At 36.3% G+C, this 288,358-nt stretch overlaps 1 protein-coding gene and 1 pseudogene across 4 annotated transcripts; both read right to left on the reverse strand.

Moving 5' to 3' along the window:
* Positions 1–16,336: 16,336 nt before the first annotated feature.
* RNF180 (ring finger protein 180) lies at positions 16,337–237,378 on the reverse strand. Of its 4 annotated transcripts, XM_021007243.2 has the most exons (8): positions 237,003–237,378; positions 212,157–212,203; positions 190,621–190,752; positions 178,405–178,503; positions 164,850–165,815; positions 71,993–72,218; positions 59,351–59,476; positions 16,337–19,026 (listed from the first exon to the last, which is right to left on the reverse strand). In XM_021007243.2, exons 3-8 carry the CDS (start codon positions 190,750–190,752, stop codon positions 18,827–18,829), a joined length of 1,749 nt encoding a protein of 582 aa, XP_020862902.1. In that variant the 5' UTR covers positions 212,157–212,203; positions 237,003–237,378; the 3' UTR covers positions 16,337–18,826. The 4 variants fall into 4 exon arrangements, with proteins under 4 accessions (XP_020862902.1, XP_020862903.1, XP_020862905.1 ...); XM_021007244.1 differs by lacking the exons at positions 190,621–190,752; positions 212,157–212,203; positions 237,003–237,378 and adding exons at positions 184,856–184,928; positions 186,031–186,170; XM_021007246.1 differs by lacking the exons at positions 190,621–190,752; positions 212,157–212,203; positions 237,003–237,378 and adding exons at positions 184,856–184,928; positions 186,031–186,170 and having other exon boundaries at positions 178,405–178,506.
* On the reverse strand, positions 99,878–112,558 carry LOC110222327 (retinitis pigmentosa 9 protein homolog pseudogene; annotated as a pseudogene).
* Positions 237,379–288,358: the final 50,980 nt, after the last annotated feature.

A 288,358-nucleotide genomic window follows, 5' to 3' on the forward strand; every position in this document is an offset into this window, starting at 1 on the left:
ATGTCATTCTCAGAGTCAAAGCTAAGTAGTACTGTTGATGGAAAGTGCAGTAGATATTCTTCACGATATTGTTGAATACATTTAGTGAACATGCTTCTATTTTATGCCTTGCTTGATATTAATGACCAAACTATTTCTAAATTAGATATCAAATTCTATTTGTAAATCAAATTCAATTTCTAAATTAAAACATCAAACAAATTATTTCTCTTGTTCTGTCTTTCAAGGAATCTTGCTTATTTTTACTCTGAATAAACAAGTGAATGAAGGCAGACTATAGTCCAGATTATAGGCAGCCTATAAATCTTGTCCCTTCATTGGTATACACACACACACACACACACACACACACACACACACACACACACACACAGATACACACATGCATCTTGAAAATGAAAAAAAAAATTCTGGCCCAGAATAAAACAAAATGGGGAAAGGGCTGCATTGTCTTTCAGAAATTGTAAAGCTCCTTTAATGATCCTAAAGTTCTCTCTCAAGCAAAGACTTTTTTTTTAAGGCAGTTCGGGCTAAGTGACTTGCCCAGAGTCACATAGCTAGTAAGTGTTATGTGTCTGAGGACAGATTTGAACTCAGGTCCGCCTTACTGCAGGGCCAGTGCTCTATCCACTGCACCACCTAGCTGCCCCTACTCTTCTTTTTAATACTAGTGCCCTACTAGTATTCTTATATGACTATGAATCATAGAACACTAGTCTCCTAAGAATTAAAAATGTTCATTACTCAGAGGGCAATGAGAGGCACAAGGTAAATGTGACCAGACTAACACAGCACAAATAAGGAAATATGAGGATGAACCAAAGTAAATGATGTCTTCGAAGAAATGTATGATCACCCTTTTCCTCCTTCACGTCAAAGCAGACAGAGCATTACATATATTTTCTGACAAGTTCTTTGCTTAATTCTTTTTCTTTGTTACAAGAGCAGGTATAGTCTGGGGCTGGGTGGGAAATAATTGATGTAAAGACAAGACAGCAATAAAATTTTTTTTAAAATGCATGACTGAAAAAAAAAAAAGAAATGGGCTGATTGGTAAGATAGCCAAAGTACTCACTTATATCCTCATAATGTCAGTAGAAATCAAGAAAGGTCCCTAATACGTTGGATGGCCCCATTGTGGTTAATTTGTGGGAAGAAATGGGTAATAGTTACATAAGATAGACAGTCAGAAACAGGTTGTAATCTGCATTACTGGAAGGAACTTCAGTATTGTCAAGTTGGAAGGAAAGAAAGAAGCATTGAAGTGACTACTATATGCCAGGCACTGTGCTAAACAGTTTACAAAGCACTATCTTATTTTATTTTCACAACAACCTGGGAGGTAGGTGTTATCATTATGCTCATTTTACAATTGAGGAAACTAAGGCAAACAGGCTAAGTGACTTGTCTAGGGTCATATAGTTACTAAGTGTCAGACTGGATTTGAACTCAGGTCTTTGTGACTCTGGAAATGGGGCAGCAGATAGAATTCTGCACCTGGAATTAGGAAGACCTGAGTTCAAATCCAGCCTCAGACATTCTGTTTGAGTATCCTCTTATAGAGCTAGTGTCATAGTTTTTGTTGTAGATGTTACAAGTTTAGCAACATATAAAAATGCCTTTCAATTTGGTGCACCTTTTTTTTTTGTTTTGTTTTTTTAGGCAGTTGGGGTTAAGTGACTTGCCCAGGGTCACACAGCTAGTTAAGTGTCAAGTGTTTGGTCTGAGGCCGGATTTGAACTCAGGTACTCCTGACTTCAGGGCTGGTGCTCTATCCACTGCATCACCTAGTTGCCCCAATTCGGTACACCTTTAAGTGGTTCCTTTTTGGAAAGCTCTGCTAGACTGTTTAAGGCACAAGGGATACCAAGATAAAAGCTAAAATACATATTTGTTGAGTACTGAGTTTGTGCAAATCTTGTGCTAGATGCTGAGGGAGAGGGGTCTAAGAGAGGCAGCTCAAACCGGCTCAGGAGAGCAGCCTGTTCACATTTCAGTGTGAGCATTTACACCTTAGAATTCAGCAAACATACAAATCTGGGCTCGATTTATTTCCTTGTTAATTGTCCAGACTTAAGAAAGTGCTGGAGAAAATCTTAATAATAATGCAGGTTAAATTTAAAAGTGTGCCCTGCATACATTCCACCCCCCCACCCAAGTCAGTTGTTAAACCTTTACCAGCACAGCCTTTTTTTAAAACAAAAATTATTTTGCTTCTTAATGTATTTTTATAACAGCTTTCTTTTTTTTTTTTCAGTCAAAGACACGGTTTATTAAAGATCCGCCATATAGGCCAGACTCTTAAGGAATATGAACATTTGTGAGCTATTGGCTAGATTATCAGCTTTCCTCTTAAACTGAATTTTATCTCCCTGACAATCCAGTGAGGTATGTAGATTAGATGTTATTATTCTTAGCTTATGGAAGCACAGATGGGTGAAATAATTTTTCAGCAATTTGTCTAAAAATATCTGGCTTGTTTAGTAGGCTGCAAGCTCAATATATGTCAGCAGTGTGATATGGCAGCCAAGAAAACTAATAAAATAAATTACATTAAGGGAGACCTAGCTTCTAGGAATAAGGACATAATAATTCTGTTGTATTCTTTCCTGGTCAGACCATATTTTGGGGTAACATTGATAAGTCCCCCAAAGTCAAAGTCTGTTTTTGCTGCTGAAATGACATAATAAATGCTGACAAGAAAGATAATTTCTAATCCTGAATCACATAGTTGTCAGGAAAAAAGGATTATTATTCAGCCAGATAGGAATTTTTTTTTAAAAGACTTAATCTTAACCCCAGAGGCACTTTTCCTGGCTTTTGTTAACTGGGTGTGGTGGCTTATAGCTTATGATTATGAATAAGGAAAGGTCAATTTGTCTTTAACATGGAGAGGCTAGAAGCCATTGTCCCCTAACAAACAGGAATTGAGATGGCCAACAGGAGGAATTTTTGTTAGTCCTCAAAAAGGAATTCTGCCTGCTTCTAAGGACAGAAAACAACAACAACACAACCCCCTTCCCCCCCCCCAATTATGGAACCTATGGTGTTTAAGATAAAAAAGCCCCGCAGTACCTGCTATACTCTTGAGAAAGAACTAGTTAAGGATTTCAGGGAGGGAGACATAGAGAGCTCTGCAATGTCACAGGTGTTAGTAACTCTTCCATGAGTATGTTCTGGTCACATGTGCCCCTACGTGTAAGCCTTTCCACATGGAAGACCTTGCATATGTGCTCTTCCCACTTATGTGTGTTTATTTGTGGGATAGTGTGTCCCCGGTTTATAGTGAGAATGTTTTGGTGGATATTTAGAGGGAGCTAGGTGATGCTGTGGTTAGAGCACTAGGCCTGGAGTCGGTAAGAACTGAACTGGAAACTTGCCTTAAACACTTACTTGCTGAGTGACTCTTGGCAACTCACTTTAACCTCTATCTCACTTTTCTCATATATAAAATGAGGATAACAATAGCATCTACTTCCCAGGCTTGTGAAAAACAAATGAGACAATTCTTTGCAAAGAGCTACATAAATGCTAGTTATTATTATTTTTCTTGATGTAGGCAGCAGATGGTGGCAGAGAGCAAGGCACGCTGAGCTGCCAGTTCACAGTAGAGGTGTGGGGGAGACTCTTAACATCCTTTTCCTTTGTGGGGAGTGGCTGTCTTTTAAAATCGAGCTCACCAAGAATAGTCATCTATGTGGCCCTACCTTCTCTCCCAGCCTCCGGTCTTTCATTACCAGATGCTTTTTGGACATCTTGAATTGGGTGTTCCATAGACATCTTAAACTCAGCATATCGAAAACTGAACTGATTACCTTTTCCCCAACCCTCCTCCTCTTTGTAACTTTTCTATTGTTGAGATCACCACCATCCTTCCTGTCTCCCATGTGAGTCTCCCAGACTCACATGTCATTTCCACCTCTTCACTCTTACCCTCCATATTCCATTTGTTGCCAAGTCTTGTCAATTCTACCTTTGTAACATCTCCTGTAAATGCCCCTTTCACTTCTCTGACGCTGTCATTTTGCTGTTGAAGGTCCTGATTATCACTTCATACCTGGACTATTGCAATAGTATAATAGTATTCTTGTTGGTCTCTCTGACTCAAGTCTTTCCCCATACTAGCCCCTCCTCCATTTAGTAATCAAAATCATCTTCCTAAAAGGCAGGTCTGACTATGTCACATGCCATTCCCCCTTTCCCCTCCCTCCCAGGTTCAATAAACTCCAGTTGCTCCTCATTAATTCTAGGACCAAATATAAAATCCTTTATTTGGTTTTCAAAGTCTCTCATAACCTGCCCCCTTTCCCACCTTTCCAGTCTTCTTATACCTCACTCCTCCTTCATACACTCTTTGATTCAGTGACTACGTTGACCTTCTTGCTATATTCCTCACACAAGACATTTCATCTCCTGACTCTGCGTTTTTACTAACTGTTCCCCTGTGCCTAGAATGCTCTTCCTCCTCATCCCCACCTCCTGGCTTCCCTGGCTTCCTTCAAAACCAACTAAAATCCCATTTTATATGAAAAGCTTTTCCTGATCCCCCTTAATGCTAATTCCTTTCTTCTCTTCTCTTCTCTTCTCTTCTCTTCTCTTCTCTTCTCTTCTCTTCTCTTCTCTTCTCTTCTCTTCTCTTCTCTTCTTTTCTTCTTCTCTTCTCTTCTCTTCTCTTCTCTTCTCTTCTCTTCTCTTCTCTTCTCTTCTCTTCTCTTCTCATCTCTCCCCCCCCCCGGTCTCCCTCTATTATACTGTTAGCTCTTTGAGCTCAGGGGCTGTATTTTGCCTTTCTTTGTATCCTTGGTTCTTCAGTGTCAGGTACATGTAAGCATTTAATGCTTGTTGACTTGATTTGTTATTCAGAAAGGAAAATACCCTCTCTTATAGGCTGGCAACTTGTTTCTAGGAGTAGCTGAATCCTGAATTCATATACCAGGCCTCTACAATATAATGTTACTATCTCATTTTGTCCTAACAAGGAGAAACTAGCTCTCCTTGAAACAAATGTTTTGTTTCCCAGTATAAAGAATGGTCTCTCCTGTATCTTCTTGCAATTTGTAAGCTTTAAATAACCTACAAGCATAGATTAGCATTTATTATACAACATGGTATTAATGTAGATAAATGAAATCTAAACTGAAATCAAAAGATAAAGAAGTCATGCTAGTATAGCTGGCTAACCAGGAGAGGGAAAGGGGGCTTTGCTAGGAAGTAGAAGTTCCTATGGCTCTCACTGCCCCACAGTTGCAGATTCTTGGCTTGGGCACTCATGTGTGTTGTAGCACAAGGACAATCCCGACCTTCTGAGAAGCCATCAAAGTGCTTAGCTCAATGTTTGGTACATAGAAGGGACCTGCTAAGTGCTGATTCTCTTCCTCCCTTCATCTCTTGTCACATAGCCCACTTCCAAGCTTGCCTTTCCAGCCCCCTTTCTGCTTTCCTAGATTTCTCATGGCTCTTCTTCCTGCAATACCTTTTTCCCCCACAAAGGATCAGTGGCATGAATATTGAAGTGAAGGTTAGTCACTCCACACAAAAGGGATGTAGAATTCCTAATACTTGAGCACTGGTTGGACTTGGAGGGTGAAGAAGTTGGAAGAATTGAAGATAAGTCTGAGATTGATAAACCTGGATGAGCAGAAGAATGAAGTTTTCTTTGACAGAAAATAGAGAAATTAGGAGACGGGTGGGTTTAAGGGGAAAAATAGTAAGTTCTCTTTTGGACGAGCTGGGATTAACATGTTTATAGAACATCAAACTGAGAATCTATAGCAGGTAGTTGATGCTAGATCTGGAAAATCACAACTTCATCTTCTCTTTACTTCAGTTTCCCCATGTGCAAAACGAGGAGTTGGATTAGGTGACTTGAGGGTCCCTTTCAGGTATAAATCTATGATATTATGATTAGAGCTCAAGAGAGATATGAATTCTGGATATATAGCTTCGGTAATCATCTATAGAGAGTTGATAGCTGAATATGAAGAAGATGATATCACTGAAGGAGACAGAGTAGAGAAGACCTAGGAAAGATGACTGGAGTATACTCACACATAATAGAATGAGACATCCAGGGAAAGATACAGATCTGGAATTCAGGGGGGAGACTACATTGAAAAGGACTGGGTAGGAGTCAAATTCACATTGGCAGTAGCATCAGTTTTTCTTATAGGAATCAGAATTTAAAAAAATACTGCCCTGTTTCTTCAAAAGTTTCTAGTGAAAAAGGGTGTCAGATTTGAATGCCTTGGTGTTGAAACAAACTAGTTAGTAGTTAACCTTTACAGATTCTGTGACAATCAGAGCCACAGGGAAGCTCAAATCAATTTATGTGTGTGTGTGTATGTATTTGTTTTAAGCAGCCAAGAGCTACCTTCTAACCCTTCTGATCCAATATCCTTCCCCACATTGAGAACATAAGAAAAACAAAGCTCGTTACACACAGGAAAGAAGAAATCTAACAGAGGTCGATGACATGTGAAGTTCCATGCATTCACAGAATTTTAATATTACATCAAAAGATGGGAACAAAGATGGCAGAGTAGAGGCAGGAATTCATCAGGACTCTTCTAACATTCCCCTTCAAACAACTTTAAAATAACATCTTAAATTGAATTCTGGAGTGTCAGAGTCAACAAAAGGTTGAGGTAAAACAATTTTCCAGTCCAAGACAACCTAGGAGGTTGGCAGGAAAGGTCCATCACATTGGGCTAGTGGATTGGATCGAGCACTGGATTGCAGCTCAGGCCACACTATGGCAATGCCAGGTGCAGCCTTACAGGTGGCTGCAACAGCTATAGCAGCAGCTGGTCAGAAAGATATTAGAGGGGACTCTGCTAGTGCTGGGTTCAGCAACCTGCTGCATTGTCCATGTGCAGTTTTGCGTCACAATTCCAGGGCAAGAGGAGCACTAGCACTTGCATCCATAGGACAGCAGAGAGCCTGGTCACTGTTCCAGGGCAGAGAAGAGCACCTGTTGTCGTTCACAAAAGAGCAGGTGCCCTGATCTCAGTGCCAAGGCAGAAAGGAGCACTAGCACTTACAGCTGCAAGGGAACTGGGGCTCTTCCTGGGTAAAGACCAGAGCACAGGCCAGGAGAGCAGTGACTGCATTTCTCCTTAGATCACACAACCTTGGAAACACCTAAAGCTTACAGACCTCCAGAGCCAGCTCTGAAACAGCAGCATGAAAAATTGAAGCTTGGGAAAGTACCCCTCTCCACTCTGGGGGCAGAGCTCAACTTTAACATAAAGTACCCAAATTTATGGTAAAGCCAAAGCAGTACTTAGGGGAAATTTTGTATCTCTAAATGTAAGTTACTATGGTGATAGGGAAGGGCAAGACCTAAACTCAGAAGACAGTGACATTAAAATACCTACAATCAAAGCCTCAGCCCCACCCCTCAAAAATACAAAAACTGTGAACAGAAGCCCAACAAGAATTCCTGGAAGATTTGGTGTCTTGATCTTTCCTGTCACCATAGTAACTTTTTATGTTCAGGTTCTTATTTTGTTGTTTGCTGATTTTTCTAGCCTATTTTTTGACTTTTAACTTTATGTTAAAGCTGCACTCTGCTCTGGGACTGGAGGAGGTACAATCCCAAGCTTCAGGTTTTTCATACTGCTGTTTTCAGAGCTATTTCTGAGTGTTTGTAAATTTTAGGTGTTTTCAAGGTGATATGATCTAAGGAGAGGTGTGGTCACTACTCTTCTGGCCTGTGCTCTGATCTTTACCCAGGAAGAGAATCTGGTTTTATGGGGGAAAAAAATCAATAAAATATGTAAACAATTGGTTAACTTGATTAAAAACAGAAAGCTTCTAGTTTTATTTATTAGTTCAATAGTTTTCTCACTTTAGATTTTATTGATTTCTTCTTTGATTTTCAGTATTTCCAATTTGGTATCTAATTGGGGATTTTTTAATTTGTGCTTTTTCTAGATTTTTTTTTTTAGTTGCATGCCCAGTTCATTCCTCTGCTCCTTTTCTGTTTTATTGATGTACACATTTAGAGACAGTAGGGAAATTATCAGCATAATTGACCATGTCAATAACAAAACAACAACAAAATGTTTATATAATAAATGAAGAAAAATCTTTTGACAAAGTGTAACACTCATTCATATTAAAAACACCAGAAAACATAGGAATAAATGAGACTTCCCTTAAAATGCTAAGTGGTATCTAAAATCATCAGCTAGCCATATTTGTAATAGGCATAAACTAGAAGCCTTTCCAGTAAGATCAGGGGTGAAGCAAGGATGCACATTATCAGCACTATTTGCCATTATTCTAGAAATGCTAGCTGTAGCAATAAGAAAAGAAAAAGAAACTGAAGGAAGTAGAATAGGGAATTAGGAAACAAAATTATCACTCTTTGCAGATGTTATGATGGCATACTTAGAATTCTAGAGAATGAACTAAAAACCATTTGAAACAATTAACTTCAGCAAAGTTGCAGTATATAAAATAAACCCATATAAACCATATACATTTCTATATATTGTCAATAAAGTCCAGCAGTAATAGATAGAAATTCCATTTCAAATAATTGCAAACAATATAAAATACTTGGGAGTCTACCTGTCAAGACAAACCCAGGAACTATATAATCACAATTACAAAACACTTTTCACACAAATAACATCAGATCTAAACAATTTCAGAAATATTAATTGCACACGGGTAGGCTGAGCCAATATAATAGAAATGACACCTCTACTTGAATTAATTTACTTATTCAGTCCCATACCAGTCAAACTACCAAAATTATCTTATGGAGGTATCAAAAATAATAACAAAATTCATCTGGAAGAACAAATGGTTAAGAATATCAAGAGAATAAGTGAAAAAAATGTAAAGGAAGGTGGCCTACTTGTACCAGATCTCGAGCTATATTCCAAATTGGTAATCATTAAAACAGTCTGGTACTGGCTAAGAAACAGTGTGGTGGACCAGTGGAATAGATTAGGCACACAATACAATGACTAGAAAAATACAATGACCAGGAAAATGACCAGAGTAATCTAGTATTTTATAACCCCGAAGATCCAAGCTTTTGGGACAAGAACTTATTATTTGATATAAATTGCTGGGAAAACTGGAAAGCAGTTTGGCAGAAACTAGATGTAAAACACATCTCACACTTGTGTTTACTTGTGTTTATCAATATAAGGTTAAAATGGATACATGAGTTAGACATAAAGTGTGATATAATAAGCAAATTAGGGGAGTATGGAAAATTTTGCCTGTCAGATCTATGGATAAAGAAAGAATTTATGACCAAACAAGAGATGGAGAGCATTATGGATGTAAAATGCATAATTGTGATTATATCAAATTAAAAAGGGTTTATAGAAAGAAAACCAATGCGGCTAATATTTGAAGGAAAGCAGGAAGCTGGGAAAACATTTTTACAGTAAGTTTCTCCTATAAAGGCCTCATTTCTCAAAGACGTAGAGTAATGCATCAAATTTGTAAGAATACAAGTCATTCCCCAACTGACAAATGGTCAAATGATATGAAGAAGCAGTTTTGATGTGAACAAATCAAAGCTATCTATAGTCATATGAAAAGGGCTCTAAATCATTATTGATTAGACAAATGCAAATTAAAACAACTCTTAGGTACCACCACACACCTATCAGATTGTCTAATATGACAGAAAATGAAAGTGATAAATTTTGGAGGGGACGTGGGAAAACTAAAACACTAATGCATTGTTGGTGTTGTAAACTTCTGGAGAGCAATCTGAAAGTATGCCCCAAAGGCAGTAAAACTGTGCATACCCTTTGATCCAGCAATAGCACTACTAGGAGATTTTTTTTTAAAGGGAAACAAATCTTATTTGCACAAAAAATATTTATAGCATCTCTTTTTGTGGTGGCTAAGAATTGGAAATCAAACGGATGTCCATGAACTAGGGAATGGCTGAACAAGCCGTGGTTTATGATTGTGATAGAATATTATTGTGCTATAAGATATGATGAGCAGGATGGTTTCAGAGAAAACCTGGGAAGACTTAATGAACTGTTGCAAAATGAAGTGAGCTAAACTAGGAGAACATTGTACATAGTAACAGCAATATTGTAAGATGATCAACTGTGAATGACTTAGCTATTCTCAGCAGTACAATGATTCCAGAGGAGTTATGATAAAAAATACTATTTAGCTCCAGAGAAAGAACTGATGGATTCTGAATGCAGATCAAAGCACACTCTTTTTACTTCTTAAATTTTTTTTTTAGGCAATTGGGGTTAAGTGACTTGCCCCTGGGTCATACAGCTAATGTCAAGTGTTTGGTCTGAGGCCAGATTTGAACTCAGGTCCTCCTGACTTTAGGGCCAGTGCTCTATCCACTGCGTCACCTGGCTGCCCCTACTTTATTTTTATTACTTGTTTTTTTTAATCTATGTTTTCTTCTGCAACATGATTAATGTGGAATTATGTTTTGCATGACTTCACATTTATAATCTATTTCAAATTGCTTGCTTTCTCAAAGAGAGGGGAGAGGAAGGAGGGAGAGAATTTGGAACTCAAAATTTTTAAAAATGAATGTTCACATTTTTTACATGTCATTGATAAATATTTGATGAAATATATATATAGTATATATATATATAGTATATATATATAGTATATATATATATACTATATATATATAGTATATATATATATATGAAAAAACAACAGAAAAATACAAAATATTGAGGATGATTTATTTTACTGGTTCATATGCTTAGGCTACTCCCTTGAACCTTGTCTTTGTAAGGAGGGCTATAGGACAAACACACACACAGAGAAGACAGGCTTCATACAGACAGACTCAGTTTCCTGGAATAAAAGCTTGTTTATCTGTGAGGACTGGCCCCCCCCACTTCACCCCCCAGAGGACCACATGACCCTAGAGATGGCAGTGAATGTAGATGGTGGTGGATCAGCAAAGAGATCCTAGGACAGAGCTTTGGAAATGTTTTTAAGCTGGAAGCAATGTTGTGACTGTAATGGGGCCAATGGAGTGAGGCTGGTGCTCTGTTGGGATGTTTTAGGACTTGGGCATGATGTTGTGAGCTAGCCTGCCTGCCCTCCACTAGTATTGTGCATTAAATGAACTCCAGATCATGAATGCTTTCTCTTAGCAGGGGTCCCCTTAGCCTCAGAGTAGTATATGTCAAGAGGAATATGTAAGGTTCCTGGAGGAAGTGGAGTTCTTTGGAGAGTGAAGGGGCTATATTCAGACTTTTTTATGGGCTTGGAAGTAAGTCCTCTTTTCTTTTTTTCCTTTGCTAAATAAAGCAGTTGATGTTATATACATGTGAATTCTTTCATGTGAGCACCATACTTTTTAAAAAAAAATTGTTGTGGATTTTTAGACATGGGCTAAATAGTCCCAGGGGTTAAACTCTTGTTTGGGACATGAGCCAAAGAGGGTCTGATTAATCAAAACCCTCAAATGAAGCATAGATTTGTAGTTGGAAGATAGATGGCTAGAGCATTTATTATGTGCCAGGTATTAGAAGAGGCAATGTAGTTCAGCTCCTTCTCCTTAAAGACAAGGAAACTAAAATTTAGAGAAATAAACATTCCCAAGGTTCTAAAAATGGTAAGTGGCAGAACCAGAAGGCAAACTCCAAGTCCAGCATTATTTCCATGGCACTAATGTGGTATAGGGGTGCTAGGAACCCCGAAATACAAGGGTACAGGGTGGTGTTCTCCCTTGAAAGAATTTGACCACTCAAGCCTTCTTTCAGTAGCAAGTTTTTTGTAACACCAATAGAAGCAGGCCAGACTCCTAATGAGTCTGCAGCATTTGTGATGCTAATACAAGTGGTCCAGATTTTAAGAATCTGATCATTTGATGAGGATGGGAGTGATACTTTTATAGGGAAAAAGTCTGTGGGGAGATCTGGATGGGATCTAGGAGTGGAAAGTATCTTGGGGTGGTCAAGAGATAACAGAGAAGGGGTTTAGATGGGATTAAGGAGTGGCAAGTAAGCTAATTAAGTAATCAAGGTGGACCAGAGTGGGCCAGAAGCTGCAGGCAAACGCCAGGGACTGGGTTCCCAAAATTTGTGAGAAAGTTCAAGGGCCTTTCCTTTTAGGGGTCCAGATCCCCTACACAATGGAACATTGTGTAAATCATGAACTTGGTTTCTGGGCCATAGGTCACACCTCCAAATAATCATCTAACATCAAAAAAAATCTATATGCAAACTTCCCATAAATAAATAAATATATACGCGCGCGCGCGCGTGTGTGTGTGTGTGTGTGTGTGTGTGTGTGTGTGTGTGTGTGTGTGTGTATCCTATGTTGTAGGCATACCTCTGACACTAGCACACTCTTAGTCCCAGTTTGATTTTGGGATAAAATGAGGCACTTAAAGTCATTGAACAAAGGGGGTTTACTTTTCTCAAAGATAGGCAGTTGGAGATGGAGTTCCTGAGTTCAGCTTTATTTTATTATAGTGTGTGCATTTATGCAATGTTGATTATTGCGGTATGACATCTGGGGAGGGAGTGGAGGCAAGGAGAAAATGAAGCTAAATCTCAACTGCTGATGGCGTAAGATCAGTTCAAGATGATTGGAGAAAGAGCTCACCAATTTGACAAGGCAAGAAGAAGGAAACTGCAGTTGAAAAGGAAGATAGTTTCAATCTAAAAATGAGAGGGAAAGAGCTGAGATGTTTGACATAAAGATAGGACTCCTCATAATCAGTGCTTTGAGTAGCCTATCAATCTATTTCTTTTCCTCCCAAATTCCCAATTTCGAGGGCTGGAGGGCATTTTGCCTTATGGATTCAATAGCTCAAGAAATGTATACCTTCAAACTGAATTATGAATCCTCGAATCATGACCATTTTATGTTTTCATTCTTACCCTCTTCCCCCCCACCTCAATATTGCTATAACTTTCATTTGGGTGTCTTTTTCATGAACAGTGAAAACAGAATGAAGTCTTGTTTCTACCTATAGGATCCTTTGTGATACAAATATCACATAGGACTTACGTTTGAAGGTGCTAAGCCAAAACAACCCAGAAACTCCCTGGACTATGCTCCTTAGAGGGCAGTGTAGTATAGGGGAAAAAATCCTGACCTGGGAGTTGCAGTGACCTGGATGGCAATCCTAGTTTTACCCTCCAAAGGATGGGTGACCCTAAGCAAATTCTTAGGCCTCTCTATGTATCTATCTGTGAAATGATGGGTAGTACTGGATCATCTTTAAGGTCTTTTTAGCTCTACGTTTCTAGGACTAGGATCTAGATGGTGAGGGGGATGGAAATCATGCCACAGGAAGATCATTTTAAAGAAAAAGGATTGTTTAGCCTTGCAAAGAGAGGCCTTAAGGGCAGGAAATGTCTTCAAGTAACGGGAGGCCTATGTGGAGGAGAGGTTACACATATTTTGCTTGACCCCAAAGAGAAGGAAGAGCAATAAATTGAGATTACAGAGAAATAGATTTTGATTCATGAGAAAAACAATCCTAATAATTACAGCTTTCAAAGAGTGAAGTAAGTTGTCTCAGGAGATAGTGGGAGCCCCTTATCCAGAGAGGATGTTGTACAGCAGGCCTACACAACGTATAGCCCGCAGGCCACTTGGGGCCTAGAGGCAACCAACCATGGTCAATCTGTCTCTAGTCTAACCTACCATCTGTGGCCTGAAGAAGTTTAGCCTATTTTAATTTTGGCCCCAAGTTGTGCAGGTGTGTTGTACAGGATACTCTTGTGGGTTATGATTTGGACTAGGTGACCTCTGAGTCTTGTCCTACTCTAAAGTTGTAGGTATGCATGTGTATCTAAAACATAACCCAGTGTTACTTCAGAAAAATCTAGGTCACTAGGAAAATAACCTAGTGAATAACAATAGGCAAATCCAGACTTCTTAAAGTACTCAAGTGAAAAATGTGATTATTTCTACATCTAGGTCGAGGACTTCATTAAAGAACTAGATGCTTGGGTAGAGGTAGTTTCATAGCCTGTTAAATATTGACAATAGTCAGAATATTTGAAGAAAACTCAATGAATTTTAGTACCACTGCTGTGATGGCTTAGAAGGCAACATTTAAAAAAATCTTTATTTCTCTTTATAGTTGAAAAATAACAAAGGCTATTAAATACATGTCACTTATACCTTGAAAAGTTCACTAAAATAATATTCTGATGCTTCTTTGTGCTGTGGAGGTGACCCTGGGCTGTCAAAAGCTACACAAGTCCTGGGAGGACCTATTCAGGTTTCAAGTAAAAGTGGACTGTGATGAGGACTGGCGGTTTATTTAGTTTTCTCACCAGAAGGCTGGCCACCAGCTGATGAGTTTTGGGGCAGTGATAGCTAATGAAACCATCTACTGAAGTGTGGAAGAGTTCCAACAGGAATCAATAGAGGGCATAATCATACTGATGGAATGACAGCTCTTTCAAAGTAATTTGAAGCATTTCTGTAACTTACAGTGCAATTTAAAAAATTGTCTGTTTAGTAGAAAAACATCATGAATATTCAGTACTTGTGGTTTAATAATGATTTTAGTATCTGGGCCAAATCCCATCCTTAGTTGCATGTGTGGCTCTCTCATTGATTCTTGGCCTGTTTAAATCAATATGTTAGGAGAGAATGTTCTATGATGTACAGTCTATTATCATCCCAGAGATCATAAAAGCAGAGAAGAATTGTGGCAGGAATGCTGGTACTTAGTGTTTATCAATATCATAAAGACTATGTAATAGCAAAATAATTATATGCACTAAAAACAGGAGAGTGATTCATTGTTACTGACTATGTCAATAGTGGGTTTGAATAATTACATGCCTCTATCCTTTTCAGGTAAAATAATCTTCAATCTATCTAGCTGAAAATGTGATCCAATTCACTGACTATAAGAGGTAATTATAACTATTGACGTGATTTTTTAAACACATTATAACTGTTGCTGTGACTTTATTACATTTTTCTCTCAACCAGATTTGACTTAGAATACTACTTTGATCTAATATTAATACTAATCACTTAATTAATCAGATATTAATCAGCCCTGTTTCCTTTTGCTCCCTCTTTTGGATTAGATAGCACACAGATGTTTTAGGCAAAAAAGATGTAAAAGTGACAAAGATGGTGTAATATTTCACAAGTGGGGCTTAATCAATCTTGATCTGGTCATGTGAAGAGAGACAGAGAGAGACAGAGACAGACAGACAGGCAGGCAGGCAGAAGAGGGCTTTTGCATAATTGTTTAAACTTTCCACTTCACTTTTCTTGAGTAGCTGTGAGAGAGCTATCACCCAAAACACGGGCATTTTGCTTTACTGCTACTAGATTTGCTACAGTCATTAGATTTCCTTATGTCACTGATTTTTTTTTGTTTGTTTCCATAGTTTAGATATGTTTGCAAATTTTAAGTGGAATTAATTTGGTATTATGTCCTTCTAATCAATATGTATCATTCTGTTACTAACTTGTAGAATATTCCTTAAATTGCATATTTTGTCTATCTTATTAATAAGACTCCTAAATTTTCCAGATAACTAATAGGAAAATGATATATGATAGGATACAAAATTTCTCTGATTGTGGCTTGAGATTTCCCATCCATATAATACTTATTTTTATTTTAAATCAGGGGCCTCTAAACCATTAGTGTATTTGCAGACTGGCTGCTGTGGCTACATTCCTTGGTTTGTTGGGATTTCCAATAAGAATAGCATAGTTGGATCTAGTCAGCCATCAACTCCTTTCTTCACTCCTGCCTGATCCTCTCCCCCTCACCCAATCTTCATTGCAGTATGCTGAGAGAAATGAAAAGAAGATGCTGTTCACAAAAAAAGTTTGGGACTCTAGTTGTAAGGACTAGAAAGTTGTTTTCATGTGTGTATCACCTTGAGCTAATTCTGTAAGTATGGTTCACTTGATTAAACATGGCATTCATATTCAAATATGTGGGATGGGCTTCTAGTGGCAACTATTTGGAAGAAGGCAGACTGGCGGCACATTCCCTCTTTCCTCACTTACCTTACCCTAGCAGTCTCCACATTTTGAACAAAACAATGACCTATTTCTATCAATCACTGACAGTATGTGATTTTTCATTTCCCTTTTACCTTCCCCCTTCTTCAACTTGGTCTCATTTAGATCTTGTGTTTTTTTTTTTCAGCCGTGATGTGGACTCTCAATGTGGATTCTTTTTTTTTTTTTCTCTGTCATGACACTTGTAGACCTGCCATCATTCCTTAGACCTTCTGTCCACTGGTGGAGTCTTAATAATTTTGCACATTTTGTCCAATACATGACTTCAGTGCTGAGGGAAAGAGTCATAATGTGGCACTAATAAAATGACTTCAATAACATTACAAAATATGCTCTAATCATTTATTTACACAAATCGTTAGACTCAAAGTGCATTACAGAACAGACATTTTTGTAATTTGCCACTCTCATTTTATAGGTGAGGAAACCAAGGTTGAAAGACATTTACCCAATTGCCCAAGATTCTAAAATGACTTGTAATAAGAAGTCTGTTCCTGAGGCACAGTTTTGCTTTTTAATCAACCTCATTCTAAAACATGATTTATTCTTAATAAAATCATGCTGGTTAGTTCACTTCATGCCATTTATTTTTTAAAAATATCTAATACTTTAAAGTATTTTCAAGACTCATATAAACACCAATATTTGGCTTACTAAATGAATACTAAGCAGTGTTCTTCAGGGGCCTTTCATAGGCATTATTTTATTTAATATTTCTATGAATGAAAGAAAAAAATCCCACTTCACGGAAGACATTAAAATTGAGATTTAGTTTTTAAAAATACTTTATTTGAGTATGGTCTATTTGAAAGAGCATTGTGGTGAAAGTCAGGTAGACTGAACACTCAGCAGTTTTATCATAGACTTGCTATGTGTGACTTTACACAAGTCATAAGTTTTCTTTGTGCCTTGGTTTCCTCTTCCATTTCTGCATTATATACAGATGGTACAAGGAGAAAATGAGCTAACAGATGTGAAAAATGCATTTGGGGAAAAAGTGCCATGTAATATAATTATTTAGTATACATTAATAATGCTTGTTTATATCTACAAAATTATGATATATGAAGCATGTATGGTTTTTTTTTCAGTGTGGAGAACATCCAGTGTGGGAAATTCCTCCACAGACTGAAGATCAAATTTGTTTATGATTTAGTACTTAAGTCCTAGCATGTGCTTGAGACACACAAAGATTGGGGTTGATCAAACTTCTGCCAGAGGCAGGATATGAACACAGGTTTTGCTTCCTCTATGTCCAGCACTCTAATCACTATAACATGCTGCCTCATCTACACAATTAAAACATTAATTTAAAATTATTAAATTATGTTAAAAACATCAAATATTCATATAATCCATGTTGATGAGTGAGTAACTGAGCTAAAATATAGTTATCACAATGTACTGAAGATAAGTGGGCTCGGCTAGAGTGATGGAGTAAAGGATATCTAGAGATGGGAGGTTGTCATTAAAAATGCCTTGTTAAACTTGCTTTTTTTCATTTCTCTTACTAAGGCAGATTGAAAACATAATATCTTCAATATTTCTGTGCTGTCATTAATTGACTATTTCTAGCTTATTAATGAGTCCATCTACCCAGAACAGAAATAGGCTTGTTGCATTATTTCAGACAACAAAAAATCGGGGGGGGGGGAGAAGCACTTTAGACTAGAAATCTTTTCTCACACAAATACTCTTCGTGTGACTTACAATGTGCAAGCTTTCTTTGTGCTTCAGGCTTTTTAGCTTTATCATGGGGACACCTGGTTCAACTCTACCTGTAGTGATAGAACATTTGAAGCTTTTGAACCTGTTAGAAATTACAGGTGTTACTCTACAGTAATGAATAGAGAGAAATGTCACAATTTATAGAAAGAAAATCAATTTCTGCTGTTTGCTTCAAACAAGTCCTTGTCCTAGGAAGTCCATCAGTGATGGACCATCACCATCACTTTTTATTGCACATTCATAGCATATTTTACTTAACTCACCTAAGAAACTTAATCACTAAAGTAAATGAATTGGGGCCTTGTGTTCCTTCTTTAGGATACTGAAGCTTACTTAGCAAATTATTTCTTAATGTCACAGAGTTGTAGCTAGGAGTTTTAAAAGAGTTATTTCCTAAAAAGAGGCATTTATTTCCTTCTTATTGGCGGGCATTATTCCCAATGTCCTTTGCTTTTTTCCCTTTTGGTGCTTGAAATAATCACATAAAAAAAAGAGCCTAAAGGAAGCTATTGTAGGATAGCCAGCTTCCAATTATCCATGCTAATGAGAGGCAATAACTTGGAAGTTCAAATAATTCATTTTTCCTGGGTTAGTTTCTGAGGAGGGTGGTTTCTCTTCAAGGCAGATAATTTGCCTGAGAATAATCAGGAATTGACTGGTGATTATGTGTGTTCAAATAATAAAGAATGTTCTCTATCTAGATTAATGCTTCAGCGTGTTACCAAACTTCTGTTTTTTTTTTAAAGGAGAAAGCATCTTTCCAAATTAAGGACAAATGTGGAAAGAAGGGTGATAATTGCAAAAATGCAAACAAAATATATTAAAAACTATTATGGGATTAACAGTGCTGTGCTCTATACTGGATAGTCTTGATCTTGAGTTAAGTTCAACTAGCTTACTGTTGTCTACATGAGAAACATCACTAGGTAAGTTCATCAATCCCAGGCTTTGTACATACGAAATAATTCAATATACTGTAACATACAAAAACTTCAGAAAATTTTAAAAAGACTTATTTTCTTTAAGTCACTGCTATTTACATAATCAAGGCTTTATATAATTGTTCAACTTTATTAAGATGTGAAAATTCCTAAAACGGAAAGAAAAAATAGCAAAGAAAGCAGAAAACAATGAATCCAATAACCCAGTTTACTGAATAGATATAGATGATAACCATGTCCATGTCAAACCACCATGCACGGCTGTCATCCTCAAAGTGCATATAATCCATTCTATGAGCACCATGTGGAAACTGTCTCCTTGTAACTGGATCTGCACGTCTATGGAAACCTGAATAAAAAACATGAGCAGATTTTTTTAAAAAATTGTTTAAAGTAAATTAAGTACTCAAGAGTGAGGCTAGGTTATGAACATTAACAATTCTAACTTTTTGTGAAAAGAAAAATCTCAGAATCTGACACTGATTAGTATGATTTATATCTGATAGTATCTCAGTGAGAAGGCCTTTATGAGAGATGACTATTAAAGATAGATTGGTTTTCATAGCCATAAGATTATTAAAACTCTATTCAAACAAGTATCAGCATGTCAGTGACAAAAGGGTTATTTGTAATGTTAATTTTTATAGGGTAATAAAGAATATGGGTTTATAATCATATTGTATGAGCTGTTAATGTTGGGATAAAACTCTACCCAGAATTAATAAAAGAGCAAGAGACGGGGTGGAAACACTGGGGAAGGTCAGTTGGGACTTTATAGGGTAGGTGCTGACAGAATATACTTTGTGGGGAATATTTCTCCACAGAATATCTTGGTGCTAAGACTGACCTTTAATGCTGTTTTGTGCAGCGAGTTAACTTGTTTATGTGGACAAGAAACAAAGTGAAGAGGCTGCAATATACCAAAATTAAGAGTTAAGAGAAAGGTAAGGGGTCTTGTGATTGATGGACAAATATTTCCAAGGTCAGGGGATGGGCAGGAAAACAGAAGGAAGCAAAATATTATTTATCCACTTCTATGGAAAGGGCTTATCAATTTACGATGTGACATATACATATACTGAAGTATCAGTCACTCAAAACCTTTATTTTTGCTCCTATGTCATTTGTCTGCATGAATTAATGTGTAGGGAGCTACTATGAATGAGGACTGGTGCATGCTTTCTTAGGGGTCAAGTTTAGCACTACACCCACCTATATTTGAGGAAGTACCACATCAGTGGAGAGGAAGGTCATGTCAATATCCATTCAAGATGCCAAAACCTTGGGAGTTATGCTGATGACTTAAAAAAGGAGTAAAATGGAGGTGTTAAGGATGGAAAAGGATAGAATTCACATATGAACAAGGGAAAATAACCACTGGGACCAAGACTGAATCTTCCAAAAGGCCATTCCCTAAAAAGGATATCTATGGAATACCAGACTATGACTTACATTGCAAGTCATAAAATTGGATCAAATTGGATTAAATTTATTTTCTGGTCCTGTGGAAATTGTGGGACCACTACAGACATGACTCTTGGAGGTGGGGGGATAATAACTACTTTAGCCATACACATAAAATCAGCTTACAAGGTTCTACAGTTGCAAAAGTGTGTACGGCACCCTATCATGCAGCCATTCATCAATGCCCCACTAATGAAACAAGTTTCATTGCATCTTGTTTGACTTTTCTGAAATAGATGGAGGCCATTCAATTGAATACATATTAAGTGCCTGCCAGGTACAAAGCACTGGGCTAGAGGCCAAGAAGAAAAAGGTAAAAACAAAAACAAAACAAAACAAAAAACACAAAACACAAAAGTCTGTCCTCTCACAGCACTTTCATTATGCTAGTGGATAAAGCCAGGCATACTCAAAGTAATGCAAGGTAATTTGAAGAAACAGAGACCCCTCACAACTGAGTTGGGTCAGGGAAAGCTCCAAAGAGGCAGGAACCCCAAGCTGAGCCTTGGAAGAAGATCCCTCTGAGAGGCAGAATGGAGGAGGGTGGGCACTCCAGGCCCTGGGTACTTCTTAAGGGAGTGGAAAGAGTGGGAGAGGTAACACTCAATTTAGGGAGCAGCTAGTACTACGGCTGGGTTGGAACAAAGAGGAATACTGAAGAAGCTGGAAAGGTAGCTTTTTGTCAGACTGCAGAAAGAAGGTCTTACATGCTAAGCTATAGAATTATTTTCTCCTAGAAGCAATAGGGAGCCATGGATCACTTCAGAGATCTCTATCCCTATCATCACAATTAAAATTTTCCACTAAGTTCAAATAGTTTAGGGGAAAGATTATAAAAGCTGACTCATATTCTAGCACTGGTCAAACAGGTCAGACATACAGGTGCTCCTTGAGGAGTTTGTACTTTTATTGCCATGGATTTAAGTGTGATCTGAATGAAAGGCAGAGAGAACTTCTAAGGCAATAGGGCTATAAATCACATTATTGGGATGAACACTGGATTTTTAATAGAATGGAAACTTCGGAAAATAAAAATTGATTTGCCCCACATCCTAGACAAGTTTGATCTGATGATATAGTTTGACTAAGATTTTGAAAATAAAATACTAAAACAATTCACAATTACTGAGTTTTGGGGATATCTTAACTTTTGCTCTTCCTTACTCTTGCCTGTCTGCTTTAAACAGAAAGTCAGTGCTTATTAACACTCCTTAAATCACAAAACTGAAAAAAGAAATTTGTACTTCTAGTATATGCTAATGACACTGATAACATGATTTAGTAGGAAATGAGTTTGAAGTAAATCCAAATTGTAACACTTTCTAACTAAGGAAGGAGCAGCCCAGTAGATAAGGGAATGGGCCTTGATTTAGGCTTGAATTCAGATCTGGGCTCAGATACTTAATTAGTTGTACAACCCTGGGCAAGTCACTTAACTTGTTTACATTGGTTTCCTGAACTATAAAAAGGGGATAATAGTAGCACCTACCTCCCAAGGTTGCTATGAGGATCAAATGATACCATGTTTGCAAAAAGCTCTTAGCACAGTCTGGTACATAGTAGGTGCTATGTATTTATTTCTTTCCCTTCCTGTAAATCAATGCTAAGTAGCATACTCTGCATTCCCATTTGTTCTCAGGGGATTCAGGCTAAGCCAGTAAGGTGAGGTGAAGAAGGCTGTGGTGACAGAAAAAGCCTTATTCATCTTCCAGAGGAAGGAACTGGGTCAGGGTTAGAGTTAGAGGGTTAGGGTTAGGGTTAGTGGTCAAGGCAAAATTAGGGTTACAGTCTATCTTGAACCCTTTAGCTCAAATTCTCACATATGCTAGTTGAGCCCTGCCAGTTTATCTTGCTTTCATGTTGCCTCCCCTAGGTATCTGTGAGCTCTTTGAGGGCAGGGACTGTCTTTTGCCTTTCTTTGTATCCCTAGTGTTGAGCACAGAGCCTGACACTAAGCAGGGGTGTAAATAAGTGCTTAACGACTGACTGGTCCTCATCTCCACAAGTGCAATGTGCAAGTACAGCACAGGGCTTCCTCTCGTACTTCATTCTTGCAAGAGAGGGTAGTGAAGAGACAGTTCCTTCTTTTGACCTCTAAAAAAGCCCCCAAATTGAGGCATATAAGGATTCCCAAAGCAGCCTGTGTTTGTAGACAGAAAAAAACAGTAATATCGCTCTCTGATGCATGTAGCTTTGGGGGGCGGGGGATGAAGGACAGGGATGGTAGAGTAGGAGGAAGAACTACAGCCCAGCCCCATTCCACCCCTAGACTCCTCCACACAAACCTAGAAAACGTACCAGAATGAACGCTGATGGGGAAGTCCAAGAAAAAAGTCATTGTGAATCACTTTAACAGCCCAGATTAGCACAGGCAGCAGAGTTTTACAGACTTTGAGGATGGGGTCAGGCCTAAAGTGCACTAGGCAGAGCCCTCCAGCACAAGGACAGTTTGTGGACAGGGCAAAAGGAGGCCTGAGACTGAAGCTGAAGTCTTGTTAATACAAAATTCTTGGGTATGGTCATGCTTTTAAGTATATGTGCTTTTGTATTTATGTGTATTATATCCATATAATACACACACATTGTGTGTGTGTATATATATATATATATATATATATATATATATATATATACACACATATATATATACACACATATATATACACACACAATCACACACACACACACACACACACACACACACTCACTCTCTCTCTCTCTCTCTCTCTGTGTCTCTCAAGACATAACGCTACATACAGCAGGATCATTCTGAATTGCCATGTAGCAATGTGTGTATATACAAACACACATGACTAGAATGGGCTCTGCTATATTTTGTGACAAGTGTTTTGTTTTTTCAATGCCTCACAGACTGGGTTAAATTCATGGATTAGTTTAGACTACCTTTATAACTGTTCCTTTCCAAATGTCTGTTGTTTCCTAATTTGTGGAGTTGAGGGTAAGGTGGGAAAAATGGTGCTGGTCCTGGGACAGCTTCTCAGGGAGGAAACCCCTTTCACCAGTTCAGATAGCAACCTGCTTTTCAACTCATAGTCCTAAAGAGTTTCCTGGAGAATTGAGAGGATCAATAACTTTTTACAAGGTTGCACAGCTAGCTATACATGTGTCAGAGGCAGGACTTGAACCCAGGTCTTCTTGCCTTCAAGACTAGTTCTCTATCTGCTACTATCTCACATTCAATAAAGAGAGATATGATAATAAATTCACAATTTCATAAGAAAAGTTTATCTCATATATATTTATATATATGCATACACATATATACATCACACACATATGTATATATCAGACATTTGGAATAATGAAACGTAACATACTTTGTATTTCTTGAGCAAGAACAATTACCGAATAGAATTTGTGAAATAAAAATTCCTATTCTTAAATATCAAATGATTACATTATAAATTCTAATTCTGGATAAATTTAATACTGGTTTACTTAAAGTGAATCCTACATACAGACAAAAACCAGGGATTGTATTTATTTTTCTAAATCTCCTAGACTCCAGCAACTATCCAATCATAACTAATGTCACCAAATGTTTGCATAATTGTATGCTGATTACAAGATGATTTTAAGGTGTTGAGGCAAAAATAGCCTTCTCAGTTTTTTTTTTGGCCATGTATTTGCTATGAAAGTTAAATAAAAGTAAATCACGTATAGCAGGCTTGATTAGAGTCCTTTAGAGAAAGGATAATAGACACTCAAATTTATGGATGGAAAGTGAATAAAAATACTGCTGATGCCAGAACTTATATTATCATCCAAGAGCAGAAAAATCCATCTTTACTTTTGGCACTTAAGATTAACAGATATTTATAAAAGTTTGGACACCTAGATGGCACAGTGGATAGAGTGCCAGGCCTGGAGTCAGGACTCCATACACTTACTAGTTGTGTGACCTTGGAAAAGTCCCTGAACCCTGTTTGTCTCAATTTCCTCCTCTGTAAAATGAGCTGGAGAAGGAAATGGCAAACCACTCCAGTATGTCTGCCAAGAAAACCTCCAATGAGGTCATGAATAGTCAGACATAACTGAAACGACTGAATAACAACAACAGAATGTCACCCTCCATCCCCACCACTGAACTTTGAGCTCCTTGAGGGCAAAGTTCAGGGGAGCTAGGTGGCGCAGTGGATAAAGTGACAGGCTTAGAGTCAGAAAGACTCATCTTCCTGAGTTCAAATCTGGCCTCAGACACTTACAACCTGTGTGACCCTAGGCAAGTCACTTAACTGTTTGCCTCAGTTTCTGCATCTGTAAAATGAGCTGGAGAAGGAAATGGCCAACCACTCCATTATCTTTGCCAAGAAAACTCCAAATGGGGGGTCATACAGAATTGGAAAACTGAAAAACTTAAGTGAAAAACAACTGAATGACAACAATAAAAGTTTACAATCAATTTGAGGTTTAAGGGAAGAATAGAAATTTAACAAAGAGGGGAATGAGGAACATTCCTGACCTGGGGCACAGTGTGAACAAAGGCATAGAGGTAGAAAAGCTGTATTTTGATAAGTTTTGTTTTTCGTTTGTTCTCAAAGGTGAGGGGAGTTAAGGGGGGGAGGCTGAAATGGCAGATCTTGTTTGATTAAAACAAAATATTAAAAACAACAACAGGATCCCAAAGCAGTTGTAGTGTCCTCCAAACATGTGTTGAGCTTTTCTCAAATCACACTGCACTTCACTCATGACATTTTCCTTGATGTTGCCATTTTTGGTAGCGACTTCCACTTGAGTATTTCACGTAGCACTTTGTTTTACACCTTGTTGATGTAGTTTTCATATAATATCACAGTTCTGTAGTTATCTGTGTTGGTGTCTTATTCTTCTAGACTGTAAGAATCATGTGTAACTCTATCATAGCTAATCTATGCATTCTACCCCCTACCTTCCTCACCTCTGCCAAGCACCTAGGGTAGTATTTTGTACATAGTAAGCAGTTAATAAATGTTCATTGATTTATTTTTTCCCAGGGGATATGCTGTGCAGTTTACATGTATGAACTACTGTGTATGCTTGTTTTTAGGTGAAGTATGTAGCACAGTTGATACCTTTCTATAATTACATGAATTCTATACCATAGAAATAGTTCATGTAAAATTTTAAGACAATTCTCAAAGCCTATTTAAATAAGATTATTTCCATTGTATTCCATAATTAAAGGATTCTAACAGTCTATACATTTTTAAACATCTTGATCTCCCTAAAAAATGGACACTGAATAAACTGCATGCAATCTGCCAATCATTATCTATCTCCCTCTGTGACCTTTTCATGCTTGGAGCCGTGCTCTTCAAGTTATTTGCAGGAAGACAGAAGGGTTATAGTTTAAGGCATTAACTTCCAGTTAATAATTGGAAGAAAGCTAGTGCAGTGGAGGGAGCACTATCAATCAACCAACATTTATTAAGCACCTACAGGGTGCTGTGGAACTAGGGACACGACAAATGCAAAACAGTGCTTCCCCTCAAGGAGCTTCTATTTTAATGGACGAGACCACATGAAACACATATAAATAAAGCAGATACAAGGCAGCCTTGGAGGTTACCCAACTGCTAATTGACAGGACCAGAAAAAACGCTTTCTTCCAAACACAGTGGTGCTTGAGGTGAGTCTTAGAAGAAACCAGGGATTCCAAGGAGTAGAGGTAAGAATAGAATGTAGTCAAGCATGAGGGACAGCCAGTGGCAATGTATGGACAGGGGAGACACAACTTAGCACATGAGCTAAGATGACTGGAAGTTTGAGTGTGTGGAAGGAAGTCAAGTGTAAGAAGCCTGAAAAATACAAAAATATTTATAGCAGCTCTTTTTTTTGGTGGCCAAGAATTGGAAATTGACGGGATGCCCATCAACTGGGGAATGGCTGAACAAGCTGTGGGATATGAATGTAATGGTATACTATTGTGCTATAAGAAATGTTGAGCAGGCAGATTTCAGAAAAACCTGGAAAGACTTACATGGTCTGATGCTGAGTGAAGTGAGCAGAACCAGATGTACACAGTAACAGCAATATTATGTGATGACTAAGTTTGATAGACTTACCTCTTCTGAGCAATGCAAGGATCTAAGACTCATGATGGAAAATGCTGTCCACATCCTGAAAAAGAACTATGGAGTCTGAATGTAGATCAAAGCATACTATCTACTCTCATTTTTTCTTTTTTTTTTGGTTTGTTTCTTCTTTCCAGTGGTTCCTTCCATTGGTTCTACTTTTTCTTTACAACATGACTAATGTGAAAATATATTTAATGTGAATGTATATGTAGAGTGTATATCAGATTGCATGCCATCTTGGGGTAAAGGGAGGGAGGGGGAAAAATTTGGAACCCAAAATCTTATGGAAGTGAATGTTGAAAACTAAAAATAAATAAATTACTTAATATTAAAAAAAGTCTGAAAAAGTAGGAAAGGGTCAGGTTATGAAGAGCTTTAAATGCCAAAAAGGATTTATATTTGATCCTTGAAGTAATAAAGGGCCAGCGGAATTTGAGCATGGAATGCTCACACACACGTGTATGTATATACACACACAGAGACACATACATATATACATATGCACACATACAAGGAAGTCTTTTTTTTCCCTCAGAAACTGTAATAAAGAGGGAAAAGGAGGTTATGAGAAGAGGAGGTGGGGAGAAGTTGTCATGGGGTCTGCTCTCAATCTGCTTAGTAAAGTATGAGGAGAGATCTTCAAGTGAGAGGGTTGGGGGAAGAGGTGCTGTGGGAGGCCTGAGAAGTATGGGTATACAGTAGTGGTGAGTGGGATAGAGATTCAGTTAGGGAGTAATAAAAGGATTACCTTACTGTTGGTAAGACTGTCTTGGGTCTGTAAATTTGTAGTGGGCCTAGTCATCTTCATTCAATGGTATATGAATGGGGAGAAGGAAGTGGATGGTGAGAGTAATTTACAGTTGGGGTTTTGTAAGGTGTGATTGGACCAGGGAGAAGAGTAGATAAGACTGTAGACTTGAATTGACTCATGAGGGCTACAATTACTGGCCACGTATGTTCTTCAGTCTCAGTTGCCTTCTCTGCAAAGTGAGAATGATAGCATCTACTTAGAAGACTTGTTATGAGCATCAAATAAGGTACTAAATATAAAGCACTTTGCAGACCTGAATGTACCCCATAAAGGCCAGCTATTATTATTACTTTTTGTTTCTAGTTTTTTTTATTAATACTACCTTAATTTCTATAGCATTTTAAATGAACACAGATTGCTTATGCAAACAGATAAAATACACTCAAACACTGAGCAATTATTCTGAAAACTACTGAAAAAAGTTTAATGCATGTTGATCCTAATCTCATATAGGTTTGAAATGTGAGGAGTGACACATTTTTCCGTTCAATAGTGTTAAATGGAACCAGGAACATTTTCAAACAGTGGGGAAGTTATGAGCATATGCTATTTAAATGCTAAGGGTGTGCTTGATGTTGTATAACACACAAAGTCAGCAATGAGACCCACCCTTCTGGAAAGCAGGCAGGCAAAGGGAAAGGATGAGAAAATATTTTTAACAAACGAGGGTATTGAATTACGAGGTCAGGAATGTTTTATGTTGTTGGATTGCTTTTTACTTGTTTTCAGATGCCCTGATGTGATTCAGAATAGCTCTCAGAAATGAAAAGCTTTTTTTCTCTTCACTGTTAGGACTGAAATCAGGCAAAGGCTCATTTCGTTGGTGTCACACAGAGTTTTAGAGCTCAGTGTCTTTCTGGAGAGCCTCTGATTCATCACCTTAGGCTGGCACAGCTTGGAGTGGATTGAGTAAAATAAAAATTTAAAAAATAATCAAACATATTAATGCTTTGCTTTTTTTTTTTGAGCCTAACAATGAACTAGTTGAGCACACTTTAATCTGAGGAAGACAGGCTATGATGATACTAGAGAGCATTTTCCACAATTTTGCCCAAGTGCTATGATCATGAATCTCTTCAGCCTCAAGAATTATTTTAACAAGGCTTCAGCCACCTCAATGAATTCACTATCTTAGGAGGGAATGGGATATTCAGAAATCTTTGACTGAAAATGTGACAAGCATCTGACCTGAGAAATTAAATAATGAATTTGGCCCCACAAATGTTATTGAAGAGAAAGGATTCTGTCTACTTATAAACAGAAGAAAGACATTTAGAAAAAAAAAACAGAAGCCCTTAAACCAGAAGCTTCTTGTTTATCATGTTTCTTTCTGCTAATATTTCACCTCTCCATGTTTAAAAAAGCTAATTTATTCACTCACTCAACAGATATTTATTTACTGATGGCATAACTATGAGCACACAACTCTGGTTGGTGCTGATGACAATTTCTTCAAGTTTTAAAATGAGCGGATTGGATTAGATGATCTCTAAGGTCCTTCTGAGACCTAAGATTCTTAACATAAATACAGGAAAAAATGGCAAACCTTCAGGAGTTATAATCTAGTTGGGAAGATAAAACACATGAAAGAATTAAGCAACAATCTGTATGTGACTAACAACCAAATGAATGATACAGACAGTGAGTTCTATTGGAGTTTAGAGAAGAAGGAGATGAAGGTGTGCTGAACTAAATATAGGAATTAAAAGTTGACTGTGAAATATGAGTAGGGTTTGGATAGGCAGGAAATGGGGGAGGGAGAAAGCATTTAAAATTGGGAGAATGAAACAAGCAGGTCATAGAGTCAGATATAATAAGCAAGGGTATGTGCAGAGACAGAAAGCAGACACATAAGGCTAGATCATAGTGAAGGTGTCCCATTGTGTGATGGTTACAGTGTTAACCCCATGACAACTGATATGAGTGCATTTGTGTGTTTGTGTGCATGTGTGTGTGTGCATGTGCGTGTATGGAAAATGTCATCAGCCCCTTAAAAGAGAATGGATTTTACCTACCCAAATGCCAGCTATTTGCCAAACTGGAGGAATGCCCATTTGAGGAAGAAAAGGTGGAGTTCTTAGGGTATGTAATAAGTTGATGGGCAGTCTGTATGGATCCATACAAAGTGGAAAACGTACTATGAGGAAGACTCCTGCTTCCATAAAAGACCTGTAGATGGTTCCTGGTTTTATGGAGGGAGAACTATTGCCTTAGCCTCAGGTTTTCTGTCTCAACTGCATTTTACCTGCTAAAGTACCTCAGGGCTTTCCCATAGAAGCCAGAGAAAGAAAGTACATTTGGTGACTTAAAGAACCAATTCACCTCAACCTCTATTTCTGACATACCTAGATATGCAGAAACAGTTCATTGTATAGACTGACTAATCCATGTGGCCACAGAGCCAATTATCTCACAGTCCCTCTTGCCTCTTCTATGAACTAATTTCTGTGTGTATGTCCCCTGCTACTTGACTCTGTCAGCTTCTAGTGCCAAAAAAGACTCTACAATTGGTAGAAGGTGCTCTTAGTCAAAGATACATTTGGGACATTGAGGCAACCCATCATTATATAGATTATATAGACTACTCCTGACAGTTCGATTAACCCAGCTCTGCTGGGTATTATTTTTTCAGCAGTTCCAACTGTACTTGTACATATTCCTGGATACTGAAGCTGGTGAGCAGATGAGCTCTCATGAATATCTACTTCAATACTGCTTTGCTCATAGAGCACAGAACCTTCACTGATAAGAGCATGCCATGGTGGGTGGTCCTGTGCCAGTGCCTCCCATGTCATGCAAACAATTCTTTTTTTTTTTTAAATTTGATTAATATATTTTGATTTATCAACAATCACTTCCATATGCTTTTGAATTGAAAATTTTTCTCCCCCCCCACCATCCCCAAGACGGCACACAATCTGATATAGGCTTTATATTTACATTCCTATTAAACATATTTTCACATTAGTGAAGTTGTAAGTAAAAATTAAAACCAATAGGAGGAACCATCAGAAAGATGAAACAAAACTCAACAGAAGGTAAAAATAAGTGATAGCGATTAGACTTCCATAGTTCTTTCTTTGGATGTGGACAGCATTTTCCATCCCGACACCTCCGGAGATGTCTTAGATCCTTGTAATGCTGAGAAGGGTTCAGTTTAACAATATTAGTCATCGCATAACGTGGCTGTTATTGTGTACAAAGTCCTCTTGGTTCTGCTCACTTCACTCAGCATCAGACCATATAAGTCTTTCCAGGTTTTTCTGAAGTCAGCCTGTTCATCATTTCTTATAGCACAATAGTATTCCATTACATTCATATACCACAACTTGCTCAGCCATTCCCCAATTGATGGGCATCCTCTCAATTTCCAATTCTTTGCCACCACAAAAAGAGCTGCTATGAATATTTTTGTACATGTGGGTCCTTTTCCCATTTGTTTGATCTCTTTGGGATATAGCCCTAGAAGTGCTATTGCTGGATCAAAGGGTATGCACATTTTTGTAGCCCTTTGGGCATAGTTCCAAATTGTTCTCCAAAATGGTTGGATCATTTCACAACTCCACCAACAATGCATTAGTGTTCCAATTTTCCCACATCTTCTCCAACATTTATCATTTTCCTGTTTTGTCATGTTGGCCAATCTGATAGGTGTGATGTGGTACCTCAGAGTTGTTTTGATTTGCATTTCTCTAATCAATAATGATTTAGAGCATTTTTTCATATGACTATAGATGGCTTTAATTTCTTCATCTGAGAACTGTCTGTTCATATCCTTTGACCATTTATCAAGGGGAATGGCTTGTGTTCTTATAAATTTGTCTTAATTCTCTATATATTTAGAAATGAGGCCTTTATCAGAGAGACTGGTTGTAAAAATTCTTTCCCAATTTTCTACCTTCCTTCTAATCTTAGTTGCATTGGCTTTGTTTGTGCAAAAACTTTTCAATTTAATGTAATCAAAATTATCCATTTTGCTTTTCATAATGTTCTCTATCTCCTGTTTGGTCATGAATTCTTCTGTTCTCCATAGATCTGATAGGTAAACTATTCCTTGTTCTCCCAGTTTACTTATGGTATCAGCCTTTATATCTAAGTCATGAACCCATTTTGACTTTATTTTGGTATATGGTGTGAGATTTGGGTCTATGCCTAGTTTCTGCCATACTCTTTTCCAGTTTTCCCAGCAGTTTTTTCAAAGAGTGGGTTCTTATCCCAGAAGCTGGGGTCTTTGGGTTTATCAAATAATAGATTACTATAGTCATTGACTACTGTGTCTTGCATATTTAACCTATTCCACTGATCCCCTCCCTATTTCTTAGCCAGTACCAAGCAGTTTTGATGATTGCTGCTTTATAATACAATTTAAGATCTGGAATTGCTAGGCCACCTTCCCCTGCATTTCTTTTCATTAGTTCCTTTGATATTCTGGACCTTTTGTTTTTCCAAATGAATCTTGTTATTATTTTTTCTAACTCTATAAAATAATTTTTTGGTAGTTTGATTGGTATGGCACTGAATAAGTAAATTAGCTTAGGTAGGATTGTCATTTTTATTATATTAGCTCGGCCTACCCATGAGCAATTGATGTTTTTCCAATTATTTAGATCTGATTTTATTTGTGTGAAAATTGTTTTGTAATTGCGTTCATAGAGTTCCTGTGTTTGTTTGGGAGGTAGACTCCTAAATATTTTATAATGTCGGCAGTAAATTTAAATGGGATTTCTCTTTTTATCTCTTGCTGTTGGGCTTTGTTGGTATTATATAGAAATGTTGATGATTTATGTGGGTTTTTTTATAGTCTGCAACTTTGCTAAAGTTGTTTATTATTTCAAGTAGTTTTTTACTTGATTCTCTAGGATTCTCTAAGTATATCATCATGTCATCTGCAAAGAGCTATAGCTTTGCTTCTTCTTTGTCTATTCTAATACCTTCAATTTCTTTTTCTTCTCTTATTGCTAAAGCTAAGGTTTCCAGTACAATATTGAATAACAGTGGTGATAATGGACATCCTTGTTTCACCCACGATCTTATTGGAAATGTTACTAGCCTGTTCCCATTACATATAATGCTTTCATGCAAGGAATTCTTAAGAGAGCCCTTTATTCATTCATGATCTCTCATCTGGATTTATGCCACACCTCCTAATTGGTCTTCTTGCTTCCAATATCTCCTTTCTCCCATTCATTCTCCACTCAAAAACTCAAATGGATCTGTGTAGATTTCAATGTTCTCTCCTATGATGCCTATGACTATCCTGAAAGGCTCTTGTACATGTCCTTACACAAGTTTGCCAGAGGGGGTGCACTCAACATCCTGGGGACCTTCACTTTCTCTTGACATCCTGAAGATACCAATACAGCAGAGATAACTACCCTAATTACAACCTCACTTTTAACATGTGACCAACTAATCTTCCTTCTTGGCCATACATTTCTTTGATGATATCTTTTGCTCTGGTTCTTCTGTATGGCTTTTTATTATACACCACAACCTATTAATAGTTCCTTATACATTGCAACCTGTAAACAAATATCATGTACCTCTCTACTTTCCTCTGAATTACAATAATTTTTAATTCTTTGGAGACTAGTATTCTGTGGCTTGCAGCAAGACATCACATATTCTCCAATGAGCTGCCAAAAATCTTCCTAAAGCAAAGTTTTAACCATGTCACTTCTCTATGCAAGGATCAATTGCTCCCTATTGTCTCTAGAATAAAATATGAATTCCTGAGTTTGGTATTTAGAGCAGTTCAAAGCCACAATCCAGATGATGTCTCCAGACTTATTTCATATTTGTCTTCTTTACCCACTCTATGTTTCAGCCAAAGTGACTACTGTTCCTCCTTAAACTTAGCATTCCATTTCCTGTTTGAATTCCTTTGATCAGATTGTCAGTCATGCTTGGAATGCAGGTGTTTCTCACCTCTGCCCCTCAGAAGGAAGCTTAGCTTCCTTAAAGGCTCAGCTAAAGTACTACCTATTACAGAAAGCTTTCCTTGATCTATTTGCAAATATTCCCTCCCTTTCCCTATGGCAGCAGCTAGGAGACAATGAATACAGCACTGGGCCTGGAGTAAGGAAGACCTGAATTCAAAACTGACCTCAAAAACTTGCTAGCTGTGTGACTCTGGGCAAGTCATTTAACTTCTCTTTGCTTGTTTCCTCAACTGTAGAATTGGGATAATAGCAGCACCTATCTTCCACTAAATGATATGCAGAGTGCCTGGAACAGAGTAAGGACTTAATAAATTCTCCCTCTCCCCACCCTTTCTTTCCTTCTTTCCCACAGTAGTTTTTATTTCCTCATCTGTTTACGTGTGGTACCCCTTCCTCCTCCCTTTCCTTCTTTCTTTCCCAGGGTAGTTTTAATATCATCATTTGTTTACATGTGGTGCCCCTTCCCTCTCTCCAAAATAGAATATAAGCTAGGAAGCAGAAACTGTCTTTATGGTTTTGCCTTTGCAGTCCCAGGTATGGAATCATATATGTATACTTGCAAAGTACTTTAGAAATTACCACATCCAAACTTTGTTTTTCAGAAGAGGAAACTAAAGCTTAACATGTACAAGTACTTTGCCTGAGGCCACCCTTATGGTGTATTTATCAGTTGAGATTTGAATCCAGGTCCTCTAAACTTGATTAATGGCTGTTGAATTGAAAGAATTCAAGAAAGCTTTCTGACAATTCTACAATAATGTCCTATGATCCCCTTTTCCAAATGACAATGAATCCTTATCTCAGAAAACAGTATATATAGCAATCAGGCAGATCCTGAGTGGTCATTCTCCTTAGTGGTAGGTGGAATATTTATCTTGCAAAAAGAATGCCCTGGAATGCATAAATATTTCTTTTAGTTATATGTCTTTATTATGAAAGGTTAAGCATTCTACCAGTACAAATACTGGCGAGAAATATATTCCCATTTTATATGAAAAAATCATTTCAAAAATCAATTTAAAATGAAGGAACAGACAATTCATTCCAATTCACCTTAAGATGCAAACACTTAAAAGGTGCTACAGTAGTCTTTCTCCCTGTGTTAAACAAGCCTTAGGAAACTCTTAATTTAATAGTACATTCAAATGATGCAAATATACATGTAACCATGTGATAGAGGTTCTCTATCATAGAAGAAATCACAAAACATATGTAAATAGGAACTTGAGAAAGAAGCTCCATTGATATAATCATAACCCAAGTAAACAAAGGTGGTCTTTATCGGACTGTTAAAATGGGCCAAGACTAACTCAAGCCAGTCTAACAATTCCACTAAAACCTCAGACCCCAACTCCCTAAAGGCAGGGCCTTTTGTAGCTCAGACAGAAAGGAAGACAAACCAATGACAATTCTAAGAACTACCTCCCCTATAAGGGAACTACTTCTTATAAGGGAAAACCAGTCCAACTTACATAAAACAGGATCTGATCCTACCAGATGTAGATGAAAAGGTGGACCTGTTTCCAGCTCTATTATAAACTTGTGAAAAATCTAGACTGTAAAATAGAAAAATCACTGCTATACTTGCTTATTGAGTTTTCTACCATATATTTTCATTGGCATCATTGAGATTGTAAATAAGATCTTCAACGGTGAATATAAATTAGGCATCTTTGTCTGAATGTGCTTTACTGTGTATCTACCCTCCAATTATCTTTCAGCATCATAGCCTTATTCTCTAGCCTACAGCTTGAGGTTGGGTTATCAAAAAATATTATGAGGATACCTTCTGTGTGTTCACCTGGCAGGAGATCCCAACAAATACAAAATCATATTGCATTAAAAGGAGTGTCCATAAAGAGGGAAGTGGCAGCTGTACCCTTTGCCCTGGACAGATGATTTTTGGAATATTAAAGGTCCAGTTCCAAGTGTTTCTTCTCAGAAGAGACATTGATAAGTTGAAGAGCATTGAAGTTGGTGAGAGGATGCTGAGGGAGGCTCAAACCTAGTTTAAGTCATGGGGATATCTAGTTTGCAGAAGAAATGTGTTGGGCAGGATATAGAATCATAAGCTTGAGAGCCAGAGAGGGATCTTAGAGAACATGTAGTCCAACGACTTAATTCTATAGATAAGGAAACTGAAGTCCAAAGAAGATATGGTTAAATACAAGGTCCACACAAGCAGTGAAGAGGAGAGCTAGAATTAAAACCCAGCTCTTCCCACTCCAAATGCAACATAATTCCCACTACACCAGGCTGACAAGTCTTTAAACATTTTTTTTTGGCCTTTAAAAACTTTTCTTTTTAACAAATCAAAAATTTCCCTATTATACCTCCCCTTGATATAAATACAAACAAGCAAGACAGGCCTTGTTCTCAAGGAGCTTACACTCAGATTAGGGAAGATAACCCATAAAGGGGTGCTGGGAAGTTCGGGAGGAGGGTGTATGAGCAGAGGCATGGGCACCAAGCTGATAGGAAGTTGTGTGGAGGCCTGGACCCTGCAAAACCTTCAGGCTCGTATGATTTAGATTTGGAAGAGATCTCTAACGTTATCAAATCCCTTAATTGTACAGATAAGGGAACTGAGGACAAGAGAAATTAAATGGCTTTTTAACTGTTGCACAGCAATGTAGAAAGAACAGTGGATTCAATACCATTATGACCTTGTATAGGTCACAACCTTTCTGTGCCTCAGTTTCTTCATCTATAAAATGAAAAGATTGTACTAATTGACCCTCTGAGGTTTATAATTTTTTGTTTTTGTATGAGATCTCAATTTTAAAACATTGGCACTTGCTTTTTTTTTTTTAAAAGCTTTTAGAGTACATTTTATTTACACTCCACCCAAGCTGGAAATGCAGCAACCACTCATGGACGTAATTCCATTTCCGACAGCAGAGAAGCTTCTGATCTAGGCTAGTTCGCTTCTCCCCAAAGCAGTTTAGTGGCCCTCTTGGTTCCAGGGGCTCACCACATTGGTATGCACTTATTGTGGAAGCTTGACTCCACTGCTCAGGCAGTGCAACAGCCTTAGCCTCCTGGGTAACAGGGATTATAGACATATACCACCACATTCAGCTTGTAATGGTAAAGTTGTCTAGGATACAAGGTCAAGGAAATTTTACTTAAACTGGGGATAGATGAGAGGTGAAGGTTTCACCCCAAAAGATTTATCTAATTATAACTTTAAGATGTTAAATATCCTTTTAATAGCTACTCTGTTCCATGTGTAGACTTAGAAAAGTGAAAAAATGTTTGGAATTTTAAGCTCTTGTAAATGAATACAAAAGATGTTTGAACTGCTACATTTTGCAGACTTAACCTTTACTGTTTTACGTAACTTTTTTTTTCTCAAAATATATAACTGAGAATGTGAGATCTATCAGTGAGGAAGGAATTAGTACTAAATACCTACAGATACTTCCTGAGGTTCGATTGATACTACATCTCATAAAACAATGAAATAGTTGTTGGGGATAGAGTTAACTCCTGTTCAGGATTCATCACCTCAGAAGTATCTACTTGTTCTGGGTGAATCTTGTGAATGTCAAAAGAAGTGAAAGGAGGAAAAGCAGAGACGTCCTTCATTTCTTGCTGCTGTCATTCTCTACCAGTACACCTTCTAGACTGGCTTTAGGAAAACAATTTGGGGCATAGGTAGAAGCAAACCAGATACTAGCTATGGAGTTTCTGATGGAATTGGGGAAAATCCTATTATTTGAAATTCTTACACATTTGTTACCTGGCCAGTAGTAATGTATGGCAACTGAGATGGTTTCCATTATTCCTCTAAGATAAATTAGAGAATAATTCCTCATAAGACATAATTCATCTAAGACAGATGTTAGTAACCTTTTATGTGTCATAGATGCCCATGGGTAAAGCCTGTGGACATCTTTTCAGAATAATATTTTTAAAGGCAAATACAAATTAATAGGATTACAAAGGAAACCAATTAAACTGAAATGTAGCTATTTATATAAATATATAATTATATAAAATTATAAATTATATAAATATTAAAAGGTTTACAAGTTCTATCCAATGACATTTTTTTTGGGGGGGGTGTCCTGTGGACTCCAGATTAAGAACTCTTGCTCAAAGATATTACTTACAAAACGTGTATCAATAAAGATCTGTAATATGGAGAATACCTTTACTACACTTACATTTGCAGTTGTTCCTTTCTTTTTCATTTTGAGTAGAAACTTCATGACTTAAGGTAGATAAGAATAGGTTTACATTTTATTCCAGTTCCCATGGAGCTTCACTTCAAGGAAAAGATTGTCATGAGTTCATGACAATGACTGGAAATTTTTCCTGTTCATCTGGTCCAATTAATATGCAAACTATACAATTAGCATAATATTGTTTTTCATCTTTTTTCATCTACATTTAATAAGCAAGTGTATTTTTACTCTCTTACACCAAATCCATCTATAGCTACATACATTCAGTGAACATGGGCACACTATGTTCAGGGACTGACAGTTACCAATCTGATTTTTTCCCCCACTACAAGATAAAAACTAATAGAATTTAGATTATTCTCAACTTTTTGTTTTTACTCCCTATCTTTGGTATCACATATACCTGGTCAATATTTTTAGAGGACAGCAGATAGGACATTTTAAAATATAGTAATATTACATGAAAAAAGTCAATCATTATTAGTAACCAAGATAACACTTTGATTTAGCCATATTTAGTTTAAAAAGGTACCAAATTCAAACACAAAGATCTCCTTTTCATTTGTGTTCCGAAAAGCTAGTCACTTATAAGTGTACAGTTACATGTGGACTTATCTTAAATTCTGCTCAAGTAAATTGTTTAACATGTATGTGTGTATATATGTATATATACATATGTGTGTGTACACGTATATGTATATATACATATGTATGAAAAGATGTATGAACTTTATGAAAAGAAATCACCATCAACGGGTTAATGTAACGTGGCCACAAGGTGACTTTCTGGAGAATGATATGCCTCTACAACTAGAACATGTATTTTGCCATTCTTAAACCTGATGTTCAGCAGCCCTTTTCCATAGTTGTCTTCTGCTTCTGACTCCTGATCTTCTATGTAAAAGTTTCCAGGGGAGGGAAGGAGAAGAGTTGGCAGAGAAAAAGATGATGGGCTGTTAATATTTTTTTTTGGGGGGGAGAAATAGTTTCTGAATTTTGAACTTATATCACTTAAGCACAACTGAAATGAAATGTATTGACATTAAGGACACTAAATAATTCTTTAAGCCATATATTTATAGAGATTGGTACTTCCCTCAAAGCATTTCTGCAAAGCCTATTTCATCTGATGGTACAACAACCCTATTACTTCCATTTTACAGATGAAGAAACTGATGCCGAGAGAAGTTAAGTGTTCAGGATCACAGAGCTAGTAAATGCCTAAGACAAGATTGGAATTAGATCTACCTGTCTCCAAGTGCATTCATTATGTCATCTCTTATTTGACATCTATTATTTACAATCTGTTGGCATGATTATGGATGAAAAGGCCAATGTGGAATCAGCAGTACTTTCTACATGATGAAGTTTATTCTTTGATAGAAAAAGCATTTATTAATCATTTACTATGTGCAAAGCTTGTACTTCTAATGTCTGCTATCTAAAATAGCTATTACAATTTGGAATAATAGCATGTGATAGTTGGAATGGACCTCAGGTACTATTTCAAAAACTGCCTCATGAGACAGTAATAGCCCAAAGCCTTTGTTAAAAAAGAGCAATTCCATTCCTTAGAGAGCCACACTGGACTACTATTTTTGGGACAGTTATTTTCCTGCTATCTATAGTTAGGCTTCTTTATTTGAGGCCATATTTGAGTGCATCCTCATGCAGAATTCGGTAACTTCAGAGGTGCCAAATCTATATATTTGATCCTTTATGAGATGGCAGGGATTTGGTAGCACACACAATCACCCCACAGTCTCTCTGAGGCAATGAGAAACTACCAGACAGTCTGCAGAAGCACAGGACAGGATGTCCCAGAGGAGTCCTTACCTGAGGCACAAGTTCTTAGCAACAGAGGGAGTGGATGATTGAAAGGAAGAATATGTAAATTGAGAAGGTTCTCTTTTCCCCAAGCCTAGGTATAACCCTAGCTATTCTGCCCAGACTTGAACTTTAGGCAATTCTATCAATCCCAATTGCCTGTCTCCCAGTATAGCTGCTCAATTTCTCTAGCTGTTCAATTGTTTTCCCCCTTTAGATTCCAAATTTCCTCTTAAAATTCAAATATCTCTTGGATGGGTCAAACATTAAGTGTTTTTAGCTAATGAAGTCATTTGTCAATTACCACCCTACCAAGGATGAACTGACAACTAGTTAAAAAAAAATAGGATCTAAATTTGGCACTTAGGAGTCAGAGAGGTCATGTAACAGAGGAGAAGGGTTTTGTTGGAGGACTCGGAAAGGTTCCAAAAACAAACTTTGCCTACATCGTAGTTTTAGCCAGTTGGTCCAGGTTGTGCTAAAAACCCAGCCATGTTTGCTATGTGTGCCATAAATTGCTGTTTCTTACCTTAACATGTTTCTTCTAGCCTTGCTCAACATACTAAGGCTATTTTGATTCCTTACATATTAAATGGCCTCCCAAAATATTAAATCTATGCCTTGATTTGGTTATCTAAGGCACTATTAGGCACGGGGGAATTCAAAGATAAAGTAAGATACAATCCCTGTCCTCAATGAACAACATAATAGAGTTTAAGGCATGAAGAGGTTGCTAAGATGCAAGGTAGAATGCTATAATTCAATTAAAATATATACTAAGTGTGTGCTATGTGAAAGTGCTATGACAACTTTTCAGGAGAGAAAGATCAATGATACTTGAAAGGATTAAATTGGGGGTGGAGCCAAGATGGTAGAATGAGAAAAAGAAGTACAACCAGTCTCTATACCCTCCCCACCTTCACACACAGAAGTCTAAAAAATGCCCCAAACTAAGACCTGATCAGGAAATTCATGAAAAAAAATACAGTGTTATTTTTTTCCCAGTCCATATCACCACGGGGGGATAGACAAAAAGGTTTGTGGACATTAAGATGGTTTCTAGCTAGGAATGACCCTCAGGAGCATCCCAGTGCAGAGAGAGGCTGTGTGTAGGACAGAAAGAGGGCCCACGTCCTGCAGCAGGGCCTTCCTGAGCAAGGTGCAGGAACAGGTGTCAAAGGGCAGCTCTCTAGTTCCAAATTACACATTCAGCCACGTTGTGCAATGACTAATATTGATAAACTTCCCAGCAGTACAAGGATCTAAGACATCTCCAGAGACTTTGTGATGGAAAATGCTATCCATATCCAAAGAAAGAACTATGAAAGTTGAATTGCTATTTTTTTTCTCTTATGTTGAGTTTTGTTTCCTCTTTCTGATGGTTCCTCCAATTGGTTTTAATTTTTACTTACAACACCACTAATGTGAAAATATGTTTAATAGGAATGTAAATGTATAGCCTATATCAGATTGTGCACTGTCTTGGGGAGAGTGGTGGGGAGGAAGGGGGGGAGAAAAATTTCAAACTCAGAAGCATATGGAAGTGATTATTGATAAATCAAAATAAATTAATAAAATTTTTAACAAAGAAAGAAAAAAAACAATGTAACAATTGTACACCGTACAATGTACTGTTAGTGGAACTGTGAACTGGCCTAGCCATTCTGGAAAGCAATTTGGAACCATTCCCCCAAATCTATTAAACTATGCACTCAGCAATATTGCTACTAAGTGGTAGATTTAGATTGTGAGCTCCTTGAGGGGAGCTCCCGGACTGCTTATTTGCCTCTTTTTGCATTCTTAGTGCTTAGAATAGTGCCTACCACATAGTGAGAACTTAATAAATGTTTACTGGTTGACTGACTGACCAAAAAGAGATCAAACAAAGAGGAAAAGGACTCACATGAACCAAAGTATTTGTAGCAGCTTTCCTCATGGAAGAAAAGAATTGGAAACTGAAGGTGTGTTCATCAACTGGGAAATGACTGAACAAATTATGATATATGAGTCTGATGCAGGGGATGCTTTCAGGAAAAACCTGGAAAGACTTGTATGAACTGATGCAAAGTAAAGTGAGCAGAACTATGAGAACAATTTATACAATAATAACAATGTTATAAAGACAAACAACATTGAAAGCTTAGCAATTCTGTTTAGCAGAATGAGCAACCACAATTCCAGAGGATTCATGATGAAACATATTGTCCATTGAGAGAGAGATAGAGAGAGAGAGAGAGAGAGAGAGAGAGAGAGAGAGAGAGAGAGAGAGAGAGAGAGAGGAGAGGAAAGGAGAGGAGAGAGAGAGAGAAATATGATGGACTCAGAGTGAAAAGTGAAGCTTGTATATTTTTTAAAAAATATGGCCAGTGGAGTAATTTCTTTTTTATTTAATTACATATATAAAAGAGATTTTGTTTTTGGGAAAGGAAGGAGAAGGTGGAAAGGAGAGAATTAGGGCCTAAAACAATTGATAAATAAAAAGAAAGAAATGGAAAGGAAATCAATGTCTTGGCACAAGTGGTACAAAACCTTTCCCAAGCAATGGATTCACTGAAAATTGGAATGGACCAAATACACCATGAAACAAGAAATATTAAAACAAAGTCAAAAGACTAAAAAAAATAAGAAAATACAAGGTAACTCTTAGCAAAATCAATTGACGTAAAAAAACAGATCATAGAAACTTATGAATCACAAAAAAGGCCTGAACATAATTTCTCAAGAAATCATAAAAGAAAACCGCCTATATCTTTAAGAATAAGAGGGCAAAGTGGAAATAGAAAGAATCTAAATATTACCTCCAAAAAGAATCTCAAAATGAAAACTCCCACAAACATCATAGCCCAAATTCAGAGCATCCAGGCTATGGAACAAATACTGCAGTCTTCTAGAAAGAAAGATTTAAAATACCAAGGTACTATAAAGGAATGGAGAGCTTGGAATATGATATTTTGGAAGGTAAAGGAAGGCTTAAAACCAAGAATATCTTTTCTTTTTGGGCTGAGGCAATCAGGGTTAAGTGACTTGCCCAAGGTCACACAGCTAGTAAGTGTTAAGTGTCTGAGGCCAGATTTGAACTCAGGTCCTCCTGAATCCAGGGCCGGTGCTCTATCCACTGTGCCATCTAGCTGCCCCCAAACCAAGAATATCTTACCTAGCAAAACTGAGTTTAATCCAACAAGAAAAAAAAAGGACTTTGATGAAAAGACCAGAGTTGCATAGAAATTCTGAATTATAAACACAAGAGTCAATAGTAACATAAAAAGATAAACATAAGTGAACAATCATGAGGGACTAAAAAAGGATAAAATATTTACATTCATAAGATCATACATATCCCTTCAGAACTATATCATCATTAGGGGTCAGGGAGGGTGTCTAATTTAGACAGAGGGCCTGGAAGTGGTTCTGCTATGTTTTAGTGCTCTTAAAAGAAGAATGGAAAGGAAGGCAAGAAATATTATATTAGGGGTAGAGAGAAGTTATTTCTGGCGGGGAAAAATAAGCAGGGAAAGTGACAGGGACAGAATGCAAGTTTTTGTTGCTTGAAAAATAAAATTTAATAAAAAATGAATTAAAGATTAAGGAAGGTTTCATGGTAGTAAAATCTTAAGCTTTCATTTCAGGTCAATGAACTTTTATTAAACACCTACTGTTTATGTAGTACACTATGCTAGATACTGGGGAGATAATAATTCAATGAAAATACAATATTTGCCTCATGAAGCTCACACACTAGTAGGAGGATATTTCCTGTCTAGGTTGGTGATGCAGTAGATAGAGCAGTGGAGTAGGAGTTAGGATATTCAAATTCTGCCTTAGGTACTCGCTAGCTGTGAGACCTTGGCCAAGTCACTGAACCTCTCTCTGCCACTTTCCTCATTTGTAAAATGAGGATAATAATAGTGCCTACCTTACCAGGCTGGTATAGTTAAAGTACTTTGCAAATCATAACATGCTACAGAAATGCCAGCTATTTTTGTTATTATTATCATTACTGTTAACTACTACTAATAACATAAAACAATGCAAAAGAAATGCAAAGTAAAGTGTTATGGGAGGTCCAGAAGAAAAGGTCATTATGGACTATAGGCAGAAGCTTAATGAAAGAGGTATTTTGATAGCTGCAGATGTGGCAATAGAGCCTGTGCCAGGCTTAAACAAAGGCTGGATACAGAAGATGCCAGGGCAAAAATTGGAGGCAATGATTAATCTAGCTTGACTGAAATGTAAAGAATGTAACAGGGAGTCATGTGAGAGAAAAGGTAATGCAATAGAAAGAGCACTAATTTGAAGTGAGAGGATTAAGGGTTCAATACCAGCTCTGTTACTTCCATGTAATTTTGGGAAAGTCATTCTCAGCCCATGGCCTTAATTTCCTCACTTACAAAATGGGGGGATTAAATGAGGTAATCTATAATAAGGTCCCTTCTGGCTCTAAGTCTATGATCCTATCAGGTTGGTAGAGGGAAAGGGAAAGGGGGCTAGTGTGTGGGTGGAAGCACGATTTCTAAAGAAGTCCTTTTCTTGAATCCTTTTCTTATGCCTTTATGTTCCAGAAAAAACAAACTTATTGGAAAACAATTGTGAAAATAAGTAACTTGAAATGCATGCCTATATAAATAAATTTACATATTTACCCAGAGTTAAAAAAAAAAGTAATTCGAATTCAGCCTGAACTAGTCTTGAATTCATTCAACCATAAAGAATTATCACTATCTCTTATATCTAGTAGGGTCTTTGTTGATAGGGATAAGGAAACAGACAAGTTTAAAAGAAATTCCACTCATATAAACATTTATTGTTGGTGCCTGGACACCAATGGTATAACTATACATCACTGAGAGCATTTCAGGGGTCAAATGCACTTCAGTATGAATATGTAAAAATAATCCTAGCTAAATGATTTTGTTTAAGTTTCATGCTAGAAATGTTTTGTTTGTTTTGACAACTTTTTTTCTTCTGACTGCAGCAGAGACAGAGGAGTGAAAAAAATTAGGTTTAAAAACTTCATGTCTTAGTTGTTCTGGCTATAATAACAAAATGTTGCTGAAATGTAGGTGTCTGAGATGTCTTAATGAAAGCTCCTTCTACTCCCAGTGAATGCCCAGGGAATAGTTTTCCAATCCTTCTTGTGTTTGAAGGTGTTAGATTGGTTCTGCAAGTTTAAACATGTTCTAAGGCAAGGGATATCAACATGGGCATAGTGTGTTTGTGTGTTATGGATCACAAAACAGCACATTAAAGTAGCAGGCACAACGAACTTGACCTAATGTAGAGAAGTCAGGAGATTTTTTTCCCCCTACCATGAACTTGGTTCTAATTCTGAGAATTGAGGGACATTGACCTTTTCAGTTTGACTTGCCTGTGACTTACTAAGTGGATCCTAAGTTATCTAAAAAAAGGAGGCTTTCTTTTATATCTTCATGAAGTTGTCCCGTAACTGTCAAAATGATAAAATCTGATCCTTGTTTTGTGATATTTTGCTTTTACTTTTGAGTACAGATCTTGTTCCACAAACACTATACCAAGATTTTCAAAAGCTGCTTTAGGCCTTTAGTAGTTAGATATGATCCTGTTAGGACACAATAAATTACAGAATCTTAAGGGGCTGTCTAGTTCAATGTCCCATTTAATTTAGGAATGTTTTATAACATCCTGAACAGGTGGTCATCTAAACTCTTCTTGAACATTTTCTAACAATGGGGAATTTACCGTTTACAAAATTTTTTTGCCTGCAATGATTCTATAAGGTAATACAAACATTATTACAATTATTTTTACAAAATTGTTTCTCAATATTTAATCTGAGGTTAGCTGCCCTTAGCTGAATTGTTACTTACATTATTATAGTCATTGTGTATATTGTTTTCCTGGTTCTTCCCGCAGTTTGTGTTCTTGGGATTCCTAAACACCAAACTACTATGTCCATTGGCTTATTTACTCTATTCAGTGATCTACTCCTTTTCTCCCTTTTTAAACTAGTATCAATTGTTTTGATGATTACTGCTTTATAATACAGTGTGAGATCTGATAATGCTAGGCTTCCTTTATTCCTACTCTTTCCCCTCATTATTTCTCTTCTGATTCTAGACATTTTTCTTATCCAAAGGAATTTGATTCTAGTTATATGAAGTATTTATTAACTGCTTTGGGGAGTTTAATTTTATAGCTCCAAATCTCTATTTTAATTTATGTAGCATAATTTAAAAAATATTGGCATGGCCAACTCATTAACAATGAATGTGTCTATTTATCTTCCTTTATTTTTAAATGTTACATTTTATTTTTTCAATTTAGTATCACTTATTGTCTGTTTATTCCTCCTTTCCCTCCTCCCAAAAAGGGGGAAAAACAGAACTCTTATGAAAATATACACAAAACAAATTCTCACACTGGTCATGTCAAAAATGTATGTTTCATTCTGAACATTGAGTTCTTCACTCCTTTGTCAAGTATGGGGGTACAGGTAGTAGCATTCTTTATAACTGGTTCTCTGGAATCATTGTTGGTTATTGTGTTGATCAGAGATCTTGAGCCTTTCAAAATTGTTCCTTTTTATTTTGTTATAGCATTTATATAATTCTTGAATATGTCTTTGTAGGTTAATTCCTAGATACTTTATGCATTTTGTAATTATTCTGGAAAGAATTCATCTTTATTATTTCCTCCTGGATTTTGTTAGTACTCTATAGAAAAGCTTATGATTTTTATGGAATTATTTTGTATCTTTATTGAAACTCTTAACAGGTTCAATCAGAAGATACAAGAAACTCTGGGAAATGCCTTCTTTCCATCTCAGTGAACCATCTCATTATCTGCAAATAAGGATAATTTTATCTCCTCTTTAGTCTTTTATTTCTTCTAGTACTATGTTGAATAATAGTGGTAGAAAGGACATTTGCTTTACCTCTGCATTTACGGGGAAAATTTCAGTATTTCTCCCTTTGCTAATTACTCTAAGTGTATATATATGAGTACATGCTCATACACATATAAAGAAGAGTCCTTCTATGCTATGCATATTGAGGTCTTTTAAAAATCTATGATAGCAGCTCTTTTTGTGGTGGCCAAGAATTGGAAATTGAGGGGATGCCCATCAACTGGGGAACCAGTTGTGGTGTATGAATGTAATGGAATACTATTGTATAAGAAATGATGAACAGGAGCATCTCAAAAGCCTGGAAAGACTTACATGAATTGATGCCGAGTAAAGTGAACAGAAGCAGGAGAACATTGTACAAAGTAACAGCAGCATTGTGTGATGATCAATTTTGATAGACTTAGCTCATCTCAAAAATACAATGATCTTAGACAATTCCAAAAGACTCAGGACAGAAAATGCTGTCCAGAACCAGAGAAAGAACTATGGAATCTGAATGCAAATCGAAGCATACAATTTTCACTTTTTTTGCTTCTTCTTTCTTGTGGTTTTTCCCTTTTGTTCTGATTCTTCTTTCACAACATGACTAATGTGGAAATATGTTTAATATGATTATACATGTATAGCCTCTATGAGATTGCATGCCATCTTGGGGAGGGGAGGAGGTGGAGAAAATGTAAAACCCAAAAGCTTATGGAACTGAATGCTGAAAACTAAAAATAAATAAATTTAATAAGTAAAAAAAAATCTATTACATATTTTGTATGATTTTTTCTATCAGTATAATTTTTTGTTGTTATTTATGTGCTTATGTTGTTTTCCTAATGAACTATCCATAAAATCAATTTGGTCACAGCAAAAAAATTTTTGGGGGATATACTGCTGTAGTCTTTTTGCTGATATTCAATTTAAATATTTGTGTCAGTATTCATTAGTGAAACTGGTTTATAGTTCTCTTTCTCTCCATCCCATCCTAGTCTGGATATCAAAATTATATCTCATAAAAAGAATTTTGTAGAGTACCTTCTTTCTCAATTACTAAGGATAATTTTTGTAGTCATTGGTTTTTAAAGATTTTATTAAAATTCACCTGTAAATTTATAAGGATAAGGGTTCCTTTATACCAACCTACCTTATGTTAGGTCATTTATTAATCACTTGATTTTTCTTACTGAGATTGGGCTGTTTAAGAGATCTAGTTATTGTTTTGCTAATTTGGATGTTTTCTATTTTTGCTAATTAACCATTTCTTTAATTCTCTTATCTTTTCTCTCTTCCTTGTGAATTCCACAATTCCACAAAGTGCTGTTCAGATGCTGTATAGTGATGTTCAAGTAATTTGTGGCTCTTGAAGGCCATGTTAGCAAAGTGTAAGCTCTTGTACATTCTACTCTGTTGGAAAGAGCATGGATGTGGTGCTAGCAAAGACCATGTGTCTGCTCTCTAAGGATCAGCCCCTCCTTGTGAAAATGCTCATTACTGGGGTTCTGGCCACTTGGTAATAAATTCCTTGGATGTGAAAATGCATGAAGCAAAGAAAAATCCTAATTATCCAAGGTTCTATGTGCTTCCTTCCATTTCAGGAGTGATGGTGGCAGAGTAGTTGGAAGCAGGACATGAGATGCTATATATCTCAGATTTTAGATTATCTATCAAACATCAATTTAGCCATTGGTCCTATAATGAGATCCTTCTCCAATGATCTTCCATACACTAATGGAAGAACTAAATTTTATTAATTTTAACACTCTTGTTATGAACATTAAAGTAGAAGTCAGTAAGTTCTGTCTTTACTATGTGCCAGGTACTATATTGAGAGCTGGGGGTACAAAGAATGGCAAAACTAGTCCTGGTCCTCAAGGATCTCATATATCAGGTGAAGAAATACGTAAATAATAACTAGGTACATACAAAATATACAGAGAACAGATAATAGGTAGTCTGAGAAAGGAAGGCATTACCATATGGGAGACTAGGAAAGGTCTCTGACAGAAGCTGGAAATTGAACTGTGTCTTGAAGGAAAGCAGTAAAACCAAGAGGTGGAGTGAGGAAGTTAGAGCAGCACAAAGACACAGACTCAGGAGGAGTTTCCTGTTTGAAGAACTTTAAGTGAGCTAATATGGCTAGGTTATAGAGTGAGTGGAGGGCAGTAAAACATAAGGATACTAAAAAGGTAAGAGGGTGTCAGTCTATTAAGAACTTTAAATATATATAAAAAAAGACTATATTTTATCCATGAAGTAACAGGAAGCTACTGGAGCTCACTAAGCACATGGGGTGACATGGTCAGACCTCTCATCAGAAAAAAAATATTTTGGTAGTTGAGTAGAAGATGTATTAGAGTGGGGAGAGATGAAGCTACTGAAACAGTTTAGGCAAGAGGTTGGAGACAGGGAACACAGATGAGAAATGTGAAGGCAGAAAAAAAAAGATTTGGCCACTGATTTGACACATCAGGTAAGGCTGAGGAGTCAAGGATGACACACACAGTTTGTGAGCCTGGCTGACTGGTAGGATAGTCATGCCTTTGATAGTATGTGGGAAGTACATCTATGGAACATACAACTTGAGAGGCTCCAGAGTTAGTCATGAAGTGTGACACTATGGGAACTAATGAGATCATCAAGACAAGAGGAAACTGCAGCTAAGTGGAAATTATTTTCCTTAGTGAAGCAAATGAAGGAGGTGGTTTTATCATAAATACAGAGGAAGTAAGAATCATGACTGCATAGGATATCTGGTCACATCCTATTGTAGTGTTCATGATAAGCACATGCAGAATGTCTCCATGAAAGTGATTTCAGCTTATGTGCTGATATTTGTTGTAAAGTATGATAAAGTAAGAGAAACTCTATGAAGATCCTGATAAGACCCTCCAAATTAATAAAGTTTATAAAGCTAGGAAAAAGAAGTAAAAAGAGGAAAGCTATGGAGTACAATTAAAACAGCATCAACTTGACATATTTAAATAAGCTGCTGATTCTGAAAAAATGGGAAACGGATGGAATAATGGCCATCAATACCAATTATAACAATTTATATGTAATTTCAGTGATATAAATAAATTGCCACAATGAAGAGACCAAAATAAGCCTGGAAGAAGCTTGACTTTTAAACACTTACTTGATTACCTTGCCAAGTGGAGAAATGTGGTAGCCAAGTTTACACTCATGGTAAACTTCTACAGAAGAGGATCGTGGAAAATTATGAGCAGTTTTATTAGAGCATAAAACAGTGAGGAGCAGTGAAGGAAAACATACATTTAAAAAAAGGTTAGTAAGTGACCCAACTAAGCAATTATTTTAGGGACAGTTAAAGATGATTTTGGAAGGATGGTGGAAAACAGATGGCAAATGGAGATCTGTAAGTGTTTCTGTTTTTAAATGTCTTTCCAGAAACCACTGAGGTCAGAATAATAATTTAGGTGGCATCATACAATGGAAAGAACTTTGGATTTGGAGTCAGAAGAGCTGTATTTGAGTGCTGGATCTGCTGCTCATTATCTGTGTAACCTGGGGCGAATTACTTATCCTCAGTCTTCTCATCTATAAAATGAAGAGGCTGGACTAGATGGCCTCCAAGCTACTTCTCAATTGTAAACCCATGGCGCCAAATCTTTTGACAGGGAACGAACTTTCATTCTCCTCCTGGTTCTGCCTTAGTTGTATTTTGCCTTAGTTGCTTGGAACATCCTTCTGTCATGCTAGCTCCTTTCACTCATGGACGTTTTCCTTCTGGGGCCTGCTCTTTGGGAAGGGGCCCAGGCTGGCCAATCTTCATTCCCTGCCTCACTTGGATACCGTGCCTCTGTTATGCCCTGCCCCTCTTTCTCAACTCTCTCAAGTGTGTTGTCTTCCCTCATAAGAATACAACAACAGGCCCCTTGAGGGCAGAGGCTGTCTCTCTTTTTGTTTGTAGCCAGTGCTTAGCATAGGGCCTGACACATAGTAGGTGTTTAATAAGTGATTTTGTCTGATTGCCTGATCCACATTTGGACTCATCATTACAATTCTGAATATGCTACAAGAGCAAGTGAATGCACTGAAGAACAGAATGATGAAATGAAGTCTGAGCTGAAAGCAACACAATTTTGAGGACATTAAGGAATTCAGTCTCAAGGCAGAACAATCTTCTCAGGAAATCTGGCAGTATTAGAACTGATGGATCCATTAAAGTAATCAATATGGTAAAAAATTAAAGAGAATACTGTCGGTCCTTCCATAATACAATACCAATGCTCCTTTTCAAGTAGTACAGCATTTTGGCTTTTTGACTCATTGAGTTTATATTCTTTGATAAAGTTTTAATTACTTCAGAGTAAATGCGAATATATGACATCTTCAGTTTATCACCTAAGTTGAAGAGTACTGTGAATTGTCACCACACGTTTTCTTAAAATACCACCCAACAATAGTTTTCAGGTCTTAAAAAAGACCCCAATACCTTATTTGTGAATTATTTACAAACAACTAACTTTACCAAGTCTGTCTCCTCTATCTAGCCATCAAATATAAAAAGAAGGTGGCAGGAGTTTTTGTCTGGCATACGTTATTTTAAATGTAAAGTAGTTTGAAAACCTTAAACTGTATATACATTCTAACTATTATTATCATATATGACATGTAGATTAATTCAATATGATGTTAGATGGGTGTCACTTTAAAGCTTAACAAATATTTTATAAAGAAAATTAATTAGATGTGCTAATCATATATCAAATAGAAAAAAAACACAATTTTCCAAGTAATGTTTTAGTTTTCCTTCAAGTCAACAGTTCAAGTGTGGAGTTATTTGAACATCAGGAATTCTCTTTAAAGTGTGGGTGGCCACAAAACAAGAACATTTATAACATCTGTCATGGTAGCTACTAAAAAAGAAAAACAATAATTTGTTCTTCCTAAATACAAATTAAGGAATACATTACCTAACAACATGAATTATTATATTACTGAAACAAAGCTTCTCATAGCACTTTTGTACCTCTCTGTGCTTCTTTTTCATTCTGTGTTATAGTTATTTGCAAGCAATGTCTCTGCTTCTTGGTAGCACTGACTGTTTCTCATTTATTTCCTTCAGTATTTTGCTCAGTTATCTTTGTTTCAGTTTCATGTGGCTCATTTGTTAAAAATACCTTTTCTGTTTCAGCTTCCATCACTAGTCCATGATGAACTTCCTCTTTGGACCTACTAGCTGTCACTTATATAGATCTTATTATGTGCTAGGCACTGTACTGAGTGCTTCACAATTATTATCTTATTTGATGTCCTATGCTACTTTGCTATACAGCTCTCCAATGTACTTATCATGCATTATCTTGTATTATAATTATGTTTATAGACCATATCCCCCTACTGGTAAACTCCATGAGGATAGAGATTCAATGTTAACTAAACCATTTACTTCCTTTTCCCCTAATGCCTAGCACAGCATTCTTCTACACAGTGAGTAGGAATTTAATAAAGGTTTGTTGAACTGAAACGAAGGCTTAATTCAGGCACTACCTCTTTCATGAAATCTTTCCTGATCTTTCCAGGTAAAAGTGATCTTTCCCCTCTCAATTTTTTTTAATAGTGCTATGTCTTGGCCATTTCTCCTTTGCATATATTTTCATTTAATAAATATTTGAATGGCCTATAATATTATGTCTTGCATCCTGATAACCTATGTACATCTTATTTTCCTAGTAGATCATAAACTCATTGAGGCCAGAGTTTTTATTATATCTTTCTATTCTCTGTACTGAACACATTGAGCCTTAGATAACCAAATTAAGGTATGAACTTAATGTACTTATTTATACATAACAGCTACTTAAAATATTTTAAAGAGGAATGAAAACATTATCCTACTTTCTAGTTGTTGTTGTTTTTTTAACATATCTTATCACTCACCAGATTGTAAGATCTTTGAGGACAGAATTAGTGACTTACACTATCTTTGTATATATTCCCCATGCCTATTACAGTGCCTTACCTATATACCAATACGTCAATGAGTCCATGTTCTCATCAATAGCAACCAATGTTGAGGACTGAAATTTATCCATATTATCTCACCCTATGCAATTCTTCTTCACTTTTGTTCTTCACAAATCCTCCACAAGGGAATATGCAATGCTCTGAAGACCTTTCTCTAGGTGGTTTAGCATTCTGTTTCAGACATGTTGATATGCCCGTACAACACATAGCTCAGGGTGTCCAAGAGGTGATGTGTGACTGGTATTGAGAAGGTAGGGGTTTATATAGAGAGCTGAAAATCATATGCATAGAGACGATAATTAAACATAAGTGATAGTCTACCAAGTTCAGCTTTCAAGCTACCCATTTGACTAGCCAATCTTCTTTTCTGACCATAAATTTCATAGATTCTACCCTTTTGAGCTACTTTTTATATAAGTCATAATGGTACTGCCTACTCATTCTATTCATCCTTCCCTTAACCTCTGTTATGACTTACATAATATTACATAATACTTATTTATGTTATTTAGTTACTCCCCAATAGGAGAGTATCCTTTTAGTTTCCAATTTTTGGCTATGAAGCACAGAACTGCTATAGATACTTTTGTGCATAGAGATCCTTCTTCTTTCTTTGATTTCTTTGGGATATAAACCTAGTAATGGTAGAGGTATGTAAAAGGATTTAGACAGTTTTGGTAATTTCTGGGAATAATTCCATGTTGTTTTACAAAATGGCTGGACTATTTCATAGTCCCAATAATGGTGCTCTAGTGTACCTGTTTTTTCACAGTCCTTCCAGCACTTGTCATTTTCCTCATTTGTCTGTCTACAAAATTATCAATGACTTCTTAATTGCCAAATCTAATGACCATTTCTCAATCTTAATCTTTCTTCACTTCTTTGCAGAAGGCAACACTGTTGATAACCTTATTCTCCTGGATAATTTTTCCTCTTTGCATATTCATGACACTATTCTTCCTTGCTTCTCTTCCTACATCTGTGACAATGCCACTTCAGTCTCTCTGCCATATCTTCGTCTATATTGTACCCTCTAACATGGGTAAAATACTCTGACAACAACAAGCTGGCTTGCGCTTTCTTATCTTTTCTCTCTACCAGGGCTTCTTAAACTTTTTCCACTGTGACCCCTTTAGTGCTTCTTAAATTATGGGTCATGACCCTATATAGGATCACAACTCACAGTTTAAGAAGCGCTGCCTAGACTATCACTTAAGTTTAATTATCATCTCTATGCATATGATTCCCAGCTCTCTATATAAACCCTTACCTTCTCTTCTCAATTCCAGTCACACATCACCTCTTGGACACCCTTAGCTATATGTTATATGGGCATATCAACATGTCTAAAACAGAACTCATTATCTTTTCTTCCATACTTCCCCTTTTCCTGAACTTCCCTATTATTGTCAAGGGCACTATCATACCAGTTACCCAGGTTAAAAACCTGAGTGTCATTTTTGATTCCTTACTCTCCTTACCAAATATCCAAACAGTGGACAAATTTTGCTATTTCTACTTTCACAATATATCTCTAAGTTCCCTTCTTTCTACTTACATAGATACCTCTTTAGTTCAAGAAGTCATTAATTCTTGCACAGATTATTGCAATAATAATATTAGCTTTCTAATTATTCTCTCTGCTTCAAGTTTCTCCCTGTTATAATACATCCTTCATTCAACTGCCAAAACGATTTTCCTAAAGAGCAGGTCTGACCATGACAACCCCCTCAACCCCACATATTCAATAAACTTAAGTGGTTTCAGGAGAAAATAGAAAGCTCTTTGTTTAGCAAAGTTGGCCCCTTCCTACCTTTCCAGTATTCTTCTACTTTACTCCTTTCCACATACTCTTTAACCCAGCCACACTGGCCTACTTGCACCTCCTCAAATATGAAATTCCAATTCCTGTTTCTGGGTCTTTTTTACTGGATATCTCCAAGTCTAGAATCTTTTTCATCCTTACCTCCACCTCTTGGTTCCTTCCTCTCCATTAGGGTCCAGCTCAAATCTAATCTTCTATGGAAGCTCTTTCCTGGTTCCCTCGATGTCACAGACCTATCTCAGATTAACTTCCATCTACTCTATATATCTTGTCTGTATCTAGTTATTTACTTAATTTTTTTACCCTCAATAAAATGTGAGAGCCTTGGGCATTGACTGTTCTTTTTCTTTACATCCTTAATGCCTGTAATACTACTTAATATATGCTGATGGTTAGATAGACACTACTGCTACTGAGTGAAAAGCTAGATAATTTGCTTTACGAAGACTATCTCTAAAAAGGGATTCAGATACAGGACCATCCCTAGGTAACTTGGGGTATTCCAAGTTATACTGCATGTTTTTTCCCAACAATTTTATCTAAAGAAAATTATATGAAAATGAACAAGGGTACACTTGTAAGAAAGAAAAGTCACAAATGGCAACTGATATGTGGAAGGGTAAGAGGCAGTTACACATGCTTTGGCTTGGTGATGGAACTTACAATATATGTATGTATGTATATATAAATATGTAAGCCTGAGACATTTTAGCTTCAGATATCCTTCTACCCTTCTGGCTGGCTACTTGAATCATTCACTGTTCACTTCCTAGCATCTCGATGGCCATAACAAATCACTGGTTATAGGGCAATTGTCTCAATTTGCCTATATCCAATTGTGCCTATGTCCTAGTACAATTCTGCCTATAATTTCCAAGGAGCTCATAAGAAATAAGAGGAGACCTGATTATGGTTTGAAATAGCTGAATATCAAAAAAGCTAAAATTTGAACTCATAATGCCAACTCATTAAACTAATTAACTAACAACAACAACAGCAAAAGTACTTGAAACCCTTTACTTGACCCATGTGTCAAATTTAATCAGATTTCAATTTGTTGGAACACTTGAAAACACAACAATTAAAAGCCTTCAGTTTTCTATCTTTGCTAATCATGGCTGTAGAAACTATCCTATATTACAGCTAACTAGATAAGCACAACAAGGGTCCTGCTTTCCTGATCTGAAAATCAATCGCCATGGGTTATAGCTTCAAGGACTTTGTCCCTCCTTTGCCCAGAATTTTTTCGGGAAAAGAATAATGTTGAGAAATTGCTTTTTAAAAGAAAAATCCCAGTCAGTCTTCATTTATCTCTAAACATATCTATGTTTGTATTATAATCTTTTAGTTGGTAAAGAATGGTTATATATAACATAACTGTTAGTGTATCATATTGTCAGTTAAGTATGCATGCTCCTTCATAGCTCCAAAAGAAACAATTTTTATATAAAAGTATATACATTATATGTGTGTATATATACGTATATACACACACATAAAAAATAGAATAACTAATAAAATAGAAACTACAGTGCCTATCTTTCTGCAATTTTTTCCTGTTGATTTATTCATAGCTACTGCATTTAAATGTTATGTTTTCTCAAAGAAAAACAACAGAACAAAATAGATAAAATAATATATATGGGGGGTGTTTTTCCAGGTATATCTTTGATTGATTGTTACCCTCATTACTTCCACTTTCTACAACATATGACAACAAAAAACCATAAAGACATTCTCTCTATATATTCAAAAAAAAATTAAATTGTTTCAAACTTTGTGTTTTGTTATGAAGTTGTTATTAAGTTTTCAAATTTATGATATACTAGCATCTTTGCACGTCCTAGGTCATAAAAGTTCTGATTTAAGGAAAAAAGAACATAATTTCTAACATAGACAATAGTTGGCAAGGTGCTATAAGGTTTCTTTAGCAAGGTATTATAAGATTTGATAACGTCATTGACCTTGGGAGATGTGATTGGGCTAGAACTGATAGCAAGCATTTGAAAAAGCAAAGAATGCTTAAAGATCATGTGGTTTCTCTCTAAAAAAAGAAAAGAAATTCACAAGCAGATGAAATGTTTCTAAATTCAACTAGACAGAGTGAGAATCACTGGATAAGTAGGCATAGGGGGGTTGTTATTTGCATCACAGATCTCATTATCTTTCCACCCAGATCCATCCCTCCTCCAAACTTTACTATTACTCCTCAGAACACTACCATCCTTATTGTTACCCAGGTCACATTTGGTCACACCAAATATCTAAACAGCTACCAAATCTTATAATTTTTACATCCATAACATCTCTTGTATCTGTCCCCTTCTCTCTACTCACACAACTACCACCTTAGTTCAGGTTTTCATTACCTCTCATTTGGACTGTTGCAATAGTCTTCTAATTTATCTCTCGGCCTAAAGTATTTCACCACTCCAAACCATCCTCCATTCAGCTGCCATAGTGATTTTCCTAAAGTTCAAGTCTGACAATATTATTCCCTTATTAAATAAACTGTAAAGACTTTCTAAAGACTTTCTTTCTAGGATCAATTATTATTTTATCTTTATATCATCCCTTTTAAATGTTTGTTTTTAATATAAGTTTTATAATGAACAAAATTATTAGTACATGTAAATAGTTTCTAAATTATGTATACATATACAAGTATATACATGTGTATATACATATATATATTGTTGTTCATTTGGTTCAGTTGTGTCCAATGCTTTGTGACCCCATCTGGGGTTTTCCTGTTAAAGATACTAGGGTGATTTGCCATCTCCTTCTCCAGCTCATTTTACAGATGAGAAACTGAGGTAAACAGGGTTAAGTGACTTGCCCAGGATCACAGAGCTAGTAAGCATCTGAGGCCAGATTTGAAATCAGGAAGATGAGTCTTCTTGACTTTAGGCCCAGCACTCAATACACACACACACACACACACACACACACACACACACACACACTGTGTGTGTGTGTATGTATGTATGTATATATGTATACATACATACACATATACACACACTCCTTATATACATCCATATATAGATGTATATAGTGTATGTGTGTGCTCAAAATAGTTTGAACTCGTGGGGTACAGAATCAAAAAAGTTTGAAAATCACTGCTCTAAGCCCATGGGAAGTCAGGAAGACCAAATTACTGCTGGCTGTTTTCTACCCTATAAATTGTATCACTACAAATAGCAGACAAAAGAGATACTCAAAGGAGAGAAGCAGGAAAAACAGCTGAGAAAGTTATAATGACTTTGCTTAAAAATTGTGTTAACTGTTTCTGTTCTGAAATGATTTGTTCTTGCTCTTTTAGACAGCAAGTTTTGAGGAGCTTTGTAATTGAAGTCAACTTATAAAAAGAGAGATTTTCTAGGGGGTTGCTAAGAACCAGTAGAATTTAAATAGTGATATCATTCTTAGAACTGATAATTCTCAAAATGTAAAAAGTTAAGGCAAGAGAAGGAAGTCTTTATTTCTCTAAAGTTACAGGGAGTAAAGAAGCATTTAATATTTTAAGGTATTTTTATTCTAGTCTCTAATTAAAGAGGTTACCCTTCTTCTGACCAAGATAAACCTCTCTCTGTGAACCACCCCCTTCTATTTTCTCTAGCAGATTGTCCCTGCAGTTATTCTTATCTCTCTTTTTAAAATTAGTTTATTATGATTTGTCAACAATCACTTCCACAAGCTTTTGAATTTAAAATTTTTCTCCTCCTTCCTCCTCCCCTCCCTCCCCAAGACAGCAAGCAATCTGATATAGGCTATACATATACATTCCTATTAAACATATTTTCATATTGGTGATGTTGTAAAGAAGAATTAGAACTAATAGGAGGAATCATCAGAAAGAGGAAACCAAACAAAACAGAAGAAAGAAAAATAGCAAATAGTATGCTTCAAGCTGCATTCAAACTACATACAAGTTCTTTCTTTGGATAGCATTTTCCATTATGAGACTGCTGGGGATGTCTTAGATCTTTGCATTGCTGAGAAGGGCTATATCTATCAATGTCAGTCATTGTACAACGTGGCTATTACAGTGTACAACACTGTCCTGGTTCTGCTCACTAGTCCACACAAATCTTTCCAGGTTTTTCTGAAGTCAGCCTGCTCATCATTTCTTATGGAACAATAGTATTCCATTATATTCCTACACCACAACTCGTTCAACCATTCCCCAATTGATTCCCATCAATTTCCAATTCTTTGCCACCACAAAAAGAGCTGCTATAAATATTTTTGTACATGTGGGTCCTTTACCCATTTGTATGATCTCTTTGGGATACAGCCTTAGACTAAGTGCTATTGCTAGGTCAAAGGGCATGCACATTTTTATAGCCCTTTGGGCACCGTTCTAAATTGCTCTCCAAAATGGTTGGATTATTTCACAACTCTACCAACAATGCATTAGTGTTCCAATTTTCCCATATCTTCTCCAAGATTTATCATTTTCCTGTTTTTTCATGTTGGCCAATTTGATAGGTGTGATGGGCTACCTAAGAGTTGTTTTGATTTGCATTTCTCTAGTCAAGAAATGTATTTATTAAAAACAAAAAAACCTTTGAAAATCATGATTACTTCACATTAAAATTCTTCTTGTGTCTAGGCCAATGTGGTATATTATAAGTGTATGTCACTTCTATGAGTAAGAAGTTCCCTACATTTACTAGCCAATGAACAAAATAAATGAGATCTTTTTATTTTGTCCAAATAAAGGAAATATCCTTTTATTTCCCTCAAAACAACCTTTTAAAACTTCAGTGCTGCTCCTTAGTCCTAGAATAAAGGCATCACCACTACATAGTTTTATAGGCTATTCTTATTTCCTTTCAGTTTTTTCTTTAGAGACAGACAAGTCTCATTTTTTCTAATCCACATTCTCTATTTCTCTAATTATGTTAGTTGCTCTTCTCTGTACCTTTTCTAAATTTACTCTATCTTCCTTATGGAGAAATGGCAAGAACTAACCCGGTATAGACACTTAATGGTTTTGTACAAAATAATTTTATCAAAATATACCATAATCATGAAATCATAAAATATATCATAATGATTTATTGTTATTATGTTAACATGATACCTCCTGCTTGACCTAAATATTTGGAAAACAAGAAAAATACACAGAATATTAACACATCAGTGAAGCAGCTGTATGAATGTGGGCAAATCCCCATCATTTTGCCTGTAAAATGGAAATCATAATACTTGTAATACCTACCTCTTTCCGGGATGTTGATAATAACGTGCAGATCTTTCAAGTGTTTTTATTCATTCTGAATGAATAAAAACCAGTAAACTAAGTTTTCAGAAATGGATTTTTGAAAGAACCTTATAAAGGATAATGCTGGTTTGCATATTCCTTCCTTGAAGATAGGGAAAATACAATTTTTAAAAGAGATTTATAACCAGGCAAGACAACTATGAGCTTTGTTAAAACTAATTGTCCTTTCAAATTAATCATGTATTGTTTATTTTAATTTTTTTTGGTAAATGGGTATGTACTTTTTTTTAACTAAAGAGCCTTAATTAATTCTTTGATTTACAAAAAAAAATGACTTTCTACTCTGATTTGTCAATAAGTATGCAAATAACTTCAGGAAAAGTGATAAGAAAAACGATACTAAAAATGTTACCAGGTTTTTAGGCAATGATTTACTTACCTCCAAAGAGATGGAATGCTTTTCTGCAACTTGGCAGGGGCCATTTTGCTGAATTGGATTTCTGAAAGCTTTGCTTTATTTTCAAGTATTCCTTAGTAAAGAATGTTTTTGTAGCATTGTTCAGTTCTAAAATGGAAACAAAAAGGTTTCAAAGCACAAATTTAAGCAAAATACAGTGCTTATATGACTATAAAGATGAAAGTATTAGTATCTTGGTTATGGTTTCAGATTTTTTTCAGGGAGTAAAGATCATATTATAATCATTTTTGCTACTTACACAAAGATAATTCCCTAAATTTCCTAGCCTATTGAGCTCCAATTCCACTGCTGATTGAACAGCCAGAACAATAACTCTTAGAATGACTTTCCCTTAATTTATTCTGCTTCATTTCATTTATCAAGTATATGTTGAGACCACAGTGTATATGTAAAACTACACTGATTCTTTGGGGTAATACAAAAAACACAGAATGTCCTTAGACTCCTATTTAGGAGTTCATAGGCTTAGCAGGGAAGGCTAAACACAAAAGGACAAACAAGTTGAGCTCAACATGGTAGAAACTGTATACTTAAGGAGCTGAAGAGACATTAAATAAAACAGTAATTGGCTGCAGATAAGGTTACTCAGGGAAAGTTTCTTGGAAGACTTGAGTTCAGATCTTGGTCTTAAGGGACGTGGTTGACAGAAGACTGAAAGAAATTCCCTTTTGTCTTCCTCAACCCACATTAGTGGCATAAACAAAGGCATAGAGCTAGAAGTAAGACAGGTATTGTGGCCAGGATTCTGAGGAGGAATCTGTTTATACTAATTAGCTTGCATCAATTTTAGTCGCTGTGTTGCACAAAAGAAAAAGAGGTAAGGTTGAAAATGTAGGAAGGTGGTAATGGTGAGCACACAACTGATAAGGGCTTCACCTGTGAGAAGTAATCAAACTTTTAAAAAAATCTATAAAAATTAAAATATGGTTAAACTCAATTTATATTTTCCAGTGTTTTCATACTTTGTACCCTGGACTGATGCTATTGTTCACAACACTAAAAAAAAAGGGATTAGATCCCTAAGTTTCAGTTTACAAAAAAGCAACTAATTGTCTTCCTATTCTTGCCTTCATTCTTGAAGAGGACCAAAATGACATCACTACATTAGGGTCAAGGTAGAGTGTGTTCGACTGTGGTTTATTAGACCAATATGATTCAGTTTTGCTCATAGAGCACAAGCGCCTTCTTTGATGTGGGCACGCCATGCTGGATGGTCCCATGCCAGTGTCTCCCATGTCTTACAATTGATTCCAAGGTTTGTCAGAGAGACCTTGAGTGTCCTTATATCATTTCTCCTGACCTCCATGTGAACACTTGTCTTGGGTGAATTCTCAGTAAAACAGTCTTTTAGGCAAGCTTACTTTTGGCATTCAAAGGATGTGACCAGCCCATCAGAGTTATCTTCCTATTCTAATTGCTCCTTCAATGGCTCTTCTTTTCCACAAGCCCATCAGCATTTTTTGATTTCTTTCAAGGGGTCTGCAGTCAGTGCTATCTCATTTACTTCTATGGCTTCAACTAGATTTATGTGGATGACTCTCAAATTTCTGTCATCAATTCTTAACCTCCCTTCCAAACTCTTCTAACCTAGAATTCCCAATTCCTCAAATGTGTGTAACCATTTTAAGAAACAAGTGCTCCAAATTCTACCTATTTTAGCAGACAAGTCAAATACCAATTTTCATCCCCTCCCCAAATTCTCCCTTGACATCCCAGCTCCACATAACCTTTTTCTCCTCCAAACTTGCTGTATCATATTTTTTATAATGATTATTTGCAGACACTATGCGGCTTGGCTCTCCTACTATATGGTAAATTCCTTAAAGGCTAGAACCATGTAAGTTATTTTTATGTCCATTACAGTACCTTATATAATATTTTATACATAGAAAATATTTAAAGCAACTTGTTGAATGCTGACTAAATAAAATGGGAAAGAAACAAAATGCCACGCAAATGAAATGAAGCAGAATGTGATACAGTGAAAAGAATACTGGATTTGAAGTATGAGGTCCTTACTACAAATCCTAGTTCTGCTCGCTGATAACCTGTATGACTTTGGGTTACATATATGATGAGTCACATCACTTGCTAGAAGTCACTTTTTTTCCACTGATAAAATGAGAAAGTTGGATTAGATGAACTCTTAGGTCCCTTGTGGCTCTCGTAAGGTATGATCCTATGAACTTAATTTAAATGTTTAACCTGAAAAATCTCTCTAACAATCCTAATCCTAGATCCATAAACCAGTGATTGAAGTACAAACTAAGATGAACCTGGGAATGATTTGTACAGTTAATGTATTTTTTTTTTGGCAATTGGGGTTAAGTGACTTGCCCAGGGTCACACAGCTAGTAAGTGTCAAGTGTTTGGTCTGAGGCCGGATTTGAACTCAGGTCCTCCTGACTTCAGCGCCAGTACTCTATCCACTGTGCCACCTAGCTGCCCCTAGTTAATGTATTTTTATAGTTGTGCATTGTAGCAATGTCAGCTTAGGTTAAAAAGACAAGGCAAAAAACCCCCAAACAAACCCAAAAAACAAAAGGCCTGATAGAGTTATTAGTAGATACTATGACAGGAATTTGGGTAAGGGTCTACAACTTAAAAGTACTAGCAAAGATTTTATTTTAAACTTCCAGACCAAATTCTGAAATCTGAGTTCAAATGTGGCTTCAGAAACTTACTAGTTATGAGACCTGAACTTTCCTGAACTGTAAAAGCAGGATGATAATATACCTGTCATGTTAGTTTTGGGGATCAAATGAGATAATACTTGTAAAATGCTTAGTAGAGTACCTGGCACATGTTAGCACTATATCAATGTTAGCTATAGTACTACTACTACTATTACTACTACTACTACCACTACCAACACTACTACCAATAATAATAATTGTTACCAATACTAATGATGATAGTAATGATGACAATTATTATTTTCATCATTATCATTATTTGTCTTTTTTATTATTTTTTTATTTATTGGGGAGAGGGTTTCCTTCCCTTCCCTCTATTATTATTAAATAATGTTATTCTGATCCAAGTTCCTGGACTCCCTTTTATCAATCCACAGACCCTCTGTTAACCCTTGATAAAGAGACAGTACAAAATGTACTATGTCTGTATGTAATAAATGTGTGGATGTTATTGTTTGTGTAATAATCATAAATTATTTCTTAAAAAACTATAGGAGCTTTAGGGGATCCCATATTTATTCACAAACCTGAAATGAAATGGTTACACATGGATAAAGAAGTAGTCTGATTATGTTTCATGTATTAATTCCCTAATATTGCCAACATGACAAAGCCCATGGAATTTTTTCTTTTTAAGAAACAGAGACTAGAAGCCCTAGGTTCTTTCATGTCATATTCTCAAAGATACCACATTTCCATTGTAACCACATGGCTATAGTTTAGCCTGAATATACGTCTTTCAATAAATACTTAATCTGCAGTCCATGGATAAATTTCAGGGATTTCTGAACTTAGGTGGAGAAAAAAAAATCTCACCATTTCCTAACTGAAAAAAAACCCAACCCCACAACACAAAAAAGGTTAAGAATCCCTGTTCTATCTAGATGATTTCAGTGTTGGAAATACGAATTAAATTTCACAATGACTTTAGTTCAAATGCTTAAATATTGGCAGTCATGATTTAAAATCAGATTAGCATTATTAAAAACATAAAGAACTGCTATCTTGTGTGATTCTAATGATATGCTACTCTATTCTAAAAATAAAAAACTATCTTAGCATCCACCTCACAAGGCTGTTGTGAGGATTAAATGAGATAGTATTTGTAAAAAGCATTTAGCACAGTGCCTAACGCAAAGTAGGTGCTATATAAATGCTTATTCTCTTCTCCTCATCTTTAACTTTTCCCTTTGTGATGGTACAGACTTTGTTTTCCCATTTTAAATATTTTAATTATGTTTCAATAGTTTTTTCCAACCTTCTCCTCCATGAGATCAAGTAGCTACATTATTTCCTTCCATTGCAACCTTTTAAAGTCATATAAGACAGAAGAGGTTATGTTTATGAAGTAAATTCATATATAAAAAAAGACAGGCCTAAAAAGACCATGGTAACAAGGGGAGAACAAAGTAGTTGTTAACTGACATTGAGCATCTTGGTTCGTGTTGTAATTCTGACAGCAGCTTTAAATCTACAATCTCTTACATATACTTTTCCTTTTATAGTGAACTTGTTCATTATGAATAACTCTGACACTTGGATGATAGGTCTTAGTTCACCAAAACCAAGATCTATTGTACTTGAAAATTTTAGTTCACATTTTTTTCCGAGTTTACTCTGACATCTACGTCAATACTCTCATTAGAGATGAACTTTCCATGGTGACCCAGAGCACTTCCGATCACAGTGAGAAAATTCTGATCAAAGCAAGAGATAAGGTTTCCCTGGCTGTCAGCTGATTCCCACTGACATCAGCTGGTGTTTTTCAGGCAGTCAGAAGAGGAAGATAGAACTCCAAGTGATGTAACGAGATCTATTCACTTTTTTCCCTTGGACCTGCTGTCTTCTATGCTGTGAGATACATAATGTTTCATTTGCCAGAGGTGGAATTTGCAAAACCCAATCAGGCCAAGCAAGAAACTTGTATTTTTTCCATAAACATCACAAACAGGTGATTTCCTTGGAGAGACTTTGATGATGTGCTTTAAAACATCTGCGGGTCTGAACATGAACACATATTCTTGCTACTCAGCAGGAACTGTGAATCCTCTTTTATAGGTTGTACTTGGTTCCATGAGATTATGGGATAATAGATGGCATTTGCAGAAAGGATACTACAGAATGCCTACTATATAAACCTGGGAATCAGAGCTCCCATCAATAAGGATTAATGGTATAAAATGAGAAAAATGCAAAATACAGTCAACAAGCCTTTCACAGCTGAAACTGAATCTGGTGGATATCAGCTTTTAATGTGGCTTTTAGCTTTAGGACTGCCCTGGGAAATGATCTTCACATCTCAGATTTTTCTGGCCCCACTCATTTTCCTTAATGTATTGATTTTATTATATTCCCAAGGGCACTGTATCATCTAAAATGTTTCCCACTTCATTGTCTTGGCATTTGTTAAACACATAGAACCTTGGAAAGACTAGAAAATATTTTCATTTAGGGATTTAGAAAATAATGAGGCAAAATCTGCCGGATTTGTTTTCTGATAACATGTTAAAAGACAGTCTCCTTTACACGATGATGTGCTTTGTGTTTGAATCACAAACAACTTCATTCACTGATTAATGGCTATCATTTGCTAGGCACGGAAGATACTGGTTCCCATATCTTTTATTTTTGTTTCATCAATTCTAAATGATAGTTGTAATATATGGTAAATTTGTTATATTTACTCCTATAGGAATAACAACTCGAATTACCTGAGGAATAAAGCTAAAAAAAAAAGACAAATCTAATGGGATTAATTTTTTTTTGGCAATTCATTTTGTATTGTCAGGTTTTGTTGCAAAATTATGTCATATTGTCTTATCTCTGTGTACATAGTTAAGCATAAAATAGAGAGAATGCTGCTCAGCCTACCTCACAAGGATTTGGAGAGGATTTACTAACAAAAAGATGCTGCAGATGGCAGGGATATTTTCTCAGGCATGATCTATACTGCTTCTCTATAAATGGTTACTAATGTTGCATCTACTTTTACATAAAGTTAAAAAAAAGTGAAAGGGTACCTGCTGCTTTTGGAACTTTGCTATTTATTTCACATAAGAACTAGGAAAAGACTGATATTTTTCAAGCAATTTAATTTCCACAGAAATGGCACAAAAGAAACAATAAATATGCAACACTCCCTTTCCCACTACACCACTTTTATATTTAGTAGATTATCTGTGGACCTCAAATACATCTGAACTTAAATCTTGCTCAAAAATTGTCAACACTACCTCTCATAGTTAACTAGTAGAAAAAGTACAAATTCCTTGTTTGGCATTCAAGGCCAAAGGCATTTAAGGTTTGATTCCGACATACTTATTTAACCTCATCTCTCATTATTTCTCTTTACACAGTTCACATTCCAGGCAAATTGGAATACACTCCAAAGATTTCCTTCTGTGCCTCTATTACAGTTTTCCCTCTGCCTGAAACAATCTTCCTTTACCCTAGAACGGCTCTAATTATCTTCATTTCTTCCTAGCCTTCAAACCCCAATCCAATGCCACTTTCATCATGGTCTTCCCTAATCTCCCCAAGTTAGAAGCAATGTCTTCCGTCCTTTGAATTCACAAAGTAGGTTATACATTTAATGGTACATTGATGACATATTGCACATTAGTGTACATTTGTGTTTTATTTGTGTAAGTAAGAGGCAGTGTGGAGTAGTGAGTAGGATGCTGGATTAATAAATAGGAAGACCTGGGTTCAGATCCCATCTCAGGTGAGACTAGCTGTGTGACCCTGAACAAGTCATTTAACCAGTTTCCTCATCTATAAAGTGAAAGGACTGGATTTGATAGTCCTATGATTCTTTATGCCAGTGGTGTCACACTCAAATAGAAACGGATCCTTAGGGGCCATATGTTGACTTAGAAAGCCACAAATTAACTAAATTGTGTTGTATTTTATTTATTTTGTTAAATATTTCCCAATTACATTTTAATCTGCTTCTAGCTGGGTCAGGAGTTTGATGCCTCTGCTCTACCAGACTGTAAAATCCTTGAGGAAAAAAGATTGGATTTTATCCTTTGTATTTATCACAGTACCTAGAACATGGTAGTGCTTGAAATAATTTCTTACATTGTATTTGAGTCTGTATTTAGTTTTTTCTTAATGTAAAGTATGTTTCCTAAGGAGGACTTGAATTAGTAAAGATACAGCCAACAGGAAGTTTAAGTGGACTGAACCTGACACCAAGTTCCTTGTTTTAAAAATCTGCAGTATCTCTTCAAGCTGGTAAATGAAACTCTCTGAATTTAGAAATGTATAGCTATTTCTAGAGGATGAGCTCTTCAATCTCTTCATAAAGAGAATTATTTATGGGTCTATATTTTAAAAATGTTTCCTTCTGTTTTTTAAAATAATTTACATGAGTAAATTTATCCAGTCTAATTCATTCTAATATATAATCTGTGCACGATAGAATTCAATGTCGCTTTTCTGTTGGGAAGCAGGAAGAGTGTTTTGTAATTACTTTGGATTCTCAATAGACCAGGAAGAATCTGAATAGACTTTAGGGCTGGAACACTCTGAGGTAGGAACATGCCTTCTTTGACTTTAGGGCTTTTTCACACACTGATAGGTCTGTTTTGTAACCTATGCTAAGTGAATATTCTTGTTTACTTTCTAAACTCAACTGATCAGTCAATCAACATCTACTAAGCATCGGTGTGTCAGTGCTAGAGATACAAGAATAAATAAAGGAACAATTCCTACTGGCAAGGCGTTTAAATGTTCCTGGGAGATGATAATCACCTACTGAATAAATATAAATAAAAAATACAAATAAAATCCAAGTATTTAAATTACCTCAAAGTAGTGAAGGAAGGGCACTAGCAGCTGGAGGAGGAGGATCAGGAAAGGTACCTGAACTGCATGTTGAAGAGAGGAATCCTAAGAAGTGGAAATGAGGACAGAGTGCACTTTAGTATGAGGGATTGCCAGTAAAAAAAGGTGTGGAGATGAGAGATGGAGTGTTATGTGTGAGGAAGAGGCAATTTATTGTGTTACAGTCTTGGTGGGGCAGTGGAGTATGTATTTGCAGGGGTGGGGAATCAGCAACTTCCAGGTCACATGTGGCCTTCTAGGTCCTTCAGTGCGGCCTTTTGACTTGAGTCCAAGTTTTACAGAACAAATCCTTTTACTAAGGATATTTGTTCTGTTAAGTTTGAGTTCAGTCAAAGGGCCTCACCCAAAGACCTAGAGGGCCACATATGGCCTGGAGGCCCGAAAGTTCACCCCCCTGGTGTATTGTATAAAGCTGGAAAGGGAAAGTAGGGCTAGATAAATGGCTTTATCTTTGATTCTAGAGGCAGTAGGGAGTAACTGGAATTTACCAAGTAGGGGAGTGATATGGACAGATCTGTTTTTAAGGAAAATCACTTTGGTAGCTGTATGGAAGATGTATTGGAGTGAGGCAGAGTTCAAATAAGGGAGATCAATTGGGAAGATACTGAAATAATCTAGGTGAGAGAGGACATAGGCATGAACTAAGGTAGCGAGCAGAGATGAGAATTTGAATGACAAAGATATTATGTAGGTGGAACAGGTAAGATATGGCAACTGACTGGATATGAGGAGTTAAGGAGAGTTAGGAATCAAAGATTTTGCTGATGTTATGAACCTGAGAGAGTATAATGATGGTTCCTACAACATAAATATGAAAGTCTGGAAGAGGGGTAGGTTTTGAAGGGAAAGAAAATGTGTTGTTTTGGACATGTTGAGTGTGAAATGCTCTGGAATATGCAATCCGAAATGGCCAAAAGGCAACGGGTGATGTGGACTGAGGCTCAGCGGAGAAACTAGTTCTGGATCTATAGTCTGAGTCATTTGCATATAAATGACATGCTCAGGAGCTGTCAGGGTAGAAAGTATAGACAGAAAAGAAGGTTCAGAGCAGAGCCTTACGGAATGCCCACAATTAGGAGGCATCATACAGGTGAACCGCAAAGGAGACTGAGGAGTGCTTAGACAGGGAGAAGAACAAGGAGAGACCATTTTCACCAAAATTCAGAGTAAATGTATGAAAGAGAATATTGGCAACAGTGTCAAATGCAGCAGAGTAGTCAAGAAGTCTGAGAAAAGACTATTAAATTTGGCAACTAAGAGCTCCTTGGAAATGTTGGAAAAAACCGTTTCAGTCACATGGTGAGGTCAGAGGTCACATTGCAAAGGGCTGAGGAGAGCCTGGAAGGAGAGGAAATGGAGGCCCTAAGAGTAGGCAGCAGGCAGCTTTTTCAAGAAGGCGGCTGGGGTGGGGGGGACGGGGGACAGAGGACAGGCGTGGGGGAAGGAGGGGATAGGATCTAGTGAAGGATTTTTATTTTTCAGGATAGAGGATGGAGACTCGGGCAAGTCTGAAGACAGGGGAGAAAGGCGAGGGGAAGGGGAGAGAGAAGTGACAAAGAGCTACACACACACACACACACACAAAGAGACAGATAGAGAGAGAACTAAGGATTCAGTTGGCTGCAGAGGTTGGAAAGGGTTGTGATCAAGGGCACATGTTGAGAGTAGAGTTGGGAGAGACTTTCAAAATCATTGATTATATGCCCTTAAATAAACAGAAGAGAAAACAGAGGCCTAGGAGGTTAAGTGGCTTTTACAAAACCAAAGAATCAGTAAGGGGCAGAGTCAGGTCATTTGGTTCTAAATCTGGATTATCTGCTTTTATCCTGCTTAGGATTCTCTACATTATTCAGTGTTTTATTGGATGAGACTATCTACCAAATTTTACTGTTAGACTAATGATAAGGTCTAAACTTTTGTTAAATTAGGACTTATTTAATGTCCTGCTTAATTTTAATCTGCTTGCTCTGAATCTCTTATACAATCAACATTAAGTATATATTTTGAAAAGAAGGAAGGAAAGCATTTAAAGGCCTATTATGTACCAGGCATTGTGTTAAGCACTTTACAAATACCATCTCATTTGATCCTCACAACCACCCTGGGAAGTAGGTGCTATTATTATCCTCATTTTACAGATGAGGAAACCAAGAGAGACAGAGGTTAAATAACTTGTTCAGTGCCATAAGAAATGATGAGCAGGTTGATTTTAGAAAAACATGGAAAGACTTGCATGAAATAATGAAGAGTGAAATGAACAGAACCAAGAGAATATTTTATACAGTAACAGCAATATTGTTTGAAGAATAACTGTGAATGACTAAGCTATTCTGAGTATTATAAATATTCAAATCAAGGAAGGAAGATGCTATCCACCTCCAGAGAAAGAACTGATAAATAGAAGCATGCATAGTATGGTTTTAAATAAAATGCAGGGTGAGGAGGGAGGGAGACAGTTCAGAACTCAAAATGTAACAAAAAAAATTAAATTAAGAAAAAAAAACTTGCCAAGGATCACACAGGTAGTGTGGTGAGGCTAGATTTGAACTCAGGTCTTCCTGACTCTGGGCCCAGCTCTATATCCACACTGCCATCCAGCTGCCTAGCATGATATAGCTGAAAGAGCTGTGGGCTTTAAGTCAGGAAGACTTGGGTTCAAATCCTACTTCTGGTAGCTGTATAAGCTTCATCAAGTCCTTAGTTTCTACCTAGTCATAGGTGATAGATGCCTTGAGATCTACCTTGTTGGAGGAAGTTCTCAAACTGATGAAAATGCAGTCCCTTCATGTATTCATGACATTCTTAACCAGAAAACTGATTTCATAAAATCTACTCATTTTGGTTGCCATGATTTATCAGAGCTGTTTGCTAGACATAACTTAGATACATCATAGAGATGATAAAGTGTAATGGGAGTTCCACTCAGTTTTGGGACACTTACCTTGGATGAGTGCTGTCATGCCAGGTGACAGCCTAGTACACATAGCTAGCCCAAAGCCCCGGTTCTGCTTCTCCCACCATCTTTCTCCCATGTCTCCCTAATGTAGCACTTTCTTTTTTTTTTAAAATTAACTAATTTGGTTTTAGTTTTCAACATTTGCTTCCATAAGCTTTTGAGTTTTAAATTTTCTCCGCCTCCTTTCCCTCCCCCCTCCCCAAGACAGCATGCAATCTGATATAGGCTCTACATATACATTCCTATTAAATATATTTTCACATTAGTGATATAATGAGTAAGAATTAGAACTAATAGGAGGAACCACCAGAAAGAAGAAACAAAATAAAACAGAAGAAAAAAAAAGAGCAAACAGTATGTTTCAATCTGCATTCCGACTCCATAGTTCTTTCTTTGGATGTGGATAGCATTTTCCATCATGAGGCTTTTGGAGATGTCTTAGATCCTTGTATTGCTGGAAAGAATTAAGTTTATCAATATTAGTCATTGCACAACGTGGCTGTTATTGTGTACAATGTTCTCTTGGTTCTGCTCATTTCACTCAGCATCAGATCATACAAGTCTTTCCAGGTTTTTCTGAAGTCAGCCTGCTCATCATTTCTTATAGCACAACAGTATTCCATTACATTCATATACCACAACTTGTTCAGCCATTCCCCAATTGATGGGCATCCTCTTAATTTCCAATTCTTTGCTACCACAAAAGGAACTGCTATAAATATTTTTGTACATGTGGGTCCTTTTCCCATTTGTATGATCTCTTTGGGATATAAAGGGTATGCACATTTTTATAGCCCTTTGGGCATAGTTCCAAATTGTTCTCCAAAATGATTGGATCATTTCACAACTCCACAAACAATGCATTAGTGTTCCAATTTTCCCACATTTTCTCCAATATTTATCATTTTCTTGTTTTGTCATCTTGGCCAATCTGATAGGCGTGATGCGGTACCTAAGAGTTGTTTTGATTTGCATTTCTCTAATCAATAGTGATTTAGAGCATTTTTTCATATGACTATAGCTCCATTTTGCATTTTATAATGTTCTTTATCTCTTGTTTGGTCATAGATTCTTCTGTTCTCCATAAATCTGACAGGTAAACTATTCCTTGCTCTCCCAGTTTGCTTATAGTATCAGCCTTTATATCTAAATCGTGTACCCATTTTGACTTTATTTTGACATATGGTGTAAGATTTTGGTCTGTGACTAGTTTCTGCCATACTCTCTCCTAGTTTTCCCAGCAGTTTTTGTCAAATAGTGAGTTCTTATCCCAGAAGCTGGGGTCTTTGGGTTTATCAAATAGTAGGTTAACTACAGTCACTGACTACTGTGTTTTGTGTACTAACCTACTCCACTGATCCACCACTCTATTACCAAGTAGTTTTGATGATTGTGCAGCACCTTCTAAACACGATTCAGCAGAGCACATGTCTGGGAACAGCTAAACCATTTAATGTTGATATTCTTGCAGTGCAGTTATATTGAGCTGATTGGTGAGAACCCATTATATCTCCCTGAGTCCAAATTCCTAACCATGCTTCACCACTGCCATCATCTGTTTCCTATTCCTTTCTGCTGCTGTTTCATGCCTTTGGAGAGGATGCTTCCCCTCCCCATTTCTACCTCTTGCTCTGGGAAAAGTAATCAAATCAACAATTTTCATTGTTTCTAGAAAGGAAAGGGGCGCTATATATACTTCAGTGTTTGTCATTAAATTTAAGTAAAAAGAATTAGATTTTGGTTTTTAAAAAGATCATATTCTCTAGAAAAATGAGCAAGTAGCCTGTATAATAATAAAGCAACTCAGAATAAGGGAAACTTTCTTTATCTTAAAAATAAGAAATACTTAAAAAAAACTAAACAACTCATTTGATAATAAATGCAAGCCTTTTTGTAACATGTGAACTTGAGTTTGTAAATGAGAAATGGATAGTTTAAAATTTTATATGGTACTTACGTAAAACTCTATAAACACTGTGTACTATTTCCAAGAATTTTTCTTCTCTCACAATTTATAAAATATTTTTAAATTTATAAGTGGGTGCATGTCCACGTATGCCAGAATACTCTTCTAGGGATTAAACAAAAGAGGGAAGTTACCTGTCTGGAAAAAGACTCTAGAAATGATTGTCCGGCACAATGGACAGGGTGTGCTCGTCGGGTTGTCTTTGGCCAGGGTCCGGAGGCAAGGTTCACAGAAGATGTGGTGGCAAGGGTAGCACATATATGGGTTGAAATAAACATCCAGACACACAGCACAGATGTAACTTTCCTTTTCTTCTGTACATTCATTATCATCATCTGTACTCACATCATTATTCAAAGTCTATGAAAAAAAAAGAGAGAGGCCAAGTTCTTCAAATCAGCATAAAAGAGGTTTAGAATCACTACAGAAAGGGGAGGTTTCCTGTTATATCAATGAACAGCCTTTGTGATTAATGTAGATCTGCAGTTTTTCTAGAAAATATCAGGAATGGTAGAGATATTTTTACAGAAAATGGTGAAAAATAAAATAGTACATGGAACTCAGATACCTAAATAAGAAAAAACATCTGGGCAGGATGAAAATTTGCAGGAACACAACTGCAGCCAAAAATATGCATGCTCATATGAACACATATGTTTCTATCCAAACTACTGACATTTTGTTCAACAAATCTTAGACATCATGAGTTTAACATTAAAACTTTATTTTAATAAAGCTGGAGCCTATTCAGATTAGTTGACTGTCACAAGAGTGTGTTGACACAGCACTTTGTTTTGCATCTCTATGACACTTAAAATGAACTAGTGTGTGGAATAGTCACATATCGTATTTGTCTCTTACCTATCTTCTACACTCTAACCTCTAGGAAGGTTAAGATATTGTGCTTTATTTAAACTTTGAGTCTCTCTCAGTGACTAACTTCAGTTGCTTAATACTTTTAAAATATGAATTAAATCAAAAGTTTGGCCACCCAAATAAGATCACACCTCCTGTCCTATAAAGCACTTCTACTTTATAGTTGCATGTCCAGAAAGGGACCGAGAGCATATGAGACAGTGGCAGCAAACACTGCATGTTTTTTTCGTCTGGAAGCTATGCTGCTGGTATCTCATCAGATGTGAGAAGCTATGATCTTTTTGAGCCTTTTCCCCAGGTTCAGCAGCTTATCACGTTGACAATGTTTCAGCAATGACAGGCATTTTTGCCTTCCCAGGTAAAATACAAAATTCAGGTCATTTGAAGACTCTTCTTTCCCTCCAGACCCATATGTTGGAGACAAACAGAGATGAATGAAGAATAATCCAAAATTTTAGTATGTTCTGGTCATAATAATTGTGTATGTAGTTATTTGAAATGCAAGGGAGGAAAACAGTACAACTGTAATGAGCTTCAGGACAGAGACAAAAAAATCAGTATGCTCTTACAGGTCTTGAGTCAAATTTTAATCATTTAGCTCCTGATTATTCAGTTTGTGATTTATCTAAGTGCTTTTTTCCTTCTCTTTGTTTTTCTTTGGTTATCTATTTATTGCTTTCCCTCCCCTCCCCCCTTTATCAATAGCACTCTTTATCAGGGATATCAATGTTAAGGAGCAAAAAGAAAAACACAAATTGTACCATTTATCAAATCACTCTGGCTAAGAAGTAGGATTTTTTGTATGTGCCAATTATAATCCAGGATATCCAAATCCAAATTACCCAGGATATCTGTTAGCCCTAACAATCAATAGCTCATTGTACTTTTCAGAGAACATTAATGGGTATATTTGGAACCTTGGTGGAAGTTCATTTGTTGAAATTAGAGGTTTAAAAGGAGTTTCAAAAAGTCATTTTTTTCACATAGTTCTGTACCTAGGCAAAAATGCAATTTAAAACATCTACAAAGGACAACTTTCTATTCAAGACAAATCTAAAATATTTGGATCTCTAAAATGTTCACAAGGCATCGGGATCTGTATACGGCTGGTCAACATAAAGATGTAAATGAATCAGATCTCTCAAAGTTTCTTGGCCATAAAAAGCCATTTTAGCCAAAAATTTATGAGTGTGGCAGAATGGAAGCTAGATTAGTCAGCAGTCTAAGGCACAAACTATGGACAATATACATTTCAAGACACATAGAAAAATGGAAATCTAAATCTTTCTAGTCCAGGGAAATAAATGCCAGAGGAAAAAAAAATCAGCCCTGTACACATCTGGTAACTTAGCCTGCCTAAACTGGGAATATTTAATAAAGATTATCACAATTAATAATGAAGTTCAGGTAAATTAGCTAGCCTAAACCATGACTGTTTAGTAAAAATCATTTTTTACTAGTAATGATAAAGACGATAGGATACTATATTGGGAGGTAAGATCCTTGGCTTTTTCCTTGACTTTCAGAATAAACAAGTTTGCAAACCCAAGCGAGTCTTTTAATGGAGGCGCAGCTTCAGTCTTCCTTTGTGATTATGTGGGAGTGTGAGCGCATGCACGTGTGTGTGTGTGTGTGTGTGTGTGTGTGTGTGTATGCACGCTCAGCATAAAGAAATAATCAGAGGCCAGTTTCTGCTTGTTTAACAATTTCATTAGTGGAAAATTCAAGTGTAGCACATGTATTTCTGCCTATATATTTCCTATTTGCTAAGAAATTAAGTTACCATACATATTTATATCTATCTATATTTCTTCCTTATTTGTTCAACAAGCATTTACTAATCATCTACTATTGGCCAGGCACTGTGCAAAGCACTGGGGATACAAAGTCAAAAAATGACAGTCTCTACCTTCTAGGAGCTTATATTCTATTGGAGGGAAACAATACATACATAGATAGGTAAAAACGAAATCCAAGTTATCAAGGACTGTATGAAAAATGCCCAAAGTCAACAAAAAGAGAAATGTAAAATAAAATAACTCTGAGATCCAACTCACACTTGTCAGATTGAGAAAGATGACAAAAATGGAAAATGGCAATTATTGGAGGCCAGGCAGAGTAATGAACATTCTGTTGGTGAAGTTGTTAAGTAGTCCAGATGTTCTAGAAAGCACTTTAGAACTATACATCCAAATTCACTAAACTATGGACCCAACAATACCATGTTCCCCACAACTTAGAGTCTTAGAGAGTTGTCTAGACTATTGAGAGTGACTTGCCCAGGGTCACCCAGCCAGTAACCTGGGACTTCCTGAATCTGTCTTCCTGACTTCAAGGTCACTTTCTCTCCACTACACCATAATGCTATTCATGTTATCATGGAAGGTACTGACTTACACTGGGAGACCAATGAAATCACAGGTCCAAACCCTAACTTTAACAAGGTTTTTAAACTATCACTATGATGAAAGAGAGGGACCACCCAGGGGAGCTTGGGCAGGACTATGGCTAGGACTACAAAGTAATTAACTAGCAAATATTTCTTGTTACATTTGATTTTTACGTTTGAACTGTTTCAATCCTTAGAATAGTTACTGACTGCCGACTCTATGTAGGGTACTGGGTTAGATGATGTGAAGGCTATAAAGCTGAGCAGGACACAATCGTATCCTCAAAGAACTTAGAAAGAACAATGTAATAGAAATATAACATGTGCAAAAGGAACAAGTATAACACAAGGCCGGACCCTGCATGTTTTGCAAGGGTGATAAAAACTGTCAATATAGAAATTCAGAGGACAGATTTCTTTTGGCTAGAGTAGTCCAAAGAAAGCAGTAATATTCAATTTGGGAAAAACGTAAATAGGCAAATGACAGGAGGTGAGGGCGTTGAAGGTAGAAAGAGAAGCACAATCAAAGGATTACGGCATCTTGCTGTGGGAGGGCATCAGAGAGCATTATCAATTTTTTATTTTATCCTACGTGTGAAAAGATTCAGGTTCAAAGAGGGGAAGTAATGGACATGCTCAAGGTCACACAAGGTTGTGAGAGTCCAGGATTTGAACCCAATTTTTTTACTTCAAATTCAGTGCTTTTTTCACTACAGGACGCTCTCTTTTGGATGATTAGCAAGTACACCACTCCTTTGCAATGAGTAAACAGACTCTGTGAGAAGTAAAGGCCAGATAAAGAGATCAAAATTAATTGTGTGGGGGCAGGAAAGGGCAAGAAATGTTCAATCAACAGCAAAGACTGTCTCTTGTCTGGACTATAGGGTATGCTTGGAATATGGCTGGAAATTATCTTGGAAAAGTCAGTCAGGTCAGACTGGGGAGTCCTTGAATAATATAAAACATTAAATTGTATTCAGAGGAAATATTTAGAAAACAACATTACCAAATTAAGGTAAACTATACAATTTTCTAGAAATACCAACCTAACCAACATGAATAACAAAGGCTTCAGCATAAGAGCCCAGGAAGTGAAATCAACCTCAGAGCTTACATTTCACAAAAGACAAATTCTTCTAGATGTCAAATCTGTATAAAATGAGACTACAGAAGGCAATAAAAGATTAACAGAAAAAAAATCAAGGCAAATATTTCTTGAAAATCCTTGTTTTACCATTTAGGGGGTAAAGATATTCTATCTTTTCATTATGATTCTGATGGCCTTGAACCATTTAAACATTTAAGAATTCATCTGACTAGAGATGATAGATTAATCATAAACATTTATTAAGTGCCCCATATATATGCTAGGCATTATGTGAAGTGTTGGGGATATAAAAAGAGGCAAAAGACAGTTCTTGCCTTCTAATGGGGAGACAACATGCAAACACACACACACACACACACACACACACACACACATGCATGCACAGAGTTATATATGAGGAGTTAGGGAAGTCTTCCTGTAGAAGGCAAGATTTTAGTTGGGACTTAAAGGAAGCTAGGCAAGTCAGTAGTTAGAGTGGAGGAGGGAGAACACTCTCCCTTCCCTTTTCCCAAAGCACTCCTCATTTTTTTTACATCATTTAAACATAATCAACTCATCCCCATGCCTTCTATGTACAATCCTTCTAACTTCCCTAATAATGATAAAGTTCTTAAAATTTATTTGTATCATTTTTCCATACAGAAAAGTAAACAATTTAACCTGAGTTTCTAATGATTTCTCTTTCATATTTACTTTTTTAATGCTTCTCTTGAGTCTTGTATTTAAAGTCCAATTTTCTATTCAGCTCTTTTCATCAGAAATACTTGAAAGTCCTCTATTTCATTAAACACCATTTTTTTTCCCCTTGAAGGGTACCATTCAGTTTTGCTGGGTACGTTATTCCTACCCAAGACTGGCAATGCCAGTAAAGGACCTTTTTAGCCTCACAACTCAGAGTGCAAGTCCTCTGAGTAGAATTTGATTTCTTCATGACATTACGTGTATTTATATCTACCATAAAAATGAGTTATTGGCATATGTTATAAAATTTCTTAAGGGGACACGTCAGAATGGCCTTTGGTGTACTTATAATGCAAATTTTAGTTCTTATCTACTAACATGCCGAAGAACTCTGTTTTTCACTCTCTCCTGGTCAATAATTTTATTAACAATTTGATGGATGATAGAAGTTACATGATATCACAGCTGTTTTCAGGTACTGTACAGACTCTCATGTCAAATAGAGATTTATTCTGTATAGTTCCAAAAGGTAGGATCAATGAGTTGAAGCTAACAGGAAGACAGGTTTTGGCTCTATAAGAAAAAAAAATTCTGAGTTGCCAAACAATATAAAAGATTGTTTTATAAAACAGCAATTTCCTTATTGTTAGATTCATAGAATTGTAGTGCTGGGTGGGATAAGAGAGGTCATCTGCTTCAATCTCTTATTTTTAGTATGAGAGACTAATTTTAAGATGCTAGAAAGGTAATTAGTCTCTCCTATCCATCCCCTGCCACCTAATAGAAACTGCTCTTTAAATGGCTGGTTAGTCAGCATACCAGACAAGTGAAAAGATGAACCATGAAGAAATTTATATCTTAGCAAAAGTAATTGAATAACGTAGGTACAGCTAACCAGGTATCAGGTGAAGAAAGGGAGCTAAAAGCACAACTTTTATGATTCTTTCAGATGCTTCTAGGTGAGAAATATATTTTTATTCAGGTCTGTAGGTTGAATTCTAGGTCAAATGCTAAGTATCAACTTTCACATACTAGCTTGTGAGATGGCAACAGGATGAGAGTGGTATCTGGCTTTCTGATTACACAGAAAAGACAAAAAATCCTACCCCATCTCTGACATATATTAGTGGTAATTGCATCATTAATTTTCCTACTTCTAAAGCTCTGGGATAGGGTCTTTGTAAAACTTTTTATCATTATATCCATAGAGCTGAAGGGATATAAAACAACTCTCTTCCAGCTCAGATGGTCATTACCCTGTAGGTTATAACTCTTAGGGAGATAGAAAAAGGCCTTTTCAATAGCTTAGGAATGCAAAGAAAAATAACAGAACTATTTAATAAAAACAACTACTATTTAAGCATACACAAAGAGACAGCAAAAAAAAAGTTCTAAATAATGCATGTGTGTGTCATTTTCTAGATCACTTGCACATCTGCGGAAAAATTATACTCTCATAAAATATTTAAACACTTGAAGAGCATTATTTTTAAAATATCAATTTATATTTCATCAAAGTGGCAGAAAATACTATAACTATTGCTCTGTTATTGGAGAGTTTTATTTAAAGAATCAGATAATTTTTTTAAAGGACTTGTAACGTTAATATTATTACATATAAAACAGACAAGGAGAGGTAGTATGATTTAAAAGAAAGAGGTTTGGACTCAGGGTCAGGAAAGACATGAATATAAATCCCAAATTAGAAACTTAATATTAAGCTACATGACTATGGACAGGAAACTTAACTCCTCTGACCCTCAGTTTCCTCATCTGTAAGAACTGGATAATGATTGTTGCATATCATAAGATTAAAGATATACAGTTGGAAGGGCCTTTAGTGGTCATCTAGTCCAACTCCCTTGTTTTATAAATGAGAAAACTGAAGCCCAGAGCAGTTAAGTAACATGTCCAAGGTCATGCAGGTAGCAAGGGGAAGAACTGGGACTTGCATATCAGTCAGTCCTCTGTCTCTAAATCCACCACTGATTTGTGAAGGATTTCGAGATCCGCTCGCTTTCCACTGACCCATGCTGCCTCTACTCCATCAGGTTGCTGAGAGGAAAGTGCTTTGTAAAGCTTAAAATGCTATGTAAAAGTGAGTTATTTTGTTATTATTATTGATATTATCATTTTATTATTATTCTTTATTGTAAAAGGAATACAAGGGCATATGTGGATTACATGAAGTGAATTTAAACTCATTAAAACATTTAATACATTTAAATGAATGTAATGTTCCTCTTGAGGTTAATGCATTATTACTAGGACAAATGAAAGCTGAATCAATCAGTTCATTCAGATGAGCATTTAGATGGTGAGCTCCTCAAGGGCAGGGAATGTCTTTTGTCTTTGTGTCACTAGTGATTATCAGCACAGTGCTGGCACATAGTAGGCACTTAATAAATGATAATTGACATTTGTCAGGTACCTATTATAAGTGAGAAAAAAATACAAAGTGTGCTTTAGTTCTGTCCAATCTTCTATTGCTTCTTAAGTGACAGTGCTGGAGCAATGGAAAAGAGCAGAGGGAGTTAAAGAATCATAATATTTTTAGACTCTATAAATTTAACTTGACACTTGGAACTATAACTGTACCATCCTTATTCAATGACCAACTAGTGGACATACTACTAGATGAATTGAATCATAGCAACTGTTTTGCAAAGACATTTTTTTGCTATTACATAAACTCAAGAAGGAAATTGTAACTAAATTGAAGAATGGTTCACATATACTTCTTGCAGAGAGAAAGACAGGAGCTGGCAAAGTTGATTTTATCACAGACACAAAGACTACAAGAAACATTTTTTCATAAAACTTTTGGTCATTTCACCTTGTAAAACTGATAAGTATATGTAAAAAGTATATCACTGAAAAAATAATTACAGCTTGTGCACCAACACTGGTTGCAGTGAATAAGGACACAGAGAAATTGCATGAACAACTCAACAGGAATCTCCAAATTAAATCAACACATACTTTGATATTTGATAACTTCAGTGTAAAGGTAGGAGATAGGTAACATTGATGAAAAATATATCAGAAACCATAGGTCAGGAAAAAGGAATGAGAGATACCAAAGATTTAAAGACTATACAGGTGTCTTTATGTTATGAACAGTGATCTAGATTATATACTTGCTTGTAAAATCTTGCAAAGAAGTATGATGGATGATTATGTTTGGATTTAAGGACTGAAATGGAGGGAGTACAACAAATAGAAGAAAAATGGAAATGATTTGCCTATATCTAGGATAGTAAAGCCACCACCCTTGGACTCTAACATTACAATCCCAGATGTTCTTATGGAGGAGATATAAATGACACTAAAGAGAACAAAAATAGGTAAAGTGGCTGATTAAACCAAGTGTACACAGAGATCTGAGCTGGAAGTGATGAAGTTGCACAAGTGTTAGAGAGATTTACAGGATACAGAAAGAGAACATAGCAAAAGCATGGGAAAAACCTTGGACCTCAGTACTAACACAAAAAGGTAAATGAGAACATCAACACTACCAACTTAAACATCTCCTTTTCCATCTATACAAAATTTCCACATATTTAAATAAATATTTATCAAATGTCTATTATGTGCCAGGTACTATGTTAAGGATACAAAAAAAGACAAAAGAGAATCTCTGCTCTCAAGAAGTCCGTAGTCCGTAGAGCACTGGCCCAGGAGTCAGGAGGACCTGAGTTCAAATCTGTTCTCAGACCAGGCACCTGACACTTGACACTTATTAGCTGTGTGACCTTGGGCAAGTCACTTAACCCCAACTGCCTTGCAAAAAAAAAAAAAGGACATTTCAAAGCTCCTTTGGCAATTTCCAAGCTTCTCCCAGAAACAAAATTTCATCTTTTAATAGCATTTTTCTGCTAGTATTGTTGTATAGCTGATATATATATGAACTACGACAGACTCCAAAGAATTAAAGTTAGACATAGGGGACAATGGTAAGGCACAGGGATCATAAGATCATCTGTTTAGAGTTGAAAGAGATCTTGAAGGTCATGGTAGGTATGAGCAAGCTGCAGCAGATCACCAATGAGGAACTTCAAGAAAGAACAGGAGTGAAATAAATCATCAGGAAAAATGTGTGATAGGAAAAGATGTGCTGGCCATGTGGTGAAGGTGAGGGATGATAGGTGGATAATCTGACTACTCTACTAGTGTCCTTGCAAAGTCAGGAAGAAGGAAGGGAGATGTCCAATGCTTTGGGTATCTTCTATGTAGTGAAATTATGAAATGATATATGGGAACAAATGTTGCAGGGAAGTGGAAAACATGGATAGGTTACATTGGAGGACATATTCAAATCAGTGAGATCACACTGCATTTGACCATGTCCAGGCAGTGGGGCAGATACCTGATAAATATCTTTATTTCTCCATCTACTAAACTTATAAATCTCACATATTCAAATGTGTTAAATGTTGGGATTAGAACAAGAAAGACAGATGTATGGATTCACCTTCTTCATTTACCAGTCACACATGGGGTTGATTGTAAGTACTGAAAGAGTAGCTAGAAGGGCCTCAATACCTAAAAATGCTATTCTACTAGCTGCCCAAACTTGACATTTTATTATCCCTTCAGATTAAGCACAGCTCTCTTTATTCAGGTCTCTTTTAAAATGAAAATACTCCCAAGGGGATAACATGTGTCCATTAATATCTCAGCATAAAGAGTTATCAAATTGCTTTCTGGGCTATGATGAGAACACTAGGTGCCTGAGGGGGAAGAAATGCTGAAAGGCAAGAAAAAGGATCCAGAAAGACGAAGCAGCATTTCTGAAAATAAACTTCACCTACTTTACAATTTCACCTAGGGCTGACCCTGAGTATGTATATTAGCTATTTTGTTTCAACAAGATACAAAGTAAACTGAGCAATTTAACAATTTTTTCCAATAATTAGATCAATACTGACAGCCTATTTAGGATGCTTTTAAGGCTAAAAATTCACTGTGCCTCTGGAACTACAGTAAGCTCTCATTTATATGAAATCCAAATAATTCAAAAACTCAAATGATTAGAAAAAAAATCACAGGTAAAAGAACTAACCGAAATGTAGTTATAAAAGCAATACTATCAATTTATATCATACAGTAAGGATAGAACCTATGATATAAATCCTCTAGTCTACTATATTTATGCCATACAATGAAAATGGAATTTAAATTGATAATCATGAGGCACTACAAATTTTTGAAGTATTTTTAGATTTTTAAGAAAGGTTAAGTTATGTGTAGTTTTAAGTATTGTTTTATATTCTAATTCCTAATAACATGATTAATTCACATACAGTATAAGCATACATATTTGTATACATAAAGAATTAATCAGTCTATTAAATTAACCACAGCATCCCTTGAGTTAGAGATTGATATTGGTCAGATATAAGAGGAAGATGATCATGGAATTTCAGAGTCAAAAGGGACATCAGAAGACATCTAGTTCAGTATGTATTTGAGCAGTAATCTCCCCTATGATCAAATCACGATTTTACCTTGCAGAACTTAACATAACCTTTGTTAGGAATAGAAATAGTGTGAACAGAGTGATGACACATTAAATGATTTTGTGCCATGTAGCAATGCCAGCCCTATGGCAAGTACAAAATAGGTTAAGAGTCTTTTTGGCTCCTTCCTATAATCCCTTTCTATCCTCTTCTTCTCTTAGCTCAATGCTTCATGGCCTCTATCTCCTCCCCAGTAATTCTCTACTCCAAATCCTGTATCCCATTCTTAATTTAGTGAGTTATTAATCTCTGCCCTAAATACACCACCAGCTTTTGCCATAAAAGCTACAGGGAGGGCAGAGGATTCTGCTTCCATTAAATAGTATGGTGGAAAGAGTGGATTTGGAGTCACAGGACCTGCCACCCAAGTAATCTTGAATGAGTGCCATAATCTTTGGGGGTCTCAGTTTCCTTATTTGAAAAATGAGTGTTGGTTGAAATTACATTTAAGGGCTCTTTAAGCTCAAAAATCTGTTACCCTAGATGCTTAAGTATTGAGAGGTGTGGGAAACTGGGCAACATGACTTGTGCTACTGTTGGTACCATGGAATTACCACTTAGCTACAAAGTGCGGGTTAGTTTTTCTCATAAAGTAGTTGGTGAAAGTGCTAAGGCAGAACCTGTCCATTCTCTAGGTTGTCAGGAATAATAATAAGAATGATGATGATGAAGATGATAATAGTTCAAACATCTATATGGTGTTTGAAGGTTTGAAAGTGTTTTACATATGTTATCTCATTTAATAACCTCTACGAAATAGATATTACATGTATCATTGACTATATTTTACACATGAGCAAACTAAGACTTAACAAAGTTTAAGACCTGCCATGGTCACAGTTAATGAATGTTTAAGGAAGGATTTGAACTTAGGTCTCTCTCCTCTCTGAGTCCTATACCTCTCTACTAACTCAGTTTTCTTGGAAAAATACTTTAAGATAAAAAACAAAGAAGAAGGAAATTCCAAAGAGGAGTAGAATCCTGACCTATGCTAGGAGGGTAGAAGAACGTGACACAAAAAAGCAAAGGAAGAATGGTCCTCTGAGGAAGAAAGAGCTTTCATACTAAGGAAAACTGATATGGCTCAAAAGATAGCATCCAGATAGTGGTCATCCAGTGAGGGTCAGATGCAGAAGAGATAAGTGGTGGTGGGGGCTAGTGACTCAGATGAGGTTAATTAAAGCAGGTTATTTATCAACTTGATATTAAAAAGAGAAAGCTCATATCTTTTGGGATATTCACCCAGGATGTGATGGACAGCCCTCCAAGACCTGTCAAAAGTAAGACAAGTCCACTCCCAGTAATTCACTTGGAGAAAAATGATACTGACAGAAGAAACCTAGAAAGCATTGCCATGAATTATGAAGTCTGTAGCAAGAAAATTAATATCTTAGGGTACAAAGAATATTTTCATTATGGCTTCTGATTGAAGAGACCTAAAAAGAGAAAGATATGGGAAGTAAAAAGCTGTTTAAGAATATGATCCTGGCGTACAGGATTTGAATTTCTTGACCACATCTTAATGAAGGAATAATGTGCTCATGGCCACAATGAGGACTAATAAAAATACAATTCTCTGGAATCTTACAAATCCAATCACGAAGAACATTTTAAATGAAAGGGGAGGGGAAAGAAAACAAAAATATGACAAGTCAAATAATGTAAAACATAGGAGGTTAATAAAGATAAAGTGATATTTGGCAGAGCCAAAATGATGGAAAGAAGCCAGAAGGTTGCCTGAACTCTCCCCAGTTTCCCTCAGAAACGACGTTAAATCAATACTCTAAAAGAATTATAGAGAAACAGAATCCACAAAAAGTCACAGTAGAACAATTTTCCAGCCCAAGATAACTCAGAAGGACTTCAGGGGAAAAGACGGATATTTGATGAAATCAGGGACTTTTAAAATTTCCTGATGAAAAGACCAGAGCTGAATAGGAAAACTGATTTTCAAATATAAGATTCTAGAGAAGCATAAAAAGGTAAACAGAAAAGAGAAATCATAAGGGACTTAATAAGGTTAAACTGTTTACATTCCTACATGAGTAGATGATAGATGTAAGTCATAAGAACTTTCTCATTATTAGGGCAGTTAGAAGGAGTATATATAGACAGAGGTCACAGGTATGAGTTGAATATGATGGCATGATATCTAAAAAAAATAAAATTAAGGGGTGAGAGGAAATGCATTGGGAGAAAGAAGAAGGTAGAATGGGCAAATTATCTCACATAAAAGAGGCAAGTAGACAGGAAGATGGGGGCAGTGAGGAGTGAGTGAACCTTGCTGTCATCAACTGACTACAGAAATCTATCTTACCCTATAGGAAAGTAGGAGCAGAAAGGGATAAGAGAAGGGGAGGGCGTGACAGAAGGGAAGGCAGATTGGGGGAGGTGGTAGTCAGAAGCAAGACACTTTTGAGGAGGGACAGGGTAAAAGGAGAGAGACAATAGAATAAATGGGGGGGGGAGAGAAATAGGATGGAGGGAAATACAGGTAGCAATAGTAACTGAAAAAAAATTGAAACAAGTTTCTCAGATAAAGGCCTCATTTCTCAAACATATAGAGAACTGAGTCAAATTTATAAAAATAAGAGCCATTCCCCAATTGATAAATAATCAAAAGATCTGAAGTTTTCAGATGAAGTAATCAAAGCTATTTATAGCCAAATCACTATTGATTGGAGAAATGCAAATTAATACAATTCTAAGGTACTACCTCATACCCACTGGACAGGCTAATAGGACAGAAAAGGAATATGACAAATGGTGGAGGGAATGTGGGAAAAATAAGACATTACTGCACTGTTGGTGGGAGTTATAACCTGATTCAACCAGTCTGTAGAGCAATTTGAAACTATGCCCAAATGGCCATCATACCCTTTGACCTAGAATGTGCCACTAGTAGGTCTATATCCAAGAAGAAATAAAAAACAAAAAGGAATACACACACACACACACACACACACACACACACACACACACACACATACAAATATTTATAGCTGCTCTTTTCTGGTGGCAAAGAATTGGAAGTTGAGGGTATGCCAATCAATTGGGGGATGGCTAAACAAACTGTGGTATGTGATTGCAATGGAATATTATTGGGCTAAAAGAAATGATAAGCAGGATGCTCTCAAAAAAACCTGGAAAGACTTACAGAAGCTGATGCAAAGTGACATGTACTATGTACAAAGTAACAGCGATATTGTAAGATGTGTGAATGACATAGCTATTCTCAACAATACAATGTTCCAAGACAACACTGAAGGACTTAGGATGAAAAACGCTATGCATTCCCAGAAAAAGAATTGATAGTGTCTGATTACAGATTAAAGCATACTTTTTTACTTTCTTCATTTTTCTTGAGTTTTTTTGTCTGTTTTCTTTTACAACATGACTAATATGGAAATATGTTTTGCATGACTACACATGAATAATCTATATTGAATTGCTTGACTTCTCAACAAGGGGAGTGGGGAAGGCAGGAGAGAATTTGGAACTCAAAGTCTTAAAAATGAATGTTTAAAATTGTTTTTACATGTAATTGGGGGAAAATGAAATATTAAACCAAAAAAAGAACAAAAAAATTAGATCAGGTACCTTTCACAATTATGGTTTGGGAGAATAGTCCTTAAAATATGCAGCAACAAAATATATGTGCATGTGTATTTCCCACTCTATCGTATCTCATCTGTCTTTGTCAAATGAGTCAACATATATAAAATGCTTTGTCAAATCCAAAGTGGTATATAAATGCTAACTATTCTTATTCATTAATTTTGTTCATGTAAAACCTACTTTAAAAAATGATCTTTAAGAAGTTATGGTGTTTGAGAAGGTTGTCAGAGCACTAGTAAAAGGCAAATCTTGCCAGATTTAAACAAAAATATTAAGAGTACACAAGCAATAGACTGGTCAGTATGACTGAGATTTCTGAAAACATAACATTAAAGGACTAGTAAATAATCTTAGGTTTAATTAAGAGAGGTACAGGGTCCAGAATATAGGTGATCATAGTCCCATGCTCCTATGACCTATTCAGACATCTGGAAATCTGTTCAATATCATATTTAAAAAAGACATAGACACAGATAAGCTGGAGAATGTCCAGAGAATGATCAGGATGATGAAGGGTCTTGAAACCATGCCATATAGGTACTGGTTAGAAGAACTGGAAGACGGAAAGTACATGGCAGTTATGATATCTGTCTTCAGGTATCTGAATGGCTGTCATGTAAAGGAGGATTAGATTTATTGTATTTGGACATAAGAGTTTGTAGAAGTAGGAAGATTAGATGTAATTAGGAAAACTTTCATAATAACAGGAGCTGTCAAAAAGTGGCACTGACTGTCTCACGAGGTAATTGGTCTTCCCTCAGCAGAGGTCTAAACAACTAACTGGTGTAAAGAGAATCTCTGGACAGTTATGGATTGGACTCAATGACCTCTGAAGTCCCTTTTAAATCTGAGACTCTGTGATTCTGTAAAGGGATATACCTATCAAAGACTATTAACAAATGGACTATTTAAAAAAGGTGCAGACAGCACAAGGCTGGGAGGGATCAGACAACATAATCAGGATTCAGAAAGATTCTGACAGGCTAGAATAATGGGCTAATTCTAATAAGATGAAATTCAACTGGGATAAATTTAAAATCCTTCATCCAGATTTTTAAAAAATTCAACTAATTAGAAGACAGGGGCACATGGCAAAATTTAATTTACATAAAAAGACCTGGGAGGAGGTTTAGTGGATTGTATGAGTATGATGGGGCAGCCAAAAAACCTCACAAAATCTTTGACTGTATCAGAGAGATAATGTCCAGAAAAAGGAGGTTATGGTCCTAGTCTACTCTGCAGTGGTACAGACCATATCTGGAGAATGTGTTCAGTTCGAGGTATGTTTTAAGAAGTGCAGTTTCAAAATGCAGCCCAGAGAGGAGTGTGCTCTGGACTGAAAGGACTGAAGACATGCCATATAAGGATCAAATAATGGAGCTGGTAAAGTATATTCTAGAGAAGAAAAAACTACAATGGTTGTCTTCGAAACCTAGAAGGGCTCTTATACCTGCATGTAGAAAATGTATGAGACTTATCATATTAGATGGCCTCTGAGATCCCTTCCAACATTCAGGGCAGAAGGTGATAACTGGTTTTAGATGTGCCTTCTCCCTGGGGTATCTGTATTTTAAAAATACGTCTCTTGCTGGCAGAAAAAAAACCCCAAGATAATTAAATTATAATTGTATATGGAAGTTATATAGTAACCGGGTTTCACTCATGCATAAGGCCAACTCTATTTTAAAATGGCTGTGGTGAATGAGAGGAAGGTGAGTGCAGTGGGCAAGAGGAGGAGAGGCTGCCCATTGCTATCTGGTAATTCATATGCTTCCAAAAGTCTCAGGCTCCAGGGAATGTCTCAAACTATGGTGGCTTCTAAGGATGACTTGTGGATTGTGGGTTTTATACACCACTTCATGAGCATTATTTTCATCGACAACCCCCTCGTTGAACTAGGTAGCACAGTAGATGGTCATTGGACTTGGAGTTGGGAAAAACCGGGGTCAAATTCTGCTTCAGAACTTACTAGCCATGTGACATGGTCAAATTACTTAACTTTTCTCTGCCTCAGTTTCCTCATCTATAAAATAGGGGTAATAATAATACAGAGATTGCTGTAAGGATCAAATGAAATAACATCAAAAGTATTACATAAACCTTACTGTATACATAAACTTATTTTATTATCATTATCATTATTAGATGAATAAGCAAACACTTGTCAAAAAATCTTGGAAAGGGAGCTGATTTAGTTCGAAGCATTTTTTGCTAATCACAAGAATTTTGCCTGCTGGGTATTTGCAGGTAACAATACTCAACATTATCCAGGTCATAAGACACAGAGTTATTTAAAGTCTCTTTATTTTGCCAGGCTGCTTGATTAATCCCTCTGTGCTTTGCCATGTACTAATTAGTTGCCACCTGTTGGGATATACATATGAAACTTAAAACTTCAAAGGAGATCATTATCATCTGAACCCTATTATTGCCATTAGAGGTATCATATTTATCTCATTAAAAGCTTTTGGAAATCTAGCTCTGCATGACTCGCTTTCTCAATAAATATGCACAATAAATTAAAAGAATTTTTTTGCTTGAGGTATGAAATATTAACTAAGTAAAGATCCAGCTATGTAACTAGTGCTTCTCACAGAAGAAATGGCAAAGACCCATGATCGTCTGTGTTCATCTAGGATATTCCCACAAAAACAAAAGCAAAAGGTAGTATTTATATATTCCCTTTTTAGTGGTGTCTTATTTAGAGGATTAAAAAAGCATTTATTCTGAAATGACAATGCTTTCTTGAGAATATCATCAAAAGAAATATTGCTACATTCAATTTCTCAAAATATTACAACACATATGGGACTTAACTACACTGCACTATTATTGCAAAACTCAGTTTATGATTTTGTCATAAGCTATTTCTATCAATGCAATCTCTGACATTATAAAGATACTTATTGAGACCTTAACAATCACTGAATACTGGTTTAAAAAATATCTCTTTTCATGTTGCAGGGATGTGCTAACTAGTAATAAATACCAAACGTACTGCAGAAAATACCATTTTTTATCTGAAAGTGACAGACAATACAAAATGTGTGTTCATTTTTGCAGAAATACTTCAGTTCAAACTTCTTAGTATGGTCCTCCCCAAAGTTGGACTCAATGTACCTTCCTTCCCCCACACTATTATCCTTATTGTGCAATACGTTCTGACCACTCTGGATCATCTGTCAAAGATAGTGTCATCCCATGCTTTAACACGTGTCTCTAGGCCTTTGCTTACGCTGTTTCCCATGACTGAAATGTCCTGCTTTTCTGCCTTCTCCTTTCTATATCTAGTGAAATTAGAGCAGTTTTTTCATCCATAATTTAAATACTATCTCCTCCATGAGGCCTTCTATTTTCTGTCCAGAAGATGAGGATCCTCTCTTCTTGTACTTGTAATGGCACTTGTTTTGCATTTCTCTTCTGCACTTATCACTGTTTTCCCTTTAATCTTTGTATCCTCGGCACTGAGTACAGTGTCTTCCATGAGGCAGACACTTCATAAACATCTCCTGGATTAGACTGGATGTTATTTGTGTAGTTGTCAAACCATTCCTCTTCCTCCCAATAGACTGGGAACTACCTGAGGGCAGGAATGTCATATTTAATCTTTGTAACTCCCCTGGCATACTGTAAACTCTCAAAATTAAGTATAAAAGCATCAAGACTATGTGAGTAAATACATTAATCACACAGAAAATAGAATGCTCTTGTCTTGCCATTCTTCTGAAGTAACATGCCTAGGGATTCAGCTTACCCTTTTCTACTCTAGTAACTACACACTGTTTTATGAGAATATTTTGAAACAGGATATGGCTGTTTGCCCTGATTTATGTAGACGCAGTAAGACTGAGGCTGAAAAGGACATCCATTTTCAGCTCTTAACATGTCATTCATTACAAAGTAAGAAGCTGGCACTGCATGAGATTTCACTCTTTAAAACCCGTAAGATCGATGAAATGAAAAAAAGGTGTATAGTAAAAAGTACCTGCACTATGACCCACATCTTACAGATGAATAAACTAAGATGGTGAAGTAAAATGACTGACCTAAAGTCATCTGGGGACTTGAAATTCAACAGTCTTTCCACTCTGCTTCCTAATATATCATGGAGCGCTTCACATTGCACAGAGGGTTTTATAGTATAAGGTAAGTTCCCTGAAGGTAGGGATAGTTTTGTTTTTATCTCTGTATCAAGGGAATCTTGAAGTGCCCTCTCTTTGGAGTGGAACAAAGTCCTGAGATCCAATAATTCCTATTCTCTGAAGAATCCTCTTTTCTGGGTTGGATTAAGATCAGAGATTGGGCTCTGAAAGTGGAACTTTGCCAGTTCACAGTCATTCTAGAGGCTCCAAGAACTACTAGGTGTACTGAAGTATCTCCCTTCCCACTAAGCAGCTTGGTCCTTATTCTCCAGAAAGCCCTCTTTGCTAAGGCTGAATGAAATGGAGAAGCCTGAGGTCTGAAGAGTCGCCTTAGCTCAGCTCAAAGTACTAAGTGATGCACAGAACCTTGCTTAAAATAACTGAACCAAATACACACCTTATTTCATTTGAAGGATTGCTTTTACAATTCGTTATTGCTATGCTTACTGACAAGTAAGCAGAGGCTGAGAGAAAGGTGACTCTAAATAGCTTCATGAAAAATCTGTTTTGGCAATGGATAGAATTCATGTTGTGCTTACATGCTTATTTGTGTTATACTTATATGGCACAGGATAGATATTTGACTAATTGGGACTTAAACATAATTCAAGTTTACAACTGATATAGTTATAAAAATGTCCATTATGATCACTGTTATTGGGCTATTCAGAATTACTGTTTTAGTTATTAACTTGAAGGTAGAAATGTTCAAAAGTAATCTAAAACATTCTCAATTTTTTTTTTAGCACTAACCAGTGGGCCATTATTAACATATATGATGCAAAAAATAGATCAAAGCTAAGCAGAAACAATCTGTAATTTCACAAAATAAGACTGCTGAATTATTAGTTATATTTTTGTTACTTTAATTTCCAAGGCTAAATGGAAAATCATTTGTTTCCAGTCAGCCAAGTCTGAACTTGAAGTTAAATCCCTTGAAAGCAAGGCCAATAATTAAAATCCAGATTCAACTCTAGCTGCAGAATAGCACATTGAATGGTGTCACAAATGTTACACTGGAAGCTACTCATTCATGTGTTCTGGTTTGTTTGGTAGAACAGGCTTATAGAAATACTGACAAAGGAAGAATGCTGTAGGAAAACAACTGTACATGAGTTATGAAAATTCTAGTTCTCCACTAGCCTCGGGTATTTCAGAATGTATCTGGAACTCAGAGTGACCAAAGGAATGTTTTTGGGAGTTTCTGAGTTCTCATTATAAAAATACTAATCAGGAAAAACCTCCCAAATTACACAGGTTAACCTCTGAACATCTTAAAGGCCAAAGTGCTCAGATAAAAGTTACAAATTAGTTAAGAAAGAGAGAAGAAAAAAATAAGAAAGAAAAGAGGTGAGAGTGGGGTGGTGGCAAGAACCTGGGCTGAAAATCTAAGGTGCTGACCTAGTGGCTCACCTTTGTTTCTCAACTGTAAAATGTATAATGGCACCTATTTCCCGAGGTGGTTGCAAGGATCAAATGAGATAATGTTTGTTAAGTGTTTAGTACAGTGTCTGGCACATAGCAGGAGTTTAATAAATGCTCAGTCTTTCCTTTCTTCCTTCCACTCAATCCAGTACACTTTGAAGACATTAAGTTTCTGAAGAGACACTTATTTCTTCTCTCTCCTTTAGAATGTTAACAATACATCATTATATAGCTCTTTCCAATTGCTCAAATAAATTTACCTGTGGAGGTTTCTTTCAAAGGTATTACCATCAGTGAGGAGTAAACACTGACAGGACAAGGGGAGACAGTCTTACATAACAATGGTCTCTAGGGACATAACATCATAACACGTGATTTTCATGATGATAACAATTCATATTTGTATACTGGTCAAAAGGTTCACAGAAGACTCCTCATGACAGCCCTGTGAGTGCAACTATTTTTACACTGTATATGAAGGGCAATAATTGTATTAATGGACTGTAAATTGGTTCAAAAGGCCCAAATCTTATACTGACTCTATTTACCTCCTATGCTGTAGACATATTCGGCATGTCTTAAGCTTTGCTTTTATGCTCAGATTTCTATTTTCCAAGAAGCAGACATTTCCCAGCTCCTGTTCATCCCCATTTTCTGAGACAAGGTAAGCACAGGCCACCTCTATCCATCTCCTGCCTTGCCATTTTGCCTTAGAGATACCCAAAAGGCCATCTCAGGAAAGATGAATCATAATATTCATTCTAGAGGCAGAGTTATTGTCACCTATTTCTGGCTTTGCAAGGGTCATTTCTGTTTGGGATGATGAATAGGATGCTATATGCTACTTTCTATCAATCTTTAGAGATTAAAAGGAATATGTTTGAGTTATCTGAAAAATGTATTTATACATTCTCTAATGTTAGATAAAAAGGTGTTGTTAGTTCAAACATTAAAAAACATTTAACAAAAAAAAAATCATTTAATTGGGTAGCTAGGTGGCATAGTGGACAGAGCACTAGACTTACAGTCAGGAGGACCTGATTTCAAATCTAGTCTCAGACACTTATTGCCTGTGTGACCCCGGGCAAGTCACTTTCAGTTCCTCATCTGTAAAATAAACTAGAGAGAGAAATGGCAAAGCATTCCAGTATCTATGCCAAGAAAACCCCAAGTGGGGTCATGAAGAGTCGTACACAACTGAAAAATGACAGAACAAATACATTTAATGTTTTATAATTGGCACTTACAGCATTATAATTACATTTTTCTGAATTTCAGAAATTCCTTAGGAATTGGATGATTTAAACCATTATTTTCAGCTTCTTTGATTATGTCATGATTCAAGCTGGTAAAGTTTTCCTTTTTTTTCTTTTTTGAAAGTATCTAAGAAAAAGTCTCAGAAAGAAATAGGAGACTGACCAAATCTGGAGGGATATAGGAAATTTATTTTGAGTGACTGGATAAGGAAATTGGAAATGAAACTGAACACAGCCAAATAGGAAATAATGGGTCTGGAGAAAGGACAGACTGGGCATATTAACCTTGAAATTTTTCGTAGTGTGTTGTATAACCTAAAAACCCAAGGACTATTATAATAAAAGACTGGCAAGGTTTATACACCTATAAATTTTTTTTTTAAAAAGGAAAATAGGAAGAAGAAAATGCTAAAGAAAAAAGAGATAAGCATACTAATATAGGAAATGACAAAAATAACATAGATGTTGTGGATCATTTGATTTTATTCAAACTTACCTTATATATCAATTACAAGAATGAAAATTTTCCTTGAATCAAATTTCTTTTTTAACAATTTTGGGTCTGATCTCTTAGTCTCTAGATAGTGGCTGCTAGTTTCTTCTACTTTAGTGTTTTATTTTAGAGGCAGTAACTTCTTAGAATATCAATCTGCTATCAATTTCTTACTTGCGTATGTGGTTAAACAAATACCTATTGTATACCTAGTATATGCCAAACTCCATGCCAGGTGCTGTGGGAGACACAAAGATGAATAAGCCAGCTTCTAACCTCAAGAAGTCTATAATCTAGGAAGGAGCAGATGACATCGGAACATACATAACTAAAATGCCAGGTAGAATACAGACAGGGCCATGACAGAAGTACAAGTTACTACAGATGTTAAGAGAATAATAGGATCATAAATTCAGAGCTGGAAAAACTAGAAGCAATCAAGTCCAACTCCCTCATTTTATAGACAATAAACTGAAGTTCACAGAAGTTTAAGTGTTTTGCAAAATGTTACATAGGAAGTAAAACTTGATGCATGATTTGAACCTAGGTTTTGATAAAACTTTAAGGCCACAACTTTGTCCACTGAACAAAATCCAGTTTTATTTTGAGATGTGTGAAGGACTGGTGGTGTTGGTCAGGAAGAAAATCATAAAGGAAGATACATTAGAGATGGACTTTAAAGGAGAAGTAGAATTTTGATGTTGGGAGTGGCATGTGGTGACCAGGAAGAGGAAACAGCAAGAGCAAAATCACATATTTTTAAGAAATAGAATAACATGGTGAGATCTTTAAAATTAATCTCTGGCAGTGGTATAAAATATGCATTAGGGGAGGGAGTAGTAGGTGTGGAAGGTAGAAGAGACATTTGTTTAGAGGCTACTATAATAGTACAAGTCAGAGGTAAAAGGCATGGACTAGAGCTGTAAGAGATACTGTACTGAGAAAGAGTCAATTAGACTTGTAGTTTGATTGGATGTCAGAGGTGAAGAAAAGGGAAGAATCAAAGATAATACGTATATTTAAAGCATGGAGGTGAATGGGTGGTACTGTTAACCGAAACAGGAAAGTCAGGAACAAAAGTAGATTTGGAGGCAAAATAATAAGTTTAGTTTTAAATATGTGGAATTTGAGGGTACCAATGAGACATCTAGTGATTCTGCGTAATAAGCAGTTAGAAATAAGGTATCAGAGTTCAACGCTGGAGATATCCATATCCATATGAGTTAAAGGCATAGGAATGTGTGAAATTATCCAGGGAGGAGAAATTTGGGAAAAGACTACTTAAGGATGGGAGATGAAGTAGTGAACAAGCCATGGAGTGAAGACTTAATGCCATAAAAGCCAATACAGAATACCAGAAGTGAATAACAGTGTTAAATGAGCTAGAGAAGTAAAGGAACACGTGGAATGAGAAAAAGCCACTAGAATTGGTAATTACAAGACCTTTGAGGGTACAGTGGCAGTAGAAACCTGGAAAAAATAAATCAGATTGTAAGGCATCAAGTAATGAGTCGGAGTCTTCCATTTGGCAAACCACAATGCTGCTTCTTTGAAATTCATTTCTTCATGTATTCTTGGTAGCAGTTCTACTCAATGTCTGTCTATGACTTTCTATTACTTTAGGGTACCAAGTCACTGCCACATAGATAATGCTTTACAAAACCCTTTATTTCTCAATTTTAAGTTGCTGGTTTTTAAACCATGTATGTGACTTAAGCTTACATAGGGCTTGGATATAATAAGATGTGTTTTGGTAGCCTAGCCAACAATGTTAAAGATGATCTGATAGGTTAAAGGTAACTACAGATATGATATTTTAATATTGATTATATAAACATATATATTTAAAATAATGGAGCACTAATTTGGGAGTTAATAAGGTAACCTTTCTTTTGTGTACTTTTCTCATAGCATTTACAATCAGGTCGTATACTAACTTGGAATAGCTTTATCTTTCCACTTTTTAGTTCAATTTGTATAACTGAAATATTTCATTAATTAAAGAGCTGATACAGAAAGAGTGCTGTTCCTACTGTTCTCATTACTTTCATCTACAAATTGTTTAGGTGAAAAGCAGTCAAATCTTTTGTAGTAGAAGCTACATTGAAAGATTTTGTACTAATCACAATTCTGTAATGGAAATTTTATTATATTTTCAAGATTGTATCATTTCTTTTGAGGAATAGAGGACATGCATTTTGTTGGAATTATAAACTACAAGAATAAGTTATTAAATCATGAAAGGTTTTCACAGTTCAATGCTACAAAAATACCTCATAGCTAAACCTTTCAGGTGCTTTTAATTATTTCAAATACTTTCCCTGAAATTATTGAAAGGAAAATTCTGACGTTTAATGTCATCTTAGAATGAATAAATATTTGCTTCATTTAATCACAGTCACACATTTGAACTTGTTTTATGAATTGTGTGTAAAATTGGGCTTCTCCCCATCCCTCTGCCCCCAAGATATCATTTATCATAATATTAATAAATGCTGACAAAAGATAGCACTTGCAATTCATCTTATTAAAGACAGAGCCAAAAGCATATTTTATTTCTACAATAAATGATTCCAAAGAAACTACACCTCACAACTAATTAAACTGTTTGTCCTCTTTGATCCAGCAATGCCATTACTAGGCATATAACCAAGAGACCAAAGGAGGAAAAGGACCCTTTGTATAAAATGTACAAAAATATGTATAACAGTTCTTTTTGTAGTAAAAAAAAATACAAAAGTAGAAACTAAAAAGGTGCCCACTGACTAGAGAATAACTAAAATAAAATATGGTATAGGAATGTAATATGATATTATTTTGCCATAAAAAATGACAAAATGGACAGTTTCAAAGGAAACTTGGAGATCACTATGAACTGATATACAGTGAAAAAGCAGAACTACATATATATATATATTATATGTAATATATATATGCATATGTGTATATATAACGACATTATAAAAACTTTGAAAGACTTGAGAACTTGGATCAATCCAATGATTAAGTATGACTTCAGAAGACTGCAGATTAAGCACTTTACCCATCTCCTCCCACAGAGGTGATAGATTTAAAATTAAGAATGAGACGTTTTTTGATATGATCAATATGTGCATATCTGTTATAAGGATTTTCTTACTTTAAAAAAGATGTTCAATGTGGGGGAAGAGCTAGAGAGAAATAACAATCCATGGAATAAAATAATTTCAAAAGGAAAAAAAAATTAGAGCTTCTATCTCCCTCATCTGATATCATAGCTCCTAGTACATCCCCATAAACACTTTTTAATCTTTATATGTTTTATCACTCAAATTAGATTTTAAACTCTTTTTAGAAGGGAGATATTTCTTTGTATCTACCCAACATTTACTTATCAGTGAAAATATTGCATGCCAAGTAGAATATAATCTCTTGGAGTGCAGGTATTATTTCACTTTTATACTCAGTGCCTATTACAGTGCACTGCACCTAGTAGGGATTTAAAGGTATACAGAATGCTGAAATCTCCTTATCAGGGAAATTAAAGCTTTTAACTTCTAACTGATGACACGAAACTTCTCAAAGAGTAATTCTTTTCATGTTCTCCTGCAAATCCACCAAAGAAGATCTATTGGCCATACTGTAGTCTTGTATTATTCTGGTATTAGACTTAGGAAAATCAGTAGATTATGTTTTTATTCAAAGGTTTCATTTTCCATTAGTTCTCTACATACTTTCTAGATAAATTATGCCCCCATTAAAATGGCTAGAAGATAAACTACTTGTCAGTAACTCAACTTCGGTTAGCTCTCATTAATTATATTTAGTCAACTTTTCATTACTGCATTAGTGTAATAGAACAAGTAACAAATAATATAAAATAAATTACACTCAGCATCAGAATATATTTCTATAATATGAATACTTGGGATGTCTTAGAATTTGTTTATTTACTTTAAACAAAATAACAGTCACATAGCAAAGAGCAGAAAGGGAGAGACAGAACGTGGTTCCATTTGGACATCTGCTTAATTCTTGTTTGTGACCTCCTTGATGCCAAAGCACAGACTTACTTTTTTCTCAAACTATTATAAATTATTTCCTCAAACTATTGTAAACTACTACTTTTTAGGAATACAAGAAGTGGTTAAATAATTCAATTAAATAAGCATGTATTATGTATCTACTAAGTGAGAGGCATTAGGCTAGGAATCAGACATAAAATAGTCCAAATGGAGTCCTTACCCTAAAGGAGCTTACATTTTATTTGAAGAAACAAATACGTACTTGGAAAATTAAAGAAAAATATGTACAAAGTAATTTCTAGGGAGAGAGCACTAGCAAACAAGGGAATCAGCTTCTTATAGGAAGCACTAATTAAGGTGAATTTTGAAGGAAGTTAGGGATTCTACAAGGACAAGCTAAGAAAATGCATCCTAAACATTTGAATAATAATATTACATTACATTTGCCTGTGCCAAAGCATGGAGATAGCAATGGAATGCTGTGATTGGTAATAGTAAGTGGGCCAGTGTGGCTAGAACTCTGAGTGGCTGAGAGTAGGCTGTGTAGGTCTGGAAACGGAGGCTGAAACCAGATAGGGAAGGGTTTTATGAACTAAATGGTGGAGTCTGTATTTTATTCTAGAGATGAGAGGGTGCCACTGGAGTTTCTTCAACAGTGGGGTGAAAGGTTTATAGCTCTGATTTAGGAATATCATTTTAGCAGCTATATGGAGGATAAAAGGAGAGACAGGAGGACAAAGCAATTAGAAGCTATTGCAATAGTCCATGGGAGAGATGATGAGGGTTGTGTGAGTAACAGAAGGGAATGGACACTGAATATATTTTGGAAGAAGTATTAGGATGAATGGATAGATAAATTAGAGAGAGAGAGAGAGAGAGAGAGAGAGAGAGAGAGAGAGAGAGAGAGAGAGAGAGAGAGAGATCTGGGAGTCATCTTTATAGAGATATTTGGGATCTGATAAACACCTCAAAGAGAAAGAGTATAGAGAAGAGATGACCCAGGATTGAGACCTGGGATATACACACATATATATATATATATATACCGAAGCTTAGGGGGCGGAACAGGTTTGAAGACCTTGGAAAGGAAATTGAGTAGAGACCACAAAAGACTTCTCAAATTAAAGTAAGATATGAGAAATAATCAATGAAAATATTTGAGGCCTTAGAGAATATCCAGTCCAAACCTATCATGATACATCATATTTTGAGAGAAATGTCTGGACAATAACTGAAAATGATTATGCCTTAAAAAATACAAACAAGTTTTTGACAAAATATGACCTACTCAAACCTCAGTCAAAAACACTGCATTTCATTCACCTTGCTACATAAGTCACTATGTAGGGTGTATAAAGAGGTTGACTGAGGGCCTGAAAGAGTACAGGCTCCTCCCAAAGGGGTTAAGTTACTATCTAAGGGAGATTTAGACTCTGGACAGTACTTAATACAATGAATTATAACCTTGGTTCTATCACTGTCCATGTGGCTTTGGAGAATATCAAGCTCACCAATGTATTATACAAATTACACAGTTCACAGAGATGCCAAAATTCCAAAATGACTGGAATACAGGTCACATTCAAAGGGAAAGTTCCAAAAATTCTACAGACAAATAGATAATACTTCTATTTGTGCTATAAAGTGTCCTGAAAAGTCCTCTTATAGTAGAGGAAACATTCAAAATGTGTCTCTTATTCCGTTATTTTAGGAAGCACATACTCACATGAAATAAAAAATACAAATGGAATTGTCTATTTTAATGGAAACAATTTGGTGGAATTTTCTCTCCTAAATGTTAAGAGAGTCATTATTATGCTCGTGCATAAACTGTGTGCTGCTTTAAAAAAAATCAAATAGTTGGTCTCTCAGGGAATAATCAAGAAAGATAAGCACAATGGTAACAATCTATATAAAGGAAGATATCCTCATTATACTAAATGAGATAAAATTTTCTGACTTAAAATTTTATTATTTTCATGTATCAAGATTTCCCTCCCTACTAGCCTCTTTTTATTGGTTAATTACAGATTGGCAGATAATGTGGGAAATATTCCCTGCTTATTTAAGATGAATCATTTTAGAGAAAGAAGAACAGAGTTCTGATCTGCTGCCTACCTATATATAAGAAGCCTCTTAGTCACATCCTTGACACTCAGAGTACTACTTTTAAGTCACTATTAAATTACTAGCAGGAGCTGTGTTGTTCACCCTGTTGAAAACTCAGAAAAGTCAAGAAAAAATGTATAGGTATTTATTAAGTGCCTATCTATCCAGCATTGTGGGGGATATAAATAATGAAAAAAATGCTCTAATTTAGAGGACCCTAGAATCTAGTTGAAAAGACAAGACAAACAAAATTTAAGGGAGAGAAATATGGTATATAATCTAAGTATGATTTGTGTGTTACAAAGTATATATAATACCAGAGAAGCTCAAAGAAAAGAAAGAACAATGTGGGTTTTGACCCAATACTTAGGAATTTCCATGTAGCTGGAGTTTTTCTTATTTTATAAATAAGAAAGGAAAAGAACATAATTTCCTATATTTTTACTGAAACATCATAGAGGACTCTAAAGATCTAGCACTTTGAGCCTCAATATTTCAATAAAACCTGGGAAATGAAGGTCAGTATAGGAACCCAGGTGACCCAGATAGAGCAAGCAGGATTGACAATGACGACTACTACTACTACTACTAAACACACACACAAACAATTAAAAGAGAAGACAATAGCTCCCTTTGCTTGGAAGATTCTCTAACACTACTGTCCTTTCTTTTCTTCTCCTCCCTTTTCTTCCTTCCTTCCTTCCTTCCTTCCTTCCTTTCTTTCTTTCTTTCTTTCTTTCTTTCTTTCTTTCTTTCTTTCTTTCTTTCTTTCTTTCTTTCTTTCTTTCTTTCTTTCTCTCTCTCTCTCTCTCTCTTCTTTCTTTCTTTCTTTCTTTCTTTCTTTCTTTCTTTCTTCTTCCTATCTTTTCCCCTTCCTCTATTTCTTGCCCCATACTTCTCTTTCTCCTAGATTTTCTCTTTATTCACACACCCTCTTAAATTTTTTTTAAACGGGATTTCACAATTTCCTCTACCTCCATGTCTTACTGTGCATGCCATGGAAAATTTTTGTATCTTACATCATGTGAGAAAATAAAACTGACTGAGAAACAAAGTACTTAGCAATTGATATTTTTAAACTACAGCAATGTAAAGTACAGAATCTATTGTGTTTAATTTTTTTCAAAAAGGTGAAAATATATTAATTTTTCTATTCTAGAATTTTAAATCACCTACAATTTGCAATGTGTTCTGAAACAAAATCTCAACTTCTTGTCTCAGAATCTGATTTATGGTCTCTACAAATGTAAACTGTCAACTTGCCAGTTTTTGCTTTCTAGCATGTCAATGTCAATCATGAACAATACAGCTAATTTAAAGAGACAATAGGGAAGTTTTTCATCCTTGAATATTACATAAAAAAGAAATAACCAAATTATTAATATGTAAGATTACAAAGGGATCCTATAGAACCTGTGAAGAAAGCAGGACATTTATTTCAGTGTCTAATTCTTATAGGGCTGAAAGGAACCTAAGGCTCTCCTGTAATCCCACCATCTAGAATGACAGACTGTATCAAGTGATTTCCCAAAGATAACTAGGCTTCTCTTAAATCTCTATCAAATGGAGTCTTCCTCTAGTAATGTGAAACCTCAAGGTTCCCTAGTTATCTGAAACCCCTTGCCACCTTCTCAATTACCAAATGATAGAGCTGAGTTTTAGAATGAATTAACAACCTAAGAAGAGTGAATAGGATCTTAAAGTACATTAAGTCTTTTAGACTGATCAGTACATTTAACTGAGGGATACATTTTATTCATTAAATTCAATCCACTGTGTAATGTCCTAGATTTGACCTTCCCTATGAGGGAAAACCAAGAAGCTTTTCTGATTTATAAGAGAAAAAGTAATCCAAGCCAGTTTCCCTCAACAGTTCCTGGAGTTTTAGATATTATATTACATATGTTAGTAGTCACAAATACAGGGATATAAGACACATCATTTAGTATAGCTGTTTAGGCTATAATAGAGAGTATGGTCAATATTAATAAGAAATTCATTTGAAACTATCAAGTACAAATTTGCACATAATAGAATTGTAAAATGAATAAAACTGAAAATAAACCCACTAATTATTCAAATTATATTGTTTTGTCAGGGAACCATTTAAAATATACAACTCTTATCCATATCCAAAGCCTAGGAAAAGATTCTGTATTGTTAAGAATTTTTTTTTAAATCTTAAGCAGCTAAGAAACATTAATCTTTATATATTTCTTTTGAGGATTAAGAAATCATAGGGTCTAACTATTTATTTGATTACTTAGTAAGGTCCCTCAGTACTACACAACTCTAGAGTTTTTGTGGTTTAATTTGTTTACATAAAGGAATGGGAGAACTGCATATACACTAAGTAACTAGTTCTGAAAATGTACTGTGTATAATGCTGAAATTGATAAAAGAATGGACATTGACTACCATTTTCCCAAAGAAGTCTGACTAATGTGAATTAATTGCTACAATGGGGAGTCCAAGAGGGCCTAGAGACCATCTCAGTTGGCAAAAACTTTATTTCCTTGCCAAATAGGATATGGAAGCCAAAGGTGACATTGGTATAGGATGTGAACTCATTTGCAAAATTTTAAAGACAATAATAGTGGAAGATCATGAGCCATCATATCTCATAAAAGAGTGGTGAGTAGGGAAAGAAAAAAAAACAAGCTTGCAGAAAAGTTGGAAAGAGATCAAATTAAACCAAATGATCCTAAGAGCATTTAAGGATGAACCTAGAAGAATAAACAGAAGAAAAATGGAAAAGGAATACCAAAACTACTGCCATAAACCACTCTCTCTATAAATAACAGCAGAGCCATCACATGTTCTCCATAACATTACAGTCCCTGATATGCTTCACAATGAAATAGGAACAGCATGAAACAAAAGACAGGGGAAGAGCAGTGGAATAAACCAGGTTATGTAAAGGAGGTCTGTATACTTTTTGCCTCACTTCATATTTATAGTAAGGGAAGGTGGAGGTGATACAATTCTAAGGTCACTGAAGCAATGATTTTCATCATGTTTTTAAAAAGGAAAGGTTAGTATTATTGAAAAAAAATCAAAATTGTTAATGTCCAAAAATCCATACGCCTACTTCTCCATCTTTAGAAAATTTTTATGGAAATAATCTATACACAAGTTATACTTCATAAAGGCACGGGAAATGAATAGTCAGGATTTCACTAAGAATATTCTATAGTAGATCACAATTGAGGGGAAACTGCAGAGAACATGAGATTTCACTGTACTTATTGACTACTGACTATAAAAAAGTACTTGGTTCAGTAGAACAAAATATCACCTTCAAAGCTCTCCTCTAACAAGGTATTTACATTGTATATATTAAGATCAAACAAGATTCTGTGAAAGATTCAACAAAAAACCAAAACTTGTTCTGATGCTTTCCTGACTATAAATGTTAAGTGAGTCAGAAAATAGGGAAATGTATGCTGGTCAAAGTGTTTATCATTGTTCAAAAGGTTGTCTAAAGAAAATTCCAAATGAAAGAGGAATTCCCTATAGATAGAATTGTGTTGATAATAAGCTCCAGATCATTGTGAAGCCTCCTAAATGACATAATTACACAAAAGAGTTCAGGCTAATCATTCACATGGGAAAATCCAGGCAAATGAAGTATATTTACTATCCAGGCTACAGTATGCAGTTGGATAGAAAGTGCACAGAGGTGGCTATTGGCATATGTGCCTTGGTAAGAAGTTGTGTTTGAACAATGTTTGGGAAAGACTGTATTTGGAAAACTGCTCAGTTCTTTCAGAGACCCCAAGTTTTTCCTAGAAACAAAGGCCTGTCTTTTAAAAATCAATCATCATCTTGTAATGTACTATGACAATAAAAAAAGGAGTATTTGTTTCTTAAGTACTAAAGTTACAGATTGCATAAAGAACAAGAACCTGAAGCATATTAAAATGAAAAAGTGCATAGAAATGGAGATAAAAAATATTAACAAAGAAATTATAAGTAGAAAATGGGAAGGCTCATGCAGTAAGAATAAGGGACAATTGATGGACAGTTTATGTGCTTCACTGGCACTCATGCAATGTTAAAGATATAGAAAAAAGCCTCCAGGACACAAAATGGTCCCTTTATGGAAAGAAATGGATGAGTGAATGGGTTGTGTTTTGCTCTGCCCAAAGGAGTACCCACAATGATTAAATTATAGATCTATTAACTGAATGCCCACTATTTATCTGTTACCCTTTAAATGACTGACAATATTAATTTTTAGAAGATTGTGGTATTCCATGAATTCCAATCAAAGAGAGCTACCAGAAGTTATTACTATTAAAAGCATGGATCTTTTTTTCAGGAAAGAATTTTGGGTCATTTAAAGTGCTTTGCAGTTTCCCAAATGCAACCCATTCTGTTCTCATTTTCTCAGTTAAGTACCTTTAATATTTTGGTTACAAGATTACAAAACAAAAAATTAAGAAGTAAATGCTAAACCCCAGTCACTTCCATGCTATGACCAGAAAATGATTTTGATGGATATGACTCATGGCTCCTAAAGGATATGCCAGAGGGACAAAAAGTGCTACCAAGTCATAAAGGCTTGATGCCCATCCAAAGATCAGCTTAGATAACTTCAGAGGCATTCATTATCAAAAAGGTGACCACCAAATGATGATTATTCTTGGTCACAACTCATAAAGACTTAAAATGACATCAGTGGAGGGAATGCTATATTGATAAAATATAGATAAAGATCCAAAAAAGATAAAGAGCCAAGTTAAAAAAAATTAAGCTCCCTCTATGTAAAAGTTCCTGTCATGAAGGAGCTCACAATTTAATGGAAGAAATAAATGAACCTGTTCCTAATTCAGAAGGATGAGGAATTTATTGGATCTGCTATTCAAAGACACTTCCGATAGCATTTATTATTACTTGCTTCCAACCACTATTAATGTAAGCATCTAGCTTTATTTCACTGAAACAGTAATTGATTATGTACTTGTCCCAATATACCCTGTCTACTACCAAGCTTTTGTTGTTGTTGATGATGCTGAGTTGTTTCAGTTATGTCCAACTCTTTGTGACCCCATTTCGGATTTTCTTTGGCAAAGATACTGGAATGGTTTTCCACTTTCTTTTTCAGAATATTTTCCAGATGAGAAAATGAGGCAAAGAGGGTTAAGTGACTTGCCCAGTGTCACACAATAAGTGTCTGAGGCTGGATTTGAACTCAGGAAGATGAGTCTTCCTGACTCCAGGCCTGACACTCTATCCAATGCACCATCTAGCTGCCCTTACCAAGCTACAAGGGATCAACTAAGACCAATAATATTTAAAGAACTCATTTAAAATCATCTCATATATAGCTAGAAAGTAATGAGAATGATTCCATGTCACATATAACATAGAATCTCAAAGTCTGGAGAGACCACAGTGGACAATGTAACCTAACTTGTATCTGAAATAGAATCTCTCTGTGACAACATACTGGGCAAGTGCTTATCTAACTTTTGCTTGAAGATCTCTAGTGAATAAGAATCGATTACCTCCTATTTCTGTTGAGGTTCAGGGAACTATAAGTTGAGGTTAGGGGTTCTGGGACCCTGAAATAGTGACACGTGGATTCTTCCCGAATGAATTTGACCCAAGCCTTCTTTCAGCCAAAGACAAGGTGTATTAAAGATCGGCCACATTGGCCAGACTCCTAAAGAATCTAAGCATTTGTATTGCTAATACAAGCAGGCAGATTTCAAGAATCTGAGCACTTGGCTAGACTCTTAAAATCTACTTTAAAGATCCCACTCTACTCCATTCCCTTCAACTTGTGCTTGTTCTACAGATTCACATGAATCACATGAAAGACATTATAGAAGGAAAAAGGAAAATCTGATAGCTACTTTGCAGGTCAGGCGGGTCCTGGTTCTCTTTGAAACATGTTAAGGGCTTTGAAAGGGTCCCCTGAGCTTGTCTTTTGAGTTGCCACATTTTCCAGAAACCTGGACCCAAATGCTGGAAATGCTGGACCCAAAGCATGCAGGAAGCCCTGAATGTGTCAAGGAGGAAGCACCCCCCACCAGCTGACATAATTTGTTATTTGTACCCCAAGCTGGTTTCCCTGTGTGTCCCTGGGAGGCAAAACAGGAGCCAATCTGTGCCAGGCTGGGGTCCTTTGTAGATAAACAGGTCCTCCTATCTTCATAGTCTAGAGGTTCCCAAGGGAAAAGAATATGACTTTTGCTATGGACTTGCTCCTCCCATTTGGGAGGGGTTACTATACTTTTCCCCTCCCATGCCATGCCCCTCCTGTTTTCTCCTCCTCCTTTTGTTGTACTGTCATAAATATGCACATTTCTGTGAAGACTGTGAACTCACTGGGAGACATGTTCATTTCTTTTGTAATAAACCTGGTTTTCACATAAATTTCGTGACACTGTGATCGCCTGTTGACAAACACTAAGGGAACCAGAAATAATCAATGGTGAACATCACTAATGGGCTTTCCACAGTGACTATATGGAAGGAAGGGTTGTTGCATTCCAAATTTCCAACCAATCATGATGTTTTCCCCATCTATGATTCTGCCTTTTAGTTTATGAATGCTCCTTTTGTCCATAAAAATGATCTATCAGCCCTCATTTAAGGTTTTAGCTAGATGAGGTGGCTGAAACCCTGTTTATTGGCAAACTCATGCTTTACTAATAAACTGTGTGTCGCTTTGTGCCTCAGTTTACCTTAATTTCAATAGCAACAGCACTCAATAAACATTCTTGATTGATTCTTGAAGCAACAGTTTTGCATCAATTAAACTTCTCTGAGAACTGAAGACAGTCAATGTCTTTATTTTTATACATTTCTCATTTTCTGGAGTTGAGAGTTTGTTTGAACAGGTTGGGTTAGAATTACTATAATCATTTTTATCCTTTCTTCAATATGCTTATTCTAGTCATTGTTCTAACGAGTCAATGATGCACACAGCTGATTCAATGATTCCTTTTATGTAGTTGTAACCAGTCATATTTCCTGTCTTTTCAATACTGTTCATTTCATTTTTATGATATCATTTGGTGTTAATAATTTCCATTGCCTTCCAACTTCCTTGAAGAAAGAAAGAATAACGTATAGATTTTAAGCTTATGGGTAGCCTACAAGTCTTTGGCTTTTTAAATTTTTTTTATTGCACTATATTTTAAAGTACAATTTAATTACTCTTCCCTATGCCCACTTTCAAATGAAAATCACTGGCTATCTATTTTGGAGGACTGTATTAAGTTTCTTAAAGAATTTTTCTTTCATCAATTCTAGTAGATAATGGTATATGAGCTGTAGTTATCTGCATGTGTTCTGTTTGTTTATGATCATGAAAGATAAAATGGCCTAATGAAGAAGAGACCTTCACCCTTCTTCCTTACATTTCCTGCTGTACATATCCTCTGAGGGAAGGCTTCCAGGGGCAACTTCTGCCTGAGCAGATTGCCCCTCCATCACCCTCACTCTATCACTTATGTACTGGTTTATTCCCTACCACCTACAAACATGCAGGTGTCTCTCCTCCTATCCTGAAAAAATCCTCACTTGATCCTTCCGTCCTCACTATTATTCTATATCTCTTTTGCCCTCTGTAGCTAAACTCCTCAAAAGGCCTCTACAACAGGCACCTCCTCTTTCTCTTCTCTCACTCCTCTTAACCCCTTAACACCTGGCTTCTGACCTTATCATTTCACCAATACTGCCACCATCCTGGTGCACGCCCTCATCACTATATTCTTGAGATACCGAAACAGCCTGCCGGTGGGTCTGCCTGCCTCAAGTCTCTCTCCCCTCAAATCAACCTTCCATTCACCAAAGTGAACTTCCTAAAGCACAGGTCTGATTGATCATGTCACCCTCCTATTCAATAAGCTTCAGTGTCTTCCTATTACCTTGAGGATCAAATATAAAATCATCTGTTTGGCTTTCAAATCCCTTCATAACTAAGCCCCCTTCTACCATTCTAGTCTTTTTATACTTTACTCTCCAAAACACAGTTTCCAAACTCATGACACTGGCCTCCTGTCCTTTTTAGCACTCTCTTTCTCTTTTTGCATTATTTCACTACTATCATAATGGGAATGGAAGAGGGTTGCATGAGGTTATGTGAGACTAAAGATCATTTTATGAGTCCCTGTGGCTCCCCTGACTCTCCCCCCTCTTCCCATTCATCAGCTGGTGATCAATATCCTGGTAAGGCTTTCCAGAGTTGACTAGTAGAGTCCTCAGTCAGCAATATAACCTGTTGCCAGGCTTATACTCAAAGTCCTCCAAGATTGACAGAACTTGCCAGAGCTTGCCCTGTTCCACTGGCAGACAGAAAAGATCACAGTGAATCATAATTGTGATTCTTTGGAGAGGGTGGTATTCCATGATTCACAACTACATAGCATCAGTCAATAATACTGATTTAAAATGGATATGTTTTCATTTCAGGGGAAAGTTTGGGGACCTTAGAAAGTGCTGTATAATTCCAAAATGTAATCAATTTGGGGTCCATTTCTTTGTCAATCTTATGATGTGTCCAAAATATATGTGTGACCTGATGAGAAAGCTCTATATGATGTCTTCCATCTGTAGGTAAAATAACTGCTTGTTGATTGTTGATTGATTTATTAGACACTAAACATTTTTCACACACTTTTTTCCCCTGTTAGGCTCTTTCAAATGACTATAAGTTTCATTTAGGAGGCTCTGCAATATTTTTTTTTTTGCAATTGCTTATACTCAGAGGTAATCAGGACACCATAATCCACATAATGGAGCATCAAGAGAAGCTTACCATCTATGGAGAATCCCTTTCTTCTTTGGACTCTATTCTGGATATCCTACAAAACAGCTGAAAACACTTTAGGTATAATATGCTGTGTCTATTATGCTTCCCTTGATATTAAAAAAAATTAAAAAAGAAAAAAGTTAAGTATTGAAAAAATGACCTCACTAAATTTGGAATACAATTCAACTCTGGTTATTGAGAAATGTAATAAAGATATGACTGATTGAATTTACTTTGATTTTTTTGCACCCTGAAAATATCTGGTAAATTTTCTAATTCCAAACCTCCTCAGTTTTCTCCTACATTTAGCACTGGTTTCCTACTCCCAGGTGTCACAATCCATCAACAACAAGAATTTATTAAGCACACGTCAAACACTATGTTATGTACCAGGGGACACAAAGATAAAAGTCATGCACCTATACCCAGTAATAATAGTTAAGGCTACATCAATGGGGTGAGGTGGCTGCACAGTTACGCAGTAGAAACACGGTAGGTGTTTTGAACTGTTCTGACCTGTCTCATCTTTAGAACTGTGGTGGCAGAAAAAAAGCAAAGGTTCTACAAGAACAGCATTCCTTTTTTTCTTTTCTTTTATTTCTTTTCTTGCTTAAGTACATGTTTCCAATGGGTTTTGTTTTTCTTTTGTTCTGTGCTAGGAAGTAAGTTGGGGTGGGAGGGAGAGAAGAAGGATTTTTGCTGACTGGAAAATAACTTTTCCTAAATATCTTTGTGAAGCAGTTATTTTAGTGCAGTGTCAAATTCCAGAACAAAATGAATACAATGAAGGTAAGATATTTCACACAGTGGCCTTTTCCCATGTACCACCATTATAATTCAAACAAGTTTCTTGTCTGCAGTAAGCACATTCACTTTGAAGTCTGAGATAACTGAGTTTTATTATTAAACACCCAATAGCACTCACTTACAACTGCTGAAGATATAGAATTTTCAACTAAGTCAGCCTATAGTCCCAATACCCCTCTGCTTTCATGGAGGAATCCCTTGTAAATAAATGTCTAGAATGTCTTCATATCTTATGATTGATTTTCTTCAAAAATTTTTTTTCACAAGCTATAGTAATCAGAGAAGATGACAATAAGAGTCCCGCAGTATGGCAAATAAGCAACTCAACATCATGTTGGATTCATCACTGTTGGCAGCAAGAGTAAAATGACACAGAAGTGATGCCAACTACACACTTCTTGGTTCCTTTTTCTCTGTCAACTGAAGCCCTTTTGTGGCTACTTCTCCTTTAATACCTCTGACATTCAGCTGTAACTCTGGAGTAACGAGGTGGATTAAAAGAAAATTACCTTTTAGTCAGAGTCTGAACTCTCCTTCGATTTAGATTTGTGCTTTTTTTCTTTTTCTTCTCCTTTTTCCTCTTATGTTTCTACTTCTTCCTCTTATGCTTCTCCTTATATTGTGAGGAGCTGGAAGCACTGCCATCTTCATCTGAAGTAGAATCCTCTAGTAGCTTCTTTAGCTGTTGTATGCTTACATCTTCTTCATGATGTTTGTTTTCCCTTAAAATGTCATACATGGGATCTTCATGTGCTACCCTGAATTGTTCTAATTTCTGATTGCCTTTGATAAAGAACAGGCATTCTTTGTCACATGTTCTGTGTCCATACCATTTACAGTGCCAGCATGGCATAACCTTGACTTCTTTGCCCAGAGGCATTCAGAATCCTTTAGTTGGAGCATGAGCCAGAAATTCTCTGGCATATTCAATTGCCCAGTACATCTGGTATACAGTCTTCTGGCTTGGTCTCATCTTCCTTGATAAGTGCAGGAGGATGTTTTTCATAAAAGGACTTGAGGTGCTGCAGTTGCTCCTGCTGCTGCACATCCTGCCAGTGCTGCTTCTGCTCCAGCTTGGTGGGCCCACTGGGGGAGGGGAGTGTGGAGGCATGGCTGGGCCAGGGCTCCCCTTCCTAGCATGGTTTTTTTAAGGCAATTGGAGTTGAGTGACTTGCCCAGGGTCACACAGCTAGTAAGTGTCAAATGTTTGGTCTTAGGCCAGATGTGAACTCAGGTCCTCCTGACTTCAGGGCCAGTGCTCTATCCACTGCACCACCTAGCTGCACCCAGGTATAGCTTTTTAAAATTTTTTTTTTTAAATGCATTTGAGAGTCATCAAAGAAATTAACCTGTCCATATACAAAATATAGAAAAGGATTGCAAATGAAGCCATGAAGCTAACATTTAGAGCTTTTTTAAAAAAAGTATAAATCAAATTTTACATGGTAGTACCAATACTCTTCTTGTCTTATATCCCTTTCTAAACTTCCTTCTGCTCCTCTCTCTATATTTTTTTTTGCACTTTTTGGTGTGGCAATTGGGGTTAAGTGCTCAGGGTCACACTCTCTATGTATTTTTAAGTGTTTTACTGATGCTCTTTTCTATCTGTTGGTTTGCAATATTACCACAACCCATACCTTCTTTTCCATGTCACTTTGCCTCTTCCCCATATGATAGCTCTCTTGTAAGAAACAGTGTAATGCAAAAACATGTTGTATTAGTCATGTCTGAAAGTGTATGGATCATTCTGTACCAAGAGATCATCACCTCTCTGCCATGAGGTGGGTAGCATGCTTCACCATTAGCCTTCTGAAGCTGTGATGGGTCATTGCAGAATTGAAACAGGAATTGGTTCAACATCTTCCAAAATTAAACTATTCAATAAAACTACATTTCTAGTGAACTTTAAAGTATACTGCATAATAAGAGAAGAATTTTCAAGGTCATTTATATATTTACTTTTTTAATGTAAAAGGCAAGTTATTAGGGCTTTGGGGTAAAAATAGCCTCTAGCCTATATTTTTGAAGATTGGTAAAATCATGTCTTTTAGAATATAAATTTCTGAGAGCAAGGGTTATGTTTTTAATCCACATCATTTTTTGAGCATTTTGTGGATAACTAATACATAATAAGCTGCAATTATCTCAGAAGCCTAAGTGGGAATAAATTTACACTTTCAGGTCAAAAGAATACTTATTATGTAAGTCATTTGTTCAGTTGTATAAGAAGGAATTCTCTTACCTGAAACAGTTAATGCAGTTTCTAAATGGGCCTAACTTACTCTTAGGGAACAATCTGAGAAAAAATACTCCTGGAAAAATATGACTCATTCCTATCCTGCCCTACAGGAAAATAGAAGGGGAATGGGATAAGAGAAGTGGGGGAGAGATAGAAGAGGGGACAGACTAGGTGAAGGGATGTTCAGAATGCATGCCATCTTGGGGTGGGGGGAGGGGTGAGATGGAGTGATAATTTGGAACTCAAAATCTTGTGGAAGTAAATACTGAAAACTAAAAATAAATAAATTTCTATATAAAAAAGAAAAATATGGCTCATTCAATTACACTGATGACAATGATAATGATTATGTCTGTGAAGCATACTGAACTTTCAGGGAAAAGGCAATACTGTATAACTTACATTGTACAGTTTATAAAGGACGTCAGTATCTTTTATTTCAATTGTATCACAAATCAAATGAGATAACATACTCAGTGTTTTATAAACTTGAAAACACCAAATAAATGCTGGCTATTTTCATTATTGTTATTATTATTATTATTTTTAGCTAAGCAATGAGGTTAAGTGACTTGCCCAGGGTCATACAGCTAGTAAGTGTTATGTGTCTGAGGCCAAATTTGAACTCAGGTCTTCCTGAATCCAGGGCCAGTGCTCTATCCACTGCGCCACCTAGCTGCCCAATTATTGTTATTTTTAAAAAATGAATTGTCATTTAAATGCATATGATAAGCAAAACACTGGAAAATAACACTATAAAGATGGAAAATTGGTATAGGAAGACTCCTATTAGATTTCTTTTCAAAGGGAATTCAGTAAATCAAATGCCAAAAGTATCTGAACAAAAGGGCAGCTAGGTGCTATATGCTATAGTGGATAGAGTGCCAGGCCCGGAGTCAGAAGGCACTGAATTAAAATCTGGCCTCAGATACTCACTAGCTGTGTGACCCTGGGCAAGTCACTTAACTTTGTTTGCCTTAGTTTCCACATCTGTAAAACGAGCTAGAGAAGGAAATGGCAAATCACTCTAGTATCTTTTCCAAGAGAATCCCAAGTGGGGGTCAGGAAGAGTCAGACATGACTAAAGTGACAACACATTAACAAAAAATAGGTTCAGCAGGAAGAGAGAAGGCCTGAGAAGAGTGTTTATAGCAAGGGATAATTCATATATAATTGAAATAAAATTGATTTCAGTTCATTAAACATGGAAACTGGACTTAACTTACACCTCTTGGAAATACTCTGATGAATCTATGTCCATTATATGGGGAAATCTTATCAAATTATATTAAATAGATATAAATGAAGGTTAATAGTACAACTGCTAATTAAGAATCGTCATGGCATCTAAGAAAATATATATACAGTGAAGCTTCTTATTTACCTCACCACAAATTCATTACATTTCCCTTGTGTCTAATGTACTGAACTCCTACAATTTGCACAACATTTGCCACACTCTACATTAATTTACTAGAAATTCTTGGCTTGATAGAGCGATTGTTTGTGTTGAAACTACCTCTGTCCTGAAAAGAGCAATTCTAAAGTGGTGCAGGGTACTTAGTACCTGATGAAAGTGAAACTTTCATACAGTAAACCCAGAGATAGACATCCCTATTCAAAGTCCTTCTTCAGACACTTAACTCTTTTAGACAGCACCATGCAAATGAGAGGAGCTAATCAATTACTGTAGAATTTAATTGAATGCCTCCTGGGCTGGACTAGTATAAAACTACAACAACAACACAGTAATAAAAAACCTGGAGAAAGTTCTCTAAGTTGTCTGGTTCACAGAAAATCATAACCAACTCTACATTTACTGGTGGCAATCGACTTTATTGTTTGTGTTGACATTAAAGTATATCAAGCCTAATTAATTAATCCCCTTTAATTTTGAATATCTTAATACTTTTACCCTTGTCCCAAATATCAGAGAAAAGTATTAAAATGTGCTTAGTTAGTTATTAATGAAATATGTACTGACTCTGGTGTACAACTTCAAATATATTAGGCAATGAATCAATAAAATCATTTGGCAAATGAAGTGTATAATCTTCACAGAAGGCTTTAAAAAATTATATGAATTTAGAAAATTTATTTTTCTCAGGCTTGCCACTATGGCAGACCTGTACAACTTGTAAACTTCTTCACACTACAGATAGGTTAGACTAGAGAGACTGACGATGATTGGTTGCTGTGGGTCATGTGACAAATGGGAGAGTGGGCAGTGGCAACAGTTTTCACTGGCCACCTCAAATCTTTGGTTAGCTGGCTGGTGGACCATATGTTATGCAGGCCTCCTCTATGGATAGTTCTATAATACTTTTATAAGTGAAAGGCTACCACGTTCTGCTCCAAAACACTAGAAGAACTTTTGACAAAAAAAACCCAACTCTATTTAAATCACATATTTATAGCTTTTGATCAAATATTCATATTCTAAAAAAAGGAAAACAATTCAGACAAGAATCATTAGTGTACTGTTATCAAATCAGAAGATCTGAGAAGAAAAGAAAAATCCTAATAGGAGATATTCAGAGTGCAAGAATAAAATATTCTTATATTCTAAGGCACCATCCTTATCATTAAAAAAGACCATCCCCTGGAGTATAAACAGAGTCGGTTCTGGTAGATGACATGAAAGTTCTGGAGCCTGCTTCCAGTTCAAATATGGAACAAAAGTCTTGCTAATCGAGATGATAAAGTGATCCCCTCATTTTCTGCTGAGTTGGAGGAGCCTTTGACTCAGTGGACCTTTTAAAAGGAATGACAGCTTGAAATGTCTCTTTTGCTTCCACTCTCCCATACAGCAAGTAGTATACTCTACCTTTAGATTCTTAGTGGGGCTTGTGAGGGAAACAGATATTCTGTGGCCACTCCCACATGGAATATGGATCCAGCTAGGCAAACCTGTCTGGGAGTCCTTGGACTCCTTTTGTGCTTTTTCTTTCCTTTCCTGAGTAGGATACTAAACACTTTTCTTGAGTTTTCCAAGCTTGGAGGAGACCTACGGAGTTTTTACAGAGGTCACATGGAGTTAGAGCTGACTATTGGCCTGGGGAGAAGTCAAGCACTGGATTACCAACAAGAGGATTGACCCAAGCCTGGTTGTTTTTTACAACAGACACACGCTAAGAGTTGTTTAGATATGCAAGGCCAACATAAAATAATTAAGGAAATTGCTTTACGTTGGGATCAAACTTAGATAGTCTCCTAGTAGACTGAATAGCGATTATAAGTTAAATTACATAATTCCATTTTAAGTTGGTTTTGGGTTTTTTTGGTCAAATACGTGCTTGTGAATATTCTGTGTTTATCATTTTATTTGAGTGTAGGAATAAAATACCTGTACCAGTCAGTCAGTCAACAAGCATTTATTGAGCCACTTACTATGTGGTAGGCACTCTGATATATACTGAAGATATAAATGCAAGTAATAAGAAAGACAGTTTCTGTTCTAAAAGAGTTTACATTCTAATGGCGGAAGACAACACATGAAAGGAGGTAAAAAATGAGAGAGAGAAGAAGGAGGCACATGGGAAGAACTCACCAAAGGAAGTTCTTCTGATTTGTAATATACATGGACTGTCCTCTTACTTTTTCCTTTGGGAGACTTTAGACATGAACCTAAATCTAATCTTTAAATAATCTGTCCACAGGGTACTATTGTGCAGGTTTAATGAACTTATGGAAGTGAGAAAAGGGATTCCAGAACCCTTCTCACAGTTGTCCAGGGTACTCCCAGGGCTGAACCTGATCCAAACTACATGCCTGGGTCTAGAATACAGGGCCCTCCTGGTGAAAAAAGGAGCGGACCCAGGACCCATCCCATGTGGGCCAAGCAGCGGTTTCTCAAGGTTATCCGAGTCCCAATGAATGGAACATTATGATATCTGATATATGTGGAAAAAACAGTTTACAAATGAAAATATATCCAACCGAGATTATCATGAGAAGAGACCTGGATATGTTACCCAATTGAAAAAGGAACTAATTTCTAAGTTAACTAAAAAATTGAAACTAAAAAGCTTGATTGTATCCACTGCCGATACTATTGCACAGAACTGGCTACATATTCTTTTAAAACTACAAAGAACATGGTTACTTCAGTGGAACTGCGATGGCATCAATACGGATATTTTCTTCAATAGAGAACACAGCAGCCTGTCCATGCCTTCCCTTCCTGTGAAATCCTTATCCATGTTCTACAATAAATCCACCACAGAGGATCTAATAACATGCTAGAGGCTTTCCTCTAGATTTATTATCTTAGTTCTTGAGTACCAAACCAACATTTGGGTTGTCCAGCTTTTACTCAACATTGTTTGATTTTGCTCTGGAATGGCCCACTTCTTCTGGTCACATATTGCCTAAATGACATCTTTTATGCCACTTTTTTGTCAGTAGGTCATTTCTGGTAACATATTGCAACCCATTTTAGGTCAACAGTCCTTTTTATTCTTTGGAAATTGTGGTATTACAAGATTTGCAACCAAAACCGTAACAAAAATAACTCCCATTTCTAAAGTGCTTTAAGGTTTCAAAATACCTTCCACACAATAATACTGTGAGGTATGTAGTATTTACTTAGATATTTCTATGGTTCTATGATCTCACTGATGTGGGTACTTCCTAGAATGATGCAGCCTGCAGCCTATCCATGCCTGCCTATTCTTTGTGACTCTTATCTATATCTTCTCCTAAATTCACCTCACATATCTCCACTCAGTGCTGGGGTCTCTCCCCTATTGACTTTGTGCAGATAGCAAGAGACCACACAGGCTATCCATCAGTTAACATTTCCCCTCAACTCCATTAGTCCATCTCTTTTTCTAGTCAGATATTTTAGTGATGCCATCTTTTATACAGCTTATTAAATACAATTCCTTGTTTATAATGTGCTGCACCCTTCTCATTTCCAACCATGTATCCCTACTGCCCTTTAGGCAAGCCTCAGCTTTTGAAAATGTGATATTCTATAACTCACAGCATATAATGTGGCGTTAAAAGATGGGAATTTGTTTGAGGAAGACAATAGGGGTCATTAAGAGAACTGTGCAATTTCCCAAAAATAATTTGTTCTCCTCCTCTTGCTCAATCCTGAGTCTACTTAATTGGCCATCTACTTTGCTTCTCCAAGATTTAAGTGCTGAAAGACAAATCCTTTGAAATGTTCTGTCCATTATACTCTGGACAACAACCAATTTTCATTTATTTGGTTTTGTGCTGTATAGACAGTCAGACCTAATTTATGAGAGTGATTATGGATCTCATTTTGAGTGGGTCTCATGTGTTATGGAGTTTGATGCAATCAGTTAAACATAAGCTACCAACAAGAACATATGGAGGACTTTGCCATCTATAGGGAATCCCTCTTTCATTTATACTTCATGTTGGATACATATATTTTAAGATGCTTATGTGACATCGAGGTAGAGAGGTGTGGCAATCAGGTACTAATGAAAGACAAGAATTCAGGCAAGATAAAGACTGAATACAGATTAGGAGTCATCTTTATAGCAATGATAACTGAATTTATGCAAGTTGGTTAAATAACAGAAAGTATACAGAAAGGAGAAGAGGAAAGAATTCAATAGAAGCTGGGACAGACCTTTGAAGGATGCCAATGATCATTATCAGGATAATAATACCAGAAATAATTGCTAGCATTTATATAGCACTTTAAGGTTTGCAAAGGACTTTACATAAGCTATTTCATTAGATCCTCATGACAACCCTGTAAAGTAGGTTTGTGACAGAATCATGACTAGAAATCAGATCTTCTGACCTGAAAGCTTTCCCCACTATATCTTCTAATTTTGGCCTTACACTGCAGGGGTGTGTGTGTGCATGTACATGCATGTATGTGTGTGTGTGTGTGTGTGTGAGAGAGAGAGAGAGAAAGAGAGAGAGAGAGAGAGAGAGAGAGAGAGAGAGAGAGAGAGAGAGAGACAGAGACAGAGAGAGACAGAGAGAGACAGAGAGAGAGACAGAGACACCAAAACAAAGAAATATTTAAAGAACAGGTTGATCACCTAAGGAGACTTCTGCTCTATTACTGAGCTGGTGATACTCTTAGGATCTCCACTCCTAAGGATTCAAACTTAGCCTTTTCTTTAAGCCATATTGTAAGTACAAATTCTTACAGATTTAAACTCTTCTTATTGCTCTTATTAAAAAGCAAAATGTAAAAAGCCAGACAGCTTTTCTAATTTCCCCAAGGAATAAAATCTCAATGTCTGTGCCCTGTCCTTCGTGGTTGGAATTCATTCTTTCCTCATCTCTTCTACTTACAATCAACTGTTTCCATCCAAGACTCCTTCCTTCAGCTACATGAAAGCTCTTCTGATCTCCTGAGCTGGTAGTGCCTTCCTCTCAAAAATTACCTTGTATATTTTGTACCTAATTGCATATGTACATGCTGCCTCCTTATCCCCTAAATTTTAAGCTTCTTGAGGGAGACGAGTGTTTCATTTTTGTCTCTGAATCCCCAGTGCCTGTTACAAAGCCTGGCACACAGTAGATGCTTAATAAATGTTTGCTGAGGATCTAAGACATCCCCAAAAGTCTCATGATGGAAAATGCTATCCACATCCAGAGAAAGAACTATGGAGTTGGAATGCAGATCAAAGTATACTATTTGCTCTTTTTTCTTTCCTTTTGTTTTGTTTTGTTTCTTCTTTTTTGTGGTTCATCCTATGGGTTCTAATTCTTCTTTACAACATGACTAATGTGAAAATATGTTTAACAGGAATGTATATGTAGAGCCTATATCAGATTGAACGCAGTCTTGGGGAGGGAGGTGGAGAGGAAGGGAGTGAAAATTTAAAACTCAAAAGCTTATGGAAGTGATTGTTGAAAACTAAAAATAAATAAATTAATTTAAAAAAAGGAAAAATATGATTGAACAATTTAGCTATAGATTTATCAATTTTGTCAGTGTTTTCACACAGCCTTATTTTAGTCTTATTAATAGTATATTCTTTTTGTTTTCTACTTTATTTCTCATCTACTTTTTCACTTTTCTTCACTGAGGATTATTTTCATTTTACTTAATACTCGATTTTATAAGGTCTTAAATTGAAAACACTACATCTATCCATTCTTTTTTTCTATTTCATGATGTAAATTTTAGACAAATACTTTTTCCCTTTGAGAACTGTTTTAGCCGTATCCTAGAAGTATCTTGTTTTATCAGTATCATTATCTTTCACAGTTTCCCTAATATATTCTTCTACTTATTCACTATTAAAATTGTCATTACTAAGTCTCTATTTAGTCTTAAATCTTTTGCTTATATTCCCTGTACTTATTGCTATTTATTATTGATCTGTAAAAGATCTCAATTCATCAACAAACATATTAAATACCTACTATGTGCTATGTACTGTGCTAAGTACTGTGGATATAAAAAGACAGCTTCTGCCCTCAAGGAGTTTACAGTCTAATGGAGGAGACAACATTCAAACAAAAATATATACAAAGAAAGTTATATACAGCATAAATAGGAAATGATTAACCAAGGAAAAACATTGGAATTAAGAGGGATTGGAAAAGGCTTCCAGGAAAAGATGGGATTTTAGTTGGGACTTAAAGGACACCGGGAAGCTCAGCAAGCAGAAGGAAGGAGGGAGAGCATTCTAGGCATGGAAGACCATCAGAGAAAATGCCTGGAGTCGAGATGGAATATCTTATTTGTGTAATAGCCAGGAGGCCAGTGTCAGATATGGTTGGTATCTTTGTTTTTTACATTAATTTATAATTTCTCACTTCCATTTTTGTAATGGTATCCCAGGTCCTAGGAAACAGATATATTCTTTAATGTTCCCAATCAGTGATGACATACGTCTTTCACTTTTAACTTCTTGAACAGTTTGTATAGTTCTAGATTTTCCTATAATTTTTATAAACTATTCAACTTTACCTTTATGAATTTGGATGCTATGCCATTTGGTGCACATATGTGTTGCATTGAAATTGGTTCATTGTCTATAGTCACTGTAAGAATAATATATTTTCAAACAGGGGACTAAATAACTCAATCTTAAAGAAATGGTTTGTATTCCTCATTACTTCTCTTTCCTTTGAGTAATATGTTGAATTTTATTTTCTAAGACATGGGTGATACCTGTTGGTTTCCCTATTTAAATAACTTACTTTGGTTTCTTTACTCTCTCTGAAGGTAAGCCTCATGAATTCCTTATGGTAGTAAAATTACTAGATTACCAGGTTAGAATTCTCCCTTCTATCCCATGTCTATATTGCCTCATTTGTATATTTTACCCCTCTCCTCCCTTTTTCTGCTATATACCATTTCCTGAGGGAACCAAAGCAGTGTTGTGTGGCAGCTCTCATTCTGGTGTCTTATAGCTTTCAATCTCCATTCCCAAGATTATTTTCTGCTACCAATGTGTAATAGTGGATAGGATATTGGACTTGGAGTCAGGAAGACTTAGATGAAAGCCCACTTCCTACTGACTAGCCATTGAAACCTGGGCTAGTCACTTAAGTGTCTGGGGCTCAGTTTTCTCATATATCAAATGAGGGGGTTAGACTCATTGGCCTCTAAGGCTTTTTTCTAGCTCTAAATTTATGACCTTAAGGTATTTCATTCTATGTCTCTGCTAGCACTCTGGTGTTAGCTACGCTTTGGGGTTTTATACATCTGTTGGCATAGGATATTGTCTAGGGAAATAGAAGCTTTTCTCAGAAATGGCCATCTCATGTTGTGCAAAGCTCCCCTGAATGAAATCCCTTATAAAGTTCCAGTCTCAAAACGCAGACACAACCTTCTTCCACATGTGAATGTTCAGTGGTACCCTTTTCCCTCCTGGGACAAGTTTCCCTTCTACTACACCACATGAGGCAAGGTTGAAGATACTAGGACTGTTTAGCCTGGACAATAGAAGACTTTGAAAACAACAACAACAAAAAACCACAACTGTTTTCAAATGTCTTAGAGGCTTTTACTTGCAAGAGAATTTAGACTTATTCTATTTGGCCCTACAGTAGAAATTGCCAAGAGGTAAATCTATTTGGCCCCAGAGTAGAAGTTGCAAAAAGGTAAATTTAGGTTTGATATAATTAAGATCTTCCTAAAAGTCAGAGTTAACCAAAAGTGGGACAGACTACTTCAAATGGTAGCCAGTTTTCTGTCAGTGGAGGTATTCAAATAAAGGGTGGATGACCATATCATGTATGTCTGAGAGGCAATTCTTTTCAGGCATGAGCTGGACTAGATGGCTATTTAATTCCCTTCCAATTTTGAAATTCTGTGATTCTGCTTCAAGGTTTGCTAACTACTTTACATATGTGATCTCATTTAAGTCTTACCACAACCCTGTGAGCTAAGAACTATTGGTATTATGCTCCCTATTTATTTTATTTATTTATTTTTGCTAGGCAATGGGATTAAGTGACTTGTCCAGGGTCACACAGCTAGTAAGTGTCAAGTGTCTGAGGCCAGATTTGAACTAAGGTCCTCCTGACTCCATGGCCAGTGCTCTACCCACTGAGCCACCTAGCTGCCCCTATGCTTCCTATTTTATAGATGAAGAAACTGAGGTTCAGAAGCTTAAGTGGCTTGTCCAGGGTTGTACAGTTTGTAAATGTTGAAGGTGGGATGAAAGCCAGGGTTTATCTTCTCTCTAAAGGAACTACACCTTCCCAAGTCCTATCTACTAATCCAACTGCCTCTCTTCTATTTGTTGACAAAACTATCTCAGGTCACCAGTATGTATCATGGTCTACTCAACAAAATGCTATGTAAATAAAGCCACATTTTAATTGCAGGAGAACATTCCATTTCAAAGGCTCATGACAAACCTTTCTGGAAGTGAAAGAATACCTTATGTTTAAAGTTGGGTTCGCAATATGTGCTGCCTTAATCACATTACACTTTTATAAAGTATGATATGTATGATTTATACATCACAAGCTGAGGGGGAGAAAAGGGAAAGACCCCACTGTATTAACCATGTCCTTACCACAATATCCCTTAGGCTTCTAGTTTCTCTGATGTGTAACATACTCATGGCTTTTAGCAGGTCAATAAGCCCAAGAAAATTATGAGAACTACTGACTCAGTTGCTAGTCACAAAAATCTTTGTGAAAATATGGACATTTTCATGGGTAATTTTTGGTTGCAAGAGGTTTCCTAGGAAACAAAGTCTGAATTCTCTTTTGTTTTCCAGAATTAAAAGACAATAAATTTAATATTGAATAGACATTTCTTAGATATCTATTAAGAACAAGATAATATGCTGAATAATAGTAAGCACACAAAAATAATAAGACACTAAAGGAACTTACAACTTAGCCAAAGAAATAATACAGAGAAAATTATGTAATGCACAAGAAAATTTCAAACTATGTATGTTAGTTTTTTACATATTTTTTTTCACTCATTCAACAAACATTTGTCCAGTGTCTACTCTGTGGAATTCATTGTGCTAAATGCTGGGGAGTAGGGGAGAAGTTACACAGATAAATAAGATACAGTCATTGCTGTCAAGAAATTTACAATCTAGGGGTGTAAGAGGAAAGGATAGGGTGGGGATCAAGGAAGACTTTATGGGATGGATGGTATTTAACCTGGGCCTGGAAGAATAGATAGCATATCAAAATGCAAATGAGAATGGGGGAGAGGAAACTCAAGGCATAGCGAAAGCAAAAGAAAAGAGATAGGGAGGTGGGATGCTTTCAGGGGGTAGGAGTAATCTGGGAGATTAGAAACAGATTTTGAACACCACCAAGAGGCAGTATGGTGTGTTGTGACTTAAAATCACGATGACTCTAAGTGAGAAATCTGTCCCGGAGACTTATTAGTCTGTGACCCTGGGCAAATCACTTAACTTTTCTGAACAACAGTTTCCTTATCTGTAAAATAGGGGTTATAACAATAGTATCTATTTAACAAGATTGTTGTGAGCACTTTAGTTAAACTGTGAAGGAGGCTACAGATGTCAGGAAAGGGAGTTGAGATGGGGAGTACAATTCTAGGCATGGGAGAAACCCTGTGCAAAGACATTGAGATGAAAGACAGATGCATGGGGGCAGGGAAGGGCAAGCAGGCCACTCTGAATAGATTTTAGAGTTTAAGAAGGAGAGCAATATATAAAGAGTTGAGAAAGATAGGATGGATACAGATGACGAAGAAAATTAAATGCTCAACAGAAGATTTTTTATCTGATCCTAGAGGCATGATCTACCCTCCTCCCAAATACTACTCCCTCAAATTAGTCTTTTTTAATAAATTTTTAAATCTACTTTATCTTCTATTTCATGTTGTTTCCTCCACAACACAACATAAGCTTCTTGAAGACAAGAACTGTTGTTTTTGTTGTCGTATCCCAGGGTTTTGAAGTTTCTAGACAACAGAAGTCACTTAATAAATGCCTGTTGTTCACATCAAGTAATAAAGATTATGCGAACCTTAAAGCACTACCATTATGATCACTGTTGTCATCATTATGATCATTATCACTATCACCATTAGTATTACCATAGCAAGAAGTCTTAATTTTTATTTGATGGGCAGTGGCTCCCCACTATCACTACATAGCAAAGAAAGGTAATCAGACCTGTTCACCAGGAAGACTAGTCTGGCATTGGTGTGTAGGTGAGATTGGACTGGGAAAGAATGCCAGTGGGAGGAGCCATTAGGAGACTGCTTCAATAGTTCAAGCCAGAGTTAATTACAGCCTAAATTAAGGTTGTAAAGGTAAGAGTGTTAGGAAATTGGATGTGAGAAACATACTGTAGGTAGAATAATCAGTACTAAGTGACTGACTATGGAATGAAGGAATGAGAAGAGTCAAAGATGACTTTGAAGTTCATAGAGATGATGACATTGGAGAGAGAAGCAAGAGTCATAACAGAGTTTTCAACCTGGTAGGACCTCCCAGAGCTTTGTGTTTCCTAAGAACATTAGGTCATCCTGATGTTATAATGAGATATCAGAATAAAATTTAGTGGAAGTTCGTATCTAAAAAATTTAGAATAATCCCATGTTTCAGATGTGGCATGATTATTTGATTGCTGGTTTGAAGAGAGGTCATCCAAAAGTATATTTATTGAACCTGTACAACAAATACAATCTCAAATACTTCAAGATTTTTCATTTAAAGGCAAATTTATTTCTATAAAACAATTTATTTCCAAGTAAGTATTTTCAGATGAAAAGTACCCTTGGTTTTCAGATGATAGTTATTTATTTATATCCAAGCAGACACATCATAAAATATTCATTTTCAATATCATATTTTAAAAACAAAGATAACAGTCTATAGTAAAGGGAATCATGTTTCATAAGATCATTGATTTTTAAATGTTTTACCTGCTAAATGAAGCTAAATTAATAATTTAGCTTGCTCTAAAATGCCACAATCAATATAACAGCTTTTAACTCAACTGAAGAAAAATACTGTAGAAGACATAATAAGACATCTCATAAATAGACTCCATTCTTATTTTGTTTCAGAGAAATTAAACTAGCAAGTTTTTATACAGAAAAGGGAGTAGTTATGAACATATAATATACAAAAAATAACTGCAATGATCACTTTAGCAAAAACCCTTGGAGTTGTAAGTTGTAGAATGAGAAAGAAAGACACATGATAGCCATGAAGTATGTATCTTGTACCCATAGTGATGTGATAAACATTACAATTCAATCCATCCCCAATTGATAAATGGTCAAAGGATATGAATAGGCAGTTTTCAGATGAAGAAATTAAAACTATCTATAGTCATATAAAAATGCTCTAAATCACTACTGATTATAGGAATGCACATCAAAACAACTCTGAGGTACCACATCACACCTATCAGATTGGATAACACGACAAAACAGGAAAATGATAAATGCTGGAGAAGATGTGGGAAAATTGGAACATTAATGCATTGTTGGTGGAGTTGTGAACTGATCCAACCATTTTGGAGAACAATTTGGAACTATGCCCTAAGGGCTATAAAAATGTGCATACTCTGACCCAGCAATAGCACTTCTAGGTTTGTATCCCAAAGAGATCACAAAAATGGGGAAAGGACCCATATGTACAAACATATTTGTAGCAGCTCTTTCTGTGGTGGCAAAGAATTGGAAATTGAGGGGGATGCCCATCAATCGGGGAATGGCTGAACAAGTTGTGGTATATGAACATAATGGAATACTGTTTTGTTATAAGAAATGATGAACAAATCCACATCCAAAGAAAGAACCATGGAGTTTGAATGCAGATTGAAGCATACTATTTGCTATTTTTTATCTTCTGTTTTGTTTTGTTTTCTCTTTATTGTGGTTCCTCCTATTGGTTCTAATTCTTCCTTACAACATCACTAATGTGAAAATATGTTCAGTAGGAATGTATATATATATATATATAGCCTATATCAGATTGTGTGCCACCTTGGGGAGGGAAGTAGGGAGGGAGGAGAAGAAAAATTTTAAACTCAAAAGCTTATGGAAGTGATTGCTGATAAGTCAAAATTAATTAATTAAAAAAAAAAGAAATGATGAGCAAACAGACTTCAGAAAAACCTGGAAAGACTTGTATGGACTGATGCTGACTGAAGTGAGCCGAACCAAAAGAATGTTGTACATAGTAACAGCCACATTATGTGATGACTAACTTTGATAGACATAGTGCTTCTCAGCAATGCAAGGATCTAAGACATCTCCAAAAGTCTCATGATGGAAAATGCTATCCACATCCAGAGAAAGAACTATGGAGTTGGAATGCAGATCGAAGCATACTGTTTGCTCTTTCTTTACTTCTGTTTTGTTTTGTTTCTTCTTTCTTGTGGTTCCTCCTATCGGTTCTAATTCTTCTTTACAACATGACTAATGTGAAAATATATGTAATAGGAATATATATGTAGAATCTATATCAGATTGAACACCGTCTTGGGGAGGGAGGCAGGGAGTGGGAGAGAAAATTTAAAACTCAAAAGCTTATGGAAGTGATTGTTGAAAACTAAAAATAAATAAATTAATCAAAAACATTTTTTAAGGCAATTGGAGTGAAGTAACTTGCCCAGGGTTACACAGCTAGTAAGTGTCAAGTGTTTGGTCTGAGGCCGGATGTGAACTCAGGTCCTCCTGACTTCAGGGCTGGTGCTCTATCTACTGTTCCACCTAGCTGCCCCCAAATTAATTAAAATTTTAAAAAAATCAATCTAATCCATCATTGGAATCTTCCCTTAAAGTAAAATTAATGAAGGGGAGACAACAGATATGTGATCAAGCAGCACAGGAGCAAATAATGCTTTGGTTACTTTCTTTTGTGTGCCTCCAACTACATTTTCAACCTTCTGTCCTGACTGTAAAATCTGTGTTGTGCTGTGAGGTGTCATTTTTGAAAACACACACACACACACACACACACACACACACACACACACACACACACTCCCCAATAACAACAAACAATGCAGAATGATGAAGTCTTTTTCTCCAAACATCTCAACTACCCTAAATATCTTCAACTTCTAAATCTGTCTACCGTGCATATTTACTGTTTAAATTCTGCACAAGAACTTTCTAACATAGAATGTGACTCACTAAGAACTACACAGAATCTCAAAGCTGGAAGCGATCTAAGAGACCACTAAGTCCAAATTGTATCTGAGAAAAAATCCAGTCTATACCATCTCCAGCGAAGACCTCTAATGTCAGTGAAATCACAAAATGCCAAGGCAGTCCATCCCACTATTTGCTGTTACTGTTTAGTCATTCAGTTGTCTCTGACTCTGTGAACCCTGGACCACAGCACGCTCTATCCTTTAATCCTCTATGATCTCTCCAAGTCTGTCCAAGTTCATGTTCATTGTTTCCGTGACGCTATCTATCTCCTTCTTCATCATCCACTTCTCCTTTTGCCTTCAATCCTTCTCAACATCAAGGTCTTTTCCAGTACCATCTTCTCATTATGTAGCCATAGCATTTAAGCTTCAGCTTCAGTATCTGATCTTCCAGTGAATAGCCTGAATGAATTTCTTTAAGTACTGACTAATTTGATATCCTTGCTGTCCAAGGGACTCTCAAAATTGTCCAGCACCATAATTCAAAAGCATTGATTATGTGATGCTTAGCTTTCCTTACAGTTCAACTCTCACAGCCATACACTGGTAATGGAAAAAAACCAAACCAAACCAAACCAAACCACAGCTTTGACTATATGTACCTGTGTTAGCAAGGTGATGTCTCTGCTTTTTAGTATGTTGTACAGATTTGCCATAGCTTTCCTTCCACAGAGCAAGTGTCTTTTTTTTACTTTTCTTTTTTTAAAATTTTATTAATTTATTTTGATTTATCAATAATCACTTCCATATGCTTTCGAGTTTAAAATTTTTCTCCCTCTTCCTCCCCACCACCCTCCCCAAGACGACGCACAATCTGATATAGGTTATACATTTACATTCCTATTAAACATATTTTCACATTAGTGGTGTTGTAACTAAAAATTAATACCAATAGGAGGAACTGTCACAAAGAGGAAACAGAACTCAAGAGAAGAGAAAAAAATAGCAATTCAACTTTCATAGTTCTTTCTTTGGATGTGGATAGCATTTTCCATCACGAGGCCTCTGGAGATATCTTAGTCCTTCTATTGCTGGGAAGGGTTAAGTTTATCAATATTAGTCATCGAACAACATGGCTATTATTGTGTACAACGTTCTCTTGGTTCTGCTCATTTCACTTAGCATCAGACCATACAAGTCTTTCCACGTTTTTCTGAAGTCAGCCTGTTCATCATTTCTTATAGCACAATAGTATTCCATTACGTTCATATACCACAACTTGCTCCACCATTCCTCAATTGACAGGCATTCCCTCAATTTCCAATTCTTTGCCACCACAAAAAGAGCTGCTATGTATATTTTTGTACATGTGGGTCCTTTTTCAATTTGTATGATCTCTTTGGGACATAGCCCTAGAAGTGCTATATTTTTATAGCCCTTTGGGCATAGTTCCAAATTGCCCTCCAGAATGATTAGATCAGTTCACAACTCCACCAACAATGCATTAGTGTTCCAATTTTCCCACATCTTCTCCAACATTTATCATTTTCCTATTTTGTCATGTTGGCCAATCTGATAGGTGTGATGTGGTGCAAGTGTCTTTTAACTTCATAGCTGAAGTCACCATCTGCAGTGATCTTTGAACCCAAGAATATAAATAAAACCTGTCACTGCTTTCATTTCTTTTCCTTCTCTGTTTGCCAGGAAGTGATAGGATTAGTTGCCAATATCTTAGTTTTTTTATGTTAAGCCCTCTTTCACCCTCATCAAGAGGCTTCTTAATTCTTTTTTACTTTCTGCCATCAGAGTGGTATCAACAGCATATCTAAGATTGCTGATATTTTTCCTGGCAATTTTAATTCCAGCTTTTGATTCATTTAACCTGGCATTTGTCATGATATATTCTACATATAAGTTAAGCAAATAAGGAGATAATATACAGTCTTGTTGTATTCCTGTTCCAATCTCAAATCAATCAGTTGTTCCATGTTCAGTTCTATTAGACAGCTGTAATTTTTAGGAAGGTTTTATTTATATTGAGGTGATATCTGCCTCTATGAAACTTCTATGAATTGTTATTCATTATGACCTCTGGACCAAGCAAACAGGTCCAGAGTGATAGCCCTTTAAGTGCTTCCAAGTGATGGCCTTAAGTACTTAAAAAGAGTTATTATCTGCCTCCTGAGTTTTCTTTTCTTGAGGCTAAATATCTCCAGTCCATTCAACTCCCTTCAACTCTCAAGGCTATTCATGGTCCTGGTGGTCCCATACCAAATATTCTGTAGTTTTTCAATACTCTTCCTAAAACAGGGCAACCTAGAACTTAATATAGTACTTTATATATAGTCTGATCAGGTTAGAAAACTAGCATCCTTTCAAATTCTAGATACTATTTATCTCACTACAGGCTAAGATTCTACTACTATCTGTAAATAAATGAATGCCAACTTATACCTGTTGTGGACAAAACCCAGGGGTAAAACCACCCTTTCAATTCTGCTGCAGGGATTCCTTTCCTCTCAGACTCACTGCCCAAGTTTGTAATTCCTCTCCCCCTGACCCCCAATCCTTTCATCTAGAAATAAGCAAAGAATCTGTTTTTAGGTTTGTTTTTCTTTAAGAGGTAATGTTACTAGAAACTATAGGAAAACACAGAGTGGATAAAAATAAAAATTTATAAAGGTACAAGAAAATTAGAAATTTGGTTATAACAATCATTCCTGCTGGTCTTCAATGAAGTGTGAATGAAGCTAGAACATCCTTTTTTTTTTGAAACCTCTTGGTTTTAATCTTGATCAGCATTTACAAAAATACCATCATTAAGATAACTGTAGCTTACATACCAATTTATCTTGGCAGGGAAATTCTACAAATAATTCAACAAGACAATCCAATTAAACCATTATGTACTGTTATATTTGCTAACTTTGAGGCAAATGTGGATATAGGAGAAGCTATGTAGCAAAAAGAATATTGGAAAATATGATTCAATGGCAAGAATTCTGAAAAGGCTAAAGGCATGTAGAGAACAAATATGTAGTTTCATAACTACATATCATGAAAATTTTCTTTAGTTGAAGTTGGGAGGCAGTAGACACGAGAATCCCAGAAAACTATCACAAAAACTAAGTATTTTTTAATAGGCAAGAAATGATTGGTTACTGATGTGAGAGTCATTTCAAAATCAATTGTCTGTATAGATAGATAATAGGTTTGTGAAATTTGGGATACCATAATATATAGGAGGAAATAAAACTGCAAGGCACCCAAAGTTTGATGGCAATACTCATGGTGGGTGTGAATAGCATTATTCTATGGCAACCAGCATGAAAAAGCAACATAAAAGATATTATGCAAGAGATGTATGACTACAAAAGGAGGTAGACAAACCCAAGTGGCGAGAGAGGGACAACAGATAAATAACCTGTATGCTGCTTTAGTACCTCCACAATGTCAAGATATGGAAGAAACTAATGTAGACGAACATAAGCAGGGCTAGCTCTCTGTGTGGCTGGAAGTGACTGTTAATCACATTACAGTTCTGAGTTCACATGAGTGGTTAATCAGTATTTATTATTATCCTACAGAACACTCCAGATTCTTCTTTGGCTATTCTTTTTCCTTGTTTATTTTATACAGATAGCAAATACTAATATGAGCAAATTTTGATGGATTCTGAAGTTCAAATTCCTGGGGGGTAATATTGGAAATATTATATCCTGCAGTTATCACCTACAAATGATTCCGAGTTTCTAGATTAACCAGAATAATTCCAAGTCGAATGAGCTGCTTCCATTTGCTGACAGGAAGTAATAGGATTTCCCTCACTGGAAATCTGTAATCAGAGACTGAATGACCACTTGTTAAGGATTTTATCCTCTGTCAGTCAATAAACATTTATTAAGAGCCTACTAGGTATCCAACACTGTGCTAATTGTTAAATGTATGATACAGAGAAAGGCAAAAAACAGTCCCTGCCCTTGAGGGGCTCACAATGTAACGGAGGAGACAGTATGCAAACAGCTATGTAGAAACAAGCTATTTACAAGATAAATAGGAAATAATCAACTAGAAGTATTGGGAAAGGATTCCTGGAGAAGGTGGTAGTTTATCTGGAACTTGAAGGAAGCCAGTAATCAGGGATAAGGAGGTCATATCCAGGCATTGGGGACAGCCAGTAAAAATTTAGAATTGGGAGATGGAGTATTTTGTTTGAGGAATAGCAAGGAGAACAGTGATGTATCAAAGAGTATGTGGGGAAGGGGTGGGGGTGTAAGAAGATTGGTAATGTAGGGGAGGGGTACAAGAGAGGCTAGGTTAAGATGGGTACCCTCTACAGAACTAGTGAAGTTTGAAAGGCAGGGAGGTTTTGAGGAAAGTATAATGAGTTCAGTTTTGGACGTGTTAAGTTTAAGACATCTACAGGACATCCAGTTCAAGATATCTAATAGGCGATGGGAGACTGGAAGTCAGCAGAGAAATTAGGCTAGAAAAGCAGATTTGAGAATCATCAGCATAGAAATCATAAATGAACCAGCTTTTGACAGTTGACCTTTCATCTCCTTTCTCTTTACTATCCCCCATCCCCATAATTTCTCGTTCCAATGACACTGATCTCTTGGAGTCTTAGAATATGACCAGTCTACAAACATAGAAATGATGTTCAAAAAATATAAGCTAAGGACTCTTATCCACTTCACTCCACTACCACAAAGGTTTGTTCTGAAGATACAATGAAATAATATTTTATAAAGCAATTTTTAAAATTGAAAGCATCATGTAAATACTAAGTATAATTAAAATAATAGTTCTGAATCCTAGGATTTAGGAGCTTATTAATCTAATGTAAAATCATTATTAACAGCATGCCCCTAGTTGGCCAAAATGACTACAGTCTGTTGTTGTGATAGAAATTTCTTGGGTATAAGTTAAACATCTAAAAGTACTACTTCCTGAATTGAGGGTAAAGTATGGCTCCTAATAACCATAAATGGAATAACATTTCTTGAGGAAAAGCATTAAGAACCTCCAAGATAAATGAGTATAAATGAACCATAGTCAGCATAAAGCATTCCATACCATATGAGAAACTGACAGTTCTCATCGGTAGATAACTGCCAAAATATAATTATTTTAGAAAATTCAGCATTATTATAAATCTAAATATAATTCCTTAAGAAGATGCAAATTGATGAGTATCTTTCATCCTTCACATCTTCCCCCACACAGCATTTATTAAGTGCTTACTTCCTGCCGGATATGGTATAAATGCAAGAGACACAAATACAAAAAAGAAAGTTAGTGTGGGAAAACAAGATATAAAAGGAAGCCTAAGAGTTGGCTTAGGGATAAAATACCTAGTGCTGGGAGAGGGTTTTGAATAGAAACTAAGAACAGGGCTAGCCTGGGGCCCTTCACAAAAGGGTGTTCCAGGTTCACAAGGCTACAGGGATGGTTGGATATTTCAGGGCAAGAAGGCTGCAGTTGCCAAGGGAAGTTCTAAGATGAGATTGTATGGTTTGGAAGTCCACAATTCACAAACAGGACCTGGAGGGCCTTTAATCTACCTAGTATAAATCTGTCCTGTTCTAGGGAAGCAGTGCAGTGCAGTGCAATGGAAATAACACTGGCTCTGAAGATACTACATTGCCATTCAAATCCCAACTAAGAAGCTTACTACTTGTGTGATTTTGGGCAAATTACTTAACAGTCACTGGCCGCAGGTCTTCATCTATTTAAAAAAAAAAGGTGGGGGGTAAGTGGGTGAGGAATATATAGATTGCCTCTGAAGTCCTTTTCAGCTCTATATCTACAACCCCATGATCCTACAGATCTTTCTTTGCAAAACTGCAAAAGGAAATGATATCTGAATGGTTTATATTTAATTTTAAAAAAATCCCATTCCCCTTCACTATTTATTCTATTTGTGGATACTCTACTGCATACAGGATGAGAGCAGCAAAATCATTTGGATCTCCCTTAGAGATTTTTTTGTTGGTTTTTGTCAAAGTTTAATCTACCATAAATAAATATGGTCTCTTTCTAATAAGCTCATCGTCACATTGGTTCTAAAATAGAATAAATTATGGTGAAGTCTTTAAAATTTTGGGGAATATAGGGTAGTAATCAGTAAGTCTTTACCAATTCTCATACTAGTATCAATCATTTCCCAGAGAGAAATGTTACTGTTACAAACCAGATAGAGAGCACTTCTCTAGGGCAGTAGCTGAAAAAAAACAACTATCACCATAGTGATTTTGAAGATTGTTTTCTATTTTCTTTTCAAATGGTTCTCTCTAGGGCTGTTGTAGCTGTTAACATAGAAGATTTGTTTCTTGCTTACAACAATACTTCAAATTTTAAACTGAGATTTTGAATTAGGAGAAATGTTTTATACTCTCCTTTGAAAATGCTTTCGATCTTGGCTGAGATTGAATGAGTGAGAAGAATGAAAAGTACTATAGCTTTCCCCTAAAGTAACTAAAACAAAACTTGTAAATATTTATAATGTTCTAACCTAATTAATTTCAGTTTGGCATATCTACCAGTGTGGTATGGGGCAAAGACCACTGGACACAGAAGAATTGGATTCTATTTCTGACTAATTATTAGATATATAACCCTGTGAAAATCGTCTAATCTCTCTAGGTCTGTTCTGTAGTGTGTAAAACAGGAAGATTGTATTTGCTAATATGTGATGCTGCTACTAGGTCTAAAATGCCGTGATTTAAACCATATATTAAAGGTCACAAGGAAAGAAAACAAAGTGGGGAAAAGAACACTAGGTTTGCAGGACATTAGGCAAAGCACTTCATTTCTCTGCGTCTCATATTCATCATCTAGAAAATGAAGAGGAGAGACTAGATGGCCTCTGTGGAGATCTCTTCAAGCTATGATCTCTCCTCAAGCTCTAAGGCTACCATGCTAGGACACAGAAGATCTCAATTTAAGGCTCAGATCTTTTAATTACCATTGTAAATGGGCTACTCATTTCACCTCTTGTGCTCTCAATTTCTGTAAAAATTAAGGGGTTGAACCAGATGTTCGATAATATTTCTAAGATAACTGTGAACATCATTACTTTTCTTTTGCTACATGCTTTATGGATCTGTAATATCATCCAATAGTACAGCAGCAGATCATATTCCTTCAGTGGCTCATCTCTTGGAGGCCTTCCAACCTTCCATAAGTACCAGTTTAGCACTTGGGTTAGACATCTGTGTGATCCCTAGCTCTTGCTACATGACAGGTCCACTGCTTTTTCCTGATTATATTTTTTCTTGAATGATACCTTCCTTATGTCACTTCTTCTACACAGCTATTGTTACTAATATGTTCCAGCCTACTTTATAGATGAGGGAGAAAAAAATCCTATTTGGTTTCACTGTTGCTAGAACTTTGCTCTTTCTTGCATACATTTATTGATTAAAAAACCCCCTAAAATACTTCATTCTTCAATCTTTTCTCATAACTTCTATTTATGAATATATATATATATATATATATATTTTAATTTTCTGATTCACCATTATTTAAAGCTGAATAATTTCTCAGAGTTGCATAATTTAATTTTCCAATTCTTAATACTGGCTTTGACTCTTATGTTAAAGATCTTAAATTATGGTTTTTTTTAATCACTGCAACTGAGCCTCTACATATCTAACTGTACATTTCCTCCAAAACAGAGGCTTTGCCTTTTTGTTCATTTTATCAACTTAGCCACAGAATCAAAACCAAGCAGAAAAAGGAAGACCTAAAATTTTCCCAGTTCTTCACAGGTAGAGCTGCTGCAATAAGCTAGATTCACAGTTTAGAGAACTGTGGGATTTCATGTGATTTGGGAACACTATCAGAAGTGGGATGCCTTTTTTGTCTAAAAAAAAAGAGATGTACTTAGTGCGCTCAAAAGCAAAGTTGGAGTTAAATGTTCATTTTAATAAAAGTCTTAGACAGTAAAAATGTCTTGTATTTATAAAAAGTACAAAGAAAAAATGATCACATTCAAGAATGCTCAAAGAACTGAATAAGGTGGTCTAAGTTTTTGAATTTGCCACTGTTCACTAGTAAATTATAGCCTTAATAATATTCTTTTACCCCTATTCATAAAATGAGGAAAATGCTCTTTACTCTCATATCAGGTTAGAAATGAACTTTTTTCTTCTTATAGTTCCTTGACTAAAAAGTGTAACAGTAACCTTATATATGTTAGAAATAATAATAATGGATAGGAAACTAGCCATAATCTAAGGGAAGTGATAACAGACATTCTTTAGGAATAAACTATTCATTCAACTAAAGTGGATTCAATTGACTTAGAAGCAAGATACCTCTTTAAGCTATTAAAGAAGTATTTTACTGAACTATTTCCCTTCTTATCATTACAAAGTTACTTATCAGAGTTGAGTATCCTAGCAGTGAAAAATTTAAGTTCACTAATACATATATATGTATAATCTTTCTTATTTGTTTATAAAATTCTCTTGTTCAAACAAAAATGTTATAACTTTGAGAAAATATGACAGATATCCTATTAAAAGCAAGACAAAATTGGATGAAAGATGTGAAACATATTTTGACAGAGATCTCTTTGTTAACCCTGAATCTCCATATGTGATCCTAATTCATATTGTACATAGTGGAAAAAATGGGGAAATAATTATTCAGTCTACCTGATATTTGGTGAGATTGCTGTTTTTACTCTCTATATTATTATTTTCCAAAACAGTCTAAGTTTTCTCTTTATAGATTTCAGTATGGATTGTTCAATATTGATTGAGTCTATTCTCAGACACTTCTATATAACTCCCATTTCAATTAACAGAGACTATATTCAAGTGTATATAAGTTGAATTTAGTGCACAGTTTCATGTGTATTCATTCTACAATATAATAATCATTAATTTCTTTATTATTATTAATTTCTCATTGCATGAATTAATGTTTTATTTCTTTCAGTATTAGCTATCTAAAGAAATGTTTTTAATGGTTGCTTATTTTATAGCATATATTTATAACCTCTAGACTACATACTAAAAATATAATGTGTTTTTAAAAAAATCAATGAAGGAAACAACAATGTTCTTTAAAAGCTATTTCATAAAATCCCTGACCTATCAGCACAGGCGTTGCCTCTCTGTTTAAGCAGGAAATTAACTAAATAAACAGTGTACATTTAATAGTTTTTATTAAAGAACTTAAAGACAAGAACTTCTAATTTCAGTAGCTGGGGCCAGTTAAACAAAGGCATCACATGGCAAAGACTTCAACTGTAAGTAATATCACAGAGCTTTCTAATGAGCCTATGGAGGAAAGGTAAGTTGATTGCTGGCTAACATATCATTCTAAAGTTTGAAGTAATCAGCTGATGTGATAATAATAACTGAATTTATATATAATGTATAATGTTTTAAAGTTTGAAGGGGCAGTTAGGTGGCACAGTGGATAAAGCACTGGGCCTGGAGTCAGGCAGACTTATCTTTCTGAGTTCAAATTTGGCCTCAGACATTTATTAGCTATGTGACCCTGGGCAAGTCATGTAACCCTGTATGCCTCAGTTTCCTCATCTGTAAAATGAGCTGGAGAATAAAATGGCAAACCACTCTGGTATTTTTGCCAAGAAAACCCCAAATAGGGTCACGAAGAGTCAGACAGGACTGAAACAACTAAACAATAACACTCTCTATTACGGCCAAATTGGACTACTTGCTGCTACTCATACATGACCATGCCTTATCTCTGGTTATCCCCCCTGCCTGGAATGTACTACCTTCTCATACTTCCTGGAATCCTGATTCCTTCAAGGGTCAGCTCAAACATTTCCTTCAAAAACGACTCTCCATATGTCCCAGATACTAAGAACACAAGGATAAAAATGAAACAATCCTTGCCCTCTACAAGCCTAAATACTCTCAAGGGAAATACCATACATATAAATAAATATAAAATATCTACAAAGTAAATACAAGGTAATTTCAGAAGCAGGGAAACACTAGTAACTGGGGGGATCTGAAGAAGCATCATTTAAGGTTGGCACTTGAGCTTAGACCTGAAAGAAAGCTAGTGATTCCAAAAGCAGAAGTAAGGAGGGGGAATATTTCAGGCATGTTGGAAAGCCTGCACTGTGCAAAGGTAAGAAGACAGGAGACAGAATGTCATGTATGAGAAATAACAATGCAGCCAGTCTGGCTGGAATATAGAGTGTGTGAAGGGGAATAATGTGCCTGGAAATGTAGGCTGAAAGCAAACTGTGAAGGGCTTTTAAATGCCAAACAGAGAAGTTGGTGTTTTATCTGAGAGGCAATAGGGATCAATGGAGCTTTTTGAATAGGAGAATGACATAGTCAGACTTGAGCTTTAGGAATATCATTCTCCAGCTATGTGGAAGATATATATATATATATATTTTTTTTGGGGGGGGGTAGGTCTATTAGTAGGCTACTGCAAAATTCCAAGTAAGGGTTATGACTGGAGAGGAACAGGATGGTGCTAGAGGTGATGAGATTATTTCATTTTTTTTCTGTGTATTTTGTATTTATTTATCTCTGTCCACATTACTTATCCCCAGGAAAATATAAGGATTTTGTGCAGATATTTTTTAATTTTTAACTTTATATCCCCAGTACTCAGCAAAAGGCCTGGCACATAGTAGGTATTGAATTAATTCTTGACAAAGTAATTGGTAGAATTCTATTTAAAGGGAACATTGTATGTCTCTCCTCATTTTGCAGAAATAATGTAGGGACAAGACATACGACAGAAAGAACATTAAGCTATTAAGTCAGATAACCTGAATTTTAATTTTGGTTCTGGCGCTGGTCTGTAATTAAGTCCCTTTATCACTTTGCGATTAAGTTTCCTCATTAATAAAATTAGGAGGTTGAACTAGATAAGTGCTAACCTTCTTTCCAATTCTAACATCCTAAGCCTGTGAATCTGTTTTTTGTTTATAAAGGACAAATGTCCAATGGTACAAATTCAAATAATATTTAAATTTCAGTATATTTCTTGTGCATTTAATCATTTAATAGTGAATTTTCATACAGAAACAGAATTTCAGATCAAAATATAAGTGGTCTTTGAAGGTACTCAAAAATCTACAATTTAAATATTTTATGCTACCATATTAATGTGGGTTCTAATAAATCTGAAACAAATGTATCAAACCTACCTAGATTTATTAAATTTCTACAGTGTTCTGGAATTTTGTCTTCCTGTTTGCCAGTGGAAAAGTTGGCATAATAATGAACACTAATGATTAAATACCCTAAAACTTCCAGTGTTATTGGTGTTGATCCAGAAAACCATACAAAAAAATCCATATTATTTAAAATGGCATTTTTGGACTGTCTGTCATTTCCTTATATTCATTAATCTAGTTTTTCCATTCAACAAGTATTTATTGAAAACGTACAATGTAAAAGGCCTTATGTTATATGCTATGGAAAATAAAAAAATGAGTCCATACTGTCATGAATTTTCCAATCTTGTAGATTTCTGAATCTTGTATACAAATATAATAGGAGGCAGAATGTGATAAATAATATGGACTGGAGACTTATAGATCCACAGAACTAGCTCTGAAAACAGCAGTACAAAAAACCTAAAGCTTAGGATAGTGCTACCTAAACTCCAAGAGCAGAGCACAACTTTAACATAAAGTTAAAAATCAAGAAATAGGCTGGAAAATGAGCAAACAGACAAAAGAACCTGACCATTGAAAGTTACTATGGTGACGCAGGAACTATATGAACATAAACACAAAACGCTTTTATTACAAATACAGTCAGATCTAAATAATTGAGGTAATATTTATTATTTTTGGGAAGGTAAAGACAATATAAAAAGTGACAATATTACCTAAGTAATCAATGCCATCCCAATTAAATTACTAAAAAAATCTTACTCAGACAAAAATAATAACAAAGTTCATTTGGAGGAACAAAAGGTCAGGAACTTCAAAGAAACCTGGGAAAGAAGATGTAAAAGGAAGCAGATTTAGCAGTATCAGACCCAGAACTATAAGGCAAGAGCATTACTGAGGCATAAAATGGATAATTTTGATTATTTTAAATGTAAAATTTCTTGTATAAATAAAACCTACACAGTCAAGAATAGAATGCATGCAGAAAACTGTGGAAAAACTTTCATAGACAGTCTCTCAGATAGGATGTAATTGTGTTGGAATACTGCTCTGATACAGAAAATTATGATCTGGATGATTTAGAAAAACATGGAAAGACTTGGACTTATGAACAAAGATGCTATCTACCTTCAGAGAAACAGATGACAAATGGAAATAAGCATAGTACAGTCTTATATATATGTGTATGAGTTTTTATGTGTATATTTATGGACATATATGTATATATATCTCCACGCTTAATTATAGTCTTCTTTAAGGCTGGGAGAGGGGAAGGGAGGAAGAAAAGGGAAAGGTAGAATGGGGTAAATTATCTTACAAAAAAGAGTCACAAAAGAGCTTTTACAATGGAAGGGAAAATGGGGGAAGGGTGAGAGATACTTGAATCTTACTCTTATGAGAATTGGTTCAGTTAGATACAGAAATCTATCTTACCCTACAGGGAAATGAGAGAAGGAAAGGTGGGGGTGTGGGTGGGAACAGTGGCTGATAGAAGGGTGGGTGAGGTGGTAGCCAGAAGCAAAACACTTTTGAGGAGGGACAGGGTGAAAGGAGATAGAGAGAGAGAGAGAGAGAGAGAGAGAGAGAGAGAGAGAGAGAGAGAGAGAGAGAGAGAGAGAGAGAGAGAGAGAGAGAAAAGGATAGATAGGGGTAAATAACCAGATGGAGGAAAATACAAAATTAGTAATCATAACTGTGAATATGAATGGGACAAATTCACCCATAAAATCGAAGCAGAGAGCAAAATGGATTAAAAACCAGAATGCAACAATATGTTGCTACAAGAAACACTCTTGAAGCAGAGACACACACACAGAATAAAGGTAAGGGGCTGGAACAGAATCTATTATGCTCTTTAGCCAAAATTAAAAAAAAAAAAGAAAAGCAAGGGTAGCAATCATGATCTCAAACACAGCAAAAGTAAAAATAGATATAATTAAATGAGATAAATAAGGAAACTACATCTTGCTAAAATGTACAATGGACAATGAAGTAATAAGAATATGAAACACATATATACCAAATACTATAGTATCCAAATTCTTAAAGGAAAAGTTAAATGAGTCACAGGAGGAAATAGACAGCAAAACTTTACCAGTGAGGGACCACAGCTTTCCCTTCTTAGAACCAGATAAATTCAACCAAAAAATAAACAAGAAAGAAATTAAGGAGACGTACAGAATTTTAGAAAAGTTAGATATGACAGGTCTCTGGAGAAAACTGAATGGAAATAAAAAGGAATATACCTTTTTCTCAATGATACATGACATCTACACAAAAACTGACCATGTATTAAGGCCTAAAAACCTCACAACCAAATGCAGAAAAGCAGAAATATTAAATGCATACTTTTCAGATCACAATGCAATAAAAGTTAAATTCAATAAAAGAACATCAAAAATAGATTAAAAATTAATTGAAAACTAATCAGTTAGATGTAGAAAACTAAATAATGAGAATGAGTAGGTCAAAGGAAAAATCATAGAAACAATCAAAAATTTCATTAAAGAGAATGACTACAATGAGACAACATACCAAATATCATGGGATGTAGCCAAAGTAGTACTGAGCGGAAAATTGATATCTGTAAACACTTATATTAATAAATTAGAGAAACAGCAGATCAATGAACTTGGCATGCAACAATAATAACAACAAAAAACAACAACAATATAGAAAAAAATGACAAATTAAAAAATCCCTAATTACACACCAAATGGAAATCCTGAAAAAATCAAAGGAGAGATTAATCAAATTGAAAGTTAAAAAAAAAAACAACCACTGAACTAATCAATAAAACGAGGTGCTGATTTTATGTGAAAAAAACAAACAATAATAAAGCATTGGTTATTTTTTAAAAAAGAAAACCAAATTATTAGTATAAAAAATGAAAAAGGTGAATTCATCAACAAGAAAGAGGAAATTAAAGCAATTATGAGGAGGTATTTTGCCCAATTATATGCCAATAAATTTAAAAATCTTAGTGAAATACAAATTGCTTAGATTAACAGATGCAGAAATCAAATACTCAAACAACCTTATCTTAGAAAAACAAATCAATATGATTATCTCAATAGATGCAGAAAATGCTCTTTGACAAAATGCAACATTCATTCCTATTAAAAACACTACAGAGCATAGGAGTAAATGGAGTTTTCATTAAAACAATAAGTAGTATCTATCTAAAACCAAGAACAAGCAATATCTGTAATGGGGATAAGCTAGAAGCCTTCCCAATAAGATCAGGGGTGAAGCAAGGATGCCCATTATCAACACTGTTATTCAATATAGTATGAGAAATACTAGCTGGAGCAATAAATGAAGTAAAAGAAATTGAAAGAATTAGAATAAGCAACAAGGAAACAAAACTATTACTCTTTGCAGATGACATAATGGTATACTTACAGAATCCTACAGAATCAATTAAAAAACTAGTGGAAATAATCAATAACTTTAACAAAGTTGCAGGATATAAAATAAACCCACATAAATCACCATCATTTCCATTATTACCAACAAATTTAGCAGAAAGAGATAGGAAGAGAAATTCCCATTTAAAATTACTCTAGACAACATAAAATGCTTGGGAATCTACTTGCCAAGAAAAACCCTCAAATTATATGAACATAATCACAAAATATTTGTCACATAAATAAAGTCAGATCTAAACAATTGGAAAAGTATTAATTTTTCAGAGTGAGGCTGAGTCACTGCAATAAAAATTATAATTCTACCTAAATTAATTTGCTGTGCCATACCAATAAAAGTGCCCAAAATTATAAGAAAATTTATCTAGAAGGTCAAGAATATCAAGGGAATCAATGAAAAAATATGAAAGAAGGTGGCTTAGCCATTCAGATCTCAAATTATATTAAAAAGTGGTAATCATTAAAACAATCTGATACTGGTTAAGAAATAGAGTGGTGGATCAAGGAAATAGATTAGTTACCAGTACACAGTAGTGAATGGTCATAGTCATCTAGGATTTGATAAACCCAAAGAGCCAAGCTTTTGGGACAAGAACTCACTATTCGACAAAAATTGCTGGGAAAACAGAAAAGTAGTTTGGCAGGAACTAGGAACAGACCAACATCTCACACCATATAGCAAAATAAGTTCAAAATGGGTACATGATTTAGACATAAAAAGTGATGCCACAAGCAAATTAGGAGAGCATGGAATAGTTTACTTGTCAGATATATGGATAAAGGAAGTACTTCTGATAAGCAATTGATAGAGACTATAATGGGATGTAAAATGGATAATTTTGATTACATCAAATTAAAAAGGTTTTGCACAAACAAAACCAATGCTGCCAAGATTAGGAGGAAAGTAGGAAGGTGGAGGGAGGGACTTTTACAGCAACTTTCTCTGGTAAAGGCCTCATAGCTCAAATATAGAGAGAACTGAATGAAATTTTTAAGAATACAAATCATTTCCCAATTGTTAAATGGTCAAAGGATATGAGACCAGTATTCAGATGAAGAAATAAAAGCTGTCTATAGTCCTATGAAAAAATGTTCTAAATCACTCTTGATTAAAGAAATGCAAATTAAAACAACTCTGAGGTACCAGATCACACATATCAGATTGGCTAATATGACAGAAAAGAAAATGATAAATGTTGTGGGGAAATTGGAACATTAATACACTGTTGGTACAGTTGTGATCTGATCCAAACATTCTGGAGGAGAATTTGGAATTATGCCCAAAAGACTATAAAAACTTTCCATACCCTCTGACCTAGCAATACCACTGCTCCAAGGTCATCCACTGCATCCTGAGTTGCAAGTCTTCTTGACTTTTGTCTTGCCCCTGGACTTTGATGACTCTGAAGAGAGAGTGAGGCTGGTGAGTTTGGGCAACTCTGCCTCGCTTAAATCCAATTCAAACACAAATCAAGACATCACTTTGTGATGTCATTGGTCTTCTTTGAAAACAAAGGACAAACACCACCACTAGTAAGTCTATATCCCAAAGAGATTTAAAAGAAAACAGGGATCTGTGCACAAAAATATTTATAGCAACTCTCTTGTGCTGGCAAAGAATTGGAATTTGAGAGGAAGCACAACAGCTGGAGAATGACCGAACAAGTTGTAGTATATGATTGTGATGGAATACTACTGTACTACAAGAAATGAAGAGCAGGATGCTTTCAGAAAAAACCTGCGAAGACTTACATGAACTGATATAGAGTAAAGTAAGCAGAATGAGGAGAGCATTTTACACAGTAACAACAATACTGTATGATGTTCAACTGTGAATGACTTAGCTATTCTCAACAATACAATGATCTAACATAATTCTGAAGGACTCATGATGAAAAAATGCTATCCACTTCCAGAGAAGGAACTGACAGAGTCTGAATGCAGATTGAAGTATACTTTTTAAAGTTTTCTTAATTTCTTTCTTTCTTCCTTTGTTTTTTTCACAATATGACTAACATGGAAATATGTTTTGTATGACTGGATGGATTTGTATAACCTATATCAAACTGCCTGCCTTCTGAATAAGGGGGAAGTAGAAGGAGGAAGGTTGAGAATTTGGAACTCAAATTTTTTTTTAAAATGTTAAAAAATTTTAGAGTAATTGGAAAAAATAACATTTTCAAAAAGCAAAAAAAAGTTATATGTTTCACTCACTAAGGGATAATAGAAAATTTTATTCAATGATCCTGTACCATGTGAGGAATTAAAAAAAAAAAGAACATGTTCACCAAAGCTATTTGCCAGTGTCAAAGAGGTTATTACCAGCAAATTCTGAATATAAGAGTAAGAAGATGATGAGGCACTCCAAATATTCCTGTTTGTGTATGATACAGCACATATCACATTGAAACCTAGACTATTCAAGAGTTTCTTCAATGAAACCAGTGACTACTCTAAAGAGATAAATCTATCAATAAATAATAAAAAATTCAATAGAAAAAAAAACCAGTCAGATTATGCTGTTGACAAGTTCGTACACCAATCCTCACATCTGAAGACGGCACTACAGATGGACAACAGAATTAAACAGGATCATAAATTTAGAGCTTGAAGTAAACTTGGAGGTCCTATAATCTGGCACCCTCTTTTTACAGATGAGGAAACAAGTTCAATGACTTACCCAAGTAATAAGTACCTAAACTTGGATTTGAACCCAAATCTTTTCACTCCAAATTTTGCATTCTTTCTATTGAGAGCAAGCTGGATTGCATTTGAGAAAACAATAATCAAACTTGTATTTATTATGCTATGTGCCTGGCACTGTGCTAACGCTGAAAATACAAAGAAAAACAGTCCTTGCCTTCAAGGAGCTAACATCCTAATCAGAGATTCAACATGAACATTTGTAGGTATATTATACAGAGTGTCAAAAAAGTCATAGTGGAGTTTTAAGTTTTAATAGTTTAAATAGATTTACTAACTTAAAACTCTGCCCAGCAGTAGCACTTCTAGGTCTGTATCCCAAAGAGATCATATAAATGGGAAAAGGACCCACATGTACAAAAATATTTGTGGAACTCAAAATCTTATGGAAGTGAATGCTGAAAACTAAAAATAAATAATTTATTTTTAAAAACAACAAGAACAGCAACTCTACTAAGGCTTTTGGGACACCCTGTATAAGATGTACACGAATCACATATAAGTAACTTTGGTAAAGGAGGTACTGCAACTTGGAGCATTGGACATGGCCCACAGAGGACGGAATTTAGGTATTCCAGAAATGAATGAATGTACGAAAAAAGCATCTATTAAGTGCTTATTATACACAGAATACTGTGCTAAGCACTAGGGACACACACAGAAACAAAATAGTTCCTGCTCTCAAAGGACTAAATTTTGAATAGAGATAACACATAAAGGAAGTTTCTGGTGCAAATCAGATGGAAAGAGACATTGGTACTTAGTTTATAACAGCAAAATACATAGTAATGTATCTTCTTTAATGTCATTTCCATCAAGAAAACCATTTAAGTTTCTGATGTTGAAACATATGACTGTGTCAAAGACTTTGGTGGTAAAAATATTTTTTCCAGGTTTCCAAGAGCTATAATGACTGAGGAGGTGGGGGCTGCAATACTTGCCATGGCAGATGCCAGGTCACATCTCCATAAAGGCTACTTTCCTAGAACAGGTTTCAGGGACCAGGCCAGAAATAAGGCCAGTAGTCCAGGAGAGGGGGTACTGCTATTCCCAGGGCTCTGGGGCTTACTGCTCTATTCATAGTGGTTGGTCTATGGTTTGTACAAATAAGGAGGGAAGTGGGCTGCTTTCTTATAAGGCTTATACCTCTTTATAATATCCTCAAAGGCTGAGCTGGAAGCAAGGGCTGAGGGGCACTACAATCTCCAAGGTTCTTGGGCTTAGGGACCTGGGCTATATGTCAACCCAGGTGTGAGGGAGGTAATGATTCACGTGGTTTGACCCGCCTGGCATAGGCTGCCTCCCTCCAAAAGAGTTATTTCCTTGGATGATGGATACTGAGGCTAGGCTTGAAGCAGAGATGCTAGTGTAGGGGTCCATTGTTTTTCTTGGGGCTCTATTCCTTTCTCACTCTCCATTTTCTAGCACTCACTAAGGCCTGGTTCTCTTCTGCTGATACTGCTTCCTTAGCCACCCTTTTCAGTGTTGGCTGCACTCCTTCATACTTTGCCTCACAACAGGCAGAGGCGTGGTGGGAAAACATTCTAGATTTGTGGGATACCCACAATAAAGGGCACAAAGACAGGAGCATCCTGTATGTAGAACAAGTAATCTAGTATGACTAGATCACTGAAAGGGACAGTGTGAAAGACATGAAGCTAACAGGGTGTAGTGCTATCAATGATTCAAAGCTGTTCCTTGCCACAACAGCTGATTTTTTTAAACACAAGTACTTTAAAAGTGATGCTAAAGGTTGCAAATCACAGGCTATAAAAATTTCTTCAGAATCAGAATTTAAGGTGACTGAAGGACAATGGAATGATACATGGTGGATGTGAGTGGGCAACAGCATCTTACCAATGCGAGAAATGATAAAAAAAAAAAGACATTACCAAAGACAAATATGAGCCAAAAAGATGTATCAGCTACATGGTAAAAACGAGGAATTAAAGGCCTGTTTTAAATTGGTACCCATAAAATGTGAAAAGAACAGAAGAAGGCTTCCAGCATATCAGGCAGATCTCCTGTGAAAGATTTATAGAAAGATATAAAGAATCACAGGGAAGGAAAAGGTATAGAGAGGCTATGATCCCCACTGCTGGGACATCAATAAAGCCCACTTAAATATTGAAATATTAAATATATCCCTTTTGCCTTATTCTAAATCCACTATGGAAAGAAATATGTCAGAATATACAAATATTACTAAAGGCTGGTAGAAAACCATTAAAAAGAGAAAAATTTTACTTCATCTTTCTTGAATATTATTTCCTGTTATCACACTTGAGTCAAAAATTTTGGCATCTCAAATGCCAGAGCCTAGTATGCTTTAAATTGCTAAGCAAATATTGAGCAGTTAAATTCTTGCTGATTGACTGACAGATTAGCAATTTTAAATTTAAACATAAAGATAGTCATGAAAAAAGGATTTTTGTATTTAAGGATTTTTTTTTTCATTCCTCAGGCACAAAGGCCTGAACCCTGACACTAAGTTAATTTAACAGAAAAAAAAATATTATCAGAATGGACCTTGAGAAAGGGCCTAGTATGCAAAGCCACCTCAAACTGAAGGAATACTTTCCCAGAATATCAAAAGTACAGAGTCAATAAGTTCTATCTAATTAATTACTGTTCCTGGACTCCCAGATCACTCCGTTGGCCAAAAATGCTTTCTGCTATCAATGCCCAGAACATTGCCTTCTTTTCTTGCACAGGCAGACTTAGTCATAGTAATATATGCATTTGTCACATCTAGACTAGATTACTGCAATGCACTAAAATTAGGTATGGCACAGAAGGCCTCAGATGCTGCACATAGAATAGAAAGAAGCAAACTACTATTTAATAGGCAAGAATCAGTTACTAATCACTTCAAAAGCTAATAATTCAAAGTTCTAACTTCTGGCAACAATGGTTAGGCAGGGATTTAAAATTAAGCAATAAATAGAAGAAATCACAAAAGATAAATGATTTTAAATACATGAGATGGAAAAGTTTGTGCATGAACAAAATCAATGAAGCTGGGAAAAGGGAAATTCCATAGTAAAGGGGAATCTTTGCATCAAAAAGTTTTGATGAAGATTTGATATTCAAAATAGAAAGAAAACTGCAAATATATAAAAATCAAGAGCTATTCTCCCATGGATAAGTGGTCAAAAGATATGAGCAAATATTATTAAAAGAACTGAAAACTACTGAGTCAAAGAGTACTCCAAATCACTAGTAATAAGAGAAATACAAATTAAAACAACTTTCAGAGTTCATCTCATGACTAGCACATTAGCAAAGAAGACAAAAAATGGATAATAATCAATTTTGGAAGGGTAGAGGAATGTCAAGCACACTAATAACAATCTTGGTGGAGCTCTGAATTGGTCCAATTATTCCCAAAAGTAATATAGAACAGTGAGTAAATGTCCATACCTTTTAATTCAAAGATGACAATGATATGCATATATGCTAAGAAATTAAGAAACTGAAAGCTCCCAAACATATACAAAAATACCCATTCTAGCATTTTTTTGGTGGTAGCAAAGAACCAGAAACAAAGAAGACCCCCTGAATGATTGTAGAATGGTTAATCATTCTGACCCTTTTCCAGAAAACCCTGAATGTCGAACCAGACTTAATACTGATCAAGAACTCTACTAAGAAACCAGTTACTTTTTCCATCCCAGAACTGTACAAAAAGTCAGCCAGAGTTCCATAGGTTACAGGAAATGGGGGTCACCCATAAAGCCACAGGGTAACCTCTAAGAGTGAGGGACACATGCAGCCTACAAAGGCATACAGAGGTAAAATGGAGGTCATAATAGTACCTACTTCATAGGGTTGTTGTGAGGTTTGAGTGAGCTATTTTCAGAGTGTTCTGTAAAACTGAAAGCACTCTAAATTTGCCCTGTTGTTATATCCACATCAACAGAGGTTCCCAGAGTGGGTGATACTACCCTCTGGGGGACACTAGAATGTACCAGGGGAGGGGTGGTAGTAGCCCCAGATACAATTGGGGATGCTGAATAAAAATAAGGGAGCGATAGAAGCCTAAGGAAAGAAGAAAAGATAAACTACATGTTTCATCTGTTGTGTAACAGAGTTAAAACCATAGTGATTACATTTACTTTCCAAATAAACAACACACAAAATGCAAGTTAAAAAAAAGGCATCTAGAGGTAGCAAGAGCTGAGGGCTCCCCTGAGAAATTTTGAAGGCTTGTCAAAAAGCCCCAGGGTAATCAGAAAGTCCAAGGGTAGAGGCTGTGGAAACCTCAGGGGTTTACAGGAGGCAAGCAGCACAGCAACACATAGCTCAGACTAGGATACCCCAGGCCATGAAATTGCTAACACTCTGTCCTGAGATTCTTCACTTTTGTCGTGCCATGGACTTGGATGACTCTGGAGGAGAGAGTGAGGCTGATGACTTTGTATAACCCTGCAGTCACTTAAATCCAATTCAAAGGCAAGTTAAGACATCACTCATGTGATGTCATTGGTCTTCTTTGAGAACAAAGAATGAACAACAGCAGCAGCAACAAGAGATGGCAATGAAGATGGGGGGCTCTGAACCTCAAAAGTCCCAAGAAGGTCTAACCCTATGCTGTGGAGATCAGCACAGAACCTAGGGGACCCAAGGCAAGGTCAGGCTGACCACCTTCCATTCCACCCCAAATCCCAGCATGGGGCAGAACTTGCCTCTAATACAAAGCCCTTATTTAAGAACTTAAATTGGAGAGATGTATAAATCAAAGAAATCACCAGCCAGTATAAAGATTACTATAAATCTAGAAAAACCCCCAAAGATAAAGCAAGTAAACTCTATAACAACTGCAAGTACAGCCTCAGAGTGAAAGATGGATTTTCCAAAAGGATTACCTACCAAAAAGACATGAAGAAATAAAAAATGAATAAGAGTTCTAGTGAAAAGAATTGAAAGGAGAATACACAGCTTGCAAGAAGAAGTGGGAGACTTCAGGCAAGAAATGGACTCATTTCTCCACTATCCCAGAGGGTTGGCATCAAACCCTCCACTAGAGCCTTAAAATGAATTGGAAAACCTTTAACAAAATTAATTAAAATACGACACAACACAGATAATGTTAATTTGTGGTTTTCTAAGTCAATATGAGGCCACAGAGCTTGTTTCTATTTGAGTTTAACACCACTGCACTACACCATGCAGTATGCCTTCTCAAAATATATCATGTAGGCAGAAAAAGAAAAACAGAAAATCAGGCATACATGACTGTACTGGTAGACAAAATAATAAAGAAAATTCAAAGTAGAAAAGGTTGAAAGAGATAGGAGGAGCATTATACAGCAATGAAAGGAAAAATGAATAATAAATGTGTACTGTTAAATTATGAAGATAATTTTAAAATTAAATTAATAATGATAATTCATAGAAAAAACAAAATGGTAGAGACTTCAACATTCCATTATCAAAAGATTTAAAAATAAAAATAATAACATCTATTTATTAAGTTAGGTCTAATATATATGGAGAAAAGTAAATGGGATAAAAAGCACACACATTTTTCAAGTACACATGGAACATAGCCAAGCATAACAAATTTTTTAAAAAGCTAAAATTATACATGCTGTGTTTTCAGGCAAAGATACAATGAAAACAAGATTAAATCACAGTAATATGAATGAAAGTTATAAGACTACACGGAAAGTTGAAAACGATAAATGAAACTAGAACTGGTTAAAGAAGAAATAAGAAAACTAATATCAGAATATTAAGTGGTTATTTGTTTCTTTCACCACATGACTAGCCTCACTTGCTTATAAGTTTGGATACTTCTTTTTAAATGTATTTTATGCTGCTTCTCTTGTGCAATTTTGCAATAGTAATATGTTGCAGTCCCTTTATACCTACTATACACACACCCTTCCATTGCCATTTAGTCTTTGTTTCTGTCATTGTATGTCCCAGCATCCAGCACAAAGCCGTGAGCATTTAATAAATGTTTGTGAAATTCAACTGAATTTAATTTAAGTGGCACTTTAATTCTTTGTGGTAATCCATGACTTCTATGTAGCACTATAGTCCCAACTGAGAGAATGCAATGAAGCATTTAAAGCTCTTTACAATATAGCTCAAATCTATCTTTCCATACTTCTTATTACAGCACACTGAATTCCAGCCCAACTTGGTTACTATGCTTTCCCCCATAACAGACATCCTATCTCCTGTCCTCATGTTTTCACACCAATGAATGGAATGCTCTTCACTCTTTCACCTCTGTCACTTGGAGTGCCTAATTCCATTAAAGGTTCAATTGAAGTGCCAGTCACTTAGTCAGTCAACAAGTATTTATTAAGCAAATAGTATGTGCCAGGCACTGTTCTAAGCACTGGATATACAAAGAAAGGCAAAAAACCAAACCAAACCAAACAAAACAAAAAAAAACCAAACCCCAAATGAACAAAAACCAAAAAACCCATGCCCTGCCCTTAGGGAGTATACATTCTAATAGGGTACATAAATATGCACACACAATAGACAGATCTATATATCTAAAAGGCTTCTCCTGATATATGTATGTGTGTATGTGTGTGTATACACACATATACATATACACATACACACATATACTATTTTTTATGTTATGCATATTTTATATTTACTTATTGTTTACTTAAATTATATCCTTAAGGGCAAGGCTGTTTTCATTTTCCTCTTTGCATGCTGCATATGACAGATGCTGCATATAACAGATGTTTAAAAATGCTTGTTGAACGACTATGTGACTAAGTAAGTTAAGACTCTTGAGTAATTAAGCATCTCATTCAGGAGAGCAAAATGTTCCCCAAAACAGGCGCATAAGAAGGATTTCATCAACTATAGGAAATCCCTTTTCTAGATGGACTCTACACTGAACATCTTATATGGCAATGCCAAACACTTTTGGTGTTCATACTTCCTCTTTTTTGCCGTACTTGATATTGGTACACTTAACGAATATATTTGGAGAAAATGAATGGTAGTTTGGCAGGAATTGGATTAGGACCATTCCTCATACCATATACTTTAGTGAATTTCATCAGGAATAGATAATCAATTTATACATAAAAAGATGGAAGAAATGAAATAATTTTTTTTAATCTCAATTAAGGAGTGTAACTTTTTCCTATTAAACAGAAGGCCTAATTAAGGACAAAAACATGTACTTGATTACATTAAAATAAAAATATAAAGAAAGATAAAAAGAAAAATAATAACATTGGGAAAACTTTACAACAAATATGAGAAAGATAATGACTTTTATACTATGTAAGAAAATGTTAGATTTACCAAATTGTTAATAATGACTTGAAAAAATTTTCAACTTCACTAATAATCAGAGATGAAAATTAAAATTATTCCAGGACATGTCCTCACAACTGTTATACTGGCAAAAATAATTAAAATCAACAAAACTCAATGCTGGCAGTATTGTTGAGGAATTATGCATATTAATTTATTGTTGATGGAATTGCAAACTAGTAAAAACTTTCTGAAAAGCAATCCATTAACAAAGTAAACTTACAAAAATGATCATCCCCTTTGAGTTCATAATTACATTGTGTAATATATGTGTGTGTGTATGTATGTATATATACACACATCTCAAATATGTCATCAAAAGATTTTATTATTTTGTTAAGGGAGCTTTCTGTTAAAAATTTTTACAACAACAATCTTTATAATTGTCAAAAACCCAGAAGGAATCCAAATGTCTGATAACAAGAAAAGAGTAAAATAAACATTGTTCCTTTGATGTAACACAATACTACAATTAAGATAGGCAAGTGTAAGCAATATTAAGAAATATTTACAGATCTTGAAGAAATAATGTCACGTGAAAAAAAACCCCAAAAAACCACTGAAACAGTATGAACTTGTGCAGAGTGATTTTAGCAGAATCAGGAAAACAAAAAAAAAACCCACTTTAAAGCAAACAACTTTTGAAGACTAACTTTGATGAATACGACAACCAACCGAGATTCCAGAGGACTAATGATAAAGCATGGTACGTTTATCCTTGGGTGTTTTCCTCATTCTGCACCCTGAATCAATCAATCAATCAATCCATTTATCTCTATGTATGTATATGTATTGTACATGTGTGTATATAACCTAATCCCCCATGGATAAATGTCTAGAGGATATGACCAAACAATGTTCAAAAGGGGAAGAAAAAACAAATTGTCTATAATTGTTAATAATTACTTGTAAAAATGTTCAACTTCAGTAATAATTAGAGAAGAAAATTACAATAATTCTAGGACGAACCTTCACAACTTACATTGGCAAAAATAATTAAAAGCAACACACACACACATACAAACATACACACAAACATGCATATAAATATATGTATATACATACACACATACATATGATATATGGATGTTTTACTTAACTATGGATGTGCTACAAGAGTTGTCCCCTCCTCCCCCCATGGAGGGATAAAAACATAAGATTTTTATTCATTGAAAAAAATTTTAATTTAAAATATTTTAAAAGAGCATACACTTAAGAAAAACAAAATGGAATAGATAGGCAAAGAGTCTTGATGGAAACTTGAAAGTGATCGAAGAACATGACTATGACATTTTATTTGTTGAAACTAGCTTTGTTTTTAAAATATAATTAATTGGGGGCACAGCCAAGATGGCGGAGTAAAAGCAGTGACTTGCTTGAGCTCTCCCCTAAACCATTCCAAATACCTGTAAAAAATGGCTCTAAACAAATTCTAAAGCAGCAGAACTCACAGAAAGACAGAGTGAAACAAATTTTGGCCCAAGACAACCTGGATGGTTGATTGGAAAAGTCTATTGCGCCAGCAGTTCAGCATGGGTGTGCAGGCAAAGACTAGGCCTCAGCCTACCTGGAGCAGGCCTCAAGGGATTGAATCATGGGCATATGGCAGTTTCCAAACTTAACTCACAAACACCAAAGACAACTTAGGAGGTCAGTAAGAAAAGTATTTCAGACCACAGGGAGAGAGAAGCTGGGTCCCAGCCCCAGTACCTGCCTGGCCCCAGGGAGGTGGCTGTTCCTGGAGCTTCCAGCCCACAGACTGAGGGGCAATCGAGTGCCTGATCACAGGTGATTTGCAGGGATCTTTTTGCTGGTGCTGAGGCAGTATTCTCTTGCTTTGCCCATGTTTGGATCTGGGTCACAGTTCTGGGTGGCGATTCTGGGGTGAGGAGGAGTGCTGGCATGGTGTAGCTTGTGGTGGTATTGGAGAGAGAATCCTTCTCACAGTTCCAAGGCAGAAAATAGTGCTTGTGGTCACTCACAGACTAGAGCACAGGCCAGGAAAGGAGTAAACACCTCACCCTTGATCATACCACCTTGGAAGAACTGAAAACTTACAGGTCCCTACAAGTATCTTTGAAAACAGCTGCACAAAACCCCTGAAGCTTGGGACAGTACATTCTCTACACTGGAAGCAGACCCCTACCTTAACAAAGAGTTTAAAACTCAAGTAATTGGCTAAGATCATGAGCAAACAGCACACAAAAAAAAGTCAGACCATAGAATCTTTCTTTGGTGACAAAGAAGATCACAACATACAACCAGAAGACAACAAAGTCAAAGCTCCTACATCCAAAGCCTCCAAAAAAATATGAATCAGTCCCAGGCCATGGAAGAGCTCAAAAAGGATTTTGAGAAGCAAGTAAGGGAAGTAGAGGAAAAACTGGGAAGAGAAATGAGAGTGATGCAAGAAAATCATGAAAAACAAGTCAACAGCTTACTAAAGGAGACCCAAAAAAATACTGAAGAAAATAACACCTTCAAAAATAGCCTAATCCAAATGGCAAAAGAGGTCCAAAAAGCCAATGAGGAGAAGAATGCCTTAAAAAGCAGAGTTGGCCAGATGGAAAAGGAAGTCCAAAATCTCACTGGAGAAAATACTTCCTTAAAAATTAGAATGGATCAAATGGAAGCTAGTGAGAAATCAAGACATTGTAAAACAAAACCAAAAGAATGAAAAAATAGAAGACAATGTGAAATATCTCACTGACTTGGAAAATTGATCCAGGAGAGATAATTTAAGAATTGTTGGACTATCTGAAAGCCATGATCAAAAAAAAAAAAGCCTAGGCATCATCTTTCAAGAAAGTATCAAGGAAAACTACTCTGATATTCTACAGTCAGAGGGTAAAATAGAAATTGAAAGAATCCACTGATCACCTCCTGAAAGAGGAAAACTTGTAGGAATATTGTAGCCAAATTCCAGAGTTCCTAGGTCAAGAAGAAAATATTACAAGCAGCCAAAAAGAAACAATTCAAGTATTGTGGAAACACAATCAGGATAACACAGGATTTAACAGCTTCTACATTAAGGGACTGCAGGGCTTGGAATATGATATTCCAGAGGGCAAAGGAGATAGGATTACAACCAAGAATCACCTACCCGGCAAAACTGAATATAATCCTTCAGGGGAAAAAATGGCCATTCAGTGAAACAGAGGATTTTCAAGCATTCTTGATGAAAAGACCAGAGCTGAATAGAAAATTTGACTTTCAAATACAAGACTCAAGTGAAACATGAAGAAGTAAACAGGAAAGAGAAATCATAAGGGGCTTATTAAGGTTGAATCGTTTACATTCCTACATGGAAAGATGATATTTGTAACTCATGAGACCTTTCTCAGTATTAGGGTAGTTTGAGGGGGGAAAAAAATTATATGTATAGATGGATTGATAGATAGAGGGCACAGGATAAGGTGAAGATGAATGGGTGATATCTAGAGAATAAAATTAAGGGGTGAGAGAGGATTATACTGGGAGAAAAAGGGGAGGGGTAGAATGGGGTAAATTATCTCACATGAAACAGATGAGAAACAGCTTTTACAGTGGAGGGGAAGTGGGAGAAGGTGAGAGGAAATGAGTGAATCTTAATCTCACCAGATTTGGCATAAAGAGAGAATAACATACACACTCAGTTGGGTATGGAAAGCTATCTTACCCTACAGGAAAATAGGGGGGAAGGGGATAAGGGAGCAGTGGGGAGTGATAGAGGGGAGGGCAGATTGGAGGAAGGGGTAATCAGAAGTAAACTGTTCTGAGGAGGGACAGTGTCAAAAGAGGATAGAACAAACAGGGGGTGGGGGGCAGAATAGGATGAAGGGAAATACAGTTAGTTTTCCACAGCATGACTACGATGGAAGTGTTTTGCATGACTACACAAGTATAACCTGAAAAAAATATATAACTAATTGTATGGTGAGTTTAACCAGCTTATTGATGTTTAATATTAAGTTAACAATTATTAAGTCAATATCAAGTTAGTAATAAATTATTATAAAGGAAATATGTATGTACACATACACACACATACTTTTTATAAAAATACTTCTACAGGTGATAAAGAAATAATCTGTTTATATGGCATTCAACACCCTTATGAGACTGACAATTAAGGAGAGTGTGGTTCATGGAGATTTCTTCTAATCTAATCTAAGGCGTTCTAATCTAGTTTCTGCTAAAGGCACATATGGGCATTATGACAATATGAAATGTCATACTGTATGTTGAACATGAAAGCTTATCATTTCTTTTATTTAGAATGTAGGAGCTATCTCTAGTCTCAAGAGAACCATACCTCTCATACAAAATACAAAACTGACAGCACCAAATAAAACATTCCCCTAAAAATAATTTATCTGAACCATTAGCGCAAGATAGTAGTTGGATGTTTTTCCCCTTCCAGCACGTATATAATAAATCTCCCTGAAAAAAATAGATAAGCAAAAAATGCTGACAGGTTTTTGGCAGACAAACACACCATCAAATAACACTATGATTTTTACAGCCCTTACTCATTAGACACAAATACTGTTGCTATTTTGAGCTAAAAGAGCTAAAGATACACTGTCACACTTTTCCCTCACAAGTCTGCCGCTCTTAGATGGAAATCAACAATTTTCATTATTTGGTGCCCCCTGGTGTTCAAAATAGTATTTTTTGAAAAGGATAAATACTTTACATGTTCCCAAGGCATAAATGTTGAGAAAGATCAGTGAAGAAAATCTTGCACTACAGAAAGAATCATCGAATGAATGAATTTTACTTTATTAAAATATATATTTATATATTAAAATATTGTATGATATATATATAGCATTTATTTGTAAATAATAAAAATATATGTGAATATATAATAAATACACATTTATATATTTTTTAAAGTATATTTAAGATCACAGACTTAGAACCAGATGGAATCGTAGAAGACACTTTTTATAACCCTCTTGTTTTACAATTTAAGAAACTGAGGCCCAGAGAGGTTAAAAATGTAAGATTGTAGAGATAAATAGATGAGAGACAGAGTAAGTATTTATTAAGCATTGATGATGTGCCAGGTGTTTTGGTAAGTGATGAGAATACAAATACAAACAACCTACACAATCTTGACTCTCTAGTAGTTTGTGTTTTAATTGGGGGAAGACAATAAATAAATTGGGAGAGCTGGAAAAGGTGGTGGTCATGGAAAGGGTAAGAGGAGGGAAAGTCTGGGGAGTGATTTCAGTACCAAGTGAAGCATGGGGGGCAGGGATGAATCAAAAGAGTGGGGTCTCAGGCCAGAGAAATTTCCTGGATGAGAAAATAGTTGGAAAGGAGAAGTGAAGGGCAAAGAAGGTAAGTGACTCATCCAAGGAAATGAGGTCCTTTGATGCAACAATTATTCATTTAGTGAGGTTTCTGGTATGAAATTTTTATATACTGAATATCTACCCTGATCAATAAAGTATCTTTTTTGTTAAGCATGATCTACCAAAAGAAAGGGTTGGATTAAAACACTTAATAAAGAAATAACTTCTGCCTTAGTTATCTATTGACTTTTATGAGGCAAGAGTGAGGTGTCCTGGAATCTGTCAGTAAAAAACTAAATAGATAAATAGAAAGTAAATAGTATGTCAATACTTGAAATCCAGCAAACAGAATCTATCTTCTGGGGCTCAGGGGTGAAAGATTAAAAGTCTCCTTGTAAGAGAGTTATAGGTAGGACTGGGATGTTGCAGATGATTTGGCTTTAATGAAATTAGAAACTGAAGAGAATAGAAATTAACAATGGCTGACGTTTTTATAGCACTTTAATCAAAGTGCTACATATGTTTACTCACCTGATCCTTACAACAGCCATGAGAAATTGATAATACATTGGTTGTAACTGAAAGTTCTAAAGAAGGGGATATAGGGGATAGGAAACAAGTGTTAACAAAATCAAGTCAGTAGCTTCTGTACAAGATGAAAGGTGGTGCTGGAAATGGAAGAGAAGTAAAAGTAAACAGAAGGTAACCAAACACAGTCCCATTGACTTGCATATCTGTACAACCAGATGGGATCTATGCTACCACTGTACACACTCTCATTCCACTATCAAAAGAACTAGTCTGAGGAATGGCTGAACAAATTGTGGTGTATGGTTGTGATGGAATACTACTGTGCTATAAGAAATGATGAACTCAATGATCTTAGAAAAACATGGAAAGACTTGCACGAAATAGTAAGGGGCGAAGTGAGCAGAATCAAGAGAACACTGTATACAGTAATAGCAATATTGTTTCAAGAATGACTTTGAGCAACTAAATAATTTTGACTATTATAAATACACAGATTAAAAATAAAAGACATATGAAGACACTGTCTACATCCAGAGAGAGAACTGATAAATAGAAGCATGTATAGAACAATTTTATATATATGTATGTACACACACATACACACACACCTATTTGTGTCTAATGGTAGCCATCTCTAGGGCTGGGGCGGGGAGGAGGAGGAAGTAAAAAAGGAACAAAAAGGAAAAAAAAAAGAAATGTACACGATAATTTTGTTACATATTTAAAAGAAATAGCAAATTGTACATAATAGATTTGCAGTTTTGTGTACAATCATCTTTTTATTATACTATGTAACAGAAATATTTGTTTTATTCAATAAACTAAAAATAATTTTTTTTTAAAAAAGAGCTAGTCTTGATCACACAATTTCTGTGCAGGTCACAACTGAATTAACTTCATCTTCTTCCCTTGCTTCAACACCTCAGAAACAGTAAATGCTGGGAGGGGAGAAGCCAAAGTAAATGGATATACTTAGGAACTGATGTGTTGAATGGAAACAGCTATATTTCACCAGAAAGTGGTTAGAAATGCTGGTCTAAGGTTTAAGACAGAGGAAGGACTGGAGTTCAAGGTACAGAAGTGACTTACCTGGAGGGTGAAAGACAAAGGCACCCATGCAGCATAGAGGAAGTAAGACTGGGGAATCCCCAAATTTAGGGGGAAAAAGAACTAAGAAAGGAGATCCTCCCTGCCAGTATCATTCACATCAGTACCCTTCCTTCTCACTTACCTAGCTACCATCCTAGTTCAAGTAACTCATCAACTAATTAGTCCTATTAATCCCCTTGCTTCTACTCTTTCCTTTTCTGTCTCATCTTTCACAAAGCTACCAAAGTGATATTTCCAGATATCTGATTCAGATCAGACTATGTCACTCCCCTACTCAAAAACATTCTGCTCAATGTTATCTAGTGGCCTGGAACTGTGATCTTCTTAGTATAGGGAACTCCCCAAAGAGGAAATCCCCTTTTACTAATGTCAGTCAGTACCTTCTCTGAAACTTCAAAGTCTTAGAGAGTTACCCAGCTCACTAAAAAGTCAGGTGACTTGCCCAGGTTATGAAGCAAGTATGTGGCAGGGGTAGTTGCTGAACCTAAGTTTTCCTGGTCTCAGAGTCAGGAAGGCCTATTTGTGTTTGATACTATTGTTCTAGGTAATTCTGTAATTTTGTAAGATGAAGATAAAATATATTGGTATAGGAAGTTTTCTCACCAATGAGTCTCCTACACCAGTGAAATCCCAGTCCCTATTTATATGCGTATAAAGTTTTTTAAAAAAAAGCCCTTTCCATAAATTGTGCAGATATCTACACTAGTATTTTGTATAAAAATCAAACTACTTCCCTATTCATATTCTTATTGCTATTGCTTCTGCCACTTAAGCAGGTCCAAATAAGCTGCAATCACTACAGCTCACATTCCTGCCTGATACTGGATCTTTATTCCACATCCCTTATACCAGTTGCTTACGTGGTGGCCATAGATAAGCTCTGCTAAGAGCACAAACATCAGAAGGCTGTCTATCTATTTGTCTAGTTAAAATCTAAACATACATGCTGTTTAGGTTCATGTAAGTACTTATGAAGGATGTTGCTTAAAATGGTGCCCAACATAAGCACAGAATTTTAGAGCTGGAAGGGAACTCAGCCAATATCCAAAAGGAATCCCTACTATAATATGCCCAACAAATCATCATGTACCCTCTGCTTCAAGATCTCCAATGAGGAGGAACCTACTACCTCCCAAGGCAGTGTATGCCATTTCATACAGCTCATAAACCTCTAAAAAAGGTTTTTGTTCAGTTATTTTGATAGCAAATCTAAATTTACCTTTTTTTTGGGGGGGGAAGAGGGTGTTTCCACTCATTGCTCTTGTTTGGTCCTCTGGGCCTATATAAAGAACAACTCTTATTCTCCTTCCACAAAACAGTCCTTCAAATACTTAGACACAATCATGCCCTCCATCCTAAGTCTTCTCTTCTCTATGCTTAAAATATCCACCTCCTTCAAATGACCCTTCATAGGACATGAGATAAAGGTCCATCACCACCTGGATGCCTTCCTTTGGACATTGTACAATTAATCAACATCCTTCTTAAACTGAACACAGTATTACTGATGAAAGGGACTTTCATCTCCCTGTTCTTGGAAGACATGTCTCTTTTAATGCAACCTAAGATCTCATTAGCTTTTCAAAAACCTTTTTAAAATTCATATTGATCTTTCAGTCTGTTAAAGCCTCAATCTTTTCATACAAGCTGGTGGCTAACATCTTCTGTCTCATCCTATATTTGGGAAGTTAATTTTTTGGAACTCAAGCGTAGGGCTTTACATTTTCTAGCCTATCAAGATCTTCTTGGACCTTGACTCTATAATCCAGTGTGTTAATTTGTCTTCTCCCCTTTGTGTCTTATGTAAATTTGATGAGTATGACATCAAATTCACTAGCATTTAAAGTTTAAAGATTGTGTTCTCTTATTTTTCCCCTTGGAAATAACAGCCTTTGCTATTCTGGACTCCTATCCTGCTTCTGTTGTGATTGTTAAAAATCCAATGTGTTTAACTGGTCTATCAAAACTGCCAATTTTTTCAGTAGTCGGTACCTTCAAAGGTAAGGAAGGGCGAGTACAGGGAAAAGTGGTGAAAATTATGTTGGAATAATTCATTTAGGATTAAGAAAGGCCAGGCCAAAATTTTACAGATTACATCAAATCCTTATATCTATATGCCATGAATAATTTTGTTTTGACAAATTAGTCAGGAGGTAAAGGATATGTGCTAAGTATCTCATAAAAAAGACCTATTTTGAGCACAAAAGAAAAGACTTCTTAAAGCATGGAAACAATTTCTGAATTAACTGTCTGCACAGGGTCAGACCAGGGACTTGTGAGAGCAAAGTTCAAAAGCATTACTAAACTAAGAAAACAAAAATGTTATTACATAGCAGGCAGGTGAGACTAACTTGATCTATTTAAACAAACTGTTTCAGATGAAAGAAAACAGACTGTCACCAATTCCTAAGAAATTGTAATCAATATTGTAACCACAGTGTTTGTAATCACATTGTAATCAGTTGTAACCATGGTAAGGAGACCAAAAGGACCTAGAACCACCTTAGTCAGTAAATGCTTGATCCTGACAGACTAGTCAAGAACAACATTGGTTTATAATGTAAACTCATTGAGAAAATCTTTTGATTTATGATGGTTAAATGTAAGTAATCATACACACACAAAAAACTGAAAATTAGCTGTGGAGAAAAAAAATCTATAGAAAGCTTGACAAGAGACTCAACTAAACCAAATTACCCCAAGATTATTTAAAGATGAAACTGGAAAGATGAAATGACCTGTCAAAATGTCTATGACCAACTCTTGTCTACATCAATAACAGTGGAATCATCACAGTCACAGTCTCTAATGCACTGCATGAGGAAATAGAAATGGCACTAAAAACAACTGAGATGAAAGCTAAATTAGACCATGACTTTTTTTCCCTTTCTTTTTTTTAATATAAATTTATTTATTTTTAGTTTTCAACATTCCCTTCCACAAGTTTTTGAGTTCCAAATTTTCACCCCATCTCCCCCCTCCCCCCACCCCAAGATGTCATGCATTCTGAATATCCCTTCCCCTACTCTGTCCTCTCTTCTATCTCTCTCCCCTTCTCTTACCCCTTCCCCTTCTATTTTCCTGTAGGGCAGGATAGACTTCTGTACCCCTTTTCCTGTATTTATTTCCCAGTAGCATGTGAAAACATTTTTTTAAAACATATGTTTTTAAAACTTTAGGTTTCAAATTTTCTCTCTTCCTCCCTCCCCACCCACCCTCATTGAAAAGGCAAGCAACTCAATATAAGTTGTACATGTGCAGTTATGCAAAACACGTCCAGAGTAGACATGCTGTGAAAAACTAACTCTATTTCCCTTAATCCTATCCTGCCCTCCCATTTATTCTATTCTTTGTTTTGATCCTGTCTCTCCTCAGAAGTATTTACTTCTGATTAACCCCTTTCCCAATCTGCCTTCCTCTCTATCATCCCCCTGCTCTCTTGTCCCCTTTCCCCCCTATTTACCTGTAGGGTAAGACAGATTTCCATACCCAATTGAATGTGTATGTTATTCCCTCCTTAAGCCAAATCCTATGAGAATAAGATTCACTCATTCCCTCTCACCTTCCCCTGTCTCCCCTTCCACTGTAAGAGACTTTTCTGTTGGTTTTTTTTGTGAGATAATTTACCCCATTCTACCTCTCCCTTTTTTCTTCTCCAAATATAATCCTCTCTCATCCCTTCATTTTATTCTCCAGATATGACCCCTTAATCTTCAACTCACCCTGTGCCCTCTATCTATCTATCTACATATACATACATATAATTTTTTTCCTCCAACTACCCTGATACTGACAAACAGACCATGACTTTTATAAAGAAAGGAAGCAACCCTATTCTGGAAAAGTTGAGGGATGTTTCAAAATATTTGAGAGAAGGGATGTGACTGTTAGAATGAAATATCCAGCCTATGTTTCCAGATTTATTTCCCATTAGCCCCCCTTGTGTTTTCTAAGTTCTACTAAAGCTCTACTATGAGGTGGTCCCTGAACTTGGCTCCTTAGGTTCTATCTCAACATCTTTACATAGATTGTTACCTATGCTGGCAAAAGACTCCCCACATTACTCTCTTAAAATTCTTAGCTTCCTTCAAAGCTCAATTCAAGTAACACTTCTTACAGGAACCCTTTCCTGTTCTTTATACTTGCTAGTATGGTTTTCCCCCTCAAATTATCTTGTATTTGTTTTTCTGTTTACATGGTGTATCCCTCCACGAATGTAAGCTCCCTGAGAGCACTGTTTTTTGTTTTGTTTTGTTTTACTTTTTGTCTTTGTATACACAGTGCTCAGTACAGTGATTTCTGTATAGTAGGTGATTAATAATTTCTTATTTTCATTACTGACTACCCCCCATGGCAATTAAGATAATATTAATAACTACTCACACATATGCCTACTTTCTCATCATATATTGCATAGATTCTCCTATGGAGGAATTATTGGACAACATGGACAGGAATCACACAGGATAAGGAACTGTAATCTGTACCACTGGAGCAATTATCTACATCAGTGAGATCTACCAAAGTAAATAAAATTATTATTAATAATTTGCTAATATTAACAATCTTCATTAAGTATTCACAGCTTGAGGCAACTTTGTAAAATACCAGCTTTCTGAAGATATTTTACTTTTTCTCCAGCATTCCTTTCTCCATCTGGGTAAATTAGCCTCAAGATTCTTTCCCTTTTCTCTGCCCCAAACAAAGTATTGCCCATGATTTATGTCTCAGACTTCTGAATGACATAATCTCTAAGTTGCCACAATCTTTCAAATCTTTCACATTTCACAGACCTCAATGTCAAAGATCTGTTTTACACTATCTACATAAGATTTCTGGGCTTATGTAGGCTATGTCTACACAGGACTACTGGAATGACCATTCTGATTGAAGAGATCCATCTAAACAATCCATTAATTCAATAAAAAAGAAAAAAGGCTTAACTAAATTAACTATTTTAAAAATTGAACTGACTCATGAACTAGCAGTTTTGTGAAACTAGCTATAATTTAATCAAATATAAAGCAATTTTTGTTTCAAAAATCAAATTCATTATTATTTAATTCAAAATTGAATAGTAGATCCTGCCTTCTGGCCTGGAATGTTACTGCATTGAATTATTGAATGTGAAGAGCTGGAAAGGACTCTTTGGGATCATCTATTCCAAACCCTCAACAGATAAGTACTTGAGAAATACAATTCATAAGCATTAAATATTTTATTTCAAAGTTGTTATTGTGCAAAGTATAATTAGCATATTAATTTTCTATTTTCCATTTCCTAACCAAATATTTTAGGGCAACCTACTCAATCACTATTTGTGATAGCATCTTTCTGTGCATTTACTTAACCTACAAGATCAATCTGTATTTTACTCAGAAGTATTCCAATAAAGAGTTTGGTTTTTATAGTTTAGATAAACAAAAATCTGTAAATATGTTTGTGCTGCTAAATAATTTGTTTCACTTTCAACAAAATGTATTCTGATGACACAGGACAATATTATTTGCTGTTAAGCCAAATAAAAATGCTGTTAGCCCTTACTATATTAATGAATCATCTTTTTTCATCGTTAGAATATATAATCAAAAGATAAAAACAAAAATATTACATGAGGTAGAGGAGAACACTCAATCTGAAATCAGAGGATATGGCTTCAAATTGGACCTTTGTCACTTACCACCTGGCCTCAGACATTTACTAGCTATGTGACCCTGCGTAATTTACTTAATCTCTATTTGCCTCAGTTATCTCATCAGTAAAATGGGGATAATAATAGCACCTACCTCTCAGGGTTGTGGTTAGGGTCAAATGAAATAATTTTTAAAGCATTTAACACAATGACTGGCACTTGGTAAGCACAATATAAAAGTTTTATTATTTAAATTAAAATCATCACCCCATAAATATGCTCTATACAACATAACCAAAAGTAGCATTGTGGATCAGGAAGAATATTTGGCATGGCAGTCAGAAGGCTCAAGTCCCAGCTTATTAGCTATATAATGTTGGGTAAAGTATTTCATCTACCTGGGGCTCAGATTTAAGGACGGGTTATCTTTAAAGTCCTTTCTGGTTAAATTTAATTTTAAATTTAACATAAGGCTTATCACTCTACTGCATACGTACAAGTTCTACAAAGTGCTAATGAAATAGTCTTGAATTTTTTACAAAGTGATTACCAATGTCATCTTGGTTATAAACAACATATTCTCTTATATTACTTGTATTCAATACATGTTGGTTAATAAGGATTATGATATAATGCCACAGAAAAATAGTACATCAGTCAGAAGGGACATTGGAGATAGTTTAGTGCATGGGTTGGAAAGCCTGAAGGCCAAACCCAGGCTACTGCCTATTTCTGTACAACCAATGAGCTAAGAATGGTTCTGGTTGGTCATCTGTTTTGGCACAGCTCATGAGCTCAGAATGTGTTTTACATTTTTAAATACAAGAAAAGTGGGTTAATACAAATACTACTCAAAGCATGAATCCCTAATATGATGTCTGTGAAGGGTGGTCACCCAGTCTCTGATCATACTCAGGATCTCTAAAGGAAGCCTGATTTATCAAGGGGTAGTTCTAAATAATCTGATTGTAAAGGTTGTAAAGAAAATTTGAAAAGAGTAGCCATAAAAATTTATGAAATCTAAAATACTTTCATTGTCTTCTCATTTCCTATTGCCTATAAAAAGCAATATTTACTGAGGAAGGTCCATAACCCCTCACATTAAATCATGTATTCAGCTCAAAGCATCATTATTATGTTTTATATAAGTATTAGCAACCATATTTTTATTATTTAAACAAACAATAAGAAAAGTCAAATTAATTTTAAATTTAGCAAATTGTTTATCATTCTTCTGCATACAAACAAATGGCACTTAGCACAAATGAAAAAGTCTTGAATTTTTCACAAAGAGATTACCAATGTCTCAGTCATAAGCAACAACATCTTCCATTTTCAATTTAACCTCAATCTTATGAAAAATGCTATAAAATAATATAAAGCAGGGTTTCTTAACCTTTCTTGTGTAAAGGATCCTGCTGGTAGTTTTGGGAAGCCTATGGACCCCCTACTCAGAATAATGATTTTAAACGCACACAATGAAATACATCAGGATTATGGGGAAAACCAATTATATTGAATTAGTTACAAAAATACTTTTTTAAGGCTCATAGACCCAAAATAAGAACTGATATAAAGAAAATTAGGGAGATATAAAAAAGACTTAGTTTGTGAAGTCTAATATTGCTACCTAAATATTACTAGTACTTTGTGATAAGATTATAAGGAAGTTTTCAAAACATTTGTCTACAATGCTTATGCCTAGAAATAAAGCTATAGATGTCAATTGTCCTAGTGCTTTGTATTTATAAATATTACTTAAATATAATAATGGACAATCATTAAAGAAGGATTGAAACCTTTAAAAAATCCAAACATTTTAAGATATGCCTCCCTCCACCCCAATAACAAAAACAACCACCCTCAGTACAATGTAGTATAAAATTTCCTACCTGTTTCTGGAGCCATCTTTGATGTCTTTGTTGCTTTCTTCTCAGATTTTTTAATTTGTTTCTTTCTCTCTTACTTAGCCTTTGGTTAATGGCACCCAAGGAGAAACCAGCAGATTGTAAGAAACCAATAGATGAAATGCCTTCCTCCTGGTCACCAGGCTCATCCACACCACTGACAGCTACAGGGAAGTCCATCCGGAAAGGCAGTTCATCAATAGTATCATGGTGAGAATGTATGACGGAAGCCTCTAAACCACACTGAAATTCTTCTTCTCTTTGTCTTAAAGTATTACAGGAAGGCACTGAAAATCTTTGCAGTAGCCCATTATCATCAAAACTGGATGAATCCGGAGAGGAATGATTATTTTTACTAGAACCTACATATAAGCCATGAGGGTCAAAAGACTGTGTTTCATTTAGCCTGTTACAGGCAGGAATCTTACCATGTGCTTCATATAAAGTAGGCAATAAGGCCAGTTTCTCTCGGATGTTCAGATCCAAACTATGTGATTTTCTATGAAAAGCTCTTATACTGCATCTGTCAGTCACAGACTGGGGAACAAAAAGACAGTGTTTTGTATTAAATGCTTTGAAGTGCAGTTTTTCACTCTTCCTCTCAAAATTGGTTGATCGCACCTCCAGGCAAAGAGCTTCAGTTAATCTTCCAGGAACGTTATTATTTTGGGCCATGTTTAAAAGCCCTTGATTTCTGTTCTTCCAGGCAACACCTGTACTTTTGAGTGTATTCTCCTTGTTGAGGCCTGACTGAACTCTATAAAGTGACAAGTATTTTACTGAAGGTCTCATTAGTTTGATTACAGGAATAGGCTGATAATCTGTCCTGCTCTTGCAAAGACGTACAGCTACAAATTGGCCATAGGAACATTTTGGGCTGCTGATGAATTTAAAGCCCTCCAAACGGGACCCACAAAATGGGCAATTCAGTTTTCCAACTGTCCAATGTGCCTACAGGTACAGAAAATAAAAACAATGCATTAATTCTGTGTGTGTGTGTGTGTGTGTGTGTGTGTGTGTGTGTGTGTGTGTGTATGAAAGAGAGGGAGAGAGAATAAATGAATGGGAGAAACAGCTTTGTAAAACTTTTCTTTACTATGGTAAAAGCAAGCTTTCTGTTTGTATAAAGCAGCTTGAACAGCAAATGAAACAACTTTCAATGAATTAAAAGCAACTCCAAAGTTCTATAAAGAACTTCATAAACTATTGTCTGAAAACTACTCTTAAAATACTATAAAAAAGAATACTTAAGTATCTACCCACAAGCCGAATATAGATTCAGTGTGTATCTATAACTTGGGAAATAAATTTGTCTATAAAGCTGAATTTGAAAATAAAGTCTCAAAGTTAAGATTCTATTTTGGCACACTTCTTTCATACTAGCTTTATGGAAGGCAAATTCTTACAAGAAATAGAATAAAGCTTTGCCTAACTTTTTACATATAACCAAAGTATATTGATTGCATCCATTAGGTAGAACACAATTATGATACAAATTTTAAAACTACTAGTAAAATGAATTAGTTTAAATATTCATTATTACTGTAGGAAGTAACAGACTATTTGCAGTATTATAATACATTATGTAAGGGTCAGAATATTTATAAATACTGAACTGTTTTTCTAGGAGATAAATACAGTAAGAAAATGTCCAAATTTTGGATGACACCAAATATTATAAAACCAGAAATCTGTATGTAAACAAAATTTCAACAATCTGAATCTCAAATTTTAAAGAAAAAAGATTATTCTTCTCAGGTTTTAAGCTTTCATATATATATATACATACATACATATATATACATATATAAACACATATATACATATATACACATATATGAAATATATTCATATTATATATATATCCTATTCATTGACAGCAGATGATTAGAACCACTCCCCTCCCACCTTGATATTCCCAGTAACAAGCATATTTTCCCATTGATTCTTAATCTATAAAAAAGAGGATTTTAATTTGGGAGTAGTCTTTAATGCTTACTAAAGTATTACAAAAGAAAGTTTCTATGCTTTTGCAATTTATAATCAGTTCTGGTACTTCACATGGCATAAAAAATCCTGAAAAATTTGTGAAGAGAAGGACAAGCAGGACCCTTCAGAAACAAGCATTTCTGGACTTCTGAATAAGTTTTAGATCATGGTAGCAATGGTAGGAAATTTTTTAGTAAAAATATCTTACTCTTTTCCACGTCTGCTTTTGAACAAACTAAAACAGTTTATTTAAGATTTGTTCCAAATAGAACTAATGCAGTTCATATCAGAGCAATCACTTCTGGACTTGGATCATCTATCCACATGATGAACATGCTCTGAGGTCCCAAACAGTGATCCCTAGAGGATGAAAGTGTTTTTTACTTTCCCCAAAATTGGAATTTAGCAGAAATTTGAGCAGTTAGGTGGCACAGTAGATAGGGTACTGGGGCTGAAGTCAGGAAGACTCATCTTCCTAAGTTCAAATTTGGCTTCAGACACTTACTAGCTGGGTGACCCTGGACAAGTCACTTAACCCTGTTTGTCTCAGTTTCTCATCTGTAAAATGAGCAGGAGAAGGAAATAGCAAGCCACTCCAGTATCTTTGCCAAGAAAACCCCCACTGAGTCATGAAGATTCGAACATGACTTAAATGACTGAACAACAACAGAGATATGAAAGGAGCATTGTCATACATTTTGCAATAAATGAAGAGATACAGAATTTACATAGGGTAGGTTTTGGGAAAGAAGTACAAATGCGAAAAACATGATTTCTATTGGCTGAAACGAAAATAACTTAGAAGTGAAAAACCAAAATCAAATATAAATCTAATTTTACCCTATAAAATTTGGGACTAAATTTGATAAAACCTCAGTTCTTATGAACTAAAGAACTGTTTGTTTGGGTGTCCATCGATCCATCTATTTATCACAAATAAACCATTCCTGGTTTTATATATACGTATAAGAGACAGCCTGGCCTTGACATATTAGCTAAAGAGTTGAAGAACTGACCTTAGAATAAGGAAGACTTGGGTTCAAGCCCTGTCTCTGACACATACTGATTATGTGACTCTCTAATCCCTTTGCTTTCCAAAACTCCAAGATGCAGAAATGGTACAGACTTGTGGTGGTCAAGGAACTTCTTACTTGGTTCTCCCTGCACTGATGAAATCACAGATCTGGTAACACACACACACACACACACACACACACACACTCTTTTGCAAGGGTATACAATTAGTCCACTTTTACTTTAATATCAGAAAGAAATTGCTCCATCCCAAAGTGGAAAAGCTCTTCAATCACCTGGCTTAGAGCTACACTTTCAAACAGTCTTTAAGTGGCTGCTTTAGAATATGACTGAGGTGCACAGGGAAGCCATTTTCAGGTGGTAATGTACCTTAGGAGGGATTCTTTTATCAGATGATTTCCCAACTACAATTCTTACCTAAGAGACAAGCATAGGCTGACTGCTGGGACAGAACAGATTCCAGGGAGGAGAGTAGAGGGTACTAGGGAAAAAGGTCTGAACATGGAGGGCACTAAAGCCAAATCACTGCTATTTCACAATTTTACTTAGTACATGCCCCTAATCAAGAAGGACCTTACAGACCTAAAATAAATAAAGTGAATTTCCATATAAACAGTCATTCCTTCATATGCCCTTTTCTTCCCTTCTCCCTCTGACAGTGTCCTTCTGCTCTTTTCTCCCCCTTCTACTAATCAAGACTGTTTTCAGGAAATGATCTTAGTCAATTTCACCTTACTATGAATAAGTCATTATGTTCCCTCTCCCAGGGGTTTTTATATTTGCAATTCATGCTTTACTTCCAAATATGATTTTAAGCTTTCAGAGGACAATTTCATATCCAACACGGTGGAATTTACATCACACCAAACATCTGGCATTTAAATATATATTGAATAATGAAATGAATAAATAATGAACAAATGAGGATTATATCCCATTTCTAGAACTTCATGGATCAATGAACAGAGCATTTGGGGGGGGGTTTAATTGGCTATTTTCTTTGCATCATAAATTCTAAATTCCTATTATATAAGCAACTTCCCAGGAATGAATGAGTATTTATTAAGCAGTCACTATGCGAAAGCATCTAAGTTCTATGGAAACAAATAGAAAAAGTAAAAAATTCCTGCCAAAAGAACCATAAAAAGTGCCCTCCCCTCTAATGGGGGTAGACAACACATAACAGTTTAGCAACAGGGCATGTGGAAAGGTGCAAAAGTCCTAAGGGATATCAACTGGGTGGATGGCAAGGTCCAAGAATCCTTAAGTTAAATAACTAGGTCAAACAACTGTGGTGGGGAACTACAGGGCATAGGTAGGACAAATGGTAGTGACTGATAGTCCTCCATCTAATCTAATCAGGTGAGCAATCAAGCACCTAAGCATGAGACTGGCCCTGAATGCTGTCATTGTTCAGGTAATTGGGACAGCTATGTCTCATTGTACAACCAGGTCTCATTAGCTAGAGAATCTCTTGTTACTTGGCTGAATTTCCACTGCCCAGTTTGATAATGCTGACTTACACCCTATCGATTCAAGTCATGAAATATTTATTAAGCAGTTTCTGTGCAAATAAGGTATTGTTCTGGATACCATATTTCAGAAAGAATATTGCTAAGCTGGGGAGCATCCTGGGTAGCATGACCAGGATCATGGCACCCAGAACTGAAAACAATACTCCGGGTACAATATGACCAGGTCAGAGTATAGCAGTTCTGGATATAATGTTCCTCAATACAGCTTAGAAGAAAAGAAAACTCTGTGGATGCCATACCATAATGTTTACCAATACTGAGCTTATAGTCCATAAAAATATTCAGACCTTTTCCAGTCAAATTGCTATCTAATCATGCCTCCTCTACCTTAGACTCATTCATTTTTTTAAGCCAAATGTAATTTTTTTTTTACACATTAAGTTTCATTTGCTGTTTATATGACACGATCCCAAGGCTCTACATAATCCTGGTCATGCTACCCTAGGAAAGAGAAGGCTCGGGTGTCAAGGGAGAGAGAATAACAGCCATCTTCAAGTACCCAGTGGGTTATCATGTAGAAGAGAGATGAGACTTTTTCCTGTTAATCCCAAGGGGAAGAACTATAGTGACGGGTAAAAGCTGAAAAGGATTAGATTTAGGCTTGTGAGGTAATCATCTAAAAGTTGGATTTGCTGCCTTAGAAGGGAGCTTCCCCTTACTGAAGGTCTTTTCAAGCAAAAGCTGGATGACCATGTGTTGGATATGTTTTAAGAAGGAGGTTCTGAAATGTATGCATAGGACTAGATGGTCTCTGAGATCACTTCCAACTCTGAGGTTCCTCGTGTGTCACATCTCCTCACTGGCAGTGGAGCAGGGTACATAAACTTCATGAGGGTTAGGACCTGTGTTTTATCTAGCATCATCATCAATGACAATAAACATTTATTAAGCACTGACTATAAGCCAGGTACTGTGCTAAGTGCTAAAGAGACAAAGAAAGATAAAAACATGGTTCCTGTTCTCTAGGAGCTCATAGAATGGGGGAGAAGACATGCAAATAACTATGAACATACAAAATAAATGCAGTGCAAGTAGAAGGTAGCCTCAGAGAGAAGGTACTAGGTAAATGAGTAGTAGGGGAGAATTGAGAAAAGCCTCCTAGAGAAGCTAGGATTTGAACTGAGTCTTGAAAGAAGCCAAGGAAGGCAGGAGGTGGAAGTGAGAGGGAGAATTATAGGCATGAGGGACAAGCAATAAAAATGCCCAGAGTTGGGTGGTGGAGTATCATGTTGAAGAACAATAAGGAGTATTGCTGGATCATAGAATATGAAGAAAGGAGTAAGGTATAAGAAGACTGGAAAGGCAGGAAGAGTTCAGGTTAGAAAGAGCTTTAAAAACCAGAGGACTTTGCATTTGATCCTAGAGGTAATTGGGAGCCACTGCAGTTTATTGAGTTGGGGGGAGGGAATTTACATGATGAGACCTTTGGGAAGACCACTGTAGCAGCTGAATGGAGAATACAATGGAATGGGGAGAGACCTGAGGCAGGGAGACCAACCAGAAGGCTACTATAATAGCCTAGGCATGAAGTGATGACAGCCTGCACCATGTTAGCAGCTATGTGAGCAGTAAGAAGGGATGTATTAAAGAGATGTTGTGATGGTTGGAATGACAAGATTTGGTGACAAATTGAATATGTGGGATGAGTGTGAGTGAGGAGTTGAAGATGACACCTAGGTTCACAAACTGGTAGGGATGTCCTTGACATTGAGAAGTTCAGAAGAAGACGTTTGCTTTTATTTTTGTTTTTGGGGTAGGAGTAGGAGGGAAGATAATGAATTATGTTTTGGACAAGATGTGTTTGAGATGTTTACAAGACATTCCACTTCAAGATGTCCACTAGGCAATGTAAGATAAGAGAAAGGTTACTGCTGGATAAATACATAATAATATCTACAAAGAGATGACAACTGAACCCAGGGGAGCTGATAAGATCACCAAGTAAAACAGTAAAAAAAGAAAAGAAGGCCCATGAGGGAGCTTTGGAGGATACCCATGATTAGCGGGCTCCATCCACAATATAGATCCAGCAAAGGAAACCGGGAGTTTTCTGTGCAAAGAAGTTGGTTAATAAGTATTTGTTGACTTTAATTCGTAGGACATCAGTTAGTATTATCATATTGAGACTAATGTTTGATATTGGAAGACAGTCTCTTTTCAAGTCCTGGCTATCTGTTCTTTGTCGTATGCTATTTAACATTTTTATCAGTGATTTGGATAAGAACAGATGGCATTTTTGTCAAATTTCCAAGTGTCACAAAGCTAGGAAGGAGAGCCAAAATATGGGATGACAGAGTCAAAATCTAAAACTGCACTGACAGGCTATATAACATTTGGCATCAAACATTAGTCATTACACTATTTTTTTTCCTGCCATTCCAAATTAATCTCACCAGCTCCAAATCTATTTCTATCTAGCTCTTATCTCTACATCTTTTCAGAGAGAATAATAATAATATGAGAAAGGTCAAATGTTTTGCTGAAATTTACATAAACTATAGCTATAGAAGTCCCTGGAAGTACTAGTCTAGTAACCCTGCCAAAAAGAAAATTTAATTAGTCAACTATAACCTGATTTTTCATGAAACCTTTCTGAATCTTTTTGATTACTACTTCCTTTTTTAGATTTTCACAAATCTTCCCCTTAATTGTACATTCTAGAATTTTACAAGGAATCTAAGTCAAGCTTGCTGGCATATGGTTTGTAGACTCAACTTTTCCCTTTTTTGAAAATTGGAACATTTGCCCTACTCCAATTCAGTGACACCTTTAGGATCTTTCAAATATCACCGACACTGGCTCAGCAATCATGGTTTCTAGATAATTCATTAACCTGGCATGCAGTTCATCTAGGCCTACCTAGGGCAGGAATCTTATCCTGGTGTCCACTAACCCCTAAGCAGTTTGTGAATAGATTTTAGGGAGAGAATGAACTTGGTTGGGGAAAAAAAATACATCTTTACTTTCACTAACCTTTAACTGAAATCTAGCATGTCCTTCAATAATGAATTTTTTTAAACCACATTATTCTGAGGAGTCCCATAGGCTTCACCAGACTATGAAAGGGATCCATGACACAAAAATGGCTGAGCTAGAAACTTGTGCTCACCTAGTAATGACCCTACTTATCTTTGGTTTCCATTACTTGTTAGCTATTTTTCCTCAGTCCTTTCCAGTCAAAAGGTAGTTCTCCTTGAGAGAGAAAAGAGTTATGCACCTCTGCCTTCTCATTGTCATTTATTATTTCTATACTATCCACACTGAGCAGTAAATATATTACTTCTTTGATTTTCTTTATCCTAAAATAGCTTTGAAAACAAAACAAAAAACCCTTTACTGTTGTTGTCCTTAGCCTTGCTAGTCCTCACTAGCATTTTTTCACTCAGAACTTTAAGAACTTTTAAAAAAATTTACTGGTCTATACCATAATTTTTACTCATATTCCATTATCTACCTTTGTTTCTATCTTTTGTACATGTCCTTTCTGAAATCCATAATTCTTTCTTTTTTTCTTTACCAGAATTATTCCTTGTCTTTAAAATTTATTTCGTGAGAACTTCCATCCCCTCTCATGCTAACTTTCAGTGCTGAATTTTATCCATGGCACTCCACCTGTCTTCCCTCTAAATGCATTGAAATCTATTTTCCCAAAATCTAGGATATATGCCAGATTTCCTCTTTTCTTCAACTTCCTTTACAATGTCCTCATCATTTCTGCCCCTGCAACTAGTTTCTCCCGTTAATGAGAACTAATCTAGTAAAGAATTTCTCCCTATTGGTTCTTTCCTCTTTTGAAGCTGAACATAAGGTAAATCAAGAAGAAATTATTAGCTGCCCTGGGTTTTTTTTTTTTTGGCAGAGAGAGATCTTCAATACATCAATATTCAGATATGTGAATAATTCAAGTCTCTCGTTAGTACTATAGTTTGCCTCTGTGCCAGGTTTATGATATGGTCCCCAAACTCATCTATTTTCTCCTTCTATCCAAGTGGTCTGTAGCATACTACAATTACAATATTGCATCGATTTTTGTCTATCTCAGTCTTTATTCAAACACCTCACCAGGCTTCCTGAGTTCCTTCATACAACTTCTTAACCTAGTTTGTTACTGCCTTCGAGAAATCCTGGTTTTTTTGCACCTACGGTACAATAAGTGCAATACGGAGGTAAGCAAAGTGCTAACGCAGAATATGAGGCAAGTTGTTACTGATTTAGGGGAGGTTTTATGGAAAGGTAAGACCTTTGAGTAAGCTTTTAAAAGTGGGGGGTCAGAATTCAAAATGAAACAGCAGGATCTGGGGAGAAGAGCTTTTCTAAGCATAGGGAACAGTGTGAGCAAAGGCATGAAGGGAGTAAGACATAGAATGTGTATAAAAGTGAGTAGAATGAGGCAAGGCGGTTCCACTTCTGGGAGCCAAGATGGCAGAGTAAGAAGTAAGTCACTGTCATTCTCCCTTATTATCCTTTGGAAGCCCAGAAAATATTGCCCCAGAAAAAACTCTGGAACAGCTGAACCAGTAGAAAGATGGGGTGCAGCAGTCTGGTAGCCCAGGAAGCTTGAGGGATTAACAGGAAAGGCCCCTCTTGCTCTGGCATAAGGGGAGCAGTACAGAACGGGAGGCATCCCAGCAAGCTAGCAGAAAGCCCCACCTAGTATACCAGGGGGAGATCCTGAACTCCAGGTGGTGGAGAAGGTAAGCACCAACACCAGGACCTCAGTACAGTCAGGGGAACCAGTGAACACCAGCTCAGAAAACCAGCACACGCCAGGGCGTTTTCTAGCAGCCAAGTCTCCCAGAGCCTCAGCAAAACTCTGGGAAGCACAGCTTCAAGGGGGAAAACCCTGGGTGGAGAAACATCCTGCAGCAGCGAAATATCCATCTGCAAAGAGCCAAAGAAAATGAAAGGAAAGGACTGGGTGAGCAGGCAACCTCCAGGGGCCCAACTACCCAACTCTACCCCTTGAGCTACAGTGTTGCTGATTCCAGCTCAACACCAGCTAAGCTTCCAGAACCCTACAGCTTCCAAACACCAGCATTGGAGGCTCCAGCAAACAAAGCCAGTGACCAGGCCCCAGTCTCCCAGCACAAGAACCTTCGGTTAGTGGCCCCTGCTCCCCAGCAGGAGAGCTCAATCTTTTTAAAGGCCAGGAAATAAGCTAACACCATGAGCAAAAAGAAACATACTATAGATTCTTATAATGAGAACAGTGAATATCAAGGCAGAAATTCTGAAGAAAACAGCATTGTCAACAAACCCACATCTGGAACCTCAAAAGGGAGCATGAACTGGTCTGAAGCCCAAAAAGCCTTCTTGGAAGAACTCAAGAAAGATTTTAAAAGTCAAATAAGAGAGGTAGAGGACAAATTGGGGGAAAAAATGAGAGGTATGTAAGAGAGAGTCAATAGCTTGGAAAAGGAAGGACAAAAATTAACTAAAGAAAACAAATCCTTAAAAAGCAGAATTGTCCAAACAGAATATGAGGCACAAAAACTCACTGAGGAGAAGAGTTCCTTAAAAAATAAAATGGGCCAAATGGAAAAGGAGGTACAAAATCTAATAGAAGAAAACAATTTGTTAAAAATTAGAATTGGGCAAATGGAAGCTAATGACTCTATGAGAGATAGAGAATCAGTCAAAGAGAAACAAAAGAATGAAAAAAAAGATGAAAAAGTAAAATACCTCATTGGTAAAACAACTGACCTGGAAAATAGATCCAGAAGAGACAATTTAAAAATTATTGGTGTATCTGAAAATCACAATGGGAAAAAGAGCCTGGACAGTATCTTTCAGGAAATCATGAAGGAAAACTGCCCTGAGGTTCTAGAACCAGAGGGTAAAATAGCGATAGAAAGAGATACTCCTGAAAGAGAGACCTCCTGAAAGAGATCCCAAATTGAAAATCTCAAGGAACATAGCAGCCAAATTCCAAAATTACCAGGTCAAAGAGAAAATACTGCAAGCATCCAAAAAGAAACAATTTAAGTATCATGGAACCACAGTCAGGATTACACAGGACCTTTGTAGCTTCTACACTAAAAGACTGGAGGGCTTGGAATATGATATTTCATAAGGCAAAGGAGCCTGGATTACAACTAAGGATCAACTACCCAGAGAAAATAAGCATAATGTTTCAGGGGAGGAGATGGACATTCAACGAAATGGGGGATTTCTAAACCCTCCTGACAAAAAGACCAGAGCTCCACAGAAAATTTGATCTTCAAATACAAGACTCAAGGTAAACAGGAAAGGGAAAAAAACCACACAAAAACACATGTTATTAATAAGGGCAAACTGTTTACATCCCTAGGAAGGAAGATGACACTTGTAACTCTTGAGAACTGTACTGTTATTGCACTATTTTAAAGGGGTATACGCAGAGGGGGTGGGTATAATTTGACTTTGATGTAATGCTAAAAAAAATCTAATCAAGTGGGTTAAATGGATCTAAGTAAGTGGATTGATCTGATCTAACTAAGGGAATATAATGGGAGAAAAGGCAAGGAGGAGGCAGACAAGGGTAAATTATATTACAGGGAAAGGCACAAAAACCTATTACAGCAGAGGAAAAGAAGAGAGGCAGATGAGTATTGTTTGAACCTTACTCTTATTAACATAATCAATTAGGTATAGAAATCTAACTTGCCCTATAGGCAGTAGGAGGGAAAAGGGAAAAGAGACAAGACTAGAAAGGTCAGGTAGTACCAGGCTGTGGGGGAGGGGTATCTTGAAAGTCTAGCTATAGAATCTGGATTATCACTTCACAGTGACAAGGCTACCCAAATCTTTGAATGTTTTTCCATACAAATAGGCTATAATTCAGGGCGTGGGGAATCTGTGCCTTCCAGGCCACATGTGGCCTTCTAGGTCCTTGGATGCAGCCTTTTGACTGAGTCCAAGTTTTGCAGAACAAATCATTTTATTAAGGGGATTGGTTCTGTAAAGTTTAGATTCAGTCAAAGAGTCACAACTGAGGATCTAGAGGGTCACGTGTGGCCTTAAGGCCTCAGGTTCCCCACGCCAGGCTATATCCAGATGGGCAAAAGACTGCATTGCTCCAAACTGCGTTACCTTATTTCTGCATGCAACTTGCATATAAAATGAAATTAAAGTTTATGTAAGGTCCTTGAGGATAACAGAACTTTAGTTCAATAGAATCCTCAAGGGCCATTCCATTGGATCACTTTAAGGGTGAAACCACCTTATAAAGTTCCTTTTGGTATTCCAGTAATACGTTTGAATTTGTTGTACATGTTCTGACCATATTACTGATTCTACTCTATAGCAAACAGTTTACCAGTGAGGTTCTAACTTAATAAGAAACTTAGGGGCAGCTAGGTGGTGCAGTGGATAGAGCACTGGCCATGAAGTTAGGAGGATCTGAGTTCAAATAGGGCCTCAGACCAAACACTTAACACTTACTAGCTGTGTGACCCTGGGCAAGTCACTTAACCCCAATTGCCCCCCTCAAAAAAAAAGAAACTCAGAATTTTGTTTTTCTAAAACACTCAGGTAGTGTTTGAGAATTCCAGAAATGAACAGAGCACATAACTGTTATTCAAATAGAAGATGCTCCAGAAGAATTTAGGGAGATACATTCAAGACATAAGCTCCTAGATAAGGAGCAGTAGCTTTTTTTGTTTTGTTTTGTTTTTGTTTTTATCTTAGTATCCCCCAGTGCCTTGTATCTATGGGGTACTTAGTAAACAATAGTAGAATCATATTGAATTATCTTAATTACAAGAGGATTATTTGCCCTGAAAGATAGACATTGAGAGCAAGACATCTAAGTACTTAACAGGTTAATAGTTCCCTAACCAAAATAGCACCTTATTTTTATATCATTAAAAACAAATCTAAAGAGACTGATCTGTTAACAAATTAGAATTACTGAAAGGTAGACAGTTTGTTGGGTCTTTAATACTGCAATGGCTCATTTAGTCTTTAGGTCTCACAAAAAGCAAGAGTAACTTCTGACACTTTTCTGCATTACTGAGAGGCAATCTTAAGTACAGATCCATCAATAACAAAGGTGAACTCAGGGAAGAAAGGAGGGCAAGAATATCCTCCTCCTCTTCCTCCTCCTCCTCCTCAGTTATATGACCTAATATTGACAGACGTGACTGTGAACCTATGAATGCCTGACAGAGTAACCTGCATACAACAGGTGTTCAGTAAATGTTTGCTGAATGAAAGAACAAACAAGCTCAAAAGAAAATTCTGGTTGTACTGCTGAAGAGTGACATGACCCCTATTTTACCTAATAAAGGGCTGAAAATACCTAGGCCTCCCCCCAAAAATGCAAAGATCCTTTAAGTGGTTTAACTTAACTTCAATAAGATTAGAGTACTATTATTAGGCCAGAAACTTATACATTTCTCTTTAAACTGTAAAAGCTTTTCCCAGTGTTTTTTTATTTTATATTTTTAATACTGAGGACAATTTATTTTCCATGTGTGATAAAATATATATTCAGGATACTATAATGCAAATCAGTGAAAATCATTTTACTTTCAAAATTTTAACTCATGTATAATTTTTTCAGGAACATATTTTCATAATGTAAAATAAATTCAGGACCTTATCCAAGAATTCTGTACTGACAGAAATAGAAATAGTTATGGGGCATATATGGTGGAAGAGGGGTAAAGCATTCTAGCTAAGACTTAATTTTTAACTTTGAGTGGTAAGCCCTAAAACACCTGGGCTACCAAGGAGATGGAATGCAACACTTCCACCATTATTCTAAGGTCTCTTGAATATACAGAAAGCATTTTTACTTTGGTTGGTCCAATTCGATATGATGACATACAAATGGCATATTACTAGCAAACAGTGACATGTACCTCTTTAAACTCCTGAAATCAAATTCTCCCAAATGGAACAAATTCCCCTAGTCAAAGAGCTTAAACTTAAAGAGACAAAAATCCATTGGAAGTTATTTTTTAAAACTGCTTTTGCTCTAGAAAATAGACACCTACCTTTTCTAGTGCATAATTCATCCATTCTGGAAGGGCTTCTATATTCATGTGCCATACATTACAAGTATTCTGAGGTATAGCAGCTAAATCATGACCATTCTGCTAAACAGAGAAGCATGAGATTAGTTTAATATTTATTTAGTTCATTAGTTATACATTCGAGTTAAGTACCAAGTACATTCCAATTCAGCAGGGGAAACATATACTCTACTCTGTGTTCACCCTTCCCCCCATCCAAAACCAAAACAAACCAAAAAGAAAACTCAGCAAACAAAAAAGCATTTCAGGAAGCATCTATTTGCTTAAAGTGGGGATCTAGCTCTCTGTTTCCATGGACTCATGAATTAAAAATGCATGGTTTAGCAGTAAGTTACCTAGTGTTTTCCTTTTGTTATTAAGTTCTTCACAAGATTTTCTTGACCTCCTGCCTTTGACTAGCCTCAAAGTGACTGAGCATATAAATTCATTCTTTTATTATCTCTTTGTCATGTTTTAAGACAAAAAAAATCTTGACCACAGTAACTGAGATTTTGTGAAAATTTTGGCAAAACTGATTATTGTTCTAATAATTTATATGAAATATTGGCAAGATATCATACCTAACACATCTATTGTGAAGAATACAGTGTCATCTAGTATGAAGATAAAAAACTCTGAGTATAATATGCCTAGAGGGAAAAAATGATTTTGAGCCTACAATCAGTTGAAATTAAAAAAAAAATAATAATAAACTCATGACTGTCTTCCCTATTGGTCAATCTGATAGGCAGAAACTATGATGAAGAGCTAGAGATGCTGTTTTGAGCAGAATTTTCAGACTTGCTGAATATTAGCCCCAATGGAAGACAATACGCAACACAGTATCTTAAATACTCTGAGCAAAAAACACTCTGCCCAAGTCTTAGGACACTAAAACAAGATAAGTGTGTTCTGATATCCAGGAGCTTACAGTTCTAAAGGAAAGGCATAAAATTCCTTATTTGAGAGTTCCATTATTTTGTAGGATTGTTAACTGTTAGAGGCAGAAGAATCCTGAGTTCATCTAAACTTGACATTTTATAAATGAAGAAAACATGTCAAAGGAAGTAAAGGGACTCATCCAAAGTTGCAAAGATAGTAGTAAAGCTACACAGGTGGTGGTAAAGCTGGGATCACAATTACTAAACTAATTAGATGAACACAAGATTAAATATGAGATCTACTCAGGCATGACTGGCTCTGGTAAAGTTTATCAACCAACAAAGTAGGCACTATGCTAGGCATGGAGTATACAGAGACAAAAATGAAGTAAGCTGCTAACATTCCATGGGGAATGGGATGGGTTGACAATATCTTCATACATAGGCATATACAAAATAGAGACAAAATAATTTTGGCAGAGAGAATACTAGCAGCTGGTAGATAATGCTTCATGTTGAAGGATGTGCTTAAGTCTTACAGAAAACTTAAAATTATAATATGCCTCCATATTGAACCATATTTTTTTACAAAGCAAAGGAATTTTATTGCTACCTTAGCTGAAATTATAATTAGCTCTTGCTTTTTTAGAATCATTTGAAACAAGTTAGATTTTCACTCTGTTGGTGTTTAAGATTTGGTTTTTTTTTTTTTTTGGTAGGTAGCAAATGAAGTAGAAGGGCTCTCTAACTCAAGTCTAGGGAGGGAGCCCAATCCTATTCTTTGTCGTTTCTCCAATTGTTTGTCTCTGTTGGTGATGTAATACTTTCTCTTTGAACTTTGTTTTCCCTGTTATATTATTTTTTGAGTGATAAGCAATCCTTTCCCCCCAAAAAAACCATACTGAAAGTTTTTCTTTTATTTCTTGTAAAATAGAAGTAATCCTGTTATTGTGATTGATTATTCCTGGAGTGTTAAAAGTTTCTTTTACCTTGTGATCTGTAAAATGTTTTTACATAATAATTCTGAAGTTTGAGTTATTATGTTTCTTATTAAACATGGGTTTTTCACTCTGTTGGTGTTCTATAGATTACCTTGACATGTACTCTGCAATTCGTTTCCAATTTTTTTTTTAGGCATTTGGGGTTAAGAGACTTGCCCAGGTCACACAGCTAGTAAGTGTCAAGTGTTTGGTCTGAGGCTGGATTTGAACTCAGGTCCTCCTGACTTCAGGGCCAGTACTCTATCCACTGCGCTACCTAGCTGCCCCTGTTTCCAATATTTCTACATGATTTTTCTTAATTTCCTGAAGTAAAGTATTCAAGCTTTCTTTTTCCTGATTTTTTTTCCTCCTGGAAGACCTACAATACTTATCTCTTCATATGCTATATTCAAGGTCAGTATTTTTGTTTCATAGAAGTCTCAGATGTCTTTTAATTTTAATTCTTTCCAATTATTATCTTTCTATGTGTGTATATTTGAGTTTCAATCCTGTTATTGTCTCTTCCAGAGAGTCTGCTGTTAGGGAGAGTGTCTGTCTTTTGACCACAGAATTATAGAATTTTAATATTGGAAGGGACCTCCGAAGTCATCTATTCAAATCTATAGAAGTAATCATCCAGCCTCCAAGGAAGTGAAACCTACCACTTCTCAAGATGTGTCATTTCACTTTGAGACAACTTTGCTGGGAAGTTTTTCCTGCTTTGCAACTTCTACGTATCACTTATGGTTTTGTCTTCTGTGACTGAAAAGAACCAGTCTAATTCCTCCTCCAAATGACAAGCCTTTAAATGCTTAAACACAATCATCATGACTTCCGTGGATATTCTTTTCTTAAGGCTAAACATGTCCAGTTCCCTCAACCCATTCTCACATCATGGAATCAAGGCCATACACCTTCCTGCTTATCTTCTCTAAACAATCTACAATTTATTAATGTCTTTAAACTTAGATGCCTAGAACTGAATGAAATACTCCATAGCATTTGGGGATTATCAGTTCCCTATTCCTGGAAGATATGTCTCTTTTAAAGTGGCTCAAGAGCCCCTTATGTTTGTGGCTGCCACCTTACACTGTTGATTCCTTTTGAGCATACAGTCCACTAAAACCTTAAGATCCTTTTCAGAATAACTACTATCTAACTAGACCTTTCCCTTCTTATATTTGTAAAGTATTTTTGTGCTGAAGTGAAAAACTTTTCATTTATACCTACTGAATATCATCTTATTCTATTAAGCCCTAAATTCTAACCTGCAAGATCTTTTTTGCATCCTAACTCTGTTATTCAGTATGTTAGCAATCCCTCTCTGCTTTCTGTCACTTGCAAATTTGATCAGCATGCCATCTGCTTTTATCCAAGTCATTGACAAAAGTGTTAAACAGCACATTACCAAACACAGATCCCTGGGGCATTCCACAGGAGATGTCCAACCATTAACAGCTACCCCCCAAATTGATTCCATTAAAAAGAGATATTGGGAGGACTTGTGGGAGCCACGATGATGGAGAGTCTTGGAGAAAGTCTCAAATATATAGATAACGGAGTCAAATTTATGAGACTACAAGCCATTCTTCACTGGAAAAATGGTCAAAGGATATGAACAGGCAATTTTCAGATGAAGAAATCAAAGATATCTATAGGCACATGAAGAAGTGATCTAAATCACTTTTGATTAGAGAAATGCAGATTAAAACAATGCTGAAATACCACCTCATACCAAATCAGATTGGCTAATATGACAAAAAAGGAAAATGATAAATGTTGGAGAGGATGTAGGAAAATCGGGACACTAATGCAATGTAACTGGAGGTGTGAACTGATGCAACCACTCTGGAGAGCAATTTGGAACTATGCCCAAAGGGCCACCAAAGTGTGCATACCCTTTGATCCAGCAATACCACTACTAGATCTGTAACCAAAAGAGATCATAAGAAAGAGAAAAGGACTTAGATGTGTAAAAACAGTTATAGCAACCCTCTTCATGGTAGCAAAATATTGAAAACTAAGGGGATGCCCATCAACTGGAGAGTGGTTGAACAAGCTGTGGCATATGAATGTAATGGAATACTACTGTGCAATAAGAAATGATAAACAGGCAAATTTCAGAAAAGCCTAGAAAAACCTGTACAAACTGATGCAAAGTGAAATGAGTAGAACAAGGAGAACCAGAACCAAATGTCTACATTGTAGACAGTATCAGCAACACTATGTGATTATCAACTATGAATGACTCAGGTCTTCTCAATATAATGATCCAAGACAAGTACAAAAGACTCACAAAAGAAAATACTATCCATATCCAGGTAAAGAACTAATGGACTCAGGACACAGATTGAAGCACATTTTTTTTTCACTTTATTCATTCTCATGGTTTTATTTCCTTTTGACCTATTTTTTCTTCCACAACTCTGACAAACATGGAAATGTTTTACATGATAACACATGTATAAACTACATCAAACTGCCTACCATTTTCAGAAGAAGGGAGGAGAGGGAGGGAGGAAGGAAGGGAGAAAAATTTGGAATTCACAATCTTGTAAAAATGAATGCTAAAAATTTTCTTGATATGTAATTGGGGAAAAAATACTAAATACAAAAATAACAACCATTCCCCAAGTCTGGCCATCCAACTAATTTTGAATTCATCTGATTGTATTATCATTAAATCAAAATCTCTCCATCCTCTTCACAAAAAAAGTCTGAGATACTTTAACAAAAGCTTTGCCAAAATCTAGGTAAATTATATGTATAGCATTGCCCTCATCTACTCGTCTAGTAATACTGTCAAAGGAATTAGTTTGTCATGACTTGTTATTGATGAAGCAACACTAGCTTTTTGTGATCACTGCTTCCTTTTCAAGATATTCAACAACCACCTTTTTAAAGAGCTTTCAGAATTTTCCCAGGAATAGAAATCAAACCCACTGACCTAAAGTTTGCAAACTATGTTCTCTCTGTTTTGAAAATTGCCCTTCTCAAATTCTGTGGTACTGCTCCTGTTTTCCATTATCATTCAAATATCACTGACAGCAACTCTGCAATTACATCTGCCAGTTCTTTTAGGACCCAAGGTTGTAGCTGATCTGGGCTAGGTGACTTGAATTCATCCAGGGCAGCTAGGTGTTCCTTTACTACTGTCTTACTTATCTTGGATATGAAACCCCTGGTTAGTTGCTTTTGTTGCCATTTCCATTGTAAAATATGTTCTCTTTTGCATTGAAAAACAGAAACAAAATACAGAGTTGAACGTCTGCCATCTCTCTTTTGTCAAGTATCACCATCTCATCCATCTAAAGAAAGGTCTGAGCCTCCTTTTTCTCTCAGCATTGCTTTAAAAGCATCCTTTTTATTATTCTTAACTGTACTTGCCAGCATCATCTCATTCTGAGCTTTGGTGTTTCTGACACTATTTTTAAAGGACTGTGTCATGCTCTTTATATTCATCATCTGTGACCTGAACTTGCTTTCATTTTCTGTACAGTTCTTTTAAAATAATGTTTTTTGACATGGCCAGTATGGGAATTTGTTTTGCATGACTACGCATATTTGCTTCAAGGGTTTTGTTTTTCTTTTTCCAATGGTGGGGTGAAAGAAGAAGAAAAAATGATTTTTGGTCCATTAAAATTTTTTTAATTAAATAAAATTTAAGTTGGTTGGTAAGTTCCCTATAAGTCCATATTGGTCTTTTCAGACAAATCTCATTTTTCCTCCTCATTGGAACTATTTCCCTTTGTATTTTCATAATTTTGTTTTTGAGTATCTCTCATCCACCCATGTGCCCTTCCCTCCCCCCCACCTCCTCATACCCCACCCTGGGCCGACTTCCCCTGAAATATTTTAATCTGAGTGAATGTATGTCACACTATGCCTAAATATCAAACCCTTATCTATTACAAACTCTAAGATGGGGTGGTCATTTCCTTCCCCAAGTTTCTAATCATTTCTACCTCAACAACTCTTTGAAAATCAGATCCAGAATAGAATTTCTCCTTACTGGTTATTCCATCTTTCAAAGCATGAAACTATCACTATGCCATAGAGAGCTCCCGGACATGTTTAGATAACTGAAGAAATCTATCACTATTAAGTCATGTCTCTGCTCCAGGCTTGTCTACCAAACTCTCCATTTATTTCCTCTTTCTATTCAGGTGGTCTGTAGTACACTCGAATGACAAAATCATTTCTTTTATTTCTCCTTTCACATTCACACAAATATTCTCCGTCCTGCTTCCTTTCATCTGAATCCTGGACATACCCCCTTCACCTTTTAAAAAGTATACCCGTCCAGAACCATAGTGCAGTCATGGGTTTCATCTTATCTAGCCTTAATGAAATCAGATTTGCCTGCCCCCCCCATAAGAACCTTTAGATCCCATTGTGGTTTTTTGTACATTTTTGTATAAGCATTTGAGGCCACAGATTTTACTATTGGCTCTTTTTCTCAATTTTCCCTTTTAAATTTCTGGTATTAGAATTATAGAATTGAATTAATTTTGGTATTCTTAATATGGTATTAGAATATGATGGCTACTCACTAGAGTACTCTGTACTCACTCAGTTTCTTGGTATCTAAGTCAAGAAGAGAAAATGTCAGGCAGGGGCTGGTAGATATTTAACAACCAGTTCTCTAAAAAAAAATTGGAGGTAGGAAATACTTTTAAGTTAAACCTGCATTATTAACATTTTATCCATCATTTCCTTAAGTTTAAACAATCAATGAAACAAAAAAATTAAGTTCTGATTTGTAGTTTTTACTAAATTCTTAGGCACAAATACTAACAATAAAAATTTGACAATCAGCTCGCACAAGCAGGTATGAGCTAGCTCCAGCACACTACTTGTTAGATTACATTTTTAAACAAAAGAAAGAACAAATAACAAGAGGAATGATTTCTCTCCCTTCCCCAATAAATTTAAAGATTTCCTGTCCTAAGTTCTTATATAAGAAAAATGTGTAATATAACAGACGCTGTTCTCAACTAACTTTTTGTTAAAGAAAAAAATGTTCAAATAGATGATTTCTGAATTAACCTTCTGTAAATCTGAGAACATAATATTAAACCATAACTCAGTGAAAGTATGTTTGCAAGATCCTGAAATAATAGGATTAGGCAGTTTAATTTCTAAAGATCTAAGAATTCAGAGCAGAACTAGTAAAATTATGGAAAAAAATAGTTAAGTTAATAGGCTATATTTCTCAAACATGTGATATTTGAGGAAGCTTTTGACAGATGTTCAATCACAATTTATTATTAAAATACCTTAAAATGTACAGTGTTTTTGGTACTAATAGACTACACTATTGGTACATGAGCGGACTGCATTTTGGGAGCAGACTTCTTGTCCTCCTGTTGGTAACATTAATTATCAACTTTCCAAGAACTATTTCTCTAAATGTATAGCTGTTAACTCTCCCTAAAGGACAGTCCTCTTCAGATCAAAAGAACCAGATGGTACTACCAGTTCTACATCAAATAAAAATATAGTAAACAGTAAAAAATATATATGTATATATATGTATATATGTATTATATATATTTATATAATATATATATATATATATATGAAACGTTAAGATTCTAATGAAGTAAAATGTTTTACTGAGGACTAAAGGAGGCCTATATCTAATTTTAAAACTCTAAAGCATAAAGCCTCTACATTCAGCTCATTTGATGTCCCGACCCAATTTGTGTAGCTGATACCAGATGTTTCTGAAGGACATTTTATACCTGGGAAGGGAGAGAAGACAAGCCAGTCAGTCAGTCATAGCAGAATTCCAGTTGCAAACTGGTGACAAGCAAATAGCAAGCAAAGAGCCTCGGACTCTCTTTTTCCAGCTCTTCCCTCAGGTCAAAGGGATCTGAATTTTATACCTGGGAATTGGGATGAGACAAGCCACAATCAGTCACGACACAAATGCAGTTGCAATCTGGCTTTTAGGCAACCAACACGCACATGGCAGATAGCTCAGGACCCTCTCTTTCAGGCTCATACACTTCATTTATACATTAAGTTTAATAATACAAAGGTACATAGTTATATGAAAACTAAAGTAAACAGCCATGGCTGACATTATTTACCATGAATATCCCCATTCCCTAACCCTACTAGCTTGTAAGCACCATGATGGCAGAGACCACTTGGTATTTAAAATTTTAGTTTTTCTTAGTGCTTATACTTATATTTAGCCTATACTTACTGTTTACTCAATAAATGATGCTGAATTGAGATATTGATTTCAGTATTTTATCAGTTTTTCCAGAAATTCTGGGTATTCTAATCTATAGAGAGTTTAATACGATAGCTGCAAAATAAAAGAGTTGCCACATAGTTAGAAACGGCATGAACAGCCTGGACACAATTTCTGTTTGGTGTCCGGGAACACATGTACAAATGTGGTTTCTATTTTACCACCTCTGCCTTTTCCAAATTTTTCCATTATTAGGGTGAATAGGTACCAGTGGATGTTTGGCCAGCCACTCCTATTACTCCTCATCCAACTGCATGCTTCATTTTAAGTCAACTATTTGAAATAGAAAGAAATAGAAAGAGAGTAGAAAGAAATAGAAAGAGAACCCTCTCTCATGCATACCTATGTATCACACTCTTTAGTAAATGGCTTCACAAGGTTCCACCTTCAAAAGGTAGAAAAGAAATCTAAGTGATTTAATTTAGAATTGCATTCTATATGTTCTTTGTTACTTCAAGCTTATTAAAACTTCAATCGTGCCTTGAATACTATTACAATATTAAACCAATTACTAAGTAAAACATTTCCATTGTCATAATTTCCAATACATCCCAATAAACTAATTTAAAACTGCATTCTTTAATTTCATATCGATGCATCCTCTTTATTTCTTTATTAGCTTCAATTCTTCTAGGTTAAGAAATTTGCTAACAGTATATTTTGTAGAAAATTACAGATAGATATATCATAGATTAGCTTTTTACTTATTGCTTAATATATCACAAGTAAATAATAAATTTTGATAAGTCACAAATTAGGTAATGTGAAATGATAATAACTTCTGTAACTACTTGTACCGAAGAGCTGACAAAACATGTATGCTGATGGTGGCAAATGGAAAGGAATATACCGGACACCAACCAACCTGGCAGTACCTGATATCTGTATAATACTTCAGTCACAGGTCTTGTTATAATGTCAAGGCAAATATTCAATATCCAAGCTTTTCATGTTCCCCACAACAACATTAAGGTAGTTTGGCTTTTTACTGATAAGGAAGCTGAAGCTCACATGTTTAAGTGCATTGCCCAAGGTCATAAAGCTCTCACAAACTTGAACCCAGGGCTTCTGCTCCAACTATACCAGTGGCCTCTCAGCTTAGATTGACATCTCTGACACAATTTTACTGTTCTTTTCTCTAAAAGCCAATGTTCTTAGTAACTCTATCTTACGCAAACCTAATTCCATTACAATAAAGTTCATTAATGCACCATTAATTTATTTCAGAGTTTGAGGGACATTGTATAGATTTAATCTAACTTCTAAAAATTTCTTAGCAAAGGTACTTTAAGGAACTAAAGTTGTAGGCTAGTAAATAGATTTGTCTGGTATTTTATTATTAGATTCAAAATTTTTTCTTTTATCTTTACCAGATGTGTACATAAGAACACATAAATAAAGTTTAACATAAAAATAAAGACTTGTTTCCTTCCTAAAGAATTAATGTAGGGCTCCACATTAATAGATAAAACAACAATTATGCATTACAACCAAAATAAGTTACAAACAATAAAATTAACCAGATAATATTTATTGAATGTCCATTATACAGGAGACCTGTGGGGGTTATAAATGGGCATGAGACACAATCCTTATGTAAATCTGTGAACAACTCCATATTCATGAGGATTTTTGCTAAAGTTTTTCTCTATGAGGCTTTGCACATTTAAATCACATTTTCCTTAGCAGAATATTTAAACATTTTTTCACTTTTTTGTGATTCTACTCTATCTCCTTTTACCAATGAAGAAATATTATTACTTCCAGGGGAATTTAACTTCCTTGGCTTTTTAGAACTGGTAAACTTTAAAGGATGAACTAAAAATAAGTAAAGGGTTATTAGTCTGATATGCTTAAAGGGATTATAATGAAACCACAAAAGCATACCAGAAAACTGGCACAATTTTCTTTTTAAATTAAAAGAGTAAACTAATACATCTGTAAGTGATGAATATTATATCTGCACACTGAAAGCATAAACACAGATTTTTTCTAAATAGTTAAAATACAAATTCTGCTTCCATGGCAATGAAAAAGAAGATTACTTATAGGAACTGACACAGACTGGAAGACGGGAAAAAAAGGAGGTGGTTTGTATAGTTTTTTGTTTCCTTTTTCTGGAAACTCAGGTGAGGAAAACAGGCCAAGATAAGAGTGTAAACACAGAAGCCTTACTTAATTATAAATCGGATACTATCAAACTACTTTTTTTCCTATATTTTCATAGAAAAACATGTCTTGCACAAAGTAAATATGGAAAGGTTTTTTTTTATTTTTAGGAATAGGAACCATAACTTTGATTTCATTGGTATAAAGAACTACTAATTGAAGAATTATTCTACCAATGCAAGTCAATACCTTCTTTACAACTTCAAGACTAAGAGCAGGAGTCTGGTGTTGTGGACCCCTTTTAGTAGACTGATGAAGTCTGTGGACTTCTTCTCAAAATAATTTTTCTTGTCTACATTCATAATTTAATTAAATGCTAAATTCTTTAAATACTAGTGAAACTTATGATGCAAAATTATTCCCATCCATGGCCCTTGAAATCTATCCATGGCCTCCTTTCTATGAACCCTAGGTAAGAACCCCCATCTTGGATAGCTGCTTAGAGAATTAAGAGGTTAGGTGACTTACCCAGGGCCTCAACAGTCAGTATGTTTCAGAGATGGAACTCAAGCCTGGGTCTTCCTGATACCCAAGTAAAGTTTTCTATTAACTATGCAATATTACATTCCTTTATTTCAAAAGAATATTATTATTATTATTATGGAAAGGTTCTGGATGTTGCAAAGGCATATTATATTTACATACAGTTATAAAATTATTATGAAACTACTAAATTAAAAACAAAAAATTAGATGAAATAAGATACAATGCATACATACAAAATCAGAAATGACAAAGTGAACAAGAATCAGATTTCACAGTCCTAACTCCACACCAAAATATTTCAAACATTACATTTGTTTTCAAAGACTTCCCCCACAAGCTAGGTTCTTAAGGTTTTTTAGGAAAGTACAAACTATTCAGCTTATAATATTTACGCAGCTTTTTGGTTTATGACTAATTATGAAACAGCATCATTGATGACATCAGCAGGATGGTGACAGCAGGAGAGAAGTAAACTATATTAATCAGGCAGCAGAGGGAGCTAATGCATTGCCTTTTAGTTTGCTATTATCCCTCTTCTCTGCCTCCTTTAAGGGTTCAGGGGATTTTTAAGTTGATTTACAGGAGGGCACTTAATTTTAAAATAAATTTTATAGATTTTGAAGTTTTCTTATTTTCCCAAGATATTTATCATATGCTTCAATTTGAAGTATAAAAAGTTGAAGAACTGGTTCACTTTTTCAATTACAAGATTAGAAAACATGTTCAACATCATTTGACTTTCCCAATGCTCCCCAAAATGATCCCTTAGATAATTTCTTATAAAACCAATTAAACTTTTTTATATTATAGCTATTATTCATAATATTGCAAAATGTTTTAGAAAGGTGCCTAGAGATTCAGCAACTTCATTTCACAGTTGGGAAAACTGAAGAAGCCCAAAGTAGTGATGACTTGTTCAAGGTCACATAGCAAATTAATAGAGCTGAAGCTGGAATCTAGGTCAGGAGTCAGATTTCTTGACTCCAAATTTAATACTTATTCCATCATATCAAGCTAAAATATAAAGACTTTTTGGAAGATAATGCTATTGTCTAAAACTGAACAACTATGTGACAAATTTCTTTAATTTTGCCCTTTCCCAAAAGGATACTATACCTGACTATTTCATAATCACTACTACATGGTGGCTTATACACAGTTTAAAGAGACATTTGCTCATGAAACAAAATCCCTCTTTTTGAATTTTTAGAATATTACATTAAAAAGTTTTAAAGGCACATCACATTTTTACAACTATGGGTATTAATGAATATTATCAGTAGAAAAGGGAGCTTTTCTGAAACTTTAAGAGGTCAAGATAAAAGCCAGCTTATACCTTACCTAGCCTTAGAGCCAAAACTCTCTACAGAAGTTCTTAGTGAATACTTTGAAAAGTAGAATATGCCATACTTACCTCTGACAACTGATTTCCAACACAGTTTGTGAGACAACCAGAATTTGCTATACATTTTCCACATTTCCAACAATGAAGAATAGCTACTTCTTCTTGGCTAACCATTTTAATTCCCATTTGAAGTCTTTTCATCTGTAGGAAACATTAATGTATTTTTTTTTATTAGGAAGTAACTGGGAAGACTAAACTTGTTTTGCTTGTCTAAGCATTGCATCAGTTATATTTAATGACTGACCATTCTAATTGATGACAGTGGTAATTCATGTTATTTTTTTCTTATCAACTAATTTTCTTTTTATTGAATGTTTAAATGTTAACAATAATGAACTGTTAATTTTGTTCCATATCACCTCCCCTGCTAATGGCAGCAAAAAGCAATTACTGAGGGACCACTAAAAAATTATCGTAGTGGTTTAAAAATACCTATTATAAAGGCTATAAATGTTTTTTGTTAAGTTGGGGTGTTGTATAGGACATGCAGTAATTTAAAATCATGATTTAATAGCTTATCTTTTGTGTTTATCCTTGTGTTCCTAACTGCTGTAAGAATCAGAAAAGCTTGCTTTATGACCACATGTAATGATTTTCATGTTACAAATTGTTTCCAGTAGAATAACTACATACCTTAGTATGTGGAATAAAAATTAGAAGACTCAGGAAATATTTTCATTATATTCATTAGTCTATATCTCACATGAGCTAATAATTACAAAGTACTTAGCATAGTGCTTGGCACATGGTAAGCAATATATAAAGTTAGCTATTACTATCATTACATTCAAATATGGGCTTTCATATCAAAATTTTACTTCAAGCTAACTTAGAACATTATTTTATAGAAACAATACAAGGAATTTATTTTTTTAAAGTCTTAATGTACTTAATAATCCACCTGAGCACTATTTTTCTTTAAGGAAAGCATTTTTAACCTTCACTTAAATGTCACCTGTTAAACAGTTAAATCACTTTCTCAGTTAAATTATTTATCTCAAATCCTAAGTTTAAAAATAACCACCTGTATGACACTTAAGGGAATGTAAGTATCCTCAAAAAGATGACAGAAAAGTAAATTCTGTAACAGTAATCTTATTTTTCAATTCACATCCTAGGAAAACCAAAACAAAACAAAAACTTTTTTGTTTTCATACCAGAAGAGGGCAAAAAAAGAACTTAAGTAGAAAACTTTTGGTAAATAAAGCACATGCTAATATACACAAAGGGTGTTCTTCCCGCTAGGTGTTGTGAAAATCTTCACGTTATCATTTATTTCCCTCCTCCATCCATTTTTTAAAACAACTTCTTCTCAGGCTATTAAGCCCTCTCTGTCTATTATCAACCTCATTAGCCATTCTCAATTATTAAAAAAAACAAAAACAAAACCCACTTCCCAATGACTAGTATTCTCTTGACTCTACACTCAGAAATCCCAAATTATTTTCTCCCTTTCTTTTCTTTTTGTGTTAGAATTTGCCATTTTTACTTATTCAAAAGCTCCTCGATATTATTAACTTTCTTATTGTTCTTAAATATCTTTATAATATCTGCGCAATTCATTGATAATAGTACTGTCATCTCATACATATGATTGCTTGTCACACGAATCATGACAACAATATTTTCCCTCATAATTTCTTCAGCTCACTTTTTTTCTTCTTTGAAGGAGTAATCATGCTACCAGGAAAAATTCTCTCAATAGAAAGTGCTTTGTTATAACAAAGTGTTAAAATTAAGGTCAACTAGCCACTCGCCACTAGGGTGAGAAAAGATCATTTTGTTATACTCCTAATTCCTAGTCATCTCTATCTTGGGAAAAAGTTGCAGAGATTAGGTATCCAATATATTTTCAGATCTTCACAGAGATTCTAATAACGAGCTGGGGCTTCAAGAGATGACTATTCCTAATCCTTTATCAAAGATACTTGATTTCTAAACCTAGGGGGAGGAAAGGAATAAACATTTATTAAGCACCTACTGTGTACAAGGCACTATGTAAATGCTTTACAAATATTATATAAATATTAACTTGTTCCTTCTATTCCTGCTAACTATGGTAATATATCTCTTCTGTTCTTTATGGCTAAACTTCTTTTTTTATTAATTTATTTTGAATTATCAACAATCACTTCCATAAGCTTTTGATTTTTAAATTTTTCTCCCCCTCCCTTCCAATTTCCCTCCCCAAGATGGCACACAATCTGATATAGGCTATACATATACATTCCTATTAAATATATTTTCACATTAGTGATGTTGTAAGTAAGAATTAGAACCAATAGGAGGAACCACCAGAAAGAGGAAACAAAAAACAACAGAAGAAAAAAAATAGCAAATAGTATGCTTTGATCTGCATTCAAACACCATAGTTCTTTCTTCTTTGTGGATAGCATTTTCCATCATGGAGCCTTTGGAAATGCCCTAGATCCTTGTATTGCTGAGGAGGGTTAAGTTTATCAATATTAGTCATCGCACAACATGGCTGTTATTGTGTACAATGTTCTCCTGGTTCTGCTCACTTCACTCAGCATCAGAACATACAAGTCTTTCCTTATAGCACAATAGTATTCCATTACATTCATATACCATAACTTGTCCAGCCATTCCCCAATTGATGCGCATCCTCTTTATTTCCAATTGTTTGTATGGCTAAACTTCTTGAAAAGGCTATCCACCATGGTGGCCTCCACTTTCTCTCCTCCCTTTCTTTTCAACCATTTACAATCTGGGTTCTGACCTTTTTGTCCCACCAAAACTGCTTCCTCTTAAGTTATGAATGATCTCTCATTTGCCAAATCCAATGGCCTTTTCTCAATTCTCCTTTTCTTGACTTCTCTGCAGCCTTTGACACTGTTTATCAGTCTCTCCTCCTTGATACTCTCTTCTCTCCAGGTTTCAGGCCACCAAGCTCTCTTGGTTTTCCTCCTACCTATCTGACCATGACTTCTCTCTCCTTTGCTGTATCTTCATCTTCATCACACCCTCTAAACATTGGTGTCCCTCAAGGTTCTGTCCTCCTCTTGTTCCACTATACTACTCCACTTGGTGATCTTGTCAGCTATCATGGATTTAACTACTATCTCTATGCTGATGATTCTCAAATCTACCTAAACTGCTACAGTCACTCTGCTCCAGCTGACTTTTAAACATCTCTAACTGGATGTTCAGTAGACATTTTAAACTCAATATATCCAAAATGGAAATTATTATCTTTCTTCTTAAATTTTGCCCCACTCTTATCACCTCTGTTACTGTAGAGGGCAACACCATCCTCCCAGTCCTCAGATTTACAAACCTAAGGGTCACTATGGATTTCTCAATTGGTTTCACCCCTATAACCAAGCTGTTGCCAAGGCCTGTTGATTTCACCTTGGCAACATGCTCACTTCTCTCCTCTGACAGTACCACTACTCTAGTGCACACCCTCATCACCTCACACCTGGATTATTACAATAACCTGCTGGTGGGTATGCCTGCCTCAAGGCTCTCCCTATGCCACCCCATCCTTAATTTAGCTGATAAAGTGATTTTCCTAAAGTACAGGCCTAATCATGTTGTTCATCCCCCACCTCTCAACTCAATAAATTCCAGTGGCTTCCTATTGCCTCTAGCATCAAATGAAAAATGTTCTTTTTGGCATTCAAAGCCCTTCATAACTTATCCCCATCCTACATCTCCAGTTTTTTTAATTTACTCCTTGACACATATTTTTCAATACAATAACATTGGCTTCCTGGATATTGCATAAATAAGACACCTCATCTCTTGGCTTCAGGCATTCTCCCTCACTGTCCCCCATTTCTGGAATACTTTCTGTCCTCTGCTTTGACCACTGACCTCTCTGACTTCCTTTAAATCCTAACTAAAATCCTATCTTTTCTTATAAGCCTTTTCCAATCCCTCTTAATTCTAGTGCCTGCCTTTTGTTAATTATTTTCTATTTGTCCTGTATGTATCTTGCCTTGTAAATATTTATTTGCATCCTGTCTCCCCCATTAGATTGTAAGCTCCTTGAGGGCAGGGGCTATATTTTGTCTCTTTTTCTATCACCACTGTTTGGCATTCTACCTGGCAAATAGTAAGCACCTGGCACATAGCAGGTGCTTAATAAATGTTAATTATCTCATTTGAACCTCACAGTCTTGAGAAGTAGGTGCTATTATTAACCCTATTTCACAGTTCAGGAAACTTAGGGAAATAGAGGTTAAGTGACTGTGACCAAGGTCACACAGCTAGTAAGTGTTATATGTCTAAGACTGGATCTGAACTCAGCCCTTCCTGACTCCAGGTCTAGCCCTCCATTCACTAGGCCAGCTGGTCATTTCTACACAAAAATGTATATACCACTTTTCAATCCCTTTCTTGTTTTTCCCTCAGAAATACATCCCAGTCATAAAGACCATAAATCTCAATGTACCATTTCAATCTTAGGAATCATTTTGAAAATGTGAAAATTTGATTGGAGAAAATTTTAGAAGCTCTTCATGCCAATAAAGTTTTGTTGCTGTTCCTCAGTGATAATTCTAAAGACTAATGATGATGGCATGGCAATTGCCTAGAGCCCAATTGCTCAATTTGTTTCTCTTTATCCATATTTTAGAAAAAAATATCATAAAGGGAAAAATAAATCTACCCTACTTCCATATTTTGCTAACCTACTTAAGAGGAAAGCTTTACAAATATTATCCAAAATGTATTTGCCAGTACTCACATTACATGAAAGCAATCAGGTGCTGTCTGTGGTCCTGAATCCAGGCAACAGAATTACTGTCCAAGATCTAAAACTCCTGCAAAAATGATTGTCTGCTTAGGTCAGATTTTGGCAGACCTACAGCTCCTATGAAGCTGAAAATAACTACATGTATTTACAAAGGGTATTAAAAAATATGCTGGTCATCTTCAACTGGCTGGTCATATTAGCATTGTTGGGAAAATTTTCTCAGAATTGTGATTTGGACATTGATACTAAACAAACTCTATAAAATTGTATTTTCAGAGAATCCTAGATCTTTCTCCATCCAGTGGTGAATCCCTCTCTTTCTTGAGCTGTGAACATACATGTTCTCTTTTGTAGGGTTCTGAGAATTTTATATGTACATGAGGAATGAATTTTTCTTGTGGCTCCTCTTCTTTATATCTGAGCGAGGACAAGGAAATCCAGAAATGGCAGCTCCTGAGCAATAGGATAGAATTAAGTATACTACAAAAACCAAAAAAAAAATTGCTCTAATTAGTATCATAGGATTCAGGTTCAAATCCCGCCTCTAATGTTTATACTTCTGTGATCTCTGTAAAATAACAACTTTCCTGGGCCTCGGTTTCCTGATATGTAAAATGAGGGGGGTTGGACTAGATATCTTCAGAGGTCCCTTCCAGGTCTAGATCTAATATGCTTTGATCTATATATCCTGTGACCTTCATGCTTCTGAACATTCTCCTCCATATTCATGGCCAGAGGGTAGGTCATTTTGAAAATCATTTTGAAAATGATGCAAATCATGTCTTAATCAACACTGATTAATTCAATGACCAAAAATGATTATCCCCAAAAAGGGATAATGATGAAGCAGACTATCTATATCCTGAGAGAGATTACAGTCTCAAGATGGAGAAGACATACTTTTAGACAAGGTCAATGAAGGAATTTGTTTTGCTTGTATGTATTTATTTGTTACAAGGGTTCTCTCTCTCTCTTTTTTTTTTGCAATGGGAGAAGGGAGAGGGACAAAAAAAAGTAAATGCATGTTAATTGACAAATAACATAAAATGTAAAAAAAAAATCTTAATCCAGGATCTTTACATAAATAAGAACACTGTATAAATGGGAAGAATATGAAAAAATTAAATGAGAAATTCCAGTAAGAACCTTCTCTGAGATAAGCTTTAAAATAAGCTACACTGCTTGGTAAAAAAAAACAAAAACAAAAACAAAAACAAACAAACAAAAAAAAAACAACAAAACACCCCCACAAAAAAACCACAAAAAACCTTTTAAGAAATGGGTAGGGAAAGTTATTATCAACTGATCTGATAAGTAAAAGCTGAGACTGTGAATAAATTTCAATTCTGTTTTGAAGGAGTATCAGAAATAGTTGCAAGGAAGGATGTAGAATGTATACAACTAAGTTAATAATTGAACAGAGGTTTCATAATTTTATGTATTTCTCTGAAAAGTATAAATATTTATGGGATATTACATATAACATATATGATACAATAATACAAGAAGTAATAAATTATATTTTAAAGAGGTAAATTGACTAAGAGGGCTTGATTTTTCTTCTGTTAAATTTATCTCAGCAAGAGCTCTCTAAAGCATCTTAGTCATTCTTCATATCTGATATAGCTATCAGATTCAAAAACTCACTGCCCACTCAGAGAAAACAGGACAAATGTGCCATCAAGGTATTAAATAGAATAAACACTCTTGAATCAAGAGAAGAACAAAAATGCCATCTAGTGGTAAAAACAATAATAAGAAAGACATGATTTTATGGTACAACTTGTTCTAGGACCTTGGTCGAATGTATGAAAATGATATTGATATGATAACAAATTTCACACAAATACATGAAATATATTAAGGATGAGTTCCCAGACTCGGTGTCATGCTCACTTCCTCTCTGTACTCTCACAGCCACCACCCTTCCCTACTCATATCTATCACCCCAATTCAGGCTGTTATCACCTCTCTCTGAGACCCTTAGTCTACTATTTGATCTCTCTGCCTCTCTCCACTCCAATTCATCCTCCACACTGATGATGCAGTCCCCCTCCTCAATAAATTCCAGTGGATCCCTACTATCACTAGAACCAAATATGACATGCTATGTTTCATTTATTTATTTATTTTTATGTATTTTTTTTTTTTACATTTTCAGGCCACTGGGGTTAACTGACTTCCCTAGTAAGGGTCAAGTGTTTGGTTTCAGGCTGGATTTGAACTCAGGTCTTCCTGACCCCAAGGTCAGTGCTCTATCCATTGCGCTACCTAGCCGCCCCTCATATTTAAACCATTTAACAATTTGATCCCTTCCTACATTTTAACACATCATTTTCAGTCACAGACAATGGCCCAGCTATAACACCACATGCTGTTCTTCTTACATAATGTCCCAGCCCCCATCCCCACGCCTCATGTCTGGGCAACCAGGAGGTACAGTAGATGAAGTACCACACCTGAAGTCAGGAACACTCATCTCCCTGAGTTCAAATACTTCTTCAGACACTTACTAGCCTACCTGTGTGAATGTGGGCAAGTCACTTAACCTGTTTGCCTCATTTTCCTAATCTGTAAAATGAGCTGGAGAAGGAAGTAGCAAACTACTCCAGTATCTTTGCCCAGAAAACACCAAATGGGAGCATGAAGACACAACTGAAATGCCCCAAAAGCAACAACAAAACTGGAATATTCTTTCTTTTTACCTTGACCTCTAAGCATTCCTGGTCTCCTTCAAACTCACCTTTTACAGGAGGCAATCCCTGGTCTTCCTAATGCTTTCTCATCCAAAGTTACCTAATGTCTGCTTTGGATGTGTCTTTATTTCCCTATATATGTACATCAGGATATAAGAATTTTGACTGCAAGAACTTTTTCATCCTTGTTGAATCGTGAGCATTTAGCACAGTACTTTACATAAGTGAGCTTACTAAATGTTTATTGATTGATAAATGTACTAAATATTTACTGACTGATGGACTGATAAAATTAAGGATACATATACTCCTAGGCAAAAGTGTGTGGGGGGAATCCACACTCAGAAAATTCAATCCCTTGAAAAATGGTCTTTAAATCAAGGAGGTCTCTGAAGGAGTCTGCACTACATTTGAAAAATAAGCAAGAGCTGTCACATACATCCAAAAAAGCCAAAACTGTTGACCCATCATGTCTGCCCTGGGGCTTAAATAATAATAACAACAATGACTATGTTTGCACATTAAAGTTAATTTCACAAAAGTCCTGCTCTGGGATCTCATTTTGCTGCCTGAGGTGACAATATGTTCTTGAAGGATATGCCAGTGAATTATAAGCTTTTTCAAATGAGGTCCTGACAGACAATAGGTTGCTGAGGAGCAGCTTAATGAAGCATGGAATGGCTGATTACAAGCAGGTGAGGTCATTAAATGATGAATTCTTTGGCCAGGGTGATACATGGTACAAAGAAAAATACAAAATGGTCTTCATTCCTAGGTGGTCCCTTTCTGCTTCCACAAAGATGATGGCAATTTTGCCCAAAATGAAAACAGAGTAGTTTTCAGATCATCTACAAATACTAAATAATGGCATTCTAAATGTGAGATTTCTTTTTTACAGTGAAAAAATTATCAACAGCTAGAAGATGATAACATTCATATTTACATCATTTCTACAAATGAAACTAAATGGTTAGATAAGAATGGTTAGATAAGAACCTGTAAGTTTTACTTCCACAGAAGGAAATAAAATGAATGGCAACCAAAGGCAGCACGAAGCATTTCTTGTGGGGTATTTAGTGCCCCATCTTGTCTCACAGTGTATGTGATGGGAACAAATAAGTAGACTGCCATAAAAATAATTACCACTCATGTACCAAATATCTGTGGAAGAGAATGAAAAAGTGGATGTAGCTATCAGTGAAACTGTACATGATGAAAGCTATGTGATACCCACTTGCTATGAGTATTTCAACTCTGCAATGTTTTAACTGTCCATGGGGAAAAACAAAACAAAACAAAACAAAACTGGTGCTTACAACTAGATGGTGCACCTGAACAACATTTTGTTTGGTTGAGGGTACTTATATTGCCAATTGCAACACAACAATTCAAAAATGGTTTTATTAGCATTTCCTTTTCACTAAATGAGACTCCATTTTTATGTGTAACTACCCTTTTGTTCCTGGGGTATTTGAATAATTTCATAATGTGCTGGACTCCCCCACAATTTTGCTCCAATCTATCATTCTAGACTTATTTTCACAATGCTTATACTCTTACAGAGACATTACAAGGACATCACTTTGTAACCTGCAAAATATTTTATAACTGGCAAAGCACTATATAAATTTGAGATAATAAAACAGCAAAAACAAGTATATATTTAGATAAGCAATAACATAAAGGTATGAAATATAGTGTCCCAAACGTCTTTGCAATTTTAACCCTTAATAACTTCAAAAGTATAAATGCTGTAAACCTATAAAAACATTTGAAAGCTCAATTATTTAAATTTTTTAAATGTTGATATGCTTATTAAAATTCAATACAATCACTCTCTTGTTCTATATATCACTCTAGTTAATTTTCAGACGTTGTGAAACAAACTTGTGCTCAGTGACTGAGAGGACTGTATTTGTAATCGAAACCTCAACATCTTCCAAAGAACCAAATTTTGATGCATTCACAACATTTAAACTTGACTCACAAGGAACAGTCTAAGAATAATAATCAGGCTACCGATGTGAACAAGTTAAGTGGCTCTACCAAATCTCCAATTAGAGACAGCACCAGAAACTGTCACACATAATGTAACATGAGAGGGTGCCATGGCTTCTTAAAATTTAAGTTAAAACTTATTATTCAAAATTCACAGACTGATGTAATTGTAAAATAAATTTAAATAATTAAATTTTAAAGAGATTTTTCATAAGTTTGTAACATTTATATTTCTGGGATTATTAAAGCTTAATCACTAAGATTTTGGGGACACCTTGTACACCTTGCTATAAAATTTTTGAAGAATATGATTACAATCCAACCTTTAATAAATACATTATAGGGGCAACTAGGTGGTGCAGTGGATAGAGCACTGGACCTGGATTCGGGAGAACCTGAGTTCAAATCTGGTCTCAGACATATAACACTTCCTAGCTGTGTGACCCAGGTCACAGTCACTTAACCCCATTGACGAACCAAAAATAAATAAATACATTATAATACTTAGATCATTCTAATATAAATTAGTAATATGTTGTAATAGTATTTTAAGACAAATAACAATAATAAAAAATTTCAATACTTCAAAGTTTATTATTTCATCAGTTTATACGTGTCCTTAAAGTTGCTGTAGCTGAAAATTGTATCACTTTGTGAAACCTGATAGTGAGACTCTGAACTTAGTTATATTGCTTTTTTAACAAGATATAGATAGATAGACAGACAGACAGCCTATCATTTGGGTTGAAGGGGATACTCAAAACCTTCCCATGTTGGTAGGCCCTTCCAGACCCTGCATGCTGTTGGCATAAATTTTGTTAACCCCACATCACTTTCATGCCATTAATGAGGCAGAGGGGAACTTCAATGGAAGTTAATGAAATACACTTATAAAAGTACCATACATTTAGGCGTAAAAATGGTCCAACAAAGAACAAAACCATAGTAAAACGCTCCAACATAATTGATGCTTCCAAAGAGATTAAAATATATTATATAAGCCAGTATTATACACAGTAACATAAATGCTATCACTGTTTTAAAGTTTACCATAAGAAAGGCAGTATGGGATGAACAGAATGTGCATTAGTCTTTGAATCACAGGTCTCAGTTCAAATCTTAGCTCTACTACTTTACCTACTTGGGTATTGGTTTTCTCAACTATCAAATAAGTGGATCATACTAGCTGATATCTACAGACTCTTAAAGTTCTAAATCTTATGACACTACTATGGTATTATTACTATTATTATTCCTCAGTAATTTCAAAATCTTATACAATTAAGTATGTGGCATAGTTAATGACTGTGTAGAGTCAGCAGAAACAGATTGTTCACACTAAATAAAACTCTCAGCTTGTAAAATGGAGATTCAGAGCTCAAAAACACCACATGCTATGAGAGACACTTGTACTCTGTGGAGAAAAAATAACAGGTCAGGCACTGGTCTATTTAGGTATGTCTACTATAATGCCTTCAGGAAATATGAAAGACATTGACAACATACTGCAACTTAACCAATTAAAATAGACAGGGGGTCTTTGTAATGATAATTTCAATGTAATGTGGAAGGTCTTTACTATAAAGGTTCATTAGGGCCCAATGCTTTTATTTTTATGGAAGTCTCCTTGGTGCTACAAAGCAACCCCAAGTCAAAAAAAGATTTGGACTTAAGAGTCAAGCATGGTTTACCTTACTTCAGAATTCATATTTCTACTGTGCTAAAAGAGTGACTAAAAAGAGAACCTTTGTGTATTGTTAGGCACAAATGTACCTTAACTTGTTCTTTGGTTTCCACAGAAACTCCCTAGTAATGGACATAATAAAAGAGCCGTGCTCTAATGGATAAAGCCTTGGATCAGGAGTCAGGAGATTTTTATACCCTGATTCTTTTATGCATTGGTTGTGTTATGCCTCATTATGTGGTCTTCAACTTTATGTGAACTATCCTTTTATATTAACTTGGACTCTGATCTAATCAGTGTAGATCCTTTCTCCAAAAGTAGAGAATTACGGAATTTGAGAGTTGGAAGGGACTTCCATGGCCATCTAATCAAACTCATCACCAAAATGAATCCCCACTATAAATAGTTACTCATCCTCAGTTTGAAGACCTCCAAAGAGAGTAAACCCACCACTGCTCAAAGCAGCTTACTCCATTTATGTACAACTCTGTTAGCAAGGTTTTCCTGATGTTAAGTCTCAATCTGTCTCCTTGAAACTTGTATACTTTGCTCATGATTCTGATCTCTGAGGCCAAACACAACCAGTTAAATCCATCTTACATATGGCAGACCTTAAAATACTTTCAAGATGACTATCATGTCCCTTTCTTCTTCAGTCTAAAAATGCCTATTCCTTCAATCAATCTTCATATAACTTGGACTCAGAGCCATTCACCATATTGGTTAGATTACTCTGGGCATTCACCAGTTTATCATTTCCCTCTTAAACTTTGGTATCAAGAACTAAACACAGTGAAGCCAAGATGGCAGAAAAAAACAGGAAGTTGCCTGAGTTCTCCCCAGTTTCTCTTGGAAACAATGTCAAATCAGGCTTTTAAATGGATTCTGGATTAATAGAGCCCACAAAATAAATAGAGCGAAACAATTTTCCAGCTTAAAGTAATTTGGAGGGACTTCAGGAAAGGTCTGTCTCACTCCGGTATAAAGGGAACATAGGCCAGTGCAGATGGTGTCCAGGCAAGCTGATGGGAGGCCCTTAGCCACAGCACAAATCAACAACCAAGGCCACACAGTACTGACTCAGTAGGCCAGCTGTGAGGCCTCCAGCCACAGCATAGAAGGCAAACTGCCCAGCCCCAAAACCCAGGGTACAATGGATGCAACTAGACCAGGACACCCCAGCAGAGTGGGCAAGCTGCCAGCATCTGAGGCCCTGGAACAGAGAGCCAGTAACCAGACCTCTGGTGCCCAACAAAAGAAGCTTGGGACAGTGGCCCCTGTGTCCCAGGAGAACAGCTCAACATTAAAAGCCACAAAATAGGTTAAAAAATGGGCAAGAAACAGAAAAGAGCCCTAATATCAAAACATAAACTCAGAAGAAGACAACAGTGTCAAAATATCTACTACAAAACCTCAAAGGGTAATATGAACTGGCCTCAAGCCCAAAAAGCCTTCTTGGAAGAGTTCAAAAAGGATTTTAAAAATCAAATAAAAGTAGAAGAAAAATTGGGGAAAGAAATGAGATGTATGCAAGAGAAAGTCAACAGCTTGGAAAAGGAAGGTCAAAAATTGACTGAAGAAAACAATCTCTTAAAAAATACAAATGGCCAAATGAGGAAAAAAATCCACTGAAGAAAACAACTCCTTAAAAAGTAGAACTGGCCAAATAGAAAAGGAGATACAAAAGCTAACTGAAGAAAATAATTCCTTAAAAATTAGAATTGGGCAAGTGGAATCCAATGACTATGAAACATCAAGAATCAGTTCAACAAAATCAAAAGAACACAAAAAAATAAGAAAATGTAAAATATCTCACTGGAAAAACAACTGAACTGGAAAATAGATCCAGGGGAGATAATCTAAGAATTACTAGACTACCTGAAAGCCATGATCAAAAAAATAAAATAAAATAAAATTTTAAAAATACAAAAGCCTGGACAGCATCTTTCAAGAAATTATCAAGGAAAATTGCCCAGATATCCTAAAACCAGAGGTAAAACAGTCATTGAAAAAAATCCACTGATCACCTCTTGAAAGAGATCCCAAAATGACAACTCCAAGGAATATTATTGTAGCCAAAGCCCAGAGATCCTAGATTAAGGAGAAAATACTGCAAGCAGCTAGAAAGAAACAATTCAAATATCAAGGAACCACAGTCAGAATTACACAGGACTTAGCGGATTCTTCATTAAAGGATCAGAGGGCTTAGAATATGATTTTCCAGAAGGCAAAGAGGCTTGGATTAAAATCAAGAATCACCCACCCAGAAAAATTGAGCATAATCTTTCAGGGGAAAAGATGGGCATTGAATGAAATAGGAGATTTTCAAACTTTCCTGGTGAAAAGACCATACTTGAACAGAAAATTCAATATTCAAATACAAGACTCAAGAGAAGCATAAAAAGGTAAACTGGAAAGGAAAAAAAAACCATGTTATTCAATAAGGTTGAACTGTTTATATTACCACATGGGAAGATGATACTTGTAACTCTTAGGAACTGTATCTCTATCATGGCAGATAGAAGGGGAAAACATAGATAGAGGGTAAAGGTATAAGTTGACTTCGATGTGATGATATAAAAAATTAAGGGGTGAAAAAAAGGATTGTACTGGGAGAAGAGGAAAGGGGGAGGCAGAACAGAGTAAATTATATCACATGAAGAGGTGTAAAAAACCTACTGCAGTAGAGGGAAAGAAGGGTGTGTGTGTGTGTGTGAGCATTGTTTGAACCATACTCACATCAGATTTAGCTCAAAGAAAGAATAATGTACATACTCATTTGGGCATACAAATTTATCTTACCTTATAGGGATGTAGGAGGGGAAAGGAGAAAGAAAAGAGAGAAGGGATGGATGGAAGGTGGGGGGGAGCAGAAGTAGGAGGGGAAAGGGGAAAGAAAAGGGAGGGGTGCTGATAGAAGGGTGGGCAGATTGAGGGATGTGGTGCTCAGAAACAAAACACTGGTGAGGAGGGACAGGGTGAAAGGAGAGAGAAAAGAATAAGCAAAGGGAAAAATTGGATGGAGGGAAATACATGGTAATTATAACTGTGAATATGAATGGGATGAACTCTCCCATAAAACAGAAGCAGATAGCAGAGTGGATTAAAAACCAGAATCCTACAATATATTGTTTACAAGAAACACAGCTAAAACAGAAACATACACACAGAGTAAAAGGCTGGAACAGAATATATTATGCTTCAACTGAAGTGAAAAAAAAAGCAGGGGTACCAATCCTAATCTCAGACAAAGCAAAAGTAAAAATAGGTCTAGTTAAAAGAGATAAGGAAGGAAACTACATCTTGCTAAAAGTCACCATAGACAATGAAGTAATAACAATATTATATGCACCAAGTGGTAGAGCATCTAAATTCTTAGAGGAGAAGTTAAGTGAGTTACAGGAAATGATAGACAGCAAAACTATACTAGTGGGAGACCTCAACTCCCCCATCTCAGAACTAGATCAATCTAACCACAAAATAAACAAGTAAGAAGTTAAAGAGGTGAATAGAATTTTAGAAAAGTTAAATATGATAGACCTCTGGAGAAAACCGAATGGTGATAGAAATGAATATACCTTTTTCTCAGCAGTACATGGCATTTACACATAAATTGACCATGTATTAGGGCATAAAAACCTCACAATAAATGCAGAAAGGCAGAAATATTAGATCCATTTCAGATGCATCCATTTCAGATTATGATGCAATAAAAACTACATGCAATAAAGTATCTTGGAAACATAGATTAAAAATTAATTGGAAATTACATAATGTAATCCTAAAGAATGAGTGGGTCAAACATCAAATCATAGAAACAATCAATAATTTCATGAAAGAGACTGACAATAATGAGACAACATATCAAAACTTATGAGAGACAGTCAAAGCAGTACTAAGGGGGAATTTTATATCTCTAAATGCTTACATGAATAAAATAGAGAAAGAGGAGATCGATGAATTGGGCATGCAACTAAAAAAAGCTAGAAAAGGGACAAATTTTAAATCCCCAGTTAAATACTAAATTAGAAATTATGAAAATGAAAGAAAAGATTAATAAAATTGAAAGAAAACTATTGAATAAATAAAACTAAGAGCTTGTTTTATGAAAAAAAAACAATAAAAAGATAAACCTTTGGTTAATTTGATTAAAAAAAAAACCAAAAACCAAATTACCAGTATCAAAAATGAAAAGGGTGGATTCACCACCAATGAAGAGGAAATTAAAGTAATAATTAGGAGCTATTTTGCCCAACTGTATGCCAATAAATTTGACAATGCAAGTGAAAAGGATAAACATTTACAAAAACATAAATTGCCCAGATTAAGAGAAGAAGAAATAAATTACCTAAGTAACCCCATTTTAGAAAAAGAAATCAAACAAGTCATCAGTGAACTCCCTAAGAAAATATCTCCATGGTCAGATTGATTTACAAGTGAATTCTACCTAACATTTAAAGAACAATTAATTCCAATACTATATAAACTATTTGGAAAAATAGTTGAAGAAGTCCTATCAAATTCTTTTTATAACACAAATATGATGCTGATACCTAAACCAAAAAGAATGAAAACAGAGAAAGAAAATTATAGACCAATTTCCCCAATGAATACTGATACAAAATTATTAAATAAAATATTAGCAAAGAGATTACAGCAATTTATCGAAAGGATAATACACAATGACAAGGGGAGATTTATACCAGGAATACTGGATTGGTTCAATATTAGGAAAACAATCAGCATAACTGACCTTATCAATAACAAAACTAATGGAAATGACATGATTATCTCAATAGATACAGAAAAAACTTTTGACAAAATACAGTACCCATTCCCATTAAAAACACTAGAGAAGGAGCCAACATGGTGGAGTAAGCAGTGGGTCACCCTCACCCTCCCTTGATGACCTTAAAGGACCCAGAAAATAGTGCCCCTGAAGAATCCTGAACAGTGGAGCCAGCAGAAAGAAGGGGTGCAGCAGTCTTTTGGCTTGTGAGCCTGGGGTGATTGATTGGAGGGGTCCCTCTTGCTGTAGCTGAAGGGGATCAGTACAGGATGGGAGATGTCCCAGCAAGCCAGTGGCTAGCCCCATCTCAGTGGACCAGTGGGAGATACTGAGCCTCAGGGTAGTGGAGTGGGCAAGTGCCAATACCACAACCCCCCACATGCCTTGGCAGGTGAACAGGCGGATGCCAGTGCGAACTACCATTTGCACCAGTGGAGGGCATCCACAAGCAGCTAAGCCTACCCGTGCTGTAGTGCAGCCCCACATGAGGGGGCAACCTGCAGTGGCTGAACCACCCCCATCCCCATTCCCCACCCAGTGAGCTTCAGTGTAACACTGGGGAAACATAGAAGAACCCCACCTGGCCTCAGCACACACCAGCCACCACCACCAACTCTAGTACAGCACCAGGTAAGCTACCAGGCCCCTACAGCCTTCAACTGCCAGCACCTGAGGCCCCAGTGCACGAAGCCAGTAGCCAGGCCCCTAGAAACAAGCACAAGAAGTGTGGCACAGCACCCCCTGTGCCCCATTAAATTGAAAAGTTTTTGCACAAAGCCAATGCACAAAACCAAGATTAGGAGGGAAACAAAACTGGGAAAGAATTTTTACAACCAATGTCTCTGATAAAGGCCTCATTTCTAAAATATATAGAGAACAGAGTCAAATTTATAAGAATACAAGTCATTTCCCAATTGATAAATGGTCAAAGGATATGAACAGGCAGTTTTCAGATGAAGAAATTAAAGCCATCTATAGTCATAAGAAAAAATGCTCTAAATCACTACTGATTACAGGAATGCAAATCAAAACAACTCTGAGATTACAGGAATGCAAATCAAAACAACTCTGAGTCACCATATCACACCTATCAGATTGGATAACATGGCAAAACAGGAAAATGATAAATCCTGTAGAAGATTTGGGAAAACTGGAACACTAATGCATTGTTGGTAGAGTTGTGAATTGATCCAACCATTCTGGAGAGCAATTTGGAACTATGCCCAAAGGGCTATAAAAATGTACATAACCTTTGACCCAGCAATAGCACTTCTAGGTCTATATCCCAAAGAGATTATACAAATGGGAAAAGGACCCACATGTACAAAAATATTTATATCAGCTCTTTTTGTGGTGGCAAAGAAAAAAAGAATTGGAAATTGAGAGGATGCCCATCAATTGGGGAATGGCTGAACAAGTTGTAGTATACGAATGTAATGGAATACTATTGTGCTATAAGAAATGTTGAGCAGGAAGACTTCAGAAAAACCTGGAGAGACTTATATGAACTAATGCTGAGTGAAATGAGCAGAACCAGGAGAACACTGCACACAGGAATAGCCACAATGTGCAATGACTAACTTTGATAGATTCATCTGTTCTTAGCAATGCAAGGATTCAAGACAATGTCAAAGGACTCATGATGGAAAATGCTGTCCACACGCAGAAAAAGAACTATGGAGTCTGAATGCAGATCAAAGCATATTATTTGCTCTCTCTTTTTTCTTTCTTTTTTTGTTTCTTCTTTCTTGTGGTTTCTCCCATTAATTCTAATTCTTTACAACTTGATTAATATGAAAATAGGTTCAATAGAAATGTATATGTAGAGCCTATGATTGCATGCGGAGGGAGGGGAAAGATGGGGAGAAAATTTGGAACTCAAAATCTTATAGAAGTGAATGTTGAAAACTAAAAAATAAATAAATAAATTTTTAAAAAAGAGAAAAGAAAAAAATAATGTATTGTTATCACAAAACTTACAAAAAATTAGTTGTATATGCCAAAGTAATTAAATTATGGAAGTCTATTCAAATAAAATCTACTTATTAAGGAAAAAAAAGAAAAACCTTGAAAAACTTATATGAAGTCATGCTAAGTGAAGTAAGTAGAATCAGGAGAACATTGTACACAATAATAGCTACATTGTGTGATGACTAACTTTGATAGACTTATCTCTTCTTAGCAATGCAAGGATCTAAGACAACTCCAAAACACTCACAATGGAAAATGCTGTCCACATCCAGAAAAAAGAACTATGGAGTCTGAATGCAGACTGAAGCACATTATTTGCTTTCCCTCTCTTTTTTTTTTGTTTCTTCTTTCTCATGGTTTCTCCCTTTGGTTCTAATTCTTCTTTACAACTTAACTAATGTGAAAATAGGTTTAATTTAAATGTATATATTGAGACTCTATCAATTCACATGCCATCTTAGGGTAGGGGGAGGGGAGAGATGGGGAGAAAATTTGGAACTCAAAATCTTATGGAAGTGAATGTTAAAAACTAAAAATAAATAAATAAATTTATGTAAAAAAATTTAGACAACATAGGAATAAATGGAATTCTCCTTAAAATGAGAAGTAGCATCTATCCAAAACCATCAGCAAGCAAATATATGTAATGGCAATAAGCTAGAAGCCTTAAGATGAGGGGTGAAACAAGGATGCCCATTATCATTATTCAACATTATACTAGAAATGTTAGCTTTAGCAATAAGAGAAGAAAAAGAAATTGAAGGAATTAGAATAGGCAAGGAAGAAACAAAACTATCACTCTTTGCAGATGATCTGATGATACACTTAGAGAATCAACTAAAAAACTATGTGAAATAATTAACAGCTTTAGCAAAGTTGCAGGATATAAAATAAACTCACATTAATCATCAGTATTTCCTATACCTGACCAACAAAGCCCAGCAGCAAGAGATAAAAGAAGAAATTCCATTTGAAATAACTGTAGACAATGTAAAATATTTGGCAGTCTACCTGCCAAGACAAAGTCAGAAACTATATGAACACAATTACAAAACACTTTTCACACAAACAAAATCAGATTTAAACAACTAGAAAAAATATCAATTGCTCATGAATTGGTCGAGCTAATATAATAAAAATGACAAAGCTACCTGAATTAATTTATTCATTCAATGTCATACCAATCAAACTACCAAAAATGATTTTATAGAGCTAGAAAAAATAATAAAATTCATCCGGAAGAAAAAAAGGTCCAGGATATCAAGGGAATTAATGAAAAAAAATGCAAAGGAAGTTAGCCTAGCAATACTAGATCTAAAACTATATCGTAAAGTGATTTGGTACTGGCTAAGAAATAGAGTGGTGGATCAGTGGAATAGGCAAGGTACACAAGACACAAATGACTACAGTAATCTACTGTTTGTGAAACCCAAAGACTACAGCTTCTAGGATAAAAACTCATTCTTTGACAAAAACTGCTGGGAAAACTGCAAAATAGTATGAATACTATGACCTAGGTACAGACCAACATCAAACACCATATATCAAGATAAGGTCAAAATGCGTATATGATTTTGACTTAAATGGTGATACCATAAGCAAATTAGGACAATAAGGAATAGATTACCTGTCAGATCTATAGAGAAGGGAAGAATTTATGACTGAACAAGAAATAGAGAGTATTATGAAATGCAAAATGGATAATTTTGATTACATTAAATTAAAAAGTTTTTGTACAAACAAAACCAATGCAACCAAGATTAGAAGGAAAGCAAAAAGCTGGGAAACAATCTTTATAGCCAATGCTTCTGATAAAGGCCTCATTTCTAAAATATATAGAGAACTGAGTCAAATTTATAAGAATACAAGTCATCCCCCAATTGATAAATGGTCAAAGGATACGAACAGGCAGTTTTCAGATGAAGAAATTAAAGCTATCTACAATCGTATGAAAAAATTATCTAAATCACTATTGATTAGAAAAATGCAAATCAAAACAACTCTGAGCTACCACCTCACACCTAATAGATTGGCTAATATGACAGAAAAGGAAAATGATGGATATCGGAAAAGATGTGGGAAAATTGGAACATTAATGAATTGTTGGTGGTGTTGTGAACTGATTCAACTGTTCTGGAGAGCAATTTGGAATTATGCCCAAAGGGCAACCAAACTGTGCACACCCTTTTATCTAGCAATACCACTACTAGGCCTGTATCCCAAAGAGATCGTAAAAATGGGGAAAAGACCCACATGTACAAAAATATTTATAGTGGCTCTTTTTGTGGTAGCAAAGAATTGGAAATTGATGGAATGCCCATCAATTTGGGAATGGCTGAACAAGTTGTGGTATATATATATATATATATATATATATATATATACACATACATATATACATATACATACATATATATGTGTATATATATATATGTATGTATATATCTGTAATAGAATACTATTGTGCAATATTGTACAATAAAGAAATAATGAGCAGGTAGATTTCAGAAAAAACCTGGAAACACTTATGTGAACAGTAAGATGCTGAGTGAAGTGAGCAGAACCAGGAGAACATTGCACACAATAACAGCAACACTGTAAGATGATCAACTATGATAGACTTTGTTCTCAGCAATACAATGATCCAAGACAATTCCAAGACTCACAATGGAAAATGTTATTCACATCCAGAGAAAGAACTATGGAGTCTGAATGCAGATCAAAGCATACTATTTTCACTTTTTTTTGTTTTTTGTTTCTTCTTTCTCATGGCTTTCCCCTTTTGTTCTGATTTCTTCTTTTACTACATGACTAATATGGAAATATATTTAATATGACTGCACATGTTTAACCTATATCAGATTCCTTGTTGTCTTGGGGAGGACGGGAGGAAGGGAGAAAAATCTGGAAGTCAAAATCTTATAAAAGTGAATGTTGAAAACTATCTGTATATGTAATTAGAAAAAATTAAATACTATCAAGTGGGGAAAAATAATAGCAATAAAATGTAAGTGCTTTGAGGGTAGGAAAAAAAAAAGAACGAATTACAATACTGTAGGTGAAGTCCAAAGAGAACAGTACACTTGGACTACTACTTTATGCCTATAGATCTCAAGCCATCCACCCCTCTTCCTCCTATGTGACTCTTGTCCCTGACTGCCTATGATTCTCCAGAGGGGATCCATTCAACATGCTAGGGGCCTTCCTCTAATTCTCTTGACATTCCAAGAATACCAGTGCTGTTGGCTATACTCCAAATACCTCACACACACTATGCCAGCTTTCCCACACAAATTCTTCATTGTTAATATATCACAGCCTGCTCATAACTGTGCATCCATATTGCCATTTGGGTAACCTGTACTTTTAATTCTTTGGAGACAATGGTATTTATTTACCTACAACCTATACAATATCCCTGGAAGAATGTAGATACTTAAAAGATGGGACAGTGTTTGAGGGAGAAGGCTGAGGTCATTAATATACATATTTTAGTTGTCTTGCACTATTTCTTAAGGATGTTAATTTTAACCAAACCCATTTTATGATAAAGATATACCCCTGAAAAGTTATATATGAGACAAATATAAACACTAGATCTCACAATTTTAAGGAATATTATTGTAAAGCAAATAATAACACCCTCAGGTGTATGTCAGGTTTACTTAAAATAAGATATAGTACCTGTTAGGTTTTCGTGAAGTCTTCAAGTTCTCAGGAAAAAACAAAAACTGTAAAGCAAAGTAATACTTTATTACTACTGAATTTAAAAGAAATTGAAGTATTAGCAGGTGGATAAAATTTACCAAGGGTACTTACCAAATTAATGACCTGAGCTGAGCAGATAAGCAAGACATAGGTTTTAAAAAAATGATGATGTTTAGCACTAGAAGCATGTAACGTCTTTCAATCTGAGCAACAAAAAGTACTTCTAATATGTAAAACCCACAATACTGCAGTTTCCTAATTTTCTTTTTTTCATTTCATTTCATTTTGTATTTTTCAAATGTAAGATGCAAATCCATGTGAAACATCTCATAATGAATTATACAGGAGGCAGCGAGAGAACTCAAACTGATCACATTACAGTTCACATTCTCTTCTGTTCTGTAGGACTTACAATAGTAGGTAGTAACATATATTTATTTTCCCTGTCTCATTCTCCTTTCTAGCAGTTTTCCCTCAAGATTTGGACACAGTTATTAAAAACAGAGTTGATTGTGAGAATTTTGGAGAAAGAAGCAAAACATTCTGCTCTGATATTTTATCTTCTGCTCCAAATAAATATATGAAAGTTAAACTAAGTACACTAAGTAAATAGCAATTCAAGTAAACACTTTAAGTGAATCACTTTCCTGTTTTAAAATTAGCTTAATCTTATAATTAATTAACAGCCTATATTTGGTCATTTGAAAGGAAAAAGGATGAATTTAGACTATTTTCTACAGTACAGTAGATAGATTACCAGATCTGGGAGTCAGGAAGGCCGGTTTAAATCTTGCCTCAGTTTAAACTGCCTTTAACAGTTATGAGAGCTGGGCAAGTTTTGTAATCATTTTGAGCCTTAGCTATCTCATCTGTAAAATGATGGGGATTGGATTTGATAGACTCTAGGGTCCCTTCTAGTTCTAAGTCTATGATCCTATAATCCCTAAATTCTAGAGATGACTGCTTAATTGTAAAGCAGGAGATAAGCTCTCAAAACAAAGTTAGTTTAAAACAGAGTTTTAACCTTTTAGGTGTCATGGACCTCCTCTTCTCCCCACCTACCTTGGAAGTCTGGTGAAGCCTATGGGTCACTTCTTAGACTCATGTTTTATTTTGCTTTTTTAATTCATAACTGAAGGAAATACTAAATTTCTTATGCATAGGAAAATAGAATCATCAAACTGAATGGGGCTTGAGGGGTCATCTAGTCTAATCCACTCATTTTTCAAGTAAGAAAAAAATGAACTGCAGGGAATTAAAGTTTTTTATCCAAAGTCACACAGCAGCAAGTGGCAGACATGGAATTATAATCAATATCTTCTTACTATACGCTCATCCCTCTCTTCATGTGCCGCAGACTACTTATACTTATTATGAATCTGTGCATTACCCTATGGATCACCCACAACTAATTCTTTGGAGATTGTTACATTCTAAGAGTCACAACCATATAGCATCATCCAGAGAACATTTGTATTACAAGTAAGGTATTTTTAAAAAAAGGACAGCTTGAAATTGTTGAAAGCACCAGGCAATTTCCCAATTATAGTTTGTCCTTTCCCTTCATTAATTCTGTTATTAACTCACTGTCAGCAACTAACTCAAGAGATTTTCAACTGTATATTGTGGACTGGAAAACAGACATCTTTCATTCATTTAGGTTTTTCTGTAGAGATGATTAGGCCAATCTCTGAGTATTTATGTATCTCACTGTGGTTATCCTATGACATTGCAGCACTTGATGCAATCATCCACAAAGGATCTAGAGGACCGAACCATCCACAGAAAATCCCCCTTCAATCTGGACCTTCCTTGGGACAATCCTCCATGAGGATGGCCAGCAATTTTGGTGACCTACATACTCTACAATAAGCCTCACTTGACAATCACCTCACTTGAACATATTCATCTGTGCTGTATTTAACAAGGAATCTCATTTGTCTCAATGAATACAACAGAGATTCCTTGTTGGAAAAGAACCTTTAAGGCTGTGTTTTGGTTAATTTAGTAAATGCTTTTTCAACACCTTGGGGCTCCACTTTATTGAATCATAATCCACACTGGGTTCTGAGGGTAAACCCCAAGGCTCTATCCTGGGCCTCATCTCTTTGCTCTCTACAATTTTGTTAGTGATGACCTCATCCATTCGCATGAGATGAGAACTATACATCTCTCTCAGATTCTCTCTCCAGAGTTCTAGTCATGAATGACCCCTTTTCCAGAGATTTCAGAACTAGATGTCCCAAAGACATGCCAAACTCAACATACCCAAAGCAACATTACCTTTTCTTAGCTTCCTTCCTTGCCAAAAAGACTATTTTATGGCGATCAGAAAAAGTCACATGAGGACACTCTCAAAGTCTCTGTTAAGAACTTTGGAACTGATTGTGTGACATGGGAGACACTGACAGAGAACTGCCCAGCATGAGATGCCCACATCAGAGAAGGTGCTATGCTCTACGAGCAAAGCAGAACTGAAGCAGCTCAAAAGAGATGGGAGATGCGTAAATTTAGAGAATCCACCCCAAGTGCTCACAAGGACTATTTGTACCCAACCTGTGGTAGTGCATTCCAAGCTCGTATTGGTCTGATCAGCCACAGCTGGACACACCATAACTTGACTCTAACATAGTGATGTCATTTTGGTCCTCCTCGAGAACAAGGACAACAACCAATCTTATCTCCCTAAACCCAACCCTCTTCTAAATGTCCAGCTCGGGGCACCAATAGTCTTCCAGTCACCCAGGTACATAAATTCAATCTTATCCTTGACTTCCCTCCCACAACTCTACATATCTGATCAGTTGCCAGCAGGTCTTACCAATTACTTCCCTGACACCTCTTGCATACATTCCCTTTTCTCAGCTCACAAACCTAATACTCTCATTCAGGTTCTCATCACCTCTTGCCTGAACTATTACAGTAGCCTACGAATTGGTTTCCCTGTCTCCAACCTCTCCCCCTTCAATCCATTTTCTTCATAGCTCTCAAAAAGATTTCCCCAAAACATAGCTCAACGCCACCTCCTCCAATATGGCACTGAAAGTGTCTCATAACCTGGTAACAACCTAAATATGACTCCCCTTTGCATACTCTATGGTCTGGTCAAACTGGACTTCTTGCTATTCCTCACATGACACTCCATATCCCAGCTCCATGATTTTGTACAGGCTGTTCCCCATGATTGGAACGCACTCATCTCTGCCTTGTAAAATCCCTTACCACTCTCAAAGCTCAGCTTCAAATCTACCTTCTACATAACGCATTTCCTAATCTCTCCTGTTCATAGTCTCTCTCCCATATAAATTACCTTGTTTTTATTTTTTATGTATACATTGTCTCCCCTGAAAGAATTATGCTCCTTAAGGGCAAATATTTTATTTACTGTAACATCTACTCCTGACACAGAGTAGAAGTTTAATAAATGTTTGTTAAAAAGGAATTAATAATGCATTGATGACAAACATATTCTCATACATGGATAACTCTAGATACTACAACGTGAGTTCCAACACAATAAACATTTATCAAGTGCCTACTATGAGCCAGGCACTGGGCTAAGAGCTGAGGATAAAATAAACAAAAAGAATGACAGTCCCTGCCTTCAAGGAGCTTACAATCTAATGGGGACAGGGGAACAACACACAAAAGGAAGCAGGACAGTGGAAAATGGGACAAGGGGATGTCAGGGGGTAGAAGATGCACCAGGTGCATCTTATTCCATAAAGTTGAAACCAGGTAGAATAGCAGAGGCAGAGTGGAGTGAGGAAAAACTTCAGTCTCTACCCTCTACAAACGAAGGCATTGGGAGGTGTTTAGTACGCCACCCTCCAATCAGAGGGAAGAAAAGCCTGAGAGAGGTGGTGTCAAGATGTACGGGGAGCTTTTGAAGGAATTTGATGTAAATATCTTGCTGTGTCAAAGAAATCATTGCCTAGTGGATAAACTAACAGTGTTAAGACTTGCCATACTTAGCTAAGCTGGTTCTCAGAAAGCAGGCACTGTCACTGGGCACATACTTGAAGCTTTTCCAAACTGGTAGAATCTGCTAGAGTTTCTGCTCTTTTGACATGGACTTTGAGAACATAGGCCCACCTCCACACAATGATGAGATGTCTGAATAGTATTTTGGTAAAGAGGAATGTGACATGGAAACCGCTAATTTATCAACAGTCATACCTGAATGATAGTGTTTGAAAATCATGGCATTGTTACATCACTTCTATTTTATAAAGCCCTAAGGCAAATAAATAGATTTATAGCATAAACATTCAACTAAAGACCTTGTATGTCCATGTTCCTACAAAATACAACAGCACTTTATAATATCAAAGAAACACATGTTGGACAGATCAGGTAAGAGCTTAAGTGTTTTGGGATAAAAGCTACTACAAAAATCTTCCAGAACAATGAACAAGTCCAACGTAACCTTCAGAATACATAATAAAGTTTGAAATACAAAGGAGTTACAATACATTTCTAAGTAAGAAAATGCTTTTTAATTTATATAGCATGTCCTTTGTATATGAACCTTTATTCTGATTTTGAAATAGGGAACAAAAAGACACTCTAAGTTACTTAAATCTGTGTGAGATGACATCTTTTATGCCTTTTCTGGAATTGTTTTGAAGGAATGTTGATTTGCATTACCCCCAAGAAACTTCTGAAACAATTCCAAATATATACAACAAAATAAAAGGTAACGGAAACTATAGCTGAGAGACTCCATAGGCTCCTTGAATTAAGACTAATGGTAACTGCATCTGACTAGAAAAAGTCTTATTTAACCTCAGGAAATGTAATACTGACAGAGCAGTGACATCTCACTGTAATTATTTTTTTTTATCATCTTACATCACTTCATGAAATGTGTTATCTAATGTATCTAATATTGCCATGCAATCATAGGAGCCTTAATTTAGAGTTAAAAGGGGCTTCTGAAGTCAACCATTTGATCTATCTCATTTTACCTATGAAGAAACTGAGGCCCAGAAAGGTCAACTTGTCCAAAGTTACATAAGGAGCAAGAATCAGTGGCAGGATTTGAACTCAAGTCCTTCATAAAATGTCTTGATTTTAAAAAATTAGCCAGAGATGAATGTTTTTTTTAATTGAATTAGTAAGTCTACAAGAAATGACTCAACATTAGGATGATTTAAAACATCTACAAATTTAGTTCTTATAATTCTATAGCTGGACATGGAACAATTTTGATAAATGTCCTCAGAAGATTCTGGGAGGTTTTTTGGGGACATGTAAGCATAGTTACATGAACAAAGACTCTAAATAAGAAGAATCAGACCAGTAACTGAAATCAAAGTTACAAAATCAAAGTGCACTTGAGGGCAAAAATAAATCTATTTGACAACCTGCAAAGGAATCTTACAGAATGGTTTCCAATATATATACTATCTGAAATCCACAGTAAAACTGGGCCACTGCTTTGCTGTTTCAATTAAACAAATGTCTGTTAACATCAATAGTTGGCATTGTCAACTACAGGTCTTTAAAGGGCAGCAAAGCACTTTGCATGCATTATCTCATTTAAGTCTTTCAGTAATCCTGAGATTAAAAATACTAATAGTATTATGATACCTATCTCATAGGTGAGGAAAACTGAGTCTTTAGAGAGACTAATAGACTTGTCTATGGTAATATGGCTAATAAAGGTCAGAGGCAAGGAATTCAGGTCTTCCTGAAGCCAAGTGCAGCCCCATCTCCATTATACTACATTGAACCTGCTCTATGCAAAACACTGTACTAAGCACTACAAATATGAAAATGAAAAATGAGTCTTCTGTGTTAAGAAGCTTACAATTTAACAGGAAGGGTAACAAAAATAAGTTTAGCACATGATAGACTGTGATAAAGTCTGACAAGAAATCTAGATAAAATACACATTTCAGGAAAGAGATCCAATTGAATTGAACAAATATATCATGATTAAAACTCCATGTTTGGTAGTGGGGATATAAAGACAAAAATTAAATAGGGAGCTTTCATTTTAATAGCAGAATACAAAATGTACATTTAAGTAAAATACAAGGAATTAGGAGAGGGACAGAGTACTAGCCACCAAAACACATATCAAAAAAGCCTTCATGGAGGTGGCACCTGAGCTGAGCTGTGAAATAAAAAAATGATCCTAAAAGGTGGAGATGAGATATTAGTGCATTTTGTGACTTTTGATATAAGTAAGGTAGTAGGAAATAATTAATAATAAAAATAATCATAGCAGGGGAGCAAGCTACAAAATATTCTTTTGAAATGGGAAGAGAATGTTAAGGAAGGCTATAAGGAATCACAAAGCAGTAGAGTTCTGAGTTACAAATTGAATTTATTTTATATTCAGGTAATCTACCTCCCCCCCCAACAGGGTAGGGGAGGGATAGCCCCATGCTTCATATGTACAGGGAGATATGACTCTCCATTTGGCTGATACAATGCGTGTGACACTGTATCTGCAATACAGCACTCATTTGGGTAGGTTTCAGACACTCTTGGGAAAAACACATAGAGGAAAAAAAAAGCTCTAGAGAGGCAGTCAGAAAAGACTTTAAATGGTAGATTATAGCCTTCTGGACCACAGACATGTGAGGAACTGGCTGGATCATGTTGCTGATTTCTAGAGCCTATATTCTAGGGACTGCTGAGAGAGGCCCTGCCATTTTTGACTGTTCTCTTTCTCTTGATTTGAGCTGAGATCTCATTTTACTCCCAGATGAAGAGCTTATTTATACTTGTATCTTATACTGTATACTTACATATTCTAATCTCTGTAGAATTCCAATGTCTTCTTATTGTCTTGCTTGAAGAAACAGATTTACTTAATAATCCCTATGTGTGAGGATCTTTTATGCAACTAGCATTTGGTGGGAATGAACTAAACTGGCAGCATAAGCTAAGGGCTACCTCCTCCTTAAAAGCAATCAGTAAAGCAGTCTTCCTTCTGAATGCAGACTCATATCCCAGGACTAGAGATAGTTGAGAGATGGCAGCCAAAATTCCAGCCTAATACTTCTTGCCTACTAGAGAGTATATAGCTTCAGTAGTTCCAGACCTTATCTGCCTACTCCTCCAGCTAGCATGCTATTGATACTGGCATAATCCTACTCCAACTCTCAGAGGGGTGGATCATACCTCAGTCCATAGCAACCTTTGATAACTGCAAGCTGAGTCTATATATTTAGACACACACATACATAAAACTTACATGCCGACCACACATATCTTACACTAAAAAAAAGCAAGTTCTACATAATATTTATAATTTCATGTACAATCCCTCCCTCTGCTCTACAATGCATATAAAATGTGCATTTTATTTAGTATGTTCAGAATAAATAAAAATTTACTAGTCAATAATTTGAAGAATACATCTTCTTACCCTTTTTAAAAAAAAACTAGAACATTTTCCTCTCTGGAATCTAGTAGTATCTTATTTGTTTAACATGATTTTCCAAAAACCTATTAGAGATCATGAGGCAAGCTCTTTTCAATGGCCTGAATGTAGTTTATCTGGGTCCTATTATCTGAACCCACCAAGAGTGACTACATGAAGAAATGCAAAGATATCATTTATTTTGGATATCAATTCCCTGCTCTTCAACTTGTTCCCTGCTTACAAGTATGAACATTCTCCTTGGTAGAGAAAACAGGATAAAAAAGAGTTCCCCAGTTCTACCTTCTATCATCCATTAATATCACCTCATTAAATCTAAGCAGGTGTCTTATCCCTTTTTTGATTTTTCTCCTGTCTATTTCTTCATTAGTGTTAACTGGCATCTGTGGTGTGTTCTGGTTTGGGGTATTCATAATGTTATTCTTATCGACCTGTGCCACTCTTGTACTACCTGTAACTGTTGTCATACATACTTAAAAAAAAACAGTTCTCTATCCTCCATATAATTTTCTTTAGACATTTTTTCCCTTTTCTCCATCACAATCATTACGGTAGTGAGAATGTCTTCTTGAGAGTATTCCATCCCTCCTTAGCCAACTTCCTCTGAAGAATTTTAAGTCAGCAAATCATAGTTATCTTTTTTTTGAACTCTAAAATCTTCTCTCTCAAAATCTATTATTTGTTATGGGCTATAATTGACTTTCCCATCCTTAGCTATCTTGAACTTTAAGTTGGTATGGACACTTCTTTCCTTCCCTGTCATTTCAACTTCAGCAACAAGTTCCTCCTTGATAGGATCAGGTCCAGAACAATAGCTGCTCTTATTGCTTCTTCCAACTTTCCATGAATCAAATGATCACTCAAGGGCTTACCTCCCAAGTTGTTTTAAGGACAAAATAAGATATTTTTTAAAGTGATTTGCAACTTTGAAGCACTATAGAAATGCTAGCTATGTTCATCTTGTTTTTTTACTTCCAGATGGAGATGATGGAATTAAATTTTGGCAAAGTGGTACACTGGATAGAGTGCCAGGCCTGGAATCAGGAAGACTCAATCTTCCTGAGTTCAAATCTGTCCTCACACACTTATTAGCTGTGTGATTCTAGACAAGTCACTTTCCCTTGTTTACATGAGTTCCGCATCTGTTGTTGTTCATCTGTCATTTTGGAAGAGGACCAATGACATCAGGAAGGTGATGTCTTGACTTGCAAGTGAACTGGATTTAAATGAGGCAGAGCTGTGCAATGTCATCAGCTTCACCCTCTCTGCCAGAGTCCAGTGGAAAGACATAGGTCAAGATGACTGGTGATGGCCCTAGATGCAGTGGGAGACCATGGTCTTCTTAAGCTAAGGTCTTTCCCAGGTATTGTATGAGGCAATGCCCATTCAGTAATTAAAGGCTAGGTCAGAACTAAGGCAAAAAATGGCCTAGTTTGCCCTTATAAAACAATCAGTCTGGGAGGGGAAGACCCTCACAGTTTCTGGCCAGAACAGAAACAACTGCTATTTACAATCACTCTGAGCCATCAAAACCCAAACAATGAACAAGTAAGGCTTGGGCTAGGGCCTATTATTGGCCAGTGAGAGCCAGAATGATTTGGGTTTAAAAGCATAAAATCAAGTAGCTCCATTTGAATCACAATGGGCTTTAAATATGCCTGGTTTTCCAGAGCTATATTTCAAGAATCATAAATGAAAACTACATGAGACAAAAGAGTTCATTGTTCCAATATATACAGAAAATGATAGAACAAATAGTGAAGAAAAAATGTAGGTCCCAAACTCCAAGATACCTTGTGAAATATGAGCAATAAAAATTTATATTCCTTTGGAGAAAACACCCAGGTGTAAGGATATGACACCTCACGTGAATGGAGGAAAAAGAGGAAGAGGTGGAGGAAACTGGACAAGGAAATGGCAAACCACTCCAGTATCTTTGCCAAGAAAACCCCAAATAGAGTCACAAAGAGTTGGACATGGCTGAAAATGACTAAACAACAAGTGACAGGTTTTTCCCCCCCCTTCTAGCAGTGATACAAAAAATAATCTACTAAACTGGAAGAGCAATGGATGGTTTTTCTTATTTTCACCAGACAAAGAATTTGAACTTCAACTAACAGGTCAGAGTCATCAATTGAATCACAAGTGAATCCAGTAATTCATTCAAATTAAACTGGCCTACAAGTTCCTTGATGGTGTGGACAGTTTCACTCTTTGTACATGCAACTTCAATATCTGGTATATAGTGTACATCTCATAATGTTTGTTGACATTGATTAGATAGATACGATAGGTCAGTATGATTTATCTGTGTTTGGGTACTAGCTGAGAGTTCCTTCTCAAGGGTAAAAAGTTGTCAAAATATGACTTTACAACAGTACCTCAGTTTTCCGGGATACAAGGGTAACAGGACATTAAGGCTTCATAAGTACAGAATGCATTTGAGGAATATCTTCATCAAAAAATTGAAAACAAAATCATTTTAGCACTTAAAATAATAAACCCTCAGTCAGAATCATAGAATTGTAGAGCTAGAAAAAAATAAGAAATCATCTAGTCCACCCCTTTCATTTTACAGATGAGGAATGAGACAGAAGAATGGGCTGAAGTTGAAAAGGAGGATGATATGCTACATAGTGTTAGTGAGATAGAAATTATATATAAATTTTGAATGACACTAACAAGTCAATGGACATTGATAACAAAGATTTTCTGTAGGTTAAGAAATGTATTTAGGGGATAAAAGTTGTGTCTCATTACTGACCTAATAATTTAGTAAAAAGGACATGTTATATTGCCTTTAGGGTCAAATAACCATGTCCCTCACTTCACCTTTATAAGAAAGTAGCAAATAACCAAAAAGCTAGGTTACGGTATAAATTTTTTCAAGGAAATACATTCCAGAGCACTTTTATTTCTATTTCATCAGCACTCATTCCTCTCCAAGCTGTTCCGATTCTTAAAATTCAACTGCTTTTCACTCTGGAAATACCCTCAGTACCTAGGACTTTCTTATCCTGGAACAAAGCTCTGTCATGTTGGCTCTTCTTAGCTCCCTCTTTCTAGTGCCTCCATTTTGGGGACACACTCAGGTCAGTCATGCTTTCTAATTCTCTGAACTTCACCACCATGCCCTAGAAGGTAACTTCTACCTCCTTCATAATCTCCCCTCTTCTCAGCTTCCTTTTATATACTGTCTTTCTCTTCAAAAGTAGGTACTACATTTTTGCATGTATTTGTATCCCTAATGCTTAGCACATGCTTGGCAAACTGTAAGCACTTAATAATGCTTATTCACTAACTGTGGGTACAAAAATACAATGGAGTCAATCAAAAGAAAAATGTCTTGGGGCAGCTAGGTGGTGCAATGGATACAGCTCTAGCCTCAGAGTCAGGAGGACCTGAGTTCAAATCCAGCCTCAGACACTTGACACTTACTAGCTATGTGACCCTGGGCAAATCACTTAACCCCAATTGCCTCACCAAAAAGCAAAACAAAAAAGTTTAACTTATACTCTTAAGAAACAGGTAAAAATTTAAGACATCTTTGAAAACTCTACAGTTATAATGTTGAATCACCACAAGTTTTATGGTATCAAAATTTATACTATTTGCATATGCTGTTATAGTCAATCTGTCTTTAGCATATCTGATTCATTTACTAGCACTGAATCACCAAAATAGTTTCATTAAATAATTTTAAAATGTTCAGGAGATATACTGTGTTCATAGCGAAATTTCAGAAAAGTCAATAAAGTTCCATAACATCATGGTTTGTTGGTTTCTTTCATTCTTTTTAATCCCAAATCCTGCTTTAAAACCCTAACTTACCTTCAAGGCCCAGACCCAGCTCAGTTACCTACATTTGTCCATAAAAACAATAAACTTCTTGAATTATCATTGGACCAGAAAAAAGAACACCTTCTGATCTTTTCATTGCAACCACTCATATGGTCTACAAGTTCTCAATTCTTGTTAAGGATGAATTCATTTCACTTTCCTGAAGCCAAGAGATCACTTAGGTGGTGTTGGGGAAGGGAAGGAAAGGTTTAATAGTTAAAAGGGGAGGGAATGTGGTGGGGGGGAGGGGAAGGAAGGGGAAGATGCAGAGACGCTACTCATGGTCAAAGTTTCTTATCTGATTAAAGGAAGGAGCTTAATTGGCAGAACCATTTGCCTCCTTTCTGAGAACCTGAGCTTGTTGCAAAGGGAAAAAAGCAGAAGCATCCAACTTGAAGATCTAATAATTACTGGGGGAGGGGGGGGTTCCCTAAGATGCTTTAATTTAACTTCATATAGTGAGAATATCACAGTTCTAAATACATTTTTATTTAGATTTAACAGTTGTTCCTCCTGAACATCAATATAATATTAAAAACCTAGTATTGTTTGAAGCCTCAACATTTTCATATTCTGGCCCCTTTCAAGTTATGTAAAGATCACCATTTCTTCTCCTATAGGTCATATAACATTGTTGCATTCTTTCCTGTCTTTTACTAGAATTATGTTACCCATCAACACCTATTCTGTTTGTTACAAAATAACAGAATTCAAGAGTTGGAAAGAACCTGGCCACCTCACTCCCCTATTCAAAAAGCTCCAGGGGTTCTTTATTCATCAGGATCAAACACATTATTTGTTTTTATCTATATCCACAGTGCCTAGCATATAGTAGGTCCTTAATGGATGCTTCTTAACTGACTAGTGATGAGTTTCCTGAATTTAGCTAGTCGAATTTTCAGATTAAATCTTTCCATTTTAGAAGGCATATCAAAGAGAGAGCAAAGCTGGATTTTCATAGTTGTGGTATGAGTTTCCAAAAGGGTTTTTTGCTTTATAAAAGTCTTCTCACTGTCATTCTGTTTTAAAATAAGATCTTCAAAAAATGAAATGTATGATTTAGTTTATACAAATCAATTTATGCTCACATCTTGAGTTCGTCATATAAAATACAGTATGTTTATGTCAACTACATCACCAACTAATTAAATTTAGTCTTTAATTACAATTATTTTTGCCTTGTCTAAGAAAAGCTTAGCTGTATGATGATTTAAAGTTCAAGCAAACATTTGGGATGAATTCAGTGTATTTAGGCTAATATCTAAAATTAACTAGAAGACTATCAAACATTTAAAAAAGCAAAATCACGGAATGATAAAATGTAATTACATTACTGCATTAGTGATGACAAAATCTGTAAAAGACTATCTCAACGAAATTGTTTCCATCTTCCCAAGTACCTGTCTCTCCTGTCTTCCAAAAACTTAGGAAAATTGGGGAGTATGATTTTTATGATGAACAAAATCTTCAAAATAAGGTGTTCCTATAGTCCAACCCCATTTGTATTTATTTCCCCAAATTTGTAGATCTATTCATTAAGAAGATTTTTAATAATTTTACAGCAATCACTCTTCAGAAATTAAGCAGTAAGATTTTGTCAGGCAATCTTCACCAAATGGCTCAAAAAAAATAAACTATTATTTATAATCTAAGCATATTTCTGAAAGTAAAGTGAAAGACTTTAATATGAAATGGAAAAAATTCTGCTGTCCAACATTGCTTTAATACATATATCCCTTGAATCTAAGATATAGCAATACTTTTTTTTCTATTTTTTTAAAAGCAGCACACTTAGGATTTAATGTCAGAAAGGTTCTTTCAAATGTTGCATGTTACAGGGAATCTTTAAGGTTTGGCCCAATATAGGCTAAGATGCTGCTAAACACATCCCTTCTACAACATTGCAGGGATTATTGCATCACACAGCCTCTGAATCCTCTTGCTTCTTGCCTGGTTTAGATTCTTCCATCTATGTACCAAGTTAAAGAAATTGGTCTGTTTGGAAATAATACTAAGAAATAAATGAACATGTGAAAAACCTCCTCTCAATGTGAGAAAAAAATCTGTCAGAAGTCTATGATGAAGCAGCAGAAACTGTTGATCTAAAAGATAAGAAAATGAGACTAATGGCAAAGTTTCATAGTAAAAAAAGTTATCTCAAGTAATATTTTGGGTTTTTTTTTGTCTCCGCCACCTTTCTTTCCTGAAAATGAATACTTTTTGTATCTGCTTAATATTGTGCAGGACAAGAAGCTTGGGAAAACAGAATATTTTCCTTTGTATTTCAATAAAGTCCAGGTTTTTGACTGCTTCTCATACACTAGCAGAAACCTAGATACGATAAGCTCCTTAAAAGTGCAGTGACTTATCTTTGCATAAGAAACAAAAATTAAGAACCTTTAAAAAAGTTAAATCTTTAAATTTGTAATTATTAATCAACTACACTTTGAAACTAAATGAAGTTTGGTTCAAATGCATTTGTATATTTAACTAACAGCAAATTAAGAGGTATAAAGAGTGTTGTAAATTAATATTTCATGTATTTTAATTTTAGCCCAAATTTCAATTCCCTCCCATTTTCCCACATCTTCAAAATCTCCAAAAAAAATATACACCTCTAATTTTCAGCTAAGTGACTCAGTGGATAAACCACTGGACCTGGAGTCAAGACCTGAGTTCAAATCCAGCTTCAGACACTGACTAGCTGTGTGACCCTGGGCAAGTCACTTAACCTGTTTTCCTCCATCCACTAGAAAAGAAAATAGTAAACCACTCCAGTATTTTTGCCAAGAAAATCCTATGGACAGTATTGGCGTGATATGGTCCATAGTATCCTGCAGGCACAATTTTTTCAAAATTGTCTTTTTTCATTTACTTGCAAAAATACATACATGAAAACTCAGGTAAGTTGTATATGTATCCACTCACTAGGAAGAAGGGTTGTTACAAAATGTTACAGTATTAATCACTGTTCAAAATTATCAACCATAAGCCATCTGCAGGGACTCAGAAGTATCACTTGCTCTGATCATAGCTCCATAGAGATTAACTTTCCAACTGATGCAAACAAAAGTTATGGTTGAAAAGGCTTGGGAACATTTAGTTCTGCCACACATTGTGCAGATAAAGCCTCTGTAGCAACAAGGAAAAGCTGGCATTTTGTATTGTGTGATCAAGTAAAAAACTGAAACAAAGTTTTACTATAATAAAAGGCATAACTATACTACATGTCATTGTTTGTTTTAAAACAAGTATAAACAGCAACAAGAACTCCCATTCTAAAGCATTGTAAGGTTTACTCTTTCCTCAAAACCATCTTGTGAACTAGACATTATAATCCGAATTTTATACATGAAGTTAACAGCAGTGCAGAGAAGTAAAGGGACTGAGTTATATAGGGTCACAAAGCTAAAAATTGTCAAAGCTGAGACTTGGATCCAAGTTCTTTCCATTACACCACAGAGAGTGAAATGCTCAGGAGCACAGTGCTATGTTAGCAACAGGGCAAACAGCAGTCCCTTTTATGAAAAGATGACCCTCCATAACAAGACTTAGGTAATTACACAAGGTCTATACATACAAAAGCACTCTAAAGCTCTATGAAGCTCCAGAAGAAACTTTTATTTTGATTTGATTTAATTATTTGAGTCATAATACAAGTTTTGCCCACATGTCTAACTTTAATATACCTATAAATGTTTATTGTGGGCTCAATACTGTATTAAAATATGAGGAAACCAGACATGAGATCTGGAATTGGATTTGATGTAGCTTACAATAAAGTTGGGGAGGTAAGCCTAAAATACAAGAAACAACAGTGAAAAACATAAAAGAACATATAATTAAGCTCTAAATTATTTGCTAAAGAGGTGTAATATCATACAAGCTGAGAAAAGAAAAAGATCAGTGAAATACAGAATAGTTTACAAAGGCTCAATGAAAAAGATGAGACTTGAGCTGGGCTTTGAAGAATAGGCAGGAGTTAGGAGGCACCTAAAAAAAGGGAACATGAGGAAAGAACCAGAGAATTACTCAATCAAGCAGCTCAGTTTTTTTTTTAAGTAACACATAGAAGATCTGTAAAATCAGGTAACAGATGATGAATATTCCAACAGATGCACATAACTGTACTGTAAACCTGTCAGAGGTAGAGCCAAGATGGTAGTACAGCAGGAAGAGAATAGTGAACTCCTACTCCCACTCCCCCAGGTCCTCCAAACAGGAAAAAAAAAAGTCATACTGAGTCCTGATGGAGAAATCCGGAGAAATCCAAGGGGAATAAAAACCTCAGTGAGTCATTTTTTCCAGCCCAGGTCGGCATAGGGTGACAGACAGAGAGGTCTGCAGATAACTGGAGAAGAGCTCAGGCCAGGAGTGGCTGCATGAAGCACTCCAGCACAGGGAAAGGCTGTGCACTAGAGCAAGAAAAGATCCCGGACCTATAACATGGTATCATCACTTCTCACAAGTAACAGGTGGGAATGGGTGCCAACAGGCAGCTATCACTCATTACCCAAGTTCCAGGTCACAGATGGGGGCACTCTATGCTAACAAGGGTACTGCATCCAAGGTTCACAGGCCATCATATTCTCTGCACCGACTGAGGAGTAAGATCAGAAGTAAGCAATAACTGTGATATAGATCCCAGGAGCACAGTAAGTTCTCTGTTACAGTTTCTAATTGAATCTGAAGCCCAAATAGAAATAACCAGAGCAGGCTGATGTTGTCTGAGTCTAGTAGCAATCTACTGCTGCTCAGACACAAACCCAGGTCAAGAACTTGCAGAGCTCAGACCACAAGTGCAGCAATCAGACTTTGCCCTCAATCAGAACACTCTGAAAGTACTGAAACCTTTACCAATCCTACTCTGAGATATCCCTGAGATACTGAAGTAACATAATACTCAACATCCCAAGAAAGCATCAGCAAGACTAGCCCAGACGTTCCCTCCAGAAGTACATAGAGCCTGACTGTAACAAAAAGTCCAAAGAAAGAAAGTAGTTTAAAGAATGAGCCAAAAAAAAAAAAAGAATCCCACCTAGATGACTCCAAAACAACTACAAGCAAAACCTCAAAGAAAAACACCACTTATAGGCACAAGTTCTACTAGGAATTTCTGGAAGAGATAAAGCAAGAGTTAAAAAATAATCTTTATTTTTATAAATGAAATATGAGTACTTGAGGAAAAATTGTTTAAAAAAATGAGAGCTATGGAAGAAAGAACTGGGAAAAGAAGTTGCAGCTTGGTACAAGAGGTATAAAACCCTGCCTAAACAACAAACACCCTGAAAATTCAAATGGACCAAAATTAAGCCAATGACTCCATGAGACAACAAGGAATATTAAGACAAAATCAAAAATTGAAAAAGTAAAAGAAAATGTAAGGTATCACAGCAGAGACAACTGACCTGAGAAACAGATCAAGGAGAAAAAAAATTATACTATCTGAATGTCATAACCATAAAAAGAGCTTACATATTCTATTTTGAGAAATCTTAAAAGAAAACTGCCCAGATCTCTTAGAACCAGAAGGCACAGCAATAGAAAGAATCCACCAATCATCAACTGAAAGTAACCCCAAAATGAAAATTATAAAAACTATAAAACATTATGGGCAAATTCTAGAGATTCCAGCAATCAGAAAGAATTCAAGTACCGAGTAGCCACAGTCAGGATCAGAAATGATTTAGCAGTCACAACTATGAAGAAGTGGAATATGACATTCCAGAAGGCAATGGATATAGGCTTACAGCCAAGAATAACATACCCCAAAAAACCTAGTATAATGCTACAAGGGAAAAACTGGATTTTTAAAGAAATAGTGAACTTCTAAAATTTCTGGATGAAAATACCTGAGCTTCATAGAAAGTCTGAAGTTCAAACACAAGAGTTAAGAGAATCATAAAAAGGTAAACATGAACAATCATTATGAACAAAAATGTTTACATTCTTAAATGGGGAGATGGTATGTAGGGTACCCTCTGAGCCTTATTATCATTTTGAAGGGAGTCTATAATTAGAGAAAAGGTCTGGCAATGATTCCATTATGTTTTGATGAGCTTAAAAGTAAAATTAAAAGAGAAAAGGAATATCCTGGGAGGAGGAAAGGGATATTGGGGGAAAACATTTCACATAATTGGCATATACAAGTAGATGTCTATACAAACAAGGAGGGAGGTGTGGGAGGCAGGCAGGACTTGAACTTTAACCTCACTTGCATCCAAACTGATCAGAGAAGGGAAGAATAAATTTACACACAGTTGGGTACAAAAATTTATTCCACTCAACAAGGAAATAGAAAGGAGAGGAGAAAGGGAAGACATTTGAATTAGAGAGGAAGTGTATTAATGAAGGGATTAGTCCTCAGCAAAACATACTCTAACTAAGGATATATACAAATATCCCTACCTCTTTTTGAAGTGGCAAAGAATGGGAACATGATAGCAGGGGTCTATCAACTGGGGAATGGCTAAAAAAGTCATGATATATAAATGGGACAGAAATGTGCTATAAGAAATGATGGGGGAGATGGTTTCAAAGAAACCTGGGAAGATTTATATGAACTAATCGTAGACTGGAGAGAAAAGAACAGGTTTATACAATGATAATGACAACAAGGACAAAAAAACTTTGAATAACTAAAACTGTGATCGGTGTAATTATCAACCACAATTTCTAAGGACTAATTATGAAACACTCCACCCACTTCATGATTTAGAGGTGACATAAGAATATAGAATGATGTGGGCGTTTGTGTATGTGTGTGTGTTTTCCATTTGGTCATGGCCAATGCAGAAATCTGTTTTGCTTGACTATAGATCTTTGTAACAAGGAGTAGATAGACAGACAGATGGACAAGTAAATAAAAGTGTTAGGAACTCTCAAGCTCTGAATGAGTTCAGGCTGACAAAGGAGCATAAGGACAACAAAAAGGGCTTTTTTTGGTAACACTGAGAGAAAAAGGAGACTTTTGAAAAGTCTTGAAAAGAAAAAGGTTAGAGACTTTTGCTGGGGGGGAGGGCATGATAACTGACACCAGAGAAAAACCAGAGCTACTTAATTCTTATGCTGTAACACTGCTAATGAGCACAAAAATGACAAGCAGGGAGTTTATACACAAAAATATGTAAGGAGAAAGCAAAAGAGAACTTGTCTGACCTTGATGAATTCAAGTCACTTCACCCAAAAGAACTGGCAGATGTTACCACAAAATCACTGTCACTGATATCTGAACGATCAAGGACAATGAGAGAGGGATCAAAGGTTGCAGAAAGGCAAATGTCCTGATTTTCAAAAAGGTGAAGATAACTGAGACTGAAAGCTACAGGCCTGTGAGTTTGACTTTGATTCCTAAGAAAATTCTTGAAAGGACCACTGAAGAGGTTATTTGGTGAATGTCTAGAAAGAGAAGCAAGGATTACAAAAAGCCAGCATGGCTTCATCAAGAACATGTCATGCCAATGTAACTTCATTTTTCTTTTTGACAGGCTTACTAAACTGGCAGGTGAGGAGAATACTTTGAACATAGTTCACCTAGATTTTAGCAAGGATTTTAATAAAATATCTCATAGTATTCTTATGGAAAAAGATGGAGAGATTATGGGTTAGAGAACAATTAATCTGATTATTCAGATGGATTCAGATCTGGTTGGATGCAGAGTGTGTAGAGAATGTAGACTCAAAGAGTAGTTGTTAAAGGTTCAGTGTCAACATGGCAACCTTCATGGGAGTACACCAGGGATGTATACTTGGACCTGTGCTCTTTCACATTTTCATTAGTGACGGGCAAAGGCACAGATGGCATGCTCATCAGATTTGCAGATGACACAAAGCTTAGGAGGATGGTTAATAGCCTGGATGACAAAGTTAGCATCCAAAAACATCTTGCCAAGGTATAGAACATTTAACTGAATTTAAAAAGATGAAATTTAATAGGGACAGGTGTCTTGCACTTGAGTCCAAAAAAATCAACTCTGCAAAGTAAGATGGTGTAGATATAAATAGTAGCAGCTGTTCTGAAAAGAACCTAGGGACTTTAGGGAACTGCAAGCCCTAGCATGAGGGAACAGCGATATGACACCCAAAAAAGCTAATTCCATCTTGGTCTTAATTAGAAGGGATCTAGCTTCCAGGGAGAGAGAGGTGATCTCAATGTACTCTGCACTTGACAGATCTTACCTGGAGTATGGTGTTCTGTTCTGAGCACTATAACTTAAGCAAGACATTGCTGAGCTGGAGGCAGTGTCCAGAAGAGGGCACCTAGGATGGTAAAGGGCCTTAAGTCCATGCCATATGGGGATAGTATGAAAGAACTAGGCATATAAAATCTGGAAAAAAGGGGGCTGTGGAAAGGGAGGAGAGAAGGGCACAAGATAGATGCTTCATGTATTTAAAGAACTCTATATGGAGGACAGATTGTTGTTGTTGGGCCCCAGAGGGCAAATCAGCAGCAATAGGCAGAACTTACAAAAAGGCTAATTTAGACTTTTTTATTTCAGGTTTGTTGACAGATTATAGATTATTTCTTCATTGGCAGACAACAACAAAAATTACCAGATCACTATAAAAGACAAAAACAGCATGCTAAGACTCATATAGAAGACTCATTCATACCACTAATTTAAGTAAGTGGTATGAAACACAACAGCATAGGACTGGAGCTCAGATGGACAAAGCAAGGAAATCTGGAAACTGTACACACACGCACACACACACACACACGTATATGTACATATGTATATATAACATATCTATAAGAATGTGTAATAAATTTAGGGATACAACCCCATATACACACACACACACACACACACACACACACACACACACACACACACACACTGAGAAGCAATGGCTTCATAACAAGTACTGGTTTTAAGTCTCTCCTCTGACACATACTGGCTATGTGACTATGGGCAAGCATCTAACTTAACCTCTCAGAGCTCTGGGCAACACTCTAAAACTATAAATTGCAGAGAAGGTACCAATTTGAACTGGCAAAGGGAGTTTCCACATCGGGAAGCACTCCACACCATGAAGTCACAAGTCAAGTACCTATTCTTCCACATACCTGTAAGGGAAACTGAGGAGGACAGATCCTCCCCAGCCCCCTGTGTAACCGTCTTATGACCTGACATAAAGATAAAATGGAGTCATCAAAGCGTGGCCAGGATCAAGGAGACTGGAACATTAAGTAATAACTAAACAATGTTACCTGGGAAACCAATTTATCTCAAGGAACGTTTTTCTTGAGAAAGGTGTGTAACTGTCCAAGGAATTGATCACTCCTTGGAGACCTACACAACAAACAGGTATCTGGGGCTCTGATCAAGCCCCAACTTTTGTTAAAGATGTGTGCATGCCTGGACATGAGCTCACCAAGGATGTGTACACAAAACAAAATATCAAGATTGTCTTTCCCTGGTTTACATGAATATAAAAGGGGTCATCTGGAAAGGGATCTTTGGAGACTTTGATGTCAGAGATAGGGATGCCAAATCTCTTTTGTGTGTGTTCAGAAGAGGACCATGTGCACAGATTCTGTTGAGTCGGAGCGGCGCCGCTCCATTGGCCTCCCTGACCAGACCTTTTGGCCGTTCTCCAGTCTCCCTGGTCTATTAGGTATTTGAGCTTACCTGGTCAGTGAGTGGGTATCCTTTCTTTTCTTATTCCTAGTTTTCTTTATGTTGATTACTACTAATTGCACTGAATGTTATTCTTAACTTTATTGCTTGTGTGGTTTTTAATCATTATTAATAATTGTAAAATAAATGTGATTATTTGTTAAGTTTACATTGAGTACGTGTCATCATATCTTGAGATCCGAATCTAAACTGAATCTGCACAGTACGTAATCTGTTCGATTACAATACCTTACTATTACAAAACGTGGAGGACTCATTTTGCATTTTAAAAGCAATTTTGTGGGTCATGCTATGTAAATATTATGGCAGATGAAGATGAGAGAAATTGGTATTGAGTAATAAAAAATGTGCTGTAGCAAACCTACTATGCATATAATTTTTGCCTAAAAATGACTGTAGATTGATTGGGGGAAATATCAGGGCAGGCAGAAATATGTATGGGCTATCAGTCTCTTCAGTAATTCTGAGACACTGTGAAAGTGATACTCCACCTCCCTTCTCCACAACCCTGCCTCTATTCCTTTGATTATGCCATTCCCAATGCTTAGAATATCTTCCATCCATGCCATCTCTACTTACTAAATTCTTACCTATTCCTCAAAACTCGGTACAAATGCCACCATCTTCATAATGCTTCCCTAATCATAGATGGAAATTATATTTTCTTTCTCAAAATTATTATTCTTTTCTTAAACCTCATTTATCACTTTATTTGTCCCTTTGTTGTGGACTTACCTTCAATTTTGTATATCATTTATGTATGGCTGTCATCATCTCCCAATTAGAATATAAATTCCATGAAGGCAGGGACCTCTTCTTGTTTAATATTTGTATTCTCCTAATGCCTAACACAATGCTCTGAACACTGTAGGTATTTAATAAATACTTGGGGAATTCAATTAAGAGTGAGGGATATACACTTACTAGAGGTATTAAGTAATATAACTGAATTTTAACAAAATAACTTAGAGATCCTCTTCAAAGCTGTCACCCCAAGAGGCTATATGCTTACTCAAACATATTGTCCTTGCCCAAAACATCTTTGGAACGTCTCTTTTGGAACTGCCTTCAAAGACTACACAGGATGTTCTCTTGAATACTCAATAATAGCAAACAAAGCTTTGAGGGTATTTTCATAAGGAACCAAACGTTCCTTAGAAACAAGTCTGGGGAATCAGGTGGGTGTTCAACATGAGTTTTACTATTCTTGTTATAATAAAATGTAACTCTAAGGTCATAAGACTTTTTCATGTGTTTCTCACTTACTGGCTTTGAAGGCAATTTCAAAAGAGCAGTCTTTGTTTAAAAAAAAAAACACAAAAACACATTGTTACTTACAATCATACCTCATATACTTTTGAGTTGCAGAGCACTTTTCTTTTTGTAAGTCAAAAGTGTTTTCCAAATAATGCATTTAATTCTCAAAAAAAAAAGTATGGAAAGGGCAAATGTTATCCTTGTTTTTTAAAAAAAGGCCTAAATGGCTCGGGTTAGTAAATTGTCTCTATTATTTAATGAAAAAGAAGCAGAGTTCCAATATCTTGCCACTCCCTATTTAATATTCTATGATGAGTTTTATAGCGTTAAGTACTAGAGCTTTATACTCCTTGAAAAATGGCATTATAAGGGTACAAGTTATGATTTTATTATTTATGGGAGAAGGCATAAAATATTATTGCATACTTAAAATACTATGCAGGACTATTTAAATTGCTACAAATTCAAATATAATCCTATATAGGGATGCTGCTTCTTCACACATGCAATGACACTTAATTCAAGGGATTCTACTTGTTTCTCAAACATACCTACCCCACACAAGTCCTATTTAGGTTCCACTTGTATAAGAGATGACATTTTGGCAGGGACTTTCTATTAGTAAATACCCTTTCATTTTATTTTAGAAAAATTTCTACTTAAAGAATAAAGTATTCATGTGAAATACAGATACAGAAAGTGAGATAGAACATTTTTGTTGGAAAAATTACAGAAATTTGAAATATGAAATTTCAGAAATCTAAATAGATTTAAGGAAGAGGAGAAGAGAAAACAATAATATAAAAGTTAATCTGTACATAATTCCAAGATAAATCTTGTGGAAAAGAAACAAAATTTTTATGTCTAATTGTGATTCACTGATTCAGTCAAAAGAGGATTTTATGTACAGTACCAAAGAAAACCAAGGTATTACCCCTTTCTTTTCCAGCTATTCATCAATTAAGTAGTTTTGACTATCTAGTTTTGACTATCTGTATCTACTGGTTGTCTCAGACAACAGACAACAAATTCAGAATAAGCAGGTAGGAAGCTGCACAGGACACAACATGTAGGATGATGTGAGAGTCATGCTTTAACCTAACCTTTAAAAAGATAATTTAACTATATATATATATACACACACACACACACACCACACACACACACACACACACACACACACACACACACACGCAATTTTTTTAAAGCCAGAAATTTCAACCAGCATGACAACATAGGGGTTTCCTTTGTTTAAAATCAAATGAAAGTCTCTGGAGGACAGCACCAGCAATATGGGAGTCAATTTTTAAATTTTGCCTTGGACATGTTAATAATGCCTTATCCTAGCTATGCTGTTCAGTGTTTTATTCACTTAGCAAGAGAAATCTTGTTGAAAGAAAAAAGGGTGAAATGTATCCTTTGTTGGGATAGTTTTCACGGAGAAAGCAATCATCCTTAACAGGGAACATTCAGAAGATTAAATCAAGAACACATAGCTCTTCTGTCTGGTAAAAGTAAAACTAAGCTAACTTCATCTTCATAAAGTACGGTGGTATCTCAGAATCCTTGTCCCTTTCAGAGACAAAATCCTGAGGGCCTGTCATCCTCTCCATTAAGAACCTGGATAACTTCAACTGAGCTGAAAAGAGATGAAATACATTGGCAATGTAAAGGAAATAGATAATAAAGAATGAAAAAAATAACAAAAATTAATCGTAATTTAAATATTCTGTGCTGTTCCAGAGGCATTAAGAGCCTCAGGTTGAGCACAGGCCTGGGAGTGAAACAAGTTCTAATCACAGCTTCCAGAATGACTGGCGGCATAGCTTTGGTGCCTACACTCCCTGGTCTATAAAACGGGGTAATTTAATAGCAACCTGCCTACACAATGCTCCTTTGATGTGAACTAATTAATGATTTCACAGGGCAATACTTTTAGAAATATTATGCATGATCCTTCAATTAAAAAAAAATCCCTCCAAACCCACACACTTTGGAGCCTATCCCGATACCAAAAAAAAAAACAAAACACGTTTTTTGTCTTTTTCCCTCATTCCTGCTCCTCCCCTCCAATTAATTTCAGGCTCTTACCACCTCTGCCTAGTTGACGATCTGTTTTGATGCCAAAGTCGCCAACAAAAGCGATTAAAGAGGAGATGGTGAAATTGACCAGACGAGAGAAAGTGGCGACGTCCGAGCCCGGCTGGGGCCAGGGCTGGGAATCAGAGGGAAGAGAAACGTGGCACTGGTGCTAGTGACCCGCCTGTAGATTAAACTGGATCAGATCTTCAAACCCCCCCGGGGGACGGGGGGGGCGGGAGTGAAGATTCTGGGTTCGGTTTCTGCCGGGCCGCCAGCTCTGCTAGCCCGGGGGCCCCTAGGCCCTTGCCCCAGGCAGGGCGGGCTGGGTGTCTGGTGCCCCGGCTTCACCTTCGCCTCCCCGGGGGGTCCCTCCCCAGGGACCCCAGCTTGGGAAACCGAGGTCCCACGTGCAAAAGTTGTTCGGGGTGTCGGGGTCAAGAGCCCAGAAGAGGGACTCGGCCGGGCCCCGGGGCTCCCGCACCGCCCCCTCCTCCCGTAGCCGCGGGCCCGGGCCGTGGCGGCCAATGTCCGTTAGGAGCGGCGGCCCGGGACGGTCCGGCCCAAGCCTGTCGCCCATGCTCCGTGGCCCGCCCTTACCTGACCCTTCGGGCCCCAGACATGCTCGGACGCTCTCGTGGACGCCCCCAGCCCCCGCCTCCGCCGGAGACTGGACCGGGGGCCGAGGAGCCAAGGAGCGGGCTACGGCGACGGCTCGGGTCCTACAGCGACTCCGGCCGCGGCGGTGCCGGTTCGGAGAGACGGGAAGCCACAGGAGTCAAACCCAGCTGAAAGCGCTCGGGCTGAGTCTAGGCAGCCCCGCATCCAGAGCGAGCCAGCAAGGGAGCACAGCGGACGTGCAGTTCCTAGCTGCGAAGGCGCTGCCGGAGGCCGCTGCCGCTGCCGCCGCCGCCGCCGCCACGCCCACTCCACCTCACCCGGCCAGCACAGGCAGCCCTGCACCCCGCGGGGGTGGCGCCGCAGGAGCTCCGCCAGGGGTCCAGGCGAGGGACAAGTCCCAAGCAGACCCTGGGAAACTAGGGGTTTTTGACTTCCCTTGCTCAAGGTCCTATTTGTAACTAGTATCCCTCTCACTCCCTGCAGTTGAGCGATCAGGATTAACTGTTGTGCAATTGTTAATCTGCTTTCACTCCACACCGAGCACCAACACCCTAGGACATTATCTCTAGCCTGGCCTATGCAATAGCCTCCTAAATGGTCTACTTGCATCTTACTCCACTCGCAGACAAAGTGGTATTCTTAAAGTACAGGTCTAATATGCCACATTTCTGCTCATGAAACTCCAGTGGCTTCCTAATACCTCTAGGAACAAATATAAACTTCTAGTTGTCATTTTATAGAATCATATAATAAAAAGTAGCGAGCACAGACACACACACACACACACACATCCCATACACCCCAGCACTGACTAGACCCACAGCCATTTCCTAGGAAAGCAACCCAGAGGAGGTAACTCATCTGGCAACTACCTCTTCAGGTAGTGGAGACCTGGCTCCTTACCTGATGCAGCTGCACATACTGAAAGCCTAGAAAAGGAAGATGCCCAAATCCTTGGCATCATCAAATGTCTCAGCATAGGAAATAGTTTATTTATGTACTTATTTATTTCACTAAAGAAACTGAATTAAAATCTGCTTTGCTGCTGCATCCTAAGAATCATTGGGCTTTTTCATTGGATTTGCACTTGAGACTTTTCATATGTATTGTGTTGCTCTTTTTACAATGTAAGCTCCTTGAAATAGAAAACTGTGTTGCTTTCCTATTTGTATCCAGAACCTTTAATGACCAGTACGACTCTGGGAACCCCCTCCCCATGAGCTCTCCTTGAGTTTTCTCCTTTTCCAGCAGGTCAACTCCCTGTCCTTTGCCTGAGGCATCAAGGCATCCCAGTAATCCACCCAACTGACCTTTCATCTCGGAATTCTGTTACCTCTAATTTAGCCCAGCCCTTCATGGTCTGTTACCTCAGATTGCCCCACCCGTAATTCTACCTAGACCCCATTCTCCCTTGCCACGTGTTCCAGGGCCCTGTCCTTCTCTGTTACCTTCCAGTCTACCCAGGCTATTGGCCACTCCTAGCTCCTTCCCACAGTCTTTCTGCATATAATCTTGCCACCCATTAAATTGCTTAGATTCCTTAAGAGTCTGGCCCATAACAAGGATTTTTAGAATCACGCCACCTTGAACAGTATTCTAATAAACTTTGTCTTTGGCTGAGAGAAGGCTTGGGTTGAATTCATTCCAGGTAGGACCTCTGTCGCTATTTTAGGGTCCCAGCACCCTTGAATCTCATCCAAAGAGAAATTTCCCTAAGTCACTAAATTAGCAAGATGGAAATAGGGACATGATAGACACTGCCTGCTCCTATCATGTCTTTTCCTTTAACAACCTGAAATGTGGGTTGGCCTCTTCCATCTTTTCTCAAAGCTGGAAGCCAGGAATGCATGAAGTGACTTGATACTAGAAGAAGACTTGAAGCTTGACTAATCTCAAAGGGGACTGGCTTTGAAGAGTCCCAAAGAGGGGGGAGCCAAGAAGCTCTCATCTCTCACCAACTTCCCCACCTCCTTGGGTAGGGCACAGTCTTCATCACCACCAACTAGAAGGGAGTCCCATACTGATGGGCTTTGGGACTACACTTATTGGCATCCTTAGTACTTAACATAGTGCCTGAAACATAGGAGGCATTTAACAAATGTTTATTAAATTGAATTGAATTGAATTGAGATGGCTAAGAGCATGGGGAATTGTTGAGCGACACTTTCATGATAGTAATTCCAGCATTACTGTGAAGGTAGTTCTCTCTCCTCCTGTAACTCTGGACTTGGGGGAGCCCTTAGTACTCTAAGCTTTTATCTCTAAGCTAGGGGATTCTAGCCTTTTTTGTATCATGGATTCCTTGGGTAGTTATAATCCTGTGGACTCTTTCTCAGACTCATGTTTTAAAGACATGATTGAAAGAAATGCCAAGTTTCATTTAGAGGTCAGTAAAAATGATAGTTTTTTTTTTCCCACCCAATTTCAAAGTCACCTTGGAATCTATCCACTGGCCCATTTAGGGTCTATGGACCCCCAGTTAAAATCCCCTTCTCTAAGCTCTAAAAAAAAACCCCAAAAATAACCCAGGGCAGGCCATATCACTTGCTACCTGGATTCCCAGGGCTCCTGGGAAGCTAATGATCACTTTCCTACCACTTGTCCAGGTGGCAAGAGATTCTGTTATTTCTGGGGAAGCTTCATTTAACTTTCAAGATTCAGTCATGTTTGCAACTGAACAGGACTGGGTAGACTAATTAGGTTAAACTTGGGGGTTGGGTTGTTGTTGTTGTTTTTAATTCTGCTATTGTTGGAGAACTGCCAGATTTTGAAAATAAATTTTAGGAGAGGTCACCAAAGGGGAGAGGATGCTGGCACCCAGAACTAGAAACAAAGGCAAGAAACCGTAAATGAATATCCTGTCCACCCCAAAAAGAAGATCAATGAGGCCTTATATCTGAGAATGGAGAACCCAAATAAACAAAAAGACCAGACCGAAGGAAAGGTTGGACTGGTTCTCAGTACCACTCGGCTCTCTAAGAGAAGGATAGTAAGAGTAATGGATAGAATCCTGGGAAAGTGGGCTGTGACCAGCTCTATATAACCAAGCAACATTGTATGTGACCATTCCTTCTCTGAGGCAAGTAAGGCCAAAAAAATGGGGAAAGATGGGTCTTAACAAACCAAGCAATTCAGGATGCTGGGGGGAAGTTCAGAAAGGGAAAAACAATTGTGCTCTCAAAGATGAAGCCCATGATTCTTTGGGCTTCCTTAGAGTCATCAGAAAGGAACCTCAGGACTGATATTGGCCATCTTGGTCATTAGTAACTGGCCTGGGTACAACAGGAATTTGAATGGATAGCTCGTGTTTATGCTGAGTGATTAGGACTTCATGAACTGGGAGGACTCACGGAGTGGGAGGAATCCTATAGGAGAGAGAAGAATATAGTATAAGTGATAGTCACTTGCATATAACAGCTTTCTGTACATAGCATGGAGATATTTAAATCTTTTAGTTAATTCAGGTCCAGTCTCCGACACGTATTGGCCATGTTACTCTGAACAACTCATTTGACTTCTCTTTGCCCCTAGCAGCTCTCTAAAACTTTAAATTGCAGAAGAGATGCTGATCTGCATTGGTGGAGAGAATTTCTTCGTAAGAGAGTTCCTTATACTAGTGAAATCACAGGTCCAGTCCCTCAGCTACTCTGGATTCTACAAATGTGATTCTTGAGTTTTATTTTATTGCTATATTTTCCACAAAAAAAACTATAGCAATCCAGAATATGAAATTTTACTATATACTACTGCATGTCAAATAATAGATTCAATCCAACATTATGTTATCAATGCATTAGTTCCCTAATCCTTATCGTACTTATTTGGAAGAAACCACCCTGCTGAATGTTGATAAAATTAAGTGTTTTAGAATGGCTACCAAAATCAACTATTGATATAGGTTTATTTTAGGTTAACTTATTTAACTCCTACATAACGATTTTTAAAAGAATAATATAGGCACTAAATTTGCAGTCAAAAGACTTGGGGTCAAATCTTGATTCTAATACTTAGTATGTGTCACATCTCTTGGCTGCAAAATGGGAATATAATAGTTGTACTGTCTACTACCTGGGTGCTATGAGGATAATACTTTGTAAACTTTCAAGTGCAATAGAAATGTGAACTATTAAACTAATCCCTCCATCTACCTACTGATACCTTACATAACTCCCAACAGAATTGTTCTTTCCCTACTTGGTCCTTGGATAGCACTTTGTTCATTATACACACACATACACACACTCACATACATATGTACACATACACATATGTGTACATATACATGCACATATACACATACATACACCAATGATGTTACATAAACACAAACACACATGTGTATGTATACATATATATATGTACATGTGTATATGGGTGTGTGTATGTAAAAAAATTATTGCTTCTGGCCCCACTTTCTTGGAACCAGCTCTGCTGCATCTTCCCTCAAGGTTCCAAAGCACTCTGAATAGTCTGGGGTATCTCTTTTCTTTGCCATTGCTCAAGCCTCCACAGGCTGTATTCCTCCCACTTTAGGAACCCAGTGACTAGCAATCCAGTTCCATTTAACCATATCATCAACTGGGCTTTCACAGGTCTATTTACTTCACTGATACAGCAAGAAAAAATGCACAAACATTTTTTGAGCAAGAACTTGGAGGCATAATTAATTCTAGGGGTGGGTGGGTGGAGGAAGATACTTAGCTCAGTTTCTACTTAATGAGACCAAGTTCATGTCCAGATGTGTATGACTGCTGGATGAATTCTTCTGCTGGACTGGATTCCCAAAGGTCATTCCTGAAATTCTCTCTTTGTTCCTTGATGCTGGCTGTAAAACCCTGCCTGAATCTAATTCTCGGATTCCTATAGTTTATTCTCCCTAGGTTAGAGACCATTCTCTTCAACAGCTGCTATGAGCTAAGTAGTCACCAAAAAGCACTGAAGTGAATGAGGCAGCAACCATAGTTAAAGCTGACAAAAATTTTGAATGGCTCTATAGCCAATCAAATGCCAAATCTTCAATACATTGTTAGCTAACCCAGAACCAGTTATGGACTATACGTACTTCAGCCTATACAAAGCCCTTTCCTTATATATCATCATAATTCTCCTGGAAGCAGCTCCCCGGTAACTTCCCCTGGGAGACATCATCTTATCAAGTTGTTGGCATCTATCTGCGCATGCATCATACCCTCATCCATTAAAAAAAAATGAAAGTGAGGCAGTGTGGTATAATTGAAAGAGTTCAGTTTCTGAAGTCAGAGGACCTGGGTTCAAATCCTACCCTTGATGCTTATTATCTATAAGACCATGGGCAAGTCAATCAGGTTCCCTGGACTTTAGTTTCTTCATCTGTAAAATAAAGAGATTGGACTAAATGGCTTCTGGGGTCCCATCCATCCATGGATCTGTGATTTTCACACCTGCCATGTTGCCCTACTAAGCTGCAAATTCTTTAAGGACAGAGTTGTGTCTAATTAATCTTTATACATGCCCCAGCTTAGGACAATGTACCTAGCACCTAGCAGGTCCTCAATAACTGAACTAAATAACAAATAATTTAAGTCACTAAATCAACTTAAACTTGTGTTATTCAGGTCATAATGCTTCTCACTTCATAGTTTTTTTTTAAAGTAAATACTTCAGAAGAAGTCTTGAATAACTAGGTCAATGGTCTGTCACTGTGAATGTTCCTAGTTTGAATGGGATTACATTTTCTTTCTCTTTTCCAAACTGTTATCAGTACCTTTCAACTAGATTTTTGCTCTATTTTCAGAATTAATTGAAATCAGTTTATAGTGGAAAAATTTATTTAGTGGAAACTAAGGAACAGAGGGTGTGGTGGGGAATCTCATGAGTAATATACTATCTTTCCAAAATAATCCGGACAAAGAAATGTTGAAGGTAATTTGAGGGTGACATTTCTCACGCAGGCCCTGCTACAGCGTCTGGCAACAGAATAGCCTGAAGCACTTAGCCCCTTACTCTTCTCTCTCTCTCTCTCTCTCTCTCTCTCTCTCTCCTCTCTCTCTCTCACACTCACTCACACACACACACAAAATGATATATAGTATGTATATGTACACATATATACACATACATATGCACATATACACATATACACATATAGTATGTACACGTATATCTATACATACATACATACATACATACATACATACATGTGCTTATAAGTGACCAGATTTCCCTAATATTTTCAAGTCTGCTGCCCAAAGTATCTTAGAAACTGAGTATGATAGGAATCTACCAAAACAGCAGTTTTCACCTTAATGCATATCATTTCATACATTCCTGTGTCCCAGTCTCCTTTCTGTCATTTCTGTTACTGAAAGCAAGGATCTAGTCTGGCATTCAAATAACATGTCATTTTAAAAAAATGAAACAGTTTCATTTGTTGTTCTGACACTTAGAGAAGTTCAATTTTGGTTATTCTGAAGAAAGAGAGTTCTAGTTGGAAGCCAACTTTACATAATGTGCTGTAGATAGCAAATGTTGATTTTTTTTTTTTAGGGCAAAGATTTAGAAATATTGATCCTGTGAAATTCAAAGATGCTTCATATGGCAAACTAAAACATATTTTGCTCTTCAATGGCAGTTTAGAGTAGCAAGAAAAGAAATGGATTGGAGGTGAGGAGGTTAGGCTTCTGGATCCATTGGGCCACTAGCTAGCTGGGTTATTTCAAGTAAAATACTTAATCTCTCTGGGCCTTAGCTTCTTCATACATAAAATGTTTTGTGAAATTTGAGAGTTAGAAAGGACTTTAGAAATATTGTCCCACCCTCCTTCCCTGTTCTTTTCTATAACATCCCCGACAAATAGTCACCTTTCCTCTATGTTAGCACTTCCAACGACAAAGAGCTCACTGTTCTGCAAGGCTACCTATTCCATTCTTAGACAGAACTAATTATTAAAGGTTCTTCTTCATCTTGGGCCTAAATTTCTCTCACTGTAACTTCAACCCATCTTAGTTCTGCCCTCTCAAGTAGTACAGAATGAGCTTAGTCAGTCTTCTACATGCTAGTCCTCCAAATTCAGCTTTTGTGGCCCTTTGTAGTTTTCTTTTTCTTTACTAATTACTAGCTAGCATTTATATAGCACTTTAAGTATTTTTTGCATTTACTATCTCATTTGATCTTGCCATTAACCCTGGGAGATAGATTAGGAAAGCAAAGCAAAGAAAGCAAACAATTTGCCCATTGTGCTCATATAGTTAGTAAGGAACTTAGGCAGGATTTGAATGTAAGTCATCTTGACTATAAGTCCAGTACTCTTTCCATTATGCTATCGAAATCCTCCATGCTCTTCCCACTATTTCAGTTCACCATTCTAAGATTTTCATAATGACACCCCCCCTACCAACTAACTTACCATCTAGTCAATTTCTTCTGGATGCATTCTAGCTCTAGTCTCTCTCGAATGTTATATCAAAGACTATATACAGTACACAAGGTATTGACTGATCAATGGATATCACTGGAGGAGTATTACCTCCTCTAGCCATGAATATTGTTCTGTTTAATGTAGAGTTTTTAGCCATTGAGCTTGAGCTCAAACTAAAACCTTAGGGTCTTTTGTTTTAACATGTGAATTACTGTTATGCCATATCTCCTTGATCCTATGGTTGTACAATAGATACTTTTTTGTGATCAAATGTGGGTTTTACATTTATTCCTATTAAATTGCATTTTATTGGCCAAGTGTTCTAGGTATGTCACTTCCCAGTCTTGGGCCTTGATTTCCTACATCTAAATAATGAGAAAGGGGATTGAAATGGATGATCTGTAAGGTCTACTCTTGCCTTAATGTTGTGTGATTCTGTCATCCAGTGTATTAATTCTGTCCTTCCCCTGTATTTGTGAGATCTTCAAATTTGATAAACATACCTTCTGTGCTTCAAAACACTCAAAAATGGGATAACTAGGTGGTGCAATGGATAAAGCACCAGCATTGGAGTCAGGAGGACTTGAGTTCAAATCCAGCCTCAGACAATTACTACCTATGCTATTCTGGGCAAGTCACTTAACCAGGATTGCCTCAAAAAACAAACAAATAAACAAACAAAAAACAACCTAAAACAAAACAGTCACCAATGTTGAACAGGATAATGCCAAATCCTAAGTTACCAATAAGTTGCCATCAGAGATTTATTTGTAAGTCTTCTGGCCATAAGAGTGCTATTTGCATGGTATTATTGAATTGTGAACTTTTACCAATCTTTTAGCATTCCATTAAAGGTTTTTTGGAAGAACCTTGCCATCTTTTCTTATATTTTTTGTGACTATATTTCTCTTCATGTTTTTATTTTATGCTTCTGTTTTAGAGCATGTGGAACAATGAAACTGGGGAAATAAGTAATACCAGAAAACAGAAGATAGAAGGAATTACAATTTTTAGGTCAGCAATATCAAAACCTAAGAAGGTCATGAGATATATTAGACAAAGGCCCTTTGGAGCAATGGAGACCTGGTTTCAAGTCCTGACTCTGACACACATTGGCTATTAGTAGGGGCAAGTCTCTCAAATTCTTAGTGTCATCGATAAGTCTCTAAAACCACAAATTACAGATAAGTTGCTGATTTACTTCAGTGGAGTCCTCCACACCAACAAAAACATTGGTGCAAACCAACAAAATGTTGACTTGCAAAATGATTGAGAGTAACTATAAGGCATATAGAAATCATACATAATCTCCTATTTTGAATACCTTGACATGGACCATAGGAAAATCCTAGTGAACACTATTGATTTAATTTGTTGTTCTGTTTATAATATTAAAATCATTAGGAAACTCAAGTGTATCATTATGGATGAATTGACAGATAATTACAGTTATGTTAAGCATGGTTTCTTCCTTCTTCTGCACAACTCAAATCTGAGTCATCTTCTTTGAGTTGTGGCTCTGTGTGTCTTTCTGTACTCATAATACCATACAGGTCTTCCTAAATATGGAGACAGAAATAAATCATTTTCCCAGTGCCAGGAATGAACTCTGGGTACATGCAAATATGCCAAGAATTGGATCCCAGATAAAGACTGTTCTCAGGCAGGTCCAAAGAGATAATGAAAGGAACAGAAAGAAATGTTGGGAGTGGGAAGGAGAAGGGCAATGGGAGAAAGGGGTGAAGATGGAAGGATCATTGAGAAAAAGTACTTTCAGTGATTTTTTTCAAGTCCACATAATTTTTGTGAGTTTAACAATAACAATGATAATACCTCATATTTATTTAGTGTTTATATACATGTAGGCTGAAATTAATCTGAATCAAAAGTGGCCAATTAATATATCTTTTCCAAATCTGAAAATTCTAGGGTTATGATATCTACCTTTTTGATGACTCTCACTTCCTCAAGATCACTCTGATATAACTCAAATGTGGGTAGTCCTTGTAACTCAGTGCATAGAATTCTAGCCCCTGCAAAGACTATATAGGTATTTGCTGCAAACATCTTTCATAGAATGATTGAAATTCAACTGTCACTTGGGAAACCACTATCCAATGCATCAGGGAGCTCTGACTCTTCATCCCCCAATGTCACTGCTAGATAGAGTCTTACAAGTTCAGGTAGAGAGCACTCAGGAACAGTTGGTAGGGCAAAGATTAGGTTATCAGAAAACTAGGGTAGCCTCCATCCTTGACCTCATCTGCATTTTCTGAAACCAGTTTAGAGATGTCAACTTCTGGCACACCAGTTCCACTTTCTACTCTGGAGTGTACTTAGAATTCATCTATCTCAACCAATCCACAGTGGTAGCAAAATACAGTTTGACTTCTTTTGTCACATGCTCTTGTTACTATTCCCAAGACAAGCTGCTTCAACTTTGAAGACCTAACTTATTTGCCTGTGAGAAAAGCATCAATTTGAATAATATTCTTAACAACCCCTGGATTAGACTTTGTCTACATGGTTATCCCTCATTCTCTGTGGTGCATGCTTTAAGGAACTACCTAGACCCCTGAATTTTTTTTCCTGCCATCTGTACACTTTCCTCTACCTTCCAGATTATTTATATTAGGTCTGAGTAGGTACAGGGAATGTGTCTTTTGCCATAGATGCATGATATCACAAAAAGTCCCTCTGACACTTAACGCCAACCTAATGTGGCCCAAGTACTTAAAAGGCACTATAACCCTATAAAACCTTTTAAATAATAACTGTGATGATTCATAGCTTTTTGAGTTCTATGACCTTTCTTATTCTACACATAAGAGTAACAACGTATGGGGTTGAAGTTGCTTAGATCAGCAGAAAACTAGCTTCTGTCCTGGATGGCCCCCATCTTCATCAGGGCAGAACCACTTTCCCCAAACTCCACCTTTTTATCTACCCCATGAGCATAAACATCCCATAGTCATAGCCTCCACTCAAGAGCATCCTTTCAAATGAAGAAAAGAATGAAAAGAGTAAAATTGTTCAAGGTTGTCTACCTTTGAGAAAACTTGTCCTCCTTTTTATCAAATCCCTATTCTCTTAGCTACTGTTTTAATTGAATTTGGGGGTGGGAAGTGAGGAATCATGAAACTTGAATTCAGCTTGATCTCTGATAGGCTTCTTGGGAAGTTTATTATGACATTAACATATCAAAATAGCTCTTGAGCCCCAACCAAATCACTGAGGTAAAATAGAGGTTCCTGTTCCCTGCTTGCTCCTCTCCCTTTGCAGAATATGCAAACTACACTCTCTCTTTAGCAGACTAGAGTCGTTATTATTCTTGAAAGTCAAGTCAATTCAACAAGCATTTATTAAGTACTTATTATATGATCTCTCTGTAATCTTTGACATTGTCAATCACCTTCTTCTCCTTGATACTCTCTTCTTTCTAGATTTTCATGACACTGCTCTCTCCTGTTTCTTCTTCCATGAATCTGACTAGCCTCTGACTGGTGGATCTTCATCCACAGCATGCCCACTAACAGTGGTAGTCTTCTAAGGCCCTGTCTTTGGCCCCTATTCTCTATTATCTCTTTATTATCTCACTTGGTGATTTTGTCATCTCTCGTGGTTTCAATGATCATCTCTACGCAAACTACTTTCGGATCTGTTTGTCCAGCCTCTACCCTCTTTCTTGATGTCTAATCTTGTGTCTGCAACTGCCTTTTGGATATCATTAGCTAGATGTTCCATAGTCATCTTAAATTCAACATGCCCCAAACTGAACACATTGTCTCTTCCCACACACCACCCCTACCAAGCCTCCTACTTTCTTCATTCTCTCTCTTTTTTTTAATTTTGGTGAGGCAATTGGGGTTAAGTGACTTGCCCAGGATCACAACAGCTAGTAAGTGTCAAGTGTCTGAGGCTGGATTTGAACTCAGGTCCTCCTGACTCCAAGGCTGGAGCTTTATCCACTGTGCCATCTAGCTGAGATAGCATTCTGTTTCCTTTTTTTCTTTTTCTTTTTCTTTTTTGGGCCATGGGGGTTAAGTGACTTGCCCAGGGTCACACAGTTAGTAAGTGTTATGTGTCTGAGGCTGGATTTGAACTCAGGTCCTCCTGACTCCAGGGCCTGTGCTCTATCTACTGCACCACCTAGCTGCCCACAGCCTCCTACTTTCTTAACTTCCCTGCTACTTACTCTTAAGAGTATCACAATCCTTCCTGTCACTCGGCTTGCAACTTAGGCGTTATGATTGATTCCTCATTCTCTCTCACTCCCCCAACTATCCAATCAGTGGTCAAATCCTGTCTTTTGCACCCTTATAATATTTCTTGAATATGCCCCTTTCCTCTTATACTAGTTCAGCTCTTTTGTGAGTTAGACCCATACTTTGCTTACAGGCACAGCAAAGCCCTTAAGTCAAATTCCTTTTCGACCACCTTTTCTTTCCAAAGAGGCAACTCTCTTTTATCTCCAGGTATTTGATTTTGAGGAAATCAGTTCCTTTCAACTCCAGTTGTGATGTGCCTACCACTTATGAAGAGCCTTAAACATTACCCCAGTGCTACACTTAATAAGATTGGATGGAACAAGTTAAAGCTAGTGATTTTGACTTGATTTCCTGTAACTATGCCCTAATTATTCATGTTACACAGGTTAAGACATATATTTGAATAGATAGCATATCAAATTAGTCCATCAGCACATACATCTAGCTTAGACTGCATATAGACAATGAACAAGCTACAAAATTGAAATGGGAGAAGAGAGTGGGCTAGATTTCACTTAGTAAATAGTATACTACTTTCAAAGATCACAAGCTGCTCTTTGACAAAAAGATCTCTATATTCTATTGCACATAAACTATGACTGTGAACAATGAGATGGTTGTCACAACTTTTGAGAAGTCTGATTTGCAGGGCATTTCATAGAAATGCACATTGAACAGAGGGAGCCTGCAGCGTCTCTCTAATAATGACTTACAAACAAGAAATTGCCTAAAGACTTCATCAAGGAAGTATATGACCAGAAAATGAGATGAGTGAAAACGCTGTGAGAAAAATGAATAATTGACCATTCCCTGAGGTATTCATGGGTAACCATAGAATGTTTAGGGAAAAAAAGACCTAGAAGAAAGCCTCCAAAAGTGGGTGCTTTGCATAGGATGAGAAGACTTAAATGAGTTTTGACTTGTACTAGTACTCATATTAATGAGATCACAGAAGCACTGAAACATATTTCTCACTCATGCTACCTTCTTTTTATTCACATAGTCATGGCTCTGATTCAGGCCCTTGCTACATCTCACTTGGACTACTGAAATCCTACACATAGCTGCCAAAGGACTTCCCTAAAGTACAGGTTGGATTATGTCACTCTTTTACTCAGTAAATTGTAGTGGCTCCCTATTTACTCTGGTATCAGGCATAATGGATTCTTTTTGGAATTTAAAGGCCTTCACAACCTGGCTCTAACCTACCATTTTTTTTTCATTTAAAAAGTTTTGCTCATATCTTTTTCTTTTCCTTTTTTTCCATACTATGGTCATTTCTCAGTATGCCCTCTTCACCATGAACCTTCTCTTTAAAAAAGAAAAAGAGGGGCAACTAGGAGGCACAATGCATAGAGCTCCGGTCTTGGAGTCAGGGGACCTGAGTTCAAATCCGACCTCAGAGCCTTGACACTTACTAGTTGAGTGACCATGGGCAGGTCACTTAACCACAATTGCCTCACCAAAAAGAAAAAAAAAGGAAAGAAAAACAGTTAAGAAAAACTCATTGACAAAACAATTGTATCTGACAGCATTTACGACATTCTCTACCCAGTCTCCCACTTCTCTATGCAGAAGAGGAAAATGTTATTTTATCATTTCTTCTCCAGGTCTACAATTCATCCATTTGGCTTATTTAATGTTACTTTCATTCATAAATAAATAATTGTATATATTAATCTTCTGGTTCTGCTACTTCATTCTACATTTCTACATTAGTTCATACAAATTTACCAATGTTTCTTTGAACTTGTTATAGCAAAAAAAAAATCTATTAGATTCATATACCAGAATTTGTTTAGCCATTCTTCAATTAGTGAGTGTTTAATTTGCTTTCAGTTTTTTTTCTATCATGAAAAAGCCTTGACTTTCTTGGGATATATGTCCAGTATTAGGATAGCTGGCTTAAAAGGTTGCACAGTTTAAACATTTTTCTTGCATAATTAAGAATTTTCCCCCCAGAATATTTGGATCAATTCCATCCTCACCAACAGCATATTTATGTGTCTGTCTTTCAAAAGGCCCTCCAATGTTGGTTATTTCCATATTTTATCATGTTTGCCAATTTGCAGAGTATGAGATGATATTTGCATTTCTCTTATTGTATTTTATATGGTTGTTCATAATTTGTAATCAATAACTTTTTTTCTCTTAGCCTCAGAGTATGGCTCTTGGTTTTATGCAAGTACACAAAACACACACATATGCAACATACCTATAACATATTTTATATGCTCAGGTTTGCTATTTTTGAATGTTAAAAAGCATTCTGAACTTAAACACCAAAAAAGAATACATCTACAGAGTAGAACAACAAAAAAAGAGGATTCTATATAAACAATAAATCTCCATTTTCATTGGGCTTTCTTTAAATATGTATATATACATATATATTTATATAGATATAGATAGATACACATATATTTGTGATATATGTGTATATGTATATATATTCTCCATGTCATTTTAAAAATTCTTGTTTGAATGTGCTTCTTTCTGAATTTTCTTCTGTTCTCTTCTGTGCATTTTAAAAAATGTTAAAATGTCTTCCCCCTTTTTTGCATTAGTATTGCTAATCTCCCCACCTCTTGACTTTCCCACTTCCAATTAAGAATTGATAATTAGAAAGAAAAAAAAGTCAGTTGAACAAATCAGTCAATAGGCATTTATTAAGCAGCTACTATATGCCAGGCACTGTGCTAAGTGCTGGGGATTCAAATACAGAAAAAAAGACAATCCCTGCCCTCAAGAATCTTACAATGCAGTGGGAGAAGATGATATAAAAAAGAAAGCTGAAAAAGAGGAAAGGAGAAGAAAGAAGGTACCTGACATGGGGGCATGGTGAAGTTCAGTTCAAGGAATACTGCTGGTGGGAAATGAGGAATTGATTAGTCTGTGAACCCTTTTTTATTTTTATTTTTTATTTTTTTTTACAGTAAATAAAACTTTATTTTTTTTCTCTGTTCATCCTAGATTGACATTGCCAACAGTCACAGATCAGCATATGATACAGTTATGTATTAACTATTTATAATTTACAGTATTTTTTTCCTAGAAACTATAAGTACAAAAGCGAAGTAAACAAATGAGGTACTGCCATTTGGATTCACCAGAAGCAAAAGCCTGAAGAACTAGTCTTTAGCAAAAAAAAAAATCAAATCAAATCTGGATGATATAGTCAGATTCCTCTAATTCATCAGGAAAAAAATCAAATTCCACCTCCAAATGTATTGCACAAGTCATTCAAACTGAAACAGAACCCCCCCAAAAAGCAAAATCACCCTAAAATAAATAAATGAAAGAGGCAAACCATCAAGTTCAAATCTTAAAAGGGGAGGGAGGGAGAAGAGAGCGCTGGCGGGCTGGTCTCGGGTCTATCTGCTGTGAACCCTTTTTTAAATGGAGGTTATAGAAGGAATTCTTTCCTTTGCCCTCCAGACCTCCAATCAGAGTGGCAGAAAAGAGGGGAACTTACTTAGTGAATTTCAACCTTTTCATCAATGGTGGGTAGGATCAAAATGTAAATCTCATGATCTGGTAAGGACAGCCAGTGATACATTTCTTCTTTTTGTATGTATGTATCTTTGTATGGTGTCTTTTTTGGATAAAGGAAGGAATTATCTATGTTTTATTATATTTTTATTCCTTCCTTCCTTCTTGTTTTTCCTGATGAAGTTAGGCCAGGAGACAAAATATAGACATAAAAACAGAAACTAATACCTAATGGGTCTAATACAACCCTATATTTTCACCAAGTGCACTTTAACCACTTCTTAGTTTTACCCTTTGCTAACAGTCTCTACATTTGCAAAGTGCCACCACTTGTGTTAATGATGCCTGCAGGCTTTAAAATTCCATTATCTCCTTACTTTGACTTTTTCAAGTCTTTTAAAGAGTAGATCTGAGTACTTTGCTTTTCAGAAGTTCTTAACTTTTATAGTTTAGATCTCACGAGAGACATTTTAACAACTCTTTTCAATTCTGTTCTATACTTCTATTTATATCTTCTTAGTCACCATGGACATAGAGGAGAGGACAACAGGCTAATAAAGAAATGTATAACTGTATTAGCAGATCATTGCCTTATAAACTGTTTCCAATTTTGTCTTTCCAGATAGAAACATGAACCAAGGTTTTTCTGTGCTAGAGTAAGAGTTGAAACACATGTATCCACCAATAGATATTTAGTTATCAGTCAAGGCAAAGATAATTCCTAGAGCAAGTTACCCATAAGTGTGCAGATGAGGGAGCAGGATATGTCAGGCCAGGCCAGGGCAACATAGTGGATTTTGATAAAAATCAAAGAGTTAAGCAATTAATTACAGCTGGGGGTTGGGAGAGGTGTATGAGCATCATACAAAGGACAAAGACAAAATCATAGTCCAGGGTATTAATCCAAAATTGAGAGTACAGGCAAGATACAAGGTCCAGGTAGGTGGGTGGGAGTCAATGTTCAAAGGTCCAAGTCAGGGAAGAGGACACAGACAGAAATATGATCAGCAACTACAGGTCATGATGTAGCCTTTGCGAGCCCAAGCTATCCTGAAAGGAGTAGGTGTAGGAAAAAGTTTGAACTAGGAGAATGTGAGTAGTATCTTAGAAAGTTGAACAGATGGCTAAGGCTGTCTAGACAGACAGTAGAGATGTGCCTAGTGTTCAGATCAAGTAGCAGAGTCCAAGAGAGAAAACTAGTAAGATAGAGAGGTAGGGACCTAAGCATAGATGATTGGGCAAGTGAGGTGAGAATTTTGTTAGAGTGTCTAGGCAACCACTCATCAAAAGACAACAATAAGCATAGTAAAAGCTATCTTGGTTTTGTCTGGTCTGTGAGTTGAGCACCGGGGGCTGACAGTGACAGTAGAGCAATAGAACTCTTATGTCTGTGCATTACTAGGGGCTGGTCTGTATTTACATCTGCAGTAGCCTCCTTTTCTTTGTGCCCTCATTTCCTTGCTCTTTCCCACTTTTCTCTGAGTATCCATATCCAGTGTATTAAATGTGGTGTGGTAGTTCTGGCAGCATGTGAACTTGGATCGAGTTTTAAGTGGGCAGGAAGTCCATGACTTTTTTTCTACTTGTAATATAAGAAGCCCAACCTAGAGTCAAATTCACCTCCTTGAGCTCAGGACTTAATGACTGAAGAGAGGAGGGGAGTAGTATTTTATGTCCTTTTGGTTTTGAAGTTATGCCATTTTAATCCTTTGTTATTAAAGTTGTCTTGATTGTATTTTAATCCTCAAACCCCAATGACTGGACTGGCCTAGGTTAGGCCTGGACAAGAATAACAAGCATAGGGACCTACTGAATAAGAGATCTTGATACTGAGCCAACCTCTCTAAAGTAGGGATTCCTTTTATGCTCTCTTTCTGTAGGACCAGAAGTAACATTAGTGTGTGCATATGACAGAGCCCATCAATGGGGAGTGAAAAATCCATTTGACTGGTGGAGACTGGTACAGAGCAGGAGGGAGGCAGTTGCTGACACAAAAAACCCCCCACAAAAATAAGAGAGTAAAGAGAAAATGTCTATGGAAATAAATACTTTAGAGAATTTACAAAAAAGATGGGAACTTGAAAGACTATTTTGCTATTTTTATCCTCTCAGAGAAAATGATGATTCTCTAATGAGTAAATGGTGAAATCACTCAGGGTATCTGTGTCTATATAGTTTATATGTTTTTCATTGTGAGTTATTATTATATAATTAATAGTTGATTGATGGGAGCCTTTAGACCTCCCAGGATCTCTTTTCACTCAATTTAGGTATAGCCATAGAATTGCTTAAGCAAAACAAACTAGACTGTTGTGGGGAAGAATAAGAAAGGAAGATTAGAAAGAAAGAGTAAAAATTCAGGATTGGTGTAAGGTAAGTGGGAGGGAAAGAAATAGCAGAGAAAGAAAAATGTAGACCAATACATCTAACGAACATTGATGCAAAAATGTTAAGTAAAATATTAGCAAGTTAGCTGTAATAACATAATAAAATATTATACAGAATGACAAGGATGGATTTATCCCAAGAATGCTGGGTTCATTCAACATAAGTAAGACTAAAAATAGATAAACCTTGTTAAAAGCCTAAATAGAAACTATACCAATAAACACTGAAAAGGCTTTTGATAAAATTCAACACTTCTAGTAAGAACTTGAGAAATCAGGAATAAATGGATCTTTTCTTAACATATTAAATAGTATCTAAATCCAAGAGCAAACATTATCAACACTGCTATTTAACGTGCTCCTAGAAATGCCCAATATGGTAATAAAATAAGATAAAGAAATTGAGAGAATAAGGATAGGCAAAGAGGAAACAAAATGATCACTGTTTTAGATGATATCATGGTGCTCTTAGGGATCTTTAGAGAATCAACTAAAATTAACTGAAACTATAACTTCAGCAAGGTTGCCAGATATGACAAATTTTATATAAATCAGTAGCACTCCTACGTGTAATTTTTTAAAAAGTAAGCAGGAACATCTAAAAAGATAAATTCCAATCAGAATCACTACAAAGGCTATTTGGAAGTAGATTTACCAAGATTCAGTCAGGGACTATATGAAAACACTCTTGTCAGAAATAAAGATAGACCTAAATGACTGGAGAATCATTAATTGCAAATGGGTATGTTAAGCCAATGTAATAAAAACACAATATTACCTAAATCAATATACTGATTCAGTACTGGACTAATCAAACTCCCCAACTGATATTTTATAAAGCTAGAAAAAATAATAACAAAACTCAATTCTAAGGAACAAAAGTAATGAAGAAATGAAAAGTGTGAAGGAAGTAGATGTATCAGTACCAGATCTCAGACTGTACTAAAAGTCAGTATGAAAACAATTTGAGACTAGGGGAGAAAGAAATAGTAAGAGAGAGAGAGACAGACAGACAGCACATACATAAGCAAAAAAAACAAACAAAAAAAAACCCCCAACCACATTAGCATAGTATTTGATAAACCCAAAGACCCCATTTGAATCTAGAGATAGAGGAAAAGTTCCTTACTAAACAAGTGTTAGAGGATCACAGAAGATAAAGTAAACAATTTTGATTACATATTTTTTTTTTTGCATGAACAAGTGTAATATAATTAAAATTAGAAAGGAAGCAGGTAACTGAGGCACGGGAAATCATTGCAGCAAGTTCCAAGACGTATAGACAACTGATTAAAATTTATAAGACTCAGAGCAATTCCCTAATAGATAAATGCTCAAGTTATATGAATAGGCACTTTTAGAAGGAAGTATCAACACCATAAAAAATACTCTAAACTGCTAATATTTAGACATATGCAAATTAAAGCAATTCTGAGGTTCTACCTCATGCCTATCATACTGGTAAAGATGACAAAGGAGGAAAATAAATGTTGGAGGGGCTATGGGAAAACAGGCACACTAGTGCTCTGTTAATTGAGATTTGAATTGGCTCAGTCATTCCATGAAAACAATTTGAAACCATGCTCATCTGTTTGACTCAGTTATTCTACTCAAGGCCAGATTCCAAGGAAGTCAAAGGAAGAAGAAAAAAATCTATATGTGGAAAAATATTTATCATGATGCTTTTCATGATAGTAAAAATTTGGGGAGAAAAGATATTCTATTGGGGAATGGCTAGACAAATGACTACATATGAAAATAATAAAATGTTATTGAATCATAATAAATGATGACATGGAAAATTTCAGAAGGAATTGAGATCTTTATGAACTAATATAAAGAAAATGAGCAGAAATAGATTTCAATAAAATAGAGAAAAAAACATTTTGAAAGACTGAAATTATGAATTAATTGAACTCTTAGTACAGTGATAAATTATGAGTCTGAAAGAATGAAGATGAAACATATCACTCACATCCTGACCAAGAAGTAATGAACTTAAAATGTAAAGAGAGACATACATTTTAGAAGAACTGGCTAATGTACAAATTTATTTTGTTGGACTATGCATCTATATGCTGAGATGTTTATTCTCATTTAAAAAAATTTGTTCAATGGAGGAGGAGAGTAGGTGGTGGGATATACAATTTTTAAAAGTTTTGCTTATTGAAAAAAGAAAATAATGAAGTTTTATAAGTCAAAGAATTACTTTAACACATTCTGATAACTCACTTATAACACAAATATAAATACTAATATAATTAATTTCCTATTAATCACTAATGAGGAAATATGGTACATTTAAAATATTAATAGTAAAATTAACTTTTATATACAATTTAAATGCTATGAGTCTTAGTGTCCCCTGTGATCTTTCTTGTCTTTTAGTTATGGGAAATGCAGAAGGAAAATGAGGTTGCCAGGTCTGAAGACAATTTTATGTTTTTACTTGTTCTGTGGTTTCTCCAGGGCCAAAGAATTCATCATTTGATAGTCTGGTCAGGAGCTTCTTCATGTTTAGCTAAGCTGGTCTTTGGATCATAGATATAAACTTTCATTGGACCTCTGCTTAAAGTTTTTATCAGCTTGATGCAATATGCCAGAATTTTGACTCTGTTTGGCACAGGCTTCTAGAACTCATTGCCATGTTAAGATTCATTTTAATGAATCCAGAAGACATAAAAGAAGCTACAGTTAAATGTAATGGTAGGTTATAGATTGTCTGTGTAGAGGCAAATAAATTGGTGGAAATGTTTTCATTAAATACCCAAAGGCAAGAAGAGACGTCATTTCATATATAGACATGGTTTAAATGATGGAAATCCTGAATCCCTGAAATATTAAAAAGGCCCAGAGGAAGGTCTCTCATGCATTGATAGTTCTTCTACTGAAAATGCATGGAAGAATGTGGACAAGAAAAAGAAGTCACGCATGAGGTACAATAAAATATTATAATGGAAAGTAACACAACTTCAATTCTTTGATAGTATTCCATTAGTTCACATTTCCCTAAATTCAGACTGGCCTACCGAGTCATGTTAAGTTAGGCAGAACTGGCCAGGCAAGGAAGGATGCAGGCAGGTTTTTATCTGTAAGTTGCATGGGGGAAGAATAGAGGGTATAGTGTGGAAGGCTGTGTTGCCTGGTGACAGGATAAGACTGGAAAGAATCCAAGTGGTGGGAAGATTCCAGAGCCAAGGTTCAAAACTGGAGGTGTAAGGAGTACAGTCATCACAACAAAATAACAGCAACAGAAAGTGAGTTCTTTAATACATAGGAATTAGAGACAGAAGAAGGGTCTGAGACAAAAATGGAAATATGAAAAATGAAGCAAAGGAGTCAAGAAAGCTAGTAAAAAACTGCAATAACCCAGGAACTATACTCTACTGTACTCTGTGTGAGCTCCAAGCTCTTTTGCAGCAGATTTATGCAAGCCATGCTTCCTTCTTTTACTTAAAGGGGCAACACTGTTAAATGCCAAAATCTGTATATAGACACTCTGTCCAAGTGAATGAAGTTCTATTACTCTAATAAGAAATTATTTTCAATGACAAAGGAGAAGGTCTCACTTTTATCTCAGGACCTCTGCATTCAATTGGCTAAAACAGGAACTCAGAAGTGTATTTCTGAAAACCATCCCACCATTTTTCTCACACAAAAACAAACACAACAGAAACAAATCACAGGCTGATTTGGCTGAAATTGCATCTCAGCTACTTGGAGTCTGGATAAGTTCAACATACTGTCAGGTTCACACGGTTCATTGTTCTGTTTGTGGTGCCTTCTGCTTTTCTAGAAGAGAAAAAAGGGCCGCTTGTCTCCTTTTGGTGGAGACTGGAGGCTTCAAAATGTCAGCCCAGCTTTTTGTTTTATTTGAAATTAACTCAACTGTCCAAACTAATTGAAAAAGGGACATGTCTGAATGACCGTCTAGTTTCAATACTCACCACTGCTTCTTGGCAGATCTCAAATTAGAGGGCCATGTCAAGGCTAATTCAGACTGAAGAATTCTGGCTCCTGATACTAGTTTTAAATCAGTTTCTATTAAGGTTTACAGAATGGTCCCCTGGAGTTTGCTGAATCCTTTGACAAAGCCCAGTCTCAATGGGCTCCATTTTGTAGCATAGACAACCTATTGGATTAGGCCCAGAACTGTTTCTAGGCAAAGAGTAGCCCATGAACCCTAGATTTCTTCTGTGTTTCTTTCCTAAACTAGTCAGTCAGAGTATGTATTCCATTTGTCTGGCTGATCTATTTATTTCTGAGGTCTTATATTTAACTGTCAAATAGCTCTTTATTGGAAACAGATCTTTGCCATCTCACTCATAGTGTTCTAGGGAGGCCAGCTTCAAAATGGGGTACATCCTACCCTATAATTAAATATTAAATACCCACACTCATTCAGATTTGGCTTTGGGAGCTGTTGAGCAAGATGCAACTTTCTGAGATCATGTGCTTTGAAACACTCTTTCCATTTCTACTCTACTCCTAGTCCAGAAACCTAGAAAGCATTGATAGGGATGATGAAGTTCTGGAAGGAAATTGAAAACCATAGGGGAATTGTTCTTGATTTTAGCAGTGCTGTTGATTAAAGGTAGGAATTTCAGAAAAGGACAGGTTTGAGAAGCAAGTCAAAGATATTTTATCTGAAATAGGTTTTAGATTCCTGGGCCATGACCAAAGATGTAGGAATAATGATCTCTTAAACAGATCATGAATTTCTGATTAAGGTCTGCAAAGAGTATATGTGTGAATTTGATCAAAAGGGTTTCAAAGTCAACATGGAGAGGGAAGGAGAAAACTGACTAGATATAGCCATTAAACCAGATACCACTGTGGATGTCATAGGCAGGAGAAAACTATCAGGGAGGATCATGAATGCACAGAAGAAAAGGGCAGCAATAAAACTTATGACCTCAAATGTCTATGCAAAAATATGCAATGTATTGGTAATAAACAAAGGAGAATTAGAGATCTTAATGACAGAAGGTAAATTCAACCTTAAGACTTGGAGGGATATGTATCATAACTGTAATAGAAATATCCATATTCAAAGTAAGAGACTAAATAAAAGAAGTGACTGAGTAGCATTGTATATTAAGAATATATATTTAGGTAAAGAAATCCATGATCAAGGATGGAAAAGCATGGTTTGAGAGCTTTGGTTGATATTCAAGAAGTGATATTATAGTGGGCTTATACTACAAAAAGCTGGGTAGAAGGAGCATATGGGTGATGGATTTGGGAAACATATCACAAATCCTGGCTCATTTTCTGCTGAAAGGAGACCAACTGAAAAATTCCTGAATTTCCTTAGTGATTATTTTATTATTTCAAAACTGGAAGAAGTGACCAAGAAAAACAGAAACCTTGATCTAATTTTGAGAAATAAGGAGGAATTGGGTGCTGCTATAGAAATATTGGAAACTGTGGGTAGAAGCCATCACTTCATCTTGAAGTTTGTGATAAAGGATAGAAAATTGAGCAGAGGTTTTATGAAAACAGACTTCAAAAAATTCAGACAAAAGATAGATATCACAAAATTTCACAGCTGGAAGGAACTTCAAAGGCTGTTTAGTCCAAAATCTACCTGAACAGGAATCTCCTCTACAAAACCTTTCATAAGTGGGAGCCCAGCCTCCCCTTGAAGATCTTCATTAAGAAGGTAGCCACTAACTCTGGAGGCAAACCATCATGTGCTCATAGTGCTGTACTTGTTGAGAAACAATTCTTTATGTAGCACACAGACTCAGACACCCCCCCCCAGGAGGAAGCAAATAGTTTTCCTTCCTCAGAAAGAGCCAGATGGTTCCTCTTGCGTCCCCTTAACAAAGTATGAATTCCTTAGACAAAGGAATTCATCCCCTGGTCCTCATTGATCCTCTGCTGAGACTTTTATTATGTCATTCTCTTCACAGCTAGTTCACAAGCTTAAGCTAAGACCTTGGGGGTGCAACCCATTTCAAAATCACCTCTAGAGAATTACAAAACTTCTTTAATGACCCCCAAAACTTCCCATGGAAAAGAGTTCCAACTTTTTATTTTATTTTTGGAAAATATTTTTATATAATTTGTTCTTATAACATTGACATTTCCCAATGTATCTGTTTCTCTTTCCCAGAGAGCCATCTCCTATAATGAAGAATGAAACTAACATATCAAAAATGTCTAGTGTTCGTCCACTGTTCTGCATCCAAAGTCCTCCACCTCTGTATGGTTGGATTAGTTTATACTCATCAGCAGTGCATTAGTGTCCCAATTTTTCCACATCCCCTCCAATATTTGTCATTGTCCTTTTCTGTCATATTAGCCAATCACATCCCCTCCAATATTTGTCATTGTCCTTTTCTGTCATATTAGCCAATCTGATAGGTATGAGGTGGTACCTCAGAGTTGCTTTAATTTGAATTTCTCTAATCAACAGTGATCTAGAACTTTTTTTTTTTTGCTTTTTGGTGAGGCAATAGGGGTTAAGTGACTTGCCCAGCCAAGGTTACACATGTGAGTGTTAAGTGTCTGAGGCTGAATTTGAACTCAGGTCCTCCTGACTCCAAGGCTAGAGCTCTATCAACTGCATAATCTAGCTGCCCCTGATTTAGAACATTTTTAAAAATTTATTTTTTTTTAGTTTTCAACATTCACTTCCACAAGATTTTGAGTTCCAAATTTTCTCCCCATCTCATCCCTCCCCCCACTCCAAGATGGCATGCATTCTGTATACCCCTTCCCCAAATCTGCCCTCCCTTCTATCTCTGCCCCCCTTCTCTTGTCCCCTTCCCCTTCTATTTTCTTGTAGGGCAGGATAGATTTCTATACCCCATTTCTTGTATTTCTTATTTCCCAGTTGCAAGTGAAAACAAATTTTTTAACATGGGTTTTTAAAACTTTGGGTTCCAAATTTCCTTCCTTCCTCCCTCCCCACCCATCCTCGTTGAAAAGGCAAGCAATTTGATATAGGTTATACATGTGTGGTCATGTAAAACACTTCCAAAGTAGTCATGCTGTGAAAAACTAAGTATATTTCCCTTCATTGAACCCCCCCATTTTTTCTATTCTCTCTTTTGACCCTGTCCCTCCTCAGAAGTGTTTGCTTCTGATTCCCCCTCCCACAATCTACCCTCCCCTCCATCAGCCCCCTGCTCTCTTGTGCCCTTCCCCCCTATTTTTCCTGTAAGGTAAGACAGATTTCCATACCCAATAGAGTGTGTATATTATTCCCTCCTTAAGCCAAATCGAATGAGAATAAGTTTCACTCATTCACTCTCACCTTCACCCATTTCCCCTCCACTGTAAAAGTCTTTTCTTGTCTGTTTTACGTGAGATAATTTACCCCATTCTACCCCTCCTTTTCTCTTTCTCCCAGTATAATCCTCTCTAACCCCTTAATTTTATTCTCCAGATATCACCCATTCATCTTCAACTCACCTCTATCTATCTATCTATCTATCTATCTATCTATCTATCCATCCATCTATCTATCTCTCTATCTATCTCACTATCTATCCATATAATTTTTACCCTCCAACTACTGTAATACTAAGAAAGGTCTCATGAGTTACAAATATCATCTTTCTAATCAGGAATGTAAACAGTTCAACCTTAACAAGTCTCTTATGATTTATATTTTCTGTTTACCTCTTCATGTTTTACTTGAGTGTTGTATTTGAAAGTCAAATTTTCTATTCAGCTCTGGTCTTTTCATCAAGAATGCTTGAAAGTCCTCTATGTCACTGAATGACCACTTTTCCCCCTGAAGAATTATACTCAGTTTTGCTGCGTAGGTGACTCGTGGCTGTAATCCTATCTCCTTTGACCTCCAGAATATTACATTCCATGCCTTCTGGTCCCTTAATGTAGAAGCTGCTAAATCTTGTGTTATCCTGATTGTTTTTCCACAATACTTGAATTGTTTCTTTCTGGCTGCTTGCAATATTTTCTCCTTGACCTGGGAACTCTGGAATTTGGCTACAATAGTCCTAGGAGTTTTCCTTTGGGGATCTCTTTCAGGAGGTGATCAGTGGATTGTTTCAATTTCTATTTTGCCCTCTGGTTCTAAAATATCAGGGCAGTTTTCCTTGATAATTTCTTGAAAAAATGATGTCTAGGCTCTTTTTTTGATCACGGTTTTTAGATAGTACAATAATTTTTAAGTCCTCTCTCCTGGATCTATTTTCCAGGTCAGTTGTTTTTCCCATGAGATATTTCACATTGTTTTCTATTTTTCCATTCTTTTGGATTTGTTTTACAGTGCCTTGATTTCTCATAAAGTCACTAGCTTCCAATTACTCCATTCTAATTTTTAAGGAAGTATTTTCTTCAGTAAGCTTTTAGACTTCCTTTTGCATTTGGCCAATTTTGCTTTTTAAGGCATTTTTCTCCTCATTGGCTTTTTGGACCTCTTTTGCCATTTGGGCTATTTTTAAGGTGTTATTTTCTTCAGTATTTTTTTGGGTCTCCTTTAGTAAGCTGTTGACTTGTTTTTCATGATTTTCTTGCATCACTGTCATTTCTCTTCCCAGTTTTTCCTCTACTTCTCTTACTTGTTTCGCAAACTCCTTTTTGAGCTCTTCCAAGGCCTGGGACTGATTCATATTTTTCTTGGAGGCTTTGGATGTAGGAGCTTTGACTTTGTTGTATTCTTCTGGTTGTATGTTTTGATCTTCTTTGTTACCAAAGTTCTATGGTCTGACTTTTTTTTGGACCTTTGTTTATTCATGATCAAATACTTGAGTTTTAAACTCTTTGTTAAGGTCGGGGTCTGCTTCCAGTGTGGAGAATGTACTGACCCAAGCTTCAGGGTTTTGTGCAGCTGTTTTTAGAGATATTTCTAGGGACCTGTAAATTTTCAGTTCTTCCAAGGTGGTATGATCAAAGGAGAGGTATTTACTCCTTTCCTGGCCTGTGCTCTGGTCTATGAGTGACCACAAGCACTCTTTTCTGCCTTGGAACTGTGAGGAAGATTTCCTCTGCATCACCACTACAAGCTCCACTACTCCTCCTTACCCCAGGACCACCACCCAGAACTGTAACCCAGATCCAAGCACAGGCAAAGCAAGAGAATTCTGCACCAGCAGAGAGATCTCTGCAATCCTCCTCTGATAAGCCACTTGATTTTCCCTCAGTCTGTGGGCCAGAAGCTCAGGAAGCAGCCACCACCATGGGGCTGAGCTTGGGGACTGGGGCTGGGACTGCACTTCTCTTTCACTGCAGTCACACACTTTCCCCACTGAACTTCTAAGTTGTCTTTGGTTTTGGTGGGTTGAGAAGTCTGGAAACCACCACAGCTGCTTGCAGTTCAGTCCTCTGAGGCCTGCTCTGGGTTTGCTGAGACCTGTTTTGCCTGCATGCCCACTCCAAACTGTGCTCCTCTACCCACTCTGTGCAATATACTTTTCTGATCAACCATCCAGGCTGCCTTGGGCTGTAAATTTGTTTCACTCTGTCTTTTTGTGAGTTCTGCTGCTTTACAATTTGTTTAGAGCCATTTTTTACAGGTATTTGGAGGAGCTTGGGGGAGAGCTCAAGCAAGTCACTGCTTTCACTGTGCCATCTTGGCTCCGCCCCCAGAGCATTTTTTAAAATTATAGATAGCTTTGATTTCTTCTGATAATTGCCTGTTCATATTCTTCGTCCATTTATCAGTTGGGGAATGACTTGTATTCTCATTAATTTTATTTAGTTCTCCATATATTTGAGAAATGAGGCTTTCATCAGAGAAACTTGCTATAAACGTTTCCCCCAGTTTTCTGCTTTCCTTCTAATCTTGGCTGAATTGGTTTTGTGCAGAACCTTTTCAATTTGATATAATAAAATTATCCATTTTATATCCCATAATGCTTTCTATCTCTTCTTCGGTCATAAAGTCTTTTCTTATCCATAAATCCGACAGGTAAAATGTTTCCTGTTTGCCCAATTTGCTTATAGTATCACCCTTTATGTCTAAATCATGTACCCATTAATCTTATCTCAGTATATGGTGTGAATCTTGGTCTATACCTAGTGTCAGACTCACTTAAGCCCCTCATCACCCAAAGAAGGCTAGAAACCTGGACTGGCCAATCAAGAGGATGATTTGAGATTTTCTGATCAGACATACCAATAATGCTCTCTGAGTGAACTGCAAAATCTTCCTGCTATGTCAGCAACCACAAGACCAGATGGAACTTGCACAGATGTCCTGAGGCAGGGGCTCTTCCTTGCCTCATCGTTATATAATCTGCGCAGTCTAAACCTAAAGTGAGCTCAGTTTATGATGGCAGCTCCCATGCATTCATATGCTTGCCCACCCACTTCAAAAGAAATAAACACACATATAGCCTAATTCTGTTTGTCTTTCTTAGACTGAACTCTTAAAGTTGACCCTCATTTCTGCCAAGCGGCTTTCCAGTTTTTCCAGCAATTTTTGTCAAATAGTGATTTCTTTTTCCCAAAACATGGGTCTGTGGGTTTGTCAAACACTAGATTTCTATGGTCACTTATTGCTGTGTATGGTAATCTACTGTGTAGGCTTATGTATTCCACTGTTTACCACTATTTTTTAGCCAACTGCCAGATTGTTTTGATTATTACTGCTTAATAATATGCTTTGAGATCTGGAACTGCTAAGCCACATTCCTTCACACTTTTAGAAAACTTGGTTCCCTTGATATTCTTGACCTTCTGTTCTTCCATATGAATTTTGTCATGATTTTTTCTAGCTCTATAAAATAATTTTTTGGTAATTTGATATGAATAAATAAATTAATTTAGGTTGTTGTTGTTTCAGTCATATCCAACTCTCTGTGACCCCATTTGGAGTTTTCTGGGCAAAGATGCTGAAGTGGTTTGCCATGTCTTTCTCCATCTCGTTTTACAGATGAGGAACTGAGGCAAACAGGTTTAAGTGACTTGCCCAAGGTCACATAGGTAGTAAGTGTCTGAGGCAATTTAGGTAGAATTGTCATTTTTACTATTGGCTTGGCATACCAATGAGCAATTGATATTTTTCCAATTGTTTAGATCTGACTTTGTGTAAAAAAGTGTTTTGCAATTACGTTCATGTAGTTCCTGGGTTTGTCTTGGTAGGTAGACTTCCAAGTATTTTACACTGCCTGCAATTACCTTAAACGGAATTTCTCTCACTATCTCTTGCTGCTAAATTGCATTGGTAATATATGGAAATGCTGATGATTTATGTGGGTTTATCTTACATCCTGCAATTTTGCTGAAGTTGTTAATTATTTCAACTAGGTTTTTAGTAGACTTCTAGGATTTTGTAACTATATCATCATATCATATGTAGTGATACTTCTATTTCCTTATAACCTATAATAATTCCTTTAATTTCTTTTTTCTTGTCTTATTGCTATAGCTCTCAACTACATTTTAATCTGGTTTGTACTTGAAAGTGTTGCAGGTGCTATGAATGGAACCACATTTTTGACACTTCTGTTACAGCGCAATATTTTTCCATTATTTAGGTGTAACAAAATTTGCTTGGCTATTCCCTGATCAATGATCCATCTTCTTAATATCAACAATGACCAGTAATATTGTATTTGAGGCATGAAATATAAGTCTACAAAGAATTAAAAGTAAATATCCCATGAAAGGCAATAAGAGACATATGATGGGTGTGAGAAAGCTATAATACATACTTAATGAATATGAAAGCATGTCATTAAGGCATTGTGAGATAAGAAGAAAAGATGAATGCAGAATATGGTGATGTTGAGCAATGATGTTTGGGTGGTCAAAGTGCTCTACTGGTACCCTTTTATTGTCAAGAGAATGTGATGAAAGCTTGTAGTATGTTGCACATACCCCTAGTGGGGAACTTATGGGAGGATATGTACAAGACTCAGTCAGGATGGGAAGGCATGAATGGGTTACAATTTGAATTATTGGGAGAAATCTCAAATCATCAAGATCACAGATAAATTAGAATATTTGGGCACAGTCAACAGGTGTTGTCATCCTAATGCATAGCATATTATATGTAAAACCCATGGCCTGGAGGAGGGAAGGGTGTGTGTGTGTGTATGTGTGTGTGTGTGTGTGTGTGTGTGTGTGTGTGTGTGTGTGACCATTTTTCCACTAAGAGTTCCCAGCAGTAGGCTCACATGGAATAGATTCAGTCCTAAAGGAGTCATGTTTAAATCAGGGGAATTGGACTCGTCTCACACTCTTTGCCTCATTCTATCCCACTCCAGAACCCTAGGTAAAATTTTTCAAAACTGAGGTCTAGCTTATGTCTACTGTCTCCCCAAAAAGGTTCCTTCTAGAAGGGTATTCAAGGCACCAACTCAACCCGAAATAAGAAAGCTATTGATTTCTTCCACCACAAAAGACTCACAAATATCTACCTACAAATACTTAAAGCATGATGTAATAACCCATCATTCCTATTACACTCTCCTTGGAGGCTGCTAGTTACAACATCAAAACACGAAGTACTTTGTGAGACCATTGAACCATTATTTCACTTTCACCTCAGACATATATTGTCCAAGCTACTCACCCAAAGTCCGTATCTTCTGGCAAGACAGGGTGTGGCTCATTCTCCTGACAGTGGGGAATCTTTCCTGAAGAGTTGTTTCAGAGATCATTTCATAATGGACAACTAGTACCTAGACCTAGTTTTTTTGTGATCTTTTGAACTCACAAGGTTGTTGCAAAGGATAGAAATATGTATTTTAGGATTGCCTTTTAATCACCTGTTTTCAGGAAAGAAACACAAAGAAGGAGGCACTCCATCTCAGGCTCATCTAGGAATAGTGTAGGTTGTTGCTGCTATGTGTGTGAACAGCTGACATTGCTTCAGACTCTGTACTAGGGTGGGGAAACTGTGGCCCTCTATATCCTCAGTTGTGGCCCTTTGACTGAATCCAAACTTCACAGAACAAGTCCTGCTGTATACCCTCTTTCTCTAATCATGGGGACTAAAGGACTAATCCATTTTCTCTTTTCACCCATGCTTTTCAGCAAAATGGCAGGGCACATGTATGATAAGAAGACATTCTATCCTGGAGCTATGAAAAAAGACCTGGATGCTTGCTTATTTCAATAGCAAGTGCCTCAGTTAGGAAAAATCAAAAGGTGGGGGGGGCCTCTCTGATTACATACAAATAAGTTTGAATTCTAATTGTAGTTGTTTTCTGGACTTCTTTAGCCCCCTTAGTGTAATAATTGTTATACATAATTTAAAATGTTTCAGGTATCAGTGATAAACAAGGTCAATGTCTTTGCCTTTTTCTGTTTGCCATTTTTAATCATTGACAGCTCATCAGTGATAAACAAGGTCAATGTCTTTACCTTTTTCTGTTTGCCATTTTTAATCATTGACAGCTCATCAGTGATAAACAAGGTCAATGTCTTTGCCTTTTTCTGTTTGCCATTTTTAATCATTGATAGCTTATTTACATAAAGATGTGGAAATTGTTGCAATAGATCTATTTGTTATGTGAAATTGCTTATAATAGATACTTAATAAACATCTGTTGAATTGTATATAATTGCCAATTCATTGGAAATGATCTTTGAAAAATGGAGTAGTGCTATAGGACCAAAAAAGGGAAAATATTGTTTTATTTAAAGAAAAAAACCAGCTAAGATAGAGATTACAGAATATATACTGGAGAGCTTAACTTTGATTCTTGGTCAAATTCTGGAACAAATTTAAAGCATATGTACGTTTATAAAGGAAACCAGTGGCTTCTAAGGATGAGCATTGATTATCTGGAATGGGTCATACCAGAACGTCCTCATCATCTTTTCTTTTTTTTTTTTTTGACAGGGTTACTGGACTAGAAGTTCAAGACAATGACAGACATGATACACTTGAAATTAGTGAGGCATTTGACCAAGTATCTTTACAGTGGGCTATATATGAAGAAATGTAGGTAATGAAATAATGAAGATAAACGGTTAACAACTGGATCTGAAAATACATGGCACACATTTATGCTTAATCTGCATTATTAACATTTTCTTTCTTTACAATTGCTTTCTTAAGTGTAGATAATTAACAAAACATTAAACATTAAATTGAGCCCTAATTTATGATATTTGCCAATTCCCAAGGTGTAAATTTAACAATCAGCAGCTCTCCAGCTAGTATCAGCTGGCTCCAACATCCCTAGATAGGATGGTACAATTAGATTAATTTAAAACTGGTTGAATGACTGCGCTACATAGAAGTGATTTTTGTCTCAATGTCAACTTGGAGGATATTCTGTTGTTGAGTGCCCTGAGGATCTATCCTTAGCCCTAGGTTTTTCAACATAGTAAAATTGATAAAAATCAATGACTTGTGGGTAGACATAAAATACTTACAAAAAATGGTGGATGATATGGGAAAGATAGCTAACATATTGAATTTATCAATTATATGATGCGCATGTGGATAGGAATAACAGCTTTCATGTTTGAAAACATGATCTGTGGTGAACTGCCCTTACTGCTGCAAGCACATTTCAGCAAATAAATTTACAAAACAGAATAAGGTTTTAAATGAATCACACAGTTGGACAACATAGTTGGATCACCATGGCTTTTGGCATGTAAAAGAATGGACAAGACCAAGTTAAGGTGGGATGAGGATTTTAAAGGAATAACCTAGTAACAATGGAGAGTGAATGAGAGGTAGCAATTGGTTAAAGTGACATATTCTTGTTAATTCAAGTACTATGTTTTTAGCATATGAGATTCTAGAGCAAGTACAACATTGTGTCATTATAAAGAAAATGTGACTAAGTCTCAAAGATCAGAGAAAGAGGAGAAGGATGTAGAAGTACAAAAAAGATTTATAGCAGTTCTTTCCATAGCTTCAAACTGCAAACTTTAGGGGTACCCATCTAATCAGAAATACTAAGCTTTCAAATTATGGCATATGAATGTAATGTGACATTTTGGGGCTGTAAGAGATGACAAAAAGGACAGCTTCAGGAGAAATTTGGAAGACCTCTATGGTTTCTATGCTGCAGAGTGAAGTGAACAGAACCAGGAGAACAATTTTTAAAAATGACATTATAAAGAAAAATGTCTTTGAAAGACTTTGTAACTCTGATCAATACAATGACAAACCATGAGTCCAGAGGACTAAAGATGAAACACATTGTTTACCTTTTGCCAAAGAGATAAGGGATTTAAAGTGAAAAAATGAGACCTACATTTTTAGATATGGTCAATGTGGGAATTTGTTTTGGACTATGCATATTAGTTATGAATGTTTTTTTCTTATTGTTCAATGGGGGCAGGGAAAGGGAGAGATAATAAGTTATTGAAAATACAAAATTTTTTAAAAAAGGTAAGAGGAGTGTGTGTGTGTGTGTGTAGTAGTAGTAGTAGTAGTAGTAGCAGTAGTAGTAGTTAACCAACAGGGCTTCTGAAATCCTAGGGATTAATGGATTCCCCTTATCTAAATCTGGCCTAGCCACACCGTTAGGATACTACAATCTTAATCAGCAAATAATAGACAGGTAGATAGGCACTCATTTATTGTCTTTGTCATCTCTAGCATGCAAAACACAGCATATTCATAGTGCAGAAAGTAATGTGTCTGGTTCTTAATGAACCATCCAGAATATATATCTAAACTAGTGTTGTTTCTTTCAAAATAGTCATTTGAAGAAGCTGTTATCATGATTCCAGGGGTGCTTCTATTGCTCCAAAAAAGTTTGGGAATTGAACTTCAGCAGCTGAGCCTGACACATCCTTTTGCATATTCTCAGGAGCAAGAAATAGGCAACTTTTGAGAGTAGATTTGATTTTGAAAGCATCCCAAAGTGATTTAGAATCAGGGCTGGTGAATGAGGTAGGTGAACAAGCTGGATAAAGTTATTTAAAGTCTAAAATGAAGTGTGACTACAGAGGGACGAAAATAATTTTCTTGTGTTGATCATAAATTGGCTCCAAAGAGACTTCCAGAAGAGGAGTTCCCAAGGTGTTTCAAGCCATGGCAGCATTGTTTCCATAAGTTTACAGTCTGTCAGAGGGACTGCTTTAAAGGAGATATGTTAATTTGTGTCCTAACTTTTACTTTGTTTCACTGGTGGGTTGCAACAGTAAGTAACCACACTGATTAGATCACAAATCCACAGAGATACTGAAACTTTTTTTTGGGGGGGAGGGAAGCAATTGGGGTTAAGTGACTTGCCCAGAGTCACACAGCTAGTGAAAGTTATGTGTCTGAGGCTGGACTGAAACTCAGGTCCTCTCGACTCCAGGGCCAGTGCTCTATCCACTGTGCCACCTAGCTGCTGTTGATACTGAAATTTTTGCTCCAATATAATTTGATGCACATAGAGCTAGGTCTGGAGTCAGGAAGGCCTGAGTATAAATCCAGCCTCAGACATTCACTAACTATGTAACCCTGGGCAAATCAGTTAATCTTGCTTTTCCTCAGTTTCTTCAACTGTAAAATGGGGGTAATAATAGTCCCTACCTCACAGGGTTGTGGTGAGGATCAAATGAGATAATATTTATCAAGAATTTAGCATAGTGTTTGGCACATAGTAGGTGCTATATAAATGCTAATTATTGTTGTTGTTGTCATCTTTATTGTTATATTAAAAGTTTCATGACTTTGTAATTATATACCATGTAGCCCCACTGTAATCATGGTTAACTTGAGGTTTAAAAGCGAAGGGCTGTCTGGATGAGCATTTAAAAGTTTTATAAGCATATCCATTCTGCTTGTACTTAACCTCAAGCTAGGATGGGCTATGAAACACACAGCTTTTAGGAGCAGATTGCTCCCTTCAAGAGCTTAATAAAGTGTATAATTAAAGATGCTCAAGTAATATACTCAAGAGAGTTTTCTTTTGAAAAAGTTCCATCTTCCCTATGCTCTTATCATTAAAACTTGAGGATGGATGGACAAAAGCCTGGGAGGGAAAGGGTGTTAACTTTTTATTTATTTCAAATTTCAAATTTTTGTTTGAGAATTTCATTTAACATTTGCTATCTCTTTTAGAACTTACAAAGCCCTGTGAAATAGATGCTCCAGGTATTATTATTTTCATTTTACAGAAAAGGTGCCTGAGCGAAGTTAAATGACTTGCTCAAGGTCATTCAGCTGAGGAGTATCAGATGCAAGATCTGGTCCTGGTCTTCTGTGCTTCAAGTCCATACTAATGGTATAATAGTATTATTACACACAGTATTAGTGCTGGAAGAGACCTTAGAAAACATCAGGTCAATCCCCTTCATTACACATTTGAGGAAATTGAAAGGTAGTGAGGTTAAGGGACTCTCCCAGGGACACATAGCTAGCAACTCTCTGCAGGCAATATTCAAACCAAGGTCTTCCTGACTCCAAGTCTAGAACTCTGTCCATTACATTATGCTTCCTTTCACTTAGACCTCATAACACAATCAAAGGCAAAGCCACTTAATGAGTGATAGAATAGTAATATTGCTAGAAGAGTTAGAGTAGCAGAAACTTCAGTAAATCTCATAGGATTTGCTCAGAAAGAAGTGCCTCCTAATCTCTTTTCTCTCTCCCATGAAGCACCAGAATTGCAAGAGAAGAAATAAAGGAGTTCACTTGCTAAATGTCAACAACCTGTCTCCATAAACTGCAGGAGTAGAGAGCATCTCCATTACTCACAGCATGGGGATGACTGTAGAAGTTTCAGTGATCTTTTTCTTGATGGATACTAGGTGAGCATGACATCAGGACCGACCTTTCCACATCTTCCTGCATTGTTCCAATCATTCCACTCTTCTCAGTGTGCCATAGACTTTCCTGGTTAAGAAGGGCAAAGCTTCATGCCTGGAACCTTTATACAAAGAAGGGCAAATGTCTGGGGTGGGAGGGAGCTGGAGTCCAGGGGAGTGAAAAAAATAGCACCCTTAATGTCTGCAAGCCTCTGCCTAAAAAAGGCATGGCCAATGAGAGTCTCCTACCACCATGGGGCCATTAATAATTGGTTGATTGGTTGTTGTCCTTTGTTCTCAAAGAGGACCAAAATGACATCATTACGTTGAGGTCAAGGTACAGTATGTCCAACTGCAGCTGATCAGACCAATATGAGCGCCACAGGTCTGGCACAAATAGTCTACATGAGCATCATGGGTAGAGATATCCCTGAAGTTGCACATGTCACATTTCTCTTGAGCTACTGTAGTCAGGCTATGCTTATAGAACACAGCACCTGCTTTGATGTGGGTGGTTTCTTTGCCAGTGTCTCCCATGTCACATAATCAATTCCAAAGTTCTTCAGAGAGACCTTGAGAGTATCCTTAATAATAACAAAAGCTAGCATTTACACAATACTTGAAGGTTTGCAAAACATTATACATATCTTATCTGAGCCTTACAATCCTTTGAGGCTTTTATCTCCGTTTTACTGATGAGGAAACTGAGGTGGAAAGAAGGTACATAACTTGCCCAGGGACAGATAGCTAGCTGGTAAAGGGTTGAAGTATGATTTGAACTGAAGCCTTCCTGACTCAAGTTTAGTGCTCTTTCACCAAGCTGACATTAATTTACTTTTCATTTTATTCTTTCTTCTCCTCTAATTTAACTTTGCCATCACATATGCCTGCCACCTTTGTCTCTTATACCTGGACAACAACTGGGGCCACAGAAGTATCCTACTAAGTGGCAGTCATTCAGAAACATCATGCCAGAACTTCAGGGCCACATTCATTCTGACCCTTCTTATACAAATAATATGAATTGCTGAAGGATTAGAAGGTTTGTGAAGGGGACATCTGTAAGCACTCTATCATGATGGCAGGAACAGTGGAGTCAGAAAAAGCTCTGTTAAGGAAATTGGATTGAATAGCAATGAGGTTGCTTGCCTCTTTTTTTTTTTTTGAGGCTGATATGGAAAATAAAACCTTTTCTCCCTTTAAAAATTAATTTATTTTAGTTTTCAACATTCATTTCCATAAGCTTTTGGTTTTAAATTTTCTTCCCCTTCCTCCCCAATCCCCTCCCCAAGACAGTGTGCAATGTGATATAGGCTTTACATATACATTATTATTAAAAATATTGTCTCATTAGTCATGTTGTAAAGAAGTAGAACGAATGAGAGGAGCCACAAGAAAGAAGAAACAAAACAAAACAAAACAAAAATGAGAAAGCAAATAATATGCTTAAATCTGCATTCAGACTCCATAGTTCTTTCTCTGGATGTGGATAGCATTTGCCATCATGAGTCTTTTGGAGTTGTCTTAGATCCTTGTATTGCTGAGAAGAGCTAAGTCTATCAGAGTTAGTTATCACACAATATGGCTGTTACTGTGTACAATCTTCTTCTGGTTCTGCTCACTTCACTCAGTTCATATGAGTCATTCCAGGTTTTTCTGAAGTCCAGTTGCTCATCATTTCTTATAGCACAATAGTATTCCATTATGTTTGTATACCACAACTTGTTCAGCCATCCCCCAGTTGATGGGCATCCCCTCAATTTCCAATTCTTGGCCACCACAAAAAAAGCTGCCATATTTTTGTACGTGTGGGGTTTTTCTCCCCATTTTTATGATGTTCTTAGGATACAGCCTTAGAAGTGGTACTGCTGGGTCAAAGGGTGTGCACACTTTTATAGACCTTCGGGCATAGTTCCAAATTGCTCTCCAGAATGGTTGGATCAGTTTACAACTTCTCCAACAATGCACTGGTGTTTCAATTTTCCCACATCTTCTCCAGCATTTATAATTTTCCTGTTTTGTCATGTTATCCAATGTGATAGGTGTGATGTGGTACCTAAGAGCTGTTTTGATTTGCGTTTCTCAAATCAATAGTGATTTAGAGCATTTTTATATGATTATAAATAGCTTTAATTTCTTTATCTGAAAACTGCCTGTTCATATCCTTTGACCACTTATCAATTGGGGAATGATTTGTAGGAAAATAAAGCTTCTTGAGATGCACAGATCAAGACCTTTTACTCCTTTTACTGCACTTTGCTTTATTGTTCTCCACAGATATCGCATTTTTTACCCTTACAAATCAAAGGTTTGTGGCAACCCTGCATTGAGCAAGTCTATCAGTGCCATTTTCCCAACAGTATGTGCTCACATTGTGTCTCTTTATCAAATCTTGGTAATTCTTGCAATATTTCAAATTTTTTTGTTATTATTATTTTGTTATGGTGATCTGTGATCAGTGATCTTTGATGCTACTATTGCAATTTTTTGTGGGGGGCACCACTAACTATGCCCATATAAGAAGGTGAATGATAAATGTTGTGTATGTTCTGACTGCTCCACTGACCAGCTTATTCTCCATTTCTCTGCCTATTCTTGGGCTTCCTTATTCTCTGAGGCACAACAATAATGAAATTAGGCCAATTAATAACCCTACAATGGCCTCTAAGTGTTTAAGTCAAAGGAAGACTCAACTGATGTGGCAAACTTCACTGTTGTCTTATTTTAAGAAATTGCCATGGCCACTCCAACCTTCAGCAACCACTCCCCTGATCAGTCAGCAGCCACCAACATTGAGGGCAAAACCCTCTACCAGCAGAAAGATTATGATTCACTGAAGGCTCAGATGTTAGCATTTTCTAACAATAAAGTATTTTTAAGTTAATGTACATTTTTTTTAGCCTTAATATGATTGCACACTTAATATTATATAGTATAGTATAAACATAAGTTTTATGACTCTTGGCAAATCAAAAAATTCTTGTGACTTTTTTTTTGAGATATTTGCTTTACTGTGGTGGTCTGGAACTGAACCCACAATATCTCAAAGGTATGTCTGTACTTGGAGTGTGACATCTATATGAGCCACCAGATGGTGCTCCAAGTTCAAGCTGCTCCAGTATACTGAGCATGCGTGAGCAGCAACTGGGCTCCATTTTTGAACAATCTGCTTACTACCAACAGAGTATGCTCAAGCCACAGACTTAAGTTGCCTTTCCCAGACAGTCTATATAAGGATATAAGTAAACATATCTATATATCTGTATATAAAATAAAACTCTCAGATGGATCCATTGCCCATTCCCACTTGACCCTAATCTCTTTCCTAATGTTGGTGACCCATAAGGATTACTCATTAACATTATATTAAATGGACTTTTTACTATAGTGAAAACAAAATTAGCAACATTGACTTTAAAATTCCTGAACGGATTTCACCACCACTCCTAGTATGTTTTCAAATTGCAACTTCTTTTTCTTCATGAAACCTCATTGCTCTCACAGGAACGATAGAATGATGCCCTCAACTGCCCTTATAACAAGAGTTCTTTGTGTAAGGTGACAGTCACCTTGTCTCACTGTGTAACAAGTGATAACTGCTTATCTCAAACCATATAGGTATGGCATTGACAGCTGTGGTCTAGTGATTCACCTGGATGCCCACCAGGGATCCTGAGGTCAGATGTCATTTCAGTTAGTTTGTGTCAGGGCCTGCTATCCTGTGATCCATCTAGAGTACTTGTGTCCAGCTCAGCACATGGACACGTAGAATCTGTAACATCTCTGTCTTTCCTCTTGTATAATATGATGACTCTTAAATGTCTCCCTTAGACAATCCTTTTGTGATAATCCCCTGATAATACTAAGCCAACCCCAAATTTTTTCCTCTCTCATTGTCTTTAATATACAGACAATGTAGAATTGTACTATCTGTTTAGCAAGAAGCTATCATAGAAACATTTGGGTGGGGAATAAACTAATATATGTAGTGCGGAAACTAGCGAATTTAGTCCAAGGGTTCCTAAATGAAGGCTGGCATCCCCAGAGCACCTACAACTCCCTTCTCCATTAGGACATGATAACAAATCACCAGTGAGTGGTACATAAGTTTGGAAGAAATATTTTTTGTGAAATGTTTCCTTAGGGGGAATCCAATCCTACCATTAAAACCACAACCAAGAGGATTGATTTATCATGAAGATATGTTGTCAGCCCTAGGTAATACTGGACATATGGAGGTAATACTAATCATTCCTTTTAAATAAGGGATAAAGTACTGCAAGACAACTAAATATAAGAAATATAGATGTATATACATATATACATACACATACACATATGTACACACACATATATATGTGTATCTATCTATCATCTATCTATCTATCTATCTATCTATCTATCTATCTATCTATCTATCTATCTATCTATCTATCTATCTATCTATCTATCTATCTATTTCCCACAAAGGCACAGTGGAGAAAGCACATCAGTGGTGGATCAGAAGACATGAGTTCTAGTGTGAACTCCACTAGTCACTTGCTGTGTGACTCTCAATAAGGAATTTAACTTCTCTGGACATTTGTAAAAGCTGTAAAATGAGGGGGTTGGACTAGGTGATCTCTAAGGTCCTTTCTAATTTCAGCATTCTCTGATTTTATAATCCTGTTTTTTCTTTGAAATATATCAAAAGAATATAGGAGAAGCAAAAACAAAAGGTGTTTAGATGAGATAAGGCCATCTGACCAAAAAAAATCGGTAATGCTTAGTGAATAATTTTAGCATTATGGACTTCAGTGACATTTATAATCTAACTATTATAAAACAAATATTGATGAAATGAGACTAAATCTTTAGCAGGGTAATGCATTTTTGTCCCAGGAGTTCATACTTTATATTGGTTTATTAAAGTGCGGATTGGAATGGTCGGTCTTCATGCAAGAAGATCTACATGCTAGCATTAATCTTAAAAATGAGAAAGAAAATTATGTTCTACATGGCAACTGAATAAGCAATTCCCACCATCATGTTGATTAGCAATTGATTCTTTAGAAATGTTTAGACAATTAGCATAATATACAGAAGTAAAGAGCAAGCACTATGACAAAAATCCAACTTCAGATAACAAATCACAGAACAAAACCTCACTAATATTTTGATGGATCTGTAGTCTAATTGGTGTAGGTAGTAGCAGTGGAGATTGCAACTCCTCCCTGCCTTCTCAACTGTGTGACTATTGTTCACATATATTCCCATAAATCCTTCCTTGTGGGTCCAATCAATAAGCTCAAGGCCTTTCTGTTGATCATATAACTTTGCATAGATATGAAGTACTCATGAAGACTGTCATTTGTTATGTATCCCTTTCACTATATGGCCAGCCCATCTCCTTTTTTAGTCATACATTTCCTCTGACAACATCTTTTCCAATATCTAGACCTGTGATTTCATTGGCACACCTACACCCACCCCCACTCTTCCTCCCCCACCTCTCCCACAAATATACCAGCAAGGAAACTATGAAAACTGATGATATCTGATTTGTAATCCTAGAGAGTTGTCAGGGAAACTGAAAAGTTAGGTGACTTGCCCAGAGTCAGTATATGTTAGAGAAGTAACTTGAACATTGGATTTCCTGACTCGGAGGCAAATTCTCTATCCACTATTACTAGATGCCTCTTATGACATTTTTTACAGTGATTTTCCTGTCCAGTCCTTTGTTAATAACATGTTGCAGACTATTTAATTACACAATGTCTTTCTCCATTGTGTTTTTGGTGACCTGAAACTTTAATTCTTCAGAGACTGTGGTATGTTATCACTCACAGCCATTTGGTATCAGTGGAAGAATATTGATGTTAAAAAGATGGGTATATGTTTTGAGAGAACTTTGAGATCATCATAAGTCTTACATAATTTCCCAAAGGTAATCTAGCCTCCTTTCCTCCTCCTGATCAATTTTGGGCCCAGCTCATAGTCCACCCACAGTGTCTGTTGAATATATATGTTATGATGGCCCAGCTCTGTGGATTTTTCATATTCTATACAAGAAGCATTTTCATACATTTTCCCCCAATATGGATAGTTAAATTAAAATTGTTTTGTGTGATTATGGTTTCAATTTAGAAACATTTAATGTTTAAAGGCTTTATGCAATCAGCACAAAGAGAATATTGCTATCCATAGGAATGTAAGATGAATAGTGAGTTTTGTGATGGATAAACTATAGCATAAAATCATAGTAGGTATCAGTCAATGTGCAAGTTTATTAATAATCACTTCCTCTGTCCCAGGAGTGGGGGACACAAATACAAATATGTGATAGTAGCTGCCCTCAGAAAACATGCATTCTACTTGAGGAATACAATATAAATAGACAAATACTTGATCTATAAAAAATAGATACAATATAATATGAAGGGCACTAACAGTTGGGGGAATTAGAAAAGATCCCTTGAAGGAAGTGACATAAGTTGTACCTTTAAAGGAGCTAGGGATTCCAAAAGGCAGAGGTAAGGAGCAAGAGAATTCTAGGTTGGGGGACAACCTGTGCAAAGGTATGGGGATTGGAGATGTACAGTTATATACAGGGAACTCAGGCCAGTTTGGCTGTTATGTAGACTGTGTGAAAGAAATTATATGAAATTGTCCTGGAAAAATAGACCAAAACCCCATCTTTGAAGGACTTTAAATGTTAGATGATTTATTAGTAATAGGTAGCAGTTATATAATACTTTAAGGTTTGCAAAGCACTTTCCAAATATCATCTAATTTGATACAACAACCCTGGGAGGTAGGTGCTATTATTATTATCATTCCCATTTCACAGATGAGGAAACTGAAACTAAGTGAGGTTAAGAGATTTGCTCAGGGTCATAAAAGTAGTGTTTAAAGCTGGATTTGAATTTAGGTTTTTCTGACCCCAAGTTCAGTGCTCTATCTACTCTACTAGCTAGCTCTTAACTTAGTATATGCTAGCCACTGTGCTAAGCACTAGGAATAAAAAAAAAAAAGGGAAAACATGACAGGCCCTATTATTGAGGAACTTACATTCTAATGGGAGGCAATAAAAGATAAAAAAGAAAAGAACAAAGACTTACTTAGCATTGGTAGGGCTCATGGAGAACTAGAGTAGAATCCTAGTCTTGTGAGGAGTTGAGATGGTTAGAGAGTGGGGCCATGGCAGCCAAAGAGACTTCAAGAAATGGTAGTGGTATGGAGGGCTGGTTCTCAGCAAGATAAGACTCACCTACTGAAGCTAGAGGAAGCCAGAAGGTGGTTCAAATTTGGTGAACAGACATTGCCTTGTTTTTATTTTTGTTGCTGCTGTTGTCTTATTTGATATTAATAATCATAGTCTTGCCTAAAAATATTATTTCTCTTGCTACTTATTTCAAGCAACCTTGTAATAATTTTGACATACGTGTAGATGACACTTCGTTAGAGAAAATGCTTTAAGAAAATGTCTTCCTCTGCTGAATTGGATATGTTCTCATGGACAATAAAAAGAGTAGGATCACATATTTTTTCAGCTTTTTGTCCATAGTGTGGCTGAAGATGTCATGTGCTGAAGAATATCATTTGAGAGAGGCTATTCTCTTCTCTAGACATCATTAAAGGTTCTCTCAATGCATGGGCAGATTACTTTCATAAAGATTTTATACATTTGGGAAAATAGACATGTGAGTTGGTAGTTATTAATATTGTTGTGATCAGTGTTTTTTGTAATATTAAGAGCCTTAATTTTCCTTCCCATGAATTTGTTATCCTACACCCCTCTCAGTTATCCATGAAATAATCCACTCACCATAAAACAATTATAAGTCCTTTCATTATTAATCAGTTATTGGACCTCACTGTGAGAATTCTCATTTGAAGATAATGAATGAGCAGGTGGACTTACTTGTTCCTGGCTTCCCCACAGGGATTCAGCACCTCTGCTGAAGTTTTCCATGTGCCTTGTGGTTGTTCCTTAAAACAAATACAAAACAACTTAAATTTTTAGTTTGAGAAATCTAATCTATAATATACCCAGAGAATGTTTTGTGAACAAAACAAAAGCAAAACAACAAAGGAAATGCAAGAAAGGAAAACTTTGTGCTGAGTCCTTTTGGATTGTCTTGGATCATTGCATTGCTGAGAATAGCTAAGTCATTCACAGTTCTTCATCATATAATATTGCTGTTACATTTACAACGTTCTCCTGGTTCTGCTTCACTCTGCATCAGTTCATGTAAGTCTTTTCAAGTTTTTTTTTCTGAAATCATCCTGTTCATCATTTCTTATGGCACAATAATATTCCATTATAGCCATATACCATAGCTTGTTCAGCCATTCTCCAATGGATGGGCATCCCCTTAATCTCCAATTCTTAGTCACCATAAAAAGAACTGCTATAAATATTTTTGTACAAATAAGTCCTCTTCCATTTTTTCTTTAATCTCTTTGGGATATAGACCTAGAAGTGGTATTCTGGATCAAAGGGTATGCATGATTTGATTGCCCTTTGGACATAGTTCCAAATTATTCTCCAGAATAGTTGGATCAGTTCATAACTCCACAAACAGGGCTTTAGTGTCCCAGTTTTCCCACATCCTCTCTAACATTTATAATTTTCTTTTTTTTTGTCCTATGAGTCAATCTGATAGATGAAGCATGCTGTTTTTCACTTTTTCTTTCATTCTTTTTTTTTTGTTTGTTTGAGTCTTCTTGTACCAAATGACTAATATGGAAATGTTTTACATGATTGCACATATGTAACCTATTATCACATTGCTTACCACCTCAGGGAAGGGGGAGAAGAGGGAGGGAAACATAGAATATGGAACTCAAAATTTCAAAAAGCTCAAATGTTAAAAATTTATTTTAATATGTAATTGGGGAAAATAAAATACTATTCTTTAAAAAACCCTGTGGGGTAGGCATAAATATATTTTTTTCCCATTTTACAGATGGATAGACCAAGTTACATGGAGAATAAATGATTGGCTCATAAAAAAGAAAAGGACCAAAGAAAAGGATGAATAGGCATTCTAGGAAGAAGAGACCAGTTCATATAGTAAGTACATATAAAAGATAGGGAGGACTGGTCCTTCCCAGAACCATGAGATTTTTAGACCAATTCTAACTGCTATGGTGTTCCCCCCAACTACTTACCAGCTAACCCTGATTCAAGGGTTAATTGGTCAAGTTAAGATTATTTATCAAGATCTATCAGCCAACCCTCCCATTTTACAGGAGAATGAAGCCCAGAGACATTAAGTGTCACCTAAATTCATACAGGTAGTTAAGTGCGATAGAGCTAGGAATTGAATTAAGGTCCGGTGATGACAAGTTCAGTGCTTTTCTGAGGTCACAACACATAAATAATACTTGTATTATTTACGTCCTGGGTTGTTATGAAGTTCAAATGAGATGATGTACGCAAAGTACTCTGCTTTGTATTTGTTAAATGTTTGCATTCATGTCAACTATTATCATTGTCACAATCAACAACACCATCCACATTGATCATTGACCAACCCTTCTTTTCTCCAGATGAGGAGGCTTGCTTGGTAGTTCGTCTTTACTTCCCTCTATTTATGCCTTCAACATCATGTTTAAGTGAGTGTTTGTCCAGTGTTTTATACACAGGGCAACAGCAGTCCCATTTTTTATTGTTGCCACTATAATTATCCTGAGAGATTTACTTCAGCGTGCTGGGCTTCTGAGAGGGGAATAAAAGAAACAGAAACAAAAGGGCTTAGAACAAGGATGTCCTTAACTTCACAAAGAAGATACTCATGCTGTAGGAGATTCTTTTATACATATTCATGAGGCCTACTTTTGGAAGTAGTGTGTACAGTGGAAAACATTGAATTTGGTGTTAGATGATGCGGTTTGAATCTCAGCTTTAATATTTACTACTAGCATGGACTTTGGCAAATTATTTTTTTGCTTTTCTGGGTCTCAGTTTCTTCATCTGTAAAATAAGGGGTCAGAGTTAGTGGCCTATGAGGTTCCTTCTAGCTTTACATTTACAGTCCTATGATTTGGGAGGCAACATGACTTAGGATCATAGAGTTATATTCTCTGATATAAAATCCAGTGCTCTTGTCCATGTTTTCTGAGGAACTCTCATATGCCTGATTGTCAGGGAATCCTCCTTTCGACTGAGAGCCCCTGCAAAGACTTGCCATGCCTTCTCACATAAGGTGATATCGTCTTGAGTTTTTTTTTTTTAATGTAGGAAGAAATGGATATGTTATGTATTGAGCTCTGTTTCCCTCTCTCTTTTTTACTTTTGTTGTTGTTAAGTTGTTTCAGTTGTATTTGACTCTTTGTGACCCATTTGGGGTTTTCTTGGCAAAGATACTGATATGGTTTGCTATTTCCCTCTCAAGCTCATTTTATAGATGAGGAAACTGAGGCAAACAGAGTTAAGTGACTTGCTTGCCCAGGGTCATGCAGTTTATAAGTATCTGAGCTCGGATTTCAACTCAGATCTTCCTGAATCCAGGCCCAGTGCTTCATCCACTGGGACACCTAGCTGCCCTCTTTTACTTTTACTCATTTACAATTCTAAGAATTGCTTTTTCAGGTAGAAAGCGATCTTGTTTTGGATCTCTTTAGATGGCTTGTGTTCCACATTTTTAAAATACAAAATGAAATAAATGGCCACTAAACAAGTCCTCTGGAGGCCACTCTTAAGGGCCAATGTATCTTTTTCTTAATTAAACCAACAAAAAGTGTATGACTTTCATTGGTCAGTAATTGCCCTCTCTTGAGGCCTATTTGACTGTTAAATAAATAAGGGGAAAAAATAGCCAGGTTTGGTCAGTAAGTGCTACAGGCTATGCAGGGATTCTCACCGACTTTTCCCTTAGTCACTAATGGAAATGCATTATTGAACAACAGTTGGGGGAAAGACATTTTCTCTTTTTTTTCTAGAAGTTGATTGAAGTGTTTTATGGAGATGCTAAAAGCTTCATTTTTAAAAAATAACTCACCTATAATTGGGTAGTTTTGTTTTACTTTTCTTTCCACTGAGGGGATTCAGACTTTTGATTCATCCTTCCTCCAACTCCCCACCCCAGCCCCAAGTGACTATAGTGTTACATGGCGTCAGAAAACCTTGACTTCTAGACCTGGTTCTGACTGTTACTACTAGTGTGACCTTGTTCAAGTCACTTCACTTCTCTAGGCCTTTCCAAAATGAGGCGATTGGACTAGATGATATCTAAAGTCCCTCCAGCATCCAAATAGGTTCATTTCTCCCTTGGGTTTGCATGCAGGTCTTTTCTCCTGGCTCTTCTCCACTCCTTCTAACACTGGGCTCAGAAAGTGACTAATTTAAGAAGTACAAGCCAGAAAAAGCACTGGGATGACATTATAGAATCTCCATGTTGGAAGGGACCTCAGAGGTCATCTAGATTAACCCCTGCCTATACAGGAATACCCTCTATAACATCCCTGACATTGCCTATGTACTCTTTGCCTAAATATTTCTAGCAAAAACATTTTGGAATTAAGTGAGACAAGCTATGAAATTTTTCTCTTTTTCCCAGAGCTTCTACTACTGGTACTCTACTGAAAATTGGGAAAATCAAATTGATCCTATTTTGTTATTGATCCCATTCTGTATCATGACTGGCATTTTTTTTAACTGCCAAAGTGGTATTTCTTTTGTTTCAGAGATAATTTTGGAAATCCAGCTTTCCTTTCAATCACTCATTTCTGAGTTATATTTACAAATTCAGTGAAGGCTCCCCCATGGCCTGAAGGGGGTGGGGCTGTAGGATACTTTTTGAAAAGTATATAGTACAGGATAAAAATTAAATGTTGCGTTTATTTTTCCTCCACTGGATCCTCATGTTTTTAGGGTTTTTTGTGACCAGAAAAGTATTTCTTTAGTTTTTTTTTCCATAGCCCCTCCCAAGAATTGTCATTTTCTGACTTTAAAAAAATTCTTAATAAAAATCAGTCAGTAAAACAATTTCTATAAACATTGAGCAGAGGTTTTTCATGAAATTGTGAGTTTTTTTGTTATGTATAGCTTGTTTTTCTTGTTACACATGTAATCAAATTAAAATTGTAACTTTAAAAACTGTCCTGCTCTTCCTTCTTTGACCCTTCTTCTCTTCCTTCTTTCCTTCCTCTTCTCCCTCCCTCCCTCCTTCTCTTTCCTCCATCACTCCTTTCCTATCTCTAGATCTCCTCTCTCTTAAAAGAAAACCTTTCTAACAAATAAAGTCAAACAAAATATTTATAGAACAACTATAAATGAAAATGTATGTCTTATTTTTCAAATTCATTCCATCACCCCTTCTGCTTTATCATCAGTCCTCTGGAATTGTTCCTGGTTGTTGCGTTGATCAGAGTTCTTCAGTCTTTCAAAGTTGTTTTTTTCCCCCCCGCAATGTTGTGACTAGAAATTCTTCCCTGTTTATTCTCCTCATCATTTCTCATTCCATGGTAGTATTTCATTATAACCATATTTCATAATTTGTTAAACCATTCCCCATCTGATAAGCACCACCTTAATTTCCAGTCATTGTCCTCATAAAATGAACTATAGATCTAGTAGTGGCATCACTTGGTCAAAGCTTATGTACAGTTAAAGAACTTTTAGGGCATAGCTCCAAATTGCTTTCCAGAAAGACTAAACCAGATTCATTGAGAGTATACTAATTTGTCTTTTTTCCAAGAGTCACTCCAAGTTCACAATTCCACCATTAGTGTTCCAATTTTCCCACATCTTCTGCAGGATTTATCATTTCTCTGTTTTGTCATGTTAGCCAATCTGATAGTTGTGATATGGTACCTAAGAGTTGTTTTGATTTGCATTTCTCTAATCAATAGTAATTTAGAGCATTTTTCATGTGACTATAAATGGCTTTGATTTCTTCATCTGAAAACTGCTTGTTCATATCCTTTGACCATTTATCAATTGGGGAATGACTTGTATTCTTATAAGCTTGACTCAGTTCTCTATATATTTTAGAAATAAGGCCTTTATCAAAGACACTGATAGTAAAAATTCTGCTGTATCTATTCTTTCTGCTGACTCTACCATTTCAGATTTTTTCCTGCCTAGAGCTGGACCACACTTCTCTCTCACCCAGTTCCTGCTGCTGACCCCTCCTGCTGATCTTCTACCTTGTATCTGGCATCTGTGGGCTGAGAATACTGGAACCCACCACTGCTGCTAGTGATTCAGTCCCCTGGAGTGACATTGCTTAGGCAGGTCTGCCACTGTGCCCTGAGAGCTGGATGTTCCTCTTTTAGGCTGGTGTAACAAACCTTTGTCCTCTGATTTTTTTTTTTTTGAGATGGCATGTGCTTTGAGGAAACTGCTTTTTTAAGAGTTGAGAGATCTTACAAGTGAAGAGAGTGATAAGAATAATTTACTTATTTGTACTTTTTAAGAGAAATAAAAAGTGTTTCTCAAGTCTGTTTTTCTTCATTCTTTACCTGACTGTTAACCTCTTTTTGGCAAATTGATAATCATTGCATAGAGTGGAACAGAATGTGAATAAAAAAAAAAGTTAGATATGACATTGTATCTGGAATCTGTGCCATATTTTGTTCCTAATAGGATCAACTCACTTCTTTTCCTAGTTTGGGTACAATTATTGGGAATGCACTTCAGAAAAAGCAACCAAGGGGGAACAGCTTCATAGAAGAATAGTAAATCTAACTTTGAGGTGTTTTGTTAGAAGACTTCTTTTTGACTGTGTACTGGAATCTGAAAAAGAGAGGTCCTATGATACAAATTCCTGAAGCGTAGAAGGAATATTTATATCAGGAAAGCCATCTAATCAATGAGTCAGTAGTATTTATGCCACTGGTTTATTTGTGTAGTGGTGGGGTGGGTAGTGAGTAGGGTGTTCAATGGTATTAGTCTCATGTCTTTAGCATGTTTCACGTTTCATCAATAGCTACATGCCTCTTCTAATATTTTTCTCACGAGAGACTGAACTGATTTTCAAAAGACCCCTAGTGTTTGTGCCCAATTATTATTTTTCCTAAGGCACTGCTCTCTTTCTAATTCACCCCAGAGACTTAGTCATACCTCATAAGGGTATCAATGTGAGTAGCCTCATGACTTTTCTTCTAAATATTGACAGACTATCCTTTAGACAATACTTTCTACATTTCTTTTGGACAGGAACTTAAAGTAAGATCATTGCTGCTTATGATTTGTAGACTCCATCCTCTTCATTTAGAAGAAAATAAGAATCACATTGGCCATTCCACAGTCTTGTGGTGCTTCTCTCTCCCTTTCCCCACGATATTCCAAAGTCCACCAATTACCATGGCTTACAATCACATCCTGCAATATTTTCAGTGCCCTGGATATAGTTTTCTTGGGCTTGATCTCTAGAATTGAAATGGAGCCCCTATGTGTTCTTATGATCTTCCAAATTATTTTAATTATCTTTTTTCTTTTAGCCATTATAATTATGCCTCTCTCAGTCCCCAGATCATTCTCTTTGGCAGACAAAATGAAGGTGAAATTAGATTTGAGTAGCTGTGCTTCATTTTTGCTTTCTGTTCTTATCATTTATCACACTTATCTACTGTAAATAGCCATCATTGCCCTTTTGGGGGCATCCTTTTTTCCTCAATATTGTCCTTCTTGTAGTTCTTAGTATTTATCTAGTATTTATCACCTGGTGGGACTATGCTATGATTTTGTATTAATAGTAATATTAATAATATTGAGAATTTATACAGCACTTAATATTATCTGTGCCATTTTATCCTTGCAATGACCATGGGAAATAGGATTAGTATCCCCATTTTATAGATGAGGAAACTAAAGCAGACAGAAGTTGAATAAATTGCCCAGGACCACATAGCCAATAAATGAAACTAGATTTGAACTCTAGTCTTCCTGACCTGAAGGCATTGCTCCAACACTCTCTCCACCACATCATTCAGATTCCCTATACTCCTCCCTTTATTTAGATCTTTACCTATATCTTCTATAGCTAGTTTAACAATTTAAGTTGGTAGGTAAGTTTCTGGTACAATCATATTAATTTTAGATAGTGCACCCTTTTCTCTCTTATTGAAATTGTTATAACTTACATGTTTAGATGCATATTTTTGAAAACTTCCCAACTGTTTTGGACTGGTTTCTCCTGTCAGATTCATTTCAGGACATTTCTTCAACACTTTTGAAATGTGCTCTCTAAAAATTTTGAGTGCATCAGACAATGCCCAACTTTCCTCTCATCTCAATCATGTCAATGATGAAGTAGTCACTTCCCCCTTGGTTCCCTTAATTTTTTGTTAACAACCAGTTTCTCCAAGTTGGTCAGAATCAGTTCCTGAGCAATTCCCTCATCACTTCCTCTGTCTTTAGAAGCATGAAGTTATCATAAATTCTAGCAAAGACTTAATTATTATTGTCACTTCTGCTATACATTTTGGTGAAAAGGAGAACTTCAGAAGATGCCTGGAGAATTGAAGTTTCTCATCACCATATGACAGGATTATGATTGATTTCCTAAACTCTTCATCTATATCTTTCAAGTAGCCTATGGCATGCTCTTGTGTCAATATGACTTGTTTCTTGCTCCTTGGTTTCTCAAATACTCTCCAATATGCTAACACCATCTAGTTCATGGATTTCCTCATATAAGTATATATTATTAATATACAATACTTCTTTATCTGCACCTCTTCCTTTTATTTATTTTGTTTAATGATGATATATACAGATTTATGGCCAAGGATTTTATTGCTGGATCTTTCTTGGATTTTTTTCTTTGATGAATTTGTAGACGCTCTGTTGCTATCATACTAGCTACTCTAGCTGCTACTCTTTAGCGTGTCTAGTCTAGCTTCTCAGAGAGATGTATGAAGTTTCCTGTCTTCCAACTTCAATTTTAAAGCTTCTTTATTGAATTTGTAAGACTACAGACAAATCCATTTTTTAATCATCTCTTTGTCACATTCTATTCCTGGCTAAGGGCCCAGTCACTCCTGTATTTCAAACTATGACTCAGAAATATGAAGCCACTTCTCAGATAGCATTTTCCTGACCAGTTGTTTACTTAACAAATTCGACTCTCTAGCTCATCTAACCTACTTTTGTAGCTCATCTATCAAGTTTTTAGAATCTTGGCTTATTAGTCTGTTGTTTCTGACCCTTCCTCACCC

Source organism: Phascolarctos cinereus, unplaced genomic scaffold (genome assembly GCF_003287225.1).
Source record: "Phascolarctos cinereus isolate Bilbo 61053 unplaced genomic scaffold, phaCin_HiC Scaffold_4;HRSCAF=312, whole genome shotgun sequence".
NCBI lineage: Eukaryota > Metazoa > Chordata > Mammalia > Diprotodontia > Phascolarctidae > Phascolarctos > Phascolarctos cinereus.

Bases quoted from the DNA above. Each gene is read 5' to 3' on its own strand.
- RNF180 (XM_021007243.2), bottom strand. From the start codon at position 190,752: ATGAAAAGACTTCAAATGGGAATTAAAATGGTTAGCCAAGAAGAAGTA. The intron at 72,219-164,849 runs GTAGGAAATTTT...TTTTTTTCATAG, and splicing joins AAAGATGGCTCCAGAAACAG to ACTTTGAATAATGATGTGAG. The intron at 19,027-59,350 runs GTAAGTAAATCA...TTTTTTATTCAG, and splicing joins AGCATTCCATCTCTTTGGAG to GTTTCCATAGACGTGCAGAT.